General features: G+C 33.4%; 13 protein-coding genes and 2 long non-coding RNA genes across 19 annotated transcripts; 9 read left to right on the top strand and 6 right to left on the bottom strand.

Annotated features, from left to right (window-relative positions):
• Positions 1 to 342: 342 nt before the first annotated feature.
• Positions 343 to 4,225, bottom strand: LOC133196430 (macrophage migration inhibitory factor-like). The gene is made up of 3 exons (XM_061332322.1): positions 3,885 to 4,225; positions 3,010 to 3,185; positions 343 to 507 (listed from the first exon to the last, which is right to left on the bottom strand). Exons 1-3 carry the CDS (start codon positions 4,002 to 4,004, stop codon positions 468 to 470), a joined length of 336 nt encoding a protein of 111 aa, XP_061188306.1. The 5' UTR covers positions 4,005 to 4,225; the 3' UTR covers positions 343 to 467.
• An 8,305-nt stretch (positions 4,226 to 12,530) lies between these two features.
• Positions 12,531 to 16,358, top strand: LOC133196429 (uncharacterized). 2 transcript variants are annotated; one of them, XM_061332320.1, is made up of 2 exons: positions 12,531 to 12,695; positions 14,865 to 16,358. In XM_061332320.1, exon 2 carries the CDS (start codon positions 14,866 to 14,868, stop codon positions 16,030 to 16,032), a length of 1,167 nt encoding a protein of 388 aa, XP_061188304.1. In that variant the 5' UTR covers positions 12,531 to 12,695; position 14,865; the 3' UTR covers positions 16,033 to 16,358. The 2 variants fall into 2 exon arrangements, with proteins under 2 accessions (XP_061188304.1, XP_061188305.1); XM_061332321.1 differs by having other exon boundaries at positions 12,531 to 12,708.
• Positions 16,359 to 18,005: 1,647 nt separating this feature from the next.
• On the bottom strand, positions 18,006 to 19,906 carry LOC133196861 (uncharacterized). Its single transcript, XM_061332710.1, has 3 exons — positions 19,882 to 19,906; positions 19,273 to 19,343; positions 18,006 to 19,139 (listed from the first exon to the last, which is right to left on the bottom strand). Exons 1-3 carry the CDS (start codon positions 19,904 to 19,906, stop codon positions 18,006 to 18,008), a joined length of 1,230 nt encoding a protein of 409 aa, XP_061188694.1.
• A 5,684-nt stretch (positions 19,907 to 25,590) lies between these two features.
• On the top strand, positions 25,591 to 133,418 carry LOC133197384 (nucleoporin p54-like). Of its 2 annotated transcripts, XM_061333389.1 has the most exons (12): positions 25,591 to 25,601; positions 119,677 to 119,779; positions 121,906 to 122,129; positions 122,498 to 122,570; positions 124,720 to 124,937; positions 127,794 to 127,981; positions 128,475 to 128,668; positions 129,583 to 129,731; positions 131,194 to 131,301; positions 132,183 to 132,302; positions 132,411 to 132,521; positions 133,013 to 133,418. In XM_061333389.1, exons 2-12 carry the CDS (start codon positions 119,680 to 119,682, stop codon positions 133,127 to 133,129), a joined length of 1,602 nt encoding a protein of 533 aa, XP_061189373.1. In that variant the 5' UTR covers positions 25,591 to 25,601; positions 119,677 to 119,679; the 3' UTR covers positions 133,130 to 133,418. The 2 variants fall into 2 exon arrangements, with proteins under 2 accessions (XP_061189373.1, XP_061189372.1); XM_061333388.1 differs by lacking the exon at positions 25,591 to 25,601 and having other exon boundaries at positions 119,613 to 119,779.
• LOC133197379 (uncharacterized) lies at positions 30,500 to 48,802 on the bottom strand. Of its 2 annotated transcripts, none has more exons than XM_061333381.1 (3): positions 48,015 to 48,802; positions 33,524 to 33,594; positions 30,500 to 33,159 (listed from the first exon to the last, which is right to left on the bottom strand). In XM_061333381.1, the coding sequence occupies exons 1-3, from the start codon at positions 48,067 to 48,069 to the stop codon at positions 30,946 to 30,948; spliced, it is 2,340 nt and encodes a 779-aa protein (XP_061189365.1). In that variant the 5' UTR covers positions 48,070 to 48,802; the 3' UTR covers positions 30,500 to 30,945. The 2 variants fall into 2 exon arrangements, with proteins under 2 accessions (XP_061189365.1, XP_061189366.1); XM_061333382.1 differs by lacking the exon at positions 48,015 to 48,802 and adding an exon at positions 38,947 to 39,122.
• On the top strand, positions 55,484 to 61,951 carry LOC133196427 (uncharacterized). 2 transcript variants are annotated; one of them, XR_009722344.1, is made up of 5 exons: positions 55,484 to 55,617; positions 59,147 to 59,266; positions 60,065 to 60,175; positions 60,589 to 60,651; positions 60,903 to 61,951. It is a non-coding gene; the product is annotated as an uncharacterized LOC133196427 (long non-coding RNA). The 2 variants fall into 2 exon arrangements; XR_009722345.1 differs by lacking the exon at positions 55,484 to 55,617 and adding an exon at positions 58,618 to 58,701.
• LOC133196426 (uncharacterized) lies at positions 71,282 to 72,302 on the bottom strand. The gene is made up of 3 exons (XR_009722343.1): positions 72,101 to 72,302; positions 71,630 to 71,714; positions 71,282 to 71,379 (listed from the first exon to the last, which is right to left on the bottom strand). It is a non-coding gene; the product is annotated as an uncharacterized LOC133196426 (long non-coding RNA).
• Positions 76,109 to 99,243, top strand: LOC133197388 (acylglycerol kinase, mitochondrial-like). Its single transcript, XM_061333394.1, has 14 exons — positions 76,109 to 76,236; positions 79,208 to 79,247; positions 80,094 to 80,173; positions 82,647 to 82,722; positions 83,244 to 83,342; positions 83,727 to 83,759; positions 84,029 to 84,123; positions 84,920 to 84,989; positions 89,554 to 89,633; positions 89,789 to 90,009; positions 90,819 to 90,931; positions 91,973 to 92,040; positions 92,232 to 92,334; positions 99,105 to 99,243. The coding sequence occupies exons 1-14, from the start codon at positions 76,127 to 76,129 to the stop codon at positions 99,216 to 99,218; spliced, it is 1,302 nt and encodes a 433-aa protein (XP_061189378.1). The 5' UTR covers positions 76,109 to 76,126; the 3' UTR covers positions 99,219 to 99,243.
• LOC133196425 (cerebellin-1-like) lies at positions 101,332 to 102,440 on the top strand. Its single transcript, XM_061332319.1, has 2 exons — positions 101,332 to 101,573; positions 101,802 to 102,440. The coding sequence occupies exons 1-2, from the start codon at positions 101,351 to 101,353 to the stop codon at positions 102,230 to 102,232; spliced, it is 654 nt and encodes a 217-aa protein (XP_061188303.1). The 5' UTR covers positions 101,332 to 101,350; the 3' UTR covers positions 102,233 to 102,440.
• Positions 105,680 to 107,195, top strand: LOC133196424 (uncharacterized). The gene has a single exon (XM_061332318.1). The coding sequence runs from the start codon at positions 106,376 to 106,378 to the stop codon at positions 106,697 to 106,699; it is 324 nt and encodes a 107-aa protein (XP_061188302.1). The 5' UTR covers positions 105,680 to 106,375; the 3' UTR covers positions 106,700 to 107,195.
• Positions 109,875 to 113,406, bottom strand: LOC133196423 (glyoxylate reductase/hydroxypyruvate reductase-like). Its single transcript, XM_061332317.1, has 3 exons — positions 113,105 to 113,406; positions 112,475 to 112,645; positions 109,875 to 110,601 (listed from the first exon to the last, which is right to left on the bottom strand). Exons 1-3 carry the CDS (start codon positions 113,301 to 113,303, stop codon positions 110,000 to 110,002), a joined length of 972 nt encoding a protein of 323 aa, XP_061188301.1. The 5' UTR covers positions 113,304 to 113,406; the 3' UTR covers positions 109,875 to 109,999.
• A 6,710-nt stretch (positions 133,419 to 140,128) lies between the features above and the next one.
• LOC133196422 (complement C1q-like protein 4) lies at positions 140,129 to 147,563 on the bottom strand. The gene is made up of 4 exons (XM_061332316.1): positions 147,324 to 147,563; positions 146,906 to 147,132; positions 142,434 to 142,580; positions 140,129 to 140,408 (listed from the first exon to the last, which is right to left on the bottom strand). Exons 1-4 carry the CDS (start codon positions 147,550 to 147,552, stop codon positions 140,133 to 140,135), a joined length of 879 nt encoding a protein of 292 aa, XP_061188300.1. The 5' UTR covers positions 147,553 to 147,563; the 3' UTR covers positions 140,129 to 140,132.
• An 11,318-nt stretch (positions 147,564 to 158,881) lies between these two features.
• LOC133196421 (uncharacterized) lies at positions 158,882 to 160,107 on the top strand. The gene is made up of 3 exons (XM_061332315.1): positions 158,882 to 159,081; positions 159,451 to 159,609; positions 159,715 to 160,107. Exons 1-3 carry the CDS (start codon positions 158,997 to 158,999, stop codon positions 159,936 to 159,938), a joined length of 468 nt encoding a protein of 155 aa, XP_061188299.1. The 5' UTR covers positions 158,882 to 158,996; the 3' UTR covers positions 159,939 to 160,107.
• Positions 160,108 to 201,387: 41,280 nt separating this feature from the next.
• LOC133196420 (uncharacterized) lies at positions 201,388 to 206,974 on the top strand. Its single transcript, XM_061332313.1, has 3 exons — positions 201,388 to 201,519; positions 203,439 to 203,511; positions 205,422 to 206,974. Exons 2-3 carry the CDS (start codon positions 203,478 to 203,480, stop codon positions 206,897 to 206,899), a joined length of 1,512 nt encoding a protein of 503 aa, XP_061188297.1. The 5' UTR covers positions 201,388 to 201,519; positions 203,439 to 203,477; the 3' UTR covers positions 206,900 to 206,974.
• A 7,146-nt stretch (positions 206,975 to 214,120) lies between these two features.
• On the top strand, positions 214,121 to 215,026 carry LOC133196860 (uncharacterized). The gene has a single exon (XM_061332709.1). The coding sequence runs from the start codon at positions 214,121 to 214,123 to the stop codon at positions 215,024 to 215,026; it is 906 nt and encodes a 301-aa protein (XP_061188693.1).
• The last annotated feature ends 28,767 nt before the right edge of the window (positions 215,027 to 243,793 follow it).

The raw sequence follows: 243,793 nt of genomic DNA, 5'->3' as shown, positions 1-243,793 counted from the left end.
TGTTAATTGAGATATCAACGAGATATTTGGCAGGTATTTAGACACTATCTAAAGACATATGCTGAGACATAGAAATCTATTTTCATTGCCTGTATTTTTAGTGTTGGTTGATAAATATGCGTTTGGTCATTTTTTTTTTAATTCACCCATATTTTCTCCTCAATACAAACTGTCTAGAGGTTTTCCATGATCAGGAGACGCGATGAAAAAATAAATCAACATTTAAACATTTGTTCCTTTTTGTGCCCCTTTTTTCTAAGATTATTTAAGACAGGAAAAAAATCGTTGAAAAACCCTATTTGTTGTCCATTATAAGGTAATGGTCCTTTTATTATTGGTAAACAATGTAAAATATATTTGTACAGGTACATGTGTCAATTCAATGGTTAATAGCACGTTTAATTTACAAAAGTTGTCCATGTTGAAGTTCATTGGTCCACCGCATAGTAAATTAAATAAATCATCCTTCAAGTGCATTTCCGTGTGTCAAAGAATAAAATGAGAACTCTGAAAAAAAAAATTGAAAGAAAGAGTACATATAACTTCTTTTAGAAAAGGAAACTTTTGAAACTTGCATGAAACAAGCTTCTTCCTTTGATGACGAAAGCAACAAGAACAAGAGGCCCAGGGGCCACATCGCTCACCTGAGCACTGTGCCTAGGAAAAGAAGAAAAATCAGTTTAGTATTGAAAAGCTTAAATGCATAAGTGGTCCCAACCTACCCCTAAAAGGGAGTGGGGGGTATGATTTGAACAAAATTAAATCTACACTAACTAAGGATGCTTACATGATTTTTTGACTAACTGTGACTTTTTTCTCTACAAGTTTGAACTTTCATTGTGGCCCCACCCTACCCCTGGAGGTCATGATTTGAACAAACTTGAATCTACACCACCTGAGGATGCTTCCATATAAATATGACCAATCATAGCTTTCCTGTTCTTGAGAAGAAGATTTTTGAAGATTTTTCCTATATATTCCTATGTAAAACTTTGATCGTCCATTGTGGCCCCACCCTACCCACGGGGGTCATGATTTGAACAAACTTGAACCAACATCACCTGAGGATACTTCCATATAAATATGACCAATCATAGTTTTGCTGTTCTTGAGAAGAAGATTTTTGAAGATTTTTCCTATATACTCCTATGTTAAACTTTAATCTTCCATTGTGGCCCCACCCTACCCCCAGGGGTCATGATTTGAACAAACTTGAACCCACATCACCTGAGGATACTTCCATATAAATATGACCAATCATAGCTTTGCTGTTCTTGAGAAGATTTTTGAAGATTTTTCCTTTATACACCTATGTTAAACTTTGATCGTCCATTGTGGCCCCACCCTACCCCCAGGGGTCATGATTTGAACAAACTTGAATCTACATCTGAGGGTGCTTCCAAATAAATATGACCAATCATAAGTTTGCTGTTCTTGAGAAGAAGATTTTTTCTATATACTCCTATGTTAAACTTTAGTCTTCCATTGTGGCCCCACCCTACCCCCGGGGGTCATGATTTGAACAAACTTGAACCCACATCACCTGAGGATACTTCCATATAAATATGACCAATCATAGCTTTGCTGTTCTTGAGAAGAAGATTTTTGAAGATTTTTCCTATATACTCCTATTTTAAACTTAAATCTTCCATTGTGGCCCCACCCTACCCCCAAGGGTCATGATTTGAACAAACTTGAACCCACATCACCTGAGGATGCTTCCATATAAATATGACCAATCATAGCTTTGCTGTTCTTGAGAAGAAGATTTTTGAAGATTTTTCCTTTATACACCTATGTTAAACTTTGATCGTCCATTGTGGCCCCACCCTACCCCCGGGGTCATGATTTGAACAAACTTGAATCTACATTACCTGAGGATGCTTCCATATAAATATGACCAATCATAGCTTTGCTGTTCTTGAGAAGAAGATTTTTGAAGATTTTTCCTATATATTCCTATGTAAAACTTTGATCGTCCATTGTGGCCCCACCCTACCCACGGGGGTCATGATTTGAACAAACTTGAACCCACATCACCTGAGGATACTTCCATATAAATATGACCAATCATAGCTTTGCTGTTCTTGAGAAGAAGATTTTTGAAGATTTTTCCTATATATCCCTATGTAAAACTTTGATCGTCCATTATGGCCCCACCCTACCCCCCTGGGTCATGATTTGAACAAACTTGAATCTACACTACCTGACAATAATTCCACATGAGTTTCATCTTTCCTGGTCCATTGGTTCTTGAGAAGAAGACTTTTCAATAATGCCATTAATTTTTTGCCATTTCGTAATTATCTCCCCTGGAGGAGGGCGTGGCCCTTCATTTGAACAAACTTGAATCCCCTTCACCCAAGGATACTTTGTGCCAAGTTTGATTGAAATTGGCCCAGTAGTTCTGGAGAAGAAGATGAAAAGGTGAAAAGTTTACGACGACAACAACGACGACAACAACGACGACGCCAACGACGCCGCCGACGACGACGACAGACAACGGACAAATTTCAATCAGAAAAGCTCACTTGAGCCTTCGGCTCAGGTGAGCTAAAAAGGAGTGGTTCTTCAGATACACCACTAATACACATGGTAAATGGTAAACTAATGGTAAAATGGGTGGGTGGGTGGGGTTAGAGCACAAGCGGTTGCAAGATTTTTTCGAGGGACCATACATATAGAGTAGGATAGAATAGAAAGAGGTTTAGCGTAAAATTGAATTTGTTAAAAGGGGATCTCATATGTATCTAAGGATATTCGTAGAGCAGATTTTAGAGAAAAAAGGGGGTATATGAATTAAAGCCATATGGAAAACTTCTTTGTTTTTTGATTGAGTCACTAATTCAAAATATATATTTTTTTATATGAATATAGATCAATAGTTCAAATTCAATGGATAAATTTTAAAATATAAAATAGTTTCGATTTATTGTTTCAAGCAATTAATCATGTCCACCTTCGTGATCCAAGATTGGTTAAGCCTGACAGACTATAAGAGTTATATACCTGTCTATTGGAATTCGGAGCTCTTCTCCCATAAACTTGGCCATTCCTGTGGCATGTTTCGCTTTCGTTGTTTGTGAGATGACGTCAGAGTTGTGATAAAATTCAATGTTCATCATGGGAGCTGATAGGCCGCCTCTCATCATGGGGGTATCCGGGTGGATTTCTACTATAATTCTCTGGGGAAAAACAAAAAGCTATTTCAAGGTTTTTTTTTTATACATATGTATATTGTATTTAATTATTTTACATCATAAAGCAGCACAAATTGGAAGAGATTATCGATAAAGAATGATATTCCCATACTTTTCCTAAGATTTTGACTGCAGAACTGATGTGGGGGGGGGGGGGTACGGAAAATGATAAAAGCATGATATAGGTATAGTTTCCACATACTCCCCTAAAGAGAGATTCATAAATCACTGTTTCCTTTTTTAAAATTTTCCTGTTTGAAAGTTAACTGATGTGTCTCAATTAAACTTATCCCTTATGGTACACTAAATTCTAAAGGTAAAATCTGTATGTACTGATACAAAATGGTTATAATAACAGAAAACATCTGCGTATCTTTGAAAAACGTTACCATGTTACCACTCTTGTTTATTTTGTAAAGCTTCTGAAGATAAAATGAAAGGCCAAAAGCTTTACTGAGGTTTTTCGTGTTTTTCTTCTTTATTTTAAGTATGTATATATATACGTAATTCTCCAAGTATAATTTCAATGTGTTGAGGGTTTTCCCGAACCCCCCCCCCCCCCCAACTCCCTGACCACTGTATCGACATCTATTAAGTCAAGCATTGCAAATCAACAAAACTTAAATGTCCTGGTGATGATTTTGAAAATCTAATTTGAACAAAAATAACAAATGATTAACTGACCTTTGATTCTGTGTTATAGGTCTCACAAAGATACTCCGTCAATTTACTCAAGAAATCCTTCCTTATAGATTGTCGGGGAACATTTGTCTTAATCACCGCTGAAATACTAGTCATTGTCATATTGGTCCCTTCTTAATATAAAAAAAATCAGATCATGAAAATCGACCCCTCAGGTAAAAATCCAAGGTTCCTCGTGAATTTTTTTTAAAACACTAGAAAACGAGCAAGCGAGCCAAGAATAATAAGGTTCGTTTATACTGGTAATCTATAAGATATGTATTGAATTTAAAGTGAAACATATACAAACAGTGCTATTCAAACTTTACTCGGTAGCGATCTTTAAACAATTGCGGGCGCTTTCATTTTCTGTCATGCGGTGACACGGTAGGGACGGTTAATTGTGTATTGCCTCGATCTGATATTTTTAACTTATCCTATCATTAAAGTTTTTATTGATTTTTTAAATAAGTTAATTTTTCAATTTGGCGTGCAATTTTGTTAGAAGACAAAAGATGTTAGTTTTAATTAAAATGCTAATTTATGGTTTTCTATAGCTCCGACTGTCCGTGATTTCACCTCCAATAAAAACGTTTCGTGTGTGGATTAGGTTTAGGATATTGATTTACAGTTTATTTAGAACATTTTAAGAAAAAGAATAAATAGAGGCAAGATATCTTTTTGTATTGCGGAGAACTTTATCCATCACGAATATTTATGTTACTGCTACGTTGCAGTTTAAATTTATTTTTATTAATAGTATCTTGCAGCCAATCCATGAGTGGTTTAAATAAACCTCGAAACCAGAACAGTTTTATGGGTCTGATATTTGCATCGAAGGAATATATTTGAGGAACTTGAAATGTATAAGTACTTGTAAAACAAAGCTAAAAGCTTGTTCTGTTTTCATCTTTTCATAGCAAATGTCGATAGTTTGCAATGAAAGGTCCAAAGTTTAATCAGATACAGTAACAGGTGAAACGTACCTTACATAATGCTTATATAGTTCTTTCAGAGAGAGAGAGTATGTGTATATACTTCAATATATCTACAAGTATAGACCAATATTTTCGAGTTTGCAATTGAAAAGAAATAGATTTATTATAAATATATAGATATATAAAGAGTGGTTCAAAACACATTTTCCAAAAGTAGAACTCATTTCTCGACCGGCAAACATAAGAAAATTGCTTAAAATATCGTATTTGGACAAGAAATTTGACCAAATGCCTCATCGATCTTTTAAATTTCAAGATGTTTTGAATTTGTCTTTAAACAGCAGAGGATTTTTGCTTCAAATAAATAACCTTAATATTTGGGATATGGACCGGTATGACACAAAATAATTTAAAACATATTTTTTCTTGGAATTTCTCCTCTCTCTCTCTCTTAAAATTTTAATTTTGTTGACTTGTGTATAACGTATTTTTATAAAGTTTATGGCTCTACATTGAGTTTTCTTAAGGACAGACAGTGGCGTAGTTATGTGCTTGCATGCCAAAGCATCCATATTAATTAAAAAATATATATTATTATAAATAAATATACAAAATTCTTTGATGATAGAACGAATTTCAACAGTTTCATGCTTCAAAGGTGATTTGCTTTGATTCAAATGCATGAAAAGAATGAATCCTCAAAACACTTTTTTCTCGCCCCTTTTTAAATGCAGAAATTTACATTTTCAAATCAAAACATTGATATATTATAGCTAAAGTCTTCAAGCATAGTCTGTATAGATTCTCATAAAAGATGGGAAAGAGACTTTCAATATATACATTATATCGATTAAATAAAATCGTATACTTCACTGTAAAATCCCGGTTTCGCCATTACAGCATCTTCGCTAGCCAAGGGTTTCTGATACGCTACTCTCCTCATAAACCCTTGGCATACGGTGCTGACAAAAGACGGGATTGTTTTCATCACGTGATCACGATTCTTACCAGGTACGCACAGATTGCGTCATGGACAGAAATAAAAAAGCGTATTTTAAAAAAAATAATGTTTTTAAAGAATAATAAACAAGAAGGTATATTGAGTTATTTTTAATTTGTTATTCAAACATGTTAAAATGCAAATCTACATCTTCAGTATTGATTCTTAATCACATATTTTGTACGTAGCTTAAAGGACTTATCGCATGTTTCTAAATTATTTGAAGTTAAAAGCGTAAAACGTTCCTTATGACCACAGTTTATAAAGTTTGTGTTTTTACTGCGGATAAACCGCGGTAATTAACCAATTATTGACTCAAATGAAAACCTCTGAATTAAAAATCTAAGTTAATTAGATAGCGATCACGTGACCCTGTGACGTCAAAGGCGACAATGGCTGACCAGCTCCTCACGTAATCTTACTAAAACATACGCGATACAACCATAATTTTCTGCGTTATGGACGACCAAATCACTGATTTTATCGATATGAATTTTAATATCCAACCTTATATTTTAGAATTGTCAGCAAGAAATAATCTGAAAAATCCGTTAACATTGGAATAATAGCAGCGACGATAGCGAGGGAGACGCGGCGAAGACGAAGAAACTCGCCATCACAATACAATTTGATTTGTCATTTCATCACATGTATTAACTCATTTGATTCACAAATTTAATATTACATAACTTTGTTATTCTTCGTTTTTAACATAACATTGATTTATGCAAATATGCTTTCATATGTTTTGTAAAGGATGGCGGTTTTGAAAAATAATTTTCCGATCACGAAACATTGCCGTAATCAGACCTACAGATTCTAAATATTTGGAATAAAAAACGAAAATATCTCAAAATTCTTATACCTTAGAACTAATTAATGTTTCTAAAGTAATTGGAAATCACGCTAGGAATAAATTTTTTCAACATTTTTCATAATTAAGCTGCATTTGTCGTTGATAACTTCGTAAATAGTGTGCAACTTCTCATCTCTCTATCACTGAATTGTCGCCTATGACGTCAGAGCAGTATTTCGCCAAAATCCGACTGAAATATGCATATTGCCGTATTTGAATTTCAGCTCTCAATATCTCTTAAAATATGCGTTCAACAACGTTTATTGTATTCAGAATTTTAATAAACAAGGTTGTAGATAATATTTTTCATAAAATTAAGATTTTTGAAAAAATCATGCGAGAAGTCCTTTAAGATATTGGATGACACCATATAGAATGGCATGTTATCTTACGGATCATTGCTTACTTGCTTTTTTCATTCCCAATATTAAAGAGTCAAGATATATCCCGAACGCAAATATCGTCATTTGCAAAAAACAATTGCTGATTGGTCGAACGATGTCGATCAACTCCAATCACAACTTGAGAAAAAAATCCCAACTTTTTTTAACACCGTATGCCAAGGGCTTATGAGGAGTGTAGTGTATCAGAAACCCTTGGCTAGCGAAGATGCCATTACAGCTATGTAGGTCATTGTATTATTTGAATGAGAAGGCGGAGCGTCTATCAAGCGTGCGATTAGTATAAATACATTAGCGTGTGTTCGAGGTGTACTAAGTTTGATGATAAACTGACACCTAAAAAGCCTTTTTTCATGCTAGAGACCGACAAAATATAAACATACATTTTAGTTTGGCTGGCTTAACTTTGATTTCTTTTCTGCTTAACTTACGAGTCGTATTTGAAATGATTTACTAGAAATTCGTTAAATTATATATACATTAAATACACAATGGAATTTGGAAACAGAACGTATAACGAAGGATACACTATTTTTCATACTTTAAAGAAACCTTCTTCTTTTTTTTTTGAAAAAAGGGATAGTTTATCCATTTAAGCTTATTACATAATTAGGAATTTTTCATACATATTTATAATTTTGCAAAATTCGAGTGCTACAACAAATACACGTAGGTGGTTGAATTATGATATAAAACTACTCTCGGTGTATAAAAAATAGATACTTAAGAAAGTGAAAATTTAAACGTCATTTAAACGGTTTGTTCCCGTTTTGCACACATTTGAATTTCAGGTATTGAAAAAATGTGTGCAAAACGGGAATTTGTCCAGGTAATATAATTTATTTACTTAATTGCTATAGTCTATATCATATATAGTTGTGAATTTGGAGAAAGATTCTACGGAAAGAATATGAAGAAAAAATGTTAATTTTGTACTTGGTATTTTGACTTAGTTCTTGAAAAAATCATTTTAGAACATAAAAATAACACAAAACTATAATCATATTCACATGATATTAACTAGACAGGTTAATTTAAGATTGAATTCATTTACTTATTCATTTTATCTTTATGAAATAAAGAAACATGGTGATATGCGATAGGGATATTTGTCTAAACTTCCAACTTCATCTTCGGTTGGATAAGTAAAATTCTCATAATGTATTCCCTTAAATATTTATTATAATGCATTGGTAAAATACAGGTAAATCCCAGACGAAGATCCGACTATAATTGCTATCAAAACATATTTCACCTCTATTGTTCTATATCTAATTATCAAATGTGTGCAAAACGGGAACACACCATTTAAACGTCAGTATCCTGAAACATCCGTGTCAGTGTACTTTGTACAGTCCAAATTGCATTGTTTCAAAAAATCCTGTTTATTCATGCCAGACAATTAAGTTAATGATCTACCTCATTTAGGAATTCATTAATCGTCGAAATCCACTCCTGTACTTTTTGATTTTAACAAACTCTTTCCCTGTAGTAAGATAAATAATAAATCACTCCGAGGTATTTTTAACGCCCTTTTTCATTCGACTGATATTTTTTTTTTTACTAACATCTACGTTGATTGGATATGTGAAAGGGTCATACAAATGCATGTTCTTGCTTTCAAACATACCTGCGAACATGGACTTTTTTTTTTTTACATGATCTAAAAAAAAAAATGTAAAATTTTGTGCCGATGTAAAAAGTTATAGTATTTGCTTCAGAAGAAACCTGAAGTTTCCTTCTATTCAAATTAGGGGTGCTTTTTGTGCAAATTTATTCATCCGATAAATAGGTTTTTTGAGCGCTCCGTACTTCAATTTCTTTCCATGAAGGTTTCTTCTATTGGAAGTATGCATTTGTGCACTTGTAACGAACAATTTATTTTTCTAAAGATATTATGAATTGGTGTTTTTCAAATAACGGACTATAAAATTAATGACCGTTTTAACTGAAAAAAATTTCATATCTTCCAAGTCAATGAACGGAGCACTGATGTATATTTAGGAACAAGGGCAAAATGTATAATATATACCCAGTTACCCACAGGCCCACAGTAATTTAAATTTTAAAATTCTGTATTTATGAGACACAAGCAGTAAGTGCAAGCTATTTGCTCCAGGACTTCAATATAAATTGATAGATACCGAAAAAATCAAACAAAATCCACTGAAAATCTTAGCACATCTTAATCATAAAAAAGTTTTCTCCCAGAATTTTAATTACTCATTTGAAAAATGATTTGACCATCGATGGCTCGCAGACACTAGACACAATGTCGCATAGGTGTGCTCAAAGCGTGGAAGTGAATATATTTGAGTCCCGTGTTCAGTGCTTTGTTATTCATGAGGTCAAAGACGGGTTGAAATTTGTAAACAAGGTGCCTTTACTATGGAGACAAGCACCCGCGATTTTGCACCTTTTTGGAAAATAACAAATGAGCGCAAGACTGTTTCAATTTCTTTCAGGAATGTAAAGGACTAGTATAACTCTTTACATTGACCGTATTTACGACAACTTGAAACATCCATGCGCTCATATAAAAATGGGCTTGCAAAATGGGGGTGTGGCCTAAAGTCTATGAGAAATCGATGTAAACAACATACCCCTGCTATATTAATCACATAAATACCTAATTACAGCGCAAGGAAGTAAAAATTGAAATTGAAATTAATAAACAACAATGTTTGATGCAAAGACTGAGGCAAAAATATGTAGAAAATCTTTAATTTAATTTTTTGTAAATTATTGGGGGGGGGGGGGGCAGATTTGGACGTTTAAACGATTCATCCTTTAATTATTTCATGTTCTAACAATCATTATAGCTGTCAGTCAGATTTCTTGGATTCTGAATACTAGTATATTTTTACTGTATATTCTAAGACCCAATCCAACACTCCTACACATTGTCAATTTCTGCAGAACTTTAAGAGGCGTCCCTCCCTGGATACGATTGGGGGGGGGGGTATGTGGCCCCAGATGCTCTGCAGTCAGAAAAGCGTCAGTATTATTCTTGCTTAGCTACGCCACTGACAGATGATACAAACTTTTTTTCACGAATCATGAAACAACTGAAATCATGTTTATAAAAGTAAAATGAATAAGTTTAGCCGTATATTTAATTTTTTTTTAATCAAAGTTTCCCAATATTCTTCTATAAAGTGATAAAAAGTTGTATAGATTTATAAGGGTGATGGCAAAAAGGTAGAATTTTGAACGTGATAAAAGGTCTACAATTTCTTAAAGCTATATATGGCGTATCGTATCTGAGCTAAAAAATAAATAAATAAATAAATAAAAATACATGACTGAGTGTAGATAAACATGATATATGTTATTTACGTTCAGATTAAAATTTTCATCGATTTTGAAGATGAATAACCTCATGTTTCCATAGTTAAATTGACTAATAAACTGTGTCTGTTATTTAAATGCGGAGTCGGTAAATACATAGGTTATTGTTTTAAATTTCTAATATCTTTGAAACGTGGTTGATTTTAAATTGTGTAATTTACAGGAAAGTCCTATCTTTATATAAAGTAAATAAACAAATAGAAAGACCTTTTTAATTTTAGTTAGTCTGAACTTATAAAAAATACGCTATATATGACTTAAATATTTTATCATCACCTAAACCTTTGTATGCTGGTGTTCTTCAGGGCTCAGTATTAGGGCCACTTTTGTTTTTAATCTATGTGAATGATGTTGCTGACAATATGATCACTTTATGTAGACTATTTGCCGATGACAATTCTTTGCAGCATTCATCTCAAAATATGAAAATTATTGAAAGAAATCTTAATCAAGATCTTAATGCACTGGAACTTTGGTCAAAAAAATGGTTAATGAAATTCAACCCCTCTAAAACTAAAGCAATAATTTTCAGCACAAAGAAAAACATCGAATATCCTAAGCTTCTCTTTCAACAATGTCAATTGGACTTTGTCACTGAGCACAAACACCTTGGAGTATTATTTTCTAAGGATGCTAGTTGGTCATCACGTATTGAAAATTTACTGGCTAGTGCCTACAGAAAATTGGCTCTATTAAAAAAATTACAATTTAAAATGAATCGAAAATCTCTCTCCCTTATGTATACGTCATTTATAAGACCACAACTTGAATATGCTTCTGTGGTATGGGGCTGCTGTCAAAACAATGATAACGATAAACTAGAAAAATTGTCACAGGTTTAACAACTATAGCCTCTAAAGATTCACTTTACTTCGAAACGGGATGGGAACCACTTAGTTGTAGAAGACAGACAGCAAGATTAAAGACATTTTTTAAAATGCATAATAATTTAGTACCAGATTATCTAATGGACATACTTCCCAATATGCGATGCAATACATCTAGCTATTCTACTAGAAATTCTGAAAATTATGATATTCCAAAATGTAGATTACAGACTTATAAGTCATCGTGTACTCCTACTGAAGTTAATGAATGGAACTCATTACCACTTGAAAACAGAAACTTACAACTGTTGTCAAATTTTAAATCTAAAATAAGTATTAAAAAATCTGCCCCACCGTCATACTTTGAATATGGTAACAGGCGACTGAATGTTCTCCAGACCAGACTTCGACATAATTGTGCATTAAATATTGACCTCTACAGATGTAATTTAATCTCAAGTCCTTTATGCTCATGTGGCAAAAAAGAAGATTCGTATCATTATTTTTTTTATATGTCCAAAGTATAAAGAAGCCAGAAAGGAATTTCTTGACAAATTTTTATTATTTGATAAAATTCACATTTTAGATACACATGTTTTATTATGGGGGATAGATTCATTGAGTGCTGTGGAGAATGAACGTCTTTTCTGTATTGTTCAAACTTTTATTAAACATTCTGGCAGATTTACATGTTAGTATTATTATAAATATATTTATTTATATATACATGTATATACAAAATTATATGTATGATTTTTTAAAATGCATTGATTTGTAAATTTCACTAATATTGAATATTTTGAATGTACATATTTAACTGTGACCTAATTTAATTTAATTTAATTTTTTGCAATTTACATGTAGGGAGAGGGCGTAATAAGTTTTTAGAACTTGTACCCAATCCCTTTGTAATTAGAAACTACAATAAAATATGTTCAAACCAAATATGTTAGAAATTTTATATAAATTTGTATCATTTACATCCAAAATACAGGCATTATTTATTTATTTTATTATTAATTTTATTTCAATTAATTAATTAATTAATTTATTTATTTATCCATCTATCTATTTATCATCATCTGTCGATTCAAGCTTCGTATTTTAAAAAATATATATATTTTAGGTTTTGGGTCCGAATAAAAATCTTTTAATGCTACCACTTTCGTCCAAGGAGGTCGTCTATCGACAAAAGAGAGATAACTCTATCTATCACACACTTACTTCCGTTTCGACGTATCTTTTTGTAAAGTAAACATTGATTGGGAAATCGTTGTGCAATTTTGACTTTGTTGTCGATATTTTTAAAAATGATGAAAATGCAACTATTTAAAGTGTGATGAAACCGTGTACCACATTTCTTTCAATTCATGTTGATTAGGTAGTGATGAAAAACTGACAGAATTTGTTTGAAACTGATTCTGCTTTTCTGTTGATACAGGTATGTAAACAAAGTAAGTATAAAAAGGTAAAAGGTTTGTGCTTAGTTATCGTATTCATAAAATTTGTTGCCAAAAAATGAAATTATATACAATTCAATATAACTAATAAAACGAATATTTCATGTAGCATTTCGTCGTTTACAAAACGTCATATGCTACATTGTACTTCCTTATTCATGTTATTGTGTGCGATCCTCTATTAAACCCATGGGCGTGTAAAATAATATATTAAATTATTTATTGATAAATATTACATATATGTTCTATCTTCTAGATTCGTCAAAAAAGTGGTCGTTAGTTAATGATTTTTATCAAATTGAATGAGATGTTTTTACACGTCGGGAGCAATCCCTTGCGGTTGAACAGTTATTGAAAATATACTGGGGTGCCTCAGGTCCCCCCCCCCCCTTCCCATGCATAAATTTACAGTTACGCTTTAAACCAACTCATTTTGTGTCATAATCACGAAAATTCTAATATACACGTATTGACATATATACGAGACAAACACAGGTCTTGTGTGATATTCAATTAAAGTGTATCATTGAGGGAGATATTTTTTAATACAAGACTTCAGTTCCCAGAGACGAATTAAGCAGGGGAAATAGTCCTGGTCGAGGGTAACTAGAATCTTGCTAACTCCTTCAATGATATGCTTTTTAACTGGTTTTTTTTATACCGACACAAAAGTAAAATGAAAAGGATTACGGATATTCGGGAAATAGCTTTCGAAGCAGAGATTATACATGAAGCTCACTTGACTAATGCAGGTCAGCAAAACGGGTATTTTCGCCTTGGGAAATACCCTGACCTCGGGGATATGTAATCTTGCAAACTCCCTCAATAGGATACTTTATTTTTATATTCTTATATATTGTTTTGCCTTAAAAAAAATATTTTCCTACATAATACTACCAAAAAAAGTCAAGGTCAAGAGATCAAAAATGTTGTTGCCCAAAGAAAGGGCTTGCGTCAACGAATTAGAGAATATACCTGGTAAATATGAAAGCCCAAGTACCAGCCATTCAAAAGTTGTCGTCAAGGTTAAAGTTTTCTAAAAGTGGATCAAACTCCAAGGACACAATTAATGGTACACAGGGGAAGACCTTGTCATATTAAGAAATACACTAGCAAAATGTAAAAGCCCTACATCAACTATTCATAAGTTATGGGAAAGGGTAAAGTTTTTCAAAAGTAGGTCAAACGTCAAGGTCAAAATTGTTGGTATACAAAGGAATGTCTTGTCACAGGGTATATACCTGTGAAATTTGAAAGCCCTTGTGCTAACTGTTCAAAAGTTATGGCCAAGGTTAAAGTTTTTTAAAAGTGGGCCAAACTCTTAGGTCAAGGTCAAAAATATTTATACCCATGGAAAGGTCTTGTCACGATGAATGCAGATATGTAATATGAAAGTCCTAGCTCCAACTGTTTGAAAGTTATGGCCAAAATTAAAGTTGAGTAATTTTTTTTTTTGAAAAAAACCTTTGGCCTTTGAAAAGTGGGTCAATCTCCAAGGTCAAGAGGTCAAATATTTTGGTACTCAAAGGAATGTCTTGTCACAAGGAATACACATGTGAAATATGAAAGCCATATTTCCAACCAATCAAAAGTTATGGGCAATGTTAAAGTTTTTGCGGACGAACAGACAGACGGACGGACAGGGCAAAAACTATATACCCCCGAATCTTCGATTTCGGGGGCATAAAAAAAGACTGAGCAATCAGAATTATGCTTATGGACCGGTTGGTGAGCTCTTAGAAATGCCGGTAAGATGTTGGAGCTGCTTTGATGGTTTCTGAATTTGCAATTCGTTTACCTTAGTTGGGTGGGATAATCTTAAACAACTGAAGAAGCTAGGTCTAACTGCGTTGTTTTGTGTTCGACAGTTACATAAAAAGTAAAACATTTATGAATTAGCAATTCGTTTACCTTAGTTGGATTCGATAATCTTAAACAATTGAAGAAACTAGGTCTAATTGCATTCTTTGGTGTTCGGCAGTTACATAAAAAGTTTAATAAAACATTTATTGATTGGTTTTTCCCGACAGAATGCGTTTTGTCAAACCGTTGCCTAAAAAAGCCTCTGAATTTGGTTCTCGGGATCGACTGAACGCATGTTGTCGTCGAACTAATATATTTTGTTGATAAATGTTACTTTCGTTTTGCAGAATGTGGACGGTTATTGCAAACATAGCATGCATCGAGACAATCACCAAAAAAATCAGATCAAAGGACCGAATGAAGTATTCTAATGGATCTGTCCAATCAAAGAGGGTAAATACAGACACATTTTCTCTCCGAAATGGAGGGCAACTTTTACCTCATAAAGGAAGCGAAAGTTGGATTTTTCTTCGAACCTACCAGTGGACCAAAGAAAATGAAATTAGTCGGTCCTTTATGAGGCAGGTGTTTTTCTTCTACTTATGCAGAAAGGACAGTTTGTCGCATTACGTAGCGGAATTGGGTATTCTGCATTTTTTTTCTATCTACCAGAAAGTGTGTGGTGTTTCTATAGAAGACAATGCAGCTGTCCTGTCTTGGAAAACCATCGCCCCTTACATGTATGATACTTACCATCATGCCGATCTACTGAGATGCCAGACTCTAACAAAACGAAAACTAAATGTAGTGAAGGTCTGTGTTACTGTTGAGGAACATGCAGTCGGACATGAATTCGAAACTAACGAAGGGATGGTACAGTTAAAAGCATTTTCCAAACTAGTACGAAAAATGATTCCCTTGCCAGTTTGTGGTGAACAGCTGATGTGTTACGTCAAAGGTGATGTGTATTTAACGGGTATCCTGAAATATTTCTTTATTCGTCAGGTTTTTACGGACACCGGGGTTGTTTTGGGTAGGTCTGAATATGATGACATGCACCGCCGTTTGGAATCTTGCAGACGACTACAGGAAGGATTTGACGTAAGTGTCGACGATTTTTCACTAAAACTTGCTGAGGCAGGGTATTTTCTGACTAATGACATCAAATTGGCTCAGTGTTTCAAATGTGGCGGGGTACTGCAGCTAAAACAGTTTGATTTTGACCCTTGGGAGGACCATGCTTACTGGCACCCTAGCTGTCCATTCCTCCTAAAGGCCAGAGGTCAGGAGTTCGTCGACAAAGTTCGACTTGAACTGAAGCAGAGATGTGATTTCAATTCAGAGTGTGTTTTCACGTTTAAGCTTCGAAATTTAGCTCCCGTTCAACCGTCAAGAAGATTACCAGCAGAAAGTGAATCGAGCGACGAATCAGATGATTACGAGGAGGAGGATGACGATTATTTTGGATCAGAAAGTCCCGAGAGTGATTATTTCTCTGACGATGAGTTTTATTGATTCCTTTTGAAAAACGCTTATACTTCTATTTAAATTATTGTCATCATAATATTTTATGCAGACATTGTTTTGTTAACATATGTACATAGCTACATAATTTCAACTTTATCATTCCTCAGTCTCTTTCGGAGGAATGCTTAGTAATCTGAAACATGCCGAATGTAAGTTCATTGCTTGTTTCAATAATGCAAGATATGTAACTTTAACAAGTGATGGGAATTCAGCGCTAATATAGTGTCCATGTAATTCGAATATCACTCTGTTTATTGATGAAAAAAAATTATTTTTGTAATTGATATTTTGAATAAACAAATGGAAAGATTGAACTTTCCTGTTACTGTTATAAGGTGAGACAACCCAAACATTTTGGTATTTACGGGGGTGCATTTTCTGTGAAATTCTTTGGTGTTGTGGAGCAATATGACCATTTTTTCAAATCTTTATCTACTTCCAAATTTTCACTCATGTCCAAAAGACTCCTTAGCTTCTGACTTAGCTCCTGACTGAAATCCATTAGAAAAGACATGACTATCTTCATACGGAGATTTTGAACATGCAGAAATGAACCCAATAATATGCTTGAAAACTACTCACTGTGGACCGTCACCTGACCTGTTACAGACATGAGGGTATAATTATCATACATGGGCCTGAACAAAATGACACAAATCATGATTAAATCATCATCTTGATTAAATAACAAGAAATACACTAGAGTTGTATCTAAATATATAGACACAAAGGGTTTAATATGTACTAAGTTAAACTTTTACTTCGCCATTCGATTTGTTGCTTAGCTCGGCACCAAATCTCGTGGTACTCGGGAAAAGTTTACCAACATATACAAAGTACATGTAAATGGTATTATACGTAGTGAGGTTTGCTTAATGAAGCGAAATCAATCCTATGGTTTTCTCTGTATGAGAGAGAGAGAGGGGGGGTGTTTACTCGTATATAGTAATATATTCATTCAGTTCATTGTATATGCACACCTTGACTTCTTGTATGGAGAGGGTATTTATAGGCATTGCAAGCCTGTTGCCCAATCTATTCAGTGTACTGAATAAATATTGTTTAAAGTAACAATGAAGTCCTGTATTTTAATGGTCATTTATTATAAAAGAAGATGGGTGAACAAGGCGTGCAGAATGCCTATAGCTTCAGATATTAATAAAATCATATTCAATTTGTGAATTAAGTATTTAAAATAAAGTTCTCATTATTGAAATTTATGAAATTATGATTAACAAAACTTTTCTGAGAAAAAAGATCTCGGAAAAAAATATTCTTTTATTAAAAAAATAAAATGCTATTCTTGGGATTCGAACCCCTATCAATAAAAATCCGGAGTATCATATTGTTTCGAGACCAACACGCTAACCACTACGCCACGCAGCTCCTGACGAATAGTGGCATTTAAATCATATTTGTGATATGACCCTTGACAAAATGGATTTCAAGTATTTCTCGGAAAGATGCGAATGCTTTGTCATAAAAGTGTACTTTTAAGGTATAGTGGGTCTTTGCTCCATGTTTTTGTAAACCAAAAAATGTATATTTTTATGCACACTTTTAGGATCAACTTTCAAAAAAATGGAGCGAAGACCCACTCATATCGAAAAATTTTGTTAAAGTGTGAGAAAATGATTCTTTTTGTCCTCTTTAGTGTGTGTATGCTATTTCGTAGGCAAATAATTTCAGTCTTTGTGAGATTTTTGTAAATTGTAGAGATTTAGCATAAAATATACTTTAATGTTAGATGAAATATCAAAGAAAATTTTTATATAATTGAGATTTTATTTTTCACTTCATGTTTGTCGCACTATAGGCACTTCGCCCGCCTTGTTCACCCATCTTCTTTAGCACTTTTTATCAAAGTCAATAAATTATGCAAACATATATACAAGAGTAGCACTATTTTTTCAATTAACGTACTGACCAATCGAACACGTCAATAATTAACCATGCCAGAGTCATATCACCAATAAGGTATTAGCATCTCTAAATTCTTGACTTCTAAAACTGTTACTAAAGTTCTTCATTTTCTTTATTAAAGCTTTAGTGTCCACCAGTTTTGTTTTGCGAGACTGTCTCCTGAGTAACCCTCTCTTTTTCGTGCCATTTGTGTTATTCTTCTGTGATGCTCGGGGTTTTTCGAAGACAGAATCATCTCCCATTGAACCAAGAGTTGAGCAGCCAGATATGCTCACGTTTCCCATTGCCAGATGTCTGTTGCATTTCTTTTGCAACTTATGATGCTTAGTAGAATCACTGGAAATTTTGATCAATGAATCACTTAGATCGGGAACAGTATGAGCATCTGTATTTCTAGTAAGGCTGATTTTTGTACTAGTGAGAGGAAAGTTTGCTAGGTCATCATCAACATGATCAAAGAACGACATGTTGCTTTCCTCGATCACGCTGTCTTTGATACATAACGTACTAGAAGTGATGTCATTTATCCGAAAGCTGCTACCATCCATTTCCATCGTTTCTTCCACTAAAACATCACGTCCAATCAATGTAGAGCAAGCGCGTGGATGACTTCTCTGTTTGCTCATCTTCTGACTCTTTGTAGCGCTTTCTGAGATCCTTTGGTTGATCATGGTTGATGATGCTCTTGGACAAGATCCGTCTTTCTCGTTTTTGGATAAGGAATGCTTAGTTGAGTTCTCACAGCCTTCAACAACTCTATAAATTTTCTTCCCGTCGACATCCAAAACGGGCACAAGTTGACTTGTCTCAATTCTCCTCTCAGCAACATTTTCCTTCTCAAATTCTTTCTCAGTCTCAGCAAAAAAGAAAGTTGTATTGGTTTCTTCGCTCAAATAACTGACCATGGTGTCGTCGCAAACGCTTTGGTCATTGTTTTCTTGCGGACTGATGCCGAACGTATCTTCCTCGGCTAGATTAGAAATGGCAGTTACTCGTGTGAGAGAGCCAGGCGTGGAAAACTGGAATGAAGGACTTCCTAAAGTCTTCTTGACCGGGGTAGGAAAGGGGAAATTGTCCGAGGAGATTCCGCAATGCTTAATCATGGAAACAAATCCCCTCTCAATATTTTCAAGTTCCATTTGAAATTCCATTTCCTTTTTCTTTATTTCCAACTATAAAAGATATATTTTTGGTTTGGTAAATAAATGTATTGCGAGTTTAAAAATGTTATTAAAAAGTTCAGTGCATGTTGATGAAATGCTTAAGGTAACCTTCAATTATATTTCTTTAAAATAAATAGCTTACCAGATCGGCTTGGAGGATGAGGATTTGTTCTCTCGGTTCTAGATTTGACATCTCGGAAATATCTGTGTATTCTGAAATTCAGTTGAAAACGTTAGTTCGAGAGTAAAATACATTAGAGAAAAAGCGTTTGGGATTTCCAAATGACTTTGATATATCCATGTTATTCGATGTTTGAGATTTCTGAAGTGAAATGCCTTTTACTAAGTACGTGCTTCTCTATTTACGTGAATCATTTATATCAAATTAATATTTTTTTTTTTTACCTATTTTTAGTGAAGAATTTCTCTAAATAATTGGCAGTATTTTCTGGGTATTTATTTTTATGTTGATTTGTATTTCAATCGTTCTCGTTTGTTTTGACGTTGCAAGTTTGAGATGTTTATATATATTCTTTTTAAAAAATAACAATGAAGTAATACAACCTTCTAATTTGCTTTTTTAGCACGTGTCTCATTATTAAATCTGACTCACTAATAACACAACTAAAATCATTGTGTACACACTGCACTTGCGTATGCTTCAAGATTCATTTGAGTATTCATACAAAAATTAGTTTGAAAATTGGTGAAACGCGTGGAAAAAAAACAACATATTGATTTAGTAACTTACCATGAAAAAGTAAAGTACTGTCCATGTTTGTAATGGCATAAAGAAGAAGGCCTTGAATCTGCTTGACTGGAAATTTAAGTTGATCTATATCCCTCAAAAATAATCACAGATATTTATAGTGAATAAATTCATAATTAAGGATTCAAATTGTGTCTTAAATACCTCTTGATTAAGTGTTTTCGTGTTAATTTATTTAACACTTTCCAGTATTTGTGAACATAAACACCCCTCCGGATAGCAATTGCAATTCACCATCTCATAGGTGGCGATGAGATGCATTTAAATTCAATTAACATTTTTGTGTACTTAATTATTAAAATTGATATTTTATGGGTATGGGTAGCCAAAAAGGAACTATCTAATGATATTATTTTATTTTTATTTTTCTTGCGATTATATACTAAGCATTCTATTTAAAAAAAAAAAAAAATAGATATATAAATTTTATTTAATTTATTACTTAATAAAGATATATTTTGGGTTTTTTAAGCTTTGACCTTGAAAAAAGCAACAAAAGTAAATTATTTATTTAAATTTTATCATCTTGTGTGAATTTTACAGAATTATACATTATTAGTAATAATTCTCATTGAATCGTTAATGGCTGTTGAGATAGAATATCTTTTTGTAAAAAAAAAAAAAAAAAAAAAAAAAAAAAACAAACCAAAAAAAAAAAAACAAGATATTAAAAAGTCTTTCCGTTTTGATTTATAATTCAATATTTGTTTTTATTGGTTCTAATTTAATTTGACACATGATATATGTAGCAAATAGAACAGTGACCTATATGTGAAAAAATATTTTCTATATACAACATGTAAGGAAAGCGCGTATAAGTTTTTCGAACTTCTTGCCCAGTCCAATTTATAAATGTTTATAGAAAATAAAGTATGTTCAAAGCAATGATCTTTTATATATGAAAGATTTAAAACTTCATATTGGAGTCTAGAATAAATGTGCTGTTTAATTTCCCAAATTTTAAAATATAAATCTATAAATCTAATATAAATCAAAGTGATCTTGATAAATTTAAAATTAAGTAATCAAAATTACTAGATTTTTTAAAAAGTCAATTATTGTGAATAAACTCTGAATTACAAAATTCAGTAAACATCCATGTATTGTTCTTCCAGCTTTTCCGAACAATTTCAAACTTAATCCAAGACGAGATTGTACTCTATCCAACATCAGAAATTCAATGTTATGGTACTTTTTTTTTTAATTACTTTGATTTAATAAAACAAATGAATATAAAAACATGGCAGTGTACATGTTTTTTACACACCATATTGGAAAACATATGTTGTAACTAAATTAAGGTGGTAACAGATGTGTAAACTCTTCTTAATTACATTAACACATGGCCTTAATTACACTGAATTAAGTGTAATTTTGTTTATAAAAACATACCAATATTGGAATGGTGATATGACAATCAACACAAATATTATCTGATACTGCCTTGGGTTATTCAAATAAAAAACGAGCCAATCATATGCCGTTATTTTCAACAAGAATTTGAAGAGCAATTGTCACGTTTTGGAATGGTTAATGAGTAGTATTGGTATATAAAAAGAAATGTTGAAAAAAATATCGTATATATTTGATTTAGATTTTGCAACAAATAGACGTATTTCCAGTCGAATACTCCTTTCTCCATTCGAACAATGAATTTCGACCAATGTGTGCCGTCTTTGGAACTAGAAGGCGAAATACTGGAGCGGATAGTCGAGGGATGTGAAGACAAATTCCAGAGTAGAAAAACTTCCTACAGTTCGGATTGCAATAGCAAGCAATCAGTAAGTCAGAAAAATAAGATTTACTTTGCACATCCTCTAGCTTCGTCAACCATGATTGAGAGCGTTCCTGACGAGAAGGATTCTGGTTGCTCGTGTGAAAGTGTGTACACCTGGACTATCCAAGAAAGTGAAGAGGACTTTATTCTCGAGGACTCTTACATGAAAGGTATTGACCTGTGTATGTACGAAGACCAGGCACCCGAGTCTTTACCAAAGTCATTCCAACGAACAAGCACGAAGGCCGACCTAATTCCCGCCGCAGTCCAGGAAGTTCCGAATGTATGCAGTCATGGGAAAGATAAGAAAGATGCCGCTAAAAAACCAATGGATTTTTTGAAAAATCTTTTGCGCATCAAGAAGTATAAAGAGTCGAATCAAGAAGGAAAAGCTGCTTTTGATAAAAGGAACATTTTGAAGAAGATGAAGCGATTTAATGAAAGCATGGTTAACCAAAAACAAACTCTTGCCATGCTTTAGTTGATAATTCTGACATTGTTTTCATAGTGCTAACTATTGTATCTAGTGCTTTTATTTGTAAAATAACCTTAATAAATTAATCAGATTACAGAATTTCATCTTATTTTAAAATTGACATTTGTAATGTATTAAATGAGGGAATTTATTAAAACCGCTAATGTAGATGGACGAAGGGGTATTTTATCACATGTATTGTCCGTCTGCCTGCTGCAGTATATCTAAAGCAATTGAAAAAAATGAAATCATTATCCTTTTTGGACAAAATCGGCCCTTCGACAAGAAAGATTAGGTTCACTTTGGAGATGGAGGCCTCTGCTGGTGGACTGTTAGTCCCCTAGGGTCTCTACAGCCCAGTAACCTAGTACTTTGGTACTAGCTTGAAAACACGGATATATATTTAATTGCTGTGGTCAATTTTAGAAAACTGTTTCAAAATTAAGGATTATTTCCCTCATGCATAGCTCTGATCCTTCTAGGTATTTGGCTCCAGTCTTAGGCACCTTTTTCTGCTCCACCAGGTCTTTTTATTTAATTTTTTTGGATTTCCTACGTTTCGGCTTGAGCATCACTGAAGAGACATAATTTGCAATTGTCGAAATGCACATCTGGTGCATCAAAATTGGTACCGTATAGGATTTACAATATGGTTATTACATATACAGTGTGCATTTGTTATTTTTTTTAATATCAATATGTACTAAGAACAACGTGTAATGACTTTTTCTTCGCTTGTCAAGGAATTATTTCGGTTGTGCCCCCCCCCCCCCATTCCCGAAAATGAAAACGAAATTGCTTTATACGGGCCGGAAATATGTGTATTTTATTTAACCAAATATATTCTCTTTGTCAAGGTTCAGAAACAAAGATATTGAATTGAGTTCTTTCTGGTAAAATCATTGTACCAAGATTATTTAACTGCACATGACGATGGCTTTCCTCAGGAACGGGGGGGGGGGGGGCACAGGGGACAGCCCCCCCCCCCCCATGATTTTGCCAATATATAGAAAACTATAGAAAACATGGCTAATATTTGCTTGTGTCTCCACAATAATAAAGTCTAATGACCGTTTTAGCTTATATGTGATCTAGGAGAGATTTTAAACAAGATTTTATTTGGAGTATTAGTAAATGTTTTTTGTAACTGATTAAAATCTAGAAACGAAAACCGATCAATTCCCGACTTGGAAGTGAACGACTTGGATAAACACCTGGCTGTGCACAAGTTTTTAGCTCACCTCGACGAAGTCGAGATGAGCTTATACTATACCCCCGGCGTCGATGTCGGCGTCGGCGTCCCAGTTAAACTTTTAGGAACAACTTGCATGGATGATTCATCTAGGGATGGACACTACCACGCTTGCTTCGGATGCTGGATCTGACCTAGATTTTCCAGATGAGTGACCAGGTAAAAGTTTTTGCAGCAGTTCCCATTCCCAAGTAACTATATGCCCTACCTGGACCAAACTTGCATGAATGATGCATCTAGGGATGGACACTACCACACTTGCTTCGGATGCTGGATCTGACCTAGATTTTCCGGTTGAGTGACCAGGTTAAAGTTTTTGGAGCACATCAACAAAATTTGTTTTCCTAAAATTTTCAGATAAATCAGTGCATTAAGGTAAAATATAAACATTTCATCAATTTCTTCTCTTGTTTTGACTGAAGTCCCCTTTCCGTTGTCTTAATAATTTCATCTTTGAAGCCAGAACTTCTCTCGAATGACAAAATTCATCCTTGTCTTCAATAATGTTCATTTGTCTATTATTCTCCTTCAGATACCTGTTTATACTTTAACGGCTCCGGCTAATACTTTTTATTAACTAGTTTCTTTGCTGTCATAAAACATAGGTAATCAAAGAAGCACAACCTTTGGCCCTCGGCCTGACATGGGGCCACTCGGGCTGATATGATTTAGTATGTAATATTCTGTATTTAGCGTTTCCTCCTCGAAAATCAAAGAATTATATACTGACACATAACATATATCTACATGCGAAAACGATCGAACTTTGTATACAAGCTGAAAAAAGACATACATGTACGTATTTGTATAAGAACTGAACATATTTCAAATTGACTCAACGTACAGCTGTGTAGACTCGGTATATAATATTCAAGATATTTAATATATTTGGTCACTTGCACACTTGATTTCTCTGCAATTTTCCAAACTTTATTTTCTAGACTTGATTTCACCGTATAAATTATGACCCAGGCTGCTTTCGAAATGTGTTTTTCAAACACATGGTATTACGAATAACCGACATTATAAAATACTTTAAATGTTTTAGCTCACCTATATATAAGTCAAAGGCTCAAGTAATTTTATCTGATCGAAATCTTAAGTTTTTCAACTTATACTTCTTCGGACCAATATAAAACTAAGTTTTCTTAGGAAAAAGGGATATAATATTAAGATTTATTCCAATAAAGGGTGATGTCCAATTTCAAAGGGAGATAATGAATAAAAAGAAAATTGGTGGGGTCATTTTAAGATCTTCAAAAAAAAAAAAAACAAAACAAAACAAAACAAAACACACACACATGCACACAAAAAAAAACTGTATGTATGAAAACTTCCTTAATGAGTGTAGAGATTCAAATTTATTCAAATTAACGCCCCGGAGTAGCATCGGAAATATAAACATGATCTAAAAAAAGTCCCCCATTCCATTGTAGAAAACTCAAATTTCTGCTGAAATCTCTTCGATTCCAAGAAAAACTGAATTGGTCCTTTTTTTATTGAAGTCTCCTATTATAATGCAGTTAGATCAGCGTTTGTTGATAAAATCTATACAACATTCTGAAGACTTGCAAGGAAAGTTCCTGCACTATTTGTTCTAGATCGGTACAAAATGATTAAAATAATGTTCTAGCTCTTCATACAGTTCTACAACTTACAATATTCCTTCTTTATTTCTCTTTGGTAATGGATATAGATCAACGTATTCTTTATAATTTTTTTTTTTGTAAATCCCTACTCCACCCCCTATGGCTCTGTAAAGATTTGCAAAGACAAAAAGACTATCAGATCGTTAGAAAGGAAGAAAAAAATTGTTCAAATCATTCCTCAGGGGGAAATACGGAGGGTCCTAAAAGGGGATTGTATTTTTACAATCTTCGAATTCATTCTTTATCATTTTTGTTTATTACTATTTCAAGGAAACACAGCACGCAACATTACTATTTAATTGATTTATTTTTTCATTCATTGATATTTACAAGCACTAATAAGCAAGCATAATATTAAAATTTTTGATAGCACTTTTTTAGCACTGGGTGTGGTCACTTCAGAAGTCAAAGTTCACACTCTTATTCTTTGTTTTTCTTCGACTTGAAGATCTTCTTAATGGCTTTCATGGGGTTTTTGAAGCCCACTTTCGTACAACATGGCACCGGAACTTTGGTGGTGTCGTTTGGTGTAGATAGTGGCGCCAATAAGAGATCAGCCCGGGTACTGGTTCGCCTCTGGGTCTGTCCTTGACGACGTGTGGCATTGTACATGCAGTGTAGACTCTGTAGGTATTCATCATCCACCAAAGAATCTTCCAGGTCGTCGGAGATGGAGAAAGTACAGACGCTGGATCCGCACCCTGAATCTTCATCACTGCTATAGTCCGATAAGTCTATCATGGTGGAAGAAGCTAATGGGTCGGTGTTGTGGCTCCTGTATCGCTGGGATCCATGGATCAAAGTGGAAGATGCCAAGGGCTCCTGGAAGAACCGCGAGTCCAGTTGATTGTTGGAGATTTCGCTCTCGCAGCCCTCCACAATTCGCTCCAAAATGTCACCGTTCTCGTCATACTGGCTGGAATAACTGTCAGATAACTGAATCGACCTATTCGTGGAATCCATTTTCTTAGATTATATTACAGGGATTTCTTTTATCAAGTGATGCTTGGTTTGATAATTGTGAAGTTAGTTGTAGAACTGAATGATGAAATCTGCAGGACAACCGTGGTTTTTATGTTGGTGATGAAATTAACATTTCAGCTCATGCTACACAAGACGAGCGTCTCCATTCTCATTGTCAGAGGAGATTTTAATTTTCTTAATTAAAGTAAAGTTCTTATGTCTGAATCACTTCATACTAAAGGTAATTTACACCAAGGGGCAGATAACGGTGTGGTGTTTTTTCTTTTGAATTAATTGGGCCTTAATTGCTGTTTTGCTTTGTAACTGCAACATGTATGCAGTAATTATCCTCGGATATATTTTAATAGCACATGCTTGATTAATTAATATTAATTAACAGAAGGTAGTTGAGTCAGAGATATATAATTCCTTTTTTCGTCTCAAAAATTACTTCTGGAGAAACACATTATATGTCAACGGAAAATTGACACGATCTAACTTGTTCATTAAAATTAAATCGCTTACTTTAATTTGTTTTATAGGTGTCAAATTGATTTATTGATTAAACATAATTTCTGGAAATATCTTTATTGAATTAAATTATTGGTGGAAATATCTATACACCAAATTTCTGACAAAGGGAAAATAAATCGAAATAGCATTCAATGGATTTCAGCAGAAAAGGTGAAAATACATTGTTCATTTTTTCTTGTTTATTTCTATTGCTTCGTTTTTTTATTATATAATAATAAGCTGTCAAAAATATATGTCAATAATATATAATATTATATAAAATATATATATATATATTAATTTTCTTTGATTCTAGCGAACCTGAGCCAAAAGGCTCGAGTGACTTCTTCTGATCGAAGTGTGTCCGACGTCTGTCTGTCGTCCGTCGTCTGTAAACTTTTTACATCTTCAACTTCTTCTCCAGAACCACTGCACTGATTTCAACCAAACTCGCTACAAAGCATCTTTGGGTGAAGGGGATTCAATTTTGTTCAAATATCTTTCAAGGAGAGAAGAAAATACTGAAATTTAAATATCGTCTTCTCAAGAACCTCTGGTACATATGTTACATCAAAATTAGTTTTAAATTCTCTGAATTCTAAAACTTTGATGTAACACATATATGGACAACAAACCGGACACGTGGACATAAAATCTTTAGAAAATAAGTTTTACATAATATAAAAATGAATACAATATATAAATATATATTATTATAACAGTAACTTGATCCGAAGAGCCGTATCACGTCGAGTTGACAGGCGCGGATCATCAGATCAAACGAGACGCGAAGCGTCGAGTTTGATCTGATGATCCGCGCCTGTCAACGAGACGTGATACGGCTCTTCGGATCAAGTTACTGTTATAATGATAAATTTATTATATACCCCTTTACAACTAGCAAAGTAAAATAAAAGGAAACTTTTTGGATCAATTACATAACTTTTATCCATATAACAAACCATTTTGTCAAGGAACTTTTTGATGCGCGAGAATAAAAACGTCATTTATCTGTGTACTACGTCATCAGTTTCAGAGAGGGGTGATATGGATTCAGAAAACCACAGTGTGGTGATCCGGAACGTCGGATCACACCGTCACGTGATTGTGTGAATTCAACAGTAAAACTGAGTGACAAACAGTTGGGTATATAATAAAAAAACAAATCATACAAGCAGTCAATATTTAATCTGCATGCATAAATGAACGAATTAGTACATCAAGGATTCAATAGATCAATTATATATGCAGATGTAACCGATGTTCCATCAAGCTCCTTTGTCCTGCGTTGCAAAGAAGAAAGGACGGGAAGAGAGGGGGGGGGGTGTCTTAAAATTTCAGAAGCTGCATATTCATCTACATTTAAATGCGAATGTAAAGTTTTAAGTTTGGGATAAAATGTAATGGAAATAACATTTTCAGAGCAAAAGATATTTTCTAGCTTGGAATTTTTATGTGCATTTGTAGATTCATAGCATTGTTTTCGCCCCAAGTCTGAAGGACGCATTGAGAAACGTGACTTACGGAGAGAAGAGGGGGGGGGGGGGTTCCGCTATAAGTGCAAAACTTGTAGTTTAAAAAAATTACAAAAAATTATCATTATTATTTTTACAACCAGTTACACGAAGAAAGTATTGTTTCCAAATTTTATTGATAGTTTTTTCTTAAAAAATATTTAATTTGGAAAAACACGCATTTTTCAATGTTCAGACGAAGCATAATTTATCAGTTTAAATTTTTTCAAAAATAATGTTTCTGTCGAGGTGTACCTCTACAAAATTACTTTGTGTGTTTAATAGTTAAACGAATTAGTCACTGAAATTTGACAGCTAAGCTAACCTGATTTTTTTTTTTTTTTTTTTTTTTTTTTTTTTGAAAATCAAGGATCGTGAACAACCAAAGGGGGGGGGGGTAACTTTTGGAACTTTTTGTCCAAATACGACTCGAACGATGAAGATATAGTCATGTATAAAATATACTAAAACAGCGAAATTAAACGACAGGAATTTTCAGGGGGTGGAGTTGTTGTACATCCTTAAATAAATCTTGTACAGAGTAAATCTAATATTTTGTTACAATGATTTTCTAATTTCTTTTCAAGTTAATATCAAAACCATATTTTAACGATCCACAATAGTTATGAAGTTTATAGAAATCCTGCATTCTATTATGAAAAAATTGATCCTGTTTTTCAGTACTCTACCAGTACTATGATTTAAAGATTCTATAGTCTCAATGTCTCTCTTTTATCTGAGAAAATGCTTGGTTGCCTCCAATACAGACACTAAACACTGCTTTAGCATGAATTTACAACTGGTCGTAGGAACCGGGGGGGGGGGGCAATAATTTTGCCGATATATAGATTATTATAGTAAACATAGATATTATATGCTTGTGCCCCCTCAATGAAAAACGTCTGATGACCCTTTTTTTTTGCTTGTCAAGGAAATTTTGGTAGTTGGATACCTTTTCTTTCTTTTTTTGCTTGTCAGGAAATTTTTGATAGTGCCCCCTCAACCGTCAACTGAAAAATGTATGGCTGTGCCCCCCCCCCCCCCAAAAAAAAAAAAACAAACAAACAAACTGAAATTGCTTCCTACGGGCATGAAAGCTACACATAGAAATTTAGCATAATACAAAACATTTGCCTATCTTGGTCTTTATGTATTATTTTAGTATAGAACATAAGGTGCCTTTCCTCTTATGTTTGTATATTTCTCAGTATCTGACCATTGAACACTCAAAAAGTAAGGTAGATTTCCATACATTTCTGAATGTATAGAAGTTGTTCTTTAAGATATATGATTTTTATTTCATTATTTAGATAAATACTCTATTTCATACTGATGATGCTTGAGAAGGGGTTGGGGGGGGGGGGGGGCACTTATGATTGGTTAAAATACAGTTAGTTTTCACTATAGAAACTCTGGGAAATGTGGAGAAAAAAATCGTATTTCAAAATGACCTTTTAATTCACAGAGAAATTGAATTAAGAAATTGAAACGAAAGATTTCTTAATTATTGTGCAATTTGCAAAAAGAAATAAGCTAAGAATTTCATTGTCCTCTCTTAAAACTAGGGGGTTGGGGTAAAGGTTTTCTGAAGACTACAGAACAATATTGCATCCTCGTAATATATTTGTAAAATGCCTCATTTTATAAATGCTGCTATACCACTTATTCACAACATTAGACTCCCATCTAATGCAAATATCTGTAGACCATATTTATATTTGTAGTGTTTCATTTCTCAAGGCCAAAGCAATAATTATGCCAAGATCTTGAAGTTGAATACATTGGTTCCCCAAACTTCTTACAGGTTACATCCAAATTACTGGATATATACTGTTAAGATTTCAGAATTAATTATTCCAAACCTAATTATATATAGCATACATTGCACATCTAAACTAACCCTTCATGCTTTCTATACAGATCCAAGGACCATAAACTGAGAACAGACTTAGGTCAAAATATGAAATAAAGTAAAGAATAAAACAAAAAATTCTATCATTTGTTTGTTACAAAGCTTAAAATATGTTTATTAAATGTAAATCAAGATATTCAAATTTTAGTTAAGACTTCAGTTTCTTCTCAGTTGATGGTCTTGGAGCAGTATTTGGACGCCTCTTTCTCAAGGAGGGTCTTAAAGATTATCATCAACCTACTTCATAAAGACATATTTATAAAATAGATTTAACTGTTGCAATCAATTCTTGAAATCTAGATTCTCTCCCTTTTCCAAGTACAGGTTTAGTATTTTAAGATGGATGCCAATGAACTTTATAAATTACAAAGCTAAAATAGCATTTCAAAAACTGATATTGCATTCATCTTACAATACTCTGTACTTCAATGTGATCAGATCATTTCTTTCCCCACAGCAATCCATCTTCATTCTTCCTCAAAGTATACAAAGAGAATATTGAGGTTTCAATGTTTTTATTTGATATGTACATAATTTAGCACTGCATGTTAAATTATGGTATGAATAAATTAAGACTTTCTAACAAAATTTACAAATGTACAAACAGTTTAAGAACACAATTTTCTGTCTATGTTTTGGCAAGTCTGAAATAATGTGAGGACATTTACTACTTGGCTAGATTTCTAAGTATGGAGTACATTTTATTGCACTGTTACAATACTGAGTCTACTTGAACACATAGTCCATAAAATCTCAAGGGAAAAAAAAAATTAACAAATGTCCATCAACAAAAAAGTCATTCTGAACAAAACAAAAACACTTTGATTTCACTCAAATTCTGACAGCAAAACACATTCAAAGCAGTAACAACATATTTCTTTCTGACAAGTTACAAACTTGAAGAGTATATTTACAAAAATTAAAAATGTTTTTGGCAATGTCTTTGAACTTTGAACACAACACGGTATCTTTAACACACAATGTCTCTGTTTTACAAGTTGGCAAGAGTCTGGATCCTTGGAAGCCCGGTACCGTCACGCTTACGGAAACTCTCGCTGAACCTGCGGAACTTCTTCATGACTGCCTTCTTGTCCATAAGCTGAACCTCATGCATCTTCTGATCCCGGCCCATGAAGAGTTTTCTCCGAGAGAGTGGGTCACTGCGAACGGAGGAGGGATAAGCATGACTTGGAGTAGATGTTGTTGGAATCTTCTCTGTGCTTTTCCCCTTGCTCTTCTTAAACTTGAACAGCTTCCTCAGAGGCTGAGTATTGAGGGGTTTCTTGAAGATAAAATCGTCATCTGGAGGTTTGCTTGTAACAACTGGTGAAGATGCGACAGATGATGGAGGAGCACTAGGTTTGCCGATGGACGATTCGGACTTGTTGTCACTAGTAGTGGATTGGCTGGTTCGTGATGCTGCTGATGCGAGGTGACTCTCTGCAGGAGAGTTGTAAGAGTTATATGGAGCTGCTATACCACTACTGCAGGCACTGACGGGACTGTCAGTCAAGATGGAGTCCAAGAGAGCTTCCGTGTTGTTTGGTGCAGCAGCATCGGTGTTGTTTGAGTTCTCTGGTGGGCTGGAGGTGCAGCCACTGGAACTGGATTTGCCTGGGACCTCGATGCGCTCCTGGAGAGGTGAGGAATCATCAGCACTATTGTTGTCCTCTTCATCATCAGATGTGGGAACACTATGAAAGTCACTAGGTGTGCAGACACTGAGAATATCAGGCATGGATGACCGACGAGCTTCCAAAGATGAGCTAGCACTGGATTTGCTCCCCAAGAGGTAGACACGGGTGCTGGTTCGAGGCAAAGTGCTGGCCTTGTAGTGGATGTCCTCATCCTCGTACAAAGAATCAGCTCCAAGGAAAGCCTCACGAATGTCACTTGCTTGTTCAATCACAGATAAGGAATTCCCAAGTTGAGAATCTGGCTCTGGCAACACATGCTGGATGCGATTAGAGTCTCTGTCACGCTTGGATGATTTCCTGGATGCTGAACTACTTGCACTACTGCTACGACTGGATCTGGTGGACGGTGCAGTCACTTTGTGTCCAATGTTCCTGAGGTAAGAATCCTCCAAGTTCACTTCCTCTGATGTATCGTGGATAGACCAGGTGTAAACACTGACAAAGTCCTCATGGCTGGAACACCGACTGCTGCCCTTGGAGGATGGAAGCTCTTCAATCATGGTAGATGATGCTTGTGGGTTGGAAGTGGAAGACTTGTGCCTGCTGCTACCACTGCTGCGAGAAGATTGTGGAGACAGGTCCTCAATCATGGTGGATGATGCCTGTGGATTTGTGGTACTCTTACGGCTTGATGATGATGAAGTAGATCTGTTGCTTGCACAGGATCGACGAGATCTGCTGATGCGATGACGAGATCTAGAAGACACTGATGAACTGTCTGTTCCAGAGGATTGGGAACTAGCACGAGAATAAGCAATCACTCTAGAGTCATTCACAGTAGAAACACCAAGTGGAGCTGCACGGAATGCTGGCAAGTCTTTAGCTTCACATCCTTCCACCTCCCGAGTGAAAAGTTCCTCAGATGCATCATCACTATTGTCACTTCCTTTGGAGGATTCGTTGCCATTGGACAGTGGCGGTGACATGTTGTTGATCTTTCGCTGACGATCGATGGTGAAGTCTGAGTAGTACTTGGTACGAGATGCAAGTTCCTCCTCAAAGTCTATACAAGGCACACACTGGTTGTCCACGTCAGACGAGGTTTCTGTTGATCTGGGATAGCCATCAGATGAAGTGGTCATCCTGCTGGAGTCCGACTTGCTGATGTCCGATGATGACAGAGGCTCGGTGATGTTTGGCACAAGCATGCTGGCAAAGCTGACCAAGGTGTTCTCTGGTTGACGGAAAGGGGATGACTTGTAGTTGGAGTTGTTGTCAACAATGAGTGTCATCTGGGAATCCTCATACAAACTGTCACTACTACTAGAACACACGGATCCCTGCAGGATTTGCTGAAGTAGATACTCTTCATCCTCCTCCTGTGGCAGCACACGGTGGAGCTTGGATGAAGTGGTGTTGTGGAGGAAGGAAGGAGACACCACACTGGAGTCCTGGTGGATGGGGAAGTCGGATTCCTGGACACCACACGTCTCCACCAGGTTGAGGAACTTAGACTTGATTTCAGCTATCTCACTCTGAAGAGCCCGCTCCTGCTTCTTGATGCTCATCTACAAATATTATTGATATGTTAACTTTCTTACAAAACAAAAAAGCTGACTATAAGGTATTTTAAAGTTAATATCAATGATATTATTTCATTTTTTTATTCAAAAGTTTTACATGTACCAGGTAATATTCTAAAACTGAATTTCTTAAACTTTTATTATTTAATTTTTTTAATCAAAACTTTTACCCAGTTATGTTCTAAAAGTTATATAAATTAATATTCAAAAAATGACAATCATCAATTTTTTAGATATGACATTTGTCTCATCTGGCTGGCTCATTCTTAATAAAGCTTCATTGCTTAAAGTTTATGAGTTTATGTTCTTTGATTAATATGAGCAGAAATTTGTATACAAATGATCTTACCATATCGGCTTGTAACATCAGGTACATTTCGTCTGGGGCAACATCTGACTCCATACCAGACTCTATCCAATCTGAAAGAAAAAAGACAAATCATTAGCACTTATGAACAAATTCAGAAGTCATCAAATCTGTAAAGGGAGACAACTGAAATTTAAAAATTATAAATGAAATCTTCTACAGCATCTAAAAATAAATTCTGAAATCGAAGCGTTTTCTTGGAATGATAAAATAAATAATACTGACATGAAATAAAACAATACATACAGTTCTTGTCAATCATATTGAAGTTCCTATCTCATTAAAGTCAAAGAGGCAAATGTATACAGCACTGCCTCTTAAATAAGAATGGTCACATGTTTAACACATTTATCACTTTTAGAAAAAAAAATTCCCAAACTTTCCCAGACACATGAAACAATCCACCCACTAGTTTCTGAGTGGATTAATCACCACCTGTTCAAAATTAAAATAAACTTTTACCCATTTCTTTCTCTGCGATGGACCACCTGCCGGTGCCAAGCTCAGAGATGTACAACTTCAAAGCTAGCTAAGTTTGTCTAAGTAATTTCCCTAACTAGTGGAAGTGTGAGAAAAAACATCCTTCTTTTTTGCAAGACCCCAAGTTTCCAGCTGACCAAAAAAAGCTTTTCCAATACAAAACTAAGCTGCCCCAAGGGACAATTTCCAAATTCACACTCTGGTAAAAACATGCAATAGTTGATTGGATTTGCAATCCTTATCTTGAGGGCATCTTCCAGTGCTTAACATGTTAAGAAAGGTTGTAAAATTGTAATTGTGGAAAGTGACAGAATAATTAAGGTGTTCTACAGCCTTGACATCTTCAAGGTTGTATCTCACTTCATTGGTGTTAAATAAAAATGTCCTAACACACCTTGACAAAGGCCAGCTTCTGATTGACATCACACATGAGTGAAATAAACATTTTAGAATCTTTTCACCTAAGTAAACAAGGACTGTCAATAATTTGTTCAGCAGATGGGTTCTTTGTGTAAGACCTTATTTCCCTCTTATTAAAGTTATAAAAGGGTTTACATCACCTATCCCTTAAAACCTTTCTTTGAATTAAATTTTAAACACAATTTTCATTACTGCTAAAGTTTCTGTCAAAAGTGCCACAGATGGTCATTGAGAGTATTTTCAGTAAGAATTTCAGTATTATTTCAAAAACTAAGTATAGGATCCACATTTTTAAATCTTCACCTTATTTGTTTTATTCATTTAACCCCCCCCCCCCCTTCTAAAAAAATAGATATAACCATATTAATAAAAAGTGAAATTAATTCAATTAATTTCTTAGATCAAAACAACATAAATATTATAAAATCATATTTTACCTGTTTAAAACTTGAATCTAAGTAACATAGTAAAATAAAAGTTCTCAAACCATAACTACCCCCCTACTGTGAAAGTCCTCTGCCCTGTTAGGGGGAAAGGATTTGAGTTTACTTAACAACTTGAACACTTATTAACCTTAAGAAAACTAATTTCAACATCAAAGCCAAAATATCACTAATTAAGGTGGGAACACTGAGAAATGACAATCTTAATTGGTTCTATTAAAACAAGTGTTTCTTCTTATTTCAGACCAAACATGAATATGGCCTTTAATAAATAATTCAGGGACAACTTTTAACATAGGCTAATCATGAAATAAATCACATGTGACAATTGATTATAGTATTTTTTTAAAATATTTTTTTAAGGAATGATATAACATACAAGTATAAAACATTTAAAGCATAAAATTGTAAAAAATGAAAGACAAAATTGAACTTGATTTTATATTGTATGAAAACATTACCTCTCATCTTGGCTTTCAATTGTAAAGTAGTGATACTTTCAGAATACAGTGTAGATTTCACTCATCATGTGATAAATTATTTAGTGAACCTTAAGGCTCTACAATTTTATTACAATTTAACAATATGTCAGTGTATTGAAAATTGCTACCAAAACTGTGAAGTGTGCCTTAACATGTTTTCAAGCTTTAAGCAATGTTTTCACACCATAAACTTGCTAATTTTTCTTCAATCCAATGTTGTTGTAAATATTAAAATACCATAAAAGTTAAATCAAAAAAGTTAGTCTCAAACCTATCATCAAATATCAGGGACCTGTATACTGAGTACAAAAGTCCCTGGTTATATTAACTTAAGAATAAAAAAAAAACAAAAACAAAATTAAATAACGTAAGAAAAGACTATTTAAACCTTACACTTTTTTCTCCATAATACTTCAACCTTCATTTTACCAATTCTATCATAAGCCATCCCTAACAAAAACTAGTCCACACACATAGAAAATCAAAATACAAATGTTAAAATCCCACTAATGGCAATTCACCTGCCACAAATAATTAATTAATCAATTAACACTTAAGAGATTTTTCTCACCAATGCCATGACTCTGGTCTTCAGATGCTGAATTGTATTCAAAAGCTGCCAAATCCTCCTCTACACAACTCAAAAGATGTCACAAAATGTCAATAAAAAATCAAACTTTAGTCTCCTGACAACCAGTAGCTCTAAAGGCCTGGGAAGGGAATGAACTGAACACTAACAGAAGCTAACAAGTCTGAACTAGAACAAAAGAAGGTGTGAAAACAAAAAACCCTCCCAATTAACATAGAATACACATGGAATATACAGAGGCTCTTTGATGTAGGTCATGGTCTACTAAACATGGGGATCCACTCTTCTTGATTACAGAGAGAGGATGTTAACTGGTAATTCTTTGATTTTAAAAAAAAAAAAAGAGAAATTTTTATTTATTTATTTTTTTTTGGTAAGAAAAGATTATAATTATGATTAATATGTCAATCTTAGAAAAGGGGAAAATAAATACTTTTTTGTTTTTAAATTTATAACCAGTATTTTTTAGAGTGAAATTGAAGATTTTTTTTAACATTTTAATTTATTTTAATTAATTGATATTTTTGAATTTCAGATAATGGTTTTACCTTGTGGACAAATATCCATGCTGGGAAACAACATCATCAAATACTTGACCTCGGAATACTGACCAAAGTCTGAGAGTGGGCATCACAGATGAACAAGCATTATAGTTTTGTATCAGGATGTATTATCATAAAGATAAACATTAAGTTTATTTAATAATTGATTTATCATGGATAAGCAAACATAAATAAATAGAATGGTGATATACCCTGATAAAGTAGATAAGGCTTACAGACCAGGTGTTATTGCAATATTTGTTTGATTACTGGAGTTTAACATCCTGTGTCTTAATTCTAATTATTCTGTCAACATCACTCACTACTACTTAATAATTAATCTTAAATGTATTAAAATTTGTAATGAAAAAAATTTCACCTGTAACTTTTTCCTTTGAAATGAACTCTTTGGTTCATTAAACAATAATAAAAAAAATCCTTGGAAATAAATATTGTATTGTATCAAACAGAGACATGAATAATTTATGTTCTCTGGTATCAAAAAAAAAAAAAAATCAGTTTCATGGCAGACCATTCAACATTTTTTTAATTTAACAAAACTGACTGGTTATAAGGGTAATTACAATTCACTATTTTTTTTTATTACAGGTACAGCTGCTTAATACAGTTATGATAAAGAACTGGGAAAGTTAACAAGTATCAGCTACTTTCATTTAGGAAGCCCTGTACAGCTAATCACAGGGGGGTGCTGACATAATTAGTGAAGGTAATAATTAATACTGATATGCAGAAAATTACAAGATTGTGTTAGAATTGGTTTCTTAGGTGTCAGAAATGAAATTCTAGATGAAACTCATGTGTATGCAATTCCCATTTCTAATCTTATCCATGTGTGAGGGAACTGATAAATATTGAAGTGATAAGAATGTAATTAAAACTGTGTTAATTAAAACCAATCAGAGGAATACCACCACTATATTCCTAATTAACATCATCTTTCTCATATAATTTTCCATATGGAAAAATTAAATATATATTTTATCAGAAATATAGATTATTTCTGCTATTATTCAACTTTGTGATTTAAGTATCATAAGATTGTTCAAGTGCACTACTAAGTATCATAAAATTGTTCAAGTGCGCTTGACTGAACACCAAAGGGTCCAGATATCCCCCCTTAAGCTGTAAAAGCACTTAAGGCTCCCTCTGCCATAAAGAGCTGTGCTGATAAAATTGTATTGTTGTTACATCAGATTATAAGAATGTCAACACATCTACAGACACTAGTAAACAACCTTATAAAAGTGTTTCAACACCAATAAAATTCTAAAAGATTATAACCTATCACATGCTTGTGTAAGGAAGATTTTCACCGAAGTTATCTCCCCTTTATTTACAAATGGTTGGAGGAAGTAAGAAAAAATCTTATTCAAACAAAATAAAGAAAGAAAATGTTGAAATAAAACATTGAGATTTGCCCTTAGCTTTTTGCTTATCCATTAACCTCCATTAGACAAATATTGACAGAAAACAAAAATTCCTACCTCTCCATTTTATACAAAATTCAAAATATCTCCTCACATTTACATAGGCACCCATTTTCCACAACAAAATAAGATTTTGTTACTTTTCCCTTTTTCCTGCTCTAGGTTAAAATGTTTCTAAATCACTTCTATCAAAGCAGCACAGTATGAAACATATCAATATAATGTGGGCAATAGGCCATCACCCCAGGGACCCTCAGGAAACCCCTCCCCAGTATGGATTGACATAAATTAGGGAGCTGTGACATAGAAAGGTACCCACAGGGAGGAACTAAAGGAGTCCCACAGAGAATATACCCTCCTCATAACACTATTTACCTGACAGGTACAAAGTTTAGTTTTTACCTATGATTATCCTAGAGGATTTCTAAATAATCCCTATTCAGCTTAAATTTGTTGAAAAAACACATTAACAATTCTTAATTTTATCACTTATAAAGATCTTTTACACCTTTCATTTTACTTGAATATATGTAAATATATATGCTGCAAAAATAATTTTGTAAAAGTACTTTCAAATGTTTCAACAGTTTAAAAATTATAAGTAATACAAGAACAGTTTCAAAAATGTTTTCAAAGAATTAATTAAAAATAAACACATAAATCATAAAAGGACCTACATATCTGTAGGGGAGGTGGCTTTAACAGTTATCTGTAGTTAGTATCAGTAGTTATATGTCTGTGGTCACAGTGTGTATACCTGTGAGTAACTCTATAACAAGTCCATAAACCTGTCATCAAAGATTAGCACAGGATTAAGGCCTTGCTCTACCTGCTTCACTTCAGGTTCCTTATTAATTGCTTTAATCAAAATTAAACCCCTTTTTTCCTCAAAAAAAAGTTTTTTCACATTTTTTAAAAAAAAATATCAATGATATAAACTTTGCACCATATCACTTATGAAAAAATGCATTGTATTGCAATGGATGTTAATTTTAACTCACCCAGTTCCTGCATGTTGAATATTGGCTACACACATTACTACAAAGTTATGCTGGCACAATAGTTTGTCTATTACAGGTAATTGAGATCCATCAATGTTTGTGATCAGAATTCCTGCAGTGCTCTAATAATGTCAAACTTTCACAAGATATCAAGCTTATATTGAATTATTGGAGATGAGGCACAGTTAACAAAGCACCAATAAAACTGATCAAGTCAAGATGTCTTCAAAAGAGGAATTCTCAAGTCCAGTGGAGATCCTAACATTAAGACCTGTCCGAAGCACTCATATTTGATATATTTCTCATCCAATTCAAAAACACAGTCATAAAATCTGTTCCACTCCAATTAACTCCCTTCTTTTTATCACATCAAGATCAAAACACCAGTTTCTCTGAAAAGGTTCACTTATGTCCATAAAATCAGCCTAGTGTTAAATGGAAAACAGTTTCTTTTTCAAGGTTAATCAGTATTTAAACTTGACCAGTGTGCCTCTCTGATACACACCACCACAACAAAACAAGATGCAAACTAAATAATGCACTTCTAATGAGACTGACCAAGAGTTAAGGACGTGGGGCCCAGAGGGAACCATGTTACCAGATAAAGCCTAGTTTCTATAGAGAAAATCTCTCACAAATCCCTAGTACACAACCACTTGTATCTGTGGGACATAATTATATCAATGCTTTATTGAGGTCTGGTATCTAGAAAACTAGTTTGAAATTGATAGAACTTGTTTGCTTACTGGAAAACTACACAAGTGCTAAAAAATTTATTTGACAATTTAATTCAAGGAAATTTTTAATTAAAAAGTGGAATGGAGTGAAAAAAGTTTATTTTATAGACTAATAGAAAATGTTTGCAATATTTTTGGCCCCAGAAATTTCTTTTTATACTAATTTATGTTGTATTTCTAATGAATGCTGACCCATTGTGAACCCCTTAATTGACAATTTCCTAGCCAGTTAACATGGCTGCTCTTCTTGTAGCCAGTAGTCATTATAACTGTTACACCAATATTAATGATTTAATGTTGTTTTGTTTATGTATCTACAAGAAAATATAAATATCCCATCATCTTTCAGTCATTGTGTCAAACTAAGATGAAGGCCAGATGGCAGAGAAATCTGATATCATTGGGTTTGCACAGTGTCTTGTCTGAAACACCGACCCCCCTCTTTGTTTCTTAATATTTCTTCATTACTAAGAATAACTGTTGCATCAATTGCAAAAATAAATTGCAAAGAGACAATCACCAAATTTTGATGACCTTATTTGCATGAGATAGTAATATTGTATTTATAAGCGAGATAAAATTTTCATGAATTCTGGTTATTGTTTTATACAATCTGTAATATTTCAATTATATGCGAGAATGAAGTTTTCACAAGATTTAGGCGGTCTTGCGTATTTACATGAAAATAATTTTCATGTCTTTTTTTCATCATTTTACTTAAATTAAAACCTAATAATTAAAATGTACATACATAACCCAGTACATTTTACAAGGAAATGAACCATCCTGAGGCACCTATTAAAATGGTATAACAAGAAGATGTCAAAAAGGTGCAAAATTGATCCATCTGTTAGAGGACAATGATGGATGAGTGTGCATTAAAATTGACCCAGACCTGTTTGAATTATATGGTTATTTTGACATATAAATACCAGTAGTGTACTATGAAGGAGATATTGAGAATACAATTGGTAACATATATACATCCTTTGATGTCTATGCTGAGATTATTCCACAGTTGTAGTGGTATGTTTTGTTTCCTTGTTTGAAGGAAATATGTCCTCTAAATTGTGTTGCACGTGAAGGATATATAGCTACTATTACAAACAGCATCTGTTTTCAACATACAGGGGAAAAAAATTCAAAATTTGTGGAAGTCATTTGAATATTTATATGCCAGATACCACAAATTTTAAATATTTCTGATTTTTAAAATTGATTTTAAATTGAAATACATTTATCCAAATGTAGCAATTAACACAGTAATTTAATAAAACCAAAATTTATTTATTTTTAGCAATCTCACATGCATATTGAATTCTTGAAGACGTAGCTTATCATTTTGAAATTTTAACACCTATGGTTATTAACCTTAAAAAAAAATCATTAAAAATGAATGAAAACTAACTAATCCCCCAGCATTCAAACGAGGCTCCAAATCCCCTACTGAATATTTCATCACATATAACAGGTGGTCTACTGCAATTGCACAAAAAAATTCCCTTTATTTTTTAATGTGTCCAAACTCTAACATAAAAATTGTGGTTAAAAATATGTTCTTCAGCATGCATGCAATTATTCATTTTTCCCCTGGATCACACACATGTAAAATGCGTTAATTAAATCTCAATCTTCTGAGAAATGTTGGAACAAACTGACAAAGGTTTGTTCTGTTACAATGATATCATCATTTAATTTTGGAGGATAATTGGCTTTTGATTCTTTTAAAATAACCTGTCACAAAAGATTGTAAAATTGAAAGATTTAACTCTCCTTGGGAAATGAGTCTATTAACATTTACCAAGTTTAACATTTGCTCACATATGATTGTTTGTCCATTATCAAACTTCTAATTTATCAATACAAAATGTAATGGATCAGAAGGGAGGAAAACAAAATATAAAGAGCAAATAAATGACCCATGTGATCCCCCTTTAAAGCGGATATCATTAGTGGTGTTTGGGGAATAAACAGAATACCCCAATAACCTAATGCAACCAATAACAATTCACTGGACCTTTAAAAGCATGAAATGGACATTTTTCAGGTGAGAGAACCATTAGCTGTCAGATATAAAGGATACAGGGAGAGATTTCTTATCTAGGAATATTTTGATATCAGCGGGAGGTGGAGCCAGGAATAATATTGGTGGCACGGTGCTTGGCTGTCTTGCTCTCTTGGGATAGAAGTAATCAAATCAGGGCCCCTCTCTCTCCATTATTAGATCATTATTGATCCTCACCCTAATGACACCCAATCATCATCCGATTGATTAAAGCCTGGATGCACATATAAACTTTAGCTAGATGTTTCTTTAAAATATAAATCATATGAAAACTATCACAAGTTATTTCCCTTTATTTAGACTTTCTCTTTGGTCATGCAGACTTATTTTCCCCCAACATCCTGCTTCTTATTTGAAAACAGGTGATAATCCTATTTAAATTACACATTTGAAATCTTACGAAAACAAATTCTAAAAGTGTCCATTTCCTGGCCCCTTGCATAATTCTTTCCACACCTTACCATTTTTTTCAATAAAACCATAGCTAGCTCCTGGGGCTTGTTTTTTCTTCTTGGCATTCACAAAACCTCCTTTAATTCACACTTCCTGTTGTTCTAACACGCGTGCAACAAAGAAAATGCAAAAGCTTCGAAATCTCAATATTTATGTTGTCCACACATTTCATTTGAAAATATGTTAACTACAGCAAATAAGACCCCAGTTAGTTGGCTAGGGTGGAAAAAAAGAGGAAACCCTTTGGTTAGGTTTCTTATTGCACCCTATGTGGTAATTCAAGTACCAGCTGAGGTCATTTGTAAACCAGAAAGAAAAAACAGAAATTGTAAAGATTTTGAATTAAGAAAATTGCTACACAACTAATTTGCAACCATCTTAATCAATTATCTCTGTAGGTGATCCCCTTTATTCATGTGTGGTTTTGATGAGAATTTATCTGTTACTGGGACCACCAAAATAATCATTGTAAAAAGTCTCACATAGTGTTGTAAGTTTTAATTTGTTGCTAATGGTTGTTTTTCATAGTTTTTTGCAATCAATTCAATTGATTTCTAATTTTCACACCCTTAAAAAATTTATGTCACTTGGGAGTCTTAATTATCATCATTTTAAGTGTCAGAAGTTTGTACTTTTTTGTAAACAGGAGGAAACCAGATATCTCTGGGATTTTTTCATCTTAATTTCAACTAAATACTTCATTTTGTCACTTAAAAAAGTATAATGCTTTACAAAAGCATAGCAAGAGTTCAAAATTTGATGAGATCTTAACTAGATTCTTACCCCGAGAGTCCACTTTGAAGAAAATTGATTCGTCCATTTTGACAAAGGTATTCACTGGCATCCATTTCAAATGTTCATTCAAATATTTGCTCTGCATATTTGTAGAATCGAAATAGCATAATTCTTTATCATGAAAAATAAGATAATTTCAAAACCCCAAATTATCTAGCACTTTGTAAAAAGATTCAGTCAACTTTCAGTCCTTAAATTGTCAAAAAATTAAGCCATCATTCCTACTGCAATGTCTGAAGTGGTCAGTAAGTTTGGATAAAATGAGGCAGAAGACTAAGACATCAAAGCAGGTTTCCCTAGACCATAAAAATCTTATCTACTCTTCTATCAGCCATTAAAAAGTAAACTACAATACAAAACCTGCAATTACACAATTCATCATTCAGACCCTGCAGCTAAAAAATATGGTCATCCAATAGATCATTTATCTTGATAATCAAAATTCTTTAAGCCCTGTAGTTAACATAAATCCCAACACTTTGTGATATCATCTTTGAGACAAAAGGTGGATTTGAACACATATTCTTACACACTAAGATCCAGTTATCTCAACCTTACCTAACAGGAGCTGGGGATTAAACCCTGTAATTAAAAGATTCTCTTCAAAGACATGTTATCTTCCATATTTTAATCCACTTTCACAGTATCTCAATGTCATTGAAATATAAAAGTAGGAATACAGTTACAAGAACTGCATTAGGAGACACAACTTCTGATAACATTGAGCAGAGAGAGTAGGATCAGCTAAACTGAAGGCTATTTGAAGAATATTCAAGTGTACATATTTGTTCCTTATTTAATTGATTTTACTTTCTTTAAAATACGGGTACTATGCAAAATCTTCCAATGTCTTCTGGTTACATTTATTTTCACATGGCATTACTTAGACCTGCATTATGTAAGGAGTTTAAATCAAATCTCTCAAAGCTTTGTTAGTACACTCATGGCCAAACTGCCATCTGCTCCCTCCAATATCTAATACAATCGGGATGTTTCTGATGGAGTAACTTCATTGTTCACTCTGTAAGCGGATTCAAACAAATCAAGCAAAAATCCCATAATTTGAGGTTATGAAGTGGTAATTTTTACATAATTTTCTAGTCTATTGGACCAGCTTTTGCATCATTACACATTTTGAGAACCAATGCTTTTTTCAAGAATTCACTGAAAAAAAATATCAATTTTTCAACTGAATAATGAAGCTATGTGATCTTAAGAGTGTCTTTGTTAAGATGAAAGTAAATAAAAAATCTGAGATTTATTTTGAAATTGTGCAAAAATCAATAGGAGGACACAAAGAGAAAGAAACCTTTAAAAGCATGACTTTTTAATGATCCATCAGGTAGTGTGGCAGGCATCAGTAGCAATGCTACATGACTAATTACCTCAGCTCAGATATCAAAGTCAGGTGTATTTTTGGAGGGAGGGATCATATGAAATGTAATGGATTGTCTCGCAGAAGAAAGAATTCAAAGGAGGACAAGCAGGGAACAAGAACCATTACCCTGCATTTATCATAGGATAAGTGAGACTGAATGCAGGCCTATAAACGTGATAAGTTTCTGATTAATTTCTCTCATTATCATCATTCCATAACGGAGAGGTGGTGATGATAAATTGCAGCTTCCCTGTATTTCGTCACATGACCCCCTTTTGTGCTCCCTCTTTATTCTGTGTCTAAATGAATGTCAGGCTTATTGTCCTTATCAAGATAATTACTAGAAGTTATCAAGGGAAGCAGACCTCTGACACAAGGGGGGCAGGTGAGTATGACACTGCATCTGCATCAATCTGCCCTAATTGTCTCCACAAACAGGACTTAGCACACTTTGACATGGGAGACAGGTGATATCTATAAGGTATCACTATGTGGACCCCCATTTTTATTGATTTTTTATATAAATAAACCTCAAACATATATATTCTCCTTTAAACATTTGCCACTGACCCATACACCTTACTTGAGATGGTGAAAAATATTACATTACATTGTAGGATGCTTCAAAAATCTATATCCTTATGACCTTTACCAATCTAAAGAATCAAATTAATTTTAGATTCAATTATCAGTTGTCCTTGTGCAATTTATTAATTTCAGTCTGATGTTTTATTTTCCATATTAGATGCCCCGGTAGAGCCCAGGGCAATGTCAGTTTTAATGGCTTCATTAATAAATTCTGTCATACTGGTAGCTTAACAAGGCCACCCCTAGGTACTAATTTATTGAACTTAATAAAATTCGCCATTCAACCCACTTTGAAACCATATACAAATACTTAATATTTATTATTATAAGTCTTGTTAAAAGAGCTTTTCCTGATTTATACATATATATAAGATAAAAAAACTTCTGAATCGGTAAGAAATGGGCGACAGTTTAGATCAAAATGAAGGTAATTTTTTGAGGGGGAACATTCATTTTTCTGAAAATGAACAATACCAGATAATCTTTTAGTAGCTTTGCTCTGAACACATAAAATGCTTATTAACCTTATTTTCTGGGTTGAAAACGGTCCAAACAAGAATTCTCCTGCTGTCTTTTTATGTGGCTGATTGATATGACATCTTGTGTCAGAGTTCTAAGTGAGAGTTTTCGCACCTGAGAACCAGATTGGCTGGTTTTTTCTTTAACCTCAGCTATATTGTACTGTCAGGGAGGTTTAGTGTCAGTTATGTGATAGAAATTCACCTTTATAAATCAGGTTTTCAGATTAAGCTATTAGTCTTTCATTTTACCTTTTCTTCTTGAAGTTTAGATAAAATTTATTGAGTGGTAAATTAAACTACTAAGTGTTAAATTTGTCATGAATTTGTGGTAATTTTTCTGTTAAGGAGCTTATGGTTTTTAATCATGGGCTGGTCTTTTTTTTCTTTTTTAATAAAATACATGTTTACATTTTTTAATCAAGAATACGTAGAGATTTTAGTTCCGTCACTGTTTTTGGTTTTTTCTTAACCTTTCAAAATTGAATTTTTTAAAAAAAAATATAAAAATAAAGATTTGAGCCACTCCCTCCCCCGATTTACAATAGGAATTGATTAATCTATTGATAAATGAACAAATTAAACTGATTCTTTCCTCGGATCTATCATCTTGAGAATTCAGGGATTAAATTTTATTGTTTTGGAAAGATGTACTTCTGCACTACTACATGAACAAATATTGCAGCCCTAATAATTACAATTAAACCCAAATAATCCTCTAACAATACAACAGATAATCTTTTAATCCTCTAAAATAACAAGCAGATCATCTCTTTGTGATTATCTTTGATAACATCTTGACAATGTGAATTTTTTAAGAGTAGACTCCCTTTGATCTGCACTCTCCTGCAGGTAAACTTGTGAAGTTTCACATGTTTTGTGTCAAAAACAAGGAAAACATTAAGTGATCAAATAAAAACATCTTAAGGTAATAAAATTAAATAATCTGTGATTATCTAGGACAAATATTTAAAAAGAGTAATTTATGATCAAAGTTTTTAATACAGTATTTTTATTTCATAACCAAGGAATCTCGATAGTTCTTTTTTTTATTTATTTATTTCAATTCGTTTGTCAGTATTTTAAATGAGAAGTTCTAGAAATAAAACAGAGAATTTGAAACTTCAGGGCATATAACTAACATTAACAACTAGAAAGTGTAATATATCAAATATTCATAATTTCCAATACATCAATTATATAACCAAATTTATTAAGTGGCTAGGTTTTGTAGCCAAGATTAATTTATAGCAGTGATTGTTCCATAAACAAGTCAAAGATCTACTCAGTGTGCAAACTGTCAATGACTTAAACTGCTATCAAAGCTTCAATAACCAAATCTGTCACCCACTAGAAAACACAGCTATGACAGTTACCTGTTCACAAAACAACACTTTAAATGTTCATATTGTGGAACCTGTCAAAAATATTGATTTAAGACAAATACTAAAACTTAATCAAAATCTTGTAGTTTCTATCATAAATTTCCAGGGTGTCCTGTTATATTTGTAGGTGTAAGTGTTAGATTGGGCCTCCAACAATGTTTTAGCAGTCACTGATAGATGGTGTAACTGTTTAGAAGCATGGCATTTCTAAAATTGATTGATTTCATTACATTATTGATAAATATTGTAAGTAATGTAGTTTAAGTGAATTTTGTTATAATTTTTTTCTTTCAGAAAGGAGTTAGTTGGGGGGGGGGGGGGGGGGGGGGGGCTTGTTCCTACAGACAATATAAATAAATTGAAATTTCCAGTAACTCTTCTTAAAATCAGTGGCTATTGCCTGTAATTAATTTTTTTAAATATAAAGGGGTAAATTATTCTTATTATTATAAAACCCTTGCTTAATTTTCTGGCACATCATGCATGCAATAGCATTCTTGATTCATTGTATCGTATCATGTTTATATCACACAATATTCTGAAATTACTCAACCTGCATGACACTATAATGTTAATTAAATTAATTAAGACTGCTTGCAGACCTCCTGCAAGGGCTGGTAAATTTATCATATATATATATATATATATATATATATATATATATATATATATATATATATATATATATATATATATATATATATATATATACTGTTAGATACCCTCTAGATGAAACACAGATTGTTTAAAGTACAGATACTAAGGTAATACTATTGTGAGGAATTATTCTCCACTCTCTAATCACCCCCCCCCCTTTCACCTGCACACCATCTTAATTTTTTCTGGACCAACAGGTGTTTTGTCTTATGTTCCTGAAGAAATTGAAGTCTATAGCCTATTTTACATAGGAAATTTTCATTCTTAAAATGCTTGTCAAAAAATATTTAATACAAATTTTAAATTTTATATTTCTTTAAAATATTACAGAATATGTTAGTGAGTTAGTGAGCGTGACACTCAAAATTAAAGTTTCTACTTTTTAACTGTATATATCACAATTACTTTGAAAACTTTAAAAGAAGCCAAATATCTTCATTTTATGAAAATCTACACACATTATTTTTCCCTCTAAATAAAATTAAAACTTACGATTTTCATTTGTCTCATTGCTATCCATTGTAGATTTGCAGCTGGGGACCAACATTGCTCTGAACAAATACTCAAAAATGAATTTGATCCTCAAGCATCACAACCAAAGTCACAACTTCACAGGGGTCCGAAGCTATGTCAAGGATGATTTCATTAAAGCAGCAGATAATTCAATGATTAATTCTTAGATAGATAATTCGCTTTGATTGCTACATGACCAGACTGTCTTCAGTTTCTCTAATTTAATTGGTTACTTATCAACTTCACAGTTCAGTGTTAGTTTCACGCCTCCTTTTGACTGTTGCAGAAAATTAGTTCCAAATGATCCTAGATACCAACAGTATTGGCAGAGAGAGAATCCAAGAGTCAAAATATTCACTTCTTCCTAAATGCACATGAGCTCTTTCTGCACGTGAAGGGAATATAAACACTGTCTAGACTTCAACCAAGAATTAAAAGTGATTAACTGATTAGTATACTGCTTAATTACTATAAGCAGTGTTTTTTTGCAGTGTTGACAACTCAAGTTATCTTCACATTCTACTATCTGATAGGGATTACAATCGAATTTAGGTAGCATTGTTTATGGCAGTCAAGGTCACATGACTCCATCACCTGTCTTTTGAGGTGTGCCACGCATGAGTGATTTCAGGGCAGCAATGAAGAAAAATGGAATTTCATAGAAATAAAATCCCTCTTTTGACAAAAATCAATAATTCTAGAAATAGAAATCAAGAGCTGAAAATTTTATCAGCCATTACAGCAGATGTTTAATAGAGATAAAGAGCAGCAACTACAAGGAATATAAAATTTCAAATTGAAATTGGTACACCCAGTAATTTTCTAGTATATGTCTGAAATTCTTGCAATTTTGTAAATTATCTACTTTTTATCAATGTAGTGCTTTTGGTTTCCTTTATGATGAAATTTTATTGGAAATAGATTTGTTTAATTGCGTCTTTTCATTTTAATATTAAATAAGTTATCTTTAAGTTCCTTGTTAATAAATCGATAGCATATCTTGATATTAAGTAAGTTAATTACAGTATTAAGATTGCATATCTTAATATCAAAGAAGATAATTCAATACAGTATAAATAATTTTTACCTATCTGAATTACACTGTATGATTACTATAGCAGAGATTTTACACTTAGCCCAATGAACTACATGTATACCTTATTCTTATAATGCCCCCCTTCCATGGGATCTCCACTCAGAATAAGGACTCAGACATATCTTCCCATATGATAATGATAAGACTTAACAAGATTTTCCCACTCTGCTTGACAATATTCTTGGAAAACAAGGCTCAAATTTTTAGTGAGGCAAGGGTTCTGGAGGCTACCCGAGTCCTCATCGGGTCCAGGGTAGTGCTCTGATGGGGATTCTCAGGGGTGGGGTCCTGAAACCTGGGTTTTAGCAAACTAAAGACTTAATCTTTGAAAGTTTTCACAAGTTTAATTTGAATTTTATTTTTTTTATAAATGCGTTCCAAGCACCTGGTGAGATGATTGATTTTCAGAAACTGAAACAATTAAAAGTGAAGTTTAAGAATAATGATTTTTTGTAACTTTTTAACCCCCCCCCCCCTTTAAAAAAAGTAAGTGTTGGATATAATTTTGATCTGTTTTGACTTTATTTTACAAAATTTACCTTAAATATAAAGTGTAATTCTAAAAAAAAAATTGGAATTCTTTATTTGGGTAATTAAACATCACAACATTTCTTCCTGTGTAAACATTGTCTAAAGATCAAGTAAACATGCATAAAACTCATGTCAAACATCAATTCTGCCATTCTGATCAATAAATCTTTCACATTTTTATCAAATTTCCTGACATTCAAATAAAATTTCATTAAATTCATTCTTTGAATGGAAGCCAATCTGTAGAACAGATTGTTTTATTTTCATTTTATGTGTAAAAAATTGTGGTGGATTGATTATCTACTGTGACATAACTAGAGGACAGAATTTTATGACCATCAAGTTTTAACTCATTTGTTCCAGCCTGTCCCCAAGGTAGCTAAAATCTGGAATTTTATTTTCAACCAAATAAAATAAACTTTTTGTCATTTATTGCACAATTGAATTACTTTTATTGTAATTTTACAACCACTGACATACTTCTCCATTATATTCCTTAAACAAATTATAGGAGATTTGGACTTCTAAGAAATGAAAATTTAGGTGGCTGACAAAGACAGGAAGTTTAAAATGTGTTATTGTACTATTATGAAAAGGAAGCAAATGTGTGATCAAAGGAAAGAATACAATAAAACTGAAATCAAATTACACTTAAACATGGGGATAACTTAAGACCAGTGCATGTATTCATACCTCGACATACTATTGTGTTAGAACTGCATCCTCTTAAAGGACAATGCATTTTAAAATATTCTGTGAGAACATCACTGTACATTTAACTTTCTAAAATAATACAGCTGGTAAGGGATACAGATTATATAGTTACTTCTAAGATCAAAACCTTATAATATGTCAATAAAAAAATCAAACTTTTTAAAATAAAGACTCCAGCTTCTTTACAAATAGTTATTTACTGAAATACATTATGAATGAAAACAGGCCGATAATTCTGATTTTTCAAAAAACTTTATGTCTTAATTAATTCAATTTCAAATTTAATACCCAAATCCCCCCTCTCTTTTGCTATATCACAATCAGAACATAGCATGATACATCAAAGTTGGAAAAAAAATCTTTCATTGCACTACTTGTGTAGCTGAATGACTCTTAAATATAAAGAAAAGTAACATTATACTCTTTCAGAAACAGTGATTTATGTGTGTTGTAGAATTGAAAATCTCCCTACCAAAAAGATTTTCTAAGTTTGCTACTTAGAATTTCTTCCCTCAAATGCAGTTATATATCAATGTAAGAATTGTGATATGTTTTGGTATATATGTTCTATTTATACTATAAGAAATGATTTAAAAAGTTATCTCCCTTATAAAGCATTTTTTTTATAACTGATTGATACTACATGTAACTGTTTTAAAAGAGGGGGGGGGGGGGACTATTGATAGATATGCACTGAAATTGATCACTCCCTTATTTTATTTACTAGAAAAATGTATGTATACATATTAAAAAAAAAAAGGAAAATACAAATTTTCATGAAAAAGTTATGGAATAGATGAATGATAAAAGGTAATTCAGAAATCAGAAAACAACTTTCTTCATACACTTCACAAATTCTATTCTTGGTTGTCTTAAACAGTGAACCAAACAAACTTTTGAGATTCAAACATATCATTCCTCTAGTATTGAATAATACTGCAACCAAATACCTTTTTTTTTTTTTAAAAGCATTAATACTTAGATAACTCCAGTCAGATTCGCAGATGTTTACAAATAAGTGACAAAACTCATACTTATCGACAATTAAATCTGTAAAAACCAATGTTTTCCTCGTAATATTTTTTAATATTTTATATAGTTATGTGTTCATCAAAGTTGAATTACGTTTAAAAAAAATTTTGTTTATTTAATATTGATGATGTCTTAAAATTAACAGTTTCTTAGCATCAGAACAGTCTGCTACATGAAAGTTAGCTTATAAAGGTATACTTTTTATTACCTAATATTTCTAAATAAGTGACAATAAAAAGAATATCAAAGTTTCAAAATGTCGCACACTTTTGAGACAAAGGTCCCCCTTATAATACAGAAATACAGACTGTATGCTCATTTGTTCAATTTCATGCACTCCTTTCTAAAGCATTTGATGATGAATTGATATGTATGACAAGAATTACTTGTCTTACTAGAAAATAAAGGTCATCATGCATGCTATTTATGTATCAATCAAGGACCTTATGCAAACCGCACACAGGAATAATGGCAAACTATTGCAGTCATCTAGACAGGACTATAAAAATACATATTGTAAGCTTAAAATTTTATAAAATGGGTGCATTCAATATGTGCTTATGCAATATTAAGAAACCATTTAAATTTTTATGAAACAATTAAATCTTAATTAAATAACTTTAAATCTATTAAAAATTGCATTTTTGTATATTTGAACCTTTTATGTGAAGTAACAAATCTAGAGATACACTGTACTAGGTAATTACTTTGGTGAATGGCATTGTGGAAGACAATAATTGAAAAAGCTACTGTCAGTATTTAAATGATTCTGATGTTTATAATGAGTTTGCACAGATTTATAAATGTATCATTGATTAAGACATTTGTCTAGTGTGTCTAGTAAAACAGTGTGTTGGGATTAGAAAGCCTGCATTCTACTTCAATAATCAAGTATATGGGAAAATAAAGGCTTATCAAAAAGAGCATTTGTCTGAGGGGATTATTATTTTTGGAGTTCAGCACGATTTTCTTTTATTTCTTAAGAAATACCTTCAAAGTCCATGATCAGGAAAGACCACAACTGGGAGGATAATATAATAAGAAAAAGATGGCCTACCTGTGAACTGCAGAGACATAGTTTTTACTTACGAATCCCAAGGGAAGGTAAGAAGAATGTTGGAATTTTCCAGCGAGGCCTCATATAACTTCAATGTCTCCTCATTAAACTCTCCAAATTATCTTCCAAAACTTCAAAAAGATCCTCCTCTAAAAACTTAAACAAGTAATAGTTTTGATAAACTACTTTTAACTGTGTATTTGTGTTTTTAAGTTTTGTTTCTTCTAAAACACAAAAGTAGATCAATTATATCTAATGACCATTTAAGTGATCGATGCCCCCTCCCTGAGTTGTTTTTGTCAGACAATTATAGAGGTGATTATATGATTAAAGAGACATCAATAATTCAATTAATTGGAGCATCAAATGCCCAGCATGTGGCAGAGATGATTAAAATTTCACACTTTCTGGACTACAGCAAGGTTACCCACTATCTACCCGACTGTTCATAATTAACCTTGTTAAAAGATCAAAGGTACAACAGATGGAAAGTTTACACAAGGAAGTGTGTAGAAATGAGAATCTAGTGTTTGTTTAGAGCAACATATGTTTACACAGGGTTAAAATAATTTATGCAGAAATTACTCTAAGTAATTTTTTTTATACAATTATGTAAATAATTCAAATTGTTTACTATTTTAAAAAGTAAGGAAATGAACTATGTTTTTAGTTTTAGAGTATAAATAAAATTATTAGTAATTTTTCTCCTAAGATGTATTTTACTTTCAATATTTTAAGCCATTTTTAGTATGAAATATATTTGAATGTGTACATGGATTAAGGTGAGATTTTCCATTCATAGATTAAGATATTTGCCAAAATTATTTGTAGCAATTACACATACAAGATAATTATGATACAAATCAAAACGACAATAAACTTAACACTGGTTAATCACAATATTATTAGAAGCTTGTACCCACAGCTTCCTTTACTTTGAAGTTCATTTCTTGAGGGTGTGAAAAAACACATAAATCACAAAACAAAATACCAGTAATTATACATTCACAGGTTATAATTTAAAACACTTTGATCTCTCTGTATGCAGATTTTATCTTCTAACAAGTCAATAATGTTTTGGAATTATATTATGTAACATATTTCTTATTGAACACTTGAATAATATGAAACATAATGAAATCAGTATTTCTTGAGTACCCGCATTTCTTCCTGATTGCTGTAATAATCAATGCTGAGAGAATCAGGTTAATTTTGTCTATTTAGATAACCAACCAGTTAACCATCCTCAGGTTGCCTAGGGTTTTCAGTCCAGGATGATCCATCTCATCAATCATTTTCATTTATCGATCTTAATTTCATGTATCATTAGAAGATGAAGTGTTGAAATACAATATTCAGAACGTCCAGAAAGATTACCATTTGATTGCCATAAAATAACATAACTAAGAATTATTAAATTATGATCATGTCTGACATAGCTAAGAGAAATTGATAACAATTATAGGAATCGTAAATACCGGTTTTCTCAACGTGAAACTTGACACGAAACTGTAAATTTTGGTATGATTTTTTGGTTTAAAGTTATATGACGAATATTTTTAAAAAAAATCTGGTGTTTACGGCGTTTGAAAAAAGATTACAATCGCTGCATGGGGGGATGGTTTCGGATTATTTCGGGCCCATAATACCGTTTTTGAAAGAGGAGGGGGGGGGGGTGCAGCTAGAGAAAATATTTCACAACTTACCTGAAAAATCCTTGTCAAGGGAAAAAAAACGTATACTGCAACAAAAATTCCAAAGAGACGTCTGTCAAAAAAAATTAATCTCGACGAATCTCGCTGAGATTATACATGCCTGTTTTTGAAATTATTATAATTATTTAAAGTATATAAAATATCTGATCAGTGTACTACCAATCATTTCCCAACTCTGATTGAAAACACCAATATTCATAATCTTCTTGTAAAAAATAATAATTAAAAAAGTTAATTGAGAAATGAAGACAAAATATGATGTTGTTTCGCAGTATACAGATACCCGTTTCAGAGCGAGATCAAAATATTGATGTTGGATAGAAACTTAATTTCAAGGGAGGAGGGGGGGGGGATAAAACATAAAGGGCCCAAAAAGGTTAAATGTTTCTGGACATCCATAATCATTAAAATGCATTCTGTGCATTATTAAATGTACGCCACTGTAAGATTCATTTTTTGAAAAGCACACTGTGTGTAAAATATTTTAAAAAAAATATTTACTTGCATAATACATCCACATAGGTCAAGCAACTACATACAGAAATTACATATATATGACATACAGTTATAGATACACATTTTAAAATTCTTTGTAGTACAATGTTAAAACTTTTGACTGACATGGACCTCGCTTTTCGCAATTCTAATGGATACATACAGGTGGCTTAAAATATCGGTTTAACCACAGGTGCTTGCGGACGGGACCCCCCCCCCCGGCAGTGTTCCGTACCCCAAGGGTTCTTTGACTTTTTTTTTTTAAATAAAATATTTTTCTTTGATACATTCACAAAGTATTACAACTGAAAAATCCAAAATATAACCTAAAACTAGACTTTTATAAAAAAAAAAATCGTCAAGCTATCAGACATTGAACTTTTAATCTTGCTCCATTTCCATTACATGTAGGGTACCGCACATAACCCACAGGAAAAAAAATCAGACAACTTCGGAGAACCCTTTGTTTTAGTAACTGCACAGAGTGGGTCTTAACCTAATCAATCATTTCACTCCGGATATCAAAATGATGCACTTCCCCAGTTCTAACTTTACTCAGCTCTTCGTCCAAGTTTATTAAACGTTTTAAAGTACGAAATATCCCAAGAGAAAGCAGAAAATGTCACCTACATTGACAAACTTTTCGGCAAAACATGTGAAATATGAGGTATATTTACTTATAGAAACAGGCTATGAGACCATGGTCTCATCTAACTCAAAACGAGGCTATTGCTCACCGGAATGGGTTCTCTCATCTATTTTCCCCTAATCATATCCGGTTATAATGTAAGCCTAGCGTTTCCTTGCAAAATTATGAAATTATTTTACTTGTATCAAGCCTTAAATTTAGACCTTAAATATAGACTTTAGTTCTGTCTTTAGGGCCATGGAGCAGTGAGAGTTCTGAAGCATTGTAAACAGATTTTAAAATGGAGAAGGCAGGTATGATAAAAATTGACTAAAAAATATATAACCATATTTCCAGGGACCTACTAGTATATAGGTCCCTGATATTAATTATTTCATTATTAAAAAGAAAATGTCCAGTTTACGATGAGGAAAATATGACAACACACTTTGACACCTATGAACAGACAAACACACATGGTCTTGATTGTGTTTACAACACTGTAGTAAGAGACCATTGACATAAAACAGTCTTAAACGTGGATGGTCTCATGTTTACAAACTGTAGCATGAGACCATTGACATATAACAGTCACAAACATGCATGGTCTCATGTTTACAAACTGTAGCATGAGACCATTGACATAAAACACTCTTAAACATGGATGGTCTCATGTTTACAAACTGTAGCATGAGACCATTGACATATAACAGTCACAAACATGCATGGTCTCAAGTTTACAAACTGTAGCATGAGACCATAGACTTAAAACAGTCACAAATACACATGGTCTCATGTTTACTATACTGTAGCATGAGACCACACATAACGGTCACAAACACACATGGTCTCATGTTTACAATACTGTAGCATGAGACCATTGACATATAACAGTCACAAACAAACATGGTCTCATGTTTACAAACTGTAGCATGAGACCATAGACATATAACAATCACAAACACACATGGTCTCATGTTTACAAACTGTAGCATGAGACCATTGACATATAACAGTCACAAACACACATGGTCTCATATTTATAATACTGTAGCATGAGACCATTGACATATAACAGTCACAAACACACATGGTCTCATGTATACAAACTGTAGCATGAGACCATTGACACATAACAGTCATAAACACACATGGTGTCATGTTTACAAACAGTAGCATGAGACCATAGACATAAAACAGTCATAAACACACATGGTCTCATGTTTACAATACTGTAGCATGAGACCATAGACATATACATGGTCTAATGTTTACAATACTGTAGCATGAGACCATTGACATAAAACAATCTTAAACATGCATGGTCTCATGTTTACAAACTGTAGCATGAGACCATTGACACATAACAGTCATAAACACACATGGTGTCATGTTTACAAACAGTAGCATGAGACCATAGACATATAACAGTCATAAACACACATGGTCTCATGTTTACAATACTGTAGCATGAGACCATTGACATATAACAGTCACAAACACACATGGTCTCATATTTATAATACTGTAGCATGAGACCATTGACATATAACAGTCACAAACACACATGGTCTCATGTATACAAACTGTAGCATGAGACCATTGACATATAACAGTCACAAACACACATGGTCTCATGTATACAAACTGTAGCATGAGACCATTGACACATAACAGTCATAAACACACATGGTGTCATGTTTACAAACAGTAGCATGAGACCATAGACATAAAACAGTCATAAACACACATGGTCTCATGTTTACAATACTGTAGCATGAGACCATAGACATATACATGGTCTAATGTTTACAATACTGTAGCATGAGACCATTGACATAAAACAATCTTAAACATGCATGGTCTCATGTTTACAAACTGTAGCATGAGACCATTGACACATAACAGTCATAAACACACATGGTGTCATGTTTACAAACAGTAGCATGAGACCATAGACATATAACAGTCATAAACACACATGGTCTCATGTTTACAATACTGTAGCATGAGACCATTGACATATAACAGTCACAAACACACATGGTCTCATATTTATAATACTGTAGCATGAGACCATTGACATATAACAGTCACAAACACACATGGTCTCATGTATACAAACTGTAGCATGAGACCATTGACACATAACAGTCACAAACACACATGGTCTCATATTTATAATACTGTAGCATGAGACCATAGACATATAACAATCACAAACACACATGGTCTCATGTTTACAAATTGTAGCATGAGACCATTGACATATAACAGTCACAAACACACATGGTCTCATATTTATAATACTGTAGCATGAGACCATAGACATATAACAGTCATAAACACACATGGTCTCATGTTTACAATACTGTAGCATGAGACCATAGACATATAACAGTCACAAACACACATGGTCTCATGTTTACAAACTGTAGCATTAGACCATAGACATATAACAGTCACAAACATGCATGGTCTCATGTATACAAACTGTAGCATGAGACCATAGACATAAAACAGTCTTAAACATGGATGGTCTCATGTTTACAAACTGTAGCATGAGACCATAGACATAAAACAGTCATAAACACACATGGTCTCATGTTTACAAACTGTAGCATGAGACCATAGATATAAAACACTCTTAAACATGCATGATCTCATGTTTACAATACTGTAGCATGAGACCATTGACATAAAACAATCTTAAACATGCATGGTCTCATGTTTACAAACTGTAGCATGAGACCATAGACATAAAACAGTCATAAACACACATGGTCTCATGTTTACAAACTGTAGCATGAGACCATAGATATAAAACACTCTTAAACATGCATGATCTCATGTTTACAATACTGTAGCATGAGACCATTGACATATTACAGCAACAAACACACATGGTCCCATGTTAGTGGTTAAAGTATAATCCTCATTAATTAAATATCACAGGTCGTAGATTAGCAAATACCATATAGCAGGATTTTTTAGCGGTGTGCTAACTTTGGCTTATTTTAGCAGATTTGTAGTAGCTCGCTAAAATTTGAATTGCTAAATTTGCACCCTTGCTTATAACTACTGAACACAAGAAAAATAACTTTGATCAGCCTGTTGGTAAACGTTATATATATCATTTGGTATTGGTTTTTTCTCCAACTCTTGCTTAAAAAGGTAATCAAACGTTTATTTAACGTACTGAAATTCATCTAAAATGTGAATTTCCTCTCTTTTGCAGAGTCATTGAACTATGTGTCCGCCAAAATTATTGGCATACCTTTTAGAGAGCAAAATGCCAAATTTTACACCCGCTATATGGTATTTTGCAGGCTTTGCTTACACAGTTGATAAGGGAATTTTAAAGTGTTTTTTTTTCAAGGGAAATGAAGGAACAACGTGTAAGTTGATAATTGTTTCTAGGGAGCTTTTAAATAATTTTACATGCAGTTCAGTGATCAGTGATCAAAAGCAGTAAAGGGGTACAATTAGAGCCCATAGGAATTCCAATAAGTTGTTGAAAGATTTTTGTCTCTAAAGACTTCATAGATATCATCAAAAAGAAACTTGGACATCCTCTTAATATCAAGCTCAGAGAACATTTTCCAAATATTGCATAACCATTTGAATGGAATTACTCTAAAAATTTTGTAGCTGTCATGAATGTCAATTAGACATTTTTCAGTCAGTTAAATTTTAAAGTAAAGATACATGTAGCATCCATTAACCTTTGCATTATGTTAGATAAACATGATAATTGTTTAAGTAATAAGACATTCAAAAAATAGGTAAATGCAAGAAATATTCAGTGTTAATTAATTGAAATGTTTTTATTTTTTTCTTTAGAAAATTCCTTGAAGTTAGCATTGCCAGTCTTGCGCTCTCACAGAACAACTGGTCTGTAAACAATGTACCCATGTTAAACAGCCAGACAACAGTTCCTGAAGGGCCACACTCTCTTCCAAGGTGAGATACTAAGAAATAATGAGAATTAAAACTTAAGTGAAAGCCATATTACATAGTGTAGATTAAAGTTTGTTTTAAATGTAGTAATGCATAAGAAAATTCTTTAAAAATCTTTTTCTCTAGTGGACTTTTGCAAAAAGCACTGACTTTTACAATCAACAGATTACTTTTACAGCAGGAAAATATACGGAAGCTCTCTTGTAATATAAATATTTAGCTTAACAGTTAATAAAACGATAATAACGGGCCATTTCAAAGCCCGTATTACATTGTCTAGGAAGGGAGGAGCAACAATCCTACCCTGAACCCCCTCCCTTCCCAACTAGATCAACTCCTGCCAAGTTTTCCCTCCAGAATGTTTTTTCTTATTTATTTAATTCCTTTAGAAAATGAAAATAAAAAGGAGATACTATCTCTCATGAACAAGGTATTTTAAGTCATTTTATTCTACCTCCAATCATCTCTTGTATTGGTAATTGTTGACTCAGGTTAGTGTTGTGGCCCATATGCTTCTTGTTGTACATGCATTTAAAATCTATTTATCAACAGTCAACCAGCGAATTTATATTTTTGTGCTTTGATGTCCACAATTCATTTCGTGATAGGTACTCACATAAAATAAGGGATTTACAGTATACTTATAATGAAAATGTTATGGTAAATAGCATCTTAGTCAGTCCTTAAGACTGTTTTTTCCATGATGGAGAAAAATTAAAACTTTCATTAACAATAAAACAGCAATACTATATATAGAAATTCATTTTCAATTCAACCCATTCACACAATTTATTATAAAAGTTTGCAGAGAGGATTTTGCATGGAAGAGATCTTTTGTTGGAAAGCAACTATGCAGTTTATGCTACCTTTAGGCTGAAAGTCCAGTTGTGGCATCTATTACAAAAAATCAAGGTAAGTATACATTCTAAATTTTTAGGACCATGTATGACACATCCTTATCAAACATACTATTTAAAAAAAGGTGAGATCTTTATTTAGGAAATTTCAATTCAAACAGGTATCTTTGCTGGAAGAAAGTTTAATCACCCACCTGGAAGTATATATTTATTTGTAAATGATAAGTAAAACAATTTTAAAACCAATTTATCGACAACAGTCATTTTACTTGAAAAGAACACTATCTTTAAGTTTACATCATTTTCATGGACAAATCAAGAAAAATTCTACCTAATGTTAGAATTGCCCTAAAGGCAATGTCACCTTAAGTCTTCTGTTTTAATCTACTTTAGGGCCTCTTTGCTTGTTCTTGCCTAATATATGTAAAAAAAAGTATTTATATTTTTCTATTAACTTTATTTACTCAGATCTTGCATCTTTAATTGGACTGCCACATATGTCAAGAGTCCCAACATCCCAGAGAGTACCTGGTATATATACATGTATTATACATATTTTCTTTTCTACAATAATTCTTCAAAAAACAACCAAAAAAAATATAACATTAAATCTTTCAATCTTTATTGAAATAACTAAAAGCAATTTGTAGCCTCCTAAAAGTATCAATATTGTATGTTTATTCCATTTTATTTCGATCATATCCCACTGTCATGTTTTGGGGCTTTGTATACCTGTAAATGGATACATTTGTATGTATATATTTATTGTGTTTTTATTTCAGATGGGTTATAAAGGATGTGATGTGTTTTGATACCACTTCCTCTGTTAAAAGACACAAATGAACATTTCCTGATGTTTTGAGGAATTTTCAACAAGGAGGTGGTCTTGTTTATATGTCTTACAGATTATCCTATGTCTTTAAATGGAAATTATGCATGTTAACTGTTCATATGTGTTTGTACTCAATTACATGGTTTTGTCCAGACATTTTACTGTAAAATCATATTTTTCGTAGTTTAAGGAAAACATGTTGGATTGTTAGCATTTGATTTCTTAATTAAATTAGTGCTGAGTAGTTATAATTAGAAGTTTTTCTTTTCATGGATGACATGAATTTGTGGTTCTCTCCATACCTTGAACAATGATAATTAAGCCCCAGTGAAAATTAGTTATTTCAAAACATGAGACTTAAACTAATGGATTTCTCTGAAAATTTTTACACTTTTATTGACCATATCAAGATGTGCATTATATAATAGCATATTGATTGTACAATTTTGGTTTCATTTTACAGGTGTTTTTTTTTTTTCAACTTTATAGACATTTTTTGGTCATAGTCCACAATATATTTTAAAAACTGCGGAATATATATTGAATTCACAACTATGTAAACATTGTGCTTTCTCTGAAGGTTTGCATCTGACATTTTAAAATAAATTTCTTGAAGTTAAAGGAAGATATAAAGAATGTTAATATCAGAGGAAGGACTTATTTTGTCATTGTGACTGGGGTCTTATAGACAGACAACATGAAGACATTTGCAGGTTCAATAGGTTGTTTAATTTCCCAGCTGTAATTTGTAATAAATATAGAACATGGATAAATTGGGAAAATGATCACCCAGTAAATATTCATATAAATAAAATTAGTACAGTATAATAAAAATGGGATGACAATTCTTGAAGCGTACAATATACTTGTATAAAAATCACAATACATTCTATGCATATTATGAAAGAGTTATTCCCCTTTTCACAGTGATCATTTATACTTGTATGATTATATATTCTCTTGAAACATATATTGAATTGTTTTACATTATTTAATTGTAAGTCCAATTATTAATTTATATATATATATATATATATATATATATATATATATATATATATATATATATATATATATATATATGATAAGTTCATTTTTTCAAAATATAAAATGTGCCTGTTTATGGAACAGAGTTCCTGGCACTTAATCATTTTATATAGTGTAATAAAACAAAAACATTAACTTTCAACTCTTGCACACATGTTTTCATTGTTTATTTCACTTCAGATAAATCAGACTTCTGAAATATATTTGGTGAATATGAAGTAAATAAGATGCTTTTAGATTAGAAGCTGGTATCCAGTTCACAGTGAAAGTTGTAATTTATATTTAATAATCATATCTTCACAGCCTGAAATCAAGCTGAATAATGTCAGATGCAAGAAAATGATGAATATTTTCATTTCTTTGACAAGAGAAATTCTTTTTTTTTCCTGTGGAGGTATTAGTCTCATGAGTTGAATACCCATAAGGGTATAATGCTATGAACAAAGAATGAAACTTTATGTAATTTTGTATCATATTATGCATAATATAAATGCTAAAATTATGTTACTTCTTATTTCTATCAATACAGTGTGTGCTATGTCATATGAGATATGTCAGTCTTTGAACTAACTAGAAAAATATACTGTATATGTAAATGATAATTATTTTCATATATATTGGTTAAATATGATATGTTGAACATCTATGAAATCATATACATTTGTATATTAAATACTGTGTTTTAACATGTTATTTTTTATAGTGCTTTTTCACGTAATATGGTGTACTGATGTAAATACTGATGGACCAAATCTCAGGAACATGCTTCATATATGTATGGTGTCTATTTTTATATTCTTGTAATCGGATATCTTTTCACATTCTGGAAACTTTTTAAGGAAGCTCTAAACACTAACAAAAAGTTCTTTTTGGACTTGGAGAAAATTATGTCATATAAAGGTGTGCATATTGAGACTGATTAGTTCATTTTCAACATAGGGTATCTGCCTTATTTCCGCAGGAAAAATGTTCAAAGAAAATGGACTATTTTTGAACACAAATCACTGTTGTTTACTGTTGGGAAAATTAATGTAAATAATGAATTCAATTACTTATTCTTGGTCTAGTATATGCTAAGAATATTTTAATCTATTACAAATTGTGTAATTAACTGTAAACAACTATTTTATTTATCTTACTTCTAAGGGCAGATCACTCTAACTGCATAAAACTACCCTTCTAGTAGAACTCTCTTGTGTGCAGTGTTTAGAGCTTCCTTAAAAGAGATGGACAATTGTGTATCAGGCATAGTAGATGCAGTTTGATTATTTAAACAATAAAATGCTTTCTTTGGTTGGTACGGGAATTAATGTTGCAGCTGTTGCAGAAAAAATGCATAACCCGCATAATCGGGTTATGTATTTTTTTCTGCAATAGCTGCAATGTTAATTCCCGTACCAACCAAAGAAAGCATTTTATTGTTTATATTTATATCTATACAAATAATCATTTAAAGTAGGATTTAGTAGATGAAATATTGTATTATTGATATATATATCATTGTATGTTGATGGAACAGCCACTGCTCAAGAAATCTGTAGAGGTGATATGCTAAGCGGTGTTTACTGACTGATAAAAGGCAATGGTTTTCTTAATATATCACTATTTACTGATATCACTATATATATACTTATTTTTTATGAATGATTTCAGAGTCTCTGTATTTGACAGTTCAAAATATTTGTATTAAAATCAAAAAACATTTTTTTTCTTTTACAAAAATTTAAATGTTATACACATGTACTTTAAAGCACTTGTCATGAACTGGAAAATTAATGATTTATTGCAACAGAAATGATATTAAAAAAAGTCTTAATATATAAAATAAATTAATGAAAAGAAATTCTCCTTGTTTTATTCCAGCAATGTGTTCCTGAATTGTACTTAGAAATTTTGTCATGAACATAAATGGTACCCATGATATTCCATTCCCCATTGAAATATAGCCCCTTTATATAGTGCTTAGATTTTGTTGTTCAGGGATTAAAGTTTATTAAAGAGTTCACCTTTGACCTTTATTTAAGTAACCTTGACCTTCTGAGTTATTCCAGGTCATGGGAGATGCCATCACAAAGATTAATATGTGTGATGGGGTTTGAAAAAATAAACAGGAAATTTCAATAAAATGCAACAACTACATTAACCTTTTTTGGATATAACCAACGAAAATCTTAAATACATTAATTTCAAAGAATTGAAAATTTGTATAGTATATTGAAGATCTTACTAATTTCATTATTGCACTCAATAACTGAACGGATGCAAGCATCAAATTAATTATTTCTCTCGATTATTCAAGCATACACCGAACCATAATATTGGTTTTTACAACCATATTGCCAAAAAATTAATGTAGCTACTTATAAGGGATGTAATACCAATATTTTCGTACACACTTTTTCTGTATTGTTACGTTTTTCGAAATTTAAGGCAATCTCGGAGAGCAAAATGTTTTTTTTTTCCTTGTTCTTTAAAATTTATTTTATACAGATTAATATATCTTCATCAAGGAAAACAAAATTAACAATATCAAAGTACATGTACGTGTATTCTATAAATTTTTAACGATTGACAATTAAAAACATCAGTATATTTGTCAATTTCATCTTTTTTTCCTTGGTCATTTAGTTCAGTTATCTACTGTTCTGTTGAATCAGACAAAATTACAAATGCTCAGAATAAGTACATGTTCATGTATACCTTTGGTAGAATGATTATACCCGCATAAGGAACTATTGAACATATTGTTCAATAGTTCCTAATGAACCATTGTTCATACGCAATATAGTATAAGTGGTTCTAATAGCCAAATATACTCCATGAAATGATATTTTATTACAGAAAGCTTTTAACTGGAACTGGAACCATTTCAACACTGAAGTGATAATATACTGGGACTTGGAATTGGAACACGTTAACCCCCCACCCCACCCCACCTCCCCCGAAAATAGATTCTTATAAATTTTCTACAATAGGAGGGTTGCGTGTTACTCACTATATATGAATTTATTTAGGTAAAGATGGGAAAAAAATCACAGGTGAAGCCCTGAGCCATTTAGAAAATGTTTACCATAAATAGAGAAACTCTGCTGATATGTGATTCAAAATTAATATAAAATCAAATAAATGAAAATATCTTTAATTTTGAAGAAATCAATTCATATGACGAGCGCAATAGGTCAATTGAAGATCTTTTTAAAGTCTAGTATTTTGGCATTTTGTTTGTTTTTTCTTTTCTTTTCTTTTCTTTTCAGAAATGTGCGATATAATTTCTAAAATGCCCCAAAATAATTAAATTAGTTTCAAAATACAATGAAGCTATTCACATGCTAGAAGAAATTAGCAACGATAATAATGATATCTGAAAATATCTTGCATACTATGACATTCAAGGTCTAGTAGCTATATGGCTTTTCCAGTGACAATTCACCAGTTACTAATGTCATTATTATTCTTTATTTCCTTACTACATAGTGTTATCACAATTATAGATTTTCAAAAAGAGAAAATGGTTTGGTATTACATATCTTACATATACATGAAAAATTAACACAAATATAATAAACAGATAGGACAGCAAGGACACACCTCTTGGTTTCTTAACTTAAATAAAAGCTAAACCCCCACCCCCCTTACAAATTTAAGTACAGTTTTGGACAATTAATAGGTGTACAAATTTATTTTTTTATAATACTTTTTAAGATATTAACTGTCAAGGCTCTGTATGGGCGGCTTATCAAACAAATTGTAATTCACCCTATAGATTTTTTTTTTTACAATACGTCCACTTTCAATGCAAGATTATACGTGAAGACATTCTTATCTTAATTTGATACATACGTAAAAGAGAAGATACATGTTTTGATTTTGTCAATTTCTGTACTATGTGTCTGTGTTTTCTTAAAGCTTCTGCTTGTTATTTTTCAAATAAAATATGATTTAAACAAATCTATTTGTAAAAAATACATTTTGCTGAACAGTTAATTTCAGCCGAAAGATTTTGCAATTGTACTATTTTGTCTTTTCAAGCCAAATAAATCCAAGTCCGTGTTCAAAAAAAGGTTTTCTTTGATATTTACAACAATTATAGCGCTTACTAGAATATTATTGATACCAGCTAATGGCTTTCTTAGCCGGCTTTTATCGGAACGTCGAATTTTCAAAATAACAAATTTTATGACCAGAATGTTTTTAGACCAGCTAAAAAAAAAATTAATTTATATAAACAAAATTTGTGATATTTGCATTAATACACATGTCCATGAGTTGAATATGGAAAATTAACTTGAATAAAAAGAGTGCTTAACAATAAAGATATTCAATGTCTAATCCACGTTGCAATTCTACAAAATTGTTTAAATAGTTTGTCAAATTACTTGTAATTAAAATTTAATATTAGGCATCAACAACATACATGATGAGCATAATTATATGAGAAATTTTCATGATTTTGTCCATTTTCTATAAAGTAATATACCAGGGAAGAGGGACGCTGTAACGACTTATAAACATATAGAACAATTTACCAAGACTAACAATAAAAAGGACATGACAGACTACTTACAGAAAAAGAACAAATCAGTACTAAATAAAAATATAACGTGGAGAAGTTAATGCAGTGCATTATTCCATGAAAATGCATTAAAAAGGCATCATTTTTATTCCTTATTGAAAATATTTCTACCCAATGTCACACAGAATAATCCTTTGAAGTGTCTTTCTTTCCCTTTTTTTAAATTAGAAAAGGTTGATTGATAAGTCATATTACCTTAAAAGTTACATTTATTACCGAATATTTTGAATTTTCTGAAAACTACTGAAGCTTGATAATAGGAATATAGAGTTTTGAAATAAATGTTAAGTCTTTACGTTCTACAACTGCATAGTCCAATATGAATATTTTTACTTCCATTTTAATTACACACTAATATGCAAATGTGGTACATTTTCAGAAAAGTAAAAAATGTCAAGGTTTTAAACTTGTTTCTTTTGGTAAATAAGGACTGATAACGTTAATGCATTTTATAATACCCCTGTTTGAAAATTGGGGTATATATTAAGAGGGGTGTACATTATCCTTGGGGATAACCATCCCGTATCTGCAACTTCTCTAACACCATGAAACTTTCACGAAATCTTTATTCCATAGTGGCATAGTGTGCATTTCATCTTACGTTTCGATAGGACTTATATTTGGGGTTTCCCATCACAAAACATTTACTTTGACTTTCTTTCTATAATATTAGGGAAACCCATCTTTTATTTGCAATTCCTACTATAAAAAATAAAATATATATATATATATATATATATATATATATATATATATATATATATATATATATATATATATATATATATATATATATATATATATATATATAAAATTGAACGAGACTCGCAGAATCTTTATTTCAAAGTGCTCTTCCTATTTTACGTTTTGATCGGACAAATAATTGGAGTTTCCCATAACAAAAAATCGATTTTGCCATTATACTTGATAAAGGTGTATCCAATTTGTTACTGCAACCCCTCCTACACCCCAGAATAAAATTCAATGGAGCTTTCACAGAATCTCATTTACATAGTGCCAAGAAATGTACTCTGCCTTTTACTCACATGAGAGGGGGTGGAGTTATATTTTGTGAGCTTAGTGCTCACAGTACCTCTAAGTTTACATAGATTCACCCCTTCTAACATCAAACAAGTGGCCTTTGATTGTGTCTAACCCTTTTATCCATATTCTTGGGATACCCCCAACAGAATAGATGACTCTATTTATTTAAAGTCACAAGGTCAAATAATTTTAAGTTAAAAAAAATTCCAAATGTTAAGATCCTTTGCTTGATACATACATCAGACTGTGTACAATGGCTGCCTCTGTCTAGTAGATCATCCCTAGTTGTCCTTATATAACTATAAATACTCCAAATTGAAGCTGACCCTTTTCACTGTTACACCTAGGGACCATATATGTTTCATATACAATTCATATACAATTTTTCCTTCAAGTTATCTGTAATCTTCATCCTTTGGTTATGAACTATTTTCTGTTTTGAGTCCATCATGTGTAACAGGAAAGGAGAAAATGTATGACTGGACTAGGAATAGAACCCCAACCCCTGCATCACTACCCAGGTGCTCTCTGGGAACATAACATTTCACTGTTGACTACTTACTGATATAAAATAAGGAGAAAGTATTTGAAACTGAAGATAACAGTTTACTTAAGTGTAATAATCAGAACACATTAATAAACATATAAATGCAATTCAAAATAATTTCCACATATTCACATTTTCTTTCATACATCAAGTGTTGAAGAAACTAGAAGAATATTTCCCATTTTAAACAAGAAATAATAAATTTGTCCAATTTTAAATTGCATATAATTTGATTTACATTGTAAAACCAGCTCAAAAATTCAATACTGGATTGTAAGAGCTAGCGCTGTATTTGTACATGTATATTGTAACCAAACTACTCATACAGACCTTGAAAACAAGGAAGCAAAAAGTCAAATAAGAATAAACTGTGCATACATGTATAAGTAACGAGTTCTTTTATGATAGTGTAACAACAACTGGTCATGTCTAACAGTATTCAATTCATCAATGTAAGGAGTAAACTAATCCATTCATGTATGAATACATAATGAAATATGCTGAAATCAATTCAATATTTATTGCTCAGGAAAATATGGGAAATTCACAAATGTGCTTTCAATCACAATATAGTAGATACATTCAAATGATTTACTAACAACAAAATAGAATATGTGTATGATAAGTAATATTATAATATATGTGAAATAATTAAGCTTATAAATTATGCATATGGCAGAGAACTTAATGAAGAAAATAATATACCTACAATGCTTGCAAATGATTGCAGCAATAATAGTAAAAAAATAAAAATAGTTACCATGGTATGTAAAAGAGTAACAAGGGGCCCATGGGTCTTAACGGTCACCTGAGTATAAAACAACCCTGAGAAAATTTTCTAAGAAATAATGCATTTTCACAATATAATCAATAGAGCGAGCCCACCCTGACACCAGAATCCCTGACCCAGGATCCTTGAATTCAACAATTTTGAAAGAGGCATTCTTGCTCATCATAACCATGGCTTAGTTTGTCTGATAAATATACAAAGGGAGAGAAGAAGATTTTTAAAGAATTAATGCATATTCTCTATATAATCAAATGAGTTCTGACCTTACACCAGAACCCCTGACCAAGGAGCCATGAATTTCACAATTTTGGTAGAGGAGTCAATTCTTATTACAATCATGCCAACAATTTAAATGCGTGATGTTCAGGAGCAAAGGAGATTTTCAAAGATTGCATTAATTTTGATGGTTTTAGCCACACCCTCAGGCTCCAAGGGTAGGGACCATAAAACTCACAATTTTTGTTTCCCTTCACCCATTGATGCCTTATGCCAAAATTGGTTAAAACTGCCAGAGCGGTTTCAAAAAAGCAGCTCAAAATGTCAGTATGTTAACACAACATTGACAAGAGTGATTCGGGTGACCTAATAACAGTAATAATCTACACTCCTAGTAAACAATTCTATTATTGAAAGTTTCTCATTTCAATTCGTAAATATCACATGCTTGACAAAAAATTCAAACATATACTCATTCAATACTTCATTATATTTCTCTTCTCACAGGAGTGTGAAAATTGTGCTCTTTTCTTAAATTGATGATTAACAAATTCTTGTTCCACAAGTAAAATATACAATGCATCATGAAACTATTTGCTGTCATATAGGAAAGTTGATCTTTAATCCTTGTCAACCCTGCATTTGATTGTTCATTGCATTGGCTGTTTTTGGCAGACAATTGTGGGTACAAGGAAAAATCATAAGCAAGGCTTCAAGCTGAAATACAAGAAAAGTCAATGTTAAAATATGAATCATGAATAAATTAAAAAAACATTTTCAAATTCAAAAAAGAAGATTTGTGTACATGTGGAAGCTTCAAACATACAAACTCAAAAAAAGGTACATGTATAGTAATTCAATATACATGAATAACATTAAAAGAATTACTATTGAAAAATTTCAGTAAGTTTAGACTTCATCCTCAGGCAGAAATAGTCTAACTAGATATCACTGGGATAGTGACCATCTTAAGGGGCCTGCTATTTTTTGTAAGGGTCATTGGGATGAAATAGACTTAGTGTAGAGGAATGTATTTGGAGCTTGACCTTGACTCTTGACTTACACCTTTACCCTTGGACACTCTTCGTGTGAGGTATGAGCCACAATGGGCCACAGGGAGAACATATGTTCATTACAAGGATTTTAAACAGAGATCTGCTATAATCTTGACCTTGAATCTATAATATTGGTTCAAGGTCATTGTATACCCATAACCATTTAGCACTCTAACCATAAAACACATGTTAGTTTGGACCAAGGGGAGAGAAAATAAGCCCTAGACAATGATTTACACACTTTGACATTGCTCTTGATTGAATGAATTGGTTTAAGATACCTACACATCCTCTCTATTCACAAGCAATATGTGGCTGAAGATTTAGCAAAGATTGGGAAGGGGAAAGAAAATATGCTTTGCATGGATTTAAAACAGTAATATTTTTTTTTTTGGTACCTTAACCTTCGATTAAAAAACAGTATGAAGAAAATAAGGCAGAACATTCAAGAACTAAAATGTGGACTTCCTTATACCCTTATCAGAGCGGAAGGAGATGCCCGGTATAATAATGCCACCTTCAGTGCCACCTTCAGTGCCATTGGAAAAACCCCAGTCCAAGCTGCCACCAAAGCGACTTAAGTGAAAATGTAACTCGGAGGAAAAATGTTGTGGCAGTGTTCTGTGGGAATAAACTATGCAAAAAAGGTGCACACCTAAGAAGCAAAGCAAAGGAAAGGAAGTTACCTGCCAAGGAACAAAGACTGCACTGCAACCATTCCTCCAGAGACCACCACTGGAGATGAGAAGTGATGGACTGCAAAATGTATTGGTGAGTTACAAAGTGATGATCGTCCCCTAGTCATTTCCCATTTCACCAGTGATGGAGAAAGTGCCGCTGCATCTGAAAAACAAGGACATGTCATTGAAAACCTTAAAGACTTGCATCATTTCTTTGACTCTCAAAAAAAACAGACTGCTAAGGCTCCATTCAGCAGTCACATGTTTCTGGGAAGAACCAAAGCCATAAGAGAATCCATGCACAGAAGATTTGGCTTGGACCTGAAGCTTCGATGCAGGACAGAGTACGAGACACCACTCTGGAGACTTACCTTTGATGAAGCGGACTATGTCTACTGCTGTCAGTTCCATCGTAAGTTGCTACAAAGGACAGTGTGGGAAGTCCTGTCAACTTTATTCCTTTTCCTGTCGTGGACTGAAAAGCAATAAGTGGAAATCTTCAGTGTTGCCTACTGACTTTGAATTAAACATGACAGAAGAAGACAAATGTTTGTTAAAAGACTATATAAATTTGACTTTAGGACCAAGTAATCTTGATAGAATTAAATATCATACTTGTACACAAAAATATGGATCTGTGAATAGGGCATATTTAAAATCAAATCCAAAATATATTACAAGAAGTAGAAATTTTGAAAGTAGAACATACAAAGTTGTGCACTCACTGAATAGGGGTCATGGAAACTCAACATTGGAACTTCGTGAATCTGCAGGGGCACTGTTGTAAAAGGAAGTAGAGTGGTCCATCATCTAAAACAACAACAAAATAAGCAAAATTACTTTAAAATGAAACAAAAACTGTTAAAATATAAATCTCAAAGAAAATACTTTACATCTAAAAGATATCAGCTGTACGATAAAAAATCTAAAGACACTTACAGTAAATCACCAACAGATCCAAAATTAAAATGAAAGTTGAAAGACCGTATGGTAATAATTGTTGCTATGTTTTATTATGCACTGATTCTATTCAACTGTGTAAATGGGGAAAATGTGGATATGTAAATGACGTATAAAATTGTACGTGTAAAATGTGACATTTTCTTTTACAAGGGAGTCTGTACCTGTAAATATGTTTGATTTTTTATCATTTATCTCATTAAAATTATTCTAATTTATTTTCTTGTTTTTCTTACCTGTCTGATGAACACAACAAAGGTTACGGAGGTGATTGGTAGAAATACATGTATACGGGTGTCAAAACTCTCTCTTGATGACCAGACTGCATCCCACATTGTATATCCACCATTATTGATCTTTAACAGGGGAGACTACTCCTGAAATCAGAGAAATTGCAGTCAAAATGAGAGTTACCTGTTACTCTTTAGGTCTCACAGAAGGAAAAAATTTCACTATATGTTACTATATAGCTTTAATTAATAAATTAATTAACTAGACTCTCAGCAGATAAGTCATGAAAGAGATAATAAAGACTAATACTTAAACAAAAATTTGAGATCAGAAAAAATAAGCCTTATGCGACTTTTAAGAAAAAAAGTTGAATGTAAACATACCTACCCCGAAATACATGTAGATTTCACATGTTGACAAACAGATCTAGACTTACACACCATCCAGGAAGTTGCTTCATGCACACCTAAAAATGAGTTCCCTTTAATTCAGTGGGACAATTGTGCTAAAGATATGATATACCTAATACATGAGTCCAAAATTAATACTGTAGGCCTAAAAACGATGCCGAAAATGAAAAAATAAAAAGAAATTGTCTCTAAATATATAGAACTATAATTAACTAAGTTCAATTTGATTGGCTATTTCCTTGCGTAAGACCTTTAAGTTGTCCATAAATTACAGCTCTTGTATATACCGGTATTGACATTGAATTTTCAGTACATACCTGTATGACAATTCAAGTGCAGTCAATTGATGTAAAATTCTGAAGTCTGGAAAGACAAAGGGTCCGTCTTGAGACAGTAATGCTCTAATTTACAACATTTTCATTTATAATGAATTAGGTGCTGAAGAAAGTATAGAGTATGTGCCAATAAAATTCTCAATATTCAGTGTATATAATAGACATACTTTGCAAAATGCAAATATCAATCTCACAATTATTTAATTACCTTATCTAAATTATGTTCTTAAAAAATAGTGAATGGCACATTTGGTAACTCAAGGGACTCCATGACTTGAAAACCAGCAAAACATCTGAAATTAAACAGAACAAATATAATAATACTACTTATATAAGTTAGCATTTCAAATGATATCATGATTTTTTGTGACTGTTATATGTCAATAGTCTCATGCTACAGTTTGAAAACATGAGACCATGTGTGTTTGTGACTGTTATATGTCTATGGTCTCATGCTAAAGTTTGAAAACATGAGACCATGTGTGTTTGTGACTGTTATATGTCTATGGTCTCATGCTAAAGTTTGTATACCTGAGACCATGTGTGTTTGTGACTGTTATATGTCTATGGTCTCATGCTACAGTATTGTAAACATGAGACCATGTGTATTTGTGACTGTTTTATGTCAATGGTCTCATGCTACAGTTTGTAAATATGAGACCATGCATGTTTAAGACTGTTTTATGTCAATGGTCTCATGCTACAGTATTGAGACCATGTGTGTTTGTGACTGTTATATGTCAATGGTCTCATGCTACAGTTTGTATACATGAGACCATGCATGTTTGTGACTGTTATATGTCAATGGTCTCATGCTACAGTATTGTAAACATGAGACCATGTGTGTTTGTGACTGTTATATGTCTATGGTCTCATGCTAAAGTTTGTAAACATGAGACCATGCATGTTTAAGAGTGTTTTATGTCTATGGTCTCATGCTACAGTATTGTAAATATGAGACCATGCATGTTTAAGACTGTTTTATGTCAATGGTCTCATGCTACAGTTTGTAAATATGAGACCATGTGTGTTTAAGACTGTTTTATGTCAATGGTCTCATGCTACAGTATTGAGACCATGTGTGTTTGTGACTGTTATATGTCTATGGTCTCATGCTACAGTTTGTATACATGAGACCATGTGTGTTTGTGACTGTTATATGTCTATGGTCTCATGCTACAGTTTGTAAACATGAAACCATCCATGTTTAAGACTGTTATATGTCAATGGTCTCATGCTACAGTTTGTAAACATGAGACCATGCATGTTTAAGACTATTTTATGTCTATGGTCTCATGCTACAGTATTGAGACCATGTGTGTTTGTGACTGTTATATGTCAATGGTCTCATGCTACAGTATTGTAAACATGAGACCATGTGTGTTTGTGACTGTTTTATGTCTATGGTCTCATGCTACAGTTTGTAAACATGAGACCATGTGTGTTTGTGACTGTTATATGTCAATGGTCTCACGCTACAGTTTATAAACATGAGACCATGTGTGTTTTTGACTGTTTTATGTCTATGGTCTCATGCTACAGTATTGTAAACATGAGACCATGTGTGTTACTGTTATATGTCAATGGTCGCATGCTACAGTTTGTAAACATGAGACCATGTGTGTTTGTGACTGTTATATGTCAATGGTCTCATGCTACAGTTTGTATACATGAGACCATGCATGTTTGTGACTGTTATATGTCAATGGTCTCATGCTACAGTTTGTATACATGAGACCATGCATGTTTGTGACTGTTATATGTCAATGATCTCATGCTACAGTATTGTAAACATGAGACCATGTGTGTTACTGTTATATGTCAATGGTCGCATGCTACAGTTTGTAAACATGAGACCATGTGTGTTTGTGACTGTTATATGTCAATGGTCTCATGCTACAGTTTGTATACATGAGACCATGCATGTTTGTGACTGTTATATGTCAATGGTCTCATGCTACAGTATTGTAAACATGAGACCATGTGTGTTTGTGACTGTTATATGTCTATGGTCTCATGCTACAGTTTGTAAACATGAGACCATGTGTGTTTGTGACTGTTATATGTCTATGGTCTCATGCTACAGTTTGTAAACATGAGACCATGTGTGTTTGTGACTGTTATATGTCAATGGTCTCATGCTACAGTTTGTAAACATGAGACCATTCATGTTTAAGAGTGTTTTATGTCTATGGTCTCATGCTACAGTATTGTAAATATGAGACCATGCATGTTTAAGACTGTTTTATGTCAATGGTCTCATGCTACAGTTTGTAAATATGAGACCATGCATGTTTAAGACTGTTTTATGTCAATGGTCTCATGCTACAGTATTGAGACCATGTGTGTTTGTGACTGTTATATGTCTATGGTCTCATGCTACAGTTTGTATACATGAGACCATGTGTGTTTGTGACTGTTATATGTCTATGGTCTCATGCTACAGTATTGTAAACATGAGACCATGTGTGTTTATGACTGTTTTATGTCTATGGTCTCATGCTACAGTTTGTAAACATGAGACCATCCATGTTTAAGACTATTTTATGTCTATGGTCTCATGCTACATTTTGTAAACATGAGACCATGTGTGTTTGTGACTGTTATATGTCAATGGTCTAATGCTACAGTTTGTAAACATGAGACCATGTGTGTTTGTGACTGTTATATGTCAATGGTCTCATGCTACAGTTTGTAAACATGAGACCATCCACGTTTAAGAGTGTTTTATGTCAATGGTCTCATGCTACAGTCTGTAAACATGAGACCATGCATGTTTAAGACTGTTTTATGTCAATGGTCTCTTGCTACAGTGTTGTAAACATAAGACCCTGTATGTTTGTCTGTTCATAGGTGTCAGAGTGTGTTGTCATATTTTCCTCATTTGTAAACTGGACATTTTCTTCTTAATAATGAAATAATTAATATCAGGGACCTATATACTAGTAGGTCCCTGGAAATATGGTTATATATTTTTTAGTCAATTTTTATCATACCTGCCTTCTCCATTTTAAAATCTGTTTACAATGCTTCAGAACCCTCACTGCTCAATGGCCCTAAAGACAGAACTAAAGTCTATATTTAAGGTCTAAATTTAAGGCTTGATACAAGTAAAATAATTTCATAATCGTAAGGCTTACATTATAACCGGATATGATTAGGGGAAAATAGATGAGAGAACCCATTCCGGTGAGCAATAGCCTCGTTTTGAGTTAGATGAGACCATGGTCTCATAGCCTGTTTCTATAAGTAAATATACCTCGAAATATGGTTGTTGACTTTGAAAATGGCTAAAGTAATTAAAGTTTTGCAAACTATCAGAGAAAATTGGAAGAAGTCCGTCTTTGCTGTTATTATAGCAGGATATGGAGTGAAATTTGTCAACAGAAAATTTGAGTACGTACCCTTAATTATGTCAGGTTTTACCAGGTCCAGCACAGTCTCTTGATTAAGCTATATAGCTTGAAATAGCTATATAGCTTTATTAAGCTATTCAAAATAGCTTGATAAAGCTATTTATATGCAGGTTTTCACAAAAATGTTATTGTACAAAATAGATAAAAAGTCGCAAGTATTTGACTATTCATATATGTAATATGGGTTATCAAACCAACAACCCAAATCAAAGATAGTTCTAACATTGTAGCATTTGAATACTTTTAAGCAAAAGATGAATTTCCATTGTTTGGGTAACTGTACACTACATTGTGTGCGTTGAGGTGGATAAGTATGATTGCTTCTCATTGTACTGAATTATTACCAATCATCTTGTTGACCATAATTGGCCTCCTTTATAATTTCATTGAAGAAGTAACTGTATCAATTGCTTTATATAGCCCCAAAACTTTTAGAACTTTGAGTACAAAGTCTCTTAAGGAGACGCAATTTGATGAGTGATTTTTACATGCATTATTTTCATAAGAGTTCAAGGTCGAATATCATCACTGCACCAAGGTGTGACTTTTTGTGAATACTTGGAAAATAACACATTTGAGAAAAAAGTGATAAAATAGCTAAATCAAGCTATTCTGAATAGCTTAATAAAGCTATATAGCTAAATCAAGCTATATAGCTTAATCAAGAGATTGTGCCAGACCTGTTTACGGTGCCATCGTTGGGGCGAGCGCAGTTTAATTTTCAACAGTGAAATACTATTATTTATTTATTGAATAAAAGTGATATTCCCTCATAGTGTAAAAGGATACGAAAGTGATATTCTCTCACAATGTGAAAGGATAATATAACCGTTTGGGCGAGCGCAGATACCTATTCAGTTTTAATTTTGATCCGTCTCTTCTATCCACACGTGACATTTGGTACATCTAGACCATGACGTCGTATGTAAGTTGCATTACCAAACTGAAACCTGAACAATGCCAATTTCAAATGAAGAAAATTAAATCTGTTTTTTATCTGCAATATTCTTTAAATCAAGGTGAGTTTATTTCTTGTCGAACTTTTGTTGTTACAGTGAGAATGTAGAGATGCAATAAGCGTTGCATTGTGGGTCTAGAGGTTACTGCGGAAAAAAAATTCGTTTGGATGGATGTGCACAGTCCGAATTTTCTCTCCACCCAGGGGCTCGCACTTTGCACTGCGAATGCAGCACTCATGAAAATATCAAAAAATCTTTTCTCATGATTGAAATAAATTCCATATCCAACTACAAAACATTGAATATCCTCTTTGTAAAAAAAAAAAACTTTAGGTAGCTACACTTTAAACCGCCTCTTCTAACTTCAAACCGCACGAGACAGTCTAGACTGTGACGTCACAAGACATCCTATGTAAGTTGCATTTCCGTAACTGATTCTAAAAAGACCCTTTTGCAATTTTGTAATGAAAGGCATTATGATAGTAGATGCAATTATTTTTTTGTTTATTGTAAGCTCTCTGCACGATAATCTTAATACATGATAACTTCAGAACTGTTTATTTGCCATTATTGCATGGAATCCTGGAAGCGAAGGAATTCGGAGAAGGCTTCACAGAAAAATTTGCTTGACAAGTATACCAATTTAAATTTGAATTTTCTCTGGTCTTAGTCTATTGAGCTTGCTGCGCTCCCTGATTATGTTCATATTTTTTAATCGAAGCTGATGGCACAGGTATTTGAGCAGCTGAGTCTTGGTTTATGAAGTGTAATAGCTAATATTAGCTAATAAGTTTGACGGGCAAGCATAGTTGGGGTGAGCACAGTTGCGTTCTTGCTACTGGATATCATCAAAATCATTTATATACACTTTTAACTTAGACTCGCTTGAGCTTCAAACCACACAAGAACATTTGGAAGGTTAAGGGTTGGACACACCCATTCCAAGGCAGAGTCTTCAAAAGTGCAATCTTTTATCAAAGATCTTTAAATATATCTATGTGAACAATATCTTTCAAGGCAAAGACTTTTTTTGTACCCCCCTGCTTGAAAAGCAGGTAGTGTATAGTGATGGGGGTGTCTGTCCATCCGTCTGTATGTCTGTCCGTTATGCTTTCGGGTATCCATTTCTTATCTGCATCTTCTCCTATATCCCCTATACCACTGAATAAAATTTAATGATACTTTCACAGGATTTGTGTTACATAGTGCCATTGTGCACCTCTTATTTTACTTTTTGATTGGACACATATTTTAGGTTTCCCATAGCAAAACATGCACACTGCCATTCTTTCTATAATATAAGGGGTGCATATTTCTTATCCTCAACTCCTCCTATACAACTGAATAAAATTTAACTTTTTTACCGGGGTATATAGTGCCATTGTGCACCTCATACTTTATGTTTTGATCAGACAGAAATTTAGGCTATCCCATAGCAAAAAATGGACTTTGTCATTATACTCAAATGGGAGGGTATATGGGGGTATCATTATGTGAGCTCAGTGCTCACAATGCCTCTAGTTTTTTTGTGAACTTTGGTTTGGTTAATGCAAGAATGTAGTTTGGGCAGCTATATGCAATTTATGGGGGATCGTGGGTAGCACTTTTTAAAAAAAAATCTGTTGGATCAGTGTGTAATAGACTGGTGTTGCTCTAAGAGTTTGCCTTGTGAGCTGTATTTTTGCTCAGAGAATCTGCTTAACATTACACTTGATAACATTATGTTTCCTTAATTGATAAAGTTTACTTATTAAAATAACGTCTTTTCTCAATAATTTTATCTGGCAATAATTCTTTTGATATGTAAACTCTCCAGGAATTTAATAACTCATGAATTTTACATTTGTAGCATTTATTCTTAAATATGAATAACGATATACTTAAGCTAAAACAAAAATTAGGAGAGAAGTTACTCTTAAATACAGAGTACCTGTAGTTGTAAAATATATCATGGTGTCTTTGAAGATATAAACATATGTTCTTTTGCTCCAGGGAGGATCTGTTAAGAAGAGAGTACTGTAAAGAAGCAAAGGTATGTGTAGTTAAACCTCGTTATCTCAAACTCGATGGGACCGAGAAAAAACTTCGAGATATGTGGGGGTTCGAGATATCAGGGGTAAAATACTTAAAGAAGGAGGGCTTGGGACTTTCAAATCACTTTGACATATCCATGTCGAGATATCTGTGCTCCAGATATCAAAGTTCAACTGTATTAATTTTCAGAGCATGCTAAACTTGTGAAATTTTTATTGCAGTGTAAAATCTAAATCAAAAGCAAGTAAACAGAGTAAATAGATAAAATGATGTCTTCAATGTTTGGTTATGTATGATACACTTATCATGATGGTAGGAATTAATTAATATTGTATTAATGGGTTCGATTCCCAGTCCAGCCATACATTCTCCTTTCCTGTTACAATATCATCAGAATGAGAGAGTATGATACCATACTGGTAGTTTTGAAACAATATGATATTTTTCATTAATCTCTTCTGGATACCTACCAAACATAAAATAAGTAAGTACAGATACATGTATATCTATAGTATATAGTATATATTGTTCAATAGTCAAGAAGTTTTATGAAGTGGATTCATGTATACCAGTATAGGACAATATTGCTACTCAATAACCTTTGATAATTCTGTAAGTGGAATATCATTAACATTTAGTAACATTACCCGTACTTGATCGTAAAAAAAAATTGGTGTGTGGCTACTTCATTTTATCCCAGATATATGTTTTCCATACCTAGAACTGTAGTTCTGTTATATCTCCTTCATTGTTGTGAGTTTCAAACTCATATAATTAAAAAAATTTCCAGATATTTAAGCTGATTGATAAAACAGATAACTGATATCCAACCTTACTATTGCAGAAATTTGGAGATGTCAAGATAAGCATTGGAGAGAGGCCAAGAAAGTTAACTGTCTTTCTGAATCCAGCAGCATCATCTGGGTTTGTTGATGTTTTTTTTTTTTTTGAAAAAAGAAAGAAAAACATGCTATTAACAAAATAATCATTTTTCATTTTTGTAGTTATAACAAAGCAATAAAGAAGTATTCTAACCCACTGTGATTTCCTAGAATGATAAACATTGCAACTAATGCACTGTAAAATAGCATTTCATATTGTGCAGGGCTCAAAATAATTGATGGCCCGCTGGTCTGGGGCCAGTGAATTTTTAATCGGGGCTAATACATTGTAGAGGGCATGTGCCCTTTTGGCCAGTGTTTTTTTATGCATAACAAAATTCATTCATGGTCGGGCTAGTAAACTTGACGGGATTGTGCATCCAAGTTCTGTCGTTTCTTGTTTTGTTAAGTTGTACTATTAAGTAACAAAGTACAAACATAATATTACTATTGTCATTATGGTTTTGGGTCAGTCATTTTAAATTCTACTGGCCCAGTGGGACAGTGAAAGTACCGAGTTGATAAAAAATTAAGGTGATAGCCCAAGTGACCAGTGAAAAAAAAATTATTATTTCTAGCCCTGATTGTGTTCCCATTTTCTAGTTCAGGTAGCTATAAAATATCAAGATTATAGCTAGTTCATTATATATTTCACTTTCATGTGTGCTTTATCAAGAAAAAGTCCTGCAAAACTGTGTTAATCTGAATTCTTTAGCATTGAAAGATTATGAATTGCCAATTTTTTAAAAAAAAATTTGGTTTGTTTAGTATTAATATTGTGAAGGTCCAAGAATTTGAGTGAATATATCAGAGAATTAATTTTTTATTCAAATGAATGCTGATGATCATTCACCTAGCTTTGTAAGACTGACAGGGATTTTCCACTACATTTTGGGAATGGAGCCTGGGTCCTTGGAATTGGGAATTTATCAACATTTTATTACTATTTGAGAAATTATGTACCAAGACAATTTTCAAGAAATGAACATGAATGATGAATAAATTTGAGCTTTTATTTACTTATTGAAGATTTTCAATCAGAGAAAAGACTAATTAACAAATTGTCAGTCATAAACAGAACAAGGCTTCCCTTAACTTTTGTCATTCCATTGATTTTCAACTCTGACCATAATACACAATTATTTTTTGGGGGGAAAAAGGGAGGGTTTTTGCAATTGGGAATGGAGCCTTACATGGGGCAGTGGAAAATCCCTGACTGATGAACAACAATTGTCACCATTAACAAGATGTGTTTGTGGAACACTGATGCCCCCGTATGGCAACTTATAGCAAAGGTTAAACTTTCTCAAGTGCAAATCAAATATGTGGGTACCCAAAGTAAGATCTTGTCCAGATGGATTTTACCTGTGAAATATGAAAGCCCTAGCAGCAACCGTTGAAAAGGTATGGAAAAGGGTAAAGTTTTTCAAAAGTAAGTCAAACATCATGGTCTAGTTCAAATGGTCAAAATTAATGGTGCCCAAGGAAAGGGAAAGGCCCTCTCACAAGAAATACACATGTAAAATATGAAAGCCCTAGCACCAACCATTCAAAAGATAGGGCCAAGGTTAAAGTTTTTCAAAAGTAAGTCAAACTCCAAGGTCAAAGGGTCAGAGTTGTTGGTATCTAAAGTAAGGTCTTGTCACAAGGATTACATATGTGAAGTATGAAAGCCCAAGCACCAACTGTTCAAAAGTAATGGCCAAGGTTAAAGTTTTCCAAAAGTAGGTCAAACTCAAATGGGCTACAATTGTTGGTATCTAAAGGAAGGTCATGTCACAAGGAATACACATGTGAAAAAATGAAAGCCCTAGCACCAACTATTCAAAAGTTATGGACAAGGTTAAAGTTTTTCAAAAGTAGGTCAAACTCCAAGGTCAAGGTCAAAGGGTCAAATTTGTTTGTATCCAAAGGAAAGTTTTCTCATAAGGAATACACATGTGAAGTATGAAAGCCCTAGCATTAACTATTCAAAATTTATGGCCAAGGTTAAAGTTGGGTAAAATTTTGTAAAACTGGGTCAATTTCCAAGGTCAAGGTCAAAAGGTCAAATGTGCTGGTACCCAAAGAAAGTTCTTGTCACAAGGAATACATATGTGAAATATGAAAGCCATTGCTCTAACCAATCAAAAGTTATGAGCAATGTTAAAAGTTTTTGTGGACAAACAGACAGACGGACTGACAGGGCAAAAACTATATACCCCCAAATCTTCGATACAGAGGCATATAAATACATGCTCAGATTTATTTTTCTTTCAAACTGAATTCATAGAACTTACTAGAATCACTGTAAATACACTTTTACTGCACATGTTTGAGGGGGAAAGTGAAAGATGTCTTGTGTACTGGAGCTTGTTAAGACTAAATGACTGCAATGTCTTGAATGCCCAAGAAAATGCTATACACTGATAGAATGATACAGGAAAATTCTTTTTATTGAATCAAAGTAAGAACAAGAATGCAAAAAAAAAGGAAACACTGTATCTGAAATTAAAAGTTTACATATACTTTTGCAGGAAAGCATCCAAACTATTTGAAAAAAATGCTGCACCATTACTTCATCTTGCTGGTATTGAAGTCAATCTTGTTAAGGTTAGTGTAGTTTTTCTCCCCCGATTTCTATGGATTAAGAATAAAGTCATTTGTTTTGATGAACTGAATGATAAAATATTCCAAGGGAAAAAACTAGAACATTTTGTCTCAAGAATTTTGATAAGGTAATCATAAAAAAATTAGTTGTGTAAATTTATACATTTGTATCAAGGTTCCATTTGAATATCATGCATGTCAAGCTGATTTAAGTCAGTTGTCTCACTTGATCTTTTTTTCTTTTTGTTATAGTAAAGAGAAAGTGAGAGGACAGTTATTAGACTATTAACATGTCACATGTCTTCTCTCTTACAATAGTTCTTATGCTTTTTTAAGTGTTTTTTTTTTCTACATCTACATGCACATTTAAAGTACATAGATTTGTACAAGTCAGAGAGATACATACACAAAAATGACAGATTCCAGAAAATGATGTGCATGTATGAAATGAAAGTTAATACTGGGTACATGTACACTACAGATTTTCTTGTGATCATATGCTAAGTGGTAAATTGAAATTTTAGACAGAATATGAGGGACAAGTAAAGAAGTTCATGGAGGTCCTAGAGAGGGAGGAAACAGATGGGATAGTGGCCGCAGGAGGGGGAGGGACACTCCTGGAGGTCAGTGGAGCACCTGTTATTTAAAGAATATTTTAATCATGTAAAATCTTATTTGTTTGGGCAAGAGGCAATGTCTCTAAATGCCCTCTCCATACAAAAAAAGTTAGGGTGTGTATGGAAATGAATGAAATTGACTTACAAAATAATCACCTGATATCCAATGATGGATGCAAGAATTCAGTTGAAAGAGTTGTGAATAAGTGTTGGCAAGTAACAAACAGAATAATGGCTTGATGGATTTTATCAATTTTAAAATTCAAGCTTACTAAGTTTGATTTCATAAATGTTTTATTCAAAAATAAGAAAAAATTGAAATGTTTCTAACATTGATGTTAGTAATTTTGTATTGAAACTAAAATACTTTCCCCCTGTACTTTTATTCAGACTATCACTGGTGTAATGAAGAAGGAAGACAAGGTACTTTTAAAGAGCTAACTTGTATAATGCCAGAGTATTGGGGCAACAAGGTTGTGATAGAAATAAAACAGATATAGAAATTAATTTTATACCTAGTGATGATTTCATTTGTTGCATGAAAAATGCATTCTGGAAAAAAAAAGAAAGAAAATCAAGTGTGAAGAAAAAAAATTGAAATATCTAATAACATTTTAAAAGAAAATATGAAAGAAAGAAATAAGAAAGAAAAATTAGTTACTATTTAGATCTACATGTGCTTTTTAATACAGAATTTTGCAAAAAAGATTCCTGTAGGAGTTATACCCCTTGGAAAGACTAACCTATTTGCCAAGTTACTATTTGGATCAGATAAAGAACAAGTGAGGTAGAGACTTTATTCTTCTAATTTTATATTTCATATATTGTGCACTTCTGAATAGCTTAGGCTCTTGATAGACTGTTTTTAAGAAGGAATAAATTTGTTACTGATATTCTATATACATGTGCCGGTACATTTATTGGACATTACTGAAACTACATCAAAGATACAGAAAATTTTACATTTTAAATTTTAAGAGAACAAGATACTGTAAATGTATTACATTTAGCAGTATTTTCTATTTAGCACCTTTATGTAACTTGTTTATGTAACAGAGTTTGGTGTTTGCCTTAGAATGGATTTAAACCCAGGACTTCTGGCATGCCAGGCCAGTGCTGTACCAGAGGTTCAAATCCAAGTGGAGGCACAAACCTGTCTCTGTTACATTTGGTGCCTGGGACCTGGGCATTCTCTGGAGGGTGAAATTGATTGCCCCAAAACTTCACCTCACAGGTGCTGGTACTCTAAAAGAGATGAGGACATCTCATTCTCTGGAGGGGACAATGTGGTAGTGTAAGCTACACGGCATCCTACTAGCTTGGGCTAGTGGGTTAACCCTTAATTTAGCTTTATTTGTTGGCATGCCAGAGGTTCCAGGTTCAAATCCATTCAGAGGCACAAACCCATCTCTGTTACATGTATACCGGTATTTATATTTAGCATGTTCAAAAAGCACTAAATCTAATCTACACAACTTATTGTAAAATCAGTTTCCACCAAATAACCTACATGTTAAATATGATACATTTACACTACATTGTATTTTGTTTTGGTACACATGTTTCCTCCATTTCTTTTGTAGAATCATATTGGATTCAACCTTAGCTGTTGTAGATGGATTTTATAAGAAAAGGGATGTGATTGAATACATGGTAATCTTTAGCTTTTCTTAAGGAGTAATATCTGTTAATTAATAATTATGGCAAAAACCTATTTTGATACCATTTTCTTTGATTCTTCAAATTGTACTAGCTCAGATTTAAGGATTTCAATCATAATTTCATTAAGTAGACATAAAAAGAAAGTAATGTTAACATTTTCATCCATCTAAATAAGCTTATTGGGAGATAAGTAAAGCTCTCCGGATTGACATCCATGGGGTAATTGGTCAGTTGTTAATTGCTGTTTAAAGACTTGTTATTTCCCAGTCTGACTTGTGTTTCTTTAATGATTTTGATTAAATGATCATTGAGTTATTTAGATTCCTAAATATATGTGAGGAATTGATTATTGCCAATATAAGAACCAATAAGAACACGATAAGAACCACTCGCGAAATAAAATTACTTGCTTTATTTTTTAAGGTGCTAAAATACATGTAAAAATTTTTGATCAAGCTTGACGTGATTTAACGTCTCTCCTGATTTTTTATTTAAAAATGGATATGATACTTGATCAGGTACCTTTTATTAGTTTTTTTTTTTACTTTCTCTTTTAATTTTCATTTATTTTAATATTTCATTTTTTTCCTATTAAAATTGAAATAATGTAACATATGTTATTATCTTGTTTATTTGAGTAAAGCAGAGTTTACAATTTTTAGGTCACCTGAGTCACTCAGGTGACCTATTGCTATCTGTTTTCGTCCGTCGTCGTCCGTCGTGCGTCGTGTGTTAACATTTGAACATTTTCAGCTTCTTCTCTGAAACCGCTGAACCAATTTCAGCCAATTTTTGCATATGGCATCTATGTGTGAAGGGGAACAAAATTTGTGAATTTCATGGTCCCTGCCCCCCTGGGGCCTGAGGGGTGGGGCTAAAACCATCAAAATTAATGCAATCTTTAAAAATCTTCTCTTCTTTACTCCTGGACATCAAGCAGTCAAACTGATGAAATGATTGTAATAAGCATTGAGCCCTCTACCTAAATTGTGAAATTCATGGCCCCAGGGTCAGGGGTTCTGGTGCTAGGGCGGGGCTATATAGATCATATAGTGAAAGTGCATTATTTCTTTGAAAATCTTCTTCTCTACTCCTGGGTATTATTGAAACAAATTGAATACATAGTTATGATAAGCAAGGGTGACTCTACCAAAATTGTGAAATTCATGGCCCCTGGGTCAGGGGTTCTGGTGCTAGGGTGGGGCTATATAGATCATATAGTGAAAGTGCATTATTTCTTTGAAAATCTTCTTCTCTACTCCTGGGTATTATTTAAACAAATTAGATACAGAGTTATGATCAGCAAGAGTGACTCTACCAAAATTGTGAAATTCATGGCCCCTGGGTCAGGGGTTCTGGTGCTAGGGTGGGGCTATATAGATCGTATAGTGAAAGTGCATTATTTCTTTGAAAATCTTCTTCTCTACTCCTGGGTATTATTTAAACAAATTAGATACAGAGTTATGATCAGCAAGGGTGACTCTACCAAAATTGTGAAATTCATGGCCCCGGGGTCAGGGGTTCTGCTGCTGGGGGGGGGGGGGGGGTATATAGATCATATAGTGAAAGTGCATTATTTCTTTAAAAATCTTCTTCTCTACTCCTTGGTATTATTGAAACAAATTGAATACATAGTTATGATAAGCAAGAGTGACTCTACCAAAATTGTGAAATTCATGGCCCCTGGGTCAGGGGTTCTGGTGCTAGGGTGGGGCTATATAGATCATATAGTGAAAGTACATTATTTCTTTGAAAATCTTTTTCTCTACTCCTGGTTATTATTTAAACAAATTAAATACATAGTTATGATAAGCAAGAGCGACTCTACCAAAATTGTGAATTTCATGGCCCCTGGGTCAGGGGTTCTGATGTTAGGGCAGGGCTCTATTTATTATATAGTGAAAATGCATTAATGCTTTAAAAATCTTCTTCTCTGCTTCTGGGTGTTATTTAAACAAACTAAGTACATTGTTATGATAAGCAAGGGTGACTCTACCAAAATTGTGAAATTCATGGCCCCTGGGTCAGGGGTTCTGGTGCTAGGGTGGGGCTATATAGATCATATAGTGAAAGTGCATTATTTCTTTGAAAATCTTCTTCTCTACTCCTGGGTATTATTTAAACAAATTAGATACAGAGTTATGATCAGCAAGAGTGACTCTACCAAAATTGTGAAATTCATGGCCCCTGGGTCAGGGGTTCTGGTGCTAGGGTGGGGCTATATAGATCGTATAGTGAAAGTGCATTATTTCTTTGAAAATCTTCTTCTCTACTCCTGGGTATTATTTAAACAAATTAGATACAGAGTTATGATCAGCAAGGGTGACTCTACCAAAATTGTGAAATTCATGGCCCCGGGGTCAGGGGTTCTGCTGCTGGGGGGGGGGGGGGGGGTATATAGATCATATAGTGAAAGTGCATTATTTCTTTAAAAATCTTCTTCTCTACTCCTTGGTATTATTGAAACAAATTGAATTGTGAATTTCATGGCCCCTGGGTCAGGGGTTCTGATGTTAGGGCAGGGCTCTATTTATTATATAGTGAAAATGCATTAATGCTTTAAAAATCTTCTTCTCTGCTTCTGGGTGTTATTTAAACAAACTAAGTACATTGTTATGATAAGCAAGGACACCTCTTCCAAAATTGTGAAATTCATGGCCCCAGGGACAGGGGTTCTGGTGCTAGGGTGGGGCTATATAGCTCCTACAGTGAAGGTGAATTATTTCTTTGAAAATCCTCTTCTCTGCCCCTGGGTACTATTTAAACAAACTAAGTACATTGTTATGATATGCAAGGATGCCTCTTCTAAAATTGTGAATTTCATGGCCCCAGGGTCAAGGGTTCTGGTCAAAAGGGGGGGGGGGGGGGCTCTATTGATTATATAGTGAAAAATCAAAATTTCTTTGAAAATATTCTTTTCTACTTCTGGTTAAAAAGCAAAGAAGCTAAGTATATAGTTATGATGAGCAAGTGTGCTTCTTCCGGAGTAGTGAATTGCATGACCCCTGGGTCAGATGTGCTGGTATAAGGGTGGGGCTGTTGACAATGTAGTGAAAATGCATTAATTCTATTAAATAATCCTGTCTGCTCCTTAATGTTAAGCAGTTAAACAAAGTGATTACTTATGATGAGCAAACTTGAAACTTCTGGTCCCAGGGTGAGAGGCTCTGGTGTTTCTCGGTGGTGAAGGGGGGGGGGGGAGGGGCTCTATTGATAATATAGTGAATCTGTAGTGAAAATGCATTATTTCTTTAAGAATCTTCTCTGCACTTGGGCATATCAGAGGCAAAAAGTGTAAAAGTTGTAATAAGGAAGGGTATTTTTACCAGATTTTTGAACATCTGGACCATTTGGTCAAGTGTTCTGGTCCTAGCCAGGGCTCAATTAATTTGCATTCTACTGAGAGGAGTTATTCCCCTTTGCTGTTTACTTTTGATAATTAATCACTGTAAATAATGTACTTGAAAAATTAATAGAATAAGAGAATTATGCAAGAATTTTTATTGTATAATGCAAAAAGTATTTTCATAGTTTTAATGATCATGTGGACTTGTAAGTAATAGATAAATAAAAATGAGACAAAAATAACTTGTCTTATTAAATGTTCATCAAAGACCAAGAGAGGCCAATGTAAGAGATAGCAACTGTCAACAAAGAATTAAAATAGTACAAAAGCACTGATAGTTTGTTAATATACTGTATGGTGATAGTGATAAATGGGGAACAGATTAGAACCTAATTTATGAACTGTTAATGAATAGTAGACTAATTATTTTGTTGATCCTGATCTCCCTATTTTTCATGCTTTTGGGCAACAAAGCTTCACCTTTTATTTCATTTTAATACTCTATGGATCCTCTAAATTGTTGTATTGTACTCAGGTGACCGTTAAGGCCCTTGGGCCTCTTGTTTTTATATATGATTAACTGACTAATTGGTTGGAACGACTTGCGGTTAACAGATTGACAATTATGTATTCAGTTGCAATCCCTATGATAAACATAAAGTATAAAATAAAATTTCATGATTCAAAAGTACTACTGCTTAGTATTCATGGTCAGATAATACATGTATTATTATGTTGGAGTGAAAGAAGTTTGGGATAATGTGAAATATGAAAATGCCTAGAAAAACACCCTTTCTTACCATTCTATTGTCAGATTTGTGCCTATGAAGCCACCAATTTGGGTGCACCATTTTCACCATTGAAATTTGCATGTTGTGGATTCAAATTTCAATGCTTAAAAATTGCAAAAAATCAACATCCATTTGTTATTTTCAAGGTCACCCAAGTCAATTAAGCTAAAGACTATTTCAAAGTCATCCATCACATTTTCCTCTAAATTGAAGAGGGCAGTTCTACTGCTTATTTCAATGCCTCAGGAGTATGTGATACAAGAGCCACCCATAATTTTTTTTTGTTCAAATCTAATTCCAAAAAAAATTCAGTTTTATAAGGGTTGGGCATAGTCTCTTTGTATATTTGAATGCATTCTAAACTGTTGACTAAGATTTTCAAGAACTGTTAATATTGTATTCATTATTGGATTTTTAGAGTGAGGACGGAAGAAGCACATACTCTTTGATGGGGCTCACAGCAGGGCCATATAGCCAGGCTGAAAAGAAAAAGAACAAGTGTGTATAGCTTCAGAATAAATGACACCCTTTCAATCAGCAACAAAATTCCACTTTGAAAGAATCAATTACACTGGACTGTATATATTTGTATTTTTTGTTATTTCCATGATAATTGTTGTCTTTTGATTGCATGAAACACTTTAATTGGACAGGTACTGGTATTTTGGTCCCTTGAAGTCTAGATGGACCTATATAAGATCCACACTCACCCAGTGGCCATCTGTTATTTCGGGAAAATTAAGTTATATACCAGCTACGGAGGAGAATACGAAACTCCACAAGGTCGTTATCAAGAAGGCCCCACCAGAAATCAAACGAAGCTGGTGGAACATATTACATGTGTTCTATAAGCCTGTGCAGCAAAATTCACAAGGTAAACTGGATTCAACAACCTGACAAGTTTCCTTTCTTTTTCTTGATAAAAAAATTTGCCTAGAAAAATAAATGTTTTATTCCTGCTTTCTTGCTGAAAAAAATTGGGTAGGTAGGGGTGCAGTTTTTTTCCCCTGGGCTTTTTTAAACAAAACATAAGTTACAATGATGACAAAAGAAAATACAGTCAAACTTTGATATCTCAAACACCAATGCATGTATCTTGAATACCATGGATATGTTGAAGTGATTTGGAAGTCCCAGCCACTTATTCTTAATGATTTTATCGTCAATATCTTGAATCCTTGGATATCTTGAAATTTTTTCTCTCAGTTCCTTCGAGTTCAAAATAATGAGGTTTGACTGTAGTGCTCTAAAACATTTCTGTGACTTATATTTATAGTAGAAATTTTCATACATTGGACAAAAACTGAAAATTCAGATATTCACTGAAAAAGCATTAAAAGAAATTAGGGTTGATGCTATAAATAAGGGTTGGTCTGAAAAGGGGGACAAACATTTTTTTTCTATTTCTTATTATAAATTTTTAGAATTGCCATGCTCAGAGAAATTATGTGTCTTAAAAAATGGATTTACAGGTTCGATGGCCACATTTGTGATCATCTTTTATGCATTCATTTTACCATATTTATGTACTAAATCTGTGGTATGTTTGTGGAGTTCAAAAGAATAAAACTACTGTTGCGGCCAATTAGACTTTAGAATCTCAAACCGGTACACATAGTTTTCACTTTTACAAGAAAATTATGGTTGATTCTCTATCAGAACCCTTTTATTTTTTGAAAATAGATATCATTGAGGAGGTAGAGGCAGAAGATGGTGAAGAAGAGGAGGTTTCCGTGGGGGACTTGACCACAGTAGAGTTATCTGTCACAGCCCCCATTGTCCAAAGTCAGGAAGAGGTCTGAATTTTCATTATACATTATTCGTTATAAAAAGTGGATATCTGAAAGTAAATAAAATAGTAATTAATATGCTGTAAGATACAGTTTTAAACTTTATGATTAAGCCACATGGATCATTATTATCTATTTCTACTAGCATCTGTTTTTATTAATCATAATAGTAATTATATTTTGTAAGATACAGTTTTAAACTTTATTATTAAGCCACATGGGTCATTATTATCTATTTCTACTAGCATCTGTTTTTGTTAATCATTCATAACTTTTGAAAATTCTTCAGCTTCTCAAATTTTTTAAATCCATTTTATGATAAGGCATGAAACAAAGAATTTGAATTTCATAGTCTTCACCCCAAGGAGCCTGAGGGTGCAACCAAGTTTTTCCCAAATAAGGCGTTCTTTATAAGCCCTCTTCATGTTATAAATCAGTTTCCTTGATGATAATAAGCAATTGGCCCTTCGCTAAGTTGATGTCACCTAGATCCAGGGTGGGTTGATCATACATAAAATAAAAATGATTTTAATCCAAAGAAAAACCATTCCTTTACTCCTGGACAATTAGTAGATACATTGTTTTGCATGAAAATGATGAATGCAAGGTGTGGCTTCTATAAAAATTAAAAATGTTCCTATCTACTGGTCAAAGGATGTAAACAGAACATGCTCAGGCATAACACAGTTACTGCACCTGTGTCAGCTATGAGCCAGTCTTTAGCTGAAGGACACAAAGTCTCTGCAGAAAGGAAAGGATCTAATTCTTCTAGGCTCACAACTTGGTCACATTTAGTCTCAGTTGACAGTGATTCACAGAAGAAAAGGAGAAAATTATGAAATTTAAAACAAGCCATTTATTCACTGAGAAATTTGAGAAATTTGTTTGTTACATAAAAGTGACTGATGTTTTAATAGGGAAATGATTATAAGCAAATTTGATGTAGTATACCCAGGTGACAATCAAGACCCATTGGCCTTGTGTTGCTCAGTATATCTAGTTATATACATGTATGTTTGTATTTATTATTTTATTTTTATTTTACAGAAAATTGTCGCCTTAGATTTACAGATTGGCCCAAGTCATATTGACAGGAAAGACTTCATAAGTGAAGGGTAATTTTCATCTGATTATTTTTTGTAAACATGAATTAAATCATGAATGTGTATTTTACTTTTTAAATTAAAAAGAAATTGTTGTGGAAAATTTTGTAATACATTTAATAGTTTCTTAAAATAATAATTTGAGACAAGGTTTCTCATACATTTTTGAAATTTGCAAAGGATTCCATTTGTTTTACATGTAGGTTTAGGAGAGAAAAATTGCCCAACCGTGTGTATAGCTCACCAGACAGCAGTCATACACTGGTCAAGAAGGTCAAATTTGTCCCAGACTTGCCAGAGGATACGGTAAGTAGATAATTCAATGATTTCAAAATGTAAGCATCATGTTGAATGTCATATCTGAAGAAAGTCTGCATGCAGAGGATGAGGTCTAAAGTTACACTTTCATGTTATAGAGCATTAACAATAACAATTCTTTAGAACTTCATTATACGCCAATCTTTTGCTGAACGTTTTATGGTATTAGGTTTCATGTTTGTCTGTTAGCATTTTTAGCTCACCTCGACTTCGTCGAGATGAGCTTATGTTATACCCTCAGCGTCGGTGCCGGCGTCAGTGTCAGCGTCCCAGTTAAAGTTTTAGGAGCAAGTCCATTCCCAAGTAACTATAAGCCCTACCTGGACCAAACTTGCATGGATGATGCATCTCGGGATGGACACTACCACACTTGCTTCTGATGCTGCATCTGACCTAGATTTTCCACATGAGTGACCAGGTTAGAGTTTTTTGAGCAGGTCCATTCCCAAGTGACTATAAGCCCTACCTGGACCAAACTTGCATGGATGATGCATCTAGAGAGGGACACTACCACGCTTGCTTCTGATGCTGGATCTGACCCAGATTTTCCACATGAGTGACCAGGTTAAAGTTTTTGGAGCAGTTCCATTCCCAAGTAACTATAAGCCCTACCTGGACCAAACTTGTATTGATGTTGCATCTAGGGATGGACACTACCACACTTTCTTCGAATTCTGGATCTGACCTAGATTTTCCAGATGAGTGAGCACGTTAAAGTTTTTGGAGCAGGTCCATTCCCAAGTAACTTTAAGCCCTATCTGGACCAAATTTCAAGTATGATGCATTTAGGGATGGACACTACCGTACTTGCTTCGGATTCTGGATCTAACCTAGATTTTCCACATGAGTGACCAGGTTAAAGTTTTTGGAGCAGGTCCATTCCCAAGTAACTATAAGCCCTACCTGGACCAAAGTTGCATGGGTGATGCATCCAGGGATGGACACTACCACACTTGATTGGGATGCTGGATCTGACCTAGATTTTCCACATGAGTGACCAGGTTAAAGATTTTGGAGCAGGTCCATTCCCAAGTACCCATAAGCCCTACCTGGACCAAACTTTCATAGATGATGCATCTAGGGATGTACAGTAACTCACCTGCTTCGGATGCTGGATCCAACCTAGATTTTCCACATGAGTGAATTTTAGCCATATTTTAACCAAATTAGCATGGATGATCTATCTAGGGATGGTACTTCCAGACTTGCTTTGGATTCTGAATCTGACCTACATTTTCCAGATGAGTGACCAAGATAATTTTTTGGAGTAGCTACAGGTAAACTTCGGTATCTCGACATCGGATATGTCGACAACCTGGGATATGTCGACGTCCGTCCGCGGTCCCGGCAGTATTTACTATATAAATGATTTGCAAAAACTCTAATATGTCGACCTCGGTAATCTCGACAACCCTGGTTATCTCGACGTATATTCACAGTCTCAAGAGCAAAATTTACCTGGTATATGTCGACATCGGCAATTTTCTGCTCCACTGAACCTAATTGTTTGTCAGATAGGGTCGCTCGTCACGCACGGACGGCTCCGGGTATCTCGACGTCGTCAAAAATTCACACCTTTCACACCCATGTTTTGACTGCAAGCTGCTTAATTAATTCTATAGACTGTGTTTGTAGGTGAATCAAAAGCCCCCTCGGCGTCTTTGAGACGTTAATTGCTTAATGTTCAGCTTGGGTAATATCACTGATAAATCTGCACGATTCTGCTTAAATTTACAGGTGTTTATTTATGTCGAAACCTAACATATTTTTTAAAATTGAAAAAGATAAGTAAATTACAAAGAATAATAAACATATTGAATAAATTCAAACTAAAGAATTAAACGATGTTCTAATAATATTTTGTAGTTAAAATGCATTCAACAGGAAATAATCCGATTAACGACACGATTAACCGAATCATCCGTAATTCATGCATCTGTAATATCACTACGTTAGTTTAGATACACAAATCTCTTAAAAAATTAATATTATTGCACATTCTTCCTGAATGAAATAAGAAAAAAAAATAATTACGTATTTAATATGTTTTCGTATCTCGGATGTCGACTTTATCATGTTTATACGGTTCGGTTCGAAGTTTATAGAGCGCATTTCGTATCCTGTTTTGACAAAAAAGCAAGTAACACGCGAATGCTGGATGGAAAACTACAGAAATTTAGAACGATTTCGATAAAGAGAAAGAACAGGTTTTATAAATAAGATTTTTAAAAATAACTTCTTAGATTTTTAATAAAAATAGAGGGATTGCTGAAATAAGTTGACCTACAGTCTATATTGAAGTCATGTACGTATAATAAGCTTATAGTTATACACATGTGGTAGACAGACACTTCGGCCCAACGACACCTCGGCCCGTCACGTTTGACACCTCGGCCCTGACAGGTCGGCCCAGAATTATTGACACCTCGGCCCATACTGAAGACACCTCGGCCCAAGGATTTTTTTCAGAATTATTATCTGTATTCACTATGGTAATATAAATGTAGGGGCTATGTATGTTTATAACGACGATATGTATACGATAAACAGGGGCATATAATTTCAGAATTTTTAATAATAATTTTAGAATTTTTGAACGAACGACAGCATAGATGTCAGCTGGTGTATATATTGAGTGGGAGATAGGAGGTCTATTTATTTATTTTGTTGCTTATGAAAATGCAACTTTATTCATTTCATAATGTATAGAATTCTTTTACTTAAAAATCACTTTGTAGTAGGGTTCTTGTTTATTTAACGATTAGCACTTTGTGATGGACAGTCTTTTTTTTTTTTAATTACCGTCAATTTACTCTCGGAATATTATTTATTTTCTTTTTTATTTCTTGGATATATCATAATAATATAATTCGTCGCATATAGTCCCTATAATAATAAAATACTTCAGAATATATTAAATAAATATGTTTAAAATAATACACTTTTGTTTGTGCCGAGGTGTCTTTTACGTGAGCCGAGGTGTCTCAAATCTTGGGCCGACCCGTCGGGGCCGAGGTGTCAATGGGCCGAGATGTCATTGGGCCGAGGTGTCGTTGGGCCGAGGTGTCTGACATTCACACATGTATGTGTTTGGTTATGCAGTGAAATCTTGGACGTCAAGTCTCAACTCTGATATCTCGACACCTCGGATATCTCGACATTTTCCGATGGTCCCGTCGATGTCGAGATAACGAAGTTTACCTGTATATAATATTATGGCTTGTTATGATAAACTTTGTATAGATAGTACATCTAAGGATGAAAACTTCCAGACTTGCTTTGGATTTTTGAACTGACCAAAATTTTCTTGATTAGTAAACAGGTTTAAAGTTTTTGAGCAGGTCTATTTCCAAGTAACTATAAGTCCAACTTACTACTACGAAAGTGGGTTATGGTGACCTCATTTTGTAATTTTATGGCTAGATGGAGTCAAATTGTATCTGAATCAATCATATTTTGCAGAATTTGAAACCTAGAATCATCAAACATTGTCAGTTTATGAATGTTAGAGGGCCAGAAGGTAGGTCCAGGGACCTCAGTCCTGTAGGGGTCCTATCTTAACACAATGTGACATAGGATCATCAAGTTTAGTCAGAAGATGCAATTTAGGGTAAAAGTGTGTCACAGCTCAAATACAGCTAGATCACAGTAAACTTATTTTGGACTTGATTAGCAATGCATATTTAAATTGTGTCTGTTACTAGGGCTGTGCGGTGCACCGAAAATTTCGGTGCACCGCAGTTCATACTGTTCGATTCGGTGCACCGATCCAGAATTCGGTTCGGTTCGGTTTAAAATTTACATAACACGTATAAACAAAAATGGCCGCCAATTGGAGATCAGAAGTGTTTGTTTTCATGAATTTAATACTTTTTATAATGATTGTGCCAGTTTGAAGTCAGTGATTATTTTTTTTTATTCCATAAACACCCTTTAATTTTACAATAGAGGTTAGTTTAAATTGCTATGAGCTAGTAAATAGCCCGACGGGCTAGTGAAAAAGTAGCAGGTATTTTCCAAGTTTTGTTTTTAAATCCCCAACCAATGAAAAAAAATCAAAGAAGTGTGGTTCTCTTGTTCATATCTCTTTTATCTAATTCTTTTAGCACTTCTACATTATTTATTTATTTCTTAAAAAAAAACCATGAAAGCGATCGTCTTTTTTCAACTAACCCGAATCCTCCATTCCGATTTTATGGAAAATACATGTAGATATCACATTAATTGATTCAATTATTTCCAGCTACTCAACTAATTAAATGAAGATTTACAAGGGTTATCAAAAATATATTAACATTGTTTCTGAAAATTTGAATTAAAAAAAATAAATCACCTAGCTTTCACTTTATATTTGAAGAGGAAGTCCAATGATCAGAAAAAAAGATGAATGTATACTACCATGTTAAAAGGTATCTATAGCATGATTGTTCATTCTGTTAAATTCAGCCTTAAATAATTTCTCTGATTATATATGTATCATTGACTCAGAAGAAAAATACAAAATGAGAAAATAAGCAGAAGAAATATGAAAAGAAGAGTAATTCATTATGAAATGGAATAAAATAATACAACAAAAGGTTTCAAATTTTATTATTTTTCTGGGCTAGTAGAAATTTTACTTTAGCTAGTAAAAATGTCAAATCCACTAGGCTCACTTGTTAGTGTCTCAGAAAAGTTTTTGTGAAGACTGGAGTAAAGGATTTTAATCACTTTTTAAAGCAGAGGTTATCACTTTTCATTTATGATGAGAAATATTTAGACTATTTTAGGTTAAATCGAACCGAATCGAAAAAAACCGAACCGTATCATTCTGAACCGAAACCGAACCGAATCGATTGAACCCTGAATCGTCCCAGCCCTATCTGTTACACTCTGCATGACATAGGATCATCAAATCTTGTCAGTTCATCCATCTTTGGGTAAGGTGTGTCACACCCTTGTTTTTCTATACACTATAGACAACTTGAGTAACTTTATTCCAATGTAAATACAAATGACAGAGTCATAGCTTGTGACTTCAAGTTTGCATAAATAGTTATGAATCAAGTAGTATCAGATATGTGTATCATGAACTCCAGCTGTACTTGTGTGCTTAATAAGGTTACCTGTGTAAGTCAGGTGACCTATTTTTATCTGTTTTTGTATGGTGTTATATGTCATTGGTCATGAGCTGAAAGCTAAGGTGAGATGTTCTGATCACATTTTTTTTACTTGGCAAACATCTGTCTGTCTGACTGCATATCATTCAGAAATTTAAGTGTTAAAGACAGACTGAATGATGGATGGAAAGACAGAAAGATGGATGAATATACTCAATTTAATATCCCCTTTTAGTAAAAAAGAAATCAGTATCTTCTCAGGAATAAAAGGCTACCAATTGTCTTAGTTTTATGCAACCAATCTCTGAAGAATTAAATTTGTTTAAATTATGAACCCTTGGACAGGATTGAGAGAGTTCAAAGTTTTTAATTGAAAGCATAATGGAAAAATCTATGAAAATGTTTTCAAGGATCTTAAGGTTTCAAATTTACAAATTTATATGTGCGAGCATCCTCATTTAGGGTAGATTTAAGAAAAAATGCTACAGGACTCCAAATTATCAAATTTTGAATTGATTCAAACTTCAGGGGTTGAAATATAGGGTAGCCCGATGCCAGGGGCTAGTTGTTTTAAGACTTAGGCTAGTTATTTTAAATGTAACGATAGTTTCGTCAGACTAGCAGAATGGAAAAAAATTCTCGTCAGTTTACTTTTGCTTTTCTATGTACTTTGGTTTCTTTTGACTGAGAACTAGTTTAATTTGTTTCTGTCACCAAAACCATTGAAACTTTAACTTGTTATGTTTTCATTTTTGCATGAAAAATTGTTGGGCTAGTTAGTTTGAGGTTTGGGCTAGTAATTTTTTACTGATCGCTAGCCCCATGGGCTAGTAGGTTTTCCAGGAAAATTTCAACCCCTGAAACTTGTTTTGAAGAATCAAGATTGCTCAAGCAATCACCTCCCCCAGAGCAGCGATAAAGCCATTCAGGAACACAGGCACTTGGGGTATGGACCCCCCCCCCCCCCCTTTCCATTTTTTTTTTTTAAATCTGGGGTCGAGTCACCTTTTTCCTATTTTTGTATTCTAATATGCATTATATGTTATCAAGAATTTACCCTTGATATCTCGAATCTTTGGATATATCTCAGTTTTTCCTCGGTTCCATTGAGTTCAAGATAATGAGGTTTGTAGATAAATTCAATATGAACACCTTTATATGTTAAAATTTTTCAAAGTCCAAAAAACATTTGTCATTAGTGTTTAGAGCTTCCTTAATAGCAAACAAAAAAAGTTTTATTGGTAAGAATACCAGTCAATTAAAAAAAAGAAAGAAAAGAAAAAACTATATTCAGTAGGGTCATTTTATTCTCACAGCTTGTCCAAATATTCAATTCAGCAAATAATGTAAAGTTTCACTTCTGTTATGCATTATGCACACAATTACACACCTACAAGGGGTGTTACTATATCCTAACTTTGTTGTGAGGGGATAATAAAGGAGGAAAATCTTCAGTGAATGTAAATGTTTTAATGAACACATGATGTGGCTCAGAAAAATGTGGCAGTGACAGGTACACACAAGGACCCATGAGCCTCTTGTTTTGATTTCCATGTCAGACAGGGGGAAAATAGACTTATAGTCCTTTAGTTGGATTTTGTAACATGATGTTTAATATAAGGTCATATTTTACAATAGCTGATTCTTTATTTTTTTCAGGAGAAAAAGGTGTGGTATTCAATTGATGGGGAGCAGTTTGAGGCCGTACCTGTGGAAATCAGACTTCTAAGAAATAGACTAAAGATATTTGAACGATTTAGAACATTATCTTGATAATAAATAAGTCATTTAACAAGTGTTCACTGTCATAAAGTTATACACAAGAGTATATAGTTCAAAGCAAAAAACCTAGTGGTACAACAATGACAGGAAGCATTCTGCAGATAACAGTATTATTCTGAACTCATAGTGGAAAGAATTCATGTGTATAAGCTTAGCAGCTTTTTACTGGATAGTGAAGTGAAGAGGAGGTTCCATCTGCTTCTGCAGTTTTGCTGTCTTTAGGCTTTTGCAGAAAGGGTGAACTTTTTATAGAATTTTATTAAATCTCAAACTTCACACGTGTGATTCAGATTGATTTGTTTCAAACACTGTCATTGGAATGGACATTAACCAGAGTCTTGGTACACCATGGCCGTAGGAACCGGGGGGAGCGCGGGAAGCGGCAATGTTGCCGATATATAGAATACTATAGAAAACATACCCCCTCAATAACGTCTGATGACTGTTTTTTTTTGTTTTTGTTTTTGTTTTTTTTGCTTGTCAAGGAATTTTGGTACTTGATAGTGCCCCCCCCCCAACTGTAAATGTATGGTTGTGCCCCCTCAAAGTGAAATTGCTTCCTACGGGCCTGTACACAAGTACACTCCAGTAAGATACATATTTATATACAATATATCTTCAAATAACATTTTTAAAGAAGAATTTGAATATAATTTCTAATCTTTACAGACCCGATGCTATATATTTTATCATCTTCAGTATTTAAACACTACTGTGTCACACAAAATAAATGTGAAAACAGGTTTTCATTTCATTTCCGAGGATCTACAGAGTAGTGATTTTCAGGAAACGACTCATTCAAACAGGAAAACTTGACATGTCACCAACTTCACCGTCCAAGTGTTCAACTATTACGTCAATAAAATCGGACCAATGTTGTCTCTTAAAAATACGAGTATTTTGCTCTTCCTTGTAGTCAAACTTGAGGTCAGTGTGTATTTTTAGTACAGGTTTCACACCTCGAACAAAGGGTTATTGCTGATACCAAATAATTTGGTACACTCCAAGCCAGAGCTTTATGGGATTTGGTGCAAGGGAAGCGAGGACCAAATCGAATGGCGAGGGAAAAGTTTACCAACATACTTAGTACTGTGCTCTAGAAATCTGATAGCTACATGTACTCATAAAATTACTGAGTATATATACCAAGTCACTAGGTTCAATGGTTTTATCATACTCCGTTTTATTCGTACTAGTACCACACATAATTTGTGTATTCTTTATTATCAAAATGAGCATTGTCTATATCTTCAGCATTAATGGAGTTGCTAAGTAGGTTATACATTCATCCATTGCACAGGTACTTGTTTATATATATATATATATATATATATATATATATATATATATATATATATATATATATATATATATATATATATATATATATACATGCATCGCAAAATCAGGGTCCTGTCCACAAGCACCTGTGGTACTAGTATTTTGGTGATGTGTTCAAAGCTTTTCGTTCTACACTGAAACAAAAAAGGCATTGGGGCCTTTCCATCTTCCTTCCTGCCTTGACAAACTTCGTTTGCAATATTTAAAACTATTCCATTTTAGATTGAACTATTGCTGGTCATTTGAATTTTAAATAAAATTAATATTTTGTGGTATGTTAAAGGTTCAACACCTGCAGAACCAATGGAAAACTATCAGATCTATATATAGAGAAACCATTCTCAGGAGCTGGGCCCTGTTTCTTGTAAGTTCATGTATTTATAAACTATGAGCATAGTTCTTAAGTGTTTTTTGATATCGAGTATAACTCATTATTTTGATCGGAAACGATGTGCATTTTTATAGCAATGTAAAGAAAAGGCACTGTTCGACTGCATATTTAATCTTTGCCTCACACAGAATGCCTATATATGTATGACCTATGAAAAAGAAATAAAACTACCCTTAAGTTACTAGTATTTCCTTACAGTCTATGTACAGCTTTCTCTTATTCACTTCTTTGTACGATTATTAGTCTACTTGTCTTAAAAATCCCCCCAGAAATCCGGATATAGAGATGACAGTCACGTGATCGAAGTTTTTGAGTATATAAGTACTTAAAGCGGCGATCCACATCCACAAACCATCAAAGGACTGGAAGACAAAACATATCAACTTCCAAAATGTTCGTTATTGCTTTGCCTTTTCTTGTTACTATTGTTTCTTCTACTGAACTAACTACCCTCTTGAAAGGTCGTAATATGACCAGTATAGAAGAGCGCCTGTCCAATCTGGAAAACACGCTAGAACGTCGACTACTGGCCACAGAGCGCGTGTTGGGACAGCTTCTGACTGGGAGAAGTGATGCTGATTTAACAAATGTAGATGTTCTCTCTCTTAGATCTGGTAAGATGCATTTTTTTGTAAGTGGTAGAAAAGCAGTTTATTTTTTAAAATGATTCTCTCTGCAGGGAGTGAGCATCATAAAGTTGCACAGCTACTGCTATTTCGATTGTTACGTTACAAAAAAGGGGGGAGGGGTAAAAAAAGACAAAAAAACCCCGTAAAACCTTTATATTCATGATGCTGATAGTTTAATATTCCACAATGACGGTCTTGTTTTGTTTTTAATAGATATCGTGAACAGCCACTTGACACCTGTGTTATTTTCTGCATATAAGTCTTCTACTGAAGGCAGCATAAGTACAAAAGTAACAATCCGATTCGATAAAACGTACATCAACCTTGGGAACCACTACCACACAGAGGATGGTATCTTCATTGCTCCAGTGACGGGTGTCTACATGTTCCACTGGACCATTGCCACTGGTAGCAGTGCCTTCTCCACTCAGTTAATGGTGGCTGGTACCCCCCGTGCTTCCAATTTAATTCCTCATCCGGGTGGTTCAAACTCCGCTTCAGCGATGGTAATTATCAACGTCACGAAAGATGACCATGTATGGATCCAGCTATACGGTTCTTCAGAGCATGTGTATGGGGGTAGCAATTCAATCGGATATTCCTACCAATCTACATTTTCTGGAATCTTCTTACGCAAGTCTTAGGGTCTACTTGTAGCTTGTTTTGCTACCTTATATTTTTCACATACCACACAAACGTAGGTTACTATCACTATGACTTTGTATAGATACATGTATTAAAAATTGTATGTAAAAACGCAAATATTGATACAACATACCTGTCAGATTGACTCAAAATGTTTTTTTTCTGTGTTCATGTCTCATTGTCAATACAAAAATTAAAATCAGACAAGTTCTTATATTTTCAACATAACAAGATTTTTGTGTGTACTGGCATCAAGGAGATATGCAACTTAACGAGTTCCGGGTCAAAAGGGTCAAGGCACAGGCACCTGACGTTACTTAAATTTTTCTTATAACAAAAAAATATATATATGTAATTAACGTGAATTAAATTACGTAGGGGTGTATCTTATTATAAGAAAAATAAGTAACGTCAGGTGTGGGTGAAGGCTCTACAATATCATTATTTTAGTCACACATTGATATAGAGATGCAATTAAAGAAGTGAAAAATGCCAAGGTAAAATCTGTTAATATTTTGAAGTCTCGTTAGTTTAATGTCTTCAAGTAAAATAGGGTTTGGTTGTTATCTCTCAAAATGATTTTATTGCGGTATACAGTGTTTTCATTTTGATACTGTAGCTAATAGAAGAAAAAAAAAAAGAAAATTAAAACTTCTGTAAAATGTAGTAATGCAAATAGGTTTCCTTGAAATTAAAAACTTCTTGGGGGGGGGGGGACACGTGGTCAAACAAAATGCTTGAGGATCCATCGACTTCCTTGTCCGACGTTATACTTCAAACCAACCAATCTAAAATCAGACTTCTCAATCAGAGGTCCCAATCACCAACACACTTAAGTCTGATTTTAATTAAATTGGATGCAAACACAATCGTATTGATCATCAAAACTTTAAAATGCAAAATTTCTCAATGGCGCTGACTGTACCAGAAGCTCTGTGTTGGACAAATGCCGCTAAATTCCCCAAAATCACTGTGTTGGAGAAATGCCGCTCAATACCGCTAACTTCCCCAAAAGCACTGTGTTGGACAAATACCGCTCGATACCGCTGGCTTCATCAGAAGCATTGTGTTGGAAAAATGCCGCTGAATACCGCTAACATCCTTAAAAGCACGGTGTTGGACAAATACCGCTCAATGCCGCTGACTTCATCAGAAGCACTGTGTTGGACAAATACCGCTCAATGCCGCTGACTTCATCAGAAGCACTGTGTTGGAAAAATGCCTTCTGACCTATCCAGAGTGCAGCTTTCTTGGACAAAAGTAGCTCTCACCCTCAAACCCATTCCTTCTGATTTTTGTGACTTCCTACATGAATTAAAAACCAATTAACACACAAATAAGTTATCATGTTGTAAATTTTGAATTTACTAGTTGGGGGTAATTGCAAAATTTACAACGTGATAACTATAGTAAATTTTGCATTTACCTTCATCTAGTAAATTCAAAATTTACAACATAATAAAATGATGCATGGGTTGATATTTTTTTTTTTTTTTGAAAATTATGAAGAGATTTTTTGTGTGCCATTTTCTATATAAATCTGTACAAATTTTTGCGCACATTTTTTGGAATTATTACAAATCTTACAAAATTTCCCACATTTAGTTACTCTGGCAAAAATTTCTATATGAACATAAAGCTATTAGACACATTGTTGTTAGATTTCTGGAAAGGCTTACTTGTGTTATTTATCCTTAATGTGGGACAATCATCGTACAAAACGAAATCAACAGACAAGTAAGGTGTGTATAAAAATTGTGAATAGCCTCCCACTGCAGTGAACAGGTCCATTAACCACTTTGGCTTAAGTTGCACTCTATACTTTCTATTTCATCCAGTCTCTTACTATCATAGATTGTCCATTTCTGATTGCTGTCCCACAGAAATTCATCTATTTGTGTGAAACCTGACGCTCTTTCCAAAGAAATTAATTACATAACAGACGAAGATGAAACAACGGGTAAACTTTTTACATAGTTTAAGTACACACTTTAGTATCAAGCGTTAACAACTTTAATTGTAAATGGCATAGATATTATGAGGAATTGGACTAATCTTGGTGCTGATGGTTAAATACCACAAAGTCATCTCTATGCTTCATCATGCATAATCTGACTCTCTACAACACAAGAACGCATGGTCAGGCCCGTAGGAAGCAATTTCACTTTGAGGGGGGGAGGGCACAATCATACATTTTCAGTTGGGGGGCACTATCAAGTATACCAAAATTCCTACAAAAAAAGGTTATCAGACGTTATTATTGAGGGGCACAAGCATATAGTAGCTATGTTTTCTATAGAATTTTATATATCGGCAAAATTATGGGGGGCACAGCCCCCGTGCCCCCCTCCCCCCGGTTCCTACGGCCATGATGATATTTTGTAATTCTGTTACGACATAAAGTTCTCTTACTAGTACATATACATGAATATTCCTGTGCAAAAAATTGAACTCTTGTTGTGGCTTCTCTTGACCCCCGGAAGTGATTTCAATATAGACTGTAGTCTGTTTACAAGGAGCAACAGAATGTTTCCCGGGGATAGGACACTGCTCAAAGCTGTTATCTTGATTATTCGTACTAGAAAGGTTTCTGGGATTTCATCATTGTATTTAAGGAATTGATTTAAATTGTTTAAATTGCTTGAATTCCATCACCCTTGTAGCCTTTTATGATAGAATTGGTCTGGCAATTGAAAATGTAATCTGTGTATTTACGCATTTATTTCTCTTGTGCTATGCAGAATACAAATTAAATGGAAGTGATTTCTTAACTTGTTTTGTCCAATATTAAGTCACGTGCATGAGGCACAAAAATCAAAGATTAGCAATATGATGAAAAGGCGTCCGCTCAAAAATATAAATTATTTGCTCAAGGGATGATATAAACCAATACTCATAAAGCCTATTAAAAGCAATTATCCTAAGTATATACATGTATATTACTATAAGAATGACCTCGTCCTCCTTTATTTTCTTTTTTTAAGTGTCAAGCAAACTTGTTGACATATCCATTTCAATGTTATCATGTTAAAAGTCTGGGTCTTATCGCTTCAGTGTTTGTTAGAAGGTTGATTGACTCGGGTTATTTGTACCTTACACCTTTAGTTATTCATTGTTTTAATAATTTATGGATTTTCAGTACTTTCTCTGTGGGAGAACCGTCGTCGCTTGATACAAAAGAAATTACATTCCGGAACCGTTATTTCCGTTCCCTGCTTTCTTTTGAAGAATTAAACCCCCTTTTATGTTAAAACCACGAGGTTGGATCCATTCAGTTTATATCTATTGATTTTTTTAAACTGTGCAGTAAATGCAAATATTTTATTCATATCCCCAGTATATAATGCATGAGGTCTCCAGACAATGTGTTCTTTATTTTAGGCCAGAGTATTCTGCAGACTTGGACCATCTGTTCTTCCTATAGCTTTAAATCCAAAATCCTAGCTAACACTTTTGGCCAACACTAGCATTCTTTTCTTTTCATGACAAGATAACAATGAATATCTGGATTATGATTTTTTGTCCTCAAAAATTTTTGACATTTATTAATTCTAGCGATGACATGCTTACGTCATTAAATCACGTGATTACATTCATTGGCCGGCACTAATAAATCGCATTGGATATTTCATTGCATCACATTAGTTCCCCTGGAGTAAACTTGTCTGTGTATTTAACCTGACGGGCAGTATTACAAGGTGATTTTTAAACGGATATAAGAGATTTTTGACATTATCAATAGCTTCTCTTCAGTTGATCTTAATTCCGTATTCGGCTTTGTTAGACCATTCCAGATTATTGTTCATTATATCGGATTCGTACAAGATTAAAGTTTTTTTATGCATTACGAGTATTTGAACGCGTACCAAGAAATGCTTTATTAATGATTCGATGAACCCTGCCGTGTAGGATTAACAATTTAATATAATAGTACTAGTCTTATTTGGTGAAAGTTTTCAAAGCGTCATCGTCACCTAGTAGCAAGTAGTCCAGCATTATCTTGGATTAATTCTGTCGTGTTTACAAAGTCTTGGATTGAAAAATAAAAAACTGTTTAAACAAGATCTCTCAAAAAGAGACATTGTTACGTAATAGTAGCATTTCTCTATTGGAACTTACTGTATTAGACGGAAAAGAAAAGCATGCCCGCACTGACGTCGCCATGGTTTTATCAGAGGAACCCACAGCTTCCTCCTCAATTAGCCTCCGCAGCTCAGACGCGATCCCCTAGTAGTATGACAGAAGAAGAGGTGGATCAAATCACCAAGCGAGTGGGTCGTCCAACTCAGTCCTCCCGAGCCAAAACTAGCCAATCGTGGAAACTCGATAACACTTTTATGGACAATGGACGACACTCATGGGCAAAAATGGAATTATATGCAGACTGCAAGAAGTGTATGTGGAAGGACAATGGGGTTGTGAAAGCTACGTGTAAAATTCGCCCCGTACAACCAACACCCCGTTAACATGCGCTCATTTTTTTGTTTTTTCAAGTAAGACTTCGGATGAAAAAAATTCTAGTCCAACACTTCTGTCAAAACGAGTTGGCTACAATGAAAGTTTCTGATTTCTAGTTTTGGACATCAAGATACTAGTAATTTACTTTTCAAGGAATCACAGTATTATAGTGTGTGGTTGGTGCTTAAGCTTCATAAACATTGATCCGATCTGTTTTGGCGCAGTGACATATACCTGTTCAGTATTAGTATTTTTCATGCTAATTGTATTATAATCATTTTTGTTTGTGCTTCAAACTCTGAATGGTCTTAACTTTTGGATTTCTACGATTACTATGGAATCGACATTGACGAAACAACGACAGTTATTTGTTCTTCCTCTCTGTAGCATAAGTATTTTTCCCCCTGACTATTTACGTTGCTGTAAATGATAAATGTTAGAAAATTTTCATGTTGTCATTTAGCAATCACAATTTTGTACTTGTTACTGTATACAATGTCTATTGAAAACTTACATTATTAATTTATTTTCATTGTTTTATATTTTTATCATAGTAAAAAGATACAAAAAACTGGTATGTTTTTATTTTCTTTTTATGGAAGGTGATTCTCTAAAACATGGCTATAGTATATATATGATCATACTGGTATGCAGAGAACTTTTAATAGAGGACCACTCTCTTCGTCGCAAGCAACGGGTTTTCGTGTCCATTCTGTTTGTGAAAAAGCCGTGCCATGCGACGATGTACCACCCTCTACAAACTGAAATTAATTTTTTCTTAATCAAAAAATTTTCCAATGACAGAAGATAGTTTTGATTTTTTAAAGCAAATTTAGTATGCATCTTAAGGGACAATAATTGAAACAAAATCTTTGTTGAAGATGATTTTTTTTAAGGAAATCGAGAAATTGAATACATATATATATTAGAGTTATTTCTCTGCCATGTCTGCCCATGAGTGAATTTAATCATCTTTTCTTATAAAATTAATATAGGATGAATTTCTTCAAAATCACATTTCACTCTTTAATATTTTCAACATTCCAGTCAACGAAAACGAGTTCGATCTGCTCTACCAATGCTGGATTCCTAAACTTCATAAAAATCCTTACGATTACATTGGCGTGTATCCACCAAATGCTCTACCAAGCCCCATCCTTTATATTCATCACGAAAATATATTCTGCTGTAAAGAGAAATTTCAGACGTACTGTGCTACAGGATATTCGAGAAGATGTGTAAATCAAAAACTCTGAAGAACTTTTAAAAAATATGAAGTAGCAATTTTTGTCATAAGTCAGTAACGTAAAACGAATGGTTTTTCTATACTTTATAAAGCTATTCCTCATGATAAATTAAAAACTAGGCCTCTTGATATCATACATAACTACTTCTTCAATAAAAATGGAACTCGGACATTTTCATAATTTGTGACCAGTCATCTACAAAATTAATTTTGCTAAACATCACTCCAATTCTACACACATATACTTTGAAGTTAGTATTAAAGGGATGCTGGAGTTCCTCATTGACAATAACTGTATAGTCTTTGCAGACCAGGTCTTCCAACGAACTGTTGGAATTCAAAAGGACACTAACTGTGCTCCTTTATTAGCCGAACTGTTTTTATACAGTGTATTCCTATGAAGCAGAATTTATTCAAAAACTTCTACATAAGAAGAAAACACTTGCTGTAGCATTCAACTCGACATTCAGATGTATCGACGACGTATTATCGATTAACAATATATCGACTCGATATACCCTAATGAACTCGACATAGAGATACCGTAGTCTACCGCATCTGTTTCATATGTGGATATTTTACTGACTATAGACTATAAGGGCCAACTAACAACTAAACTGTTTGACAAATGAGATTACTTCAGCTTTCCTTATTTATATAGTAATATTCCACTATTACCTGCATGTGATGTCTATGTCTCCCAACTTATTCAATACTCAAAAGCATGCTCTGAGTACGATCAATTTTTAAAGCCAGACATGCTACTAACAAATAAGTTGATGTTACAGGGATTTCAACAACCTCGCTTTAAGTCAGCATTTCGTAAAATCTATGATCGTTAAAATGATCTTGTTAGCAAAAACAACCAAGCATTGGGTCGTGTTTGACTGATTTACTGATTTTCATACTAATTATTAGGCATTTATTTTTATACTAAATTTGACTACAGATTGCTCCGTCTTTCTGATAGGGCTTACAGCGGGTGTGACCGTTCGACAGGGGATGCTTACTCCTCTTAGACACCTGATCACACCTCTGGAATTTACAGGGGCCCGTGTTTTATGCTTCTGTTCTTAGATTTGTATTGTTTGTAGATTTTTTGAGATCGAACTCTGTTCGTTATCTTATTGATTGAAATACAGTAATGGCAGATTTGCTCATGAAAATTAAACATCAGATTTAGTGTAATTAGAAATTTTACCTGTTTAAATTATCATTTAAACAGTACACAGTTTTGTGGATTAATAAAAAGACCTGGACTCTCCCCCAGTGTTAATTCTTTTGATCTTATAGTATCATTAAAAGAATGTATTCCTTCATGGCATGGATATAACACAGTGTACTGTGTAAATAATGTGTTGATTTTTTTTTGGGGGGGGGGGGTGTTTGTTTTTGCTTTTTTCCTTTTGTTACTGTAACGGTTGTTGGTCTTTTTTTTTGGCTCAATTTCGATTTTTAATCTTGTTACCATATTCATTATCATTCGTTTTATATGAACAATTGCTATAACTAAGAATCGCATTACTTTCATTATTGAAATATATAGCTGAGAGCTTAAAGTCAATCGGAAAGAATTTCAGCAGTAATTATCACACAGGATAACACTTGTTTATAATGCTATGCATGGCCGTAGTAACCGAGGGGGGGGGGGCGTGCTCCCCCAATAATTTTGCCGATATATAGATTATATAGATTACTATAGAAAACTTAGATACTATATGCTTGTGCCCCCTCAATAAAAACGCCTGATGACCTTTTTGTTTGTTTGTTTGCTTTTCAAGGAATTTTAGGTAGTTGATAGTGCTCCCCCCCCCAACTCAAAATGTATGCATGTGTCCCCCCAACTGAAATTGCTTCCTACGGGCCTGCTATGGATGTTTCGTTTGATCTTTTTACTTAAAATTCAGCATGTCTTTCCATTAACAAAAAAGACAAAGTAACATAAAAAACAAGAATTTACTACTTGATACATATTTTAATACCCCATGCAGAGGAATGGAGTGAATACAAATGAAGCACCTAAATTGTTTAATTTAAAATAACTAGACGTATTTATAAAGTTTTAACTGGGTACAGGCGATGGAAGCTCATTCCCTTTCAAGCCTGCTATTAAATTTCTAGCTGCTAGCTCTGCCATTGCATTCCTAGCGTACACCGTGGCACTGCCAATATGGGGTGTTATCACACAGTTTTTTAGAGAGTGCAAAGGATGATAACGGGGTAGGGGTTCCGGACTTGTAACATCCAACCCTGCCGCCAAAATGGTTCCTGAATTTAATGCATCATACAGATCTTCCTGGTTAACCAGCACCCCACGACTTGTATTGATAAAAATGGCGCCTTTCTTCATTTTACTAAAGGCTCCTTTGTTGAACAATCCAGCGTTGTCCTTGTTCATAGAACAGCAAGCTATGACAAAGTCAGATTCTTGCAGTAGGCGCTCAAAGTTTACGAATTCAGCCTTAACTTCCACATCGTATTCTTTCTTTGTATTCCCGCTGTATAGAAACTTCTTGACGCCAAAAGGCTGCAATCGCTTAGCAACAGCCAATCCGATTCTCCCTAATCCGACAATTCCAACTGTCGATTCAAACAAAGTTTTCCCACACAAATACAGACCGTCAGCCCAAGATCCCCAGCCACCATCAACAACTGCGGAAAACGCTGAAAAGATACGGAAAATTGATTACAAACAAATTACATGTATTTCATATTTATTTAATACAGCTGTATTTATTAAGTTTATTTATATATTTAATATTTATTTATTAAATCTATATTACTTGTTCACAAAAGGACAAGTACAGCTCAAAACCCTTTTTTTATCTAACATATGCTTTTGTGAACTAATTGAATGCAAATTTTGGAAATGAATATATTGCTACTAAAGAAAGACGCAGTCCAAAGATATGATGAATTTTCCAATTTTATTATTTTTTATTTCATGATTGATAATGAACATTGCACAGGTGCTTGTGGACAGGACCCCCCCCCCCCCATTCACCAATATACACCCCGGGTCCAAAAATATTTTTATTTGTCTTCTTTCATAAATTAATCTTCTAATAAACATTTACAATGTATTCCATATGAAAAATCCAAAAAATAAGGCAGAATTGAAGTTTTATTAAAAAATCATACTCGCGGTATCATAAATATAATCCCATATAATATCTTTTGCTTGCACCTTTGTTTAGTGGCAATATACCCGTATTTTTTTCCAAAATGTGCGTTTAATTAGTTCACAAAAAGCATGTTATGTTAAAAAGTTTTTTGAGCTGTAAACATGGTAAATGTATCAAAAATTAATCTTGTTGTTGCTGTTCTTGTGAGAGAGTGGACAGTTGTTCGATAGTTGAAGTTGAAAAATAAAGTACAAATATAACAGCATAACCTATTTTCTCTTGGTTATATCAGGCACGTAGCAACGGGGGGGGGGGAGAAGGGCCTGCCCCCCCCCCCACTTGTTTTCCAAAGACTTTTTTTTTACTAATTGAAATGTTAATTGAAAGGCCGCCCCCCCCCCCAACTTTATGTTGTCGAATAGTAAAATAAGGGTTTTGTAGTTGTGTATGAATAAAATTTGGTACTGAAAGAAGTTGGAACCTACCTAACACCCCCCCCCCCCTCCCGAAATAGGATTTTCGAGTTCGGACAATTTTCCCTTTTTTTTTTTTTTTTTTTTTTTTTTTTTAAATTTTAATTTGCTTGTCAAGTTTTTTCAGGTAAGTTGAAATTTTTTTCTCTGGCTGCCCCCCCTTTCAAAAACGATCCTACGTCCCTGTATATAATCTGAATTCTGTTCAAAATATAAAGGACAAGGTTTGGTAAGGGGGCCGATTCTGGCCCCTTATTTGATGTAAAAATCAGAACACAGTTAAAATTGCGATAGTTTGTAGTGAAAAAACTTAAAATGATGCTTGTTTTAAAACAAGCACTAATTTCTATTCAAAGCTTACGTGGAGGACACAAAAAGGTGCTGAAGTAGGACATTTTCCCGATTTTCCTCAATACTGATGGAATTTCATTAAATTTTTGATACTTTTCACTTCTGGAAACATAGAGCACAAGCTTGCCTATCTGAGATTTTTATACACAAGATGCATCTGATACTAGTGTATGAAATATATAAATTTGGTAGATAGGCAAGCTTGTGCTCTATGTTTTCTGAAACAAAATGTACTGTAAAATCGATGAAAATTTGCATAAAAATGAGAAAACTCGGAAATCGACATACTCGTATTTTCTGACCCTCCCGTGACCTCCGTGTTTCCCATAACTTAGAACCAATACTCATTTTGTGGAAGGGGTGACAACAGGTTTTTATTGATAAACTGTTGCATCATTCTAAAAGACACTCCAAACCAGGAGTCAAAAAGGGGTCTTAACCTATCTTGTCCTTTTTGAGATCCTTTCCATGTAGTTAGTATATGCCTTTGGGCGTGTATCTTCTAAGTAAGAATCTAGAAAGACGATGAATAGTTTCATCTTTTCAAAAAATAATGGAGTTCATCTACACTGGAGTACATATATTTACCCTCTTTGAGTCGACGTGACGTGGCCAGAAGTAGGGCGACCGTGGTTTCTGCTGTTGCGTCCGTCAGTACACCAGGTGTGTATCCAACACTGATACCCCGGGCTTTACACTCGCCCAGATCTATGTGATCAAGACCAACGGACATGGTACTCACACTTTTTAAAGTTGGTCCTATATATTCAAGGATAAAAATATTGTCAGGATCAATATTAAATGTTAAAATATTTTGTGTACATATCTTCAAATATGCAAGCATTAATTTCCAAAAGTCATATAATTTCGTTCTTATTTCACAAAAACACACCGATTACCGTCTACTGTTTAAACTATCAATTTTTTTTTTTTTGACTTTGCGGTAATTTAATAATAAACACATTATAATTTTAATCATCATATTTTCTATTTTAATAACTTTAAAATTTGAAAAAAGTTTCACCCTGCTCGTTCGTCAATAATGGCTCTTAAACCCAACTCCAACCCACATCACCCCACCCCGAAAAATATGAGCGCTTAGAAATCAGGCCAAGTGTAACGGTTTGGTTAGTTACATGTACCCCCTTTCCTCCAACTAAATAAGTAAAGAACTATAACTCTTCACGACCTATTATGTATCCAATACACATGACATACCTGCGGCGTTAAGTACGTCCTTGTCGACTTTGTCAGGGGGATGACACAGAATTCCCTCTACACCGACCACACCCTCCAGCATCTCCTCTCGGGTAATAAAACGATCCTCCCTCATTGCCCGCACTGTGCAGAACTCCTCTATCATCTTCATGCCCTGGGGAGGGGGAATACGGGAAACGAACACAAGCGGCTTCGACATTTTCAGTGTTTAGACAGGACAGTTTCGTTATCTCGTTACCTGCCTCCAGTTGAATGTCTGTCATGACCCATATTTATTGGTAAATGTTTGCAAACAGAATGAGGTATACAGTCTATCGATGTTATATGGAACACTGCAGCTGTATATAACGGCTTGGCTTGGTGTAAAATGCGGCGCATCCGGAGGCTCCAAAATGTATATATATCTTAGGGAACCAGGTTTTCTTCATAAATCGAGGATCGTGGGGAGGGGGGAAGGGCATAATATTTCAGTCCTGTTCTACCTGCAAAAACTTTCATATTTAACAAATAAAGCCTTTTGATTCGATACAATTACAGGTGCAGTAGGTGCTTGGGGACGGGACCCCCCCCCCTTTGTTCCGTACCCCAAGGTTTCTTTGACTTTTTTAAAATAAAATATAAAAAGTCAAAGAACCCTTGGGGTACGGGACAAGGGGGGAGTGAGGGGGTCACGTCCCCAAGCACCTGTGATTGTATCGAATCAAAAGGCTATATGAAAGTTTTTTGTAGGTGGAACAGACAGGACAAAAATATTATATCTCCCCCTCCCCCCCCCCCCCACGATCCTCGATCGTATTCAACCTCTTTGGAAACCTCGTGCATTTCCCCGCAATACTTATCGTTCGTTGAACGGAAATTCCCGAGATCAGTAGTAAAGTTTTATCTACTACTATATTAAAATAATAGACTCGAATTTTTGGCCTTTAATACCGATAAATCGGAAGAGTACTGTCTTTTGTTTTATATATTTTAAAAATCATTGGTACTTGAAGATTATCAATTTGTTTTTATTTTTTCTCAATTAAGCTTCCCTAATTAATAATCAACGAAAATTCCTCAAAAAATTCCGGAAATCATCTGGATTTTTGGGATTTTACAATCTTGCGCGTGCGCATTACATTCACGCTAAATCACGGTGTTCAAATCAGAGAAGACAAAAGTAATTTGTACTAAGTAGATATATATTTGTTATTTTATAATTTCTCTTATAAGAAATCATAAATATATATGAACAAAATATACAGCAAATTTCCAATGAAAATTTACACGTATTTGTATTATTGTTTCTGAGTTTATCCATGCAAATGTGATATTGTGGCCACGTGGGTAATCATTCGCCATCTCGGAGACACATTTATTATAATTATGTTATTTATGTCTCTGGCCATCTCAACGGAGGCAAAAAGCTCATGATCGTAGAAGCAATATTAATGTAACTACCCGATTTTATTTTATCCTTCCTTTCTTTTGTGCTTTTTTGAGGGGAAAAGGGGGAGGGGGTGTTACAACTGCAGCTAGAATCACATTTTGGTGAAGTAGGCATTCTTTTCATTTCTTAACTTTGAAATAAATCGAAATAATTAAATAACGTCAATATAACCGATATTTTCAATTTGAAATGTGTCTAAATGATTGCAACTTGAATTTGTTCGCCATGTTTACTATTACCTTCACTGCTGAGATTTATAACTTCACCTCCAAAAATTTCTTTAACTTTAAAAAAAAAGTGGGTGAAATATGTAAATTATTGTTATTGATGTTCAGTACGTTATATAGAAGGGACAGCCTGTTCTAGGCTAGATCTTCAAAATATGTAAAGGTTGTCATGGTAACTACACTTGATAGGTAGTCTGAAGTCAGCCCTTGCGGCCCGTACAGTTCATTCTATCAATGCTGCTAAAATATCGATCGTTTGTAAAATATAGGGTGAGTTAACCATGCATTCTCATTGGCTGTCCCAAAATAAAATCGGTCAAGGTCAGTAAACTTTAAAGTTTGCACTAAACTCAGACTTTACTAAATATTTTGGAAAAAATTATGCTCTGAATAATTAAATCAGAAACATTTATTTTAAAATGTTTCTGATTACATTGTATGATTTCAATTAAAAAATGGAAATGATATTGTATGATCCAAAAGGAGTTGTACCCCCCCCCCCAGGAAAAGACTTCATTATTGCAGCAAGAAGTACCTTCAAGTTCCTACTTTCCTACTTAAGATACCCTTGCTTGGCTTATCTAAGATAATGATAATTTTTGTATCCCATATATTTTATACTTAGCATAAACAAGAGGCCCATGGGCCACGCCGCTCACTTGAGCAACTAATTTTAATGGTCAATTACTCTAACCCAAACAGCTTTAACAAATCAGAAATATCTGTACAAATTTAGTTTTTTATATTAAATTTTTGAAACATATTCTAACTTTTTTCTCCAAAGATTTTCATATGTAAAATTTACAGTAAATATTTTGTTCTCCCCTCTCCCTTTGTGGTTGTACCCTATCATGACCCCTGTGATCGTCATCATCAAATTTAAATGTACATTATATGAATTTACATTTCAGAAAACCTCTCTGGTCAAATAGGTTTGGAAAAGAAAATTCATAAAAAAAATTTCCTATAAATACTCCCATGGATACCCCTCCCCCATTGTGGCCCCACCGTACCCCCAAGGGTCATGAAAGGTCATGATAAGATTTAAACAAAATTGAGAATGCTTCCACATAAGTTTCAACATTCCTGGCCTAAAGGTTCTTGAGGAGAAGATTTTTAAAGATTTTCCCTATATATTACTGTGTAAAATTTCAACCCCCCATTGATGCCCCACCCTACCCCTTGGGGTCATGAATTTAACAATTTAGAATCTACACTACCTGAGGATGCTTCCACATTAGTTTCAACTTCCCTGGCCAAATGGTTCTTGAGAAGAATATTTTTAAAGATTTACCAAAAAATTCAATATTTCTTAATTATCTCCCCTTGAAAAAGGGCGTGGTTGTTCATTTTAATAATTTTGAATCTCCTTCACCCAAGGATGCTTTGTGCCAAGTTTGGTTGAAATTGGCCCAGTGGTTTTGGAGAAGAAGTCGAAAATGTGAAACGTTTACAGACAGACGGACAGACAGACGAACAGACTGACGACAGACAAAATGTGATCAGAAAAGCTTACCTGAGCTTTCAGCTCAGGTGAGCTAAAAAGTAAAACACATTACATTTGTTGAATCATAAAAGATGAAAAAAAAAACTTTCAAATTGGTTACTATTTATTTTGAATTTTCAATAACTATAACAGGTTTAAACACAACTGAAGCAAACATATTGTTTCCAAAAATCGAATCAAAATTATTCAAAAACCGAGGTTTGGGTTTTAATCGAATCGATTCAAAATATTACTAATTCAAGGATATTACATTAATTTTTATCAAAACAGGCAGTCATGAGAGCATTTTCTTATATCATATACATTGTATTTGATAAAGTACATTTGATATTCTTAATTTTTATTATGATCTCTTGAACAACCAGTATGTTTTTTTTTTTTTTTTTTTTTTTTTTTTTGAGGGGGGGGGGGGGGTATTTGCAAGATAATCTGTTCTGCTTCACATCTGCTAAATTGTGTAGAAATACCAGTATAGCACATTTGTCCATTTTCATTTCTGCTTTTACAGATTATATACATGTCTATAACCTGTGAACATATAAAGTATACGTATTAGCAGTGCTTAATAACTCTTTTATTGTTGAGGTCATATTTTGAACAAGTTGAGACCTGCAGTGTTAAAATTGTTACAAAATATATTACACATTTAGTTTAATAACTGATTGTGTAAAAATACCAGCTTAGCACATTTCTTCATTTTCATTACTTTGCTTGATATGTATCAGCAGTGCTCAACTCTTTGTTGTTGTCATATTTTCAATAAATATCCATAATTTCTTTTATTAAATTTGTTTGGAAAGGTGAAATTTATGTAAGTTCCGGCGTGATTCGAACTCATGACTTGATTGATAGCTAAACTTGGGGTCAAACCCATTCTGCGCTACGCCGTTACGCACCAATTTTAAGAACAAAAAAAAAAAAAAAAAAAAAAAAAAAAACAGAATTATATTCACATTCATTGTTTATTTCAAAAGTACCTTACAATATGAATGTGTCGATGTATCTATTTTGTAAATGTCCGATATGCACATGGATGCATTCATAACAATGTCAACCCGTGCACGCACGGGTCAAAGTCTAGTCTCTATAAAGCAATGACGAAGTTGGCGGTCTTCGATATCTTTTCAATAAGGATGCTTTAAAAACAAAAACAAACAAAGATATCGAAGTGTGGAGTGTCCAAGAGACTTCAGTAAAGTGTTTCAGTGACTTAACTTTGAAACTGAAGTGAATTTAAGAGCGGTACTTAATTTGAAAGTTTGTGTTTATTTTTAAAGACTTTGGCACACATATAGTCATACAAATGTTCTATAAATAACAGATGTTACATAATTTTTTGCTCTGTGTTTGTGACGTCACAATGTGAAAATGACGTCAATATGTAGGTCACTTGTGACAAAAAATGGTTGACTCAGTCGTACTCGAGCAACGAACGGCTGTAAAGTTTAACGTATATCTTGGAAATTCTTTTGCAGTAGAAGATGATAATTTGAACAAGGTTTATGAAGACAAAAGACTTACCAGACGTTCAATCATTAATTGGATTGATTGTTTTAGTGAAGGCGGGGAGATGGTTAAAAATGATGTTTGTTCTGTTCCCCAGCGAAAGCAAACCGGGGAAAGGACGTGTTCTTAGCTGAGCAATTTGTTATGAAACATCGTCAAGTTACAATTAGAAAAATGGTTGAAATTCTTAGCAATACTATAATCATTAAATCCCTAGAATATCGTTTACTTTAGACTTTAAACATATAAGATATGATAAAAAGAATGCGCCCATACTTTATCCACATTTGATAAACGACGCTCCCGAGACTGAGAACTCGGGTTGTGATGGGTCAGCATACTAATTGTGGGAAGGGATATCCTTATCCACCCATCCTATTGCCGAGATTTGGCCATTTCTGACAGATGGACTGTTCTTGTTATGAAAAATAACTTGCACGGTAAGAAATATAAGACTCGGAAAAATCTCTTAGCTTCTTTGAACAGACTGCTACGGAGCATGTCACGTGACTGCTTGGATCACGTGATTCGCGCATGGGCAGAACAATGGCAGATGTGCATTAAAATCGGAGAGGACTACTTTAAAAAATAATAAACACTGAAACCTCATTTTATGTCTTTTAAGGAAGTTATTCAATTAGTTCGCGAACTTTTTGATCACTCCTCGTACTGTAGATTCCTAATTTTACGCGAGTACTTAATATCGCGAAATGCCTCTTAGACGTCAAATCGCAAGAATATTTAATCGCGAGTTGCGTTTGATCAAAATTTTTTATATGGATTTCAGCATATACAACATAGACACTATAATTATATGAGATGGACCAAAAGAAATGTAAGGGTTTTTGATTAAAAGTTGGAAGTTTATGTAATTTATGTCAGGTCATGAGGAAGGCCAGGGTAAAAAATGATTGACACAGATTAATTGCTCACTAATCTATTTCAGAGTATTAATTTTACATTAATAATGTTGGTAATAATTTAAAATAAAGGAAAAAAGCCTAGGAAAAGGGCTAGAAGAGCTCAAATATACGTTGGAAAAGCCAAGCTTAAAGTTGGAAAAGCTTTAAGCTTAAAGTTGGTAATTAATCTTAGTTTTCCATATTTGAAGTTGGCTTTTCCAACTGTAAAGTTGGAATTAACAACTTTAAAGTTGGACTGAAATGCCAAAGTTGGAATTACCAATTTTAAAGTTGGAAAAGCCATGCAACTTTAAAATTGGAATAGCCAACTTCAAATTTGAAAAAGCCAAGATTTAAGTTGGAATTTCAACTTTTAAAGTTGGCTTTTCCAACTTTAAAGTTGGAATTACCAACTTTAAAGTTGGAAAAGCCATGATTTAAGATGGAATTGCCAACTTTAAAGTTGGGAAACCAACTTGAAAGTTGGTATTACCAACTTTTTAAAGTCGCCTGCGTGGCGCAGTGGTAGAGCGTCTGCTCTAGAGTCGCGAAGTAAGGAATTGATCCTTACGTCGCGGGTTCGAATCCCACTGTGGGACGTGGAGACCGGTCCTTCGCATGAGACCGTATAAACCGAGGTCCCATGTCGCAATAGGTGCTGGCACGAAAAAGATCCCTCACTGCTCAATGGCCCTAAGTGCCGAGTATAGGTCAAAAATTTGCAGCTTTCCACCGGTAAGTGGTGGCGTCTCCATATGAGTAAAAAAATTCTCGAGAGAGACGTTAAACAACAATCAATCAAACAAAAACAAAACCAACTTTGAAAAAATATTACGTGGCACTTATACGCTTCCGTAGTTATCAATTGTGCCCCTTTTGATTGACTCTTTAACATAGAAGGTAAAAAGAGACGAGCGGGAAAAGAACGTAGTAGTAATAGTAAAATAAAATTATAAATATACCATGAAAAAACTTATTTAAAGAGGGTAAAGACGCAATAGAAGATGGCATTTAGCCTAGGAGGTGGTGCAACACCGTTTGGTGGAACAAGTACAACATCATCAGCACCATTTTTTGGGTTTGGGACGTCAACTCAATCATCAGGTATGGACTCTATATAAATGCTAGTCTACCTTTTAATACGTTGCATGCGTACACTTTATACGCCACTCCTACAACTTCTCATTGATATTTAAGTACCCACATTCTAATTGTTAATTCAATTACCTTTAATAAATGTTCGTCTTTATAACATCAGAGAGGTACATGTTCACTGGCCAGTGGAATTTCCCTTTGCTATAAATAGTTCCCATACTAATTGATTCTTCAATTTCATTCTGTAGTTTTCTTTTGCAAGGGCTCGGTTTTGGGACACAGCCTACTGCTACAACCTCTTCTGGATTTTCTTTCAGTAAACAGAATGATCAAAGAATTTTGACCCAAATGTTGAAAGTGTTTATCATTTACATATTCTGACATTGCAGTAAATGTTAGAAGAAAAAAAAACAACTGCTACCAAATGACATATGGATGGTTTATGATTTGCATTTATTAGTTTAAAAATTTCGGAACACTTGTAGCATACTGGTCCCTATAAATATGGTGCTAAAATAGATGCCACCGATTCTGTGTACAGTATGCTATAATAAATTGTGTGAGCAATCTACAAAATGAAGGAAAAGGCCACATATCACAAAATTCAGTGGAAATTTGTATTCCTTTGGGAAAATGGGGTTTAAAAAGCAGATTTTTAAACACAGTTTTTTAAAAGAGAATCAAAAGCTTTCTTAATATAACATGCTTGCTTTATAGATACAACTCCATCTTCTGTTGTTTAGGAATGTAGTGACATGATCAATTTTTGATGTAAGCTCATAATATTCATAAGTTGCATCACTTTTGTTTTGACATAATGAGGAAATAGCATATAGAACTCAAAATGAAATGCTACTGAAATTGCGATATTTTTGTGAGAAATGCAGGAATTTAACAAGTGTAAACTATTTACAGTACTAGTAGTTTGATGAACTATGGATCATGATCAATTTGAAAGGAAAAATATTGTGAATATTGGGAAATTAGGTCAGGAATGAATATCAAGCTCAAGCATAATTCATTAAGTGTCTTTTATCAATAACTTACACAATATAAGCATGTTTTCATATTAGGCTGATTTGTGCAAGTTTTTGGTCACAAAAATTACTTGGCAGTGTCTTTTGTAAGCAAGTATTGCATGAATTAGCCCAAAGTCAGAAAGATTCAAGATTGGATTTATAAAACAATTCCAATCTTAAAACGATGCGCTCTAACCCTAATCACTCAATCAAATACATTTTGAAGTTAAGGGGTAAATGGCAGTTTGTTTACATTCTGCAAAGCAATGGCAAGGGAACTAACCACTTATTTGAAGTTGCATGATTCTGGGGACCGGCATACTAGAAACTTCCCAAAATTTTCTGAAAATGATAAATAAGTTGTCATAATATAAAATACAAACAATTCTATAACTAACAGGATTTGTAGACAAATTGTAACAATTCCATTGTTGGTTACCCACGGGTGATCTCATCTTTTACTCATCAACCATGGGATGAGACGAGATCACCAGTGTGTAACCGTAACAACTAATGTTAATCCAATTTCTAAAATCACTAAAATTTACTTGTCATGAAATTATAACGCACATATATATGCCTTTGTTGCATGCTGCCAGATGAGAGATTTTTCATGATTTTTGTTTATTACTTTAAAAAATTCATGAGGATAAATTACATCATAATATACAATACAGACATTATTTACAAAATCCAAAAAATAAGTTGGACAGTACTTATATTTTAAAATCTATTTTCTAAAAAGTACTTGTAAAAGTACATTTGCCTTGTTGCAAGAGAGTAACAGAAGTAATAATAATTTTGAAAATTAAAGACTTAACTACTAGTAAATGAACTAATAATTTAAGGGATATTTTGAGATAAGTTTTATGTTAATATAACAGTCCAGAAGGCAATGAATATAATGTCTAACTTTCAGCTTGAACAATATAGCAACTATAAAACAATATATCAAAAATAAAATTTTTTATATTGGCAATCACAAAGTATAATAGACCTATATATATATATATGAAAAACCATCCCTTTTCATCAACCTAAAATCAGGTTTTTTATTTTTTACTTTTCAATGTCTTGTTATTAAGTAAAATGCATTTGGTTTGTTGTTAATGACAGGAGGGTTTGGTACACAGGCAAAAACAACAGCAGCCACTGGTTTTTCTTTTGGTACCCCGGCTGCCACATCAGCGACTGGTTTCTCATTTGGTGGTGCCCCGGCTACCAGTACATCTACAGGATTCTCGTTTGGTGGGGCACCTGCCACAACTACCTCTACAGGCTTCTCATTTGGAGGCACAGGCGCAGGCACATCTGCATTTGGAGGAGCCACAGGATTTCCTGTATGGCTAGTTATTAAAAAAATGTACCACTTCATTTTCTAATATAACATTTTCTATTAAACTGTTTTGTGAAATATTACTCAAGTTATTTAATTGCTGATTTTCAAAACCTAAGCAAAGGACTATTAAAAATAAGTCAGGCCACTCTAGGGTTAGAGTTATAAATTGCTGACCAAAAGATACACTCTTGTGATGTGAATAATCATTTCTGGTTTATTTTTAATGCCTGTATGTATACATTATATACATGATCACTTGGATAAAAAGTGTTTATGAATGTGTATGTAATTTTCATTTGTTCACTTAATTGGTAATGTGTTTGTTTTACACTTATATGTTATGATAACGTAGACTTTTTTTATATTCAGAGTTTCGGAGGAGGTCTAGGGGGAACAGGCACCACCACTACAGGTCAAAGTTCATTTGGATTTGGACTTGGAAGTAGGTCATTTAAGTTTTTAAAACAGAAAATTATCATGTTTTGAATCTTTTAATTCTAAAATATTTGCATTGATTTGCAATTTAAAGGGGAGGAAATAAGCACCACCTTCAAACTTATGCGGTCTGTGAATCTCTGTTAATCAGCTGAATTTAAGCTTGAGACTGGATACTAGAAATTGATTGTCATGTTGTTACCTGCTGCTGTGTATACATGTATCTTGTATACCTTGTCTGGCTATCATAAATGTACAGACTTTTGATGCCAACCCATTTGCAAATGTGATAGAGAAGCATCTTAGAGCTTTTTTTTTTGCTTTGATTTACAATGTAAGAAGACTTATGCAATCATTATAGATTGTCGAAACATAATTTACACATAAATTGATTTTACTTTAGTAGAAAACACCTACCCGCGTTGGAAGCATCATGTAATTAAATTTAATTATAATTCTAATTTTTTATAATTATGACAACATTGTAATATTGTTCCAGAGAAAATTTATGACAAGTGTCACTTTTCTTCGAGACATGGGGACAAAGTTACAGTAAAATAACCAGTCTCAGAAGAGAAAGTAGCAGACTGAGTATGTCTGCATAAAATGTTAAGAATTATGGATCCTTAGGGAAAAATGAAATGTATGGAGATAAGAACAGTATTCAAGCTCAGAAGTCATGTAAACTGTACAAATTTTGGAGCAGAGCAAACAAGGACCTTTAAAACATAAGAGGTGGGATCAGGTGCCATGGAGGAGTGAGCATCCCCTGTCGACCGGTCACACCCGCCGTGTGCTCCTTGTCAGGGTAATAATGGAAAAATCTGTCGACAATTCAGCGTATAAATAATGGCCTAACAATTAGTATGAAAAACCTCAGTCAGCATTTGACTTAATGATAAATTGTATTTGCTGACAAGGTCATTGTATTGACCATAGAACTTACGAAATGACAACTTTAAACAAGACTGCTGATATTCTTGTTTCATCAACTTGTTTGTCAATAATTTACCTCATTTTAGAAATTGTTCATACGTAGATCATGCTCTTACCTATCAAATCAACAGAGATATAAACCCCATATGCAGGTGATGAAGGTATATTGCTGCATAAGTAAGGGAAGTTGACGATTGAAAAGTTGAAGTCATCACCTTTTTCATAAAGCTTGGTTGTTAGATTACCATTAAAGTCTATTTCTAGTGAAATATCCAAATATGAAACAGATGTGTCAGACTCTGTGGTATCTTTTATTTAAAAAAAGTAGGATGGTGATTCAATTCTCATTTCATCTAGCTGTTGGGAAACCACATCTGAATACCCTGACATTGTTTTACTTTGTCTGAGGAAAACATACAGATACCGGTAATACAGGTAACATCCTGTGTATATAGGTTGGTATACACACCAGTCAGCGTGGTTCCCTCAGGGCTTCACAACCGCTTCAGTTAAGTTCCACCCCACACTAAACTTTCCTGAAGAAACCTACCAGTTGAAAACCTCAGCCTTTAAGTATTGGGAGAAAAGTTTTGCTTGGGAAGAGATAAATTTTCCTGTACTTGACAATTGTTAAGGAATATTCATGACCGATATATGATTTATTTTCTATGCCCCGCTTTAAGAAGTGGGGCATAAATGCTCTCATAAATGCTTCCCACTTCTTAGTTATTCAGTGGAATACAGTTCTCCAGCCTAAATATTGAGAACCCTTATCTTCACAGTCATTGCATTTTATGCCCAGGTTGGCCACAGTAATTACAAATTTCAGGTCAAAGTTCACATGCTATACATGTATATACATGATTAAATATCTGTGATCAGTATTAGAGGATGCACTTTTCATATGAAAGGGTCAAAGATTGCAAAGTTCACTGCCATATGCATGTACATGTCCTATGTCATATAAGCTTGAATTGCTCATGCCCTTTTACAATTGAAAATGTCTTCCTTAAAATGAAACGGTAATGAAATATCCACACAGCAGTTGCAAAACAATGGTCTGCATAAATACAAGTGGGTTGGCATTGATAAATAAATACTTGCTGAAAGGATTGGGTAAGGGGATATATATGGTTATATTATGTTTAATGATATTGTCTTTTTTATCCTGATTCTCTTGGAATTGTAAATTATTATTTTAATTGCAATTAAACTTGCAGCACAGCAGACAAATCCCCTTCAAGTACAACAGCCGCCAACTTCTAACTTAGAAAATATTGCAACAGCAGTGACTTTGCCACAGATTTATGGCGATGAAAGGGATGCCATTATAGCTAAATGGAACCAGTTACAGGCAGCATGGGGCACAGGAAAGGGGATATATAGTCAGCAAGGGAGTGTGGAATTTACCCCAGATAACCCCTATTGCAGATTCAAAGTAAGGTTAATCACTAGTGTTAGGAAAGGGTTAAATGCATTTACAGTATAATGTCTGTCTGTCACAGTACCCCATAAACAGAGTTTGAGAATATAGAGTATTAACATGTTTGTCCATTTGTCTACCTGTACATTAGGGATGAGTATTGATACACAGAAAATGTATCATTATATATCAATATCTTTGATTTTTGTATCATAATATATATTGATACATATCATTTTTCATTTTTGTTCTATAAAAAGTTATAAAAATTATTTCTCAAAAGTTATCATTGTTATATTTTTGGGAGTAAATGAAAAGTTTAATTTATGATCATAACCTTCATGACATATCAATTGTACAAAATCCTATTTCTCAAAAAAAAATTGTAAAGCAGTTAAATGGTGTGAATTCTAATTTTCGAACCATATCAAAAAATGGTTTACAGATTGCTGTACCGGTAACCGACTTCAATGGAAATGTATCACAATATACAATTTATTGTTATACCCCTACTGTACATCTCACTTTGTGTCTGAACTACAAATTCATAAGGGAAATATGACCAGGATATCTGAAAACCTAAATCAAGAAATTGTTGAAAAGGTAAATTTCACTAGGTTTTTAGCAGTAGGTTCTTTGATCAGGTCATAATAAAAATGCAGAGATTTTTAGCTGCTGATACCTGACATGATCCTGGTTGCTTTGGGGTCACTTGCACTCAAAGTCAAGGTACAGGGTTCAGAAGTATATGTATAAAACTTCTGACTCGAGTAAATGGGCATGTGTTTGTAATGTAGAGATACTAAGCACATGTATCATGATTATTTTGTGGTTACCTACCTTGATACCTCTTTTGCAAGTGGAAGAAGCTCTAAATCTTGTGAGATTTCCAGGACATGACATCATTTAGTTTTTACTAGCGAAAATTGAATGATTCAAACAATTTAAGAAAACAAAAAAAATACAATGTATTGCCAAGAATTGCACTCTTGATGGGCCGTGTAATTCAGAATGTTAAAGAGTTTTATTGACTTTCAAAAGTTATGATTATCAGAAAGAAATAGTTGAATTTAATAAGAAGAGTCGGCTTAGCAGAAAGTATCAATAAAAATGCAACACAAGAGGACTAGCTCCTCTTAACTTATGTTAGCATGGTTCACCAAATGTTCAGCAAGATATTTCACCAGCACGTCTTTCTTATGTGTACTTAAAGGGTTTTTATCACGTCTCAAAATTTTTTGATATGACAAAGTTTATATGCTATTTAAATCATATATTTAAAAATCTTTGCTAGAAAATTAATATTTTTGATGTTTCAGCGATTCAAAGTTTGAATTTCTTAATATGCATATTTTGATCGCCGATGTTAGGCGCCATTGCTCTGACGTCATAGGTGTCGATCCTGGTCAAGCGAAGTACTTATTGTGTATACAAAAGGGCTCATTTTCTGTGTCTATTAAACCTGTTAGAAAATAATTAAGTGATAATTGAATAATTGACAGCTTGTAAGGTATAATTTATGGCTTTATAGTGCACAAATGTGCACAAGAAAGGTGTTAGGAAGAATTTTTTCTCCACATTTCCTGGACTTGGTCGAGAGATGAAAGGGGGGCCTTTCTCTGCAAATGCGATGGCGTTTATCTCCATTCAGAACAGTCGTTTATGCCCGATCAATCACAATTTTTTTTCTGTCCTATAAAATATTTTAAGGAAAGATACTTTTAAAAAAAATAATAAATGACAAACACGCATTTTATATAAGTCGCACAGAATCTAGTAGGAATGTTGTGAACTTCATAATGGCGTACGGCGCCATTGAAGAAGTCATTTCTAGTACATGATATTCACTTCTAGAACAAATAGAAGATATACAGGATTTATTTAACTATAATTAATTAAAATAATAATGAAGTAGAATTAAAAATTCCCATATTTATAAATGTTTACGAAGTTAAACTTTAGTAATTCGTTCTATTTAGTTGAAGTCCCAAGTTGTCAACGGCTTCGTCTTTGGTGACCTCTCTCCAACTGTCGGCATATTTTCTGGTTATTTCTCTCTGCTAGACTTTCATACCTAAAAGATTGACCGTCCATAACCAAAGGAATATAGTCGATGTCAAAATTTCAACCGGCCATACTGTGCATTCTATTTATTTAGCGTAAAAATCTATTCAATATATTTTTTCTTACGATAAGCTTTACGAGTTCTATTGACCATTGACACCTATGACGTTTCAGTACCACGTGACCCCTATCTAATTAGTGGAGATTTTTACTTCGAGGACCCTATATTATGGGCGTTTTATCGTCTAATTACGGCTGTTTTCAACATTATTTCATAATTAAACGATAATTATATGTTTCAAGAATATAATAGTGTTTCATTTTTAAGAAATTTAGATACGTGATAAAAACCCTTTAAGAAGTCAACGGTAATCGATCTTGCTATGTATTCAACAGCACATTGTCCCCAGCTAATGGATGTTTTCTTCCTCAACTGCGAAAGATTCCTGCTAAATTGCCAAGTAATATCAAATACAGTTGAACTTTGGTATGTTGAACATGGATATCTTGAATACCATGGATATGTCGAAGTGATTGAAAAGTCCTTACCACATATTTCTTAAGTATTTTATCCTTGATATCTCGAACCATCGGATATCTCAAAGTTTTTCTCAGTCCCAACAGGTTCAAGATATCGAGGTTTGACTGTATTTGCTCATATTTGATACAAGGGTTGATTATGATCTAGAGGAAGGTTATTTGAACAAGGGAAACTCATTAGGCTCAGAAATGTAAAAAAAAATTTTTAGGCCATTGCAATTGAAATTGATTTTACATATGTTTACAAACAAATTTTTTTGCTTTAAGGCTGTGGGTTATAATCGTCTGCCTAAAACAAAGAATGAAGATGGACTGGTGTCTTTGTTCATAAAGAAGCCTGAAGCTGAAGTGAGAGCAAACCAGCAGCAGATCGTGGACACTTTGTTTGGAATCTTTGGCAGTAAACCACAACTCTCTGTTTGTGTGGAGGGCATTAAGAAACTCCCCGACAACATGTAAGCAAGGCTGTAGAATCACAGGATGCATATATTGCCAGGGAAAATTCATTCAATTATTGAATGGAGTCATTGATTAATTAAAAGCACAGATTGTTTTCTCATGAAGTAATATATATTTAGCTAAGATAAAGCAATGGCAACCATAAAGTGACCATCATGATTAATCACTATCCTAGTTAAGAATTTACATACATGTATCGTAGTTTGAGAGCAAATATTTTATCATATAGAAAAAGCAAAATGATACCTATGTAAATTTCTTAACAATTAAATCCTTGTATCAGACATGGGTATCTCTGAAGAAGAAAAATTTCTCAAGTGTCAAAAAATGCTAACTTAAAATCACAATAATTTGAAAACATTTTTCCATGTGTAAAATGGATGAAATTTTAAAAGAAAATTCAAATGAGTTTGTCAAGAGAAGATTGAAAAGAACTTAATTACAAACTGGACCAAAAAAAAATCATTGCATGATATTTTTGACTTCCAGGACGGAATTTGCTATATACATTTTGGAGAGGCCTGCTACGGGTCCAGCCAGGAGGATACCAGCCAATGAGACCTGTAATTTCCTCAACAATCAGGTGACTCAGCTCAAGAGTAAACTAGTGGTGGAGAACGTTGTTCCAAAGATGGGGTTCACTGAACAGGCCCTGAAGGAATACCTGGACACTCCCCCTGCAGGTCTGTCAATTGTTCTTGGAAATTTAACTGATTTTGGAAAAGCTATTACTGAAAAGCTGTACACTTTAAGATTTGAAATCGAATCTTTTTAATGTTAAACATTTAGAATTGAATATATTAATGGAGCTCTACTTAATATTTAAAATATAATTTTTATAGTTATGGGGGAAGGGGTCGTGTCATGCTGGGGATCAGTGGCAGGGTTTGACATTAACTTTTACGAGTACTAGACCAATCGGGCTACTTCCCATAATTTTTACTAGCCCTGACCGTAAAATCACTAGCCCTGACCAAACCTGCAAATATGTCTTATAATCGCTAATTTTAATGAGGTTATTTTGAAATCGTTTCTCACAGGTGTCAAGAATTTGACCGACTAGCCATTTGAGTCGGGTTCATCAAGACGTGCGAATATTGTCATTCAAATAATTGCAGAATATATATTTTTTTAGTAACTATTTATACCAAATTGATACAGAACGACGCTAGTTTCTACTGCGACTCGTCTATTACAACCATGACTAAAACAGCGATTGTGTCATACGAGGGATTTTTTTTTTCACAGAGTGATGGGTATTTACAATCTGAATAATTAAGACAAATTCTTTAAATGTTTTTAGAATATTTATTTGAAAGACTGAAGTAGGTTTTAACAGTTATCTTATCAACACGATCAATCCGTCTAGTTCACTTACATTTTACACGACCGGACCACTCATTTACTAGACTGGGTCGGTTGGACGTGCCTTAGTGTCAAACCCTGAGTGGTTAAATAAATTTTGCTTGGATGACATCCAGATCAGAGAATGTGTTGGAAACATTATGAAATACATGTATTTGGGAATGTAAATATTTTGCTAAGTGCACAATATTTAGAATGGACAAGTTTTACTGTAAATCTATTTTATCTTTAGGAATCCATCCTTTTCTGTGGGAACAAGCCAAGTTAGATAACCCAGATCCAGAAAATCTTATTCCAGTTCCTATGATTGGGTTTAAAACCCTACACCAAAGATTAAAGCACCAGGAACAACAGACGCAGGCTCATCAACAGAGACTGGATGTAAGACAGTATAAGACACAGTATTACCACTCTTTACCATTCTTCACTATAAGTTACATAATGGTGATTTATCACATGTTTACTACTTATACAATGGATATAGCTCATAGGATATCACTTTGATATCCATTATCCACAGATGTGATGTCACAATGGTTTTTGCATGAATTTGAATGTCAAATTAAATAGAACTTTACAAAACATGACAAAAGCTACATGTATGTGTAAAACATTTGATAAAAAAATCTTCCATGGTTTGTGGTTAGATATGATTTTTTATGCAACTCATTGTGCATTTATCCCTTTGCCGAGACATGAGGACAAAAACACAACTCACTGGGTAAAAAAAGCATATCCAAATATGATCATAAATACATGTACATGTATCTTCTCAAGAACATATTAGCCATGATTATTCATATTAATATAAAACCATCCTCATTTGTGTAAGTATTCAGGTTTGTTCAAGTCATGACTACTGAAAAGGGGGGGGGGCACAACAGGGGATCCAAATTTTACATAGAAATATATTGAAAATATCTGTAAAAATCTGATGAAGAAGAACGACATACCCATGATTAGTCGTATTAATATGGAAGCATCCTTGGGTAGTGTAGGTATTAGATTTCAAGTTTGTTCAAAACATCACCCCAGGGGATGGGATGGGACCACTTATATATGTAAACTTTTCAATATTGAACTGATTTCTGCTTTTTCTTGCCAAAGTGCTCAGGTGATGTGGACCTTTTGTATTTATTGTAATCACAGAGCAAATTCTTTCAGTATGTAGCTGAATTATGGATAAATGTATTAACTTACTGATTTTGATGATAAAAGAAAGTACTTGTACATGTGTAGCACACATCTTTTTTAGCCCTCTTCATTTGGATCACTTATTAAACCAAATCAACCAATTGTAAAGTCTGCATATTAAAAAATGTCATTAATCTACTGTGATACCTCAATTCTAATAAGAAAACTTAAGTACATGTATTATAAACCTTACAGCTTTGTCATCAAATCTGCCATATAAGAGTCTTGATTTGCAATAAAATGGAGAAAATGTGATAATATTTCTTAATATATGAATATCAAACATATACATTTTAAATCAAAAGCCCTACAGTCATGGTTGTGCATCATATTCCCAGCACTGATACGCTGTACCTATATCAAACAGAAGCTTAAGCATCAAGTCATGTGCAGTCATGCTCCCAGCATAGTTGCAAAATGTGATTAAATCTTACACAGATTATTATTTCAATGTATTAATTTTTACACAAAAATGTATTTCATTGGGGGGAAATACATGTATATACTGAGAATGGGTATTTTTTCTCATATATCAGAGCTGGAGACTACATTACATGAAATACTACCTGGTGTGTTTTTAGTTTCTAGACACACAGAACTGACTTGGAATTGAAACCTTTTATATATATTTCTTTTTCCTTAATTGAAGATAATTGCTGAGGACTTGGAATCCTTACAGCAGAAGCAGGTGAACATGTTGGCAAAGTTAGAGGAGTACAAGAGGAAACACATCCAGCTTAGTCACAGATTATTACAGGTAAGATAATTTTGGAGGTGATTATTACAGGTAAAATAATGTTACAAGTGATTGTTACAAGTAAAAAATGTTTCAGGTCTATTACAGGTAAAATATGTTACAGGTGATTAGTACAAATTAAATAATGATTAATGAAAATCAGAATATACAAGATCTTTGTGTGACATGAGAATACCATTGCATGTATTATAAAAACTTTTATAGCAGTGGATGCTCATGAAGAACTAACATGATGCAGAGAGAAGTACATTTGTTGTGGTCTCATTTTGTGTTTAGTTCAATTCTACAGATGAAGCAATTTTTTTTTGGACATTCAGAAATCTGTTCAAAAGTAAAAATTTTCCACTGATTTATTTGAAATATCTGCATTCATTCATATTGTTTTACTATATATACATGTAAGTAATATAATACATGATTATTGCATCCTTGATATGATATGGCCTTCTGCCCTCTGGCTGATACTGGAGTTAGGGGTTGACATGGGTTGTGAGACAGATTTTTGCTTTGTATTATTCTCTATTAGAATCTTAAAATCAGTTTGTGCCATCTTAAACATTCAGACAAATTTCAAATGTCATGCCCTGACATAGCAGATTAGGCAGCTTGTTTTGTCTGTACAAAACTGTTAACTTTATCATTATATTGCCTTAATATATGAAATACATGTACGTAATTGTCAAAGAGAAAATGAAGCATCAAGGCTCCATAAAGCAAAGGTCCGAAAAAGTTTTCATTTTACTATACTTAATAATAATTTTATCACTGCTGAGTTCTTTGTTCTACAAACACATTTTTTCTTGTTATCTAAATGTGTGTATTGCCAGTATGTTGTAAGGTTAATATTTTTCTGATCTACAGAATTTGATTTTTTTTAACAGGTAGTAGTAAAACAAGAAATTTCACGAAAAATGGGGTACTCCATTCAACCAGAGGAAGAACAGTTACGTGTGCAACTGGAGAAAATTCAACTTGAACTCAACCATCCTACACAGTTTAAGGTACAATTGTTTACATATAAAATGTTATTAGGGTTTCTCCCATTTTTAAAATATATTTATTTCAGTTTACTTCTTATTTACAATTAATGGCATTATTGTTCATTACAGGGTAGGTTGAATGAACTAATGTCCCAGATTCGGATGCAGAATCACTTAGCGGCAACCAGAGCAGATGTCAGCTACCAGATGGACCCAAGTCTGCAGCAGGAAATTAAACAGGTTGGTTCACTTTCTCATATTTGTATGACTAGAACCAGGTCGGTTCACAGTCTCCTGGTTTGTGAAACCAGATTGAGGTTGTATCACTACAAACATCATTTGCTTGAACCTTATGGGACGGAGAAAAAACTTCAAGATATTCAATGATTCAAGTTATCGAGATTGACATAAAGAAAAAGTAGTTGGGACTTGAACTGAACTCAAATTGTCCATGGAGAGTTTGAGTTCAACTGTATTTCATTGTTAGGACTATCATGATTTGTCTAGCTTTCTCTCTCATTATTGGTACAAATGTACTACATGTGAAAAGATTGAGTTCACGCTTAAGGGATTTTTTATTCCTATGGTTTTAAAATGTATTGTAAACTTAATGGATATAACAAATTACATATATAACAAATCAAAAGACGTTGGTCCCTGGCACTTAGCTATAAGCATGTTTTACTGTATATAGAATTCATTGACTCTTGAAAAAAATGAATTTTTTTCAGCTTTTAAAACAACAACAGGATGGTCTGAAGCATCTTGTGGACATTATTAAAGAAGATGCTCAGGATGTTCAGTTAATGGAGCAGAATTTGGAAGCATCCTCATTCAGTCAGAGGTGACATTTACAGGAATGTTTATAACTTCTCCTGATTTGTTAAATATCACAACAGTTTTCTAAACAAAGACTTGTTTTATTTCTGAATGATGGATGCGAACTTCTTTTAAGGGATTCATGAAGTTGCAGTCCACATAGACAGATAGCTGTATTCATTTCTCCAATAAAAGAATGAATAGATATATTGACACACAATATTTTGTGTTTATAAATCATATTTGTTGTTGACATACTCTGTACATGCTGTCTGGGTTTACATAAATACTGTTTTGAATAAATCAGATCTCAACAAAGGTTTTGTCTTTTTTTTCTAATTATATAGTGGTACATGTACTGTTTTATGTTAGCCCAATGTAAGCTTTTAAGTTTCTGACAGTAAAAATTTTAAATAATTTATAGAAAAAAATCTTTAAAAGGCATCGTCTGAAGATAGGATGGCCACAAGTAGTCTTGGAATTATAAAAAAATGCAGGTTTCCTTGAAAATTGTCTTAGGTGAGTGTTATTTCCCTTGGGTCTATCTTTAGTCATAGTTGGGAAATTCAAAACTTTTTGAGTAACAGTCCATGTAAAATCATGCAAAAGATGATACAGTGAGGTTCTCAGAATTAGATGATTTTCCACACTTGGATTTCTCTTGCACTATGACCGTCACGGTAGCTCAGCCGGTGGGGTGCTTGCTCCGTGATCGGAAGGTCGTGTGTTCGAATCACAGCTGCCACAGACCTAAGTTGATTAAAAAAAAATAGGTATAGCAACTGTTGTAGACGGGGCACCCCCTACTTATTTTTACCACGTGGTAAAAATAAGTGGGGGGGGGGGTTGAATACGAAACAAGTGCCTGTGCCTTGGTGTCATTCTCCATGTGGATTGTAGAAAAATGACCCTGTAGGAATGTAGTAAAATGACCCTGTAGAATAATGACCCAGTGTCATTTTTGATACTAAAAAAATGCATGGTTTTAGTAGGAAAATTCTTGTGAGGCAAATACATAGGGGTAAAATCACACAGCCTTAATATGATATAAAGTGTTCATTGCTTAAAGCTTTAAAGTTTAAATGACAAAATTAAAAGGTTATACTATATCTAATATTATTAATACAAGATGTTTAATCCCCATTAAAGGAAAACCTAACAAGGCTATAATGATGTTCTAGGACTATTAGAGCAAGAATACGCACATTCTTTGAATGGTTTTATCACATTTGATAAAATATGACTCTACAGCTGTAATTATTTTAAAAAATCAAGATCATTTTATTAGCGGTGTAAGAAAGAGAAACATGTAAATAAATATGTATAGCTTCCATAATTGTAATCCTCTATGATTTTACTATGGGAAAATAATGTGCAACAATATTTAAATATTATACTTTCATGTAAATTAGTAGAATCTGATTCGTCGAGAAACATTTGTTAAAAAACACTATTACCCGCTGAATGATGAAGCCACGCCTTCCAGCGTAGCAACAGTCAACATTGCTTGACGACGGGTGATATTCCAAAAAATAGTGACTGCGCAGAATTTATGCGCGCAAGGTTCACTGTTATATGTAGTTGTATAAAACATTCAGTATAATGTATAAAAATATAGTCTTCTTTTTTCTTCAGAAGTTATAAGAAAGGTTAACGTTTTGGAACCCTACCCAAATAAATTTGCGTGAAAAGAATATGGAAGATTGATAAGAAAATTCGATCTCGTAAATATCTTTGATTTTCTATGAATAAAGTCTCAAACTTCTTCTCATAAAAATATAGGGAAGATTAAATTTGTGAAAAAAAATAACACACAGAACTAAATCAATATGCCTCTGACCTTCGATATCAGAGGTACAACAAGTGATTAGCTCAAATTCTTTACCAATGTCTTTTGTCGTTTACTAGTGTCTTTAACAAAATGAGGCTTTTTACATTAAAAAAATTGATTGATTAAAAAAGAGGTGCTTGGTATACCAAGAATTGACACTAGTCTATACACGGTAGTATCGTCTTTCCCCTTTCTAGTTACATGTAAAAAAAATTACCAGTAGAAAAAAAGACTGAATGTTGCATTATGAAAAAAAATTCTCAGTCTAATTAACTTAATTTTTTCCTAAGTATGATTGGCAGTATTAGCACATTTGAAGTTGCGTACGCAAAAAATATAGAACTGTACAAAACGGTATTGTAACACATTGTGTTAGAATCAAGTACCGTGCGAGATTCGTATGAGCGTACTGAGTATCTATAGTGACTAGTATTGAGGGGAGGGGGTTGAGGGATTGTAGCCCACATTTTTTTTTTTTTTACAAAGTGCATTAATATGGTCGATATTAACGCACTTTGAAAAGAATTTTTTTTTCAAAGTGCGTTAATTTGATCCCAAATTCAACGCACTTTGAATTTTTTTTTTCAAACTGCATTGTAACAGGGCATTATGCGCGGAAGAGGCAACCTTGTAACAATTTTTATGCACACATTTTGCATGGCTCACTTTTTACTGAATGGCTCAATTGCTTAATTGAATGATTGTAATTTTCCCAGAAGCATGGCAAAGGCCTGTTATAAGGTGAACATTTACTCAAATTACACTGATGGCCCTACGGTTAATCATTTAACAGTATCCATTCAAAACGTTAAGTGGAAATCTATGGTTAGTAGAGTAGAACCATGCAACAAGTAAAGCTGGCGTGTAGGTTTATTAACAGTACACATTTTAATAAGAGTAATGCATAGAGGGAATCATGGTGCAAGTGGATTTTGGCTAACATTCAACGCAACGACACGATGTCTGAACAGGACAAAAATTATAAAAATGTGAAAATTTAAGTAAACTGAATGCATTATATAGACATCCTCTCATCATGTGAATAATTTAGGGCATCAGCCTCACATCTACTTTTCATAACGGTACAACAAATAATATCCAACTGGGATTTCTAGCTGACATATCATCTTCCTTGTATGTTAGTAAACATTTAAGTATTGTTCTTCAATCTTATAAAATTCTTCTTTATTTAATATGCAAACAAACAACGCAATGATCTAATTGTGAATTTCTGTTATGTGAAGTTATCGCCCTTATAATTTTAAATTACATTCATTTTTTGCATAAATAAAAAATTCTGCTAAATCAATTTTAAAATAAACACATCAAGAATAAACTTTTTATAATTTCTTTTAAATTAACGATAAAATTTCCTCTTCTTTTACAGAATAAGTATTTTTCTCATTATTTTTTTATTGTAAAAACTTTGAAACATCTTTGGATTATGCATACATGGAGTAACTGACTCAGATCGAGTAACTGAATCAGTCGGACAAAAAAAAATAAAGAGAGAGAATGAGAGTGGGGAAAAAGAGAGTGAGTGGAGAGAGGTAGAGAGAGAGAGTGTGTGTGTGAGTAGAGTGTGTGTGAGTTGAGTGGTGAGTAAAGAGAGAGTGTGAGTGGAGAAAGAGAGGGGAGAGAGAGAGAGTAAGGTGAGTGGAGAGGATGAGAGCGAGTGGGGAGAGTGTGAGTGGAGAGAGATAGAGTGTGTGAGTGGAGAGAGAGAATGTGAGTGGGGAAAAAGAAAGGGAAGTGAGTGGAGAGGGTGAGTGGAAAGAGTGTGAGTGGAGAGAGTGTGGGAAGAGAATGGAAGAGAGAGAGAGAGATGTTAACATAGAGTAATCGAGGGATTTTGTAAAACATTTACAGACTTGTTATAATACATATAAAAGCTTTGAGTAAAAGTCATATAAAGGCTTTGAGTAAAAGTCCTTTTACTGGATTTCATTAAAATATTCATGATTATAAAGTTTGGGTGTGTATTAATTTTCCCCATTTTTTAAATAATACATTCCTATCCTTCATCTCTAATTTTTATTGATGAATTAATTTATTTTGACTAACAAATGCACTAAAATTAAAGGGCCATTTCTGTTTATAATTAAATGTTTGTACATGTACAGTCAAAATATTTCATACTAAAAAATCACGTGTTTTCATTGGACATTTTCTTGCATAAATACCTTAGGATGCTTAAAATTTGTGCAGCTGATTCGATACTTTGTATCGATATCAACTTGTAGCCCTTTGAAACTTTATAAACAAGTTTTACAAAAAGAAGAGTTTTGTGTTATTCTGTTTTATTTTTACAGAGTTAAAACCTTGAACTTAAATTCTTAAGTGTATACCGGTATGTAAACAATAATAGCTTTTCAAATTAAGGGAAATAATGCTTACAAAGGAACAATAAAAATCAGTCTTTAATGTATTAGAAAATAAACAGTTACCGCTACATGTACTAACTTGCAAATTTTAAATTTTAATGTCCCGCCATGAATAGTGAGTGCCATGTCCATCCTCCGTCTGTCCATCTGTTACACTTAATATTTAGCACAGTTTCCAAAATAAGTTGAAGATATTGGACACAAAATTCATACACTCATACATATTGATGACATCTATTCAACTGTGGCATAATTTTCTGACCTTGACCTTCCCTTTGACATTGACCTCAATATCCCCAAGGAGATGGGTGAACATGGCGAGCGATAAGCCTATAATGTGACAAACATGAAGATGAAAAATTAAATTTCTATTATATCAAAAGTTTCCTTGATATTTCGTCTAACATTAAAATATACTTTATGTAAATCTCTACAAATTGCAAAAATCCCTCAAAGATTGAAATTATCTGCCTGTGAAATATTAGACACACACTAAAGCGGGCAAAAAGAGTCATTTTTGCATACTATAACACTATTTTTCGGTATGAGTGGGTCTTCGCTCCACCTTTTTGAACGTTAATTCTCAAAGTTTGCATAAAAATACACATCTTTTTTGGTTACCAAAAATATGGAGCAATGACCCACTATACCTTAAAAATCTACTTTTATGACATAACATTCGCATCTTTTCGAGAAATACTTGAAGTCCATTAAGTCAAGGGTCATATCACAAACATGATTTAAATGCCACTGTTCGTCAGGACCTGTGTAGTCTAGTGGTTAGCGTGCTAGTCTCGAAAGAAAATGGTTCTCAGGATTTTTATTGCTAGGGTTCGAACCCCATGAATACCACATTATTTTTTTAATAAAAGAATAAATTTTGCCGAGAAAATTTTCCTCAGAAAAGTTTTGTTTATTACAATTACATAAATTTCAATAATGAGAACTTTACTCTAAATATTAAATTCACAAACTGAACATGATTTTTATATTTCTGAAGCTATAGGCTTTCTGCACGCTATGTTCGCCCATCTCCTTTGTGTCACGTTTAGTTTCAAATGAACTACCGGTATTCAAAATGTTTTTATCAAAGCCTATAAGATGATGCGTATTGGTTGTTTCTATTCATCTGTTTCACATATTTTTACACTTGACCTTCCCTTTGACTTAGACCTAACTATTACTCATTTTGCCTTTAGCACAGTTAAGTAGAAACTGTTCATAATATTTTCATATATTTATATTTAATTTATATTGAATATATATATATTCATATTTATAATATTTTCATCAAAACTCATACACTGATACTTACATTTTGGTGGGGACTATTCAATGTGTCATTTCTATCTGATCTTGACCTTCCCCATGGCCTTGATCCTACTATTTGTCATTTTGCATTTATCTTAGTTATAAAGAAACCGTTCAAGATATTTTCATAAAACCTCATAAAAAGACAAAATGACGAGAGCTTTTATGATCGAAGGGTGTCCAGCGTCTGTCTGTTGTTTGTAAACTTATCACATTTTTGACTTCATTAATTTGAAAACTTCATTACAAGGTGAAGATTCAAGTTTTTCCAAATCATGGCCCTCATGGGTAGGGTTGGCCACCATGGGCAATCATAAGTTTTATATAGAAATATATAGACAACAATCTTTTAAAAATTTCTCAAGAACAGCAAAGGCATGATTAGTTATATTGGTATGGAAGCCTCTCTATGTAGTGTAAATCTAATTTTGTTCAAATCATTACCCCCCGAATGTAGGGTGGGACCACAATACTTATAGGCGATTAAAGTTTTGCGGAGGAATATTTAGGGAATAAATCTGCTAAGGAGAACAGCAGGACCATAATGACTCATGTGAGCGTTGTGGCCCATGTGCCTCTTGTAATTATGGCGATACAATGTAGAAACATCTTGTAACTATGAATTTCAATTCATCAAGGAATCTTTGTCTTTTCTCATATTTAAGAAGAACAGTAGTCAAAGTATCAATGGTCATTAGAACCTTTGGGTGCTTATCAATTATGTCATATTATTTAACATTTAGAAAATTATCAGTGTCTATTCAGTAACTGTGCCTTTTGGTTTCTTTTATTTATAATAAATAATCCCAAAAATATCAAATTTTTCTTTAAAGCAAGACGTATTACTCTAAAAATAAAAAGAAATTGTTGATTTTTTTTTAATTTTCTTTCTGTATGTACGATTTTTCTTTAAGAGTTATGGTCCACAATTTTGAGTACCACTAAAAATATTGTTGGCTTGAGATCAGCGTATCATTTGCAGTGATCTCGTTAGCTGGTTAGACGAAGGTTTCATTATGCAGAATGGTGAAATGTATTTATGCTAAAAACTTTAAGATCCATCCCATAAAATATGTGTGCGAAAATTTTATTTTATCATATTTAGAAGCAACAATAATGTAAAGAAGTCATTCTATTTTAATTCCCTGAAACTGTTTAGGCCTGAGATTTAATCGTTGGTGTATACAATGTAATATAGCTGATTTTTAACTTACAAGTTCTTTATTGTGAGATTAAAATGTTAAAGGTTGCTAAAATGCACTAAAACAGTTGTCCTTTAAATTGTTTTTGACATAGTAGCCAAAATGGTCCTGTCGATTAGAATTGGATGTTTTATAGAAAATGTAGACACTGTACCCACAAAGATAATTATTTATTCGACGAATTTTGACTTGCCTATTGTCAGGCATATTTAATTAATTTTGTTTTTTGTCAATTTAAGAAGGAGGCTGATATCATCATATATTTCTCTAATTCTATTTATTCCGTTGTATTAATATTTTAACGTCAGTCATTTGCCACGCTAAGTAAATGTCCAGAAAATGAAGAAAATCCAAGTCCAGCAAGCACTTGATTGGCTGGTAGGAGACAGTAGACCTTTTGACCCCGGTTTACTCTGATGATGAAGCTGTTCGAAGATCCCATTTCATGCACTTGTTGTAGGGAAGGTTTCTGATTGGTTGCTGGCATGAAGGGGCTCATGGGTGATTTTTGGGCGTCTTTTTTCTCCCCTTCGCCAATCCTCCCGTCAGCCCATACAGAGACCACTCTCTCGCTGTTGAACTGAATGAAAATTTTACTCAGAATTTTAAATGCATACTGAAAAGAAAAAGAAACGCAGGGTAAACTTTTTAGGTGAAATAAGGCTATATATATTTCAGGCGTATTTTCCAGTTATCCCATCAAACATTTAAAATCATCTTTAATAAAAATGTAACTAAAATCTCATTTGATTTTCCCCAATAATTCATGAGTTATTGAAACTCATATGACCCCCCAAAAAGTGAAAAATGAAATTCTCATTATCTCACATATGTCTCCCTTGCGCATCTGTCACAGCCTTGATTCTCTTATGCATGGAGTTCATCAGTGTGTTTATCCTTCTAATAGGGATATTATTCAACCCTTCCGAGAAGGCAGCCCTTAGTTGATTGAGACCAGCTTGGACATTTTAAACCCTATTTTAAACCCTATCGTCCACGTAGTCCCATAGACGGTTGATACGAAAAAGATGGACGTGACGGAGACCAGTCAAGTGGATAAATGTGATTGTTTGCGAGAAAATCTTGACAAACCCTGGCAGCATCGAGAGGGAGGTAAACATGCCAAAACAAAAAAAAAATAGGCAAACGACGCACGCATGTGTGAGTTAAAGGAACACTTACGTAAAGTTGACGAGCTCACAAACCAAAATCGCGCTAACGATTTCCTTCAGTTTTGGGGTGAATGTAACGATAATGATAGCCTGCTTTATTATATACCCATCAATTTCCTTGTTTTTGTTACTGTTAATTTTACAGAGTGTGATCCGACTTTCCAGATCACCACACTGTGGTTTTCTGAATCCATATCACCCCTCTCTGAAACTGATGACGTAGTACACAGATAAATGACGTTTTTATTCTCGCGCATCAAAAAGTTCCTTGACAAAATGGTTTGTTTAATGGATAAAAGTTATGTAATTGATCCAAAAAAGTTTTCCTTTTATTATACTTTGCTAGTTGTAAAGGGGTATATAATAAATTTATCATTATAACAGTAACTTGATCCGAGGAGCCGTATCACGTCTCGTTGACAGGCGCGGATCATCAGATCAAACTCGACGCTTCGCGTCTCGTTTGATCTGATGATCCGCGCCTGTCAACTCGACGTGATACGGCTCCTCGGATCAAGTTACTGTTATAATAATATATATGTATTAATAGCATTTTTAGGATAATGTAATGGTGATTATACAGGTGGCAGGATGAACAGCCCGATCTTGACGTGGCGCTGTTACGCGTCAACGTCATCGTCACGGTTGGTTGCAAACCTTTTGTACGCCCTCTCTGAGGACGGGTAAGACGTTCTATTGTGGAAAAATTCACAACAAACTGCACAGAAACCTGTCGTTGCCTTTGTCCTTACTTAGGCAATGCAATAGTGAGACCCCATGGTACTTCCGTCAACTGTACCTTGATTTCAAGAAATGCAAATCGACTGTAAATATCGAAAAACGATGTACATGTATATAACTTAAGTGCAGCAAATGGTACTACTAGATGTGATTAAAAACATGTCGTCGTCGATATGAACGTGTTTTTCGGTATTTTACCACTTTCCTTATGTGACGTCATACATTTCAAGGTTGAGTAGTTCTGAACACTGATTTTAATGCACAGTAATCAATATATCCCTCTGACCAATTTTAATAATTTTCAGTTATACAGTAAAAAAAATTTCGCATATTATGTTACCCTGCGTTTCTTTTTTCCTTTCAGTATATTTGTTAGAAAAATGGTGAAATGAAATAGAGATTTCTCATTCTGTTCCTTATATATATTTGTGGTCCGCAAGAGACTAGCCTGGTTCCCTGTCCCTGTTATGCTTCGTATACTCCGCGACACTAGGATAAGCCAGGGAACCAGGCTACCCAGAGACCTACATACATGTACAGGAATACAAAATTTATTTGAAAGAAATGTTACTTGTTAATGAGAGGAAGATTCCTTGTTATATCATTTTTTTTTTACCGTTGAATAATTATTTTACAAAATTGTGCTATAAAATATTAATGATATGGTTTTAATTTTGTAATGTGAATGTTACCATAACTCTGACTTCCGCCTGTTTGTGTACAATGGTATGGGCGTGTACGTTGAACTGATAATATCCTGGAACCGGGGCTGTAAACACTCCCTTCTCCTCGTCATACCCCGACCCCACGTTACTGATGATATTGTCAAACTGTATAATCTAAAAAGAGATTAAATACACATCAGTGGCAAGTAGAACTGACAAGATATGTTTGTGAAACACTGATACACTCGTATGGCAGCTCAATGCCAAGGTTACAGTTTTTCAAATGTAGTTCAAACTCAAAGGTTAAGGTCAAAAGTTCAAAAATGTTGGTACTCAAAGAAAGGTCTTATCACAATAAATATGTAAAATATGAAAGATCTAGCATCAACTATTCAGTAAATAGGGTTAAGGTTAAAGTTTTCAAAAGTAGTCATGAATACTCCAAGGTCAAGGTCATGAAGTAAAAAAAATTGTTATTCAAGGTTTTGTCACTTTTATGGTAAGAGAAATTTATGAAATATAAAAGTTAAAGCAAGGTTAAAGTTTTTAAAAATGTTGGTCAAACCCAAACGTTAAGGTCAGAAAGTCCAAAATAATGGTGTACAAAGGAGGGTCTTGACACAGAGAATACACAAGTGATATATAAAAGCCCTAGCACAATATGTTAAAAAGTTATGACCAAAGTTAAATTTATTCAAAAGTAGGTAAAACTTCATGATCAAGACCAAAAGGTAAAAAAATGTTGTTACTCAAAGAAAGATCTGGTCACGTGAAATATACATGTATGTGAAATATAAAAGCCCTAGCACCAACTGTTCAAAAGTTATGGCCAAGGTTAATGTTTGGTAAAATTTTGCAAAAGTAGGTCAAACTCCATGGTCAAGAGGTCAAATATGTTGATACTAAAAGAAAGGTCTTGTCACAAGAAATACACATGTGAAATATGAAAGCCCTAGCACCAACCTATCAAAAGTTATGGGCAAGGTTAAAGTTTTTGCGGACAAATAGATTAAGGGACAAACAGACAGACAGGCAGACGGAGAGACTAAACACTGTATGTCCCCGAATCTTCGATACGGGGGCATTAAAAGTGAGAATTCCTGAGTTAGTTGCAGTTTTGGTTCTTGTTATTTTTGCAATTTATCATACTGATGGGAATAAATTCGATTTGCACAGGCAGCGAATGTTTGCTACCAGACATTGATCGATTACAAAACCATCTCAATTTGAGTTAAAAGTGTTTTTAAAAACGTCAGCTCGTATAGAATTTTTTCAAAGCACTTTGTAATGGCACTTATAATGCAATAAGAGTGTTGAAAAAATATTATCACTCTCATAACTTATCATTTCGTAAGAGCGAAATACTATCAGATGAAAACTGGTGCTGTAAAGGTTTTTACATGTATATAGATTTTCATGTGTGAAATATTTAAAGGGATTGGGACACAGATTTGAAGCTCATATTTTCTAAAATTTTCTAAATAATATTATGACATATGTTGCTAGAGCATTTCACGCCAAAATGTATTAAAAGCGTGTTAAGAAACTTATTTTATCTGGAAATTATTTATACTACGAATTTCGGGACGCGTTTGATTGACACATATCCTTGCACTTTCACAAAGTAAACTTTATCCATAATATTGAGTAAAGGTAAAAATTTTGTCGCGTATTAATGAAAAAAAAAATATGAAAACTGTAATCCAGAAAGTTCAGAGTAGAAATGCGAGAAAGCAAAACCAACTCACTAGTATTGTCAGTCCGTGCTCAGTGATGGTGCAGAGTTTAACAAATTGAACAAAACGTAAAATGTAAACTCTATCAATAACAGAGCTCGTGCCCTGTTTACAAACACAGGTGTTTGACATGATGTTATAAAAGAATGTCGTTGTCATTAAATTCTTAGAATATTCATGTAAGTTCTAACCATTAACTGAAGTTATCATTTTTTAAAATAAAAAAAATAGACAATTAAAATTGTAAGCAATGCAACTGTGTCCAGGCCCCTTTAAAACGGCAACGCTATAATTTTATTATACCATTAGTATGCTGGCGACTCGAGTGCTTTGAAAAAAAAATTATTAAAGCTTTGTTGATTATATTTAATGTTTTTAAGGCTGATTAAGGTAGAAAAATATACACTCCAAATTGAAACTTTAAGACCCAGTTGTTTCTCACTTCCAATCAACTTGTTAACAATTTGAACCCCATTGTTTGCATGATCTTTTAAATTATTCATTTTTGACAATTCCTGCAACTATAAAGTTTGACATCGTATAGGAAAGTATTGTCTAGCAATGTAAACGAATTTTTGCAACTGACATTTTAATTTTCTCATAGGTAAGGTAAACATTTCAAATCTTATTTTATATGTTCTAAGAATACCATTATTGCCACCATGTTACGTTAGTAAGATTTTCAAAATTCCCAAATGAACACAATTAGATCGAAAGTTTTGGGAACAATCGGATTGCTGTAGAGAAGAATCTTACAAGCCCAAATTATTTTTCCCGAGCGAGAAACATTTGCAAGTTCAAAACTTATTTGTGTTCGAAAGCATGGTTGGATCGAAGTAAGCGAAAAAAATTGAAAGCGCAAAATGAAAAGGCTAAATTGTAGAAGACATACTAACGCAAAAAAAGTTTAAAGTGCTAAAAAGGCCTTATTATGCATTTCAAAATGTGTAATGTCGCGAAGTGAAAAGGCTTTCAAAAAAGGCGTATTAACGCGAAGTTAAAAGTCATATTAATGCAGACAGAAGCATTGTATAGCGCAAATCTTAAGGCGTGATAATTCGAAGTAAAAAGGCTTGATAATGAAAAAAAAGTGACATCTGCTTTTTAATTCATGCAAAAGACGTTATTTAAAGCTTTTTGAAAAGTTTAGAGCTTTATAACGCTTAGTTGCAGATCTGTAGCTCGCTGGTCTGAAAATATTGGGATGGACGACTATCCCAATTTTTTCAGACCAGAGAGCTGCAGATCTGTAGCTATATAACGCCTGACCATTCCTGCTCGTTTTGATCATGATCTAATACTTCCGTGACAAGTGTTTTGTCATGGAATGAAGTAGATTTCAGTTGTGATATTTATTTATCACTGTTATCGTCATCATTTCTTTGATTTCGACGCCATTTTTTGTATTGAACAGACTCTAATATATAAACCAGACCCGAACCGAAATCCGGAAAAATGGAACCGGAACCGAACCGAACAACTTGGACCGCGGTTCTCGGTTATTTCGGGTACTCGTGACAGCCCTATGTTTTCACATTTCATATTATAAACGCCTTTTGAAAGACGTAATTACGCGCCTTTTATAAATGTGTTATAATGTCTTTCGACTCGAGTTAAATTTACCTTTTATTGGCAGTGTAGCGCCTTCATTTGCGTTAATATGCTTTTTTGATTCGCAAAATTAGCGTTAAGCATTTTGAAAGGCTTTTTGTGTTATTATGCCTTTTAATTTTGCATTAAATCACCTTTTTAATGGAAACTTGGATATACATTGTAAACTATGATTTAGATTTATAAAGCTGCATTTCTCGTAGTACTTCGTTTTCCATGAATGTTATTTAGCACTACCCTACAGAAATTAAGTGTTCGCACTGTTATTACACATATCTTATTTATTACTATCTCTACAGTAATTATGTGTTCATACTGTTATTACACGTATCTTATTTATCACTATCTCTAGAGTAGTTATGTGTTCATGCTGTTATAATGTGTATCTTATTTATCACTATCTCTACAGTAATTATGTGTTCATACTGTTATTACATGTATCTTATTTATTACTATCCCTACAGTAATTACGTGTTCACAGTGTTACATATATCTTATTTATCTCTAATCTCTACAGTAATTATGTGTTCATACTGTTATTACAAGTATCTTATTTGTCGCTGTCTCAACAGTAATTATGTGGTCATACTGTTATTACATGCATGTATCTTATTTATCACTATCTCTACAGTAATTATGTGTTCACACTGTTATAACACTATCTTATTTATCACTATCTCTACAGTAGTCATGTGTTCATACTGTTATTACATGTATCTTATTTATCACTATCTCTACAGTAATTATGTGTTCACACTGTTATTACATGTATCTTATTTATCACTATCTCTACAGTTGTCATGTGTTCATACTGTTATTACATGTATCTTATTTATCACTATCTCTACAGTAATTATGTGTTCACACTGTTATTACACTATCTTATTTATCACTATCTCTACAGTAGTCATGTGTTCATACTGTTATTACACTATCTTATTTATCACTATCTCTACAGTAATTATGTGTTCATACTGTTATTACACTATCTTATTTATCACTATCTCTACAGTTATTTTGTGTTCATACTGTTATTACACTATCTTATTTATCACTATCTCTACAGTAATTATGTGGTCATACTGTTATTACACTATCTTATTTATCACTATCTCTACAGTTATTTTGTGTTCACACTGTTATTATTTCTACCTTGTAATAGCTGTATGGCCCGAAAGGTCTTGCTTCCATAACCACAGAAAAGGCAATGAATGTGTCTCCCCCTACTCGTGTTTGATTGGTTGACCCTCCAGGAGATCCGGGGTTTCCTCTTGGACCTCGTAGACCCTGGGGTCCTCTGTCACCCTTTGGACCAGGAGGCCCTGGAGGACAGTTACATGTCTTCTGATCAGTTGTAAAGTTTACTGCATCTCCCTTTTCTGTAAGCATTGGGTACAATTGACATAGTTAAATACATACATGTATTGTCGATATTTTCTTCCGTACGTCGTCCATTTTGTAAATGAATAAAACAGAATACCTTGGAGACCTTTTATAAATTCAAAATCTTGAAGGTTGTAAACATATACGTGTTTTATTGTGTTCCGTACTATTTTTAATGTTGGCCTACCGTTTTGAATGAGTCCACCATTGAGATAAATATTAACGGGTCCAGCAGATTTATATACAGCAGCTGGTTTCGTACAAAGTTTGTCGGAGGTATCTGGTTTAATTTCCAGTGTTTCCTTTTCTGGACCATGTGCTATCGCGCTCCCATTTAGTTCTAAATTAGGATTTAAGAGGAATTCAGAAAAAGAAAAAGGGATGAGTAAAATAATCGTTAGTACTAAGCACTGCATTATTATCGGCCGGACATTATGCTTATGTGTATTGTAGGTAATATCGGACATTGCAGGTGTTGTGAGCCGCTATCAAACATTTTCAGAATTATCTATCGTCAACTTCCTTTCATTTCATTACAGACAATAGTGAAATGAAACGTACAGTCATTCTAGAAAATTAAGACACTGTGTCCTAAGTACAAATAAGAAGCTCATATATTTAATGAATAAAGGAATGATAGAAGCTGATCTGACTCGATATAACTGTGTCTTTGACATAATTATAACAGACATCTGCATTCCAGATCTTTAATGTATACTGTATATTTAAAACTTGTTTTTGAAAAGAACTTCTGAAAAAGGATATCGTCATTTAAAGACTGATACACTTTCCACAAAAGAAGGAAGATTTAAAAAAATTCGCAAATCCATTCATAGCGCATTTGAAACAAAGGCCTGCATAACAATGTATGAATCAATGTGTGAAAAGTGTTTGTCTTTTAAAAACATACTCAAAATATTGTGCGTTAGTGTCTGTAGACTATGCATATGAAAAAGGAATATGCATTTATTACGATTTTCTTTTCCGGTGCTTTCCTGGGATTTTCAGGTAAAACTGGTAATTGTTGTTATTATGGAAATAACTAGTGTTCCCCAGCATATTAAGAATTTTTCCAGTCTAAATTCGTACATGACAATTGTCATATACAAATTTAAAATTTAAGAAATTCTAAATTTTCTAGAGGACACGTATCTCTCTCTCTCTCTCTCTTCATAGGCGTCGGAAGCAAATTGGAAAGGGGTGGGTGGGCTAACTGAAAGTGGTGTGTGTGTGTGGGGGGGGGGGGGCTAAACCAGCAAAAAAGGTTTTTGGAATAAGCCCCAATTTTTAACGCCTATATTATGTCTATCTCTACAAACAAGGGGGACTAAGCCCCTCCTAACCCCACCCCACCCCGGTTCCGACGCCTATGCTCTCTCTCTCTCTCTCTCTTGAGAGATCTTAATACTTGAACAGACGGGGCTTGTATTCTGCCATGGGACGGACTATGGCATGACAGCGCTTTTCCTGACAATGATGTTACATTTGACAACAGTACTCAGTCGGTATTGGGGTGGAAGATCCAGGTGTACAACATAGAAGGGACAAATTGGGTCTGCCTTGAGGACAATCAAGAGGATAATAAACTGTTGTTCAGGTAAATTTGCTATATTTTCTTTTATAATTCATTTTGTTAATTATAAACTGGATAATGTAAATATATATCCATTTTATTTCCATAATTCTCTTTGCAAATAATACAAATAGTTAGGACCAATATTGTTCACAATGATTGATTACTGTGAAAATTATAATTTCAGATCATCTACAAATTTCGGAATATTTTCAATTCCATTGTTATACATGTTTCGATGTATCAAATGGTCCAAAATATCCGATGATGCCTATCTTTATTACGTTTTAGCAGGTATATACAAATATACACTTAAAGTTTTACACGTTTCAATCACACAAGTTCATGTTCCACATTTTTAGATTACGATTGTACAACATCGATACTATTCCAAATTTCAAGTGAAAATATCAAAATATATCTCAGTATTTAATACTGTCAATTTCTGAATATTTTTTGTTTTATTTCTTAACTTAGATGAACAAAGTAACACTGCAAATCAACGATTATATGCTGAAGCCTCCGACGCTAATTTGACTATTGACGCAGTGTGCTCACCTACAAATCCACCGGCAACGAACGAATTCCATGTCCTCGTTAGGAAAGGTAAGCACTGTTGTAATAGTTAAATCCCCTTTCATCTTGGTAAAAGTTCTTAAGTTAATTTATCAAATTCTAAATAAAATGTACATTTTTTGATGAACAAACAGATCTAATTTTGAAATTGCTTTCAATTGGATGATGCATGTATATAGAATTTGAAGTTGATCCTACTTGAATTAAAATAAGAATATAACTCAGAAAATGGGACGAAATAAAATTCCCATGTGATATAACTGATACCAAACGTTTTTGTATCACGAAATAAATAGTATCCATATTACAGTGTATGACTTAAGATTAAGAGTTTAAGACATATATCTTAGAAAAATATCCACTACTGAGACAATGACACAGAGAGCTGACCAGAAAAAATACCATTTTGAAAAAGGAAGTATAAGGGAACTAAAAGGCAAATTCTAGATATTCATTTTTTAACCTTTAATTATAATTTAGTTAAAATGAACTTAGGTTCGTAAAATATTTTGCAAAATGTTTGATAGGATATAAATAGACAACTTTGTCCCCTCTTTTGAAAAGGGAAAAATAGCTTCTGTCTCCATCGTTGGTTAAAACAGAGAGAGAGAGAGAGAGAGAAAGAGTGGCGCACACACACACACAGAGATCTAATGTTTTGCGATTAGATATGTTTTTTTTTTATCACGTTTTGTGTTTTCTATCTGCAATTCTTTGGCTTAAGAATGATCCTGTTGCAACGCATATAAAAAACATTGAAAGTATATTACCTTCAGGTTGCAACAATTTATATCAAAATAGGCGTTAGGAATTAAATCACGAACTCTTAGAAAATGACCCAAAATTTTCCTTTTTTTAAGGTAGGGAATCATCGGCCAGACAGAATTGTCCCTCTCTCCTGTTACACAATTTTACTTACATCCATGACAACAGCACGATGACGTCATGTGACCCCGCAAATGGCTCAGCAGACGGTTGTAGTAACAGAGAACAGATTGAGTTTGACTTCACTAAATGTAACACATCGGTTGGTTTTTCTGGTAAGTAACAAAAAGTAAAGACAACTGCAATTAAAATCAATAGTTTTACAAAATCTGATTTTAAAAAGTCTTGCTTGTAAAACTATGCATTTATCGCAATGATTCATCTTTTGTTTATATCCTAAAGCCCAACGATTGGCTTATTCCATATGCGATTAACTGGTTGTGGGCTGATTTTAGATGCATGTACTTCAGTATTGCAGACTGAGTCTATAAACAGAAATTATATTTCAAGAAAGATTTTTGAGGACGATATTGTGATCTGACAATAAAAATGATTTTGAAAAATTCTAATAAGCAGTATATCATTTCATTGAGAAAAATATACGGTTTAAACAAGGTCAATAATTTTGCTTATTAAGCACTTGAGGATAAAAATAGTTTAAGGTATCGAAAGTTCTTTCAAATTTTCCATATAGCCGAATTATTCGCGGTTGGATGCTATTTGCTTAGAATACCCTCTTCATCTACTCATATATATATATATATATATATATATATATATATATATATATATATATATATATATATATATATATATATATATATATATATATTTCAACACAAAATAATAAAAAAAAAAACTAATAAAGAAAATATTCCTACGAATCTACCCAAAGATTTACATTGACAGAGGACAAATCAAGGTGGACTACAGTTTGAAGATCTCTATAATTCCGAGATATTGTATGCTCATAAAAAATTAATGCAGAAGTTCACTATATGGCATGAAGATTCCAAATATAATAATAAGTGGAATAGTGAACTTCTGTCCTTACCAACGTCTCAAATCGAAATAGTCCTTAAGGGACCTCCCAAGGACTCTATACAGATATAGATTGGGGCGATTGCTTGATAAATTCTTAATTATCTTATCATCTCTGGCATCAGGAACTTATACTATTTCAATGACGTGGGATTAATTCTAAAACCAGAAATGAAATCCCCGTCAGATCTTCTACTACATACATGTATGTTGAATCTCCTTACACGGTGAGAGTCTTAGCGCCTACATCTCATTAAGGTAAATCTGTCAATTAAAGAAATCATTGCAGATATACAATCTCTGATTTACAACATAGTATTATATATCCTTTTAAAGATTTTATAGTACATTTTCTTTAAATTGCCATTCTTCAGTGACATATTGTTAATTTAAATAGTTTACAATATATCACTTTTCTAATTACCGATTATCACAATCCTAACTCTTAGATTGGTGATATTTCATTCAAATAACTAATCTGAAGAAGTGAAACACACGTTTTATATAGTGGTCATAATTAATCAAAAGAGGATAGTGCATTTATCACAAGAGGTTTGTACTTATCGTTGTTTAAGAGCATTAAAGATGTACGTGACAATGTATCAGCTCGTTTAGAGAGATATTTTATATGCAGCATATGATCTCATTTTATTGCAATTTTTGAAATATTCTTCCCTTATTTTCATTTTTAAAATACAGTATTGAACACTTCTCAAAATGTTTTCAATTGTACTGGACCCAGCTGTTAAAGATTACATATAATTCTTAAACGTACTTCAATACCAATTGAAGAGATATCAAACATTCTTGCAAATCCCAGACCTTACTACAAAATGAACGTGTAAACAAACCACGATATTTGTACCGTGTGGTTGTATGTCCATGCCATCAAGGACAGCTCATTATTATACCCTCGATGTACAGAAAATCGGTTATATTGTACTTAACCCCGACTGTACATCCTTCACATTTTCTAGTCATAGCTTTTTCTCCTCTGGTTCGTGATTGGGAGGCTCGGGTTCGATTCTCGTTCGCCGCGCAAACATAGGTAGTGACCGTTCCTTCGCCAAACGCCCGGCATTAGAAGTGAAAGTCACGGGACTTTCGAATAAGGTTCCATGTCACGGTAGGCATCGGGACGACAAAGAACCCTTTAGGGTCTTACTGCTCACTGGCCCTGAGTGCCGAGTATAGGTTAAATTTGAAGCCCTTTACTGGGATACGGTAATGTCTCTGTATGAGTGACAAATGGGACATTAAACAACACACAATCAATCTTCCTCTGGTTCCTTATATCAAACAGTTAAAATGTCTTAAACCTTGCAGACATGATCTGTATCAAGGTCATTAAACGGCAACTAAGTAAGAAGTGAATTGATAAGACATTGTTTACAGTTTGAGAACTCTGTATTCTTCTACTGTACATTTCAAGCGGGTTATAATTAATTTGAACCACAATACACTACGTACAACAGCAAACTTGTTTTTGAAGTACGTTTTGATTTTCAGCAATTGGGGTATATTACTGCCTCCATTCTGAAACAGTCGGACCTGTGCAGTACGTTCTAACCATCACTCCAGAATCAGTGGACTATTACAAGACGTTTAAATTCACATGCTTTGTATGTATATATCAAAATTTTTCATTATCTGGCTATAGATTATTTTAACTTTTTTCTTAACGTTATTCCATGTTCGCAAAACTTTAAAAAAAAAACTTGAAATGCGACCTTTAAACGATTTAATCAATTTATTGTAGTTATCCATTAAACAGTTTATTCATTTTAATTAGGTTTTACAACAGAGCGGATCATATATTTACGCCAGCGACACCAAGGGGAGCTGCAAGAGAACCCAGTCGCCTTTCTCCAAGGAAAGCGATGGAACTGGTTTCCTAAAGTTGTTGTCTTTCGGTAAATTATCGTTCCTTTATTCATTATTTAGTGGAATATAATAAATTCGTTTATGCGTCCATCTGTATACTGCATCTATACTGAAGTTGTTGAACCAGATTCTTTCTAGATTTATTGTGTAAATACTTAAGGCCAAATTTCACACAAAAGACAGTAATAGAATTTACATAAATCTTTCCAATTTCTTACTGAAGATATGCCAATTGGCAAGAAAAAAATGAGAGCAAAAAGATAAAAAGTTAACAATTTTAAGGTACTATATTAAGAGTACCACTTAACCTCTCAACATCGTACTTGCTACCGATAAAGAAGCTTTTAGCAGAGATAGATTTTAACATTACTACGAGGTTTCTAAGATATTGTGATCTGTTTTTGTTTTCCAAGATCTAAGTAATTTTATTGATATCGAAACCAATATTTTCAAAACTTATAAATGTTTCCTTATATAAATAAAACCATCATGGCATGGCGGATTTTCCTCTTGATAAAACTGGCATGACAATAGAATAAACTTATTCAACACCTTGAACCAAAGAAACCCGATTCAATACTTTTGTTTAGATTCATTTGAAAAACTTCTTTTGTTTCATTTTCAGATTCCTGTCGTGAGTATATCATTCATTTTTTGTTAAAATTTTAATAAAAACGAATATCATCACACCATATTTGATTGCAATCTTATGTTCCATGTTATATATATCACTCTCCAAAGACGGAGAGCCTGAATACAATGCTACACTATATAAAACCATTAACACTTCCAGCCTTTTCCCAGCCCGGAGGTGAGTCAGGTAGCGGTGGAGTGATAATAGCCGCAGTTGCTGTTTGTGCTGTAATAATACTGATCATATTAATTGTCATTTTCATCTACTGTTATAAAAAGTTATTGAAAAGGAAATTGGCGTCTGCAAAACAAACCGACACGTCAAAAAAGATGGGCGACAAACAACCTTTAAATGAATCCATCGATAACGAGGATGTGACTTCAAATGACGTCACACCAGGTGAATATTCGTTACTCTTTCACACGTGCAGAAATTTCTATTAAAAAGGTTGCTCTTTAGATAAATAATTAAATATATTACGTCAATGGTTATTTCAAAGACGTATCTTTGCTATACAAGAGCTTTGCCCTCATATTAAATGAAAGTTTAAGTACCAGTCCACATAAAAATCAGACAAAATTGTATGAAAGTGATACATGAAGGTTTTCAGAAGTCGATGATTTTTTCATTCATAATTTTCTATTGCAATATGAACAATGTGTGCAAAATGAAAAATGTTTTGAGTCATGGTTACCATGGGAACTTGGCCAAAGAAATTTCCTTAGCAACCGTCAAATTTTTCCATGTTGATGGACAAAAAATCACCTATCTTTTAGGCTTAAGATAAAATGTAAATACCATGAGAATTATTGTTACTTACTGGTTTAATAAAGATACGCATTCGAAGTGTTTTAACAATGCAATATAAATATTTAGGTCTTAAATTAGTTCTTTGCTAGACTGTTTCACGGTAACTTTTGCAGGGCAAAATGATATAGTTTGGTGAAATGTGACGTAAAAGTAATTGTTAAATAATAAATATACGTCCTTTGATTATCTGTCAACAAAAACTTCGCTAAACGTTATTATTTTGCCCTGCAAAAGAGCAGTATCGCAGTTACCGTGAAGGGGCAAGATACACATGTTTTGCCATATTTGCTGATTCATCATTTTTCTTGATTTTGGCAATATTCAAGGCCAAATTGAAAAAGAAGCCATATTAATATAGTTGTTGCGTCTATTTCACAAAAAGGCAGAGAAATTTTTCTTTTAGAATTTGAAGTCAAATCCATGGGCCTTTTTGAAAATCGAAACAGTTGTCTAGCAACAAATATGGGTGTTTTGATAGATAAAAAGAGAAAAAAAATTACGGAAAAAATCAGATGAATTGTTATCTATGTAAACGAGAAACAAATTTTGAAATAGTACAATTAACCTTGAACTTCCTAGCAAATTATTGAATATTGTATAATTGTTTATTTCCACAGCAATAATAAGTTTTCCATAGCAACGAGACAAAGAAAATTAATTTTGACAAGCTTTCATGTAAACTCATTAAGACTTATTCAAATTAAGTCAGAAAAATGTGGTTGAGCAAAATTGACAATGAAATGTTGGTCTTACTAAAGTTTTTTTTTTTTTTTTTTTTTTTTTTTTTTTTTGGTACTTAATCAACCCATGGCAACGATTCCCAGTACATAACAAAAAATGTGTCCTAGGCCTCCTGTAAAACTGGTTTGACTTTGGAATCACATTCTTTGTCATGGGAATGAATATTTAATTAATGTGTTGATAACTGTATATTTTGAGAGTGCGGAAATAATATAAAATGTTGTAGCAAATTATTGAATATTGTACAATGACTTGTTTCCATAGCAGCAACACCACTTCCCCATAGCAACGAGGCTATGAAATTTTTTTTATTTGATTCAGTATATACTTTTAATAACACTGAAAATTCCGGGCGGGGGGGATCCGGACCCCCCCCCTCTAGACCCCCCGACCCCCCTCTAGATCCGCGCATCTGGCATGGACTGGTACTTAAAGAAAAGCAATACTTCATCTATGATCCATAATCTACGGACATTTTCCTTTATTGCGTATTTTAACATTTTAGAAATACATGTAGCGAACTTTTCATTATCTTTCTCTGTATTCTTTTGAACCCAAATGATATTTTCCAATATATTTTTGATAAAAGTTTATATCTGATATATTTCAGAGACGTGTTCTAGTGAGAGAACATCATCGAGTGTTAAACCCACAGGTGCTCAAAAATTCCAAAGAGGTATATACATGCATCCTAGATAAACTAAATCTGCTTGTAAAGTTATGTTGATTCTTTCAAGCTTTGTGAACAATATATGTTTTATCTACAGAAAACTGCATATCAGAAAAGGAAGAACAAAGCTCCAAATCCGTTAAAGATTCGCCATATAATGAAAAGCAGACAATCATTGAAACATGTGAAAAGACGAAAGGCTCTACTACCGAAATGATTTTGGAAATGGATGACTCTAAACAAATTAATAATGTTAAAACAAACGGTTCCGGGACTTTTAGTCGAGACGATGATCGAGTAATTATTGATTATGAAAATTTCCTAGAAACTTCTGAATATGGCAATAAACCAAAAAGAAAAGGAAAGGTTATATTTCTCGAAGACAATGAACAGTTTATAGGCCAAAATGTTGAATCCTACCAAGTCAATCAGAACGTTAAACAAACGGAACAATCAAAGAATGCGTCCTTACAAATATTTAATGAAATTGAGGCAGACAAACTAGAAAGTGTGCAAAATGAAAATGGTTTGTTTGATTCACCATCTGCACAAAAGTCGAGAGAGAATAAAGAGACAGCAGAGGTGGATAGTTTATCCCAGAATGATTCAGTGGTTACAAAGGTTTATGTTGTGGACGCTAGCTTTTCGGGAAAAGATATTCAGGAAAAGGACAAAGTGGATACAGGGGTAAAAATGAAACGTAAAGCATCAGGTAATCGAAAAGATCAACCAGTAAGGATCGACATTGAGGTTGAAACTAACAATACCTTGGCTTTACGAAAAAACAAAACGAACTTGAGAAAGAGTATTTCCGAGAAAAATAAAAATAATGTAAATGTAAAAACATTCAATGATACAAAATATGAAAATAATAAGGATAAAGAAGAAATAATGAAAGAAAATATAAACACCGAGAAGATAGCAGTAAAAACTCAAATATCAGGAGAAGCGGAAACTCAAGTTCTAGAACCCCAGTCATCTACGGAGAGATTCAGTAGTCTAGATCAAGATGCACCAGAAAATCATTCTTCGCTGGAATTGTTAAGAGCTGGTGAAGTTGAACAATGCCTGGACAAGAGATTATCATCCGCGATGGCGTCAACTTTTGACCAAGAGCAAGAAATGCATGCTGAAAAAGACAAGAGATCTGAAAAGAAAAAGAAGAAGCATGCATTAAAGGATGATCGTAATAAATTTATTATGGTCAATGACGCGGACAATACTGCACATAAGAGGAAAAAGTCTGGAAAAGTAAAAATTGGTAAAATCAAAGGGAAATCTAAAGGTCATAAAGACTCGTTGAAAACAAAGGTTCAAAAGAGCAGTTCTACTGACTTAAACAAACACAACAAAATAAATGAAATACCTTACGTAAACGGCCTTTCTAAAAGTGAAAACTTGAGTATATCAGATGATTTTCGGGAAATTAATTCCGTCAATGAAAATCAGCTAACAGCCGTTCAAGCATGGGCTAGCGTAGATGTGGAAATAGATAACGATACACACAAATGTAAGTTTTCAAATTAATGTGATTAAAAAAAAGTATGGCTTGTCAGCTTTGGTACCAAATAATTTCCACTTTCAGCAAGAACATGGTTTCAATACATTCCTGTTTAAACGTTATGATTTACATATAAACTTCAATTTTGAATATATAAAGTATTTTGGATTTGGCAAAAATGAAGTCCATCTAAAATTTACAAGTAAGGGTTTAAAAACAGACCATTTACATTGTACTTCTTCTTCACGGTTCTGTTTAAATTATTTTTTTTAAAAAATGATATTTTTATTCATTTTCATGAAAGTTAATGACAAACACAGCAGTCTTACATATCATGAAGATGAAGATACTATTCCCTATACATATGGTGGAAATGAGGATGACGATCTAAACAACATGGACTCTGAAGAATTGCTGGAATTAAGACCCGTCAGCTCCCTAGCTCCATTATCTACACTGATGAGAGAAGAAACTTCATCGTCATTCATATATCAAAATTACAAAATAGTACAAAAGTCGGCGGATTTTGAAATTCATCCTGAACACGTGTCTAATGCTATGAAAACGACGGGATTGAAAGGTAGAGTATGCAGCTATCAAATCTGTGAAAGGAATTTATGTACTATGTGCCATGTCTCCTTCCCCACAGTTTTTGCGCTTTAACAAGCTCGTGAATATAAAACATGTACTGCAGTCAAAAATTGTTCTTAGAAATTAATTCCATGAAAATATGGATAAACTGCAGCCATGAGAGCCATCATAATTCTGTATAGTATACAAGAGTTGTAATTTCAGCAAAGTCTTTGAACTATACTTAGGGAAAACAAAGTTTTGCCATTGAAAGTTTTAATCTACATTTGCAGGATCAGAAGATTCAACTTCTTTAACAAAGGTGGACGAATCGCTGTCTTCATTGCAAATTCTAGACATTGAACAGTAAATTTTCCGAAGTTTCTGAATAATGTAATTGGCACATGCTATCAGAGAGATTTACTGTGAATTTGCGTTATTCATTTTGAGGGAAATTCTTTCGAACATTTTTTTTTAATTTTCTTTTGGTGTGAAATATGCCATGTGGTTTTGTTCTGTAGTAAAGAGACAAAAATATATTAAGGGTTGTACTTGTTAACGAGTAATCAGTTCCACGGATGGTTTTTTAATATTCCAGATTGTCATCTCATTAATAGATTAGCGATACCCTCGGACAAAGTTCCAGTTGTTTGATGTATGTTTTGTCAAATCATCTACTTGATCAAACAACTGATCCTGTCTAAAAATCCCTCTTTAAGATGGATTTGCAGATTACAGTGACCCGAACAATAAGTGCATTATTTTTTTTAACTGTAAAAATGATAAACTTTTAAATTATGAAACCTTAAAATATCAAAAGCTATATATATTCAGAATTAAATAAAAAAAAAAAAACAGCAACAAAGTCTAATTTGAATTGAATTTTTTTTTCTCATACATATGCGATATCATTAACTGCGATTTAAATAAATTTGCGTGTTCTAATTAAAGTCAGTGTGTCACTTGTTCATTAAGTGTGACCAAGATTATATTTTTAGATAAGATTTTTGTCAACTGTGATTTTTCACGCGAGAATTTTCGAGATCAAGTTTCGGTCAACTGCGAGGACAAAGGCTTTGCTTTGTTTTAAACTACATGTTTTCTTTGTTTGAGAGCAATCCACTAAAATGGATTTTAGTTTTCGTTTTTCTTGATTTTGCAATAAGCATAAATTCTACAGGTAAGTTAATGTTTTCCATTCTTGATTTCTATTTTTTAAATGTTCCTATGCCCTGTCATTGCATATACAATTGTCTTTTATATTGCGTTGTAGAATTCTGGGGAAAAACATGATAGTTGCAGTATAAGTCTAAGAACAAATCTAGTGGTAATTAAAAAAAACAAAAAACATCTGATCGGTATGTCTTGATATTGATAGTTTTTGATTTGCCTGTAGACATAGTAGTAACATAGAAGTTTCTCTACCAATATCAAAATAATGTTTGTGTGTTTTTTAAAAATATTTATTTTTCACATAATCCTTTAATGATATGGTGAGTGACAGTTCGACTTTTACAATATCTGCAGTATAATTATTTTCATATTACAGATATTCAATTGGTAACATGGGAATCCTGGGGAGAGTGTAACGTCACTTGTGGCCAGGGTCATCAAACAAGGTCACGCACATGCCCCGACTTAAAAACCATAAATAACTGTTCGTTGTCCAGCTCAGAAATCCGAATTTGCTTTGGAAGGCTTTGTATTGGTGAGTCATTAATAAAAAAAAGTTTTGTAATATTGAGAGCTCAAACTGTATTCAATAATATCAACGAATTTCTAAAAAAAAAAAAAAAAACTGTTCTTATTTTAGGAAAAACAAATTCTTCAAGAAATCACAAAGAATCTAGAGAGGATAATGACGAGGCAAGCGGTAATGCCATAAATAGCGCTGTTTATAGCTCGTTGATCTTCATCCCAGGAATCATTGGTTTCGTTTTTGTTTGTATACGAACGCATCGTAAAACAAAAATGGAAGAACAACGATTGAAGGATATGGAGAGACGTAAACTTTCCCTTCAAGATGACGTGACATGACGTATTGTTTTGAGATCGGTTCCGAGATTGCAAGGGTATAACTTTGAAGTACGTGAAAAAGAAATACTTGCTCTGCGAGGGGATATTGTTAAAGTGTTTTAATTGACTTAGAAGAGTTTCACTCTTCAAGTTTTGTATGTTGATTTTGAAATAGAATTTCGAACTATTATTTTTTCAGTCTTCGTCCTTTATTTCAATTAATATATTATATTCATGTTATATGTGCAGTAAAAAATGCAAGATATAAATAAAATAATGCCTTTTTATTGTAAAATTACATCTGGAAAAATTTCTGATTATTCGTTGTATTATGAAATCCTTGTTTAGAAATAATTTGTAAGAATAATAAAAAAAAAATATGTCATTCATCAATGAAATCGCCAAAAAAAAATTGAAAGTAAGTCTTTTAATACCCTGAAAGATTTTCTCTCAATAACTTCAAAATAATTCTGAAAATATAACCAGGCAAGCTCTTAGGAACACAAAGTACTGAAAGTCGATGTACACAGGGAGCTAGGGGTGCTGCAATACAATGTATACGCTTTTTTGTTTTAAAACCTTAAAAAAAGACTCGCCTAATTAAACGATTACAAATTATTGGCAAAAATCTCGAGCCCTTTTATCCTTAATGGAAACGAGGATTAGTGTTTGTAATTAGACTCTGGAGACCAAAATTAATGATCGAGGGATTTGTTTTCAACTGGATTTGGACGAAAGTTTCAAATCCAACGCAGATGTGATGAAAAACATTACAACTAATGAGACCCCCACGTAACACAGAATTCAAGACAAATATCTGAAACTACAAACTTTTAATATTCCGTAGAAGAGAAAGTAAATAATAAAACAAAATAACCAGGACGTACTTTTTTTTATATGATATGGTTGACTTTGTCAGAGTTAAAAATGAACATCTAAAACTGATGAGATTTCATTTCAAGAAACCAGAAAACAATTGAGGACAAAGAATACCCCATACGTCTGTCATTATTATTTACAGACATTAACCCAATAAAAGCAGAAAATGAAAAATAGTAAAATACATTGTATCTTTAAACATTGAATACTTAATATAAAGATTTTAGTCAGTATTATCTTACTCATCGTCGCAAACCACAGCCAAATTGTACGATCCTCTCCCATTCTGGCAGTGGTTGAGAAGAGAATATTTCGTAGCTCATTCAAATATTAACCAATGCGAGTTAAGCATAGTCGGAAAATGATAAATGTACGACCTTTCAATACGCAAGCGCAGTTTACGTAACATTCCTTGTTTATTTTTAATTTCAATCGCGATAAAACTAATTATTTTCATTTTTTTTTTCATTGGTCAACACGAGTCACACTATGGGGGCGTAATTTTCAAGATTACAATTACGATTACGAGCAAGGTAGGAGAGAGCTACATGCGGACTCCGGACCGTGGCTTGAGACAATGTAATTCACTTTAAAATACGGACATGAATCGAATCAGTTATTTTCTGTGGCTTCAACAAAATACCGGGTAACCATATGGACTTTTTGTACAAGCCTACAATAAATATTTATAATATAACCTTTGAGATATAAACATAAATTTTGCTCAATGCACAATAACTTCTATAAAGAGAACATACAATTGTATCTGCAAAGTATAACAGAATTCTTAGTTGTTTCCGCTAAAAGAAATGCTTAAGACCATTACTTTTGAACTTTGATATTTACGTCGAAACCAAAACACGCCGACTAGAGAGTGACAATTTAGTATATATTTGACTGTGGCAACAGAGGTATAGCCTGGAGAAAATTTTGAGCAACAACTACAATGGCCATCACCTTAGAGAACTGACTCCTGGTCATGACAAATCGGGTATGCAAACACAACAAATGTGTGACCTAGTATATATAATTTTCTCTATATATCCCTTTTCAGTCCACTGATAAGACATCTGGATCACTTCAGGTCTTATTTCACTTATTCATCTCCACCTCTTTAATTTTTCACCATGAGTCCTTGGAGCTCCTCTTTTTTTCCCTTGTGAGTTCAGGTTTATCACCTGTCTTGTGATAAGCTGGATTTCTCAGGGTATGACTTATACATCTACATTTCTTTTTCATGATTACTCTCCCATTGTTATGTGGTCTGTTTCTTGAATACTTAGTTTTTATTCCGTCTGACCAGCTGGTCTTTAAAAGATTTCATCTGAGGCAGTACTAGTAGTTGATCAATGTGTCTATGGGTTGTTTACCTGGTGGTTCTCTAGTTTCTGCTCTAAATGGTAGGACTGAATAACGTTGTTCTCAGCTTTGTTCTCCCTAATATGACGTGAAGGAATAATATTTTTCTGCAGCATTTTAAAAATTAATACCACTTCAACTTAATTCACTCTAAATAATTTTTTTATTCGAGAGAACTTTATTTTTGCGCAATTACACGAGGCGGTCTGCTCGGAAAAATTTCATTCTAGCGTTTATTTTTATTAAGCTTAGGATATATACAGCAATTACCGGCAATCGTGAAAATTATGTCTCGCTTATAAATACCAAATACCTATAGCGACGCAAAAGTGTCGCAAAAATTTGTTGATCTACAGTATAATGGTTCTGGTGTATTCATCTGATCTTCCATTAACACTCGCAATATTTCCTTTATCATGATAATACTATTGTTTCAACACTTAATTTTCATAATTATGGTTTTCTTTACATTCAGACATAATACTAACTTGTTGACATCTGCTGTCATAAATGTTATTCTTTTCCTGTATTAACTTGTTGTTACTTGGGGGGGGGGGGATTGTTATCTTAAGATCGAGATCGTCCGGCTGTTGCAATAGGGTATACTGAATCCCATGTCGTTTCCCTTCTTAAGTTTCTTATTCATGACCAAGTCTTTGGTCAGTTCGAAGAGAATAGGTGTCACCATACAGCTTGTTCCATCTGATGTTAACAGTGAAGCTTTCGAAAAGTATCTCAACATGTAGATAATTGCATGACATCTTTTTGTATGAGGCCTGTATAATTCGTATTTATTTGTTCTACCGAGACTATAAAATACTTTCTCAAAGTCACTGAAATTAGCACATAAAAATGATCTCTAAGTATGGCGTCCACTTTGCGTTGAAAGCACATTGGGATTGTCTTATCAAAGTCTTTTCCAACCACTGACATTAATTAGCGAGAATTCTCCTTTACTTCCTACATTTTGAAAGGTCACCATTCTATAGTTGCTTTATGATAAAACTGTCAAACAATTCTGATAGTGCTATTTCTTCATCCCAGTTTTTTTTCCTTTTTAAAGACCGTCACGGTAACTCAGTCGGTATACAGTGCTCGCTCCGTGATCGGAAAGGCATGGGTTCAAACTCCGGCCGCGACTGACCTAAGTAGATAAAAAATTAAAGGGAGCAACTGTTCCTTCGCCAAGTGTTCGGCACTTTGAAGTGAAAGTGCTGTGGGTCTTTCGGATGAGAACTTAAAACCCGAGACCCCGTGTCACGGCAGGCGCACTACTCAGTAGCCCTGAGTGTCGAGTAAAGGTCTAAATTCATCGCAGAATACGGTGACGTTTCTCTATGTTGTTTGTTTGTTTGATGTTTAACGTCCCTCTCGAGAATTTTTCACTCATATGGAGACGCCACCACTTGCCGGTTGCGGGCTGCAAATTTTGACCTATACTCAGTACTTAGGGTCATTGAGCAGTGAGGGATCTTTTTCGTGCCAGCACCTACTGCAACACGGGATCTCTGTTTATACGATCTGATCCGAAGGACCGACCTCCACGTCCCGCAGTGGATTCGAACCCGCGACGTTAGGATTAACTCCTTACATTGCGACTCTAGAGCAAACGCTCTAACCACTGCGCCACGCGGGCGACCGTTTCTTTATGAGTGAAAATTTTTTGCACAGGACGTAAAAAAAAAAACATGCAATCAACTTGTTGTAAAAAATGTCAGTTGAAAAAGCTGAATTTACTCTGAGAGCCTCTAGAGGTATAGTGTCTGGTCCGGCTTCTATAACACACCTTAGCCTCCTAATTTTTGCTCGAGCTTGGGCTTTCAGTCTGAAATTTAGTTTTGTTGGACTTCCGTGATAATTGGTGTGTTTTTGTTGCGTCTATTGCAAAAAGTCTTTAAAATTGGTCCATGTCGGGGGGGGGGGGGGCACGCCCCTCTTTTTCTGAGAAAAAAATATTTTTGCTATAATGAATTTTCTTAAGATGCTGCCCCCGACTTTTTTTTGAGGTAAGTTTAATCACTGACAAGTTTCAGGACTAGGACAGTCAGTTAGTTTTTTTTAATATGAGAAGTTGCCTCCCCCTCCCTCTCCACCCCTCCCACACACTCTTGGTCTTTTTTTTTTTTTTTGCTTGTCAGATTTTTTTTTTGGGGGGGGGGTTCCCCCCTTTTGAAACCGTTGCTACTGGCCAAATACTGCAACTGCAGAAATTGAACTCGCGGAAACTTTCAGAGGTCTAAGCACAAAAAACTTCCATCTTCAGGAAAAAAAACCCCCGTTGTACGGTATATAAATTACAGTCGTAACACAAATGCAGTCGAGGACGAACGAATTTCTATGTACCCCCACGTATTTCGGATTTTCATGAGAAAAAAATTGAAAATTTTCCAGAAAAGTGCACATAAACTTTGAACTTAGTTGACTTAATCTCATTGTTTGGTTACTGCAACGATAGTTCTTTTGGGTTATAGATGTAGTTTTAGAATACGTACATGTACGATATTTCCATGCATGTTAATATAAATAATTGTCTTCATTTTCAGTTTATCTTGCAACTGGTTAGCAATTAATTTTCATGCATTGTAAGTTGGAAAGTGTGTAAATTGCTCCAAGTTTGCGGTTAAAAATATTGAAGCAGAGATACCTTCGACATTCTCGATGCAGCAGGTGAGATTATTCTGCAGTTATGGTTGTGAAATTATTTAAAATAAATATGGTGATATATTCGTCTTCCTTATTTAACATAAAAATTTAAAGAATGGCAAAATTGTGCGAAAAACACGTTCAAGTTAATACATACAATGTTTCCTAATATTGATCTTGGAAACCGTTGTCATAGAAATAACAAATCAGTAATTGCTTTTGTATATTGATGACTATGAATCTATCGCAGTTTATTGTAAACTCAAACCTAAAAGTACTTGGATATTTGGTCTGTGCTAATCAGAGTAAGTGACTTGTACTTGAAGCCCAGGAGACATTGGTCTATTTCCAATTTAATGTTCATGATGTGACGAAAAGTATTTTGTTTTTGGTATCTCAATAACTTTTACGTTCAAGAGCTGATTATCAGTAACTTATTGCATGCATATTTAATTTCAATGCAAAAGTTCCTGCTTCTGATTTTATACCATATTTAAAAACTGTTTAAAAATTAATCATACATGTAATAGTTTTGTGTGTTTAATATTAATTAATACCAATTCTTAAGTGCATTAGACAAATTTCCTTTGTGCAAACTCTAATTAAGTCAGAGATGATGAAAGCATCTTGTTTAATTCTTGTAGGTACTAATTGTAATTAAGTTTGTGACTTCGAAATATCCCATAATGGCCAATTGGAGACAAGGATATATGGCTATTTATTGACAAAAATGGCGACAACAGTCTCATTTGCTTCCCCCAAATATTACAAAGATCAATGCTAATTGAATTGTGTAGCTTAACAATTTGTAAGCGCTGAAACAAGTGTGATTTTTCCGTCTGAAACAGATTTTTGACAAATGTATTTCCTCTGTATGAATGATTGCTTTCCCTCCATCAACATCATCATAAAAATAAGTACGTTATTCTAATACACTTTTTACTACAGACAAATCTACGGTACATGAATCAATTGTAAATAACGTGCCTTAGCGGGTTTTGGAAAGAAACCTTTTTTTTAACTAAACTCTCAATTAAAATGATATCTCTTTTAAAAAGCAAAAATGTGGTTTATCCTACTATAGACCAACAAAGAAGCACGTGAATAATTTTCCTTGGTCAGTCACGTGTTGCTCTACTTTAAAATGTTGGCTATTTGAAATCATTGTTTGCATCGTTTATCGTTAAAAAGGAATTTTTTTCCGATTTTTTTTTCACGATAAACCTGTGCATGAACATAGTAATTAGGACTGTATGTAAAATAAAAAAAAAAGTCAAATAATAAGAAATTTCAGGTTTTGAGGGTGTATTGGACTTGATGTTGACTGTAGTAGGTATTACCTTCGGACTTCGTATGAATTACCATGTGATCCATCGACTGGTCAATGCATAGACCGTAAAAATGCCGTTCTTAAAATGACGATTTCTATTACGTATGACATGTCAAACGTTGCAATATTCAATCTTTCCCATTTGTATTGTATAATTTTCTATTTGTATTGTATAATTCTTATTTGTATTCTATCATTTTCCATTTATATTGTATATTTTATCATTTATATTGTATAATTTTTATTTCTTTATTTTTCATTTGTATTGAAAAAAATCATTTGAATTGTATAATTTTATTTTGTATCTATATTTTCCATTTACATTGTATCATTTCTTATTTGTTTTGTATATTGTATACAATGCAAATGGAAAATTATAGAATACAAATAAGAATTTTGCAATACAAATGGAAAATTATAGATTGCAAATGGAAAAACGTTTGACATGCCATAATTATGAACTTTGAACTATTTCGTTGTATCCCAATTCTTACCTTTTCTGATCAGTTATGATACACCTGTACTGCTTACGAAGGTAGTTTAAATATAGATTAGATGGGGGAAATTTAACATGGCATAATGAAGGAATTATAATTTCAGATGAAAAAGCTAGTTTTAGAGTGCGTATTGTAATATTTAAATTCATGAAGTTGATAGATTCTATTTTTTTTTCATCTTTCATTATTTTGAATTTTTTATTTAGGAACTCTCTTCTACACATGTATATGCAAGAGAGAAAGATAGAACATATCTTTAAGGTGAAATTTTATTGATTCACGCCTATTAAGTGATCTTGCTAGTTGCTACTTGTAAATTTTGCGGTATATAGTAAATAAAGTCATCAGTGAATCACATATTATTACAAACACGTATGTATTTTCAACAAAGTTGTATCTTAGAAATTGAAAGAATAGGTGGAGAATAAGATTGTTATAGTCAGTTTTATATTCTCTGAATTCTAAAAACTTTATTGTAACAATAGTGTTGCTTGCTTGAAAAGTTAATTTAACAGAATAATAAGTAAAACAAATTCAACATATTAAACTGAGATAAGTCTCTGCTAGACCGAGTGACATAAGGTTTGTTTCTATTGTGAGGTGAATTTAAGTTCTGAGTGTCAACTTCAAAATTGCTCTTTTTTGAATTTACGTCGGGCACGATCCTTGTCGTCGAAATTGAAATTTTTGCGAGCAGACCTTCCCCTGTAACCCGTGTTATTACGCAAAAATAAAGTTCTCGCGAATAAAAAGTGATTTACAGTATTACTTATCATTCTCTAAAGAAAAAGTTGTATTCTTTCGGTGTTTCGTTTGATCTGATGACCCGCACCTGTCAACTCGATATTATATATATATATATATATATATATATATATATATATATATATATATATATATATATATATATACACATGTATATATATATATATATATATATATATATATATATTCTCTGAAGTCCTTTTTCATATTTTTCTTTTAACTCTCATTTGAACTGTTAATTAGTCCCATATCACATTAGATTACACTGGGTTATGTCAACTTTTGATCGTGACTTTTATTACTATAGGAGGATTTCACATAATTGTACACATAGATTTATTCTTTAATCAATAAAGAATTGATTGGGAGGCAATCAAGGAAATCATAAGTGGATCATTTTTCAGGTACTGGAATCCAATATCATTTTCCTCCGAAAAAACCACGAAAAACAAATAACTCTAATGCCTTTAACAAATGAAACAGAGTATGCAAAAATTTTTATTTTTACCTCTTTCTTTTAATATTGATAGTCAGAATCTCCGCTGCATTATGCGCTCATATCAACCATTTTAATGACGAAATAGTTTCATTGCTTCTCACTCTAACGCGCAGGGCCTATAATAATACAAATACCGCGAACGCAAGCAGATCGCCCACAAATAGTATAGACAAGACTGCAGCAAGCATGAACTGACGATGGTCGCCAAATTCATTTTCCTTGATTTTACAGTGAATAGCAATCATTTTTATTAACGCTGAGGCACAACTAAATAGGATTCATATCCGCTTTATAACCTTGGACAAATCACGATGAGAAACCACTCGTATTTTTGGATTATAGTGTTTCTATTTGGTTTGACAGACTTTGCAAGTAAGATTTGTTTACTATAATACTTTTTCTCTTTGAGTTCATATTACGTATTTATACGTAAAAAAAACATTATGCAAAATTTTCCTTCCCACAAACTAAAACTTAGGAACTTGAAAATGTATTTTTAAAAAAGAAAAGAAAAAAACACAAGAAAAATGAAGTAAAAGCACGACATTGTTCGGTGAAGAATTCCGATTCTTGTCCTAAAGTCAAATTGACATGCTTTAATAAAGCTTTGGTTTTTATTCTTGTCTTCATATATTGCCAAAAGCACATGGGTCGTCATGGCCAGTTTTAGACTATTTAAATCTCTTGTTAAAGAAAAGTTCTGTATAAAGATATAGGAATTGCGTTAAATATATAGGTAGAATATTTTTTTCCTTACTAAATAATAGTTAATGGCTAGAAAAAAAATCATATTTCATATTTTAAGGTGGATCTGTTGGATAATTTGTTGAGCAGTCTCCTTAATGTTTGGATTTTTAAAAATATGTTTAACCTTTCAAATGTTTGACTAGAGAATATAACTTTACATTCTGGTGTTTTCAAGAGGACCTTTAAACACAACATTCAATACTAGGAAAAGGCTCTCGTTTTCAAAATTTCTATTTGTGATTATAATCGACTCCAATATTTTGCTGAAATAAATAGATAGAAACACATTAAGAAAAATACTGGAAAGGAATTTCTTCCATTGAAAAAAAATTTTAAAAAAATAATTTTAAAACAGTACTTTGACATCTTGACAATTTATGATTATATTTTAGGTAGACAATTTCAAATTCAAGAGACCAAGTTAACAGTTTGATATTTTTGTAATTTTTTTTAAATACCTCTGGAAGTTTCCTCAGTTTTTAAAAAAGAATAGTATTATATTCGATCCCATGGAATTTTTTTAGATATGGCCATACACAATTTCAGGGAGCTTAATTGGCGTTGCATGTCTTCTTTCTTTTCTGCGATTGTCAGACGCTGTTTACAGCGTGTCGTGTACATGTATATAAATTCAACTTTTCCATTAATTACACACGACAATGCATGATTGACTGTTGCAAACGCTCTACATTATTCGTTGATGATGATTTATAACCTCTACAAACAGGTACCTATCCAGTGGACTTGGAAAATCTAGGCGATGACGAAATCTTCCTGGAAGACAAACGATCTCTCGTTCCATCCGATCCAAATATAGACTGGTCACGCGCAGAATCACTGCCTTTCAGCAGAGAAAACTTGATGACAATTGACCGACGATCCGTTTGGCAACGACCCGGAAGACGGCCGAGTTACATAATCCCATATTACAAGATCGGAGACGGTGTTAATTACCTATATGACGGCGGGGTACGGCCTTCAAGAGTCGGAATATCCTTTTCAAGAGTCGCCCCCTATCGTCAATTTCGACCCAGATGAATGAAAAAAATAATATGCTTAGTGAAATGTCAAACATTTTATTGCTGATTCAACTTCATATTCATATTTTTTTAAACTTATTAAATAAATTATTGTCACGTTATCTTGCTTTTCTTATAAATCAACGTTAAATTGGTCTTGCATTGGATTTTCAATAAAATTTTTGTTTTAAGGAAGTTTAATTTGATGCTATGGAATATCGTTCTTGCAATTACTAAAAGCAACAGTCACATTGAAAAGGTCTTGTTACAATGACTCACGGATTCTTATTTCAAAGCTTGTAATGAGGTGCGACACTATGACGAGCTGGACTTTGGGATTGGTGGAAACGTGTAGAAAATATATCTACAATGTTGACAATGTCTTCTTAACACTAAACGAAGTTTCAAATTTTATGCTGGGTGCATGTGTTTGTTAGAAGCTATGAAACCATGAAATATGTAAGACTTACTCACAAACTGTCGCACATTTTTTTTAATCATACATCTTGCGTTTTTTGCCGAAGATGAGAGTTGTACTACAGGCCATAGGTTCAGTAGAGGGAAATAATTAAGGTAGGAACACCTCGTAAGGTGGACGGGTGTAAGTACAAGTGTGTCGTGCTTTTCTCAGGAGTGAAGTAAGATGTGTGCAAGATTTAAAAAAAAGATATTTACAAGTGTATGTTTAGTAAATTAGTAAGGAAGACGTGCGGCAGTCTTGCGACCTACGTAAGATAGATTCGCAATCGGTTCATGAGAAATCAGGTCGCCCGGTGAAAGTGCAAGACCCATACTTTAATCTTAGGTCGATCGCACGTTTATTGCTCGAGTACCGCCCTAGGCCTACTTTCGCCTTACGTATTTTTTAGCATTGTTGGTTTAAATGCACTCGCTTACATTAAAAATCTTTTCATTCCCGCGACCCTTCTTCTTTTCGCCTGTTGTTGACATTCCATCCTACTCCTTCACTTTAGTTGCCTTTTTTTCTACACGTATAATTTCAAAAGCCGCGTAGCACAATCACGGGATGCGTAAGATCTTTGAAACCGCCAAAATTCTTCCGTGCGATAGATTTTATTCGTACAATGTGATGCGTCCTTCGTACTTTGCATTCACCTTGCGACCGACTTCGGTCTTTGACTACGAGTTTTCTTCCAAAGACCAGTAAATGCGCACGTCTGACCTGCAAGTTTTTTGATTCGGAAGCACGGCACATTTGCGTCCTCTGCGTTTCTCGGAAAATCGTAGAGCTTGTTGGACATGTCCAACATCACCGTTCCTACTTACGGTCTCAAAATTTTGCAGGACGAGCGTGCCAATTTCTTGCGTCAATTGGCGGTTTTGCCTTATAAAGTCCGTAGAGTGGAAGTACAGCCGGTTGTGACTGAGGCTATAATTATATGTAGGTACCGTAACGAGAAATCACACGCCAGAGTACGAAAGAAGTATTACTAACCATAGACAGGTCGAGGATCTGTTGAGTTAATATGCGGGAATAAAGTACAGAGCATCAGCGATTTGCTCTCATGTGTCATACATGTATATCTGCTGCTTCACCGGAGGAGGTATTGCACTCAGAACGGAACGATTAAGAACTGTAAACCAACTTTTATTCGCGACCTTCTTCATTCGCGAATATTTCCAATTTTTCACCTATGTATTTATGTAGAATGTTGCCTCGGTCGCGAAAAGTAGTAGTCGCGGATGGATTCCAAACTATGGAATCGCGAAAAAAAAGATGTCGCGAATAATGATTGGTTTACAGTAATAGTATAGTCCAAAGCTCTTCAACAAGATTCGTCCTGAAATTAAAAAAAAAGAATTTTTTTTTTTTTAAAAAGCATTCTAGAGAGACACTGTGGCATATTTAAGCCACTGCTATGGTATGGTGGTGAAACGTGCATTAACTTTTATGTTCCTATCATGTCTCCACGTGTCAAGTCAATATAGCACTTCCTAGCTATACTCCCAATGAATAATTTACTTGATCCATTGACAGTCTCAAAGTATAGTCTCGCCAGAGCCATCAAAGACTCCACGGGTATTATTAAGCATAGTCTCACCAGTGCTATCAAGAACTCCTCGGGTATAATAACTTTCTGAACACCGCAAAATAAAAGGTTCTAATATATTCATAGGGGTGCTTTTGACTGGGCATTTTCGTTCAGAATTTCTATGTTAAAAATGGACATCAAAAGCTTCAGTTTTCTTCAGTCTGATACCAAGCCCCCAACCTCACCCTCCATTTACGCTACTCGCTGTTGAATTACAACTTCACGATCCCCTGTATTCATGGATTCTTCTTAGGGATTCAGCGTCACGGTAGTTCAGTCGTTAGAGCGCTCGCTCCGTGATCGGAACGTCATATGTTCGAATCACGGCCGAGACTGACCTAAGTCGATAAAAAAAATAGGCAGCAACTGTTCCTTCGCCAAGCACTCAGCGTTGCAGTTATTTTGGATGAGACCTTAAAAACCGAGACTCCGTGTCACGGTAGGCGTTGGCACTATAAAGAACCGTCACTGCTCAATGGCCCTGAGTGCCGAGTAAAAGTCTAAATTTGAAGCTCTTCACCGGTTTATGGTGACGTCTCTATATGAGTAAAAAAAATCTCGAACGGGACGTAAAACAACATACGATCAATCAATCAATTTTAGTGATTCTCCCGGCACTGCTTGACTGTAACTCTGCTACAACTCGTTATACCCTCCATATTTAAAGATTAAATGGTCAATCTATCGCGGTTTAACCTAATGGTTGTTTATAACTACTAGTACTCTACACCCACTTCTCTGGTGTGTCTTGCTCTATTTTCTGATTAAAACTATATATATTTCTAAAAGAATCATTTAAATTCATTGAATCTGTTTTTTTTACCTTCTGGAGATTAAAAGAAAAATTCCAAAACCAACATAAAATACTCGGCACGTTTTGTCTACGATCAATAATAGTATGTTTCGTCCGTAAAATATATACACCGTACATCAAATTGTTGTCAGTTAATAAAATAAAAGATCTTCAAAATTTTCTCATCTCTCACTATTTATAACAGTTCGTATTTTCTAACGATTCAAAGAGGATTTTTTAAAAGTCTGTTCCAATTCTCTGTTGTTTATGAATTTTCAGCTTCAAAACGATCGCTCATTGGTCGTAAATGATTCAGCGCTGGTTTTCTTTGTATCGAGAACTCTCTACATCAGCAAAGAAGGTACTTTATTTTTAGCAACAGAACTTATCAATTTAAACCGAATAACCAAATTGTAATCTGATTTCATGTGGACCTCTTGCAATTAGAATATGGCAATTCTATCTCAATTATTTCTATATTCCCAACAGGTTTTCTCTAGTTGTCATACTTTTTCTGTGTCTTTTATTTGCTGTCCTGTCAACATGATTGCATTTTCTTCGTCGATGTCGTATATAGCATCAATGTTTCTTGAAATACCATAGGGATCATCTCCAAAAAAAGAGATGTATTTTTCAAGATTACAATAAAATTAAATTTTGGAGCCCGTGTACTTACACTGGAGTATATGCTAGATAGGGCTCTAGACGAAGAATTTTCTTGAGGTATTGGAGGGGTGGTATCACACTCTAGCATCAGCAGTAAATGAAAGGGTCCTCCAAACTGAACCCATGCTGTAGAGACAGCTCCCAAGAAAGAGGATGTTTTGTGTTGTAAAAGGAAATCCTAACCTGAAGACCTTTTCAACATATGCATGACTTCTTTTTCTTTACTGACAATTTCAAAAAATATAGCTTAAAGTAAAAGCATATATCTCTAGGTTTTTTCCCAAAAGACAAAATGTACATATTAGAAAAAGCTTCTTTTTTAAAGATGTTTAATAACATTATTCATAATTTTGCACCTGTGATTCTGAAAATGGTGTCACATCCATGATAGAAGATTCATTATCAAATTATTAAAGATTTTCGATCATAAAAATAATTGATGGCTTTAATAAATGCTTCAGGGAGGTATTGGTTTGATTTTCGGAGGATGGTTCATATTAAAAATTCCGCACCTCTAGGAATCAATTTTGATACATCCAAACAAAGTAGCAGTTTTAATCAGAACTATAGAACATATCAGTATATACTAGGGATGGCAATTTGTAACCGGTTAACCGATTACTCGGTCGGAACGATGGTAATCGGTTAGAAAATCTGTAATCGGTTAGTCGTAAAAAATAATAAATATGTAAATTTGAACGCAATTTTTTAAAATTCATTTAAAAATAAAAGACACCTGCGCATAAACGTTAATAATTTAGCATATCGACGTATTTGTTAAGCTGGTGGTAATTATGGTTCTCCGGATTGAGATCGCGGGCTAATTGGTCAGTTTGAGAAGTGTTTATTGTCGATACCGCGACTTTTCTGAAATTCTTTAATGACATTAATTAAATCGCCGTTGAGCACTGTGAATTGGTGTCTGTCTTTTGCAGTCATCTTTCAAATTATATTACTAAACAAACACTGTAAATTAAGAGAAAGTCCTGGATTAGTTTTGATTTTAGTGACAATATATTCTGCTCTGCAAAAATATCGATGTCACAGTCTGATTCTCGGGCATGTTTCGTTGTTTTTTGTTTTTGTTTTTTGGTCTATTGGAACTAAAATAAAATATATGTACTAGTATATGTACATAAAATTATAGTTTCCTGAACAAGCTAAACAGAATGTTTCTAACTTCTATAGTCTTTCTTAAGTCTTCTTGTGTATATGGATAGATTTACTTAAAAAATATATAATACATGTCAAGAAAATATGACATTGTATTTTAATACGACCGGTTAATCGGTCGGAGCGTCTTGCGGTTAACCGATTAGCAATTCTGTATTCGATTGCCATCCCTAGTATATACTTTGCAATTTGGCCCTGTAAACCTCCCTGCACCAATTAGTCTGAAATTTTGATATTGACAAAGCCCTAGAGCCGAAGTTCTTGTAGAGATATGATGATTACGACGCTGCAGCTAGGTATTTGCGCTACACATGACCAAGGGCATTTGCAATTAAGAATATCGCATTTAATCCGATCTTTAGAGGATTTTGCAGCATACAAAATGAATGGCTCCTATTCCTACAGGTAATGTTAAATGCTTGTCAAGTACATGTATACTGTGTAACAGTAGTCTATAACAACTAAGCCACCATTGATACAAGTAACCACGTTGTTATGTGTTAAATAAAATAAAGTTACAGACTTGGATGCTTAATGCATTATATGCAGCGATTCTCGTTGTCGATTCTTTTTTTTTCTTTTTTTTTTTGAAAAAAAAAATGTAATTTACTAATTTAATTTTAGATAATATGCAAGTGTTTTGTAAATTTTTAAACTATCCAGAAGTTCTGATTGAATCAAAATCATTACGTACTGTCTTTCTGTGCACAATTTTTTTTCTATGCATGTGATACTATATATTCCATAGTAATAGCCTAGTGGTAGGGCGTTCGATTCGTGATCGGAAGACCGGGGTTCGATTTTCATTCGCCAAGTCAAATCTAAGACGTAAACATATGTAGTGTCTGTTCCTTCGCCAAGCGCTCTGCAATAGAAGAAAAAAAGTCACGCGTCTTTCGGATGAAACTTTAAATACCGAGGTCCTGTGTCACGGTAGGCTCTGGCACCATGAAATACTCTCACAGCTCAAAGGTCCTAGGTTTAGGTCTAAATTTGATACCTTTCACCGGTAAATAGTGTATGGTGACGTCTCTATATGAGTGAAAATTCTCGAATGGGACATAAGATCTCAAAATTACAGCATATATTGCTTCATCTCCAAATATAATAACTCAAATAAATAATCTCTCTTTGACCTGTCGTTAGCATTTTTAGATTGGATTGTCATACTGCTAAGATTAAGAGGTAATACATGAAAAGGTGTTGAGATAGCAAACAGTGACTTTGCTCATAAGTCTTTTTTATAATAAAATTATGAAAAGGGCAAAAACATGGACCCCTGGAAACACCAGAGGAAGGATCGGGTGCCTAGGAAAAGTAAGCATCCCCTGTCGACCGGTCATACCTGACATGAAGCTTTTGCATTGATAGATAAACGGAGTAATCTGTAATCAAAATTAGCATGAAACAATTGCCTCTCTCGGTCGACAAACGACCGCAAATGACGTTAATGAATTTAAGAAATGCTGATTTTAAATGAGATTGCTGAAAGCCCTGTAATTTCAACTTATTTGTTAGTATTATGCCTCAGTTTAAAACTTGATCGTACTCAGAACATGCATGCTCTTGGGTTTAAATCAACTGTGAGAAATAAGTAATAAGATTTGACTACCACCTGCATATGATGTTTAAATGACGACGGAAACGCTGAATTCTTCTTGTTTGTCATATAGTTTTGTTGTAAGCTGGCCATTAACCTCTGTTGTCAATGAAACATCCAAATATGAAACAGATGAAAAAGTCTCAGGTGTTTTTAATTTCGAGTTCACTGGGATATATCGAGTGGACATACGAATGAATAACTATTGTTAATTGATAAAATGTCGATGAGGTATCAGAAAGTGAGAACAAGGGTTTTCTTCTTCTCGTTAGTTATTGAATACATTCTGCTTCATAAGAGTATAAAAAACAGGTCGTCTAATAAAGGGCACAATAAGTACTCATCAAAATTCCAACTGATTGTTGGAAGACCTGGTCTCGGACTCCTAAGACTACCTTAATAAAAATCAAACAACAATGCCCTGATAATTGGTAAGAAACAGGGCAAAAACAAGGAGCCTGAAAACATAAGTGAATGGGATCAAGTGTTACAAAGATAACAACAAAAACAGCGATGCCCTAATAATAGGTAAGACACAGGGCAAAAACATGAAACCCTGGAAACAGCTGAATTGGGATCAGTTTCTACAAAGAAAACAACTAAAACAACAAAGTTATTAGTCCCCTACCGGTGAAACCGGAGGGGACTATAGGTTTCCTCTGAGTCTGTCCGTCCGTCTGTCTGTCTGTCTGTCTGTCCCTCTGTCTGTCTGTCAGTCTGTCCCACCTGGTTTTCCGCATTTTTTTCCTAAACGCTTGCAGATACTGAGCTGATTTTTGGTATGTGAGTGTATCTTGATGAGTTACAGATCAACTTTGCATTTCGTTCCGCTTCATTGATTTTTGACGGAAATACGGCCTTTTCAATTTTTACGGGTTTTCCGCAATTTTCTTCTAAACGCTTGTAGATATTGAGCTGATTTTTGGTATGTGGCTTTACCTTGATTAGTTATAGATCAAGTTTCCATTTCGTCCCGCTTCATTAATTTTTGACGGAATTATGGCATTTTCAATTCTTAACGGGAACGGAACCAGATTACACTTGCCGGTAGGGGACTAGTATTGCTTCTGCAATACTTTCAGAATGCTTGTTTTAAAAATGTAAAGCTTTTTTTTAAATTCACAGTTTATATGAAAATCAATGAGACACAGGTATCCTTTTCATAAATGCTTCCACTGAAACAAATTGGAACCAGTCATATTTCGACAAATATTGCAATAAATATATTGACTTCAGTTTTTACAATGGGAATCACTGACTACCTTAACTTAAATGCTGAACATCCTCATGTACGATCGTTCAAGCTGTAGTCCTCGGTCAAGAGGTAAAGATTGATGATAACATCAAAATGTGCTTCCGATTTTTCCTTTTCTTTGCACAATAGAAACGTCATACAAAAGACAGAGGACCATTAGCCTGTCATATATCCATTTATAAGGGTATTTTTTATGTACAAGTAAATGTCTTTAAGATTTTCATGGGAAAATGCACTTAACTGTTGATGAAACCTAATTTTGATACGCGTTTCTTGTCGTTTTAATCTTTACGTTTGATTTCGATTACTGCAGTATTTATGTTCAATAATACAAAAAGCATATACAGTACATACAATAGTATCTTTATCTGCATAAGAAAAGATGATAAGGGATAAAATCTCTCTCTCTCTCTCTATGTGTGTGTCACTATTTCAATTTATATAAGAATTGATAAATGAATTCAAATTTGTATATGTGTAAAAGAATAATAGCAATTTGTGAAAAATTGGCATTAAATAATGGTTATGTGAGTATGAGAGGCTTAACTTTTAAAAGCCTTCTGCAAAGGAAATGCTCAGGTATTTGAGTTTTGTGTAAATTGGTCAAAGAGAGACAATTGTGGAGTATGACAACTAAGGAACTAGCATTAAAAATAGAGGACCATTATGTCTTTCAAAATGCATACATGTAATTTTGGTATTCAACTATTTCAATTCAGCAAAGGCAACAAAAGATGTAAGCTGATTTTTTTTTCATTAAAATCAAATATAAATCTATTAGTTCTTCTGTTTTCCTACTTTCTTTACACAAAGTATACACAAGATTTCTGTTTCGTCGTAATATGCCAAAGAATATATTTATGACCCAACAGAATAATGAAATGAAAAAAGGTCATCAAACGATGTGTCCATTTAATACCGTGTTTTTTAATATAAAATCTTATTCTTCTGAATAGTGAGTAGTTATTCATGATTATTTAAATACATTGTTCTGAAACAAACGTATTTTAAGCAGAATTTTGGCGTTTTTTTTTTTAAATACCGGATATCCCTCAAATATCGAATTTCCCTTACTCACATATCGCTTACCAGAAGTTTAATGAAAGTAATTCATAACATAGTGTACAGACAGAAAAAACTTCAGAGATCCTTTCTATTTTGATGGCTTTGCAAAAATGCAGCATCTTCCGGATAAAAACTGATAAACTGAAAAGTCGTTCCTTTTTACTAGAAAATTTCTTTCTTTCTTTCTTTTTTTTAAGATATATAAAAAATGTACATGTATCTTTATGAAAAAAGACGTATCTTTAATTGTAAACAAATAAGAAATTCAAAGGAATTTTAACAAAATGATTATTCCATCCTCTCCTTCAACTTGACACCTCGAATACTCTCCTCTTGATAATAAACTTAGAGTGAACTAATACACTGCACTGTGTTTACTCTGGAGGATCCAATCTTTATTTTCTACATCATCATCAGAGGTATAGCTATAAAAAAAAAACAAAAGAAGTAAACCCTAAAAATTACTTCAAGTACAAAATTACTTTCTCTCTCTCTCTCTCTCTCTCTCTCTCTCTCTCTCTCTCTCTATATATATATATATATATATATTTATAATTGTACATTGTACTTCCTAGAGATGAGTCTTCCGTGTTATTATATATATAGTTTTCTGTCTCGCCCTTACTGTAGGGTCAAAGTGGTTTTGCATTTCCCTTCTTGGCTGTTTACAGACCTACACTTTTTGTGTTCATCATATTTAGACAATATATATTCTACACAATTCTTATCTATCAAAATTCCTTGTACCTGTTTTCAAAAAAAACTTTAAAGACAAATTCACAAAAGAGTTATCAGAGTTGAGTTGTTATATAGATACAGTTGTCCATTGTAGGTTGGAAGCGATTCCAGTATTTTGACAAAGAAGAATTCAGCTGTCATTTTTTTTTTCTGCACTTAATAGTTATGTGAAACAAGGGTAGATTGAAAAATAAATGCTGTCCAAAATATCCAATACAGAATCATGGTTTCCCTTTTGTGTCTAGTAGTGCTTCCCGATTTAAACTGGTGATTTCGAGGAATTTTACAAAAATAGATCAACATGTAGTGTAATCATGAATGAACATTTTTTTCCAATTTTATTTTTATTTCTGTTCCTTCCTTATCACTTAGATACAGACAGTCGAATTATTATTGTATCACATCATTCTGACAAAGAACTGCATAGTAATTCCTCGAAAAGACATTCCTTTGAAGACTGTATCTATCAGGTAGGAATTAATAACTATATTTTTCCGAGTATTTGTATAATTTCTGTCCTTTTCAAAACATGAAAATTTATGATAAGTTCTAACTAATTCAAAAAGTTTTTAAAAATCCCCTTTGATCAATTTTTTAAAATAATATACAAACACCAATGTGCCTTTTTAGACTACTTTTATAAATTTTATTTCTCATTATACAAAAAGTTGTTCAAATCTATAGTACTGTGATAAGTTACATGTACTTACTTACTCAACTCAAGATGTGGACAGGTGAATTGAAAAATAAATTAGGTCAAGGTGTAGCTGAAAGAACACTGCCTTTAACAAAAAGGCTATTTCTTAATATTTGCTTTGCCAGATTATTAAAATTTGAGCAAACGAGTTTCCCATGGCTTGACAGCAGACAGTATTTTGGCAATAGGGGAAAGTATGTTTCATTTCATCACTTCTTTGAAAACTGATATGAAGCATTATAAATGTCCTTCAGAATTTAAATAGTGCAATATCTACTTATTCTTCTGTTTTTATTTTCATTTTTATTAATTTTTATTTTTTTCACAAAAGTGTCGCAATTCAACCACATAAAATGATAAAATATTTCATAAGATTTATTGAGTGGCAAAGAGAAGAACGATAGTCTTAAAGTTTAAGCTTATGGAAGAGATATTTGGAAATTCAAAAAAAAAGTTATTATTTCAGCCTAGCTGACACAGAACATGACAACTCTTAATGTAACATAACAGGAAGCTACTCGACACTGACTTGTCAATTCTAAAAGTCGAAAGCAGAGTATGACATGCGACTTGACTAAAATCAATCACGATATAACACAACTTAAAATACGAGACAATAATTCTAAATCTAAAGGGACTTATTTGACACACGACATGACAATTCAACAGTCTACGACTATCACAATAGGAAATTACTTGACACAGGAAATTACAATTCAAAAAAGTTCCACATTAGAAATGTACTTGAAACATGACATAACAAATCTAAAAATTACGCCAATAGGAACGTATTTGAGATGAAAAGGCCAGTTGACAGTGGAGAAAGGACATAACGTGCTACTCGAAATGAGAAATCTGAAAATACCAAATTCAAAACTACTAGAAACAATTCTAGAGTACGACAACATGAGCTTATTTGACACAAAAAATACGACAGCATGATATGACAACACAATTCGACAATCATCAATTAAAACAACAGGAAATTGATGAACGACTTGATGATTCCTTAAGTACTAGTAGTTAGTTACATGTTGATTGCAATCACGATATTAGGTGATTCCTTTTTGTCATATGATGTAGTATAAGTCGAAGTATACGGGCACTCAATTTTTGTTTCGAGTCCAGCTACAGATATAATCTTTAAATAATGGTTCACTCTCAAAATTATGCCAATTTTCTTATTTAGATACTTTCATGACAAATTTATATATGATTTCATCAGCAGATCACATTATCTTTTTTCTACCACACAGATATAGAAAAAAGATTGATTGTTGTTTTACGTCCCTTCGAGAATTTTTCACTCATAAAGAGAAGTCACCAGTGAAGAGCTTTATTCGGCACTCAGGGCCATTGAGCAGTTGTGTTCTTTATCGTGCCAACGCCTGACACAAGGTCTCGGTTTTTAAGAGGACACAGAAAACTTACACCAAAAGTTGAAAATCTATATATCATAGGTCTTGAAGGGTTTGAATATTCTGAGAAAGAATTTATCTTCCAAAACATGAAAGCTCTATATCCCACATACGAAAAATGATTGAAATGTGTCAACGGGTGCTGTTGACATTATCGAAATACAATGTAATTCTCTAAACTTTTTTTCAAGCTACAAGTTATACCTGAAGACAAGGCAAATGAGTTTTCTGTAAGTTATATGTAATATTTTTACTGCGTATGGAAATTAAGTTTTGAATTCTTCAGAATACTAAGTATCAGCCTGCGTCACAGGAATCCCAGAAACTACTAATTATCAATTTATGTCATTTACTCGCACTTTCTTTTCATTTGTCCACTGCTGAAGTAAGTTGCAACACTTTATTATTAAACATATCATTGATAGAAAAAAAAAGAAACATAATTAAGTTTTCAGAATTTAGAACTTCGCGTTCATAACACGAGAAGAGACGAACATACCCATCAAATTCAGAATTTATTACGCATATGCTTTGCCTTTGAAGAAAAAAATCTTAATGTTTAAAATTGAAAGCACAAAAATGTACAGTGACATATGAATTCCACTACAACACTATTAATTACCCTACACTGGAGACCACAAGGCATCATATCCTGTTGTCCTTTCTGACATATTTTATTTTACGAAATAAATTTTGCAATATGACAGCTTTCAAGTATTCATATTGCAGAGTTTATTTGACAGAATAAAATCTGTCAGAAAGGGCAAAACACATGCTAATCTTCAAAAATTGATAACCAGAAAAGACAATAATTTAACACTTTTAATGATGCATGTTCCTGCGAAGGTGGACATGTTCTTTGATTATTGGTAAATAAAGTAATCCATGTGAATAATAATTATTCGTGTCTTGATTTAATTATTGTGGATAAACTGTTGTCTCCACTTTCTAATTCACAATTACCTGACTAGTTTCATTTCTAAGAATTTTAAAATATTCTTTATAATATTTTAGAGTTGATACGAAAAAATGAACAAACGCTGATATTTACCATGTCAGGTATGGAAACTATATTTAAAAAAAAAACAAAACATTTAGATGTTGTTCATATTCTTATTAATGTGTTTCTTACAGATGTAAATATAATTATAATTCTTCTTTTTGATAGATGAAGCAAAACCAAAACATACACGTGAGTATCTTACCTGTATAAAAACAAAATAGTCAACAGTTTTAGTTAATGACTGTGAAGAAAAACCCACATCCACGTTAATTCTTTTCAGCCACCTCCCACTGGAATAGGCATAGACAACAGCAGAAACTACCTCCTAATTTTGATTTTTATGCCGATTTCGTGGTTGTACCATCCACACAGGAGGAAGAAAAGGTTGGTCCGTTCGTCGATCAGATAAGAGAGATATTGAAGGACTTTGCTCCTCAGGAAGTTGTTATTACGCATTGCAGTGACGCAAAATTTTACAAGGGTGAATATCTAGAGAGAAGTTCAGTAGTCTTATACTTCTTTACAAAATTATCCAAAGAAAAGTATTCGTCTTACACATGCAAACCTGGTTTTCAGGACTTCCTTTATGAGGAACGTTTTATTCCAGTTCTTGGTGAGAAAGATGTGATTTTACCATTGAATGCCAAAATAGCCACCCCTTTAATTTACTTGAAAAGTAGCAAAGTGGACATCCGTTCCATGATGTTGAAATTGTATGAAAAGTATAAGCACATTCGAAAGGAAAGACAGAATAGTCACAGCAAAAAAGAAAATCTGTGGTTAAGTCATAGTTCTCACGTCCCAGAGAAAAATTATCAAGGAATGCATATAATTGCAAAAAACCTCATGATAGGTGACAATAACACGATGATAGCCCCTACTCCAGTCGAGAACAATGATAGTGACAAAGAAGACATGAATGATGAACCCAAATCCCACCTTTCTCAAAATAACTCTTTGACATCTGTATACTATAAAGAAACGGGAGAAAACGGAGTTTTTCGTCGTCGAGGTACTCAATTTCCATCGGGCAGCCATCTCAGTGGGGTTGATCAATCAAAAAATAGTCAAATTGGCCATGAATATCAAGGTAGACACGGATTCATTACCTTGAATGAGGAGGACACCCAAGAAAAAGAAGCTTTCAGTGACGAAACTTTTGAGAAGCAGGTACATCAGAGTTCGTTAGATGGTAATCTGAACACAGAGCCTCCTGCAACTCCTGTCTCACATAGGACGCCATTTGGACTTCGTGGTTCATTCTCATCGCCCTCTAATGCCATGAATCATAACTATCAACATAAAAAACCCGTCAACGACAAAGATAAGGAATGGAATATCAAAGAGAAAATGGCAGAATACAAGTGCAAGAAGAATATTATTCCAAAACAGATTCCTGACAAGATCAGTGGGACTAATAACTTATCAAACACTGCAAATAATGTTTTCAAATTGAACTTCCCTCCTAACATACCTATTCAAAGTCACAGTGAATCTAACAACATAGGATCATTCACAGCTAATGGGAGAAATTATAACGGAAACGAACATTTTAATGTTTGCAGAAGTCCAACAGCAACAACGGCATCTCCTCAATCCATCTACTCATCGTCCAGCAATCAAGATCATTCTCCTCTTTCTTTATCAAATGATCACAGATCTTGCGAAAAGATATCTCTCCCTTCGTCGCCTAAAATGCATAGAGGGTACGAAGGACCCTCTCCTATGGCGATTGCTCTGTCCTCTTTTCAGTCCTCAAGTTTTAGTGATATACATATAAGCTCAAATACAGCAGCTTCCAACCAAAACAAAACTGTCTCCTGGGTGCATCTAAAGAAAGATATCTTGACGTGCATTCCAAAACCATTTTCAGACAATGGATCATGTGGGAACATCGAAGGTGACAAAGAAGAAATTGTAAATGATCTGAAAAAGAAATAATATTAAGTGGTGAATATGAATAATTGGTGTAAAATATGTATCTACTGGTGATATGAAAGGAATGCGAGTGTGTGTGTTTTAAATTAAAGCATTTAAAGTACATTCCTGATTTGAATTACCAGAAATAGACATTATATATATATATATATATATATATATATATATATATATATATATATATATATATATATATATATATATATACGTTTGCATGTATATATAATCGTTATTCAGTATTCAGATTAGAGATGAACCTTTTAACGCGATGAAAGGTTGTAGAATAGATTGTTGTTTACTTTTTAAAATATGGATCCTTTATTGTTGTTTTAGGTGTTATGCTATGCTGTTATATTTACATTCCACATTGCTTTCCATCTATAACTCCTTTATTTTAACTTGTTAATGCAATGCAACGGTGATGTCACATCGATTTAGCGTTTATTCATATTGATAAACAGAATAGAGTAAGAAAACATATTTTAAAAATTGATTTTTTTTTTAAAACTGAGTCAATTATCAGATGGCAAAAGAATGTAAATATAAGTTAAGAAAATAATAGAACTAGAGGTACTGTGAGCACTGAGCTTACAAAATGATACCACCGCCTCCCGAATGTTTATTATGGCGAAATCCATGTTTTGCTATGGGAGACCCAAAATATGGGTCCGATCAAAAAGTAAAATAGGAGGTGTACAATTACTCTTTGTAATAAAGATTCTGTGACAATATCATTAAATTTTATTCAGTGGTATAAGAAGAGTTGCAGATAAGAGATGGGTACCAATCAATACTTTCGGGAAAAAAAAGGCATTTCTCTATGTTGTGCTATTGGAAAAACCGAAATATGTGTCCGATCAAAAAGTAAAATAACAGGTGCACAATGGCACTATGTAATAAAGATTCTGTTAAAGTCTAATTAAATTTTATTCAGTGGTATAAGAGGAGTTGCGGATAAGAGATGTGTACCCCAAAGTGTACGGACGGATGTATCAGCCATAAATGAAATTTTTATGTGCATTTTCTTTTCTTTTCTTTTTTTTTTTTCTTTTTTTTTTAAGCAGTGCTTCAAAATTTCTAATACCCGCAAACACGTGTTAAAAGGGTCCCTCCAAATCAAACAGATTTTTGTGTAAAGTCCATGTCTAGAAAACTGTTTCTATCCTATTTGTCCAATATGGCTTATAAACGGCTTTGAATAAAGGGCGTACACTGATTCAAGTTCCTGTCATGGGTCAATTTTGATTTTCGTGAAAGCCCTTGGACCACTTGGCTCATACTTCATCAATAGGGGAATTTGTTAGAAGGGTGTTAAGTTTTTTTTAACCAACTCAAAGGTCAAGCTTTAGGTCAAAACATATTTTTGTCAAATCCATTTTGCTTACTCCACTTAAGGATATATAACACAAACAAAAATTTGATGCATGGATTGATATATATATTTTGACTGGTTTTGAATGGAAATGACATAGATAATCAATCCCTAAAATATAAAGAAATCGTAAGTTTTCTTTGGTGCTTAGATAAGCGACTTTGTTTTGTTTTCTGTATTATTCTATACAAAATTTTGCACATTTTTTTGACATTGTGACAAAATCTTACCAAATTCTCTCACTTTACCTGGAAAATATCAATCAGGTTACCTATTTGAATATTAATCTATGAGAAATATTGCTGATTTCTGAAAAAAGTTTGTGTTATTTATCCTTAAGGATTGATTTATTTCCTCAACATTACTATGATTACTTGCTGTTTTATTTTTTAGACATTTTGATCATTATTTAAATTTATGGGCATAATGAAGTCATATTTCTTCATTTAGATTATTTTTCCTAAAATGATTTTTGTCTCGGGATATTTGATTACATCATTTAATCATGAGTTATCTCGCGAAAACATAAACGTAAACATCTAAAGCATGCATATTTTCTCTCGAACATTTTGTATGGTGTCGTTTTTGTCTAAAACATACCATGATGAGTCAGGAAATTTACAAGTTCTAAATATAATCCAATAGGAAATTCTGCCAGATCTTGTGTTAATTATTGAATAGGGAATGGAGGATTTCCTCGATTGCGGATTATTCTTATGGTGGCATAGTTCTGCAGCTACTTGTCAGATATATGTAAATATATCGCATTGTCATATTTTTTGTTGACTTGTCACTTAATTATTCGCGTGTTTGTCAGATAATTAAATTGACTTGTCAGATCATTTGATAACTACGAAAGCCGGATAGGCTCATTTTTGACAAGATAAAAAAAAAATAACTCGTTATAACGAGATAGTTATCTCGTTATAACGAGTTAGTATCTCTTTATAACGAATTAGTTATCTCGTTATAACGAGTTAGCTATCTCGTTATAACGAGTTAGTATCTCGTTATTACGAGTTAGTCATCTCGTTATAACGAGTTAATTATCTCGTTATAACGAGATAATTATCTCGTTATAACGAGTTAGTTATCTCGTTATAACGAGATAGTTTTCTCTTTATTTTGAGATTTAATAGCAATATAGGAATAAAAATAGCTGTATAGTTTTAATGCCATTGAATTTTTAGCTAGTAATTATCAGTCAAATTTAACTTAAAAATTGATTAATGGTTGAAAATTTAATTTGCTCTGGGGTTTACTTATGATTAAATCTTGAACTATCTCGCTGTCAATAATCATATTTTGATAAGTATAGCAACTCTAAGGCGAACACATTTACACATTAATTCGTGAACGCCTCCTCAAATTGTTGCATTAGGACGCGATATTTTTCTTTAAAAAATATTGCCAAATATACTTGCTTTAAACTTTGGCAATTTATTTATGACAACTATTTCTGATGAATGACACTATTTCGACATGTTTTCGACAACTTATACACTTTCATGTATCAATTTCTATACCGCTAAAATTAAATATCAGAGACAATACAAGTGCAACATATCGCACGCGTTTATGCAACATATAATATATACGATTACAGTGTGAAACATATGTTATTTTTGAGATTCAGAAATGTTTTGATGGAGGTGGATGGTGAGACATCAGCAGTTAGATTATAGGCGTAGTAATAGGGGGCTAATGTCCCCACCACCTTTTTTGAAAAGGGGGCGGTCAAGAGTATCTTTGTGCCCCTTCCTCCAGATTTTTTTTTTACCTGAGTAAATATCTCTCGAAAATAATGGCGAATACTCGTAGTTGGAATATCAAATCTCTTTTCTTTTTTGATTTTTTTTTTGCTTGTCAAATATTTTACTTGGTTTACCCCCCCCCCCCCGCCCTTCCTCGCCTTGAACTTTGTGACTAAGCTTATCCAGATTGTCCACGATGATTAGGAATGATAAAGCAAAAATGATATTACATCCTTCTAAGTAATAAGACGTTCGATCTGATCTGCTGATATTAATTGACATTTTTTCTAATACTCTGTCATGACTCACTGTTTATATTTTTATTCCGGGGGGGGGGGGGGTCCAAGCTGTGGAGATTCACGTAGACCTATTTGAGATTCATGCACGTCTATTTGGTGGATCCTATGTTTACCACATGGTGACAAAACATCAAACCAGAGTTTACAAAACAAAAAAAAGTTTACAGAGTTTACAAAGCCAGTTCAGTTTTTTTACTTAGGATTGATCAACGAATAGGGCTAATACTACATGTATATTATTAATACAACATTGAGGCAATATCATTAATTATTTTCCTCATCACAATATTTGTTATGTATACTTTGCAAGCATGTAATTTTAATTTCAAAAAGAGATTGATGATTTTTTTTTTGGGGGGGGGGTTAAATAAATGGAGGATATTCAATGTTTTGTAGCTGATATGGAATTCATTTCACGAGGGAGACAGGATTTTTTTTATATTTTCATGAGTGCGAAGCACGAGTGAAAATATCAAATATCCTGTCTCACTATACAATACATATTTTTAGGCATAATTTATGCTTGAAATACATCTTAATTAATGCATAACTCGTCGCTTATTTGCATGCTAAAAAAATCAACAAAAAAGCGTGTCCATGCCCAGTTTGTGTCATCCAATTGGCAACAATTTTTTTTGTAACAAGTTGACATAAGAATCTAAAAAGTCAAAAAATACAAGAAATAATACCCGAAGCGAGCGACAAAAAAGCGGCGGCGTAAATCGAAGGTTTTTATAACGCTTGGATCTGTAGCTCTCTGCTTTGTCTGTCCGAATTTTCTCAAGCAGAGAGCTACAGTTCTGTAGCTGGCTACTGAGTTGACAAGTCGACATCCCTTTTTAGCAAGTCTTCATAATTCTCTGACAAGTTGTTATAAATATCTGACAAGTTGAAATGATTATCTAACAATTCGAGAGAACATCTTGCAATACTACGTCATTGACAATTCGACATAATAATTTAATTGATAACTTATGTCTACTTGTCAGACAATTATGTGAATTTGTAAGATAATTATATTGACTTTTCAAAAATTATGTATACTTATTAGAAACAAAGTCGATTTATCAGATAATTATGTTTACTTTTTGGATACGTATGTCAACTAGTCAGATTTTATGATGTTACATATATGCATGTTCATATCAGCGTCAGTTAGAGGCATGAACACGCTATTATAACAAGAAAGTGAGTTCCTAGTCTTGAGTTAGGATAATTATCTGACAAGTCGACATAATGATCAAACATCTGACAAATTGAAATAAACATCTGAGAAGTCTAAGGAAGTGTATAGGATAAGACAATAAAATATGACAATATACAAGTTATAACACAACAAGTGTAGAGACCTTTGACATATTTGACACTTTACACATGGCATTATACACGTGCCGTCAATAAATCTGAGAGAGGTGACGTTTCATTTGAAATCCCGCGCCCGCGAAGTTATTTGAAGAACAGTATTTTCAAACTTTTTTCCTTGAAATATTAGCATATTCATATCAATTTATCTATTATGCACATATTTTCATTGTTGTGTGTCGAGATATCAACATCGATATCTTTTAATTCTCATGCTTAAGTCAAATTGAGTGTTTTTCAAATCAATATTTCTTTAAGTCGATGTCACTTTTAGCAATAAAATCGATCATGCAGAAAAGACGCTTTTAATAATAATTATTTGAAAATACCCAGATACAGTACAACATATAAATGAAAATAAGAAGTCATAACAGATTATATGTTGAGAAGACAATAAAAAGTAAGACAATGTACAAAAATATAACACAACAAGTGTTAGAGACCTTCACGCTTCCGTAGCTTTCTCTGAATCCCAAGTCAGTGACTCTGAATCCCAAGTCAGTGAAATGACGTTTCATCGGCATTCCCGACCCCCGCGAAGTTAATTCAATGACAACATTTTCTCACTTTTTCTCGGAAATATGAATATATTTTAATCGATATATCTATTTATTGTTACATATCGACATTACTATTTCGATATGATTAAATCTTTAATTTGCTTTTATTAATATTTTCAAATCAAAGACTTTTTAAAGTTGCTATAACTTACAGCATTAAAATTAATCAAATAAGGAAGGTGTCTTAAATTATGGTAAAACACGTAGATGGTGAATAAATAAGAAGTTTTAACACTGTAAGTGCATTAGCGCGACGGCGTCTTGCACATACAGTTGCGTTACTATGACCGCGTGTCCTGTGTAATCGCAATGGCGTGTTGTGTTTTGTTTATAGCGTGCGACAGTGTGTTGTGTAAAGTTGAGTTAGTGCGACGAACAACTTTGCTAACGCGTTGTTAGACTTTTGAAAATGGTCTTATCGGTACACTATATGAAAAGCCCTGTCTTTAATTTATCGCTAGGGATGTTAAAAGCCACACGTTTTGATTTCATCGAATTTGAAAAAAAAAAATGAGTTCAAATTTCCAAACGTTCATTGGAGTTTTTTTTTATGAATCATCCACAGGTACATGTGGACAGGACCCCCCCCCCCCAATATTCAACCCCAGGGCTTGCTGGACATTTTTTCACAAATTATATTTATTGCACTTATTCATCAGGTGTACCATAGGAAAAAATCGTGACCCCCCCCCCCCAAAAAAATCCGATAGCATGAACTAAGACAGAAATATATGAAGAGACAGTGCGAACCGAAATTTTAGGTTAAAATAAAATTAATACATGTTTCTAAACCCAGAAAGACCAGTGGGGGTACAACGTAAACAAACCGGAGTGGCATACCTTTCTCTCTTATAATGTATAGTGGGGTATTTTTGTGTGGAACGATTATTTTGGGGTTTTCACAATTTTTTTCCTATGGTACACATGATGAATAAGTGTAATAAATATAATTTGTGAAGAAAAATTTCCAACAAACCTCGGGGTTGATTTGGGGGGGGGGGGGGGGTTGTGACGGTACATATTGTCGTTTTGTACATATTGTCGTCGGCGACAATATGTACCCACCCTCACTGCACATATTGTCATCCATCGACAATATGTACCGAGACGAGCCTTATTTTCCTCCTGCATAATGGACGACAAAATGCACAGTCAAGCACCAGCACATATTGTCGTCGGCGACAATATGTACAGTCAAGGTCGGCATATATTGTCGTCGATGTATTGTTTTGACGAATATTTACTTGAGAAAGGAAAGAGAGATTGACAAACAAATACACACGCACGGAGGGAGACAGACAGCATTACTCGCATTACTGTAGGGCGAAAACTTTTTGGTCAGAAAATTGTGACCGGGATTGATGTACATTACTATGATTTGTCAAGATACCGTAATTCTTGAGATATCTGATAAATCAGCTTATTATTGTTTCTTGTAATATATACGTGGAGATTGAATACATGTACTAGTTTTTTGTTCAGTAGTAATGATTATTTGGAAATTATTGCGTTATTCTTATACACAATCATGTGCCGATATAATTGGTGTTGGGGTTGTCATTTTTAGATCACCTGAACTGGAAGTTTAAGTGAGCTTTTCTGATCACATTTTGTATGACCGTCCCTCTGTCTGTAAACTTGCCACAAAGCATCCGTGGATAAAGGGGATTGAAGTTTGTTCAAATGAAGGACCATGCCCTCTTTCAAGGGAAGTAGTTAAGAATTAGTGAAAATTTAGTGACATCTTTTAAAATCTTCTCAAGAACCACTGTGTCAGAAAAGTTGAAACTTATGTGAAAGCTTCATAATGAAGTGTAGATTCAGTTTTATTGAGATCATGTCCCTCAAAGGTGATCAAAGTTTTTCATAGAATATTTAGAAAAAAAATTCTTTCAATTTTTTTTTCAAGAAGTACTTGGTCAGAAGAGATGATACTTACGTGAAAGCTTCGTTACATAGCGTACGTTCAATTTTGAGGTGCTAACACGAAAAAGATCCCTCACTGCTCAATGACCCTAAGTGCCAAGTATAGGTCTAAATTTGCAGCTCTCCAACGGCAAGTGGTGACGTCTACATACGAATGAAAAATTCTCGAGATGGACATTATAACAACAAACAAACAAAATCAATTTTGTTCAAATCATGACCCCAGGGGTAGGGTAGGGCCACAATGGGTGATCAAAGTTTTACATAGGATTATATACGGAACTCAAATCATGACCGCAGGGGTAGGGTAGGGCCAAAATGAGTGATCAAAGTTTTACATAGGAATATATACGGAAAATCTTTAAAAATCTTCTAAAAAAACCAGAAAGATGTAGCAACGGTGCCCCCCCCCCCTTCCCGGTGGTTAATTTTTTGTTCTGCTTTGGTAAATTATGTTTGTTTAACTTGTATATACTTTCAATTTAGTCCACAGGTAAATTTCATAATTAAATAATTTACTTAACATATACAGTAACACACCTTTACATACAAATGACTTTAATTTTTTTTGCTTGTCAGAAAAAAAAAAATCTGAACCACCCGCACCCCCCCCCCCGTTTTGAAATTTCTGGATCCACCACTGAGAACAGCAGTAGGCCCTTGATTAGTGATGTTTATATGGAAGTATCCTCAGGTAGCGCAGATTCAAGTTTCTTCAAAGCAAACCGGGCGGGGTCGGGCCACAATGGGCGATCAAAGTTTTACATATGAATATATGGAACATTCTTTAAAAATTATCTTCTAAAAACACATCAAAGCAACGATTAGTCATATTTAAATGGATTGATTGATTGATTATGATTGTTTAACGCCTAGCCGGTACATGTAATATTTCAGCCTTATTTCGGCGATCAAATTAAGTGTATATGACCATTTTTGAAGTTTTTGGTTTCTCTGGCTATATTTATACGGAGCATTGGCGTGCATTGTCATGCGACATGTTCTGATGGACGACAATATGCACAGTAAGGGTAGGTACATATTGTCGCCGGCGACAATATGAACAGGACGACGAAATGTACCGTCACAATCACGCTGTTTGAAATAGCATACGAGATACGTCAGTGTGATTAGCGCACCAATTACATTCACAAAACTACCAAAAACCAACAAAATAAATCTTTAAGCAACAATATTTGTGGGGCGACAATATGTACAGTGAGGGCGAGGCACATAATGTCGCCAGCGACAATATGTACATGTGTAACTTTTCAACCGGCGACAATATGTACCGATGGACGACAATATGTGCAGTGAGGGTGAGTACATATTGTCGCCGACGACAATATGTACAAAACGACAATATGTACCGTCACAGTTCCTGTCCACAAGTACCTGTGGAATCATCATTAAATTTACCTTATTTTTTGAATATGTTGTAGCAAAGCAATATTTTGGCGAGGTTTTGATAGGACTCGGTATAACATTTACTAGACCCTGAAATGTATCCTTTTTTCTAATGCATTTTATGAAGTTTTGGAATTCAGTGTAGTTACGGCACTTCAGATTCACTTCCGTTGACAGGAATGCTAAAAGTAAATAGAACGGAAAAGTAATTTTGAAAAATTTCATTCCCTGAAAGAGAATTGTAAGTATAGGTTTGATTACCCGATGCGAAATTAAAACCAGGTTCTTCTAAAATGTGGTATCGGTCACGGTAGAATAGTGGTAGGGGTTCGCTATTCTCCCTTTCTTGGAGACTGTCTAGGTTCCACTGTAGTCTTCTGGACTGCCAATCTTACACGATACAGGAGGTAGTCGTCTGAATAGCGGATGGCTTTTTTTTTACTTATTTGTGTAGGTAGGTCGTTGTTATTTGCTATACAAGGAATAACAACAGACCTAGCACAGTCCCCTGAGGTACTCTGGAGGTTATTAGGGCTGATTCTGACATCACTCCTCCTACGGCAACAACTGAGTTCTACTGCTTAGGAAAGACTCTATCCAAGACAAACTTGGGTCACAGTTTCTGTAGAAGTAAGATTTTTTAAGTCAGCTGCTGGTGGGGCATTTTTAAATGCCTGTGGAAGTTGAGAAGCACAGCATCAATTTTAATATTGTTGTCTAGCCCTTTCGCAAGTTCTTGGATGGTAAAGATAAACTGAGATTCGTAGGATTGTGATTTTTGGAATCCATGCTGCATATTGGATAGGATATTGTGCTGGTCATAGAACCGCATGATGGAACTGTGAATAACATGTTCTAGTACTTTGCAGCATACTGAAGTTAAAGACACTTGGCGATAATTTGGTGATTTTACTCTAGATCCCTTCTTGAAAACTGTGTTCTTATAGCTGTGTTCCAGTCTTTCGGGGTTAGTGAGTAGGCAGTTCATCGGGACCACTCGCCTTCTGCGGTGTCAGACTGGATAGTAGCTTACAAATATCCTCTTGCCTGATGGATATGGTTGTCATGTCTGGAAAGGTACTCGAACTAAGGTCAGAAGGCGCTGGTTGTTCACAATTTCCATCTTTTCCCTAGCGTAAGACCTAGGAATTTTTTGGGGGGAGGGGGGTGATAAAATACCGCTTCTGTCACACTTACGGTCTTTAATCAGTTAAACAACTTTTTTCAATTCATTTTGATCTCAAATCATTCTTCACCTATGTTCTTGTGTTTACTGTATGCAACCGTAGGAAAGGTTGTGAATATGCATTTAAGTCTAAGTACTTCATCATGCTGTACTTAATTCCAACATTTCATTAGTCCTTTCCTGAACCCATTTATACATGGGTTAAACTTTGTGACGTTGGGGATAGTTTTTTAATCATTTTTCTCCTTTAGCCTTTTATTTAGAAGATCCATTCTAATTGTTTGCTGAAATTGTTTCAAAGTAGAAAAAAAATAACAAAATAGAAAAGTGATTTGTGATTGTAATCAACTGACCAAATCTTCATTAAGAATATAGCGATCTAATAAGTTAAAGACATTTCTTGTTCTAAGGTTGCCTTTGTTTTTACAACCCAGCATTTTTTTTTCTCCTCTATGAATTCACATCAGTGATTTATCCTTTTAGAGAGCGTTTACTCGGAGGAATCTGATTCTATAAATCTAGACAATGCACAATTTCTAATAAGTAAAAAAGAGAAAGAAATATAATATATCAGTTTGCGTGGGTCCGTTTTATTCTGCAAGGTTTGATACAAATGATTGCCTTTATCACAAAGATTTTTGCGTTTAAACGCAAAGATTATTGCGTTTAAACGCAAAGTTTATTGCGTTTAATCGCAGAAGTATAGTGTTTTAACGCAAAAATTATTACGTTTAATTGCAATAAAAAATATTTCTTTCTCTGAACTGGCCTCAACGGGCTTCCGTAGGGTACTAGCCAGCCACTTACCCCAATTAAGGAAAAATGTTCAAAGAGATTAAATATTTGTGAATAGAAATCACCTTTGCTTTCTTAAATGGAAAGATAACATGTAAAATAAATTGTTCATAAGCTAGTATGCGAAAATGCCAAAATGCAAGATGAAATTTTGATTAAATGCAATGCATTGAAGGATAATCTACTTTTCTTCAACATCGAGGAAACCGAACCCGAAAACTGCCGAGTTCTCATTCAAAATTTTTGCAAAAACAATCTGGGTGTTGGAGAGGCTGGAAATATACAGCTTGAAAGCGTCCATCGGGTTGGGAAACCCAGTGAAGCAAGACCCCGTCCAATTCTTGTGAAATTCAAGAACTTCCATGATAGAGAGACCGTACGCAAATCCAGTTACAAACTAAAGGATACCGTTTACAGCATAGGGGAGCAACTGCCACGGAGTATCGCGATCGTCGTAAACTTCTTCTCCCACAGTACAAGCAGGCCAAAGAAAACAATCGGAGAGCACATTTTGTAAGAAACAAATTATTTGTTGATGGAAAATTAGTAGCACCGTGTGATATCGGCGTTGATGACGACGAATAGGGGTCACAGGGGGTGTTATCAAATGTCGAACATGGAATGTACCGGTAAATGGTGGACTGGAAACTAAACTCTGTGACAAAAAATTCCAATCTTGTTTATATGATTACGATATGTGTATACTTCTAGAATGCTGGATAACGGAACACTCCAATATATCTCTCAGTGGTTATTGTGTTCATACATATCATAGGAAAAAACGCGTCAGAAATCGCACACAGGGCGAAGGAATAGTTATTCTAGTTAAGGACACACTTGATCAATATGTAAAAATAAATGAAATTTTGTATGACACCATTGTTTGGATAAAAATAGATAAAGTCATTTTTTTGGAAAAGAAAGATATGTATATTGGAGCAGTTTATATACCACCTATAGATTCAAAATTTCATGATATTTACAATTGTGATTTGTTTACGACGCTTAACGAATATATTACAAAATATACCATGTATACAGAAATGGGCAATATTTTAATTACTGGCGATTTCAATGCAAGAACCGGTTCACTATTAGATTATATTGAAAGCGATACCCTATACTCCGAAATTAACGATCATATTTCAGAAGTGATGAGTTATATACCCGATATTGAACTTAGTCCAAGATCAACAATGGATAATAAAATAAACACATTTGGTAGAAGGCTTATAAGCTTATGTAAATCATCAAATATCTGCATAGTTAACGGACGATATCTGTCCGATCCTAATGGAAACTTCACCTATCGTGGTCCAAATGGGCGATCTGTCGTTGATCTAGTTTTAACAAATTCATTTAACCATATAGCGAATTTCAAGGTCTGCAACTTAATTGAATTCTCTGATCATACACCGATCGACTTTTCAGTTGCATGTACCTTCGGGGATCAAAAACATACGAACCATTCTAGTATTTCGAACCGGTCAACTGCCCAAAATTCCATTAAAGTTAAATGGCAAGAACAATCCCAAATTCAAATGAGAAGAGTTCTTATAAACAATTTAGACGCTTTATATTCTTGTGTTGAAAATAATATTGATATCAATCAAATTGTAAATAACTTTAGCGAATACTTAAGCAGTGTTTTAGGGAAGTATTGCATGCAGAATAGCAAACACACGTGTCCAAAAGAAAGAAAAGCAATCACAAATGTAAAGTTTTATACAACCAATATTTATCTGCTTTAGAAGAATATAATAAATTTCATAGTAAAATAAATTATAATAGACGTACCAAAACAAAAAGTGAATACAAAAAAATTCAGAAGAAACTAAAAAATCAATACAAGAGACAACAAGGTGATATGGTGCAGCAGTTGAAGAAAAACAACCCTAAAGAATTCTTTAAACATTTTAGCAAACGAAATACATCAACCTCAAAAGTTACACTTTCAGAATTTTTTGAGCACTTTCGGAACCTAGCTAATGATTCACCATCTACCTATATTTCGATTGCTAATTATATGGATACTGATATTTTAAATAGCCCTGTATTCGAGCTCTTAGAAACTGAAATTACTCCAAAGGAAATTGAAACCTGCATACGCAGATTGAAAACGAACAAAAGCGCGGGAAACTATTATTTGATCAATGAATATTTTTCCGAGTTTAGTGACATAATTCTCCCTATTCTCCTGAGCATTTTCAACAAAATTTTCAATTCTGGTATATTTCCTTCATCGTGGTCTAAAGCAATTATTATTCCAATTTATAAAAAAGGAAAAACCGACGATCCCGGAAATTACAGAGGTATCAGCATCACAAGCAGTCTAGGAAAACTTTTTACATCAATTCATAACGAAAGAATAATGAAATGGAACAATTCAGAAAATATTATCACTGATGCGCAATTTGGATTTCAGGCTGGCAGATCAACTACTGATGCGATATTCGCGCTTCAAAGTTTAATATCACAAAAGTTGAATAACAAACAACGTTTATATTGCTGTTTTATTGACTATAAAAAGGCATTTGATACAATTAACAGAGAAAAATTATGGTATAAGTTGATTAAACTGGGGATTACCGGAAAATTCCGTCGAATCATCCGATCGCTTTATGTTGACGTGCGCGCTTGTGTCAAGAATGCTGGAGAGATATCCGTAGAATTTCCAGTAAACACTGGGTTGCTCCAGGTGGAAGTGTTATCGCCAATACTATTCAATATGTATGTTAATGACTTGGAAAATCACTTCATAAACGACAAATGCCCATCCGTAGAATTAAGGGAGCTAAATCTTTTTGTTTTGATGTTCGCAGATGACACCGTAATATTCGCTAACTCACCTGAAGAATTACAGTATATGCTTGACGCGTTACATGGATATGTTACCTCGTGGAATTTGACTGTTAACACTGAAAAAACCAAAATTTTAGTATTCAGAAAAGGAGATGCGTAAATTTTTCATGGACATATAACAATGAAATTTTGGAAATTGTCGACTCTTTTAATTACTTAGGATTATGTTTAAATTATAACGGTAAATTCAATGTAACGCAAAAGAAATTAGCTGAACAAGGTCAAAAAGCACTATTTGGTTTAAACCGTAATATACAGAAATTTGAATTCAACGTCGAAACCCAATGTCAACTCTTTGATACATATGTTGGAAGTGTTATCTCGTATTGAAGCGAAATCTGGGGTTTTCATAAATCTCCGGAAATTGAAAGACTGCATTTATCCTTTTGTAAAATTACCCTCGGTGTTAGGCGCAATGTATGCAATTATATGATTTATAGAGAATTGGGACGATATCCACTTATTATACAAAGGAAATTGAAAATTATGAAATTCTGGTGTAAATTATTAAAAACAGAAAACTGCATTTTAAAATCTTCTTATGAATACCTGCGATATGATGCAGAGAATGGGTCGGGAACGAGTATAAATTGGGCGCGTGATGTAAAACTTGAACTATTTAGATTGGGTCTGGGAGAATTTTGGATAAAACAGCAAGCAATAAACTTTGCTCATTTTATGCACGTGTATAAAAATAGAATCCTAGATATATACCTCCAAGAGTGGATAATTATGGATAATTCGTCAAAATGCTTTCTATATAAATATATTGTCCAATCTGACTTCTGTAAAATGCAATCCTATTTAACAAAACCTTTTCAGAGTAATTTAAAAAAAACATATTTCCCGCATTAGACTTTCGTCTCACTATCTTAACATAGAATGCGGAAGGTACCAAAGCAAAAGTAGAGAGGATAGATTATGCGATGTTTGTAATACACGTGAAATAGAAGAATTCCATTTCATTCTTCAATGCCCTAGATATCTAAATTTAAGAAAAAAATATATAAATGAATATTATTACAAATCGCCAAGTACTTTTAAATTAATCCAATTGTTGGGTACCAACCGCATATCTACCTTGGTTGGTTTAGGGAAATATATTCATTATGCTCTAATATTACGTAACGAAGATCAATCAGGTTAACCTAATTTCTATCTGTGTAAGGTTTATATTTTCAGATGTCTGTACATTAAAACATCATTGCTATATATTGTATTATAACTTTGAATTATGTATTGTACTGCTTATTGTATTGTACTTAATTTGTTCAATATATTATAATTGTACTATACTATAAATGAGTGGAACTGTGGGACTGAGGAACACTTGACCAGGGGTTTCACCCCCCAATTTAGCCTCACTGAGAGTCTTAAATTTTGTAATGTATGTTATTATATGTTATTTTTGTAAACTGATGGGCTGTATTGCCCAAAGTTATATCCTGTATAAACTTATATTACCAGAGGCGTAGTCACAAACTTAAAAGTGGGGGGGGGGGGGCTCAAATCCAAGAAAGATCTAAAACGTGAGTGGGGGCACAACCATATATTTTCAGTTGGGGGGCACTATCAATTACCAAAAATTCCTTTACAAGCAATGATATAGTAGCTATGAGGTTTACTATAATTTCAACATAGCTGTGATTTTGTTCTACATTAAGTGGGGGGGGGGGGCACGGACATACTCTTGCCCCCCCCCCATATCTGAAAGTGGGGGGGGGGGGCTAGTGCCCCCGCTGCTCCCCCTGTGACTACGCCTATGATTACTATTTTATACTGGCGTAATACGAAAATGTCCCCATATCTCAGCAATGTTGCAGAAAATTGCATGCAAAATCGCTCTAAAACTTTTAGGAGAAAAAGTATAGAAGTATGAAATATGGCCAGAAATTTGGTGGTATTTTTTATGCATGAGTGATCTGTCTTGGATCTAAAATAACTATGTACAGTGTATTACTCTTTAATGAATTCAAGCATCCGTAACAATTGTCATTCAGTTTCTATTTTTAGATTAGGAAATCCCATATCTATTCATACACGTGTAAAAGAGAAAATTTTCAGTCTGTTTTGGGGTGGGAAAACAATCGTTCTTAGGAAATCAGTGAATGTGTTGTTATATTCCGTAAGTACATAATATTATAAGTATTTGATTCTCAGAATTACTGATTATATACGTCCTTGAAAGTAAACTTTGAGTTATAACTGCTTTTATATCAATTTGTCGAGTAGAATGGAGCATGGAGTTGTTGGAGTCATTAAGTAAATTTGGTTTCATTGCATACACATCGAGTTCACACATGAATTATTTTTTTAAGATATGGCAAAATTTGAAATTACTGATTTACCTACTTTCGATTTGAACATATGACTATACATTAGTGTAAAAAAATAAGTGGATTTTTAGTAACTGTTTACATTTTTAAAGTCATAAATGCAATAAAAGGGTTTTTTATTTGACACAGCTGAAACATATCAAGAACTTTGTCTTGTCAACTAACCAACACCCCCTCCCCTTCCCCGGATAAAAAATTGACCAATTAAAAAAAACTTCCTTACAGCCCTTAATATTGGTGGCAAGGTTGAACTAAAACCTTCTTGCGCTTATCATGATGTACATGTATATTGATCAACATCCTGTTTAGACGGGCGTTGCTAAGACGCGGAACGGAAACGGAAACGGAAAAATCTTTTATCAAGTTACATATGAATATACTTGACACATATATAAATCAGACAAGTCCAAAATGGAGATTAATGGAACCAGTATATATTTTTATGCCCCCGTATCGAAGATTCGGGGGTATATAGTTTTTGCCCTGTTCGCAATATTTTACTCAACTTTAACCTTGGCCATAACTTTCGAACGATTGGTGCTAGGGCTTTCATAATTCACACGTGTAATATTTTTGTGAGGATACCAACAACTTTGAACCTTTGACCTTGGAGTTTGACCTACTTTTGGAAAACTTTAACCTTAGCCATAACTTTTGAATAGTTGGTGCTTGGGCTTTCATAATTAATGTGTTTACTCCTTCTTGTGACAAGACCTTCCTTTGGATAGCAACAATTGTAATCCATTGACCTTGACCTTGGAGTTTGACCTACTTTTGTAAAACGTTAACCTTAGCCATAACTTTTGAACGATTGGTGCTACGGCTTTCATATTTCACATTTGTATTTCTTATGAGAAAGCCTTTCATTGGGCACCATAAAATGGTAAGGCGAGTTATTATATGAAGAAAATTGACTTGGGACTAACCCCCCCCCCCCCCCACCCTCCCAACAACGAATTCAGAATTTCAGATTTAGATAATTTGATGCTTTTGGATCCAAGCATGCAAATACCACGTCCGAATCAGATAATTTTGGGGAAAAAATATGCATGTATACGTCTTTTGAACGTTCACTGATCAGAATACATGTATATGTTTTACTTGTTCCGTCTTCCATACTCTATATATATGTTCAGGGATCTTCGCCAGAGAATAATCATGACTAAATCAACTCGTATTAATAATCCTTGATTAAATATGATCAATTCAGATAATTTACGCCGTTTTAGTATGATTTATTTATTTATCATATTTTCTGTCTTCCGTTTTCCGTTATGCGTTGTAGTAACATCCTGTTTAGACTACTAATCATTATGTTTTCAGCCTCTTTTTTAACATATATATATATATACATATATATATATATATACACATACATATATATATATATATATATATATATATATATATATATATATATATATATATATATATATATATATATATATATATATATATTGTAGTTACTTCTTTGAGTGCAAATATATTCTAAACGCAAGCAATGGCACCAAGGAGAGATGTAGGGTAATATAAATGACAAAAGCTGAGGGAGAATTTTATGGAGCGGATCATGTTTATGCCACATCAGTCCTCGAGGTACTTTAGGTAATTGTTGTATTAACCTATACATACAACAGCTTATGAAGTTTATACTACATCATTTCATTTATTTTGTCTCGCACTTGTGAATGGATTATTGGAAAATAATATATTTTATGATTTAGAGTTGTTTAAATAAACACAGAGACACTTTTTAAATTGTAATCATATTTTTTTTTTAAATCAAGAATCCTTTCTTCTTGTTTTCCTTTGCTCAATCTGTTTTCTGAAAACCATTTTTAATCTGTAATTATCTGAAGATTCCTATTTTGGATGAGCGGGTGTATTAATAGAAAATACATTTGTCATGATCTGTAAATAGGGAAACAGACAGAGATATCAGATAACTAGCGACTTAACAACTTTACTTTTACTTCGTATGATTATTTATTCGAGCTTTGCTTTTGTTTTACCTTTTATCATGCAAGATGTGCTAAGGTCTTACGTTAATTTATAAAATAAATTATAATTTGCCGTTCATCAGTAAAGTTTTACTTAAATTTGATCTATATTAAAATTGATTTAACGCGTTTACATGTCAGTCATTAAAATTGGGTCGAGTATTCCAAATTTATATTTATTTAATATTAAACTCAAATTTAAAAGACATAATGATTGCCCTTTTAGTTTTTTTTTTTTTTTTTTTTTTTGCTTTTTTTTTTTTTTTTTTTTTTTTTTTTTAACCAATTTCTAGAAGTATTGAATACAGAAGTTTTGACAATTTGAACTTGATGCCTTTGTGTACATGAACTTGATAAAGAAGATGGGCGTTTTTGGCGTGTGATCTGCAGGAATAAGACGTACGAAACATTTATAGTTTAAATGTCTACGATTTGGTCGGTTGACCACAGCTGGACATACTTTACAAAGTTACGCACAGAAAATGTTACATTTAGTTTGAAGTACTTTGTCAAATTTAATGTATCAGTCCGCTTATCTTGATAATTACTACATCTAAAACATAGTAACGCTTCACATAAATAATAAACACATATAGGGTATAGTTAAATGCAATTACAAGTACATACTTGTATATATTAAAGTATCAGTAGGTTGGAAGAATCGCTTTCGGTGCAACAGAACCAGAATTTATCTATCTGAAAATAAATCACTTCATAAAATTAAACTGATAAAAGAATTGATTGTTTGTACTAAAAAAAAATATTAACTCTCCATGCGAGGATCGAACTGTCTTTCTGACATATTTTCTATTTATCAATAAAAATCTGCATTATGACTAAAAGTAGTCATAATGCAGATTTTTATTGATAAATAGAAAATATGTCAGAAAGACAGAACCAAAAATATTTCTTTATCATTGCACTGGACGGGTAACGCATACTACTGAGCTATCACCGCTACACAGGTTTTTAAAGCGACAATGAAGCACCGCATTTACACATTGGAATTTTTTTGGAAAAAGTTAATTTTTTATCGTCTCTGGGTCTTCTCTCCATTTTTTTTACAAATGTTTGTTAGTTTCTTTGAATTAAAATGCACACAATTAACGTTTCAAAATCATGGACAGATGACCCAGAGATAGCAAATATTTAGAAAAACGTGTTTAAAAATGTAAAATTTTGTACCAAATGACTCATCTAGCCAACTTTCAAGTTCTTTTTTAACAAATCAAAATACAATATCGGGAAAATATTTCCCTGTTCTATTTCACAGGAACCCGATATATCAAAAGAATGCTAAAATTTCATGTGACAGATCAATGAAATTTTTACTTTTCAAGTGAGCCCAGATTCCTGCCGAATGCCAATCAAAAGCGCATTCTTATAGAAAGGCTTGCTTCTGTTTTGATTTCAGTACTAGTATAATGAATGGTGAAAGTTTTATGTAAAACTATTATAAAAATGAATTATAATATAGTGTCATCCGTATAGCTGTAATAGGGATATTTCATTTTCTTTTTTCAGCTACCGATCAAAAATAATACATCAGACAAACTAAAAACCATGTCAACGGGGGGAGCAAGGGCAAAAATACAGAGTAAGTATAATTTGGTATACTTGTCCTTAAAGGGAATAATTTTATTCAATTTGAACAAAGATATGCTAGGTTTTCAAGAGAAAACGTTATTTTTTCCTATATATTCAAATGAAAAAAGCTATTAAGATTTATTCTTTCCAGTGTGGTAATAATTTGAACAAATTTGATTCTACACTACATGTACCTAACGATATTACGTCTCAGTTTGTCCATTTGCATCCCTCTTGTTATGTACAAAATGTAAAGAATACTAATATTGAAATATAGCTTATATAGACTCGACCTCCACTCCTCCACCCCCATACCCGATCTATTAGGATCATTGTTTAAATAAGCTTTAAATAAGAAAGCTTGTATCCAAGTTTTGTATTACCAGAGTCATTACATGTATTTAAAGAATTTTTAATGTGTCCACCCTTTTAAAACTATATTTCTCATTATATCTCCTTTTTAATCCTTTAAATAGACAGGGGATGTCTACTCCTCCATGGCACCTGATCCCACCTCTGTTTTCAAATGTCCTTGTTGGCTCTGCCCACAATTTGTTTTGTTTGAACGGACTTATGAACATGATCACTGTTCCTTATCTTCATGAACTCCTATACCCGTGAATGTTGTGGTGAAATCTTTAGTTGTTATTGGTCAGTTGTTCAGAGAAAAGTGTAAATTGTGCAAGTTTACAGATAATTATACAGATCTCGGGACTAGAGGGAAGGGGGGAGGGGGGGGGGAATAATGTCCAGAAAGAGTGTATAGAGGATGTTTTCTCCCCAATGGCACCCGCACCCACCTGTGATGCTTTATAGGTCTGTGTTTGCTCTGCTTACTATTTGTATTGTTTCAAAGAACTTTTGACCTTGATAACTGGTCGTTTTCTTCTTATTTCCAATACGTATATGGGAACATGTTTAAAATTCTTTATCTTTGGGACGGAGAGCTGCATGTGATTAGTCAAAATGAATTTCATATTAGTACTTTCATATAGCAAAAGTTTCAATATTTTCACACTGGGTAAGACGTTTTAAGCACCACTACATAAAAAATATGTGAAAATTCTTTTAGAATGTAGAAAAATATCAAAGTTAAATAATTTTTCAGTTTAGACCGTGAGAATGACGCTGAGTTTAAAACAGAGTATCAAATTTATCAAAGATATGAATAAGGAATCTTAAAAAGAGTTCTGCATAAGAACGATAAAGAAATAAGTAAATAATGAAATAAGTAAAGTAAATACATAAACATCCTTAAGACTGAATGTTTCGTGCAAGTGACTACGTCAAACGTTATACATAAACTCCGCAGGACAGTAAGACTGCAACTAGTCAATTTAATGTGGCAATACACCATGCTATGTCATTTCAAATTTTATCTGAGTCCTGACTTTCATGAACAGGTTTGAGGGTCGGAAATTCAAAAAGATATAAACTTCCTTAAGAACAAGTAACTATATTTTATCAAATTGTTTTATCAGTATCTGTATATAATAACAAAGGCGGATCCAGCGCCGGCGCGCCGGGCGCGCGCTCCCCCTCCCCCCCCCCCCCCGGTTGAATTTTTTTTTTGAAATTTTGTTTGTATTATCCTAAAATCAAGTGAAAAAACACCTCTTATTTGTTAGAATTCGTCAGTACCCCCAGACCCCTGCCTTCTACTGCGTCCCCCTCCCCCTTATGAAATTCCTGGATCCGCCGCTGAATAAATAATGACATTGTTGTGAATATGCCCTTTTTATCCATTCAAGGCGTCAAAAAGTCAAAAAGGAGTTTCGTCTATCTACACGTAGAATGAAACAAGGTGAATCAATAATGTGAATCTTGAGGCCCATGGGCCTTTTATCTGTTTATTCAATTTTCTGTATAGTTTAAGGGCATATACATTGATAATTCATCTCATTTCTCATACCATCCAAGGTCAACAACAGGAAGTCAAACGACGATGTCATCTTCCAGTTGAACTGCAGAACGATTTTTATGCAGATGTCATAGTTATTCATTCCAGAAAAGATGACGAACTTGCACAAACATTCCTCTCTGACATTCAAAAGCATTTTGAAAGGGGAAATGATTACATCATAGTGAGTTATCTAGACGAAAGGCTTCCCATAGAAAATGCGGGTGACTGCGACTTCAAGCGTTGTTCTGTTGCTTTTTTCATATTTACAGAAAATTCAGTGAAAGAATTTAATACTTTGACGAAAGACAAATATCTCGACGATTTGTTGTATGAGGGGAAATTTGTGCCAGTTTTAACAAAGCCAAAAGACAAACTTGTTCTTCCCATGCGAGCCCGTGTCCCTGTCTCTCTGAATTATTTTAAGCAGACGTCATTTCAATTCCCACGTGCTGTTTTAGATTTGCTACAAAACAACTCAGGAACACGCCGCACAAAAGAGAAACGTCACAAGATGCAGGTTTCCGAGTATACAACAGTTCATTTACCCGATCCTGTTAATGATACACCACAAAAAATTATAAATATAAAGGCCTACAATGTAATAGTTGGAGACCATGGGACAATCTTGGGTTACACTGAAGGCGAAAACGAGAACCTGACGAACTCCACCAGGACACACTCGAGTAAATCCAATAGAAGTCAATTGACTAGTGATATTTTACAATCATTCAGGCATGATACAAATTTTTCCAGAGAAAGCACGGCTTATCCTTCCAGTTACCAGGATGAGACAGGTACTACACATAAAAATTTTACAAGTATGCAAACACCATGTGCTTCCATGAGCTATTCAGGAGATGAGCAAAATTCGTCAAAAATCTCAAATCGGTCAGAATCAATCACCAGTACACCGACTGAGGATTTTGCTTCCGTTGGAAGTGGACATCAACCGAGGATTGCAAGCTCAGGGCGGTTACAGAAATTTGAGATTCCAACACCCTCTTATTCAGCTTTGTCAAGTAATATGCCGCTTCCAGTGCAGATTTCTCCGAATGAAGAATTAAATTTTACAATCAGTGAAAGTTTTGGAAGCTTTCATGCAGCCGGAGAGACATCAATTGAAAAAGCATCTGGTGATAGCAGCCATATAAATCTCCCTTATCCTCAACAAATTTCCTGTGATCAGAGTTTTATGTCGGATTTTCATTCATCTGTGTCTGCAAATTCCACTGCATATACTTCGGATTCGGAGGAAAAACCCAATATACCATGGCAAAACGAAGGAAGAACAAAAGATACTGCAATTTTAAACGATCAGAGCATATCGATGAAACTGGGCAATGTTGACAGAATGATTAAAACTGAGACCCCATGGTCAAGTCATCGATACGATGCAAGAAAGACTCCGAAAGAGGTCACCGAGAACTCATCAGATTCCTTGGTTCTTCGGGGAGAAGGCTTAGATTTCAGCTCCTTGTTTGGATCAAATGATTGAATTGAAATTTGTTTAATTGAAAAATATTTTATCTTAGTTCAAATAAACCACTCAACTGGAGTGCAAACCTTCGAACTTGATTATCAACATTTTTTAAAGCACTAAGGCAAAATAATATTAATAGATCACGTGTATAAGCAGTCAACACACACACAATCTCAAACACGTATATATATATATATATATATATATATATATATATATATATATATATATATATATATATATATATATATATATATATGGAATACTATTAAGATTATTTGCAAAAGAATAAACATAAGCTTACTGTCTAAAGTTAACTTTTCTTCAAATGTTGTCAATATTAATGTCACTGGTGGAATAAGAGTAATTTAACCAAACACTGGAATATAATTTTCCTCAACAAAGTTAGAGACTTCCTTTATCCTTTCCTAGAACTAACATGTTTAGATCAAGCCACAACTCTCCTTAGAATTTTACAAAGGTGCAAGCTCATTGGACAATATAAATAAATGTTATATTGTCAAAATTTTCAATACATATGAAGGATTTTTGAAAAAGCGATAACATATGAAGTTATATTTATCAAAAATGTAATTTCTGGATAGAGTATAATTTGAACATTTGTAGTGTCAGTGTTAAGCACATATATGTCGGCTTTGAAAGATTAAACAATTATGTGCATAACTCGTGCATTAAAATAAAGACAATATTCTGGAATATAGTAATAAATGAATAGAAGCTTTAAGTTACTTGGGTCAATGTGTTGATTGGTTTGGGCGAAATTTCGATAGACCTAGTAAAACGTAATTTTTATTTAGCAATAAATATCAATGGCAAGAAAACAAAAGCTTGAATGCCAATGAAATCAATTTGCCACTTTTTTTTAAGAATTACTATCAAATGTTGGTCATTTTTATGGTAAAACTTGTGAAAAATTCCCCAAATGCTGTTAAAAATTTTCATTTAGATTAATTAATCAAAATCTTTATACAGCAAATTTCGTAACAAATATTTTAAGTATGATTGAACAAATGTCATTGATGATGCAACTTCATCAAATACTGACACCGTTACTTTTAATTTAATAGGCCCATTGATCAAGTTGATGTGCAAGAAATTTCCAAAACTGTCTCTGAAAGTACCTTAAGGAATTATTTCCAGTATCCCAAAATGATGGCGATTTTCTCAATCAATAGTTAATAGAGTAGCTTTTAAAATTGTGTTAATTAAAAGTATATTATTTGGTTTTGTATTTTGCCATTCTCCATTTGTTGTACAGGTTTTATGAAATATTGCAGTACTGTCTAAACTTTATCATTTAGAAAGGTGAAGATAAAATTTAAAAAAAAAAAAAAAAAAAAAAGGAGAGAGAGAGAACTAAGGAGACAATACTATTGAAATGATATCGAATCAATATTGATATATCAATCTAATACATATATTTCTATGAAGATTAATCATTCAATGTAGCAGCTTGCATGATTTTATTTATTTTCTGCCTTAGAATAAAAATTATGGAGAATTGGTGTAATGGTAATAATCAATTATTTTTATGATCATCCACACATTCGATTCTTTATACACACATGGTAGATTTCTTTCTTTCTTTTTTTGATCCAAATCTTTATTAAGGAAAATAACAAATCTTAATTTTTCTCAAAAATTAAAAGAAAATTCAGATAGTAACTTATGAATTCTGACACCTTTTTGAATATTAACGTTACTGAGACAAACACACTTTAATTTCTATTTTCATATTTAATAGTTATACAAACTCTTTAATAAATTAAAACTATCTCTCTATCACTTGGTCTTTAATTCAAATATACTCAGAATTTATTGTTAAATATTTCTTTCTCTGGCAAATAACATGGATAACTTCTTAGGAAATTAATACCTTTCTTATATAGTCAATACCATTTTATGATAAAGTTCGTTTTCGAACTTTCTTTTAGGGGAATGTTATGGCAGCATTCACAATGTACCCAACAAAACGTATCTGTTTCACTGTATTATTCTCTCTCTCTCTCTTTAAGTACACATTTAAAAAAAAAGAAATTCTTGTATACAGAAAAACTTCATACCTAAACAGACAAAAACAATGGTCCTAAATGCAGATTTAATTTATAGGTTTAATTAATTGGTAAGGTTCGTATTGCTATTTATTTATTAAGGATACATGTGGTTTTTAATTAAAGAAAAGTTTTTAGACCACTGAAAATTTTTCCTCTACCAACATTCAGTTAGGATTTCATGTATTGTGTAAAGCTAAGAAAAGGTCTGAAAATTTTCAGTAATGGCGTATTATGTCTAAGCAATGAAGAAAAGTCGGTCAGTATACGTTTTCATTTCACAATCGTATTTAATACACAATCATTATTTGATTATGTAATCACTGTAGATTCCTGATGCAGCTAAATTCATTGGTTAAGCAAGTTTTAAAATTCTACTATCATTATCATTATTGCACGACTTGAAAGCAATTAGCTTCAATCATAAAACTTTTTCACAACTTGACAAGACTTCTATCACTGTGCAAATAAAACTTCATATCTATTGAACTCTATTGAGAACCCACTAGCACCATGAAATAAAAATACATACTAATCAAGTAATCGCCACCCTAATAAGAAATAAATCTGATTAAATATCATGAGACTCAATAACATTTTTGGATAAAGTATCTAAAAATAATAATTTTTAAAAAATCTGTTATTAATGTTCTGTTGTTCTCAGAAGAGTTATGTTTGTCCAAATACGTCATAGACAGTTTTTCTATTCGAGCAAAAAATTGAAATCAATTATATCAGAGTACTCTTAAAATTCTTTCTAAATAACTTATTTCTTCTTTTTTTTTACTGGTGAATTCGTCATTACTCTTACATAAAGTGAATGCCCATTAATTAAAAAGTTGCACATGTCATAACTTAAAATAGACGTTCAATTAACAAATAAGTTGTTGTCACAACTTTTCTTGGTAAACTTACCCTGCTTCTATTCAATAAAGCAACCTTCACGTTATGAACCCGATTCGTCCAATATCTATACATGTCTGCAAGAAGAATGTAATGTAGGTAATTGCAAATTTGAAAACCACTGGATAAAGGAATAATGTGTTTTTAAAGGGTTTCTTTGTTTCTTTTTGGATAGAATTAAATACAAGAAATGTGTTTGTATTTATTTATTTTTTAATACATTTATTTTTTACTTATTTTTTCAATTATTTAATTATTGATCTGTGTATGTTGTTTTGGGGATCATACCAACTTTCATGCATGAATGAGTTCGATTACGATGCTATGTACATGTAATCAAAAAATTAAAATTACTTGGTTTTAAATATATATATTGATTAAGTTAATGATTACATGGCTTTCAAAAGTAATTGATCAAATTGAAAATTACATAAGAAATGTAATTATAGTAACTTCTGATAACACTTGATTACTTTTGATAAATTGTTATGCATGAACTAAAAAGAGCCATTAATAAACAACATATCTATAGTGAAATATAGTATATTTGACCAAAAATAATGTGAAAATCACTTTTAGATTGAAAAAAATAATAAGAAATACACCAAAGGTGGATTTTAAATCTGATGGCTATAGTATTCACAACATTGACAAAAATCATAAATTCTAATAGATAGGCATTCTTCTTTTCAGAACTGTTTTTTCCACAATTTTTTTCATATTCTAAAAAATGGAACAAACTTTTCAGCATTACTAACATTCACTGAATTATTTCAGTTTCAAAAATTATTATTGAATGTTAAATATGTTTTTCTCTGGCAAATACCTCGGATGATTTCTAAGAAAATTAATACCTTTTTGATATAGTCATTATCATTTTATGATAAAGATCGTTTTCGAACTTCCTTTTAGGGGAATGTTATGATAGCATTCACAATGTACCCAACAAAACTTATCTGTTTCACTGTATTATTCTCTCTCTCCCTCTCTCTCTCTCTCTCTCTCTCTCTCTCTCTCTCTCTCTCTGTTTAAGTACACATTAAAAAAAATCTTGTACATAGAAAAACTTCATACGTAAATAAACTTATAAACAATGGTCCTAAATGCGGATTTAATTTAAAGGGTTTTTTTTAATTTGTAAGGTTTATATTACTATTTTATTTATTAAAGATACATGTTTGGTTTTTTAATTAAAGAAAAGTTTTTAGACCACTGAAAATTTTTCCTCTATGCACATTCAGTTGGGATTTCATATATTGTTTAAGCTAAGAAAAGGTCTGAAAATTTTCAGTAATGGTGCATTATATCTAAGCAATGAAGAAAAGTCGGTCAGTACACGTTTGCATTCACTATCATATTTAATACACAATCATTATTTGATTATGTAGCCATTGTAGATTCCTGATGCAATTAAATTCATAGGGTTTATCAGGACTTTTAAAATTCTACTATCAGTAACATTATTGGACGACTTGAAAGCAATTAGCTTCAATCATAAAACTTTTTCACAACTTGACAAGACTTCTATCATTGTACAAATAAAAGTTCATATTTATAGAACTTTACTGTAGAACCCACTAGCACCATGAAATGAAAATACATACTATTCCAGTACTATATAGTAACCGCCTCCCTAATAAGAAATAAATCTGATTAAATATCATGAGATTCAATAACATTTTTGGATAAAGTATCTAAAAATAATAATTAAAAAAATTTGTTACTAATTTTCTGTTGTTCTCAGAAGAGTCATGTTTGTCCAAATACGTCATAGAAAATGTGGACAGTTTTTCTATTCGAGCAAAAAATTGGAATCAATTATATCAGCGTACTGATAAAATTCTTTTTAATGAATTAATGTTTATGCTTGCATAAACAAAGTTTGTGTCGGCATTCAACCTCCGGAATCTACGATTCCACCGTCCAAGTTCAAATCATAGTTTCTGTCTCTTGATTGGTCAATATAAATAGTCATCTATTGTTTTAGCGTCATTTGATCTGTGTACATGTTATTATTTACACTAAGCTTATCCACGTGAAAAAAATATTTCTTATCCAGCGTTTTATGTGTACTGATTTACCTCTCACTGTGGGAAACATTTCGCGACTGCATTGTGCATTATATGATTGTGTATAATAGTATTTTGTGACAGTGCGATTTCACTGAAGTAACTGAGTGACCATGGCCGAAAGACGCGACCGTTCCCGCCACAGAGCAAATGTGTTGGATTCGTCTAACCCGCATAACTGGACTCTATCTAAACTAAAAGCGGAACTTAAAAATATTGGGATTTCAGTTCCATCAACGATGGATAGGAATAATACGGTGAAATTATTTCTCGAAAATTCCAAGAACAGAAGTACTCAAACTTCTAATGGCGTAAATCCAGACGCATACACAGATCTCGCCGCCGATCATTCAAGAAATTCTAATTCTACCGATATCAGCGATGTAAGGTCAAACACAAGGGAACTATTTACTCTAGCAGAATCACTCGTAAACAGAGACAGTTCACAGAGTTTGCGCAACGATACAAGCACTTCCGCCCAGCAATCTTCCAATATGGCGGCCCCCATGCCCGACAGTATTCAGGCGACTTTACGGACTCTGCAAAAGAATTTAGAGGATCTGCAAAAGACTGTGTCTGATCTTCCTAAAAAGGATCACGAGGAGAAAACGTACACGCTAGAAACTGCAAGGAATTCGACTACACTTCTGGAATCGGGAAGCACAATCTCGGGAACTTCAATAGGTGGGTCCTTACGCACAACTCAATTCGGCGTTTCTGCTGAATGTCTACCACAATAAGATATTGTTTCAGACTCCCTTAAGAGAAAAATTTGTGAAGGCAAAGGTGTTAATTTGGCGAGTCTTCTCATCCCTAAATACGAGGTGAACAAGTCTGCGCCAGAGGTCAATATGGGCCTCAATGTTCTGGAGACCGTAGACCCCCGCCTCCACAAGACCCTAACCATTAGCGAATTTATAACCGCATTCGGGAAATATAAAAGAATTACGTGTACCAAATTTCCTGAAAGAAGGGTACAGCTCGACAGATACGAAGGTAATATCGTTGAAATTTCTAGTATAATAATATAAAAAGTCTACGATTACCATACACAGTTTTCGACCCGAGCAGCTGCTGCCTTACAAGTTCTGAACATCAAAGTTGATTGGTCCATAAAGGATAATGCTCTCCTGAGCATGGTCATGGGGAATGCCCGAGTTTCTGCCTGCCATCTCCGCAACTCGACTTCTCACTCTGGCTCATTCTGTCCTCTTTTACGTATAAAACCATCTCAATACCAGATGCTGAAAAACGCTCAAACACTCAGCTCTACCAAGGAAGACAAATGTGGAAGGCCATGTAAAACTCACAATGGCATGGACATTTGCAACAATTTCAACGCAGGAAAATGCAGCCGGAAGAATTGTATATTTTCTCATGTATGCTACATCTGCAAGGCAAGCGACCATGGAGGCAATTCATGCGAGGAAAGCACAAAAAAGAACAAATGACTAGACAACCAAAAACCAGATGCCCTTCCACTTTCTGCTTCCACTCCAGTTAACATTGATCGTCTAGAATTTGAACTAAGACTGCATCCTGATTCTAATTTCGTTAGATATCTTTGTGATGGCCTGCGCTACGGTTTTGATACCATGATTAATAATATAGACATGCCAAGTAAGGAATGCCGAAACCTCCTTTCTGCTATTTCGAATGCCCAAATAGTGGACGGCCTTCTCAGCAAAGCGGTGGAAAAGGTTTATCTACAAGGACCATTCAATGCACCCCCTTTCCAAAATACAGAGTGAGTCCCATTGGAGTTAGTTTCAAAAATATTCAAATAAAGCAAGTTTGATAGTGGACCTCTCAGCACCACATTCAGATTCTTCAGATCCCAGCATCAATTCACTAATCGACAAAGAAAAGTGCTCGCTATCCTACGTAACCACCGATGACGCCATAAAAACTATTCAAAAACTTGAATCCGGAACGACAATGTACAAAACAGACATTTCAAGCTAATACCCATTTCCCCATCTCAGTGGCACTTATTCTGTCTAAAATGGAAAGGCCTTTATTATTTCTATACTAAACTTGCTTTCGGCTGTAGATCTAGTCCAAGAATCTTCGATTGCCTTGCCCAGGCTATCTGCTGGATTGCTACCAACAACTATGGCATTAAGTATATCCTACATCTCTTGGACGACTTTATCACCTTTGAGGAGCCTGACAAATGCTGAGAAAGAAACATGGCCTTACTCATGCTTATTTTTAAGAGGCTAAATATACCTATTGCTAAGCAAAAAACAGAGGGTCAAGTCACCACTATCACCTTCCTTGGCATCACTCTAGATTCCCTCAGGATGGAAGCAAGGCTACCTACCGACAAGATTTCCAGAATTGTATCTTTCATCGATGAATTCCTTCAAAAGAAATCTTGTACCAAAAGGGAGCTCCTACAAATATTTGGCCATCTCAGTTTCGCAAGCAGAGTCATAGCTCCAGGGCGCTCCTTCGTGTCACATCTCATTACCCTGTCCACATCAGTTAAACAGCTCCATTTTCATATCACCTTGAACAAATGCTCCAGAGACGACATGAAAATGTGGCTTTTCTTCCTCAAACAATGGAATGGTATCTCCATGTTCTATAACCAAATTGAGGTCAGTTCCGATGCCCTGCAACTCTACACAGATGCTTCAGGATCTCTCGGGTACGGAGGCTTCTTCCAAGGACAATGGTTTTCAGAATCCTGGCCTTTTCCTCTGCAACGTACATGTAAAGATAGTGATGAAGTCTCCATAGCGTTCCGCGAACTCTACCCTATTGTCGTGGCCGCTCTGCTGTGGGGTCACTTGTGGAAAAAACAACGCATTGTATTCTCTTGCGATAATCAAACGACTGTGGCAATCATCAATAAGGATCGCTCCAAATGCCCTAAGATCATGACACTCGTTCGCCGTCTAATATTATGTGCAGCTGTTAACAACTTTGTTTTTAAAAGCAAATACCTTGAAGGTAAAAAAAAATTTATTGCCGATTGTCTGTCTCGTTTACAGATCCCAAAGTTCCAACAGCTGGTTCCAGATGCCAGGAAAACACCTTGCACTGTTCCAGGATACCAGGAGGTCCTCAAAGACTTGACAATATTGTAGACAACCTTCTTGATGCTGCTGTAGACCCAGGACCAAGCAATCCTATCTCACTGGTTTTCAAGCCTACACCAGATTTCTACTCATGTGCAATATTACATCAGACTTACATTTACTTCATGTTCCAGTGTCGCAAGATTTACTATTGTACTTTGTTGCCCATTGTTACTCTGGATTAGAACTTACTTATGCAACAATTAAGTTGTACTTATGTGGCATACGTTTTCATTGTATAAAGCATAACATTATGTATCCTAATGTCAATTAAATGCCAAGGTTATTTGCAGCCCTTAATGGTGTCAAAAGAAGCCAGATAAGGCCAAATAATTTAAGACAACACTTTTGATGTCCCTTTTGATGTGCTCAAAAACTGTGTATATTTTTGCAACAACCCAATCAATGTACAGTATTCAACAATGTCTTGTTACTAGCTACATGTTCGGTAGCATTTTTTGGTTTTTTAAGATGTGGCGAGTTTACCATTTACAAAAATTTTGACCCATCTTCTCATATTTGCTTGTCAGATATACAAATTCTCGAGGACATGGTGCATTTACGTTTAAAGATCTCTAAAACTGATCCATTTAGAAAAGGCATCATATTAAAACTGTTCAAAAACGGCCTAGATACTTGTCCATTTAAAGCATGCATTAAATATCTTAAACTAAGATGAAAGTCCAACCCCTCACCAAATGACCCCTTATTTATAACAGAAGACGGCATGCCTTTGTCCAGGAATGTATTTCTTTTTTTGTTTAGGAATACCCTAGTCAAGGTCGGGATAAATCCTCATGCTTTTAGTGGCCACTCTTTTCGCACTGGCGCTGCCACTTCAGCCGCCTCTGCTAATATAGAGGATCACCTAATCAAAGTATTAGGTAGGTGGTCTTCAGATTCATACTGTAGATACATAAGAACACCATATGTTTCGCTGAATTTATTTTTGCTAGGACTGTTCATTTTAAGCATTTTATTGTTCCATGCTTGTTCACTTGCAAATGTTCTCTCCCTTCTTATTTTGGGGCAACTCAGCTATTCAATAATATTTTACATTATTTCATATCTGACTTTTGGGCATTTTTACATGTTGTACCTCAACATGCCAAAAAAATTTACCCCAAAATTCAGGAAACAAACGCCATACTGTTCCAGCGGTCAGGTCATTTGCTTTGCTAAAGCTAATGTGAACACGAGGCTCCCGAGTATATCAGTTTGACACCTCAAACTTCTCCTACTCCACGAGTCCAGGATCTCCACCGACATGACCAGACCTATTTCTCAGCTCAACTTCCGGTTACCGCAGCACTGTTTGACACCTCAAACACCACAAATCGAGCTGTTGAGCTCTTCATCAGAACATGCAGCATACTACCACTTGGCAGAATAGCTCACCTCACTGTTTTGCTTCAGGTGGACCTCTAGTCTGCCACATGGTTCTGATGCCTCTGTATATCTTGCATAGCTGGGTTTGCCCTTTCGCCAAGTTTGTTTGTTTTTAATTATCAGTTGTATATTATCTGTGATATGTTTATACATATGTTTTTATATTGGATAATATACTTTAAAACTCAAACTGTCTCAGTTGTTTGTCGACACAAAATAAGGAGATAACGAACAGTATTCAAGCTCAAAGTCCATTAATACAATACAATTCGAAAGCAGAGGAAACACGGACCTCCAAAACATCAGAGGTGTGATCAGGTGCAATGGAAGAGTGAGCACTCCCAGCCGACCGGTCACATTTTTTTACTGATGAGTTCTTGTCATTACTCTTGCATAAAGTGAATGTCCATTAATTAAAAATTTGCAGATGTCATAACTTAAAATAGACGTTCAATTAACAAATAAGTTGTTATAACTTTTGTTGGTAAACTTACCCTGCTTCTCTTCAATAAAGTAACCTTCACATTATGAACCCGACTCGTCCAATATCTATACATGTCTGCAAGAAAGAATGTAATGTAGGTAATTTCAAATTTGAAAACCACTGGATAAAGGAATATTGTTTTTAAAAGGTTTCTTTCTCCTTTTTTTTGGATAGAATATAATATAAGAATTGTGTTTATTTATTTATTTATTTTTTTCAATTATTTACTTATTGATCGGTGTATGTTGTTTTGGGGATTATACCAACTTTCATGCATGTATGAGTTCGGTAACGATGCTATGTACATGTAATCAAAAAATTACAATTACTTGGTTTTCAAATGTATATTGGTTAAATTGATGATTACATGACTTTCAAAAGTAATTGATCAAATTGAAAATTATAAAAAAATGTAATTATAGTTACTTCTGATAACACTTAATTACATTTGATAAATTGTTATGCATGAACTGAAAAGAGTCATGAATAAACTATATATTAATTCTGAAATACAGTATATTTGACCAAAAATATTGTGAAAATCACTTTTTAGACTGAAGAAATGATAAAAAAAAAAAATACACGTGGATTTTAAATCTAGTTACTATAGTATTCACAACATTGACAAAAATCATTAATTCTAATTGATTGGCATTCTTCTTTTCAGAACTGTTTTTCACAATTTTTCCACAATTTTTTTTCGTATTCTAAAAAGTGGGACAAACTTTTCAGCATTACTAACATTCACTGAATTATTTCAGTTTCAAAAATTATTATTGAAAAACTGCTAGTGATACAGATTGAATACATAATGATATGTACATGTTGGTTTAAATTTTACACTAAAGTCCTACATTTAGAAAGTATATACGTGTGAAGAAATTATAAAACTCCCAGCAATGAAGTCAAAAATAAAATTGACAATAATTTATACATAAAAAATTTAATCGGAAAGGCATTTTCCTCTGAGTGATCAATAAATCAAATTACGTACATGTAATCAAGATTTTTGCTGATTAATCATTACCCCTGATTACATTAAAATGAAATTTATTACAGGTTATTTTTAAATAATAACAATTATGATTTCCCCATATCTGCATGCATGTGAGCATTTATTTTGTCATTAAGAATATTACACAAAAATTGCAAGCTTGGAAATATGAACTCTAGAAAAGTGTATGTGCAAATCTATATAAAAAATCATTTTATCTCATTCACTGTTTGTTAAATATATAACTAGATTGTCAGAAAGATGTATAAAATGTTGAAATAATCATTGACCTACTAGTAATTGCAAATTATATGAAGCAAAGCAGCCACTCGCATGACAATCAAATGTCTGTTTCTCTTTAAAATAATTGTTTTCAATATTGTAAGTATTAATAATCATGATCAAGCAGTAACAGCTTTAAGTGATCACATAGAAAGACTCTCAGTTGCAATAAAAATTGTTGCAAAAAGTTGCAAATTATTTTCCTCTGCTTTACAATCTTTAAAACTTGCTTTATAAATCATATGGAATAATCAATTAAAAGATCATGCTTTTTAGTGTTAATAACCTAATATGAAATAATAATTTTAAAAAAAAAAAGAAGACATTTTCAAATCCATTCCGAAAGAGAAATTTTATTTATATGTACCAGAAAGGGTAAATCTAGTATGTTTTTGGAATTGCCGAGATCTGATAGCTAATAAAGAAAAAAAAACATCAAAGAATTATTTTGTTCAAGTTATTAAGATTCTACAAGTAAATGTCAGAGGGGACTCTGTACGTCCGTCCGTCAGTTCGAACACTTTAATAGTTTATAATATTGAACTTATTAGTTGATTCTACCTTGATGATTAGCAAGAAATCAAAATTGCACTTCGTTCCTGTTCGATGAATTTTGATGGAATCACACCCTTAAATTTAGAAAATTTTGTATATTTCAAGGTTTTCAGACATTTTTCACCCAAACACTTGCATGTATTAGGGTGATTTTTGGCATGCAGGTTTACCTCATTGAATTACACATGAAGTTTGCACTTCATTCCGCTTCGATCATTTTCGACGGAATTTCGACTATGTACTTTGAAAATTTCGTATTTATGTAGATTTTCCAAACTTTTTATATTGATGCTTGCAGATTTTTATTGTTTTTCTTAATTTATTCTAAATAAGTTACACATCAAGCTTGCACTTCCTTTTGCTTCAATAAATCTTATGCAATCACAGCCATTGAACTTCAAAAAGGTACATGTAGTATAATTACATGTTTTTCGGAACTTTTTTCTCCATACACATAAAGGCACTGAGCTTTTCGTTCCACTTCAATATTTTTTTTTTTATGAAATTACGATTTTTTCCCTCATCACCCTCCATACTTTTCAAATTAATGTTTTTTATGTGTGAATTTTAGGGGGTTCTAGGCTAAATCTGAGTAATTAGATGTAATCAGTAATCATGAAAAAAAAACTTTTTACTTTTAATTCAATCAATTATACAGTAAGAATTCGATCGTATTATTTTCTAATATCTTTTCTTGAAAAAATGCATAAAGAATATGGGGGATTCTGAATATGTCCTATTTTTAATGGCATGTCTAATATTCAACTATTTTTAAAATCCACCCCATCCCACCTTACCCCACCCACTCCCAAAAATTTCAAAAGCATTGAAATGGTAAATATCATTAGTTCTGTGTAAGAAATTTTTTCCAATATATAATCTTTATCTTTATTTATTTATTTATTTATTATTTTTTGTTTCCAATATGTAATCCTTATTTTTATTTATTCATTTATTTATTTATTATAATTATTTTTTTGTAATTAATTATTTATTGATGATTTGATTTTGATAATGACATATATTATTAATCCCTCACTGACTGATTATCTTCTTAAAAAGAATTAAGTACCCTCTCTACACTAAACAGAAATGTTTTTTAGACAATGAGAAAATTATGTTGTATAAAGGTGTAAATATTGAGCTTATTTATATCGTTTTCAACATAGGGTGCCTTGCTTTTACCCCCAGGAAAAATGTTCGAAGTCAACTAAGTTTTGATGAACAGAAATCACTGTTGTTTACCTAACTGGGGAAAAAGCATGCAGATGAAGTGTTCAATTAATTTATCTTAGCCCATCAAAATGTTAAGAATGCTTGAATTGATTAGAGATTAATTGATAAACTGTAGATTTCGATTTATCTTATTTCAGATCTAAGGGCAGATTACTCTAACTACATATCAATACCACAGAATCAGAACTCTTTAGTGTGCAGTGTATAGAGGGTTCTTAAAGCCATATGTCTAGTCAAAATAAACATATATTATATATTTGTTATATAATACATGATTATTATACAGGCACACGCCCAGTGTTACAAACCCTGTATCAGCACCCTTTATTTCACCTTTCCGGAACATACCTGAATTTTTCTTTCGGAGTACCTCGGATCTTTTTCTATTGTTTATGAAGTTTATTCAAATTGCAATTTTCATCAGATATTTTATTTTATTCCAAATAATTATTTGTTTAATTCATAATTACCGGTATTTCATTTCTTATCTCTGAATGGATTGCTTTTGGAAAAAATAATGAGAAACGGAAATTCAACAAAACAGAAAACATTCATTTATTAAAAATTCAGTAATTAATTTACAATTTTATATATGATTTGTTTGTCAAATATATGATAAAAACAACAACACATGACAAAAATCCATATCCTTCCCATACCAACCTGGGAAGTCAATATTAGCCCGAGGGCCGAAGGCCATAGGGCTAATATTGGTCAAGGGTTGAGATATGGGGTGGGATACAGATTTTGCCATGTATTATTCTCTATATATTAACTGTATCCCTAGCACAAATTAATATTCAAACAAAAAGAAATGCTCTGTTATATCCAAGTCATCTATTCAAGATTTTTAATATCCGAAGTGAGCTGACAGGTCAGTGAAAACAAAAATGCAAATTATGCAATTCAGTAATTTCAGGGAATGTAAAACCACATTTAATCATCATTAAACTTAAATATAAAATATTTCAGCAACTTATGATGCTTAAATTTATTCTATATGTTTGTTATTTCAATGCACCTAATGTATATGCATGTATGTTGTACTGATTTTGTGTATCATATAATATTATATAACTCATAGAAATACATGTAATTGATTCACTGATTAGATTGTTATCCTTTATATTATATCATTTTAATCTGTGACCCATATATGTAAAATGTTTTGCTATATTTAACTTTTAGGGAAAGGGTGTTCATGTACTAAGATTTTAATACGTTTGTTCAAATCCAATTGTAAAAAGTTTATAACGATAAAATATGTGCAGCTCACATGTTCTAAATAATAGTCATACACTTCAATAAAACATATCCTGTTAAAGTAATCTAAAGTAATCATTGCTTAGGGAAAAGCAATTGTAATTTAATCAATTACTTTCCAAAAAGGACGAAAATTAAATGTAATCAGGGGATCTCAAAGCAATTGTAATTTAATCAATTATTTTTTGAAATAATTGACCAAAGGTCTGGTCGGTGTGAGGCTCAGTATTGCATTCATGCAATACTCGCAGAATGATTGTCCATTCTCTAAATACATATGACACACGAGTTCATTGTGATTTGTGTGTAAAAAATGGTTTTACTCCCACTAAATTGACTGAAAACTGAAAAAGTGACTTTATCTTTCTACCGAAACATTCTGAATTCTGAGGCGAAACAAATTATTGATCAGATGTAGCTTTTATTTTCCCAAATTCAAAACAAAAAAAAAAAATAACCTTTGCCTCCCCTTGTCAAAATTTGATTTCATTCTCTCTAAAACATAAAATAAGTGAATGGTAACCTTACCGTCAAAATCGACCAGTATTTAAACTTTTTTTGTCACAGCTAGAGAATATATGTTTATTCAGACTTTTTGTTTGTCAAGTTCACACATGAAAACTTACATTGCTACAAAAAACTTCCTATATCTTTTCGTGGAAACATATACGATTGGGCGAACAATTACCGGCGCGCCTTAACGGAAATATTGCGTAGATCGAAATAGTGCAAATTACTTCTCAGATCAATTTTCAAAATTTCACATTTCGAGTCAGCATTTATCGATTATAGCATTTTTTTTAAAGTCAAACTTGCATCAAAACATATAATCAAACGATTTGTAGACTTCCATGTAATAAACTTGAGCCAAACATACTTTTGCAGTTGATAACTAGGTATATTATACTTTCATGTAAATTAGTTGAATCTGATTCGACGAGAAACATTTGTTAAAAAACACTATTACCCGCTGAATAATGAAGCCACGCCCACCAGCGTAGCAACAGTTAACATTGCTTGACGACGGGTGTTATTCCAAAAAATAGCGACTGCGCAGAATTTATGCGCGCAAGGTTCACTGTTATATGTATTTATATAAAACATTCAGTATAATATAATAAATATTGCATGTAGTTGAGTGTAACATTGAAAATTTTCACCCCTCGAAAACCATTGTCAACCTCGGCTGCGCCTCGGTTGACAATGGTTTTCTTGGGGTGAAAATTTTCAATGTTACACTCAACTACATGCAATATTTATATATTATGAATTGTAAACTATAGTATATAAATCGTATACTATAGTAAACATTTTCTCCTGTAGTTTTCAATTATTCAAAGTTTGTTACTTGTAACTATAGTTTACGAATGCAATGGCAAATTTGTCTGCCTGTTAATAAAATCAATGTTGATGAAAGCATAATTAGCACTCCTTAACCATGCTTTAGAGTTGATATTCATAGATTAACTTAATATAGTAATCAGATAAACTATGCTGTTGTTAGTTATATTAGTTAGTTATGTTTTGGGATTTGTATCCATGAGAAATGGAAATAATCTTTAAACAAAGACGTAGAGATGTAGTACGAATTAGTGAAAATTGACTCTTCAGATTCAATACTCTGGAGCAGTTTCCCATTTCAAAAACAATTTCTTCTGGGTGTATATTTCAAATTTACAATTAAATCAACTCATTTCAATAAAGCGAAAATAATTTTGCAGACACACAAATCCCAGTCTACATATCATATAATTATTGATGCCAAATAAAAGCATAATGGAGTCATTGTTAGTGTTTCAATATAAGTACGTTCATTAAACATGATACAATGTATTTTTTTTTGTTAAAAGTTTTCTTTTTCATTTTGCTGACATAACTTTTTCTTTTCAACCAACGTTTACCAAAGTTTATAGAAAAAAAAAACAAACAAAAAAAACCTTTTTCTCCCTCAGTAATCCAAAGGTAAACATCATTCTGTTTAATGTAATTAAGCTTCGCTTAGTGTTTATACATACGAACATACAAATAAGTATTATACATATATAATTAGAGATCTTCATCTTAAGTAAAACAAAAACTTACCCATTACTTATCCATTATATATCTAAGATTATTTTTTAGTTTGTATCTAATTTTAGTATATGAGAAGGCTATACGCTTTCTGCAATAAGTGGAGATTTTCTGTTTTTTATAAAGCTTGAAGCTTTTACGAAGAAAAGATCTGAAAATTTTCAGTTTCGGTGCATTAGTAGGTCTATTATTAAAAAAAAAGACCAGTGCCCATTTTTAATCAGAATGAAGGAATAAGTACAATGTCATGCTCGCTCTTCATTTACTCCCACCCGGTAAATTTAAAATTTAGAACAAGAATATATGTATACGAACAATTTTATGCAAGGGATTTCAAGTTAATCTTGTTTGAGGTCATGGCGTCGAACAAGTATAATAACTGGCCAGCAATTTCCGTAGATTATTATGATATATAAAAAGACACATGTAAAAAGAATTTTTTAAATCACATAGAATACTGGCTGTAGCACAATAAAAAACGCCCCCCCCCCTCCCCCCTCCCACACTCATACATACTGAATACTTAAAATGTTGTTTCTAATTAAGACCTATCTACAAGTGTTTAGGGTATTTGATGAAATGCACACAAATGATTCAATACTCTGGAGAAGTTCCCATTTCAAAAGCAGTTTTTTAAATACAGATTTCAATATACTATCAAATTTAACCTCATTTAATTTAAGCAAAAATAGTTTTACTAACTTATGAATGACTTATGAATCATGACCAGTTTAACAATTTTCAATTTGTTCTTTTTGTTTTCTTCTTAAAGTCTAATTTATATCTATTTTTTTTTCATACATGTACACTCTTTTCATAAATGAACATGTAAGGTTTGAATTCATGATCACCAAATACACATGAACAGTATTTGTTTCTAGAAGCTAAAGTGAAACTAGTATACCAGGGAAATAATTCAATAACGGTGTCTTACTTACATGATAATTCCAGAAATGAGTATTTTCTATATTCAATTCGTACTCATTATGATGTAAAAGAAATGATATAGTTCTGCTTTATCTTGGTACACAGAGATACTTTCAAGATGTTTTTTGCGATTGCAACCTGAGGATTATCTGAAAATTTTCAGAAGTGCGCATGCGTCATGTTAGCCCCGGTGTAGCTACATGAATATGATTAATACGTGAAGAAAATCTTGCATTTATCATGCAATGATTCGTCGTAAGATAAAATTCTGTCTTCTCGCCTCAAACTAAATGCATTGTACATTTATGTTCTAAATTTGCTTCACTCAACCGAACATAAATCATTTACGATAATAAGACAATGAATTGCATAGGATATGTGGTGAAGCGCTCAGATTTATATTCAGAACCATGTACCTAAACACAAATAAATCCCTAATACTAATTATCTACGTCATCATACGTGTACTCGATGCACCCTCCTCATATTTATGTAATCATTACTTTCAATGAAAACTACAGAACACGACAAACTAAAACCAAGAGACCCAAGGGCCTTAACGGACACCTGAGTATAATACAAAAATTAAGAGGATTCATAGAGCGTAAAATAAACAGATAAATGAAGCTTTGTTGCCCAAAAGCAAGAAAAATAGGATGATCAGGATCAACAAAATAATTAGTCTAGTTTTTTTTTTTTTTTAAATTTTGGCGCGTCATAAATATTAGATTTATTACAAGTAATCTGATCAATTGCAAATCCGTCATGACGAAGCAAACAACCTTTATAGTTTACGTCAAGAATAGGTTTTTATTTAACCATTAATAACCAATTGTACAAAGACAGTGCTACATTATGTATATAATAAAGCCATTTTCTTTTAGAACTGATATTTTATGTTTTATTAATCGCATACACTGGTTTTGCAAAACCATCATTATATTACAGAAAGGTTTATTTTTTCTTCATTCCCGAAATGCATAAGTGCATTTATTTGTATATGAAACAATATTGGTTTATTTCAGGGTTTTTTGTTCTTGGCAAATATTATTCACGCAAAACTTTGAAACAACCCTCACAGATACCTAGGAGAAGACCCCCACCTGGGGCTCCATGTCCCCCTGGGTGTTCCATTCTGTTTTCATGAATGGTTTGATTTATAGATGAAATGTTTACGAAGTAATCCAATCAAAAAATCAGAAAACAACGTAAACATAAACATCTAAAGATCATGAGCTCACTGGAACTTAATTCTTGTTCTCTTTCTACTATTTTGTCTGGAACTATCCTTATTATTGTATGATTTGCACTCCTATAATTTGTATGCAGTCACTTTGAATGAATCCTCTAAGGTCGTAATACCGATTGACTTAAACATTTCTTCGACAATGTACTCCTGAAGCCTAACGAAGTTGACTTGATACTTCATACTCTTCAAATACTTCATTGAGTAGTGTCTTAATTTGTACTTTCATTCAGAGTTATATCTTAGATGTGAACATTTTAGTACTTACATGTATATGCAAGTAATTTCGTCTGGAAAAACTCTTTTAAACCATAGCCATTCTCCTTCTTTTTATTCTTTTTTCTTTATGATGTTAAATGTTCTTTTGATTCTTTTAAAGGTTGTAAGGTTACTAAAATTAACTTTCGATAATGATTCAGGAGTATTATTTATCCTTAATGAAGATTATTTTTTACAGACAAATTCACACTTTAGTCATTCTACAAAAACATGACCAATTAAGAATTTTTTATGTCGCTTACAAATTTATCGTTGTAATATCTTAACTGTAAATTTAAAGGTCGATTTCAACTCTAAGACTTAACATACACGCATGGTTTTGTAAATATTCACCGATATATTCAGTTAAAGTTTTGATATTAACATAATGTAATGTTGAAAATCTTAATGTCGTTTCATTCATTTACAAATTTCAAGATGAAATTTTCAGGCGTAAAATCGTTCCGAATAGATCGCAATGAATGTTAAAAAATGTCTTTTATCCTAAGTTAAAAAAAAACGCAAAGAAATGCATGGATCTTCTTTCATGCGAAATCATAAGCATGTCGCTTAAAATCGATTAACTTCCGTAACGATTTTGTTTTAAATTTCACGCATTGAATGCAGATTTCAAAAAGAACTGAAACTTTTTGAAAGTGACCACGGAACCTTATATCATCGATTCTAGTTGCGAGTCAGCTATTTTAGACGATTATATTTTCGACATAACAAAATGAATTAGACAAAAACAGTTGTCTCTCTTAAAAATTTAACTTCCGTGACGGTAATTCAGGAAAGTTTTTGCATTAAAGGTATTAATTTTTTTTAATATTTTGGGAGCGAAATGCTTCATACTTTTGTTTAATATCCTAAAACAAACTTTGATTTTAACTATTGAAGAGAATTTCAACTTTTATTGCTGGGAATTAACTTCCGTAACGATTAACTTCCGTAACGATATTTTTCCCGAAAATTGAATTTAAATTCGGATTCATGCGAGACTTCATGAATCATACTTCATACTTTACTGAACATCAGAAACGAAAAATTGAACAAATTCAGCTTTATTTAAAAAATAATAAGGCTTGATTAAGCATTAACTTCCGTAACATTACCTCAAAGTCAATGGTATCTTGAAATTGTTGTAAAAAGTTAACGATACCAGATTTGTGGACAATTCTTTGTTTTCAAGTTCACTGATATGTCCTTTAGAGAATTATGATACTCATTTTGCTATTTGAAACAATTATTTTTTTTATGTTTTATACCCTGAATTGGTCCATTTATCGTAGGATGACTGACATAATGACATTCTTGGAGGGAAATGTACATGTATTAGTAGCCAGAGAGGAAATAATTCATATTGAATCATATTGCTTTTTTTACGAAGCATACAGTGATTAATTCTATATTTTCAACCCAAAATCATCAAATACAGTCGCAATTTTACACACACTTTGAACTATTGAACCCGGGATACTCCCCTCATACACCACTCGAGCCACAGTAAGACTTTAATGCATAGTTTTTAGTTCTTACAATAAATTTGGATTTTACAATGCTAATCAAACTATATTCAGTTAAAACACCACGATTAAATTCCATACCAAAAGCATTAAGTGAGGAACTATATTTTGTGGCGTAAGTTTTTTTTTTTAGAAGAAAATGATAGCATTTCTCCTTTGAAGTATGTATTTAAAGTATTGTTAAGTTTGGATTCCTATTTTCCATGCAGCCTGCACACAGAGCTATTTTGTGCTGTGAATTATTTTATGCTAGTCCTAAATTATATGTTTAATAAACTGTCATAAATTCTATCATCATATTTGAAAAATATAGCAAATATATTGTGAAAATCTAAAAAAAAAAATAGCCATAATTAAAGCTTAAAATTAACACTATTTTAGTAATATATAAAAATTAACATCACAGACCCCGACTTTTAATTTTCTTTTCTGAATATATAAGATACTTTTAACCATTCTTCTTAAATTCAATAAAACGTCATTACTTTCAAATGATTTGTTATTGCTTGTTAAATTTTTAATGCCAGAAAAATGACATTTTTTGAGTGCAGAAAGGTCAAATAATTGACCATTCGAAGTAATTTGAAACTTTTTTGTTGTCACAAATTTTAATGTGTCTATTCAAGATGAAATAAGACATGTGTTTGTTCCCATTATTTATTTGATTAAAAAATATTTGAGGAAAAACTTTAAAAATTCATTTACGTGTTAGACGTAATTACAGTGCAAAAAGCTCACACAAAATGCTCCATAGCACCAAATGAAGCGCTTTAACCCAAATATTTTTTTTTTATTTTTAATTAAGCTATGTGTGTAGATTCTAAAAATATACTTGACAAAAAAAATCATTTTTAAGAGCATGGATCCAACCTCCGTAACAAGTAAAATTAATGCAAAGCATCAAATCGGCCGCAAACAAAATTAACCCTCAAATGAGTACTTTCACAAGTAAGCGTCCAAGAAAAGCGCAAGATATTTCAGACTGTCTTCAAAGCCAAAAAAAAAATTGCAAGATGAATAGAAATGCATGCTTTCAGTGCAATTGTTAATCAAATTGATTCATCGATATGAAAATCAGTAATAAATGATAAGAAGGCATTGTTATATTCAGATTTTTGATGATAAAAAGGATAAACTTTTCACATGCAGGTACCTAGATCTTTGTCGCGTGATGATTCTGATGGTTTCTGCAGACTATGCTGCACGGTGCGGTAATGAGATAACAAAATAAATGCAGAGTGAAGAAAAAAAATTCCTTGTGTCATTCGCAGCTGTATCAAATTCATAAAAAATGTTACTACTTTTACCAACTTTTCATTTTTCTTTATCACTTTAACCACGATATAATATTAGTAACTGGAAAATCTAACCATCTTTCACACTCCCATGTTGGGGAGTAACTATTGTAAACTCTTTTAACAATGTCATCAATTAATAATTATCTAAAATAAAATTAACAAATATAACAGCAATTAAAACTAAATTGAAAGCAAGTTTTTAAAATATTTTACTCATAATTTTTATGCATGTTATCATTGACGAATTATTTACTCAACTAATAAAAAAAATCTCATCTCCCCATGTGCACTTTCTAACACAACCACAAATAGATCGACCGCTGCTGCGGCCGATAATAATTCTCATTAAAATTAACATATCAAATTGAGCATAAAATCCTCAGGTGAACAGGTGGCCTTATGGGATTTATGCTAGTATTTCATAAAATAAATTAATTACCAACCCAAAAGTAAAAATAAAATAATTAAGTATAAATTCTGCTTAATGGGTAATTTTAAAGATAAGAATTTTATTGAGAAAGAGTCTTTTAAATTTTCTGCCTCCTATTGGCCTACTTGATAGAAATTAAATTTTCAAATCTTATTGCACATGTGCAGGGCACCACACCATCAGAATATATTCCAAATAATTGACTACAGTGTAAAATGAAAAAGGAGTTCTGGAAACAAGGATTTCGTAGAAAAACATCTTTTTTTCATCTTTAATCTCCCTGAAGGATGAAAATGAAAATTTCAAAACCTAATTGCAAATCTGCATGACACCATCAATTATCTTCCAAAAGATTGTTTAGTTACTGCAAAAAATGTAAAGGGATACTGGAAATAAGGTTTTGGTAGAAAATTAGTATTTGACCCCAAATTGGCTGCTAGGGTAAAACAAAACTCTGAAACCTTACTGAACATCTATATAGCCACAGGACAATAATAAAGCTACTGGACGTGTAAAACAGAATAGTTTTGGAAACCAAGTTTTCATGGAAAGACATTCTTTTCCATTCCAAAACATTCCAAAAACATTCCAAAACCTTATTGTACATCTTTTTAAAGACACAATCAATCATATTCCAAAAAGATGAACTGACGACTGCTTTAAATGTAAGGGAAGTATGAGGAAGAAGATAGTGTGGCAGACAGACGGACGGTAATATACCCGAACTTTCTTCAGAATGTGTGGGTATAATGAGATACAGAAGGGGAAATGTGCGCGACAATGAAAGCAATAATTCGAATGTTACATAATTAACCATAACACATTCCATTGAATCCAATATACCCGGTAAGCTGTTCAACAGGGGATATTCTATTCCCTGACAGGTATACTACATACAGTTCTACCCTTCAAAAACAATGCAGGATATCTTTAATATCAAAATGAGACAAATTACATAAAAATTTTGCAGCGAGAGTGAAAATACTTTTTATGAATTCTTCGAGATATTGAGTCGGGAAATATAAGACCATGTCCTCGAAATGGCTAAATTAGCAGAACATTGTTTTGGGATTTGTTTTGGGATTTGTGTCCATGAGAAATGGAAATAATCTTTAAACAAAGACGTAGAGATGTGGTACGAATTAGTGAAAATTGACTCTTCAGATTCAATACTCTGGAGCAGTTTCCCATTTCAAAAACAATTTCTTCTGGGTGTATATTTCAAATTTACAATTAAATCAACTCATTTAAATAAAGCGAAAATAATTTTGCAGACACACAGATCCCAGTCTACATATAATTATCGACGCAATTCCTTTCAAACAATTATTATTTGATATATTCGAGACAAACGTTACATTTTTAAAAAAAAAATCCTCTGGAAATCGCTATAGAAATTTCCATTTTATATACGTATGACTTTAAAATCTGTATATTTGCTTGACAACGCCAAAGATTTATAAATACGTTCAATAAACATAATACAATGTATTCTTTCGTTAAAAATCAATTTTAATTTTATTATTTTATATCATGGATATTTATTTTGCTGACATATTTTTTTTCTTTTCAACCAATGCTTACCAATGTTTATAGCCAAAAAAAAAATCCCTCCGTAATCCAAATGTAAACATCATTCTGTTTAATGCAATTAAGCTTCGCTTAGTGTTTTTACATACATACATACATACATACATACACCCATACACACACAAATAATATATATATATATATATATATATATATATATATATATATATATATATATATATATATATATATATATATATATATATATATATATATATATATATATATATATATATTAATTTATCAGAATTCAATTCAGTAGAAAGTAGATATAATTAGAGATCTTCATCTAATTAAGTAAAATAGAAACTTACCCATTACTTACCACTTACCCACTACAAATCGAAGATCATTTTCAGTTTGTATTTAATTTTAATATATGAGAAGGCTATACGCTTTCTGTATTAGGTGGGGATTTTCTGTTTCGTTATAGAGGTTGAAGCTTTTACGATGAAAAGGTCTGAAAATTTTCGGCTTCGATGATTTGGTTGGTGTATTATTAAAAAAAAAGGCCAGTGCCCATTTTTAATCAGAATGAAGTAATAAGTACAATGTCATATTCTGATTTTTGCATTTACTCCCATCCATCAAACTCAAAATTTAGAACATGACAATTTGAATATGGACAATTTTATGCAATGGATTCCGTGTTAATCTTGTTTGAAATCATGGCGTCGAACAAACTAGTATCATACCTGGCCAGCAATTTCCGTACACTAAAGACACATGTAATTTTTTAAAAAAAAAAAATCACAAATAGAATACTGGTTGAAGCACAATGAACGACGAAAACTGTATCGCACAACCCAACCCCCCTCCCCCACTCATAAATTTTGAATACTTAAAATGTTTCTAATTAAGATCCATGTACAAATGTTTAGGGTATTTGATGAAATACACACAAACGATTCAATACTCTGGAGAAATTCCCATTTCATAAGCAGTTTTTCCGAATATAGATTTTAAATATACAATAAAATTCAAACTCATTTGAATTAAGCAAAAATAAGTTTACTGCCTTATGAATCATAACTAGTTTAACGATTTTTAATTTGTTCTATTTGTTTTTTTTCCTTGAAGTCTAAAATATATCTATTTTTTTCATACACTCTTTTCATAAATGAACACGTAAGGTTTGAATTCATGATCACCAAAACTTAAAGTAAAACTGGTATACCAGGGACATAATTTAATAACGGTGTCTTACTTACATGATATCAAGCACCACTAATTCCAGAAATGAGTATTTTCTACATTAAATTTGTACTCATTATGATGTAAAAGAAATTATATAGTTTTGCTTTATCATAGAACACATAGATACTTTCAAGAATTTTTGCGATTGTAACCTAAATTATCTGAAAATTTTCAGAAGTGTGCATGCGTCATGTTAGCCCCAGTGGAGCTTTATGTATTCAACAGGTAATATGATTAATACGTGAAGAAGACCTTGCATTTATTATGCAATGAATCACCTCAAACTAAATAGATGTGTTGCCATTGAACATTTATTTTCTTAATTTGCTTCACTCAACCGAACATAAATCATTTATGATAATAAGACAACGTACTGTGTAGGATATGAGGTGAAACACTCAGATTTATATACAGAGCCATGTACAGTCCGTCCTATTGTATGCTGCAGAGACGTGGAGGTTGACCAAAGCAACCCTGCAGAAAATCCAGACATTTTACAACACCTGTCTCAGGCGCATCTTCAACATCCGATGACCTGAAAGGATCACAAATGAAGAACTATGGAAGAGAGCAGGGCAGGAACCAATGCACTTACAAATCAGACAGAGGAAGTGGGGCTGGATTAGACACACGCTAAGGAAGTCACCATCCAGCATCACACTCCAGGCCCTGACTTGGAACCCACAGGGCAAAAAAAAGGAGACGTCCAAGAAACACCTGGAGGCGTGACTCGGAGTCAGAACTAAAGACACAGGACATACTAGTAACCTGGCAGGATGAAGTGAAAGCATCCCAGAATGGAGTTCGTTGGAGGATTGTCGTCGATGGCCTATGTTCCTCACGGAACGACAGGCCTAAGGTTAGGTAAGGTAAGGATGTACATATACACAAATAAATCCCCAATACTAATTATCTACGTCAACATACATGTACTCGATACATCCTTCTCGTATTTATGTAATCATTATTTTCAATCAAATCTACAGAACACGACAAACTAAAAAAAGAGGCCCAAGAGCCTTAACGGACACCTGAGTATAATACAACAATTTAGAGGATCCACAGAGTGTAAAATAAACTGATAGACGAAGCTTTGTTGCCCAAAAGCAAGAGAAATAGGGTGATCAGGATCAACGAAAAAATTAGTCTAGTATTCGACATTTAGATATATCGACGACGTAATACCAATTAACAATAGTTACTTCCATTCCTATGACGACTTGACATATCCAAGTGAGCTTGAAATAAAATATAAAACAGAGTCTGAAACATCTGTTTCATATTTGGATTTTTTACTAGAAAAAGACTTTAATGGTAACCTAACAACAAAGCTGTATGATAAACGTGATGACTACAATTTCTCAATCGTCAACTTCCCTTACTTATGAAGCAATATACTAGGGGTGGCAATCGAATATAGAATTGCCAATCGGTTAACTGCAAGACGTTTCGATCGATTAATCGGTTAATCGTATCAAAAATTCTCGACGTATTTCATTACTGTAAGCTCTACTCAAATAGACAGACTATAAAGATGTTACATGTGGTAATGTTATGTTTTTCAGAACACTAAATAAATTTTATTTCAGTTTCAAAGTCAAAAAAAAAGACAAAAAAAAATTAAAAACCATGAAACATGCCTAAAGAATCAGACACATTAAAAAAAATCAGAAGAGATGTCAGACAAGTTCAATCTGCATTTTCACCATAATCAAAAATAATTCTGAACTATCGCTTAATCTACAGTATTATTAGTAGTATAATTTGATAGTTAACTGCAAAGGATAGAAGGGGTAAGATACACATTATAATCAGTTCACAGAACTCAACGATCATTCAATTCAAATTTATCATTTAAGAAACACGGGTCCGGCTGGATAGCGACATGGTGTTAAACATCAATTAATATCTAGAAAGCTGACTAATTACCCCCACGATGTCAAGTAGAAGAGCCTTAATTATCTCCGGATCAGCATGAGAAATAGAAAATGCTAACATTTTATTTATTTTCATTTATATTTTTTGATTGAATTTTCAGGATATTGTGTTCAAATTTACACATATATTTTTTTTCGACTAACCGGTTACAGATTTTCAAACTGATTACCATCGTTCCGACCGAGTAACCAGTTTACCGATTACAAATTAACATCCCTACAATATACCCTTATAACCCGCATATGGGGTTTTTGTCTCCCAGTTGATTCGATACACAAGAGCATGCTCTTAGTATGAACAATTCCTAAAACGAGGCAAGCTATTGACAAACAAGTTGATGAAACATAGATATCAACAGTCTCATTTGAAGTCATCATTTCGCAAGTTTTATGGTGAACTATATACAATGAACTTGTCAGCAAATACAACGGTGAACCTATCATTAAGTCAAATGCTGACTGACGTTTTTCATACTATTTGTTAGGCCATTATTTACACACTGCATTGTCTAAGGATTTTCCGTTTTTCCCGATGATGAGAAGGAGCACACAGCGGGTGTGACCGGTCGGCAGGGGATGCTCACTCCTCCATGGCACCTGTTCCCAACTCTGATTTTTGGAGGTCTGTGTTTGCTCTGCTCCCGATTTGTATTGTCTAAACGGACTTTGAGCTTGAATACTGTTCGTTATCTCCATATTCATAAGTCGTACGTATAGGAGATATTTGGTCGTACGAACGAGATCACGAGATCATATGTCGTACATACGAGATAGTCGTAATTACGAAATAATATGTCATACCCAGTAGATACTAAGTCGTATAAACAAGAAAATAAGTGGTAATTACAAGATAATAAGTTGTTTAAATTACATACAGTAAGTTTTACGTACGGCATAATAAGTCGAAATAACGAGATAATAGGATACGTCGTAATAACGAGACACTAAGTCGTACGTACGATATTTATTAAATGTGTTGCTACTTAGATGATTAATTGTAAATAAAAAAAATAGATTTTTCATGTTTGGAATCTTTCATATACATTGTCTTCTTTCTCTGGTTAAAGAATTTCTAATAAATTTCTGATACAGAATTTCTGTGTACTTTTTTGGGCGGGTATTAAACACACAGCCCCCCCCCCCTTCTGAAAATTTCCTGGATCGGCCCTTGAATTTCTTATTAACAGAATATGTAAATTATTGAAAAAAATGTATTGTTATGTTTCGGAACCAAAAAAAACAAACTATATTGAATATGTCTCAGACTTCTATACAATCAAATGAATCTTGTGATTGCTTATCTTAAGGGCAACAGCAAACTCTACATAGCAACTATAAACAAGAGGCTCATGGGCCACATCACTCACCTGAGCAATTGGCTAGGAAAACGCAGAAATCAGTTCAGTGATAAAATGACTAAATATATAAGTGGTCCCAACCTATGAAAGGGGGTGGGGGGGGGGCATGATTTGAACAAACTTAAATTTACATTAACTGAGCTCGAGGATGCTTTAATATTTCTTTGACTATTACATGTAATACTTTAGATTTTTTAACAATATATTCCTACAAGTTTTATCTTCTTTTGCGTCCCCTTCTGTGATTATCGATTAATTTGAACAATCTTGAGTCTACACTATCTGAGGATGCGTCTGTATTAATATGACTAATCATGGATTTGCTGTTTTTTGAGAAGAAGATTTTTAAAGATTTTTCCTTTGTGTATTCCTTTGTAAAACTTTGATCGCCCATTGCAGCTCCGTCCTACCCCCGGGGGTCAAGATTTGAACAAAATTGAATCCACACTACCTGAGGTTGCTTCTACATAAGTTTTATATTTTATGGCCCACTGGTTTTTAAGAAGATTTTTAAACAATGCCATTAAATGTTCACTTATTCGTAATTATCTCTCCTTGGAAGAAGGCGTGGCCCTAGCTTGAATCCCCTTTAGCCAAGGATACTTTGTGGCAAGTTTGGTTGAAATTGATGAAATTATAACAATGACAACGACGACAGACAACGGACAAATTTTGATCAGAAAAGGTTACTTGAGCCATCGCTCAGGTGAGCTAAAAAGTTATTTTTCGCACAAGTGCCTCAACAATTGGAAAAGAATATTCCAATTTCGTCATAAAATTGCGATTAGGCAAAATAAACAATGCAATATGTAATATTATTGTGTGAAATAAGCCCATGGCAACAACTGTCTGCAAACAACAACTAACATATCTTACTAAGAATTTACGAATTAACCATCCAGTGAAGCGGATTCAACTGAGGAGCATCTCGTTTATGTTGGAAAAAGTAGTCCAGTTATATTTATGATGGTATGTATTGGAAATGGGAAAGAATATCAAACTTTGTATCATTTGTTACCATGGCAACAAGAAATCTTCCTTGCAACAAAGTACCAAAGATTTATATTTTACCAAGAAAAAAAATTTAGTACAGTGTACCAATGCTATGGGTGTTGGTTTAATTAATATGATGTAAAACAGATCCCCATTTACATGTACTGAAAACTGACACATCTATATATAGCAACGAGGACTAACCAAAGCATTTCTATGCTTCATACATCCTAAGCTACAACAAAGAAAAGTTCGAAAAGAATTTATTATAATAGTAAATTCAAACACTTAATATCTAATTATCACCACTTATTATGTTATACGTACGACTAAGCTTCTCGTTATTACGATATATCTCGTAATTACGACTTACATCGTTCGTACGACTAAGTATCTCGTAAGTACGACATATCAACTCGTACGAGGGTTGTTCGGAAAGTTCGTGGACTACCGTCATAACTTTTTTTTACTTAACGTCATATTATATCCAAATTTGGGAGAAATATTTCAACAGTAAATTTAAATGATGTGTATTAATTTTTTTGGGAAATATCATGGTTTATTTCAAACTTATTTAGTTGAAATATATGGAGATAACGAACAGTATTCAAGCTCAAAAGTCCATTAAACAATACAAAATAGGAGCAGAGCAAACACGGACCTCCAAAACATCAGAGGTGGGATCAGATGCCATGAAGGAGTGAGCATCCCCTGCCGACCAGTCACACCCGCGTGTGCTCCTTGTCATGAATAAAGGGAAAATCCGTCGACAATTCAGTGTGTAAATAATGGTCTAACAATTAGTGTGAAAAACGTCAGTCACCATTTGACGCAATGATAAATTGTTTTTGCTGACAAGGTCATTGTATCGACCATAGAACTTACGAAATGTTGACTTTAAACGAGGCTGCTGATATTCTTGTTTCATCAACTTGTTTGTCAATAATTTACCTCGTTTTAGAAATTGTACATACGTAGAGCATGCTCTTGCATATCGAATCAATTGAGAGATATAAACCCCGTATGCAGGTGATGAAGGTATATTGCTGCATAAGTAAGGGAAGTTGACGATTGAAAAATTAAAGTCATCACGTTTATCATAAAGCTTGGTTGTTAGATTACCATAAACGTCTTTTTCAAGTAAAATATCCAAATATGAAACAGATGTTCAGACTCTGTGGTATCTTTTATCTCAAGCTCACCAAGATATATCGTATCGACATAAGAATGGAAATAACATTGTTAATTAACAATACGTCATCGATATATCTAAATGTCGAGTTGAAAGCCACAGCAAGTGTTTTCTTCTTTTCACGTATGATTTTGGACAAATTCTGCTTCATATGAATACAAAAAAATGTCTTCAAAAATGCGAAAATGGGAGGTCAAAATTTCGTAATTTACAATCAAGACACTAAATAATGTCTGAGATCATATCTTCTGTAAAATGAAACAAAATCGGAAAAATTCTACACGTTCAAATTCAGAATTGTTTCATCTCTTCTAATTCCAAAGTATGACTTAATATTTTGCTTCGTTGAAAAGAAATCAGTTTCAAAAGATTGGTTAAGTCCTCATTGAAAAAGCCAAAAAGTTGACGTCGTAGTTAACTGCTGCTTTTTTTTTTTTAAAAAAATCAAATTATAGTCATACATTTAAAATTATTAATTTTTGGTTGAACTCTAAATAAGCTTAATAACGAACCTACATGTAATTATTGTTAAAAACAAAATGAAAATTCAAAATACCTTAGATGAATCAATTTGGTTTCTCACGAGAAATGTGTTCAGCTTCTATCATTGCAAACAAATAGAAACATACATGATAACGAGTATTATATATATAGGATCTCCCATGATTTGTAGTTGGATATGATTTTTATCCAACGAGTTGTGTGTTTTTTTATCCCCGAGCCTTGGCGAGGGGATAAAAACACACAACGAGTTGGATAAAAGTCATATCCAACTACAAATCATGGGAGATTCTTTTTATCCCATGTTTGATACTTCACAACCAATGTTTTACACTGTTTTATATAGGACTCCACTTTATTTTACTTCATAGCGCTAACGCAAAAACCATTGTGACGTCACAACTGTGGATTATGAAAAAATTATCCAATGAGTCATATCCACGGGATAAAGGGGTAAACATGGGATAAATATATTTATTACATTTTCAACAGTTATTGAATAAAAGTGGTATTCTCTCACAGTGTGAAAGGATACCAAAATGATATTCTCTCACAGTGTGAAAGGATATCAAAGTAAGTAAAACATAATTTCTGGCCTGTCATAAGATAGAGATAGTATAACTAACCATCTTGATAGAGCTAAAACTGCAAATTTCTTCCCAAATATGTTGCTAAAATCCATGCTATGTAATGTTTTCAATCTCGCAACTGGTAAGTTATGACGTCTCAACCGCTCAACTATGAAGTCAAGCCTATGACACTTTGTTAAGAAAAGACAGAGGCAAAGGGAAAATTAAAAAAAAATGTAATAAACAGAAAATTCAATGTTTTGTAGATGAATATGGAATTTATTTCACTCGTGAGACAGGATTTTTTGATATTTTCACTCGTGCTTCGCAAATTTTGTGAGGGTAAGATGATTACAAATTAACAGCACCAGATTCCCACCTCATATTTACGTAAAGTATTATACAAACTATTGATCTTTTAGCAGAGAAGAAAAAACGAAGCTTTTGTTATATATAGCATAGTGCTGTACCCTTTTACTTATTACTTACAAAGTGGCTTAGAGAAGACAGCTGTGAAGACACCGTGGCTATCTGAGTAAGAAAAAGTAAGTTTATTATATTATTAAAAAATATAATTTCATATTTCAAAAAAAATCAATTTATTGAAGTTTGTTATTGGTCGAGGTGGAGGTGTTAAGAATCGTTAAATTGCTGGAGAGAGAGAGAAAAAAAATACTAGGCAATACACATGTATTTTGAATCCCTATTTCAAGGGGCCTGGACACAGTTGTATTGTTTACATAATTTCTATGCTTATTTAAAAAAATAAAACTAGTTAAATGAATTGAACTTACATGAATATTCTTAGAATTTAATGACAACGACATTCTTCTTTACATCACATCAAACATCTGTTTTTATAAACAGGACACGAGCTCTGTTATAGTAAATGTTTACGTTTCACCGAGTGTGTTCAAATTGTTAAAATCTGCACACATCACTGGGCACGGACTGACAATACTGATGATTGGTTTCGCTTTCTTACAATTCTACTCTGATTTTTTCTGGATTATAGTTTTAATATTTTTCATTAATACACAACAAAATCTCCATTTTTCTTAAGTATTAAGGATAAAGTTTAATTTGTGAAAGTGCAAGGATGTATCAATCAAACGCGTCCCTAAATTCAAAGTTTCAATAATTTCCAGATAAAAGAAGTTTCTGAACACGCTTTTATTATATTTCCGTGTGAAATGCTGTAGCAACATGCAAGCCATGATATTATACAGTAAATTTGAGAAAATATCAACTTAAAATCTGTGTCCAGGTCCCTTTAAGAACATCATTGACATTTTTATTAATTCATCCTGGATTATGTAGTGAAATAAGTATTAGTATTACGGATTTCATCTCTCTGAAATTTCTGATGATCAAAAGTTATTGTGTTCAAATCCAATAAAAAAATCAAATTTTTGTGAAAGTTCTTTTTATATATAGTACTTCCCAATTCTTTTCAGTCAAGACTACTACATTTCATTACGCAACAAATAATGAGGAAAATTTCAGCTTCGAAAGCAAATCATTATTGCACTAGCTCAAGCTAAATGTGAATTTAAAACTTAATGACGTTGGTCCATTTAGATACCCTTTTTACTATAAATCCTGATCCAGGCAGTCTTCGGTAAGCAAATCAAACGTATATTAAGTAAACTAAGCAGTTTGAAATGAAGACAACAATCCATTATCTTCTGCAAGCAGAGAAGCTTGTATTCATACGTTAATAATTATTTGCGGAAGCACGTATTAATAAAGCTCTTAGTCAAAATGACCATTGAAAACTAATTTTGATCAAGCAAACGCAGATGAAATGTATGAAAATTCATAGAAAAAAAGCCTTTGTAATATTAACTTAAAATATTCTTAATTATTTCGAACAAGCGAAAATACCACCAAATCTAACAATTTCTTGTTAAAAGGAATTATTTTTACTGCATCTGTCTCATTTCAAAAAGGTTGAAAGGGTTAATATCCGACTTCCAATCCAATTCTAATTAGAAAATATCAGTGTGTGCTGTAGATAGATGTAGACGAAATCTACAAGTGTTTTTGGACGGGAACCCTCAAAATCCGCCCCCGATATGATATATTCCAGCCCGGAGAATTTTTTTTATTTGTTTGTTTGTAATGAAAAATAATTTTTAAAAAATAATAAATCAAATAATCCTTTCATTTAAAAAAAAAATAGATGATACATATTATATAATAAGTCCCCTACCAGTGAAACCGGAAGGGACTTTAAGTTTCCTCTCCGACTGTCTGTACCACTCAGTTTCCGATTTTTTTTTTTTTTTTTTTTTTTTTTTTTTTTTTTTTTTTTTTTTTTTACTGGGCGCTTGCAGGTATTGGGATGATTTCTATTCTGATGAGTAAGAGAATAAGTTGGCATTTCATTAAAAAGATTTTTGACGAAATTGCTTCCAAAGCCGGTCTTGTAGAGTAGAATTTCCCTCTAAAATCCTCCCAGAAAACCGGCTCCATAGTAGGATTCACTATTTCCATTAAAAAATTAATTTGGCTTTCATATAAATTTTTAGCTAAAATATTGTCGATATAATTTAAGCATTGATAAAAGAGGGGATTGCTCTGAGAAAGAAAGAAGGGGAAATTTGGCTCTAGTGTGAGACTTCACCTGGGGGGAAATCCTACTATAGAGTACAGTTTTGGGAGGGAAACCCGTCTTTGGAGGAAAGGAACTCAATATTTCCTGTGCAATACTTACGGGTTGCTTATTTTTCGGCGCTGTATTCACTTATAATTGTAATTATAAGTAAATTATAAGTACAAATTCGTCCACAAATGATACAAGATTATATAAATATTCTAAAAATGGATGGTAAAACATCCAGAAATGCGACATGATATCATTAGTGGAATTTGTATCATTAGTTGTGATTACAATGTGTTACTTTCTTGGGAACGGAAATAAAATCGTGAAAAGTTTGATTTCTTACTTTATGGTTACCTGATTAAACATAACCTCCTTATTAATGACAAGACATAACATTCAGAGGTGGAATAGAGGAGGTCATTTATTTAGTAAAATAAATGACGAATAATCAAACAAGTCATATATATATGTAAACATAAATAAGTTTTTTTTTCCATAAAGGCTTTCTGGTTGTCGAATTCGTAGAAAGATAAAATAGAACTGAAAATAATACATGCCGTAAATGATTTTTTTAAGTTCAACGTTCATTTCTAGAAATCAAAAATGCGTCATACTAAAGAAAATGGTTGTCTTATTTGGAAAAAGCAGCAGAGAGAGCTGCTAATTCCCTCGTCTCAAAGCTATGAAGTTACAAGAGCCATAGACTCAAAAATAATAATTTGCAGAAAGATACAATAAAACTGATATTACAACGCTCCGTAAACGCTCTTAAGTTCTAATCATTTCTAGAATTCCAAAAAGTTCTATAATTAAAAAAAATAGTTGTTTAGTTTAAAAAAAAAAAAAGCAGTAGATAAAACTTCATCTTAAAGATATGAAGTTTCGTGGCCTCGGAGGTGACCAAGTGGTAACAATAAGAATGAGGCACAATATGGGGATTTATGAATATCTTATGTAAAATGTCTGTGCATGTCTATGCAATAAACAGGAAACAAAAAAATATTTATATTATCATGAAATTGCACGGAATCATTCAAAAGGATATATTGTACAAATCATTAATCATATTTTCACTACATGTTCACTACATATAAAATGTAAATCGGAGAAAATAGTCAACGTTATTGGAATAAATCCTTAAAACATATAATTTTGCATTGAATTATAGAACGTATTATAAAAAAACAAGCATTATGAGTATTGCATTAGCAATACTAGTCCCCTACCGGCAAGTGTAATCTGGTTCCCATTAAAAATTAAAAATGCTGTAATTCCGTCAAAAAATCATTTAAGCGGAACATAATGCAAACTTGATCTGTAACTCAGCAAGATACATTCACATACCAAAAAATCAGCTCAATATCTGCAAGCGTTTAGGAAAAAGGTGCGGAAAACCCTTAAAAATTAAAAAGGCCGTAATTCCCTCAAAAATCAATGAAACGGAACGAAATTCAAACTTGATCTGTAACTCATAAATATACACTTACTTACCAAAAATCAGCTCATTATCTACAAGAATTTCGAAAAAAAAAAAAAATTGCGGAAAACCAAGTGGGACAGACTGACAGACAGACAGACAGACAGAGGGACAGCTGGACAGACAGACGGACGGACAGACTTAGAGGAAACCTATAGTCCCCTCCGGCTTCACCGGTAGGGGACTAACAAACATTCTTAGAGTATTGCATTAGCAATACTAGTCCCGTACTGGCAAGTGTAATCTGGTTCCAGTTAAGAAATAAAAATGCCTTAATTCCGTCAAAAATCAATGAAGCGAGACGAAATGCAAACCTGATCTATAACTAATCAAGGTAAAGTCACATACCAAAGATCAGCTCAATATCTGAAAGCGTTTAGAAGAAAATTGCGGAAAACCCGTAAAAATTGAAAAGGCCGTAATTCCGTCAAAAATCAATGAAGCGGAACGAAAACTTGATCTGTAACTCATCAAGATACACTCACATACCAAAAATCAGCTCAATATCTGCAAGCGTTTAGGAAAAAAGTGCGGAAAACCAAGTGGGACAGACTGACAGACAGAGGGACAGCTAGACAGACAGACAGCTTGACAGACAGACGGACGGACTGATTCAGAGGAAACCTATAGTCCCCTCCGGTTTCACCGGTAGGTGACTAAAAACAAAGCAGAGTAGACTCATGAATGGAGATCATAAATTAGATTGAGGAAAGTCGGAGACTATGGTATAAATGGCATGTACAATGTAGTTTCCTTTCTTGCCAATATCGATAAACACAGCAGGAAGTTTTCGAAAATATTTTTCCTCTTTTCCAGAATATTTGCTCTTTTCTAAAACGGTTTTCGGTACTGCTATTTCTCCAGAAATGGTTTGTAGTATTTTTATCCGAAAATTTCGTTTTTAAGCGTAAAGAACCAAAGAAGATGATAAAGGTACGCTACAATACTCACGTTCTCTTGAAATATCAAAGATACTGACAGATCAAAGCATTGTGTTGACAAATACAAACAAAATATTTATTCTTCTGTATTGCAAGTATTGAAAAGGCATTAATACGTGAAAACAAAACCCCTCCCAATTTTAATACTTTCTTTATCATAACACGCATTCTGAGAGTATTGCATTAGCAATACTAGTCCCCTACCGGGAAGTGTAATCTGGTTCCCATCAAAAATTTAAAATGTTGTAATTTCGTCAAAAAAATCATTGAAGCGGAACGTAGCATAAACTTAATTTGTAACTCATCAAGATACACTTACATACCCAAAAAATCAGCTCAATATCTGCAAGCGTTTAGACAAAAAGTGCGGAAAACCCTTGAAAATTAAAAGGGCCGTAATTCCCTCAAAAATCAATGAAGCGGAACGAAATTCAAACTTGATCTGTAACTTATCA

This window comes from Saccostrea echinata, unplaced genomic scaffold, assembly GCF_033153115.1.
Source record: "Saccostrea echinata isolate AGI-Se365-2 ecotype Australia unplaced genomic scaffold, CSIRO_AGI_Sech_v1 ptg000030l, whole genome shotgun sequence".
Classification (NCBI taxonomy): Eukaryota; Metazoa; Mollusca; class Bivalvia; order Ostreida; family Ostreidae; genus Saccostrea; species Saccostrea echinata.
This window is presented reverse-complemented; position numbering and strand designations above follow the sequence as displayed.

What these genes read in the sequence shown, in the direction of transcription:
- LOC133196420 (XM_061332313.1), top strand. Translation starts at nt 203,478, where the DNA reads ATGTCAACGGGGGGAGCAAGGGCAAAAATACAGA. An exon ending in AGCAAGGGCAAAAATACAGA is followed by an intron (nt 203,512 to 205,421) that starts GTAAGTATAATT and finishes ATACCATCCAAG; the next exon opens with GTCAACAACAGGAAGTCAAA.
- LOC133196423 (XM_061332317.1), bottom strand. Translation starts at nt 113,303, where the DNA reads ATGTCGAAGCCGCTTGTGTTCGTTTCCCGTATTCCCCCTCCCCAGGGC. An exon ending in GGACGTACTTAACGCCGCAG is followed by an intron (nt 112,646 to 113,104) that starts GTATGTCATGTG and finishes TTGAATATATAG; the next exon opens with GACCAACTTTAAAAAGTGTG. An exon ending in GTCACGTCGACTCAAAGAGG is followed by an intron (nt 110,602 to 112,474) that starts GTAAATATATGT and finishes GTATCTTTTCAG; the next exon opens with CGTTTTCCGCAGTTGTTGAT.
- LOC133196424 (XM_061332318.1), top strand. Translation starts at nt 106,376, where the DNA reads ATGCCCGCACTGACGTCGCCATGGTTTTATCAGAGGAACCCACAGCTT.
- LOC133196861 (XM_061332710.1), bottom strand. Translation starts at nt 19,906, where the DNA reads ATGGACAGTACTTTACTTTTTCATG. An exon ending in CAGTACTTTACTTTTTCATG is followed by an intron (nt 19,344 to 19,881) that starts GTAAGTTACTAA and finishes ACTGAATTTCAG; the next exon opens with AATACACAGATATTTCCGAG. An exon ending in TCATCCTCCAAGCCGATCTG is followed by an intron (nt 19,140 to 19,272) that starts GTAAGCTATTTA and finishes TATCTTTTATAG; the next exon opens with TTGGAAATAAAGAAAAAGGA.
- LOC133197384 (XM_061333389.1), top strand. Translation starts at nt 119,680, where the DNA reads ATGGCATTTAGCCTAGGAGGTGGTGCAACACCGTTTGGTGGAACAAGT. An exon ending in CTCATCAACAGAGACTGGAT is followed by an intron (nt 129,732 to 131,193) that starts GTAAGACAGTAT and finishes CCTTAATTGAAG; the next exon opens with ATAATTGCTGAGGACTTGGA. An exon ending in TGCAGCAGGAAATTAAACAG is followed by an intron (nt 132,522 to 133,012) that starts GTTGGTTCACTT and finishes AATTTTTTTCAG; the next exon opens with CTTTTAAAACAACAACAGGA.
- LOC133196429 (XM_061332320.1), top strand. Translation starts at nt 14,866, where the DNA reads ATGTGGACGGTTATTGCAAACATAGCATGCATCGAGACAATCACCAAA.
- LOC133197379 (XM_061333381.1), bottom strand. Translation starts at nt 48,069, where the DNA reads ATGTTGGTCCCCAGCTGCAAATCTACAATGGATAGCAATGAGACAAAT. An exon ending in CAATGAGACAAATGAAAATC is followed by an intron (nt 33,595 to 48,014) that starts GTAAGTTTTAAT and finishes TTTTTCTTTCAG; the next exon opens with ATTGGATAGAGTCTGGTATG. An exon ending in TGATGTTACAAGCCGATATG is followed by an intron (nt 33,160 to 33,523) that starts GTAAGATCATTT and finishes TAATATTTGTAG; the next exon opens with ATGAGCATCAAGAAGCAGGA.
- LOC133196422 (XM_061332316.1), bottom strand. Translation starts at nt 147,552, where the DNA reads ATGCAGTGCTTAGTACTAACGATTATTTTACTCATCCCTTTTTCTTTT. An exon ending in TGGTGGACTCATTCAAAACG is followed by an intron (nt 147,133 to 147,323) that starts GTAGGCCAACAT and finishes CAATGCTTACAG; the next exon opens with AAAAGGGAGATGCAGTAAAC. An exon ending in AGGCGGAAGTCAGAGTTATG is followed by an intron (nt 140,409 to 142,433) that starts GTAACATTCACA and finishes ATTTTCATTCAG; the next exon opens with TTCAACAGCGAGAGAGTGGT.
- LOC133197388 (XM_061333394.1), top strand. Translation starts at nt 76,127, where the DNA reads ATGGCTAAAGTAATTAAAGTTTTGCAAACTATCAGAGAAAATTGGAAG. An exon ending in AGTACTGTAAAGAAGCAAAG is followed by an intron (nt 79,248 to 80,093) that starts GTATGTGTAGTT and finishes TTACTATTGCAG; the next exon opens with AAATTTGGAGATGTCAAGAT. An exon ending in CAGACTTGCCAGAGGATACG is followed by an intron (nt 92,335 to 99,104) that starts GTAAGTAGATAA and finishes TATTTTTTTCAG; the next exon opens with GAGAAAAAGGTGTGGTATTC.
- LOC133196421 (XM_061332315.1), top strand. Translation starts at nt 158,997, where the DNA reads ATGTTTTCTTTGTTTGAGAGCAATCCACTAAAATGGATTTTAGTTTTC. An exon ending in AATAAGCATAAATTCTACAG is followed by an intron (nt 159,082 to 159,450) that starts GTAAGTTAATGT and finishes TTCATATTACAG; the next exon opens with ATATTCAATTGGTAACATGG. An exon ending in CTTTGGAAGGCTTTGTATTG is followed by an intron (nt 159,610 to 159,714) that starts GTGAGTCATTAA and finishes TTCTTATTTTAG; the next exon opens with GAAAAACAAATTCTTCAAGA.
- LOC133196425 (XM_061332319.1), top strand. Translation starts at nt 101,351, where the DNA reads ATGTTCGTTATTGCTTTGCCTTTTCTTGTTACTATTGTTTCTTCTACT. An exon ending in TGTTCTCTCTCTTAGATCTG is followed by an intron (nt 101,574 to 101,801) that starts GTAAGATGCATT and finishes TGTTTTTAATAG; the next exon opens with ATATCGTGAACAGCCACTTG.
- LOC133196860 (XM_061332709.1), top strand. Translation starts at nt 214,121, where the DNA reads ATGGCCTTACTCATGCTTATTTTTAAGAGGCTAAATATACCTATTGCT.
- LOC133196430 (XM_061332322.1), bottom strand. Translation starts at nt 4,004, where the DNA reads ATGACAATGACTAGTATTTCAGCGGTGATTAAGACAAATGTTCCCCGA. An exon ending in CCTATAACACAGAATCAAAG is followed by an intron (nt 3,186 to 3,884) that starts GTCAGTTAATCA and finishes GTTTTTCCCCAG; the next exon opens with AGAATTATAGTAGAAATCCA. An exon ending in CTCCGAATTCCAATAGACAG is followed by an intron (nt 508 to 3,009) that starts GTATATAACTCT and finishes TTTTTTTTTCAG; the next exon opens with AGTTCTCATTTTATTCTTTG.